Source organism: Carassius carassius, chromosome 4 (assembly GCF_963082965.1).
Source record: "Carassius carassius chromosome 4, fCarCar2.1, whole genome shotgun sequence".
Classification (NCBI taxonomy): Eukaryota; Metazoa; Chordata; class Actinopteri; order Cypriniformes; family Cyprinidae; genus Carassius; species Carassius carassius.
The window spans coordinates 36,299,052-36,538,110 of NC_081758.1; the positions used below are offsets into that span (position 1 = coordinate 36,299,052).

The following is a 239,059-nucleotide window of genomic DNA, read 5'->3' on the forward strand; positions in this document are numbered from 1 at the left end:
GACCTGAACCCAATCGAGATGATTTAGGGGTGAGCTGGACCGCAGACAGAAGGCAAAAGGACCAACAAGTGCTAAGCATCTCTCGGGGAACTCCTTCAAGACTGTTGGAAGACCATTTCAGGTGACTACCTCTTGAAGCTCATCAAGAGAATGCCAAGAGTGTGCAAAGCAGTAATCAAAGCAAAAGGTGGCTACTTTGAAGAACATAGAATATGACATATTTTCAGTTGTTTCACACTTTTTTGTTATGTATATAATTCCATATATAATTCCACATGTGTTAATTCATAGTTTTGATGCCTTCAGTGTGAATCTACAATTTTCATAGAAAAATAAAGAAAACTATTTGAATGAGAAGGTGTGTCCAAACTTTTGGTCTTTACTATATATATATATATATATATATATATATATATATATATATAGTAAAGACCAAAAGTTATATGTATATATACATATACATATAACTTAATCAGATATTTTCTCACAGGAAAAGCTTTTAAATTTCAGAATAAATTTGCTGCAGTTGCTCTGTTTTGCTGGGTATTATATCAAGGATGAAGGATCATGTTAAATGATTGACTTCTAAATACATAAAAAACTAAAGAAATAGTGTCAGTTAATTCATTGAATTTCTATGATGTTACAGTTGATTCTCAGGAGTCCACTATAACTGACCTCTCTTATTGCAGCTCTTGATTTCGACATGTGCAGAATACTCATTAGCACAACCACTTGTGTGTCCATATCAGTAAGTCCTTACATCTGATTGGCTGATGCTGCCTCGTGCCTGATGGTCACAGCAGGCCACTGGTCTCACATCTGTTTTTTTTTTTTTTTATATCAGAGACTGGCTGAGACATCAAGGTCATTGACTGAGAGATTCTGGCTGAATCGCAGCATGGCTGTGTCATCTCTAAATGGCGTGGGGTGTATTTAAGAGCCCTCGCATATGATGTTGAGTCTCTGCACTCCTCATTTTTCTAATAATTCTGTATCACTCCTCTTCTAAAGTTATCTTTGCAAGGTCTTGTATTTTTATTTCAGGCTTTCATATAGTTGTTGTTGATTTTCTATTGATCCACACAGCACTGCCTTAAGTGTATGTCATTGGAACAATTTTAAATTCATATGAAATTGGTCTTGGTTTTACTGTAATTCAGAAGCTTGTAGGCCTATATTGCCATAAACCGTTACTGCTGGTCTTATCTGGTTTCCCAGTCCAAATTAGGGAAGGATTTTTTAGCAGGTTTTAAAGAGTTTTGTGTACTTATGTACTTCACAAATGTAATCCTTCTTTTATTCAAAGGAATTAAAGAAATAATTTAAAAGGAATAAAGAAATAAAAATAGTAGCAAAAGAACTAGAAGCTGTAGTGAAGTAGTGCATTTGAACTAACAATTACTAAAAAATTGTAAAATATTAAATGCTTACATTTTACCTCAAACTCTTTCACCATTAAAACTTTGTATTGTTCTGTGAAAGCTAAATCATGGCATTGTTTGATCTGAATGGCTATCTCAAACCTTTTTTTTTCTTTTAGCAGGGATTTGTATGCATTTGTATGATGGTATACAATTCTTCTAGGTAGGATCTGATTTTCTTTATTCAAACCAAATGTAAATGATAAGCTTTCATAAAATGCAGATTTAGATGTGACAATGGAGGCCAATTTATAACAATGGATTTAATGACAAATAAAATGCTAGTTAAATCTTTCTTGAATCTCCTAAACCCTTGCTGGCAACATATCCGATGCATTGAATTCAGCTTCTTTTGTGCTAAAGCACCTCTGCCAGCTTCTCATGATAAAATGTCCATTTAAATGTAAATCTATATTGTAGAAAGGGAAGGATGTAATTGGGCCAAGATTGAAAACGTAATTAAAAGCCAATGTAATTAATCTAAAGAATCACACTTATAGTCACAAAAATGTAAAAATAAATGTAGCGATTATCTTTAATTGTGAGATTTATGTGAAAGTTGAGAATGCAACCGATATGAAATATCAGTTTTTATCAGCTGATGCTTGAAATATAATAATCTATCAGAACATATAAGATTTGATATATCTTCCATATAAAAAGATCTCATAATATCTGAAGCTCTCCAGCAAATAAAAAGGTTTTATGTTATTTATTTATTTTTAAAATGAAAGCTGTATTTTCATGCCTTAACTGAGAATGGGACACTGCAGGGGTGGTGGGGTGCTGAGGGTTATGCAAATTAGTTCTGCCAAGGTCATCCAATCGGCTCAGAGTCTTTTATGCATCATGAGAAGTGACAGTTATAATGGTTGCCTCTTAGAAGGTTGAAAAAAAAAAAAACAGTAGAGCTCTCTGATGTAAGCCTGGAGATTGTGATTCCCATATTTTATTTGAAAGTGCATTTGAGGTCCCTATCTAAAAGATATACCTTTTTTGGAACATGTTTGATATGTGTACTAGCAGAAAGTCTGGTCTAAAAGTCTGAAATAAACTCTGCCCTGTCTCGGACATCTAAAACCTGTTACTGCTCCTTCTCGTGTGGTTGAATGGTACTTGTCCCTCTAAAATCTCTTAAAATATAAGATGTTAACTTATCTACTGTTATATGAAATTAAAACATTACTAAATATACACTGTAAAATATTTCCAGGATTTCACAATATATAACTGTAATATTTCACAGGTAATTACATTATTACCACTTCACAGGCTTTAACTGTGATATTTCACAATATAATACCGTATTTAGACTTTTACTGTGAAAATAATGCAGGCGCGGGGCTTTTACAAGAAACTACTGTGAATTCCGTCATTTTCGCGCTGCAACTGCGTCATCTGAGCTCCCCCGGAGCTCCCTGGCCTGATCTCCTTCATGGTCTCACTCGACGGATTCAGTGCGGTAAGTGTTTAATTTCAAACTTTGTCAATTTGATGACTGTTTTTAATATGAAATTTCATGTTATTTAAAAGTATGAACCAAATTAGCGTTAGTTAAGTTCTGTTTCATGTTTTTGTAACTTAGTTGGAGCAGACTCGCGTATGGTTTGAGCGCGCAAATTTGAATGATCAGACGTTGGTTGTGTTAATAAGTGTATAGCTAGTAGTACCATATTAAGTTATTAACTGTGAGGCTTCACGTTAACTACACCGTCAAAATTGAACTTTAGCTTTGCTTAATGCTTTTCTTAGTTAACGTTCGTTACTCTAACAGCGCTCTCTTTTCCCACAGCATTTTTCTACCACCGGGAAATAAAGTTATAAGGTAAGCTGTGGCCTTAATGTGTGTATTATGACAGTTATGATCAACTAGATACATTATAGTGTTGTGGATTTGTGCAAAGGTGGAATAAATTAATCTCAAATTAGTAATGTTAGCTAGCTGGGCGTCGTCCATATTTTTCTGCCATGTGTGTGAAACGGAGCAGCCGTTGTCTGTCTCGTCAACAGAAAAAATAAAGTGCATTTTATTATAAAAAAGATATAGGAAAATAAACGTGTAAATGATGTAAATTGTTGTGTGCAAATGCATTGCCTGGGTAAATCACACACATCTAACTTACTTTGTTGCAGGACTATTCTTGACTGTGTTTGTGATGTAAATGTTTTTCAGTTGCTGTTAAGTTTTTTAAATGGTTGCTGTTTAATTGAATCCAAGTAATGTCACCTTGTTAAAACTGAGCTAACTTTAGTTTTGCTCAGTACTGCAACAGCAGTGACCCACTGAAGGTGATGACTGGGAACTGAAACCTTTTTAATCCCACTTGAATTAAACTAATATCTTTCTTCTCTGTCTTTTTGTTTATATGTGCTTCTTGGGCATCAACCCAGAGACAGGTACAAAATCAAAGAGGCAGAGAGGACACATAAACCAGCAAGTCTGGACACTGATCAGGAAGCTCATTGACTTTGAATGGATGTCAGTCTAATGTAAGTTGTGTTCCAACTTCAGAACAGACTAACGAAACTAACGACTAACGAGTCTTTGTTTTAAGCTAGAATTAGTTATGCAGTAAGATGTTTACTTAAGCTATTAAAGGGTTAGTTCACTCAAAAATGTAAAGTCTCATTAATTACACTCCCTCATGATGTTCCAAACAATTTTGTTCAACACAAATTAAGATAATTTTAAGAAGTCCGAGAGCTTTTTGATCCCGCTTATAGACTGCAATGTTATAACCGCTTTCAAGCCCCAGAAAGGTGGCTTGGGAAAAGCACAAAAAAGTCCTGGCACAAAAAAGTCCTGGCAGAAAGCGCTGTCATAAGGATGTAGTGTAACAATGCCCAGTTCCAGGAATGCACTCATATTTTGTTGGTAGTACCAGTTTGCAACAATTATTAGTTAACAGTAAGTTGTTAACAGTTCGGAAAAAAAGAAATTATTTGTCGTTACACTACATCTTTATGCAGCGCTTTCTGCCAGGACTTTTACGTGCTTTTCCCAAGCCACTGAAGTGACGTCGACGTCTGGGTTAGCGGTAGCATGAGCCGTCAGGCAAGTGTTATTTAAATAAACTAATGATGTACTTTCAAACTTTCCAAAGTCTTGTTTTATGAGTACAGAACCTATTTGTACTACTGTAGAAGTTTGGCACCATTCTGGGCATTATTAGTGGGGTAATTTACCAGATACAGCCTAGGATCCATTAGGGCCTGCACTAAGCCATCCGGCTGATATCTCTAAATAAGCTCTAACTTTAATAATGTTCAACCAAGGGTAAAAAGGCTTCTGGGGGGTGTTTGGCTCGAGGTCATGGTGCAAAGGAGCCTAGGTTGATTTTACTCCGAACCATCCCTTTAAGACCTTTATCGGCCGATACCGAGTACCAATCTGATACCAGTGTTAAATTGTTAATATATTGTATTTTCACTGTGATGAAGAGACAGACTTGACTTGAACATTGCATCCCTAGGCAAAACACGGCGAACAGATTCCTATCACCATTCCATGTCTGAAAAAATCTCACTCCATTATTAAAATTAATAGCAAAATATGTTTAGAAATGTAAACGCCATAAAGTAAACTCAAAATTCATCAACAGCATATTATAAATGTAAACAGTACTTATTAAAGGAACAGTTCACCCAAAAAAATTTTATTTGCTGATAATTTATAGTTTATTTCTTCATCAGAACAGAATTTAAGATTTTTAGGGTTTCATTTCAGGCTAAAGTGAATGGAGCATCCAATGATGGAATGACAATCCAAAATACAAATATAAATTATCAGCAAATTTTAATCTTTAAGTTAACCATTTCTTTGAGTACTGCACATTATTACGAACTGCTCTGAAACCACGAGTCATGAATGAACTCAAACCTGGTGGATGTGCAACAGTTTTCACTTTCAAACGTGCAATTGCATGTCTTAAAACTGTCACTTTTTGAAGTTTAATAATCCTATTTCACTGTATATCGTGACTCCTGCCTTTCCGTCCATAAATTTAAGACTGTTTTTAAAACACCTTGGGTAAGAGGTGCTCATTCCTGTTTTTGGATATCTACCTTCCTGCAGAGTTCAGTCTGATCCAACAAAAGGTAGATATCCAGCTACAGGAATGAGCACTTCTTACCCTAAGGTGTTTTGCATGTGCTGTTGTGGTCAGCAAATAGCAAATTAGAAAAACTAAATGGATTATTGAAAAATAATGAGTGTAAAATATATTCTAATGTTAGACTGTATTTTCAAATATATAACAAAAATAGGGAATCTCTCAGACTTTGAAATGTTTTTTTTTTTTTTTTTTTTTTTTGGTCTTAGGTGCTTCCTGGTCATCAACCCTGATACAGGATCTAAATCCAAGAAGAAGCAGGGAGGCATCAATCAGCAAGTGTGTTCTCTGCTGCGCAAACTTGTGGATTTTGAATGGATGGCAACATAATCAGATTTTGTGTTATAGGAGTACTCCGGTCAATTTTAACATTGAGCTAATTTTTTTGTATATTTGGAGTGCTGTCAATACAGAGAACAACAACAAAAATCGGTGTTGCCTACACTTTTTATCCTCTTTTTAAAATTTGCACCCTGTTCACTTCAATGGGGCAATGTTTAAACCTGCTTTTACCCTCTTAACATCCTTGATGTGTCATTACAAATGCACAGCCAATGTGAGGGATTCCTTCAGAGTGAACACGAGTGAATCTGACTGCAGTAGATGTGAAAAATATGAATAAAAATGAAGTTTTTGTTTAGTATATGTTTAGTTACCTATGATCACGCGCGTGAACTCGACAATCGACTACTTTGGACTTCAACCGAAAACTGGATGTAAATACAGGTATGAGCGCTGGCCGAATTAACTTCATTTTTATTCATATTTTTCACATCTACTGCAGTCAGATTCACTCGTGTTCACTCTGAAGGAATCACTCACATTGGCTGTGCACTTGTAATGACACATCAAGGATGTTAAGAGGGTAAAAGCAGGTTTAAACATTGCCCGTTGCCGACTCCTGCCCGCTGTTATGCAATGACTCTTGCAACGTTTGTTATGATATTGTTGTATCAATTTTATTGAAAATAAAATAAATTGTGGAAACTATTGTTTAATCTTTTTTTTACTACTTTTATGTCATCATATTGCATTACTGTATTAAATTTTAAGTTTACAGTTAATTACTGGCTACTAATTGCATTACTTTTACAGCTGAAACACAATAAATTACTGTTCAAGTTACAGCTGATAACTATATTTATACAGTTATGCACTGTGAAATTACAGTAATGATGTGATATCAATAACTGTGAAATGACTGTACACAACTGTAATTTTACTGTAATTTACATTAAATTTCTTAGTGTAAATTACTGTGAAAGTAATGCAATTAGTAGCCAGTAATTTACTGTAAAATCACAGCAGAATTTTTAACAGTGTAACACACTCATTAAAAATGGGGAAATGGTACGGTTCAATATGAAACAGAAAAAATAAAAGTCCCACCTTTTTAATTTTAAAATATCTAATTGACAATAGCTTTCACGTTAAGTCAACATAACTTCCAGTGCAATGAAATGTATGAAAATTTGTTAGAAAATTCCCCATAACAAAATGAAATCTTGAGGAGCTATTACACAGGACAAAGCAATATTAATACGATCACCCTTCACACTACAGGTATTTAAAACTTCTGGAATGTGTTACTACATTAGGGTTTAATATAGTAAAATTTATGCTTTAGCAGTATTATTATTAGTATTATTTTGAATATGACAGTAGGAGTTTGCCATCAAGACAGAATAAATCATTTGAATGATTCAGCGACTCTCCACCACTAATGCACAAACTGTCTGGAAAATTTGTGTGAATAACTTTTGTTTTGCATTATTTAATAATAATGATAATAATCACACTTAGGTGAAAAGCTCATGTACCAAACACACATAAAATAGCAATCTTATACTTGGTCTGAAATTTGTTTGTTCTGCGAAACAAATGTTGGAAGTAAAACAAATGATGTTTACAATGGTGAGAAGTGCATCTGGGCACAGTTGCAGACCAAAAAATCACAGAGGCATCGTAATTCTGCCTCCAGCATCAGTAGAACAATTTGCTAATGAAGTCAGAAATACACCAGTAATTTAGCACTTGAGGCAGTCCCTCTCTGCCTAGGACAATTAGCAGAAAAGTACCTCATTTCACAATTAAGCTGTACTGCACACGCTCCAGTGGCACACAAAAAAAGCGCTTCCAAAAAGAACAGTCCATTCTTTCTAGTAAAATTAAATGAGTACATCTCACAATGCATCTTATTTCATTTTACATATGGATTTCTTCTCAGCTCACTGCCTTCTATTAGTACTATTCTAGTTAGTCTGATGAATAAATGCTCAAGCTGCCTAAATGGATTTTAACTCTCTAACACTCAGGCAAATGACACCATCATTTTGTTGCAGCCTCAGTGAGGACAAGCGGGTCATCTGGGCACGGTATGGCCACTAGATGATTTAATTGAATTGTCAGTGTTGGCGTCCTCTCATTTTGGCATCGTCCAAGCCCTGCAATGATACACTGCACAGTGCTCCATCTTCCCTGACATCAGTGGTGGAATGAAATGTGTTTTGTGACAAACTCTGAAATTTATCCAGCATTCGCTCAATGGTAGACTCGTAAACAAAAGTATGAAATTGGAGAGGACAGTTTAGCTTTAATAAAGACTGGATAAATGTAATGGATTATTGACAGAGAGGAAGTCAAACAATATAAATGACTGTAAAGTAGCCTACAGGTAGAGGTACATCAAGAGGGGAATGAACCGGTTTCAAGCGTTGTCTTTGTGAATGTCCTGTGACCCCACTAAAATACAATAAGAGTAGCTCAGCGGTTTTCAGAACTGCAGCTAGAAAAAAAAAAACACCCCAGTGACGGGTAGGTTTAGGGGCAGGGTTAGGGGTTGGTCATTCTTACAAATTCATACGAATTTTGCAACTCGTAAAATACTTCAATTTAGCACAAATCATATGAATATGTATGAATGAGGTCGTACAAAATTCACTTGCATTAGCCACCTCGTAAAATATGTAAAAATTGCCGTGAGATCAGGCTGGAACCGCGAAATTAGTAGTCACATTTAACACCCAGTGTTTTCATTTTTTAATGAAATGTATACAAATATGTTTTATAAGAGAGTAAAGGCTTCAACACATCACGCGCAATGCTTCATAATAAAATAATCACAAAATCTGATAAAAGAGGACATTTTTTCAACATTATTGTTGCATTCAAGTTCACTTGAAAGTTGTGTTAATAAGCTGAGTGTTCTTGTTCAAGTTTATCCTGGTAAGTTCTTCTTTATGAGTTAGGAAGTGGTCATTACTATGTCAGGTGTGTTTAGATTGCTTTGTTTGGAGCAAGATATGGCAATGTACCATTTTTTCCAAACATTCAGCAGGATTTTTAATTCTGTACTTCTACAAAATTATTAATAAAGATGTAAAAGTGCTGTAAATGTAATAATTACATGTTATATTGTAATTGTACAATACTATCTTATTTTGAAGTGAAGTGAAGTGACATTCGGCCAAGTATGGTGACCCATACTCAGAATTTGTGCTCTGCATTTAACCCATCCGAAGTGCACACACACAGAGCAGTGAACACACACACACACACTGTGAACACACACCCGGAGCAGTGGGCAGCCATTTATGCTGCGGCGCCCGGGGAGCAGTTGGGGGTTCGGTGCCTTGCTCAAGTATTGAGGGCAGTGAGAGAACTGTACATGCACTCCCCCCACCCACAATTCCTGCCGGCCCGGGACTCGAACCCACAACCCTTCGATTGGGAGTCCGATTCTCTAACCACCAGGCCACGACTTCCCCATTCCCCATTTTATACAGGCAAATAGTATTATTGTACACAGAACTTTTTTTTATTTATTCGAGTAAAGTTTTGGCAGCATTTTCTTTTCATATTACCTCCTATAATGCTTGTAATACTGTAGTGCTTACTTTATGTAAAGGCTATAATTCTGCTGCTTCACAAGCGCCACCGGCTAGCAAAGAGTGAATATGCAAATTCACTCTTTGCCAGAAGGTGTTAAATTACTATTGTAAGCAGAATAGTGTTGTAAATGTTAACTGGCATGTGAACAAAAAATCAACATAAATAACTGTCAGAAAGATAAAAATTTACACATTTAAATTAAATTTTAAAAAATATCAAGGAGAGGGGCACCATAATGCCCTTGAAAGGCACAAAGGAGTACCAGGAACTCTCCACCAGGAACTGAAGAACTGCACTACCCATAAACCTAAAGAGATAGTAGAGCGCTTCATTACAAAGATATGGCTTGAAGCAAAATTGCATATTTCTCTTTTGTCATCTAGTTAAAAAGCAATAAGATCATTTATTACATAGAATGCAGACCCTATCACCCGAAATATAGAGGATATTGCTTTCAGATGGCTCGTTTTATCTGTTCTCGGCTGATTTCAGGGATGCAGGGATGTAAAATCTCATCTGCCAATCCAATGGTGGGAAATCAACATTTAATCACCATTTCCAGGCTTCTTGGAAAAGATTATGATCAATATAAAATATGGTTCAACAAAAGAAGGGCTTCAGGCTAATGTGTGCAAATTCATTTTTTGCTAAAATGGTAAAAAATAGTCAAGCACTCACAGAGAATACGCAATAAAATCAGTCATGGTCTACTGGATTACCAAAAATAGCTTTAGTCAAATATGAGCAAATGAGTTAGCCCAATGTCATTGGGTTACATTCCCAGAAAGAACTGAAGTACTGAAAAAGGGGAAGTGCAATGCTGATGTTCACAAGAAAGAAAGAAAGAAAGAAAGAAAGAAAGAAAGAAAGAAAGAAAGAAAGAAAGAAGAACTATTCACTGTCTGGGGGCAACAAACTAAAATTATCCATATTCTCTAACAAGGCCAACAGTGTAGAGAATGCCCTCTGTCTTCAATAGAGATGGTTTTCCTTCATAAGAAAACCTTTGATGGTAAGGCTTTATTGCCAAGGAAAGCACCGCACAATTCATTATTTTCGTTTCATTCCATAAAGCCCTCTTGTTTCTAAAGATCAAGGCACATTTGTCCTCAGAATACATCAATAGGGAAGGTCAATTACACAGAAATTACTTTTAAACAAAAACCTGAAATATCTTCTGAAAACCATTTGTCAAACAAGTTAGTTTCCTGCACTCATTTGTAACTGAAAATTGAAATGTCATGTTGAATCTCATAAGAAAACGTATTGTAAACCAACTGTTTCAGGACTTGGAGACTTAAGAATGATTAAAAGCAATGCATTTTCATGTTTTCAATGCTGTTCTATATGGCATGCCAGTTTATTTTGAATCGGGTTATCATGTTACTGAATATGACTCCAAAAGGAAAAACATCTCTATTTTGCACTGTAAATATGTTTTTTTGTTTTGACACTAAATCACTGTACAATTTGTATACAGTATGTAAATAATTGTGTTATTTTCACAGTATGTTACTGTAGATTTTCAATGCATTCTGGGAAAATATTAGCATACTAAATCTAAATACAGTAGTAGGCCTAACGTTACCAAATTACCATGAAAAACATCCACACACCTTCTAGAGCAACAGCTCTGTGACAGACTTGTCGTGAATATGAAAGCCCACAAGAAAGTAGACTATGGAAGGTAAACTTTAATGTTCCACTTTTAAATCACGTTATATACATTTTATTCTGGTGCTATTTGCAAGAGTAGCTAAATAAAAAAAACACTCAGTTTCCGAACTGCATTAACTGACCTTTTATTCCTGCAGCGTCGCTGGCAGACCGGAGGGGAGACTTCTACTGAAGATGAAAATCTGTTAATTTGGTAGTTATATATTAAAACATATGTTTATACTATTCTTCATTGTCTTGATCATAGTATTTCACGCTTTTACTCCCAGTAAATCCTTGCTAAGTAGCATTTCCCTCCCACAGCGGTGCTATCAGAGCAGTTGGACATACGGGAAGAGTCGTGGCAATAAAGATGACTTTTTTAAATGTTCAGAGAGGACGTGTATTCTCTGATTATTGTTATATACTGTCACTAATTAAGTACTTTAACACTTCAAACATAAATTTTTATATTTTCATTTATTTTTCACTTGCACAATGTGTTACTGTGATTTTACTAAGATATAATTGTATTTTGTTCATTGATGAAATATGGTTAATACGCTGGTAATTATGTGTATTTTATTGAAGTTCAGCTATGAAATGTGAAAGATGAAGCCTGAATAAAGCTGTTGGTGAGCAATGACTTGTGTTATTGAATATATAACACAATAAAAATAACAGTATAATGCTATACTTTGTTTTTACAGTATGCTTAAAACTACTATATTTAGTTTTACAGCAATTTTTCTGTGGTAGGAAATACAGCAACTGGATAATGGTAACCAAAAGTTACTGTTAATTTTACATTTTACAGTGTGGACAAGTCAAATTTATGGAAAGTGCATGTCTATTTTGTGATGCAACAGAGAGGTCAAATCTGAACTTCCGGAGTTTGAGTAGAAGAAGCAGCATTTTAAAAGAATTTGACGGGAAGATAATTGGTTAATTTAATTTAAAATATTCATTTTAAATGAATGTGTTATTGGAATCTGGGACTCAATCTCAACAGAACATTACATGTATTTGGATAACAAGGGAAAAAAATCTCAGTTTTGAGTTTTGTTCCTCTGTCTTGTAAAGGTTATTTGGAGAAAGCGTCAGTCGTCTGCTTGACTAGTCATGTCTTCTGGAGGCATCTGTGCTGAACGCCATACAACATTTTCTATTGACAGGCATTAAATTGTTTTCTGAGTTTGATTGATGGCATAGATAAAGTGTCCCTCCCTCCAGCTTTATAAGGTCATATTTCCTCTGTTAGAATAACAGCTTTGAGTGAACATCAGAATCTCTGAACTGTCTTCAGGGTTTGCTTCACAGTTATTGTTTTTCCTCTGAAGTTAAAAGTGAGGCTCTAAACTTCAATCTATTCTTTCAGTTAAAAAAAAAAAAATTATCCTCATATTTGTTGTCTCTTTGTTCTATACAAAGGTTCTGGTGATCTGCTGCCCTAGCATGGGTAATATAAAGGGAAACTGGTTTGTTTAGAAATGATAGTCCTTCTCAACTTAATTCTAATCTCATGAAATATCCTTTCATTATGACTTTTCTCCATATTGAAAATGGATTTCATTTATTAATTCAGCTTTTAAACCTTTCCGGTCATGCTGATGGCATTTCATTAAATCGGCCTTTGTTGTAACCTGCTGTTGGAAAGCAGAATTTAATGCCGCTGCAGTGACAGCCTCACCGATGTCTGAATGACACAAGGGCAACTTTTTGTTTTCCTGCCGCTCTTTTTCCAAATGCAGAATGAACTTCATGCTTTTCCCCAGATGCAGAATAAGCAAAAGTTAAAACTCCTGAGAAAAGGGCCCATTAACCATGATCACATAGTTTGCATTCAGAGATAAAAGTAACATTATGTACCTGATGCCACACTCTTGTAATCAATTATCGCATGTCAAATGATTTTGTACTACAACAACTTTTAAAGTGATATGACGATGTAGACTCATTAATCTCTCCTGCAACATTTTGCAGTTCTTCAACTCATTAACTGCATTTTACTGTACTACAACACTGAATTTTAGGTCCCACTTTATATTAAGTGGCCTTAACTACTATGTACTTACATCAGAAAAAAAATACAATTTACTTTACTGTATTGCAAAACACTTTTGCTGCTATTGAGGTGGGAAACAGGTAAGGTTAGGGACAGAATTGGTGGTATGGGTAAGTTTGGTGTGTTAAGGTGTAAGGAATGGGTCAACTGTGTAATTATAAATGTAATTACAGAAATTAATTACAGATGTAATTACATGCAGATATTATTCAAATATAAGTACAATGTAAAGACATATATGTGCACAGTAAATGTATTGTACCAAATCATTAATTTAAATGTAAGGTAAAAGTAGTTAAGGCCATTTAATATAAAGTGGGATCTAATTTTTGTAATCCAGCATGACTTGGCATTTTAAGGCACTAGATTGCTTAACTGATCACCCCAGACATGAGGAATCATATTTATATTTTTTGTTTGTTTCTTTCTTTCTTATTGGTGAGAACTGAGGTTAAAAACGCCAGCCTCCATTTGAGGAACAAACTAAAAGAGGCCTCCCATTGTTTAAGAACAATTTTCCATATTAAATCCTCACAGGAAGTGAACCGAACCTCTAGTTATTTTCAAAAAAACAAAACCTTGACTTCCCATATGGGATGCCTTCATCCAGTTTCTGTGCAAAGTGACCTTGATATTCTAGAGAGAGACTAAACTGTTTCTTTATTTATTCACCACGTTACATATAATATACTATAATATATCTTTATTCAATTTGTTGGAACTAATTATTAGTATTGTGTCTCTGTAATCCTTCCATTTTGAAGTCTCGTCGGTGTAAAATCCTGTTCCAAATATGAAATATTGAACATCTTCTGACTGTATTCAGTGTACTCCTGGTTGTATGTAGATAATTGTCCTTTTCATTTTAACATTGCAATTTAAATATACAACCCGAATTCCGGAAAAGTTGGGACGTTTTTTAAATTTTAATAAAATGAAAACTAAAGGAATTTCAAATCACATGAGCCAATATTTTATTCACAATAGAACATAGATAACGTAGCAAATGTTTAAACTGAGAAATTTTACACTTTTATCCACTTAATTAGCTCATTTAAAATTTAATGCCTGCTACAGGTCTCAAAAAAGTTGGCACAGGGGCAACAAATGGCTAAAAAAGCAAGCAGTTTTGAAAAGATTCAGCTGGGAGAACATCTAGTGATTAATTAAGTTAATTGATATCAGGTCTGTAACATGATTAGCTATAAAAGCTTTGTCTTAGAGAAGCAGAGTCTCTCAGAAGTAAAGATGGGCAGAGGCTCTCCAATCTGTGAAAACTTTAAAAACAATGTTCCTCAACATCAAATTGCAAAGGCTTTGCAAATCTCATCATCTACAGTGCATAACATCATCAAAAGATTCAGAGAAACTGGAGAAATCTCTGTGCGTAAGGGACAAGGCCGGAGACCTTTATTGGATGCCCGTGGTCTTCGGGCTCTCAGACGACACTGCATCACTCATCGGCATGATTGTGTCAATGACATTACTAAATGGGCCCAGGAACACTTTCAGAAACCACTGTCGGTAAACACAATCCGCCGTGCCATCAGCAGATGCCAACTAAAGCTCTATCATGCAAAAAGGAAGCCATATGTGAACATGGTCCAGAAGCGCCGTCATGTCCTGTGGGCCAAGGCTCATTTAAAATGGACTATTTCAAAGTGGAATAGTGTTTTATGGTCAGACGAGTCCAAATTTGACATTCTTGTTGGAAATCACGGACGCCGTGTCCTCCGGGCTAAAGAGGAGGGAGACCTTCCAGCATGTTATCAGCGTTCAGTTCAAAAGCCAGCATCTCTGATGGTATGGAGGTGCATAAGTGCATACGGTATGGGCAGCTTGCATGTTTTGGAAGGCTCTGTGAATGCTGAAAGGTATATAAAGGTTTTAGAGCAACATATGCTTCCCTCCAAACAACGTCTATTTCAGGGAAGGCCTTGTTTATTTCAGCAGGACAATGCAAAACCACATACTGCAGCTATAACAACAGCATGGCTTCGTCGTAGAAGAGTCCGGGTGCTAACCTGGCCTGCCTGCAGTCCAGATCTTTCACCTATAGAGAACATTTGGCGCATCATTAAACGAAAAATACGTCAAAGACGACCACGAACTCTTCAGCAGCTGGAAATCTATATAAGGCAAGAATGGGACCAAATTCCAACAGCAAAACTCCAGCAACTCATAGCCTCAATGCCCAGACGTCTTCAAACTGTTTTAAAAAGAAAAGGAGATGCTACACCATGGTAAACATGCCCCGTCCCAACTATTTTGAGACCTGTAGCAGAAATCAAAATTGAAATGAGCTCATTTTGTGCATAAAATTGTAAACTTTCTCAGTTTAAACATTTGCTATGTTATCTATGTTCTATTGTGAATAAAATATTGGCTCATGTGATTTGAAAGTCTTTTAGTTTTTATTAAAATTTAATTCGGGTTGTATTACATTATATTAAATGATTAGTCGGTTTGGTTGTACTTTTTTGTACCATAAAATCAGACCTTGCTAACATGTTTTAGACATTCTCACGAAACGATGTACTCAATCATAATGGCTTCTATAGAATCATAGTCCGTGATAGCCAAGGTACCAGGACAATTTATGTTTATTGCGGTGAGCAACTTGCTTACACTCACCATGAACCCTGTGTTTGTAGTGCATCGTAGCCCATAAATGTGACAGCTATCAGGATATATTATTCATCAGTCTGATACTGATATCCTCCCACTGAGCGTTGAGTGAGGAGGTTATGTGGTTGCATAACCTGGTGTGAAAGAACATCATAAGGGTAACTAAACCTCATTCTTTCCTGACAAAACAAAGGATATCAGAGCTGAGAAAAAAAGAAACCGCGAGTAGAGGAAATGATGTAAATGGGGAATGCAGTTTTGTTATAGTCACATAATCAATAGTAAATCACAGTTCTTTTTTTTTTTTTTTGCGTGCAGTGAGCCAGTTTGTCTGACATAAATTAAAATACGATAACAGATTTGTGTGAAATTAATTGTATAGTCTATAATTAAGCAATACCACAAGCAAGAGTTTTGTTCCTAATGTCAGTGCAGGTAATTACAGCAGTGCAAATTAAACAATCTAGTATGAATGCCATTGATTTTATACAGCAGTTCAAAAAGAAGTTAAAATTAAGTTACTATTTTAGACACAAATTTACCAGAACATTTTTTTTCTGCCAGCAAAAACAGCTTTTACAAAGCCACAGAAGAATTAACTGTTACAAATGTAAGCAACACACTTACTTTCATCAGTTTTAATTTAATAAGGCATCTAAACTGACTAAGGTAAATGTTTAGCTCCTAAATGAATCCTAAATGAATGAGCCGTGGGAACAGGAGTGAGGCCGGTGGAGTGATTGGAGATGAACGACACCTGTTCGACTCACCGGTCTCGAGTCCCACGGAGGAGATGGAAGGATATAAAACAGGAGCGATGACAGTGAAGGACGAGAGAGGACCAGGCCTGGGTTTTAGTTTGTGTATTGATTTTTATTTGTATGCGACAGTCGTCCGCGAGGGGCTATTGCGCTGTTTTGTGTTTATTTTGTTATTAAAGTCTTTATTTGATTGTCCGCCGGTTCCCGCCTCCTTCTACCCGTGATCATGGAGCTTTATTATTACAATTATTAATTCAGCCAAACGCTATTTCGTGGGCCATCTGTTTCTGAAGGCACTAGGAAGAACAAGGGCAGGTGGGATTGAAATGTATTCAGGAACAGGAGAAGAATGAGGCTGAGAAAGAGGAAGAGGGGTCAGAGCTTGGAGGATGAGGCTTTTGATGAGAGAGAGTAGTGGGAAAATAGTGCAGTGTGAAAGTCCTAGAGATTAAAAAGTATAGAAAAGACCTGCTGCTGCAAGATGTGCATGCAGTCTCTCATTCATATCAGCAAGCGTTTTCACAATATCTCTCTGAGCTACAATGCAGAAATCATTTCTGTTGTATGCGCAAGTCTTGCATCAGAGCAGAAAGTTGCTATGGGCCTAAAGGTCTTTTAGCACATTCATTGTGAGACAGAGATGGTGCCAGGCACTGATTCAAAGACCGGGGCTAGTTGTCACAAAGACAAGTGCTGTATCTCAGTAACTACAAGGTTCAAAATTCCAAATGCACAAATGCATACTTTTATATATATTATATTGGTTAAATTTTACATTCTATGAATCAGTTCATTTTGCAGTATAGGCTGTATATTGGCTGCCATTAACCTAAAACAAGCACAACACACTATTGCCACATCTATGTTTAGTATTCTTGCCTTAATGTTTTGAATCAGCATTTAAAACATTTTATTGTCATTTTATGCAGAATAACTAGTGTGTACTCATCAAACAGGAGCTGTCTAAAGAAAATGAGTGGCAGTTCAAACTTGTTAGTGGGTAATGATTATAATAAGCCAGGGTGTCATAGTATTTAGTATGTAATTCATTTTGTTCTTGTGAGGTCAGTAATAAATTTGTGTAATGAATTCAGACACTATATCTGTCATACTGTGGCAGAATTGTGTCACTAAATTCCATTGCATGATTTAGAGCAGTTATGCTGTCCAACATAACTCACAGCCACAACGCTGGCTCTTACTGTATGTCTCACAGCAATGTAAAAAGTCACACTTCATAAAGTGAATTGTTTTTACTTTTCATTGTGCTCCATGTAATGTGGATCTGGTTTGTGGTTTTTACATCTGTGGCACTAAGACATCTGTATTGGTTTATCAAAAAAAGCCATCTTTTGCAAAGCTTTGCTAAAATTGGTCACTTCAAGCCACCTTTCAGTGAAAAGACTGGCTGTTTATCCAAAAATCCATTACATGCTGTAAAGCTGTTCAACAGAACGGGTCTGATGAGAGAATCATTCCTTGACAGCTCCGTTTGACTCAAGCTGACAAGCACAGTGTTTCATAATGGATAGACAATTTATATTTTTTTGTACATACTGCAAAAAAAAAAGAAAAAAAAACTTTCTGACATGTTTTTTAGAGCAAAAAAGAGAGACCATGGAACTTTGTTTGTTGAGTGGGCCTTAACATATTGTCATTTGCTTTTTTTTTTTTTTTTTTGCTTTCTTGACAGCTAGCAAAAAACAAACACAATATGTTATTAACAGCATGACACCAGAAAACTGATCATTACGCATTTAACATATCTGTATGTCTAATGCATGTGGATCCATTCAATGCTAATAACATGCCAAGAATGAGAAATTACATTTTCACGTTGAATATCACCTATACCGATTCATGTGAAATAAATCTTTGTGATTTACATCTTCTGAGTGACTTTTTAATGGCTTGAATTAGCCTAGATTATAAAACTGTGAAAATTCAATTAAAATGGTTAGTATAGAGTTCAAAGTCAAGGAGCCATCTGAATAAGATAATCTAGAGGTGAGCTGTACAGACAGTTCTCATCATTGCATTCAGCAAATGGTTCAGTGCACACTCCAAAGAGCTGGACTGCAAATCTGAATCAGCCTCGCTGGGAAATGAACAATGCATTTGGGTGTAATACAGAGGACCTGCAGCAATGGTCTGGTGTCAATAGAAAGTCAATATTAATTTTCTCTGGGCCAAAAACCCATTTAAGAGCTTTGGAGAGGTACCAGCCATTGGAGATAAGAAAAGTAATAGAAACTCAACCCTGTTTCACAGTTCAGAGCCAATATGGGGACTCTAACAAGCACCAGTACCAAGTTACCCAGATATAAAGATCATTACTAGAGTAAAGCTATCTAAAACACTTTTTTTCAGTAATTAGTAGTGACTGGGCTAAATATGTTTCTTAAATTTCCAGTTTTTTTTTTAAGAGGTCATATGACGTTGCTAAAAAGAACATTATTTGATGTATTTGGTGTGATGCAATGTGTTTTTGCGGTTTCAGGTTCAAAAACCACAGTATTTTCCACATATTGTACATTATTGTTGCTCCTCTATGCCCCCGCCTTTCTAAAATGCATTGATTCTTACAAAGCTCATCGTTCTAAAAAGCGATGTGTGCTCTGATTGGCCAGCTGTCCATTGCGTTGTGATTGGCCGAATACCTTATGCGTGTGACGTAAATGTTATGCCTCTTACCATACTGTGATGCGGTGTCCCGGCATGATGAGGGAAAAACAATAAAAGCAAGGCATTTTTTGCATCCAGTAGTGACATAATTATGGATTATAATGGATTACACTGTCTTTTTACGCTTTGCGTATCACGCTGTGTAAACATAAAACCATTTGTCTGTATTTGTTATCGGAAAAGCAACAAGCTTTACTCTACACTACTCAAAACTCGCGTTTGAATCATCAGTGGCAAATTATTTAAGTTTGAAAACATACTTATAGATTGTAAGTCAGAACAGCCAGCGCTAAAGGTTCAGGAAACAGTTACATGTGTTGTAAACCTGAATATTTGGTTTGAACTGTTCTGGAACAGTGTTGTAAATACAACCACTGATTTGTAGTTGTGCCCTCTTTTGGAAGGCCGAACAAAGTTGTTTTGCTTTCACAACGAAACACACAGCATCTCCACGACATGGCTGCAGTGGCAGCAACAATACTACAGCGAGAATCAAAGTTGCATGAACATTTGGGCGGTGTTATGCAAATCTTCCTACACAGTGATGTAGACATGTGGGAGCATGTTTAAGCGAGGTGTTTTAGGAGGGCGTGGAAAAGTCTTAACTTTTATAAAGAATATCTCTTTGGGATTGAGACTTTAGTCTTTGCAAATTTAGGGATCTTATCTATTCACAAGCATCTTGTAACACTCCAAAGAGAAAGGAAAACTTGACATTGATCATATGTCCCCTTTAAGTTTAACCAAATTATTGTCATGAAATTCGGTTCTGTTAACAGTACTTAGTTGTGCACACTACTGAATCTACATGCATACAACGCCACTACCAGTCTAGTATGATTTCCCTACAAACTGTTTATTTTAGTGAATCCAACACAGCAGGATCTGTGTAGTTCAGTGACTCTTATGAGGCAATGAATCAAAAACATAACTTGAGATCATCAGGTATCTTATTCCCAAATTATTCAGTTGGAGCTTTTTAATGAATCAAAACATATAGCAAGATAAGAAGTTTGATTACTGAATGAATGCATCTAATGAGTGTGTTCTTTTTAATGAATCCAAACATTTTCAGTACAACCAGTGTAATTCCATACCCGATTGTGAGCTAGTTCTTTTTAGTGAAACAAAAACATATAGTGCGACTAGTTAGAATGAATGTTCACTGGAGGCAAGTTAAATGAGAACCCATGTCCAGTTTTAATAAAATACACAAGTTAGCAGAAACTCATTGAACAAGACTTGGCTTGGCAAAACAATGAACAAACTCACCAAACAGTGGATTACAAAAACAAAGCTATGGACAATGAAACACGAAGGCTATATATATCAAACAAATGGGGTCACATGACACAGTCCAACCAATGACAGAGATGAGCTGAGGAACATGAACCATGACATGACAAATGAACATGACAAAACAATAAACCTTATTCGACTTCATGCTTCACACAGAGCCTTTAAAAAAACAATATTTCAATGGCTTTGCTCCATCATTAGTTCTAACTGGTGACGTGGTGGTCAATGAGAGTTGGGGGATTTTCCATCACCACTTCCTGTGAAGTAATGTATCGATGTTCCCTTATTCCTTATGCTGTTTAAAGTGCCCTTTGAACTGAACATGTTTCCTCCTTTCGGATTGAAATCTCAATTAAGATGACGGAATATCCTGTGAATTCCACATTACATTCACTTGAAACATTTAAAGGTACAATTTGTAAGATATTTGCAGTAAAATATCTAAAAACCACTAGGCTAGTGTTATATATTTTGTCCAGCTGATTACTAACAATATCTCTAATGTTTTCAAGTACTTGTAAATAATGAGAAAATTCCCATTCTAAACAGTGACACGGGGCAGTGCAGTCGCCTGTCAATGACGTTAGTTACCCTTTGTTACCGCCTTTACTGACGTAGAAACCACGTGATAATAGTGTCGTGGACAAATGCGGAAGTAGTGTCTAGCGTCCAGCAAACCACTAGCTTGCTTCAAGCAGTTCTTGCACGTTTTATGGTGGATTGTGTTACTTATTTATGGAGCATATTTACTGTTTACCATCTGCCGCTGGTTCTGTCGACAAGGACAGCTCCCGTAAACGTAAGCGTATGGGCCATTCAAACGACCCAAGAAGAGTTTGGGACAAGAGGAGAGAAAGAACGAGGATTAATATCGGTGTTGCATTTTCTAGATGGAGAGAGCTTCGCAAAAAACTTCAACTAGAAAGAGATGTCGATCTCGCTGGTGTTTTAATCGACAGGTGAGTTGTTTTGATTCATATCTTTACAGAAAACATATGCTAATATAATGACTACTAATGAAGATTAGTATTATGGGGAATACACGCCAAACGCGGGGCATCGCGTCTCTAGACCTGCGCGAGGATGCGTCTGATCCATAGTCTGATCGCGTCTTTGCATCCGTTAAATCATGATTTATCTTTCCGTCTGATTGATGGGCGTCAGCGGTTGGGTAGAAGACAACAAATCCCATCATTCCACGCTCCTTCTTAGCATCATCAAACCACGTGATTGTTATTGTCTTGGTAGTGCGCCCTCTCGTGGCAGGTCCTACAACCTGTACCTTTAAGAAACATTTAAAATGTGTCATATTAGCAAAATATCATGGGCCAAAAATTTATATTTTCAATTGTCAGTAATGTAAAGATGTATGAAGCACTGATCATACAGAAGTTAGTTTCAAACCATGCAGCTTGCTATTGGATAGAACGATGAATTTGATCTTTCTCGCCCTCACGTGAAACTCTCATAGCACAGATTCCTATTGTAGTTTCTGGATTTAACCATGAAATTTATACTATCATCTGTTGACAAGTGGAAAGATTTGTACATTTTCTTCAGTAAGTCTAGCTGCCTCGTAAAATTGACACCTAAATGCACATATAGGTTACCACTAATAGAAAATAGGCTATTGAGAGTTTCTACAAGTAGAAGTTTTCTAAGGAATGAAATAGTGACCGTTGCCGAAGGCATCTGAGTTATTTTGACATCTTTTAAATCCATTACAGATATTGTTGTCTTTCCGGACCTGAGAGACCTGGAGGTATGACAGTGATGTGTTGGGTTGCATTAGCAGTGGTGCCTTGAGGGGGAACTAGGGACCTTTACTTTGATGGAATCTCCTTGTTTGAGACCCTTCCCCTTTCTCAAAGCCTCAGAAACATCAGTCTCCTGTTGAAGAGATATTTGATGTGGAAAATGGCCATTGGGTGATGGAGATTGATTGAGAAGAAACATAAGCAGAGATCAATATGGCAGCTTGTTCGCGGGAGAGATACACTTATTGCTGTTAGTTCAGGCACCTGGTGGATTCTGGGTGGAAAGTGGTCAACAGGGAATGCCAGGCATGTAATTTATGATGGAAGTGTCAGTCCAAGATTGATGCAATTCAGATAAAGGATCCAGTGAGATAATAAAAATAACTTTTTATTGGACCAAAAAGAGGACAGTCAGAAATGAAATAAATGTAGCATGACATGAAAATTAATTCTGTTGAGGAATTTTGAGGAATCGATTTACAGATATATTTCACCTAGAAAACCTGTTCTCATCTGTTCGTCAAGCACATTTAATACTTTCAATCTTATACAACAGAATGTTAAATTTCAGAAGTCACAGACTTGCCCTCGGTAGTCTCACTAAATCAGACCATGGGCTAGTATGGACCAATATTTAGCAGATTCATTTTTCATCAGTATGTACAATGTCGAAGTTGACCAATCCCCTATTTGCCATAAATAAGTCATTTCTATGGGTTGCTATGGTAACAGAATTCTGGGTGGCACAGGGGGGTGTAATAGTCAATAAAATGATGGATGGAGGTCAGAGCTCAAGAGGCAAGCCAGCACAGTGTGAAAAGGTATTTTTGAAATGGCAGGAACTCAAAAGAATAATTCTTACAGTTTCAACTTATTTTTAAGTGATGTGCTTAGAAAATAGTTTTCAGTGTTTATGTCACACCCAGGGGCTGGCTATGCTTTAACTAAGCCACACCCCTTCTCAACTTCCACCTCGAGGAGGTCCCCAAACCCGACCCAATGGCCAAACAACACGAGAACAAGTAAGTGATAAAACAATCTTTATTTAAATATTTAAAAATAGCTTGGGGAATAGGGAAAGGGCAATTAAAACTAAACTCTGACTCGGCCCTCCAGATGGGCTATGGCCGGGAAGAGGTCAGGGAGCAAGGGGGCCACGGGGATCCGGGGCGTAGGACTCGGGCCCCGGCCTGAGTCTTAGGTATCCGTAGCGCCCTCCTTCTTCCTCCTCTTCGCTGAATACAGCTCACGGTAAGTACTGGTTCACACAGTTCGTTCTCGAGGTGCTCACTCTCTTTCTCTTCCTCCACAGGCAACGGGCTCTTTCTCTTTCTCCACAGGCAACGGCTGGGACACACAGGCACAGTTAATTCAGCTTGGTTTTGCTCTCACCTCTTCGCTGATTACAGCTCACAGTAAGTACTGGTTCACACAGTTCGTTCCTTGGGTGCTCACTCGCTTTCTCTTTCTCCACGGGCAACGGCTGGGACACACAGGCACAGTTAGTTCAGCTTGGTTCTGCTCTCACCTCTTCGCTGATTACAGCTCACAGTAAGTACTGGTTCACACAGTTCGTTCCTTGGGTGCTCACTCGCTTTCTCTTTCTCCACAGGCAGCGGCGTAAGTACAGGTTTCCTCAGTCTCTCCTCGTGTTACCCACTCTCTCTCCTTTTCTCTCCACAGGTATCAACTTGGGCACAATAGCACAGTTAGTTTGCTTTGAATGGCTCTCACCTCTGGGCTGGACACAGCGTACTGTAAGTACAGGGTTCGCTCTATTCCTCCTCGTGTTATTCACTCTCTCTCTCCTTTTCTCTCCACAGGTATCAACTTGGGCACAATAGCACAGTTAGTTTGCTTTGAATGGCTCTCACCTCTGGGCTGGACACAGCGTACTGTAAGTACAGGGTTCGCTCTATTCCTCCTCGTGTTATTCACTCTCTCTCTCCTTTTCTCTCCACAGGTATCAACTTGGGCACAATAGCACAGTTAGTTTGCTTTAAATGGCTCTCACCTCTGGGCTGGACACAGCGTACTGTAAGTACAGGGTTCGCTCTATTCCTCCTCGTGTTATTCACCTCTCTCTTCTTTTCTCTCCACAGGTATCAACTTGGGCACAATAGCACAGTTAGTTTGCTTTAAATGGCTCTCACCTCTGGGCTGGACACAGCGTACTGTAAGTACAGGGTTCGCTCTATTCCTCCTCGTGTTATTCACCTCTCTCTTCTTTTCTCTCCACAGGTATCAACTTGGGCACAATAGCACAGTTAGTTTGCTTTAAATGGCTCTCACCTCTGGGCTGGACACAGCGTACTGTAAGTACAGGGTTCGCTCTATTCCTCCTCGTGTTATTCCCTCTCTCTCCTTTTCTCTCCACAGATATCAACTTGGGCACAATAGCACCGTTAGTTTGCTTTGAATGGCTCTCACCTCTGGGCTGAACACAGCGCACTGTAAGTACAGGTTTCCTCTGTTTCTCCTTGTGTTACTCACTCTCTTTCCTTTCCTCTCCACAGGTATCAACTTGGACACAAAACACAGTTACTCTGCTTTGGATGGCTTTCACCTCTGGGCTGGACACAGCGTACCGTGCTATCTCCGGAGATCTGAAGCACGCTCACAACATATACTGTACTGAACTAGGCTAGGACCAGCAATCTCCTTGTCCTCCCACGCCGAAGTGCGTGAAGGCGGGGGTTTATCTGACAGGACACACGGCAATACACAGCAGCCCACAGCAATATACAGCACCACGTCAAAATTATAGGTTTTCACAGCACGAAGACTCACCCACCACACTCAGTGTACGGAAAGGACACCCGTCTTCCTTCACTTCGCTTGGTTCGGATCTGGCGATGGAATATGCGGCCTAGCTAGTGATGTCGTCGTTGTGACTACTTCAATAAGTATTCCTTCGGCTCTCCCACCACACTATATTAGGGGTAGGGCCGCCCTCCTCCTCCTGGAGAGATCTACACAACGCCAGGTCAATATACAGGGCACTTTCGACTGGCTCTTAGTACTCACATCAATGCCACTTCCAATCCCCTTTTTCACGTCGTCTCAGTTCGCCGTATAATCTGTTCACTTCTCAACCTTTAAGGTTCGCGATGTCTTCACAATCATACAATTCCAGCCTGAGGGAGAGAGAGAGTTAGACAGCTACCAGCAGCGTACCAAGACGGGCACAACCCAGTGCTTCACACACACCAAAAAGAGCTTCCCAGACTGGGAAATAACTTGGCCTTAAGTACTGCCTTGTCCAGCGTATCCTCCAATCACCAACCGCTGTCCCTAACTAGGCACAGGTGCATCGAATTCCCTGATTTTCCTTCTTACGGCGCTACCGGAAGTTCCGGTGTTCTGTTTTTCCGGTCCGGGCGGAAACGCTTCCGGGCGGAACCAAACTTCCCGAATTTTGGTTCCGCCCCTAAAGATCGTCACCTTGTGACATCCTCCCCCGCCAATCCGTTCTAGTCCCTAGAACGTCCTCGGGCTGTCCACTCCCCATAGCGGGCAGGGGGTCGGCCTCGGTTCTCTCGCTGGGATCGTCTCACTGGTGAATCGGGCTCAGCTTGTTCAGGGGCTGCTTCTGGTTCTCTCGGGGCGATCGGGGGTGGTGCCACCACGGGTCTCCCTGGTACCACAGCCCAACCTTCAATCCAGGGGGCCGCTGGTACAGGTTCCGTGGGGACTTCTTCCACGGCTTCAGGGTAGTTAGGGCATGGGCGAATCATGTTCCGGTGCACCACACGGTCGGGGCCTGACTTCCCTTCTGGCCGGATGGTATAGACCGGCTGCCCCGGCCTCTGCTGCCGGCAGACTACATAAGGGGTGGCCTCCCAACGGTCACTCAGTTTCCCCTTCCCCTGCCGCCGATTATCTCTCACCAACACCCTCTCTCCTGGCAGTAGAGGGGCTTCTCTAGCAGTCCGATCATACAACCGCTTACTTTTCTCTCCTGCCGTCTGTATCCTTTTCGACACCTGCTCGTAGGCGAAATGCAAGCGCTGGTGATGGCGCCCCACCCACTCCGTTACACTTGCTTCCTCTTGGTCGGCTATCACTCCTAGGACCAGGTCAGTAGGCATTCGTATGTGTCTGCCAAACATCAGGTAAGTGGGAGCGTAACCCGTAGTACTATGTATACTGTTGTTATAGGCCTGTAGGAGGTTTGGCAAGGCACTCACCCAATCGTCCTGCCGTTGTTGGTCCAAGGTCCCCAGCAGCCCCAATAGGGTCTGATTGAATCTCTCACAGCCGCCGTTCCCCTGAGGATGATACGAAGTGGTGTGAGTTTTCGTGCAACCGTACAACTGGCATAGTTCTCTAATTACCCTGGACTCAAAGTTGGCTCCTTGATCGGAGTGCAGAAACTCCGGGCATCCGAACGTCTGGAAGACGGCCCGCCATAAAACTGTAGCGGTGGTGGTTGCAGTCTGGTCGAGGGTGGGGATAGCCCAAGCGTACTTTGTGAACAAATCCGTTATTACCAAGATGTTCTGGTAGCGATCTCGTGGTCGGCCCAGTGTCAAGAAGTCCATAGCCATGATATGAAGGGGGGCCTTCGCATGGATGGGTACCATTGGCGCTCGGACCTCCCGTCTGGACTTAAACAATATGCATCTCGGGCAAGCTTGAATTAGGGCGTGCACCGATGCCTCTAGCCCGGGCCAAAAGAAGAATCTCCTAAGCAGGGACACGGTCCTCTCCTGTCCCTGATGCCCCAACTGGTTGTGGTACGCCGAAACTAAAGCCGTTACCTCATCTGCGGGTACCACGATCTGGCGTACTTCTTCGCCCAACTTCGGGTCACTGACCCTTCTGCACAAAACGCCATCTCTCAGCTCCAGCCTGTCCCATTGCCCCAGCAGCCTCCTCCCAGTATCCGTCTGGGCTAACCTCTCCGCTGGCGTCAGCCGTCGGCCCTGTTCCAGCCATTCTCTTACCAGCCGCACATCTTGATCCCTGGCCTGTCTCTCCCTCCACCGACGGGGATCCCATCCCCAGTTCTCAGGCACGGCCTCTTGTCTGCTGCCTGGTGCCTCTACTGCTCCTACCATATAGCCCTCCTCCGGGCTGGCCCCTCCGGGGCTTTCCGCTTCGGGCAGCCTTGAGAGGACGTCCGCGTTCGTGTGTTCACGCCCTGGTCGGTACTGTAGTTGATAGTCAAAGTTGGCCAGTTGGGCCACCCACCGCTGCTCCACGGCTCCCAGCTTCGCCGTCTGTAAGTGTACTAATGGGTTATTGTCTGTAATGATCGTCACCTTGGCACCCCAGAGGTAGTCTTTAAATTTCTCACTTAGGGCCCACTTCAACGCCAGCAGCTCCAATTTGAAAGAACTATAGTTCGCATCGTTCCTCTCGGCTGGGTGGAGGCTCCGGCTGGCGTACGCGATGACCCTCTCAACTCCGTCCTGCCGTTGAGCCAACACCGCTCCCAGCCCGAGATTGCTGGCATCTGTATACAAAAGGAATGGTTTTGTGAAATCTGCGTATGCCAAGATAGGGGCCTGTAGCAGCTCCTGCTTCAATGTCTGGAACGCCGACTCACAATTTGCATCCCAGTCTACGTTGGGCGACCCCCGGCCCCGGTTACGACCTGTGCCAACCAGCAACTGATTAAGGGGTTTAGCAATTTTTGAAAAGTCCTTTATGAAACGCCTATAGTATCCCACAAATCCTAAAAAGGATCGCACTTGCCTCACTGTCCTCGGGGCCTTCCAGTCCTTCACGGCCGATACCTTTCCAGGATCTACGGACACTCCAGCCGCACTGACCACGTGGCCCAGAAAGTTGACTTCTCTCCGTAGTAAGTGACACTTATTGGGCTGTAGTTTCAATCCGTACTTCTCCATGGCCCGAAAGACTTCCTCGAGGTGCCTCAGGTGTGAATCAAAATCTGGGGAGTAGACAATCACATCATCCAGGTAAACTAATACTGACTCCATTAACTGACCTCCCAAGCACCGCTGCATCAGCCGCTGGAAGGTGGCCGGAGCGTTACAGAGCCCGAAAGGCATCCGGTCCCATTCAAATAGTCCAACGGGGTTGTAAAGGCAGTCTTCTCCCGGTCTGCTTCGGCCACCTGCACCTGCCAGTAGCCACTGGCCAAATCTAGGGTAGAGTACCATGCCGACTGCGTGAGGCTGGCAAGCGAATCTTCGACCCGTGGCAAAGGGAAAGCGTCTTTCTTAGTCACGAGGTTCAGCTTACGGTAGTCCACGCAGAATCTCCAAGCCCCCGTCTTCTTTTGCACCAGCACTATGGGGGCCGCCCACGGGCTGCTGCTTTCCCTAACAACTCCTTGCTTCAGCATGCCTTGCAGGAGTGTACGTACCTCGGTATACAAAGTGGGCGGAATTGGGCGATACCTCTCCCGGCTGGGCCCTGCATCCCCGGTAGGTATATGATGTTGTACCACCTGGGTGCATCCGTAGTCTTCGTCGTGGGTGGCGAACACATGCTGCCATCTCCGAAGGAGGGCCTGTAACTTCTGTGTCTGTGCTTGCTCTAAATCCTCCCCTTGTAACGACTCACCCGCCAGGTGGCTCGGCACACTCCTCTCCATACCACCCCATGGGGTGTCTACTTGTGTCAGGGCCACCTCGATGACAGTGGGGCACACCTGACGAAAACTAATATCCCTCTCTTCCCTTACTTGGTGGGATGTAACCGTTGTCAGACGGGCTAATCGTTGGTGCCGATGTAGTTGCACCGCGTATGGATGTACATTCCGTATCCTCACGGGGACTCTCCCCCGCCGGACCGTCGATAATCCTCGTGCCACTTCCACTTGTGGACAATCCACATGGGGCTCCACCAGCACCCACTCTTCTGGGCCCGCTCTTCGGGGCGGTACTCGCGCCCACACAACAGCCTCACTTTTTGCGGGGACAGACAAAGCAAAACGACACATCACTCTTCCTACCTCTTCCTGTTCCCTGCGGACTTGGCTCATTTGCACCCTTCGACAGTCAGCTACCACACACTCCCACTTGGGCCTCTCTGCAGGTGGTATCTTCGATACGGGCCTAGCCCGAAATAGCTCTTCCCAGCAATCAGCGAGGACATTCATGCCCAACAGGGCTCGATGTGCACCCAGACAATGGTCTTGCACGATAATCACACCTTTCTGGGGGACCATCACTCCGTGAACCTCTAGGTCCGTCAATCGGTAGCCAATATATGGGATGTCGAGGCCGTTTGCGCCCTTCAGAGTAAGCCAGGGGGCCTCCGCCCCTGGTGCCCCTTGTTTCCCAAACACTTCTTCGGATAAACTCTCAGCAAACAACGTCACTTGGGAGCCTGTGTCTACCAGGCATTGAATCTCCTTGCCGCACACTCTCACCTTCGCCACGGGGCTACGCCCAATCATCTGGCTCCTAGAGCCATATCCTCTTCCAGGGTCTTCTCGAGGGGTCCCGGCCACACGACCCACAGTGGCCGGCCGACCTAAAAACCCCCTTCTGACGCCCTGCGGGGCCCACACTGACGGCTATAGTGACCTGGTTTGCCACAGCGGTTACAGATGGGTCGCCCTTGCTCGTCCCATTCGAAACGGGGCCGGTTAAAGTGGTTCGGGCGCCTGAACGGCTCTCGGCCTCCCTCTGAGTACACTCGGTCTCGGGGCGCCGGCCGTGGTTCCTCCCGCGCCCGTCCTTGGCGCAATTCTCCTACGAGGGCTTTAGACAGTTCAGACATCTGATCGCGGACATCTTTCAAAAGTTCAGCCTTCAGTGCTTGCTTCCAGTCAGGGCCTCCGGGTTGTGCTGGTGCTACTTCACTGACAACCGCACACACTGGGGAACCACTCACCTCAGTCTCATCACCTTCCAGGGCCAGTGCCTCTTTCTTCAGATCTTCGAACGTAAGACCCGGGTCCCTTCGAAACTGGATACGTAGGCTCTGTCTCACCGGACCCTCCTTCAACCCCAGAAGAAACTGGTCCCGCAATAGAGTCTCTCCATCTCCCAACCCGTGGTCCCGACGGGTCTGTAGTCGGGCGAATTGCTCTCGCAACCTCAGGGCGAAAGCTCTAATCGGTTGGCGGGGGCCCTGCTTACAATTGAAGAACTGGGAGCGAAGGACAGCTACGGGGGTGTGGTCACCATACTGTTCAGTGAGGAACTGGAACACGGTTTGGGCGTTGGCTCTAACGGCTTCGGGGGCGGCATGCACCTCTCGCCGCGCTTCTCCATCCAGGGAGTTTAACACAAATTGAAGCCGCTGGGCTGCACTAAGGCCCTGTAGGTCGGCCAAGTACTCTAGTTGAGCCTTCCATTCAGACAATCGTACCTCGGATTCTGTCCCCCCATATTTTTGAATCCAGGGGCTCCCCATAAAAACGGGCATGGCACGGGGTTGGGCTGAAAGCCCCGCGTTGTCGGTCATTGGACGACCTTGGTTACTCAACTCGAGGTGGAAATCCTGCCGACTACGCCAAATCTGTCACACCCAGGGGCTGGCTATGCTTTAACTAAGCCACACCCCTTCTCAACTTCCACCTCGAGGAGGTCCCCAAACCCGACCCAATGGCCAAACAACACGAGAACAAGTAAGTGATAAAACAATCTTTATTTAAATATTTAAAAATAGCTTGGGGAATAGGGAAAGGGCAATTAAAACTAAACTCTGACTCGGCCCTCCAGATGGGCTATGGCCGGGAAGAGGTCAGGGAGCAAGGGGGCCACGGGGATCCGGGGCGTAGGACTCGGGCCCCGGCCTGAGTCTTAGGTATCCGTAGCGCCCTCCTTCTTCCTCCTCTTCGCTGAATACAGCTCACGGTAAGTACTGGTTCACACAGTTCGTTCTCGAGGTGCTCACTCTCTTTCTCTTCCTCCACAGGCAACGGGCTCTTTCTCTTTCTCCACAGGCAACGGCTGGGACACACAGGCACAGTTAATTCAGCTTGGTTTTGCTCTCACCTCTTCGCTGATTACAGCTCACAGTAAGTACTGGTTCACACAGTTCGTTCCTTGGGTGCTCACTCGCTTTCTCTTTCTCCACGGGCAACGGCTGGGACACACAGGCACAGTTAGTTCAGCTTGGTTCTGCTCTCACCTCTTCGCTGATTACAGCTCACAGTAAGTACTGGTTCACACAGTTCGTTCCTTGGGTGCTCACTCGCTTTCTCTTTCTCCACAGGCAGCGGCGTAAGTACAGGTTTCCTCAGTCTCTCCTCGTGTTACCCACTCTCTCTCCTTTTCTCTCCACAGGTATCAACTTGGGCACAATAGCACAGTTAGTTTGCTTTGAATGGCTCTCACCTCTGGGCTGGACACAGCGTACTGTAAGTACAGGGTTCGCTCTATTCCTCCTCGTGTTATTCACTCTCTCTCTCCTTTTCTCTCCACAGGTATCAACTTGGGCACAATAGCACAGTTAGTTTGCTTTGAATGGCTCTCACCTCTGGGCTGGACACAGCGTACTGTAAGTACAGGGTTCGCTCTATTCCTCCTCGTGTTATTCACTCTCTCTCTCCTTTTCTCTCCACAGGTATCAACTTGGGCACAATAGCACAGTTAGTTTGCTTTGAATGGCTCTCACCTCTGGGCTGGACACAGCGTACTGTAAGTACAGGGTTCGCTCTATTCCTCCTCGTGTTATTCACCTCTCTCTTCTTTTCTCTCCACAGGTATCAACTTGGGCACAATAGCACAGTTAGTTTGCTTTAAATGGCTCTCACCTCTGGGCTGGACACAGCGTACTGTAAGTACAGGGTTCGCTCTATTCCTCCTCGTGTTATTCCCTCTCTCTCCTTTTCTCTCCACAGATATCAACTTGGGCACAATAGCACCGTTAGTTTGCTTTGAATGGCTCTCACCTCTGGGCTGAACACAGCGCACTGTAAGTACAGGTTTCCTCTGTTTCTCCTTGTGTTACTCACTCTCTTTCCTTTCCTCTCCACAGGTATCAACTTGGACACAAAACACAGTTACTCTGCTTTGGATGGCTTTCACCTCTGGGCTGGACACAGCGTACCGTGCTATCTCCGGAGATCTGAAGCACGCTCACAACATATACTGTACTGAACTAGGCTAGGACCAGCAATCTCCTTGTCCTCCCACGCCGAAGTGCGTGAAGGCGGGGGTTTATCTGACAGGACACACGGCAATACACAGCAGCCCACAGCAATATACAGCACCACGTCAAAATTATAGGTTTTCACAGCACGAAGACTCACCCACCACACTCAGTGTACGGAAAGGACACCCGTCTTCCTTCACTTCGCTTGGTTCGGATCTGGCGATGGAATATGCGGCCTAGCTAGTGATGTCGTCGTTGTGACTACTTCAATAAGTATTCCTTCGGCTCTCCCACCACACTATATTAGGGGTAGGGCCGCCCTCCTCCTCCTGGAGAGATCTACACAACGCCAGGTCAATATACAGGGCACTTTCGACTGGCTCTTAGTACTCACATCAATGCCACTTCCAATCCCCTTTTTCACGTCGTCTCAGTTCGCCGTATAATCTGTTCACTTCTCAACCTTTAAGGTTCGCGATGTCTTCACAATCATACAATTCCAGCCTGAGGGAGAGAGAGAGTTAGACAGCTACCAGCAGCGTACCAAGACGGGCACAACCCAGTGCTTCACACACACCAAAAAGAGCTTCCCAGACTGGGAAATAACTTGGCCTTAAGTACTGCCTTGTCCAGCGTATCCTCCAATCACCAACCGCTGTCCCTAACTAGGCACAGGTGCATCGAATTCCCTGATTTTCCTTCTTACGGCGCTACCGGAAGTTCCGGTGTTCTGTTTTTCCGGTCCGGGCGGAAACGCTTCCGGGCGGAACCAAACTTCCCGAATTTTGGTTCCGCCCCTAAAGATCGTCACCTTGTGACATTTACAGTGTCAAAAATAATCACTGACTGTTTTGAGAACAAATTTTGAGTGAATGTATTCATTTAAAATGTATTTTAATAGTAAGACATAAAAGAAAATCAGACTTTTATTTGTAGTGTTCATACAGTTTATTCAAAAATAGTTTAGCATTTTTATCTGTTAATCTGCATTGGAAACTTTTATGTGAAAATTGCTCAACAAATCAATCTAAATTTCCTTAATATTGGATTTATATATATATATATATATATATATATATATATATATATATATATATATATATATATATATATATATATATATATTGGCTTAAAAAAATACAATTAAAATAAATAAAAGACAATTATTTAAGTTTTTAAAAATCATGTTGTCTTTATGATATAATGTATTCTATGTATTTATATTACAAGCTTGGGTTTTTTAATGATGGAAAAATGGAAGCTTTATATTTTTGGAAGGGTGCAATACAAGGTTGTCATCACTTGTACGAGTCCTTAGTTTGAAAACCTTTTTTTAATAGCCACTGTTTTCAAGTTGATGTATTGCTAAAGACAGTCCGCCAAACATGTTCTGTCAACTTGGCGTCAGAGTTGTCTCTATGCGCCAGGAATAATCTGCAACCTAAATGTGTTCTCTCTATTAGTCCATTCATTTCCACCAGACAAGCACTGTCACACTGACGAATGGGAGCTGGAAAGAGCCAATTGTGTTTGTTCAGTAAAGGGCCTTCATTCCCTTGAAATCCAAATGTCCCTCACAAAGAAAGCGATAACTCTCTCCCAACATTACCATAAGTCTCTATAAAACTCATCTGGGAAATCAAATGTTTATTACTGGATTCCTGCATGAGGAGTCAAATCAGCTACAGCATTATGCTCTTGATTGTGCTGTTCGCTTACCAGTTTGCTTTGTGCACATCTGTCTGGCAAGAACATTGTTCTGCAAATTTGTTTCCAGTTGCACTAAGACAATTCTATATCTTCATCTTACAGAAATTAGTTTTCATAAAATATTTGTATTTAAAAAAAAAAAGTTGAGGCTGGTGGCATGCTTATGAATATCAAGAAATGTCTGCTTAATGCAGGTGACTGGAGTCATCACACTGGAGAGACTCCAGCAGAAAAACTGGAGTTTATGGCTTAGCGTATAAGTGACCATTAAAAATCAAGAATGAAAGCATGATTTGGTGCTTTTTTACACAGTTTTGCACTTACCCACAGTAAACAGCATGTAAAGTAACCAGGCCATCCAAGATGTAGATGAGTTTGTTTCTTCATTGGAACAGATTTGGGGAAAAATTAGCATTACAACACTTACTCATGCACATCCTCTGCAGTGAATGGGTGGTATCAAAATGAAAGTCCAAACAGCTGTTAGAAATATCACAATAATCCACATGACACCAGTCAATCAATTAATGTATTGTGAGGTGAAAAGCTGCATAATTAAATAATTATAAAAGTTCTCTATACATAATATTGCTTTCTCCAGTGAAAAAAAAACAATACACCTGTAAAGCAATCAAATGTCATACAAGCATATTCATGTTTCTAAAACAACAAGGTACACCCTCAGAAAACAAGAGCTACACAGGTGTACCTTCGTATGTTTTTCTGAGAGTGTACTTCAATGTTCAATGTTGTTACTGATACTTCTTTTTTTACAGGTCCTTTCTGTCACACTGCTGGGCCTCTGACCTCATTGTGACAGATATATTTTCTTTGTTCAGCTTTACTGAAAATGTAATTAGATCACGGTGTGTTTATCAGTGACTACGTTTACAAGCTGTTAAAATTCAGGTTATGGTCGGGTTAAGGTCACTATTCGGGTTTCTGAAACATTCGGGATAACCCGTTTACATGCGTGAGCAGAGAGAGTTACTCCTGTATACATGGAATGTGTAATCAGTCGCCAATATCCCGATGTAAATGGCGACGCACGGTTAGCGTCTGGACGTACGGACAACAAGACGCAATATGCGTCATTTCCGATTCTTCTTCGGTCACCTTCTTGTAAATCTCACTATCTCGGTAATGTCTGCCGTCAATAACAGACATTATATTCATGGTTTTCACCACACTAATAAAGAAATTGGTCTCCTCCTTGCTCCAAAAGTGTGGTGCTGTGCTGCGTCTCGCCATGTTAACCTCGACTTTTTTACTTCCGCTATACTGCACGCGGGTTTTTTTTAATGCGCCGTCTCTACTCAAAAGACCAAGATTCCTTGCGAATAGAACATGCACAGAACACACATTTTGATGGGGATATGCCGAAACACGTTTACAAGACCAAATATTCGGGTTAGAAAAGGGGTACCCCAGGTATAATATCCCGGTTTTTAAAAACCGGGATATGAGCATATCTGGGTTTTTGCCGGTGTTTACATGGCCGTGCGCGACCGGGTTATTGCTAATATTCCGGTTTTGAACGGGTTATTGGCTGCATGTAAATGTAGTCACCTATAGCAAAGTATAAAAAGGTTTTCCTCCTTCTATATGAGCAAAGACAGAACTAGCCAAATGCAACCGATGCATATTGCAAGCCTTGAGACCTGCACACATATAAATTCTGAGAAAGAGATCTGCCAGCGTTGCATCATGTGAAGTGTTTTGTGGACAGGGTTGTCACTGACAACCAGGAACTTAATTTATACTAACAATAGAGATACAGCAGCCAGAAAGAACAAGTGGATATTGAATCTGCACATCATTTTTAATGTATTAATTAATTAATTTATTCTGATTCTGGAGCCTTTTCCCAGCCTTATTTATTTTATTGTACTGTTGTCTTTTTTTCACCCAAATGTTGATGCTTTATTGTCTATTGCATGGTTTAAACAAAATAGCTTAGAAATATATGTATTTACTTTAGTTGAATATGTAAAACTGATTCAGATGGATTTATAATAAAAATAGCATGATTCTGTGACAGACCGTGCTTTTAATATGCTTGATTTGGATGAAGATTGAAACATCTTCATCTCTGCACCACTTTTCTCAACATGCAGTTTGACTGGCTTTCTAATTACAGCGAAAAAAAGATGGCCTCAATCCTCAGTATAATAAAAGATTAGATTCGGGGTGCTCTGGGAATCCAGTTCCCTCTAAAGTGTACACTGCTGTCATACTTTGTGTTGCTATCAACAGAGGAGAGAAACGTGACAGGAACAATCACCATAAAAATTTCCCACAGGAACTACTTGATCCTTTTAAATCATGTACAATGCAATGGTGACCTGAAGTCAGGGAAAGAGAGAGACTTTAGTCTCGGAGGACTGGGGGGTGTCGAGCTAAGATGACGGAGGTTGCTGAGCAGGTCTCTTGTTGCACTTTTATTGGTACTGCACTTCCCTGCCAGACACGTCATTATGGAATGTTGTTGTCGTTGTGTTTCTGAATCAGCTGTAAATATAAAAAGAATATCCTGTTTCATTACAAAATAAAACATTTTATGAATTTAATGGGTTACAAACACTGTTCTATGATATATTAAAAATAAATTTCAAATGGTATTAAAGGAAAATTAAAATTTTCTGAAAATGAATTAACCCTCAGGCCATTCCAAGATGTAGAGTGACCTAACGGGGAAGTCGTGGCCTAATGGTTAGAAAATTTGACTCCTAACCCTAAGGTTGTGGGTTTGAGTCTTGAGCCAGCAATACCACTGAGGTACTTTGAATAAAGCACTGAACCCTGCTCCCTGGGTGCTGCAGCATAAATGGCTGCCCACTGCTCCGGGTGTGTGTGTGCTCACTGCTGTGTGTGTGCACTTTGGATGGGTTTAATGCAGAGCATGAATTCTGAGTAGCTATAGATCACAATACTTGGCTGTATTTCATTTCACTTAGAGTTTGTTTTTTCATCCACACAGATTTGGAGAAATAGTACTAGGCTACATCACTTACTCACCTATGGATCCTCTGCAGTGAATGGGTGCAGTCAGAATGAGTCCAAACATCCGATAAAAAACACCATAATGAACCACAAGTAGCCTAATGTAATTCACCATACTCCAATCCGTCAGTTAACGTCTAAAGAAGTGAAAAGTTACATGTGTTTGTAATAAATCCATCATTAAGACGTCTATATTTGTTGCAGGTGAATAATTTTCTGTAATTTTTTAGTGAACTTTTCCTTTAATAATGAATACTATCCCTTTAGCCCATCACTGGACTAAAAAGAGAATAATTGCAAACATATTATTTCTGAATAGCAGCCAACAGGAATGTCTAAAAATATAGACGCAAAGATTAATAACAGAATTCACTTTTGCCGCATTATGTAGTCTAAGTGAACACAGATTTCTCCGCTAATTGAAAGATTGAAGAAATTAACATGAGTGCATCTCCCAGTTTGCATCCATCACGGGAAGATGCGAGTACCACGGTTACGGCAACTAATCAAACACAACGATTCTTATTTACTGGCTTGAAGCCAAGACCAGTCACTGTTCTTGAAAATAATGACTTCTTGATGCTAGCAAGTATCCATTCTCCAGTTTAATTAACATGCATCCATGTTTCCGGCTTATTATGGAGTTTTTTTTATTACAGTCTCAAGTGTTCGGACTTTCTTTCAGACACGAGTTTATTTGAATATGCCAAGTTTGCCCTCATGTGGTCTGTAAAGGAACTGAGGGCTGGATTGGCAAACTGATAAGATTATGTCAATTAGCTAGCTGCCCGTCAGAACCAAGAGGAGGTTAAAAACATCAGTAAAACAAACATAATATATTGTATTTGTGATGATGATGATGAAATACTGAGGAAACGTGTGTGCAGATCAACCAGCTACGCTAGACTTTAGGTAGGCTAAGTAGTAATATATGCAGTGTATTTTAAATAGGTGTTAAACTAAGCTAAATTTTGAACAAGGAAGCGCCAAGTTTATTTATTTATTTATTTATTGATTGATTGATTGATTGATTGATTGCCATTTTGTTTTAATTTTTTTTTTTTAAAAACGGACGTAGGAACCTGTGTTTATAGATATTTTTCCCAGAGGTTCGTGTAGTGCGTTACACAAGTCGATGTGTGGATTACAGTGATGCTGTGAAATGTGAGCGAATTTTATATAAATGTTCTGTGTTTTGATGTCATGTCTTGTTTATGTGACTGTGCATGGCAATCGTGACGTTCCGTGATGTGATTAACGTCTCATCATAAATTCATTTTTATCCCTTAAGAAGATGTCTCTCTCTTAGTATGAATTGCGTTTCAAATATATTTTTTTATATACGGTGATATTATTTGCTGGCGTCGTTATTATTTGTTTAATCGAATATATCAGTATTAATATATCAGTCAATTCACTTAAATTTGGATTTTTAAGTGTATGACAAGAAATCAAGATAAAGTGTCATATACTAGATGTAGCCTACTGTCCCTGTGAATATTTCTACCTTCTTGGTTCTAGATTGACACACCCAGTTTGTTTTTCATGTCCAATGGGCTGACAGTGGGGGTGGACCAAAATGTTGAGTGACATTCCTCGGGACGCCCTCCTCCGCCCTCTCACCCGGAATGAGGTGGTGGGGATGTTGGTGAGACTGACCATCTTTGGAGCTGCAACATATTACAGCATCAAATGGGTGGTGGAGGCTTTTGACCCGACACAAAAACAAAAAAACCAGGCCAAGAAAAGGGTAAAGATATCTCTGCTACTGAATGTGTGTGGAAAACAAACGTTCAATTGTTTATTTAAAATCAGTGTCTTAAATGATTGACTCATTTATTTATTGTTTGTTTTTCTATTCATCTAATATGTTTACATTTATTAAGCTCTCTTACTTTCCCCAGGCAGAGCAGTTGATGAAGCAAATAGGTGTAGAGGGCGTCAGTCTGACGGAGTATGAAATGAACATTGCAACTCATCTTGTCGATCCACGCAGCATCAAAGTAACCGCCAATACTGTTATAATCAGTGCAAACCTTTCATCAAATCACACTGTGCCTTTCATTACATCAGTGTTTTGAAGAAAGTACATGCTGTTAGTAGTAGTAAAGACAAGATTTATGTCGTTGGTTGGTTTTTTACATTGTCTGAATTGTGTTGACAGATTGGAAGACGTTTCTCTGTTTGCACTCATGAAGGTGTGACCTGTAATCATTATAAGCACTGACCTCCCACCAGCCTTCTGAGTCATTAGTAGCTTGTATGATAAAATATTTTCTTCTTTTCCTTGTAAGGTGACCTGGAGAGATGTTGCTGGACTAGATGAAATCATCACTGAGCTCCAAGACACTGTCATCTTGCCTTTCCAGAAACGTCACCTCTTTTGTGGTTCCAAACTCTTGCAACCTCCCAAAGGTGAGACGTGGAGAAAGCATATGAAATCACAGTACCATTGCAGTGTGTGTTTTCCGTCCTATTTTTTTGTATATTAGGGTTGCACAATAATTCACATTTTTATCATGTTCGTGTTTGTTGCTTCTCTCAGTTAATTAGGCATCATTATCTGCAATATTTACCTAGTGGTTTATTTATTTATTAGATTTTTTTTCTTCTTTATTTAGCGTTATTTTATATCAGTCATAAGCATTATGATTAAGGTTGCCATATATTAAGAGCTTAAATACCCTAATCAAAGCTTTTTTTAATTTTTTTTAATAAATGCAATTTTTGTTCAGTGTTTACTTAATCAGTTTACTTAATCTGGCAACCATTCGCACACTCTCTCCACACTAAGAAAAAAGCACTAATAATAATCTGAAAATGCCAGAAAACATGTATGTTGGAGTTTTGCAATGTCTGTTGAGAAAATCTGCTCAAAATAAATTATAATAAAGCAAATCTGTGCAGCTCTATTGTACATGCAGTAGCAATATATGAGTAATATAAAAAGTAAAGATTGTTATTCATAATTATTTTCTGACTCCCAGGTGTACTATTGTATGGGCCACCAGGATGTGGAAAGACTTTAATTGCAAAAGCAACAGCCAAAGCATCTGGATGCCGCTTTATTAATCTCCAGGCCTCCACTTTAACTGACAAGTGGTATGGTGAATCGCAGAAGCTGACTGCTGGTGTATTCTCACTGGCTGTCAAAATTCAGCCCTGTATCATTTTCATTGATGAAATAGGTAACTACTGAATATAGTCAAAATATGTGGCAGATATTTAGGGATTCCAGACAGATAGGAAAAATGTTACAATGCCAGCTTGTTGAATGTGCTGAATAAATTCACTCAGCACTACTAAGGTGATAAACTTGGCTGTATTCCCTATGTATATGAAGGTGTTTTATATTCATGGGTTTTATGGAAAACATGGTACATGTATATTTGCATAATGACTGCAATGTTTTCAATGCTCAATCTAAGCACTTTTTCTTCAGTGCTGATGACATTTGAATAATACTGTATGTGTCCCATCATCTGTGACACTGAAGAATGTGGATGCTGTGCACAGAGTCTCTCAGGAATTTTATCATAGTGTACTAGCTGAAATAGCAGTAAAAGTTCATTATTTTAAATTAGTTTAAGCCTGTACCACATATTAAATGGCAGATCCTGAAAATGTGAAATTGCTGAAAAAACAAAAACTGCAAAAAAGTATTTGTTTTAATTTCTTACAAATGACTAAATAGTCACATATTATATAATCTTATATAACTGTAAAGGTTTTATTTGTATTTTTTTATAATAATAATATGTTATACATTTCAAAAGTTTGGGGTTTAAAGAAATTACTGGGGTTTTATTTTAGCCAGGATGCATTAAATTAATTCTAATGTCACAAAAATTTTAAGATTTTTTGTATTTTTTATTCACCAAAAATCCTGAAAAAATATTGCAGTTTCCACATGTATGTTAAGCAGTGCTGTTTTCAACATTGATAATAATAAGAAAAGTTTCTTATTCACATAAAATCTGTCTCTTGCTTCAGATTCATTCTTGAGGAATCGTTCCAGTATGGACCATGAGGCCACCGCTATGATGAAAGCCCAGTTCATGAGTCTCTGGGATGGACTAGACACAAACCCAAGCAGCCAGGTAAGACAGACACATGTAGGTTTCAGAGGTCATTGCTTTTCCTCAAAAGTGATTCATAGAAAGCAAATGTGTAATAAGATGTTAATGTCCAGGTAATGGTGATGGGGGCCACAAACAGACCACAGGATGTGGATGCAGCAATACTACGCAGAATGCCCACAACCTTTCATGTAGGCCTGCCTGTGAGTCTGCTGAACACAGACACACACACACCTTTGTGCTCTGTTTTTTTAATTGCTTGTCTTAATCAGGATAAAACATAATTATTTTTGGTCCAATTTCAGAATGCAGCTCAAAGAGAGGAAATCCTTAGACTCATTCTGTCTGGAGAAAATGTAAGACATTAAGCTCTTCTTCATCTGCACCACAATTCCTTCACAAAATTTTTTGTCTTTAAATATAATGCTTATATTAATGGGGAAGGTGCAGAAATCCATATATTTACATAACAATTTAAAAGTTTGGGGGTCAGTAAGATTTTGAAGTGGCTATAAATACGGAATCAAAAATACAGTAAACTGTGATATTGTGAAATAATATTACAGGTTAAATTAAGTATTTTCTGTTTGAATATATTTAAAAATTGTATTGATTCCTGTGATAGCAAAGCTGAATTTTAAGCATCCATTACTACAACATATGATTCTAATATGCTGTCAATTTGTTGATATCTGGTGTGAATTTGTTAATCATTGTTGAAAACAGTTGTGTTGCTTAATATTTTTGTGGAAAACCAGATTCTTTGATGGATATACATTTCACAATTTATTTTAAATGGATGCAATTTAATGCATTTTCGCTGTATAAAAGCATTAATTTAAAAAATCTTACTGACCCCAAACTTTTGAACGGTAGTGTATATGTAAATTATTTCATTTGCTTCTTTTTTCATCAGTTAAGTAATGCAATTAACCTGAAGGAAATAGCAGATCAAACCCAGGGCTACTCCGGCAGTGATCTGAAAGAGCTTTGCAGGGACGCTGCCATGTACCGCGTTAGAGACTATGTCCGCAAGCAGCAGATGAAACAGATCGCACAACAGCTCCAGCTGGATGAAGAAGAGTATGTCTAAGATGTTTTGTATAATTGCGCACACACACAATGGTAACATTTTATTTTTAGGCACACAACATGCAGCTTGTGCACCATGAGGTTTATAATATCTGGAGAAATCTGTCCCATTAATCTCAAGTAGTTCAGCTGGTTCATTCTTCTGTTTTGTTAGAAGAGAAGCAGTTCGACATATTCTTAAGTGTTCTTAGGAGTTTTGAAATGCTGTATAAATATGCAGTAATGAATGTAAAAGTACATTACTCATCACTGATTTTGTCCTGGTGTCCTCTGGTGTGTCCTCAGGCATGTGGACAGCATGCAGCTGAGGCCCGTGACCCAACTGGACCTGCTGTTTGGCCTAGATAAGATGAGAGAGTCCAAACAGGCCACAGCTACAGCTGACCCAGCAAATCTAAGAGAGGTGCCTCTGGACTGAAAACCTCATACACTCATTTCATCCCTCTCACTTCTTTCTTTCTGCCTCATTTTTTGCCTTTTTAAATTATTTTTCTTAGTCTTTCACATTTGTTACATCTTAAACATATATGTTTGCACTGTAAACAATAACCTGGTGCATATTTATAATAACAGTTGCCATTAATAATATACACACTAAATGGAGTTTCATTATTCTTGCGCATTTTAAATGATTTCTGTTATTATTAACTGTTGTTTGCATATTGTGTGGAAGCAGATGTCCACTTTTTTGGATATGATGGAGAGTAATATGAACTTCGTTATATCTATAAATGTTTTAGTAATCAGGACCAGGTTTCCTGAAACACTGAGCGTTGTCTAACTGTCTTATTAGGGTGCATGAGTATTACTCTAAAGTTAAACTGAATGGTGCATGTGTGACTTTCGTCAACACCAATTTGGTCATGATAATAATCATTTGTGTCAGGAACATGTCTGGGTCATATTCAACCCAAAATCAAAAGAAAAAAGAGTTATGCATAAAGAGAATTTATTGGATAGTAAAATAAGTTAAGCATCTTTCATATATTGATGTTCAGATTTAGTTCAGAACATAAATAATATATCACTCAAAGTGTCAAAGTTTTTCCTGTTTGATGATTACTGTACGTGTTATAAGCCAGCTGATGGGAGTAGGCAAAACATTTCTGGGAGCTTAATTAACAATCCATCAAACATTGAGAAGAAATATCTTCGTTTATTCAGATTCATGTTGTTTTTAATGTCATCATGGGTATTTTCAATGACATATTTGACAAATGACAATTTGATATATTTAACATGTAAATATGCTGGTTTGGCAAACTGTGCCTGCACTATCTGCATTATTCTGAAGAGACTTTAAGGCTGCTCCGTTCTGCCTTGAATGTTTTGTTCCACTTTGGTAATCAGGTACTTGGTTGTTTAATAATGATCAATCTGAGGAGAGGAGGGGAAATGAGCTCAAATCTACTGCTTGCAGTTTGTTGTTAAAATCACCTTGTGTTATTGCATAAAATCTTGGTCATAAAGGAATAGTTAACCCAAAAATGAAAATTTGATGAAAATATATACACCCTCAGGCCTTCAAGAAATAGATGAGTTTTTTTTCTTCCCTGTAACAAATTTGGAGAAATTTAGCATCACATCATTTGCTCACTAATGGATCGTCTACAGTGAATGGGTGCCGTCAAAATGAGAGTCCAAACAGCTGATAATAACATCACGATAATAAGAACAGCAGTAAGAGTTATTATTAGTTTTACATTTTATCCAAAGTGACTTACAATTGCTACATATGTCAGAGGTCACACGCCTCTGGAGCAACTAGGGGTTAAGTGTCTTGCTCAGGGACACATTGGTGTCTCACAGTGGATTCAAACCCGGGTCTCTCACACCAAAGGCATGTGTCTTATCCACTGCGCCAACACCACCCAATAGTTCCAACACCAATAGTTATGTTATTATGGATTATGGACTGGTATTACAACGGTTTAAATGCTTTTCACTTCACAAGAAATTCATTTGTGTGCTGCAATTATATGATAACTTGTGAAATATTGTAATGTTTTTATTGGCTGTTTGGACTCTCATTCTGACGGCACCCATTCACTTCAGAGAATCCACTGGTCAGCAAGTGATATAAAACTCATCTAGATCTTGGATGGCCTGAATAAATAAAGCAAATTTATTTTGGGGTGAACTGTTTCTTCAATGTAGGTATAGTTTTACTGAAAATACTGTTTCCCTGTTAAATTCCATAATCTTTCCCTGATTAAATATCTTTGGGCAAGAAAGGAATCATTCACTTAGTAACTCACCCCAATCACCAGTAACTCACCCCAGCGTGACAGTGTTACATGAAATGGTTTCCCAAATCATAATAAATTTATCTGAAATGTATTAAATCAGTGTCTTTATCCATCAGAATCATGTGCATCAGTCAGTAAAAATGCAAACCCTCACAGTTCCTAATGTTAACACCAATCCTTGGCCTTTTCACCATCTCCACACTTATACAGAGCATTCTGTTCTTAAAATATGATTACAAGAGGCAACATAAGAGATGTTGACATTCAGCTCTTTGCTGTACTTTGTGCCTCGTTTGCATAAAAACTGCATAACCTTGCTGTTATGGCCGTGAGTCATAATTTTCTTTGCATCAAAAAGGTCTTTCATCACTTCTCTTTATTCTTCAGTGAACAGTCCAAAATAGAAACTCAGAGAAAATAGACAAAGAACTTGTGTCAATGAGTTCATTGCTTTGTTTAGGTCAGGTCTGTTATTGTAATTTTTTCCCCCTCTAAAAATGTAATAACTGATAGCTATATATTAGCTTCTGATGCTTGAATAATGTAAAAATATTATTTTTAACCTGGATTCGCATGTGGAAAAAAAAGTTTTTTTTAAATAGGATAATCTTAAATAGGAGTCCACAAGAGGGCAGTAGTTGTATTGTAAAAGTGGTTTTAAATGTGTTTAAAGAAACAGTTCACCTAAAGCCCAAAAGTATACTAGTGTTTTATTTTCCATGCAATTGTCATGAATGGGAACTGACTCTTTCAAGATTCTAAAAGTAGCCAATGTGACCTGTGTGCTATATTCGAAGACTTTTGAAGGCATAGCATAGTTTTACGTCAAGGATGGACCAGAATTTAGAAATCTAGAATCTACCCTAACTCTTGTTGGCACATTTGTGGGACAAGAAACAAAATAGCCTGGTGAATGAAACCTTTTGAGTGTTTTTTTTCTTTTTCTTTTTTCTTTTTTTATTAATCAAATAATCCAGTTCAGAAACATTCTGACAAATCAGATGAATTTGCTACATTACTTTTACTTCCTCTTTCAAACTTGAAAGTACACATCCATTGCATTGGCATATAAAAGAGCAACCAGTACAATTCAAAATGTCTGCTTTTGTGTTCCACAAAACAAAGAAACTCTTGCGGGTTTGGAATGACGTGAGAGTGAGTAAATAATCAGATTTTCGTTTTTAGATGAACTAATCCTTTAAATCCTGTCCTAAGGCAGTAAACCAGATCCACTGCTGAAAAACACTTTCTATAAAATCTAGATCACTTGACTTTGTGTAATTCCACCATTATAGAAAAATATATTTTACTTAGATGTCTTTTATGTAAAATATTATTACAAAAAAATATTTTCTTATATTATTATAGATGATAAATACAGTCGTGATGATAAATTTTCTTGTGGAAACTGGAAACTGTGGTACTTTTTCCAGGGCTCTTTGATGAATAGAAAGTTCAAAAGAACTGTATTTATATGAAATTATGATGTACTTCCTTACTATATATATATATATATATATATATATAATTTTTTTTTTTTTTTTTTTTTTTTTTTTTTTTTTTTAACCACAAATATACACTCATTCTCATCTTTCTAAACTAAATGTGAAAAATAGGAAACATTTTAATCACATTTATTAACATTATGAAGTCTTGCTTGGGAGTTGTGTGTTCTGTTTGTAAGGCTGTATAGTAGTTATTTGATCTGGAACTTTAATACTAATTTATTTGGGATCATTTTTCACAGGTAGATACTACGGGTATGGTATGCACATATTTAACAGTAATAAATAAACCAGATGTAGTCAGTGTGTATTGTTTCATGTCAAAGATGGATCATCATCTCTTGTTTGCATATTCTGTAAGATTCCACAATTTATCAAATTAATTGTTGGACTTTTTTTTTTTTTTTTTCAAATGTAGAAAATACATTTAAGTCCTTCAACCGAGAAAAATTAGCAGGAGGCCTTGAGGATTTCCAATTCGTCTTCTGGCCATCAAAGAGGCAAACGCAATAATATCAGCATGATGTTTATTATATAAACCATCAAAAGGGGATACTCCAAAAATTGCAGTTATTGGACAGGGTTTCACAGAAACCACAGTGTCAAAGAAAGAAACCAGAAAGAATTCAATTTAGGACTTTTTTTTTTTTTTTTTAGCAAGATGAGAAAAGAAGGGAATTGATAGTGTTTAGGGTTTTATGTTGATTTATAACAATTTCAGTTAAACTGAGTTACCACTGGTGAAGAGTGGGGATTTTGCTTAGGCTGAGGACAGGTAAATGTCTTTACTGCTTTATCATCTTCTTTTTCAGTGATATATGTACCCCAAATGAATTCCACTCCACAGAGGTTTAAGCCTTTTCTGCCACTGAATAAAAATGTATCTTAAAAATTGTATTTAAAAAATTATTATTATTATTTTTTGTCTCAGAACTGTGTGTTTATATCCTGCAATTAACATGGTGGAAATAGGGTACTGTATCAAATCACATCAAATCAATTTGAGACTTTTAATTGGATCAAAGTGTGTGTGTGTGTGTGTGTGTGTGTGTGTGTGTATATATATATATATATATATATATATATATATATATATAATGTTTGTATTATCATCATTAAATTGTCATAGCTTTATACTGCTGATTTTAATAGCTGATGTTCATTGTTCATTTCAGGTTGTGACTGTTTTGTAGTTTTGTTGTATTATTTGTGTAAATTTATTATTGAAATTTCTCTTATTCAGATCACAAGTTTCTAGATAAAATTAATTTAATAATTTTTTTTCTTTGCCCTCCAAATATCTGTGATTTTGTGATCTATATTACTTCAGTGTTTTTACCTACTAGCTAACTAATTATTCAAAAGTAACTTGACCCTAAGTTAAGTTAAGCTTTTTTTGATTCATGGTATGGGGATTGTTTTGAAACTATTGTAGCTTTTGATTCAAGTCTGTGTGTTTTTTTTTTTTTTTTTTTGCCATTTTACCATGTTTGTGCACAGAGAAACACTGGTGTGCATCTTTAACTAACTCTGTTTCTTTTTTGTGGACTCTGATCTCCATTAATAGAAGGAAAATCAGAGCTGATGGGAAAACTGCATTGCACTTAAGGCTATTTTGCAAATATTATTCAGTGCCCCACTGTGATTTAATCGATGCGTTCATGAGTTATTTTATTCATTTTAAGCACCCAAGTGAATGCATTGTCATCTCACTGAGCCTAAAGTGCTAATGATACATATGGAGATGTCTGCTAGAGTGTTGGCATCTGCTGTCTACTACAGGGAGCAAGGAACAGAATAATGAAGCGGAGGGCAGAGAAGCACAGTCCTCAGGGAGTAAGCACAGCACCAGGAGCGGAGTCCTGGAGAGGAACCTATTCTAGTTGTCTTCAGGAAGTGCAAAAGTAATTAGAGGAATGTCCTGCGCAGGTGCATAAATAGTGATGGAAGGGGAATGTTACCACTTAAAGAAAGTTTAGGATTTTATGAGTTTGTTTCTTCGACAGAACAGATTTGGAGAAATTTTGTTTACTTCACTTGCTCACCAGGGGATCATCTGCAGTGAATGGGTGCCGTCAGAGTGAGAGTTCAAACATTCAGAAAACATCACAATAGTCCACACGTCTCCAGTCCATAGTGAAAAGCAGTGTGTTTGTAAAGTTATCATTAAAATGTTTTTAACTTAGCTGTTGTTACTGGTTAAAATAAAAGTCCACTCAAGACAATAGGGTATGGACCTTTTCATTATAGGAAGCATTATTATAAATTATGGACTGGTATTTTGGTCACAAGCAACATCAAGTTAAAACAACTTAATGATGGATTTGTTTCTTATTTAAACAACTTTTCATGTCACAACATGTTAACATTTCACTGTTGGTTATGTATGCTCTATATAATCGTGTATGTGATGTATAAAAATCTTGAATCTTGATGGATTGACTGGAGTCCTATGGATTATGATGTTTTTATCAGCTGTTTGAACTCTCATATTTACAGCAGCCATTCACTCCAGAGGATCCTTTGGTGAGCAAGTGATGTGATGCCAAATTTTCTCCAAATCTGTTCTTATGAAGAAACAAAATCCTCTATGTTCCGAAGGTGAGTACATTTTCAGTAAATTATCGTTTTTTGTTTTACCATGTCTATAAGTGGCAGAAATTATTACTCCTTCGGCACTTTAATGGAGGATTAAAAGTTTTGAATGTCAATGCAGCATTTATTTCCCTAGTGCATTGCTGTTTTTCATGTGTTGGCACCATAAATAGTTGCGTTTTCTTTCTCTCATTTTCTCTTATAGAAAAAGACATGCCCAAGACATTGCTGTGGGTTTCTTTTAATGGAGGGTCATGTTTCACCTTCCTGCAGTTCTGAAGGGCATGTTTGAAGTTTCTGTTTGTATAATGAAGTTTAGTCCATTAATATTCCTTTGATATTTAGAAAAGAGAAGTCTTCTGCAGTGTGGAAGATCTTAGGAAAAAGCTCAGTGGGATCAGTGCTTAAAGCATTTGTTTAGTAGCATGCAGTTCAAATCCCTCATCGGCGTTAATATTCCAAGGAGAAATCACTTCCTGAGTCTTCAGCTTTCTTTCATCTCAGATGGAGATGAACTGAAATGTGTGTGATGTGTTCAGCTGAGATTAAGCCCTTGCTTACAGTACCGCTTCTGCCATGTTCCCAATTGCACAAAATAATCATGTGGTACAAGTACTGTAACACCCCAAACATGTTATTAATGACGTGAGCCGTTTCCTTAACATTCACCAGACCGAGAAAAAAAAATGAAATTTCAGCAGCCAAATTAATCCAGTCTTCAGTGTTACGTGATCCTTCAGATATAATTCTAATATGCTGATTTAGTGTTCAAGAAACATTATTATTATCAGTGTTGAAAACATCTTTACATTCTGTGGAAACTTTGATAGTCTTCATTTGATAGTCTTTTTAACCAGGAATTTATAGAAACTAAAAAAAAAAAAGAAAAATGGTAATTAATATTTGTTGTTAAAATGTAAAGTCTTTACTGTCACTTTGATAAATGAATAATTGAAGAATAAAATAATTCAGGTATATAAATGATGTTAATCAAAATATAAAAGTAGTGCAGAGAACATGCTTTAAGCAAAAGCAAACACATTTTTTGTGGTTCTGTAGAGCCTTGATATGATTAATAAATCATGTGATTAATGGATGCCTTAAGAACATAAAGGGCTTCCCACGAAACCATTTTTGCCATGAAAGGAGAATTCTCTGGAAGTTATGACCTTTCTCACTGACTGGATGTAGCTCTATATTTGTGTCTTGGTTATCACGGCTCTAGATCTTTATATGAAAATGATTAGGATATTCACCTATCTCTCTCTGGCTGGAGTCAGGATATAAAGGCCGCCATTCCATTACCACCGCTGATTGAGTCTAGGGGCGTTTTGAGAGGTTTTCAGATGAAAGTAGTTTAAAGGTTGTGTGTGAGAGAGAGAGGGATTTGAGACACCCTTTCAGACATCAGATAAAAAGGTGGTTGTTGGAGTCTTTATAAAATTGTGTGTCTGAGTCTTTGGGTGTGTGTTTTTGTATGTTTGTGTGTGTGAGGGCTCTCCTTGATTTTAATCCACCAAATCAAAGTAAAAGAGTCATGGATCATTACTCTGAACCCAGCTTCCTGTGTGTATCCATGTGTGTGTTTGAAAGTGAAAGCAAAGAGTCAGATACTGATCCAACAAATCACACTTTTTCTTATGTTAACATCTACTTCTAATTATAGGTGTTTTTCCAGTGTTAAAATAATTGATCATATTCCAGATTAATATACAGAGACAACTATACACTGATGTGGTGGCACTTTCAAAGCATTTCTGTTAGTGTTACATTAGTCCGATAAGTAAGGAATTATTAATATTATACCGTGGTAAACAGGCCTACATTTGTTATATAATGTGGGATTGTAATCAGTCTGGCTTAGAAAGTTTCAATTTATATAAATATAAGAATATATAGGCTATGCAAATAATATAATAGTGTTCTTTTGATTGCCAGTAATCTATCACCTAGCAACCACCCTGATCCCCTTAGCCACCACATGTAACACCCTAACCTTACATTCGTGGCCAAAAGTTTTGAGAATTACATAAACATTAGTTTTCAAAAAGTTTGCTGCTAAACTGCTTTTAGATCTTTGTTTCAGTTGTTTCTGTGATGTACTGAAATAAAATTACAAGCACTTCATACGTTTCAAAGGCTTTTATCGACAATTACATGACATTTATGCAAAGAGTCAGTATTTGCAGTGTTGGCCCTTCTTTTTCAGGACCTCTGCAATTCGACTGGGCATGCTCTCAATCAACTTCTGGGCCAAATCCTGACTGATAGCAACCCATTCTTTCATAATCACTTCTTGGAGTTTGTCAGAATTAGTGGGTTCTCTTACAAGAGCTCTCTCGTACTGCGTCTTAGCTAAGACGCTACGGGAAAAGTCTCTTTTCACGAAATACTGAAGCAAAAAATTACCCTTAATTTTGTATTTTTGTAAAGCGCATTTGCAGCAGTACACAGCCATAGGCGAGACAGCTCGTTCGCTCATTGGCTTGTTCTGCGGCAATTGCAGAGCCTATCGAGCGCGGGCTGATGCAACATCAGACCAATAAGGGTGCTTCACGCCCTTCTTGCCACTTCCCGCCGAAACGGGTGTGGCCCAACCTATAAAAGGAGCTCGAAAAGGCTGACTCACCTGATTTTTCATCTCTTCAGCGAAGCTCACGCATCGCTGGATCACGGAGGAAGCAAGCGCCGTCTGAGAAAGCACATCAGCAGGACGAGCCATTCTGAAGCTGCTGGCATCGCCGCCTTCCACTGCCGTTCCTGCTGCGCTATCCGGCGCCTATATCCTTTCAATTCTGTTATATCCAAGCTGTTCTTTATGTGTGTGTGTGTGTTCGCCCTGCGACACACACACTCGTAAAAGAGCTCGCGACTTTTTTAAGATGCCTTCCTGCGGCTCGTCAGAGCCCCACTCAGCGAGGGAGACCGGTACATCATCTGTGTCTCCTGCCTGGGTGAAGATCATGCAGCGCTCGCGCTCGCTGACGGCGGATGCCCCCACTGCGAGCTGTTGCCATGGTGACTCTGAGGACTCGCCTGGCCTTTTTCTCTGAGCCTGCATTCTCCGCTGTGCTGAGGCGCCGTAAAAGTATCGCTTCCAGCGGATTCCGGAACCGTCTTCAGCTCAACCGAGCTCGCCGGTTCGCCCTGCTTCACCGGCCCCCCCTGCATCGCTTCCCGGTGGGCAGCGCCCGCTGTTTGCCGGCGCGTCGTCCGAGGAAGTCGATCTCAGGGCCGCTTCGGAGGAAGAGGCCACGCGCTCTCTGCTAGCTTCGGGCAGTGAGGGCTGGGCGAGCTCCGAGGATCTCCCGCCTTCTGCTCAGAAGCCCAGCAGACGAGCTGACATCGAGAAGGAGCCGGGGCGAATGCTCGTGTTGGCCGCGATGAGTCTCGGCCGTGAGTGGTTTGCACCAGCGCCCCCCCTCTCGTTCCCGGCTGGATGGTATTTCCCTTTCGGATGAGCGTACTTCTCAAAGCCCGCCTCATTTCTTCCTGAGCTTCACGAAGGCTTGGAACGCTCCATATTCAGCGCGAACTCGTTCGTCTGTCTCACTAGCATTCTCCACACTGATGATGCTAAAAACAGGAACTACCACTCACTTCCGCCGGTGGAACAGGCGATAGCAACGCACCTTTGTCCGCCCTCTGCTGGACGGCGGCAAAAGCGGTGTTGCCATCTAAAGCCTGCTGTGTGACGCTGCGTCGACACTACTAACGATGGCTGCTTCATCGAAGCGCAGGTGTACGAGTTCCGCTGTTTCAGTTCCAGGAATTGTGACTGTCTCAGCGTTTTCTGCAATGCGCAAGCCTGCACAGTTGCCCGCTTGCCTGCACACAAAAGCCGTTATCACAACAGCTTCAGCAACGCAGCTCGAGACCCCCGTTCTCACTCTACTGGCCGTCGCCCCACGCCGCGGGGACCGCGGCAGAGGATTACGGTGAGGCCGGGAGCCCCGAAGCCATTCTAGGAAAGCCATCTACGCATGCTGCATGATGCTGCGTCGGCACTACACACAATGGCTGCTTCATCGAAGCGCCGGTGTACGAGTTCCGCTGTGGCTGGGCTCTCACCTAAGCGCGCCGCTGTTTCAGTTCCAGAGATTGTGACTGTTTCAGCGTTTTTTGCAATGCGCAAGCCTGTACGGTTGCCCGCTTGCCTGCACACGAAAACCGTTATCACGGCTACCCAGATATTTCCCGAAAAAGGTGTAATTTCTGGTGTCCCGGCCACGGCCGATGGTGCTATAAATGTAGTGACGATGCCCACTGCTCAGTGCCCATCTCCTCATATAAGCACAGCCCTTCACACAGGGCTCGCGCCCATAAAAGCGACTCAATTCGATCACGCGCACTACATAGTAGACGTGCCCACTCCTCAGTGCCCACAATCACTATGTCAGACGCGTCATGTGGTTTCTGTAAAAACGAAACCCGTGCACGTTCGTCCGGCCACGGCCGATGGTGCTATAAATGTAGTGACGATGCCCACTCCTCAGTGCCCATCTCCACATGTAAGCACAGCCCTGCACACAGGGCCTGCGCCCATAAAAGCGATTCAAGTCGATCGCGCACACTGCATAGTAAGCGTGCCCACCCCTCAGTGCCCACAATTACTATGTCACACGCGTCATGTGGTTTCTGTAAAAACAAAACCCGTACACACTTGTCCGGCCACGGCCGATGGTGCTATAAATGCAGTGACGATGCCCACTCCTCAGTTCCCATCTCCACATGAAAGCACAGCCCTGCACACAGGGCTCGCGCACATAAGATCGACACAGATCGGTCGAGCGCGCCGCATAGTAAACGTGCCCACTCCCCAGTGCCCACATACACTATGTCACATACGGCGCTTGGCTTCTGTAAAAACGAGGCCTGTGCACGTACGCTCTGCACAGGCAGACAGCGAGTTGAAAGTGGCATATGCAGCCCACAGTCACTCGCAGACATATCGAGTCCCACGGGACCTGCTCAGCCTTCCCCCAGTCGGTTAAGCGCCGGGACGGGGTCGAGGAGGAGCGATCTGCCCGCTGTGATCAGCGCGCTCCCCGCCTCAAATGCGCAGCACACCCGAGCGCCGCCGTTGCCCGGTCAACAGAGCGCGCTTCGCATCCAGCCCTTAGCCATTCATGCAGATGCATGGTCAGCGCTTCCAGGGGTATCGGATTGGGTGCTAGGCATTATAAAGAGCGGCTACTCGCTACAGTTTTTTTCGACGCCCTCCGCGCTTTTCAGCTACGGTCAAAACAGAAGTAGCACACATACTTCGGGCCGAAATATCAAAACTGTTGAGCAAAGGGGCTGTAGAGCCTGTGTCTCAAGCTCAAAGCGAGGGGGGGCTGTACAGCAGATACTCTCTGGTGCCCAAGAGAGACGGGGGTCTCAGGCCCATACTGGATCTAAGACAGCTGAACAAGGCATTGATGAAACGCAGTTTCAAAATGCTTACGACCAGGAAACTCCTCGCGCAGATTCGCAGAGGGGACTGGTTCATGTCAATAGATCTGAGGGACGCGTATTTTCAAATACAGATAGCGTCAAACCACAGGCGATATTTGAGATTCGCCTTCGAGGGCCAGGCATACCAGTTTACAGTCCTCCGTGGCTCCTCGTACGTTTACGAGGTGCATGGATGCAGCGTGCGCTCCTCTCAGACTCAGAGGCATACGAGTGCTGAATTATTTGGACGACTGGCTGGTTCTGGCCCGATCACGAGCGGAGCTCGTGGACCACAGGGCCGTTTTACTCGATCACCTCGAGAAGCTCGGCCTCAGTGTCAATTGGGCGAAGAGTTTGCTGAACCCCAGTCAGACGATCCTGTTTCTGGGTATAGTTCTGAACTCGTGTTCCATGACGGCGCGGCTGTCACCACAGCGCGCGATGGGCATTCAGCGCGCAGCGAGTTCTTTCTGCTGCGGCGCGACAGTGTCGCTCAAACACTGTCAAAAGATGCTGGTTCTCATGGCCTCAGCATCTCCGGTTCTGCGGCTGGGCCTGCTCCGCATGCGCCCCCTGCAGTTCTGGCTGAAGGCTCGGGTGCCGCGCAGAGCGTGGGTGTCTGGCCGGCTGCATTTCAAGGTTGATCAGAGCTGTGTTGCGGCTCTAGCACCTTGGACAGCGAACGGCTGGTACCGATCAGGTGTAAGCCTGGGGACTTCCCCGAGTGTGAAAATGGTGTCGACGGACGCCTCCACTTCGGGATGGGGAGCGCTGCTCGAAGGCAGACCGTCCTTTGGCCTATGGTCAGAACGGGAAAAGCTCCATCATATCAACTGCCTGGAAATGCTGGCAGTGGAGAACGCGCTGACGCGCTTTTGTCCCCATATCAAGGATCACCACGTCATAGTCCGTGCGGACAACATGTCCGTGGTGTCCTACATAAATCGCCAGGGCGGTCTCGGGTCCCGAAACCTGTGCAGGCTGACGGAACGCCTCCTGGTTTGGGCTCAGCGCAACGTGCGCTCACTGAGAGCAGTGCATGCAGAATCTGGGTCCAGACAGGCTGTCCAGAGGCAATGTTCCTACGGGCGAATGGTCTCTACACCCGCAAACAGTCCGGCTGTTGTGGGAGAGATTTGGCATGGCGGAGGTGGACCTCTTTGCGTCCCACGAAAACGCTCACTGCCCCGCGTTCTTTTCCAAGAACGAAAGCGCGCTGTCACGGTGATGGCCGTGCTGCCCGCTTTATGCGTTCCCTCCCGTCTCCCTCCGTCCGCAGGTAATAGAACGGGTGAGAGAAACGAGATGTTCAATACTGCTTGTAGCACCTCTTTGGAAGAACCAACCATGGTTCCCAGATTTGATGCAGTTAGCAGATGTCGCCCCGTGGCCGGTACCGTTGAGGAGGGACCTCCTCTCGCAGGCCAGGGGCTCGATTTGGCACCCTCAACCGGAGTTGTGGTCCCTCCATGTGTGGGCGCTCAACGGTTACCCGCTGATCTCGCAGTGGGAGTGCTAAATACCATCACTCAGGCTAGAGCTCCGTCGACACGATGTCTGTATGCCTCGAAGTGGTCGGTGTTCTCCAGCTGGTGCACAGCTCGAGGTTATTCACCCCTTAGTTGTGAGGTGACGGAGGTCCTCTCCTTCCTACAGGAGCTGTTGGATAAGGGCAGAGCCCCATCCACGCTCAAAGTTTATGTGGCGGCCATCAAGGCGTTTTCTGAAACGGCGTCCGGTCAGTCAATAGGAAGGAACGATTTAGTCATCCGGTTCCTCAGAGGAGCTAGGAGGCTGAATCCTCCCAGACCTCCGTCAGTCCCTATGTGGGACCTCGCGGCGGTTTTGGAGGCCTTGAAGGGTCCCCCTTTTGAGCCTATCCAATCGGTTAGCCTTCAGCATCTGTCGTTCAAGACAGTATTCTTGTTGGCTCTCGCTTCTGTGAAGCGTGTGGGTGATTTGCACGCGCTCGCGGTGAGCCAGTCGTGCTTGGAGTTTGGGCCCAATGACTCAAGGGTCATACTCAAACCTAGGCACGGTTATGTGCCGAAATCCCTCAACACACCGTTTCGGGCTCAGGTTATTGCCCTGTCTGCCCTGCCGGTGTCAGGGGAGGATGGAGACTCGAGTCTTCTTTGCCCTGTCAGGGTTTTAAGAGCTTATGTGTCTCGCTCTGCTGCCTTTCGGCAGACGGAGCAGCTGTTTGTCTCGTTCGATGGACGTTCCAAGGGAATGGCTGTTTCGAGACAGACTCTATCCAGATGGATAGTTGACGCCATAGCATTAGCTTACGCTTCCAGGGGCCTTCAGTGCCCGTTGGGCGTCAGAGCACACTCCACAAGAGGCGTCGCCTCGTCGTGGGTGTGGTCTACTGGGATCTCCTTGCAGGATATATGTATGGCGGCAGGTTGGGCCTCGCCGTCTACATTTATCAGGTTCTATAACCTGGAGGTCCCCGCCTTGCAAGCAAGGCTGTTGTCGGTATAATCGAATCAGGGCCCTGAGGGGAATTCTGAGTTCACGGGCGCTATGCGCTGCCGACTGTTATATGGGCAGTATTGCGTAAGACCCGCATTGCCACATTGGTCAGGCCTTGCCTCGGCTGTGTGATGTCATATTGCCGCATCTACGGATGCTGCTAGATATAGGACGGAGGGCTTTTTCCCTTTTCTGTCCTGGACTCTCTGTGAGTCCCTCAGGTGACTGTGCACTGTAAATCCTGGGCGTTGCTTCAGGTTTATTGGTGTGTGATCCCTGCACGCACGGCGTTTTACATTGGGTTCCCGTAGCGTCTTAGCTAAGACGCAGTACGAGAGAGCTCTCGTAAGAGAACGTACTCGGTTACTAAACGTAACCTCGGTTCTCTCTAGAAGAGCGAACGAGTACTGCGTTCTCTGCCGTGTGCACGATTCACTCTGGTTTGCTTCGGCGATGAAATAAATCAGGTGAGTCAGCCTTTTCGAGCTCCTTTTATAGGTTGGGCCACACCCGTTTCGGCGGGAAGTGGCAAGAAGGGCGCGAAGCGAAGCTGTTGCATCAGCCTGCGCTCGATAGGCTGTGCAATTGCCGCAGAACAAGCCAATGAGCGAACGAGCCGTCTCGCCTATGGCTGTGTACTGCTGCAAATGCGCTTTACAAAAATACAAAATTAAGGATAATTTTTTGCTTCAGTGTTTCGTAAAAGAGACTTTTCCCGTAGCGTCTTAGCTAAGACGCAGTACTCGTTCGCTCTTCTAGAGAGAACCGAGGTTACGTTTAGTAACCGAGTACGTTTTTGTTTGTCCACCCACCTCTTGAGGATTGACCACAAGTTCACAATGGGATTAAGATCTGGGGAGTTTCCAGGCCATGGAACCAAAATTTCAACATTCTGGTCCCCGAGCCACTTAGTTATCACTTTTGCCTTATGGCACGGTGCTCCATTGTGCTGGAAAATGCATTGTTCTTCACCAAACTGTTGTTGGATTGTTGGAAGAAGTTGCTGTTGGAGGGTGTTTTGGTACCATTCTTTATTCATGGCTGTGTTTTTGGGCAGAATTGTGAGTGAGCCCACTCCCTTGGATGTGAAGCAACCCCACACATGAATGGTGTCAGGATGCTTTACTGTTGGCATGACACAGGACTGATGGTAGCGCTCACCTTTTCTTCTCCGGACAAGCCTTTTTCCAGATGCCCCAAACAATCGGAAAGGGGCTTCATCGGAGAATATGTTTTTGCCCCAGTCCTCAGCACTATACTTTCTGCAGAAGATCAATCTGTCCCTGATGTTTTTTTTGGAGAGAAGTGGCTTCTTTGCTGCCCTTCTTGACACCAGGCCATCTTCCAAAAGTCTTCACCTCACTGTGCGTGCAGATGCGCTCACACCTGCCTGCTGCCATTCCTGAGCAAGCTCTGCACTGGTGGCACTCCGATTCCGCAGCTGAATCCTCTTTAGGAGACGATCCTGGCGCTTGCTGGACTTTCTTGGACGCCCTGAAGCCTTCTTTACAAGAATTGAACCTCTTTCCTTGAAGTTCTTGATGATCCTATAAATTGTTGATTTAGGTGCAATCTTAGTAGCCACAATATCCTTGCATGTGAAGCCATTTTTATGCAACGCAATGATGGCTGCACGCGTTTCTTTGCAGGTCACCAAGGTTAACAATGGAAGAACAATGATTTCAAGCATCACCCTCCTTTTAACATGTCAAGTCTGCCATTCTAACCCAATCAGCCTGACATAATGATCTCCAGCCTTGTGCTCGTCAACATTCTCCCCTGAGTTAACAAGACGATTACTGAAATGATCTCAGCAGGTCCTTTAATGACAGCAATGAAATGCAGTGGAAAGGTTTTTTTGGGATTAAGTTAATTTTCATGGCAAAGAAGGACTATGCAATTCATCTGATCACTCTTCATAACATTCTGGAGTATATGCAAATTGCTATTATAAAAACTTTTCCAATTTCCAATATTTATGTAATTCTCAAAACTTTTGGCCATGACTGTACAGAGTTTTACACTTCAATAGATAAAAAAGAAAAGTAGATAAAGAAGTTAGTTTTGCAGTCCAGATTAATGCATCTACTAGCACCTCCAAAATACCTAATTATACTGAGTTTTTAATGTGATTAGCTTGTGATATCCTGTTTCAGATCTGTGTACGGATGACACGCCAACGCCATTCATTCACATAACGAGGGGCGGTGTGGACCGGGCTATGTGTCGGTTTGATGGGCATGAGTCATGGTGACAGCTCTATTAGAGATGTTAATAGAAAAGGACAAAGGCACAGCACCCACTCGGGAAGAAGAGACGGGGTAATGATGGCTAATTAACTCACGGGTCCCTCTCCCCTTTCCCCTTTAGAGGAAAGAAGATATGACTCGCAACACAGTTGACCACCTGCTCACACAGTGATCCCAAAAAAAGCTAAACAATTCCTCCTTGCAAATGTAAAACTCTGCTTAATCTGAGTTCTAAGTGAATGACTCACCGACTGTATAAATTTGCACGAAGCTAGTGTTTACTTTAAAAATGAAGGCTACCTGAATTTTTATTGGTGGGTGTATTTGAAATCTAATTCTTGAATTTGAAGTGTTAAGGTTATTCTTTCCTGGTGTTTGACGTTTCCCAAATGCATGGCTGGACTGGCCATTGGGCATACCGGGCATTTGCCCGGTGGGCCGACGTGCTTTTTGGGCTGATATCTCATACTCATAATTTATTTATTTATTTATTTTTTTTAAACGGCCCATAAAATTTGTACATCGGTGGCCCATTCGTTTTGTTTTGTTTTGCTTAATTGGCGGCGCTGGGTTTGTGCCGGTGTAATGCATTGGTCAAAGTCAGTGTTGGTTTTTTTTTCTGACAGACCAGCCCATGAAACACGTAGATCAGCGGCCCATTGGCTCTTTTCTTGATTGACACTGGGCTGGCCCAATCACAACTTTAAACGAGTGAGCGAGCGGCAGCAGTGTCAGTGTGTATCTGTAAAAAAAGATGGAGAAGAAACGCAAGGAATGTGCAGATAAATAGCGTGGAAAAATAGAACCAGGCCCTTAAAGCAGACACTGTAAACTGTGTCAAAATATATGTTTTCTGACCTTCATCAGCTCCTGTGGCAGATGATGATAGAGAGGACGGAGGATCAGGAGAGAGATGAGAAAGTGTAGAGCCTGTGGTAAGCATAACTACTTTCAAAACACTTAGGCCATGTCATGAGTGTAGATTATTTCCACATCTGCATAGTTGACGATTACTGCAATTCGCTAGAAATTTAATAAGAGGCGTTTGTAAACCATGTTTTCCGCCAAAATAAAAGCTTGATGCAGTTTGCGTCAAAATAAAAGATCATGTGCTTATCTCTTTCAAGTATAGAATATGGTACAACTAATTAAGAAAGTTTCCTTTATTTTTTTGTGCATTTGTTTTACAAAATATGGCTATTACTGTCATTGGATTAATATTATAACTATTATTATGTATAGGTGTAATGTAAATAGACACTGTAACTAAAAGAGGTTTGAATTTTTCTTTGTTTAATTTGCACACTGAATATGGGTTGGAGCTTTTAATTTTGAACTCTCAAAGTGCACCAGATTAATGAATTTAACATTAAAATGCACAAAATTTTCTCACGAGGGGGCATGCCCCCGAACCCCCCTAGAAGGACCGAGGACGCACCACCATAGTTTTAACAAAAATCCTGTAAGAAACACTGGTATTGCTATGCCAGAGCTTATAGCTTATATAGCTTATGCTTATAGCTTGTTTTAGGATTCACCGCTGTGGAGTATAGTTCAACTGTATTAATAAATATAAAATTTTGACTTATTTCATCTGTTAACTCTCACTTGTTCCTATACTCACTCATTACATGGCATTAGTGGTTTTAATGAATAGGAGTTGGTATGCATATAATTAAGGGCGTGCAAAGATGGGTGGTGTTTATGATCATATAGTGGGCCAGTCTGGGCAAAAATGCCTGGGCCGATTTTTTGTCCCAGTCCAGCACTGCCCAAATGCTAACATAAATAACCTAGAGAATTGTTCTTAATGAGGCTGCTAAATGAGCACCTATTGGAATATAAAGGGGTCATATGATGCGATTTAAATTTTTCCTTTCTCTTTGGAATATTATAAGCTCTTGGTGCATAAAGACGATCTGTAAAGTTGCAAAGACTAAAGTCTCAAATCCAAAGAGATATTCTTTATTAAAGTTAAGACTCTGCCACGCACTCCTAAAATGGCTCATTCAAACATGTCTACATCACAGTGTGGAAATATTTGTGTAATGCTGCCCAAATGTTCATGCAAAGAAAGAAGGTGAGGTTTCAGTAACCATAGTTAGTGTTGAAGCAGCCGTGTGAGGGAGATGCTGTGTGTATCTAGACCAGTGGTTTTCAGCCCGTGGCCCGTTTTACAATTAATTTTATTTTTTACATTAATTAAAAAATTTAGGCTACTAATGAAATATAAGCTATATCCTAATGTTTTTATGTGAATTTTTTTTTTCATATATTATTTTCAGACATGGGCAGTCCTTCTCATAACATTACGCATTTAACGAACACATACAAGCGCGCACTTTGGCAGAATTCAATTCAAACAGTCATCAACAGCCATTAGTTAAGGTAAAATTGAGCATCTGAATGGACAAATTTGTTTTTAAGGGAGGAAAAAAGAAATTTGAAAAAATGCCAGCGAATGAACACGTACAAACAAGAATAGTCGCAGTATAAGTAGTGAAGGAGATGTGCTGGATTTTCGGTTTGCCCCGCAACTCACTTGAAGAAGTTCAGGCAAATAACACCATATACTACGTAGCAATCCTTAATTGAAGAAATGTGGCAAAACATCTCTGGAGAGAACCTCATATTATTAAATTCGAAAGTGCTTTCCATATTTGGATCAACATAGGCTACATTTGTGAACGCACATTTTCTGCAATGTTGCGCGTCAGTTCATGCTTCCGTACGCGTCTTAAAGACTGCATCTTAAAGCCTCCTTATACTTTCCGTGTCCGCGAGTCCGCTATGGCCCGCTAGGTAAGCATGACGTAAAAATCGCCATCGGAGAGTGTGTGCCGAGGCTCTGAGCAGACGACAGGTGCGTGTGGTCAGTAAAAGCACAATTGCACATGTTCAGGCAGTGTGAAGAAGCTCATTGCTACTCGAACCTGTGCAATCCGTCAATAAAAGAATATAAAGACAGCGATGTGCAATAATTCTGGGCAATTGTTTGTTACATTTACATTTACATTTATTCATTTAGCAGACGCTTTTATCCAAAGCGACTTACAGATGAGGACAGTGGAAGCAATCAAAAACAACAAAAAGAGCAATGATATATAAGTGCTATAACAAGTCTCAGTTAGGTTAACACAGTACACCTAGCATGGGATTTTAAATAATATAATATAAAGAAAACAGATAGAATAAAAAAAGAATAGAGCAAGCTAGTGTTAGAGGTCTTTACACATACACACTGTGATGGGAGGAGCACAAGACAGACACAGTGGGCATGGCGTCAGGCCTCGGAGAGGCTTTTATTAACAGAAAATCAAATAAAACAGGGGATAAAAGTGGCCAAAGGGGAAGAGTGTCCAAAATAAACAGGGAATCTGGTGTCCTCGTTGTGCTGCAGGGTTCGTGTGGGTCGGGCAGTGTTCATGGAGGAAGGGTCCAGGTAAGGGGCGGAGTCCGGTGGCTGCACATGCTCCCCTCTTTGGTCCGGGGCGCGAGGGGCGGCGGCTTCCTCTAGCGGCCGCATCACTCTCGTTGGCCGCGGCGCTGGCAGGGGATGGACGGCCCGGCATTCCCATCCGGATCGCGGGTCCGGCTGCTCACGTCTCTAGTGGCACGGGAGTCCCTCAACGCACCCTTCCTGGACCCACGAGGACACCAGTGTGCATGCATGGGGAAGAGACCGGTCTCCCGAGGAGAGGCGCGTTAGGCTTTTAAACAGCGGCGGTGATGAGGCTACATTTCCTTCAGGTGTGCCCCATCACACGCCACCAGCCCTGACTCATCCAGCACCCCTCCTCTCACACACCCACTCCAGTCGGGAGCCTGGTGAAGGGCGGCGATTTAGGAGGGGATGCCAGTGACAATCAGGGAGGAGGCAGCCGACTCGTCACATTCCCCCTCCCAAGCGACATCCCCGTCATCAGGGCGCCGCCCACACGGGAGTGCTTCCATCCTCAACCAGGCTCCAAACATTTGGAGTGGGCGGGGATTCCTCTCCGGGCGGTCCTCCCTCTCGCAGCGCGCCGGAACAGGGACAGAGAAACCGGGTTTTAGTGACAGCCTCAACCAACCACAGGGTAAAATGACAATAACAGAGAAGTCACTTTCCTCTTTTGTGGCTGGGAGGCTGTCCCTTGTTTTCCTCCGTCCCAGTCCGGGTTCTCACGAACGTTTGCAAGCGAGAGGGAGTGACGTCACCAGATGTTTCCCAACTGCGCTGTCTAGGCTCCGCTTTGCCCGCATTTTCCACCCCTGTGACGGGAGGAGCACAAGACAGACACAGTGGGCGTGGCGTCAGGCCTCGGAGAGGCTTTTATTAACAGAAAATCAAATAAAACAGGGGATAAAGGTGGCCAAAGGGGAAGAGTGTCCAAAATAAACAGGGAATCTGGTGTCCTCGTCGTGCTGCGGGGTTTGTGTGGGTCGGGCAGTGTTCATGGAGGAAGGGTCCAATTGCATAATTAATGAATAGAAAATAGAATATAAAAAGATTAGAAAGGTAGTTAGATTTTTTTAAAGAATAGAATTAGAATAGTGAGTGTTAAAGTTAGAGGGTCAAATAAAGATAGAAGAGATGTGTTTTAAGCCGATTCTTAAAGATGGCTAAGAACTCAGCTGTCCGGATTGAGTTGGGGAGGTCATTCAACCAGGAGGGAACATTTAATTTAAAAGTCTGTAAAAGTGACTTTGTGCTTCTTTGGGATAGCACAATCAAGCAACGCTCACTTGCAGAACGCAAGCTTCTAGAGGGCACATAAGTCTGAAGAAACAAATTTAGGTAAATGGGTGCAGAGCCAGTGGTAGTTTTGTAGGCAAACATCAATGCCTTGAATTTTATACGAGCAGCTATTGGAAGCCAGTGCAAATTGATAAACAGAGGTGTGAAATGTATTCTTTTTGGCTCATTAAAAATTAATCTTGCTGCCGCGTTCTGAATTAATTGTAAAGGTTTAATAGAATTGGCTGGAAGACCTGCCAAGAGGGCATTGCAATAGTCCAGCCTGGACAGAACAAGAGCTTGAACAAGGAGTTGTGCAGCATGTTCCGAAAGAAAGGGCTTGATCTTCTTAATGTTGAATAAAGCAAATCTGCAGGATCGGACAGTTTTAGCAATGTGGTCTAAGAAAGTCAGCTGATCATCAATCATAAGTCCAAGGCTTCTAGCTGTTTTTGAAGGAGTTATGGTTGATGTGTGAAAATTGTGATAAAACGATGGGTTTGCTGGAATCACAAGCAGTTCTGTCTTGGCAAGGTTGAGTTGAAGGTGATGGTCCATCATCCAGGAAGAAATGTCTGTTAGACAAGCGGAGATGCGAATAGCTACCGTCGGATCATCAGGATGGAATGAGAGGTAGAGTTGAGTGTCATCAGCATAGCAGTGGTATGAAAAGCCATGTTTCTGAATGACAGAACGTAATGATGCCATGTAGACAGAAAAGAGAAGTGGTCCAAGAACTGAGCCCTGAGGCACCCCAGTAGTTAGATGTTGTGACTTGGACACCTCACCTCTCCAAGATACTTTGAAGGACCTATCTGATAGGTAAGACTCAAACCATTGAAGTGTGGTTCCTGAGATGCCTTTTGCCAGTAGGGTTGATAGGAGGATCTGGTGGTTAACCATGTCAAAAGCAGCGGACAGATCAAGCAGGATAAGTACTGAAGATTTGGATTCCGCTCTTGCCAGTCTTAGAGCTTCTGAAGCCAGATTGGTTGCTGTCAAGGAGGTTGTTGTGTGTGAGAAATGTAGAGACTTGGTGGAACACAGCTCGTTTAAGTGATTTTGCAATGAAAGGAAGAAGGGAAACTGGTCTGTAGTTCTCTAAAAGAGATGGATTGAGGTTGGGTTTTTTAAGTAGTGGAGTTATACGTGCTTGTCTAAATGATGAGGGAAAAACATGATGAGGGGTAAGTGAAGTGTCAGGGACCATGTTGAGGTTAAGAGTGAGGAGAAAGTGATCCGACGTGTGCAGTGGAGTAACCAGAACATGATCAGTAGAGCAGTGTTGTGTATAAATAAGGTCCAATTGGTTGCCTGATTTGTGAGTAGCAGTAGTCGACACTCGGTTGAGATCAAAAGAGGCAAGCAGAGTGTGGAAATCAGCATACAGAGGTTTATCTAGATGGATGTTGAAATCTCCAAGCATAACTAGGGGAGTACCATCCTCCGAAAAGGTTGAGAGCAACACATCTAATTCATCCAAAAAGTTACCCAGTGGTCCTGGGGGTCAATAGACAACTACAAAATGTATTTTAAAAGGGTAGGTAACAGTAACTGAATGAGATTCAAAGGAGTTGTTGATACCCAAAGATGGTAAAGGATTACATTTCCAATCATTAGAAATGAGCAGACCAGTACCTCAACCTCTTCCAGTCAAACGGGGGGAGTGGGAAAATGAGAAATTATTGGAGAGTGCTGCAGGTGTAGCAGTGTCCTCTGGTTTGATCCAGGTATCTGTTAGGGCCATGAGATTAAGCGTTGAATGACTAATAATAGAAGTAATGAAATCGGCTTTGTTTACAGCAGACTGGCAATTCCAGAGACCAATAGAAAAAGAAAGTAGTGTATTAGCAGATATAGGCAAAGTGTGTAAGTTGTTAAGATTGCGCTGTCTACATTGTGTGATGTGTGGTTTGCGAGTGGTAGAGATAGTAGCAATCTGGAAACACATAGTAAGATTTGGTTATAAACAAAAAAACTACTGAAACAGAAATGAAACAAGAAGGAAAAAGATTAATCCGATGTCCCTGCCAGGTGGAGTCGCATGGTAGAGTCGATGGTCTTTACACTCTTCGGTCTTCACACGAGGAGGGCTTAACTGGAGGGCTGCCGCGACCGCTGCCACGGTATACTAATGATCTGCTTTTAACTCCCGCTAATTTAACTGCTTCTCACAAAGGGTTTTTCTTTACACACTCTTGGCTGGCGCTTGAACACACTTTACTGTTTATCACAACAAAGGTCTAAGCAAGCGCACAACAATGACAACATATGTTTGTTAACATGTTTGTTGCAGAGCAAACCATCAGCCTGCACATTCAGAAGTATAAACGGAAGTCTGCGTCTGCGCTGGCCGTGTCTGCGTCCGGATTGCTCATGCGGAAAGTATAACACAGGCTTTACAATCGCAACTTCTTTGTGCTGTTACTCCTTTCGAGCTGAATCTCACATTATTGGTTAGCTCCCGACAGCATCAGGTGCTTTATTTATGGGCAGTATAATTATTTATTTATTTCAATGAATGTAATAGATTAGATATCATAATAATTAGGCTATAATATTATAAATCAGGTTGGTTTGTATTGGTGACAAAATATGTAAATTATATGCGTGGAATATAATTCCCACTGGAAAAAAAGGTTGAGAACCACTGATCTAGGCGAAAGCAAATGCACTTTATTTGGCCTTCCGAAAGCAGATGCATTTAGGAATCTTTAAGGTTACTTAGAACAGCAACGCATTTTATGGACATCCGTTTCATAAACCTAGGAGAGGAGGTCATTCTGACTATGCTAAGACAATCAGGCGCTTCTGAATCAGCTACTGTAAGTATGTTTTGTTATTAATTTAAGTATTTGCTATTGAATGTTCAAATGCTGAATTTTGGCTTTGCATGTGTGTGCGCACGCGTATATGTTAGTGTGAGAGAGAGAGACTGCAAACACATACGAGCTTCATCACTGTGTCTGTCACGCGACTCTGTTCCTCTTTCTGGCTTGAACTGATGGTAAAACAAAGGACATTATTAACTCTCTTTACATTTATTTTGAAAGATGAAACTCGCAATTATGGAAAGGGGCATTACATTACCGACTAGTGCTTGTGGTGATCGGACAATGCACTGGGTCAGTTGACCAATCAGAGCAGACTGTGCTTGTCGGAAGGCAGGACTTTGTAGAGATGGGGAATAGAGGACCTACAATATAGCCTGGTAATACCAAACTCTGCTACTTCACTTTGCTTCGTAGACAGAGTCTGGAAGGGCATAACTGACAAGCGTTTCCACTGTAAACACAGGAATACTGTGAAAACAAAACCATCGAGCGAAATACCGGAGTGAAAATGGAGGTTCACAATCACAATTATCGCCTTGCCAGACTTTGGCCTCCCTAGTTCCTCGCTAACGATCAGTAACAGTTGATAAATGTAACTTTTCCCAAAACTTGTCAGGACTCGGGAGTAGGGCCACAACTTCACCTCCATTCAAAATGTGAAACAAATACTCTTCTTGTTCAGGCTTCAGTTGGCAAATGCAGGGAATATTCTCCACAACAGAGCGAATAGCATCCCGTGTCTCTATGTCCGTTTTCGATTTCCCTAACCTACTACGATCTTAAATTCGGCGCTTAGCGTCTACGTCACGGCTCTCAGCCTGCCCTCTTTTCGTTGATTGGCCGACTGTTTTGGAGCCGGAGGAAAACTAGATGATAGTTCGCTATCTCAGACTGAGTACAGAAGCAAACTGAAATTGAACGGAATACGAAGTCTGACGTAGTCATGCTACCTACAATAATGTACAGTATTTGAAAAATAATGTGTTTTTTGAACAATAAAGCATGTCAACATATTCTGTTACACCAAATACACAAAATAATGATCTTTAAAAAAACATCATATGACCCCTTTAAGACATTATTACTGCGATTTTCAAACTTGCTTTGAAACAATGTCCCGTGTAAAAAGCACTGTTTAATAAACTTGAGCCACAATAACTTTGCTGGCAAATCCTTGTCCTTGTTTTCTCTCCTCATGTCGTGTGTCTCCTGTAGGTTTACATGTCTTTTGTTTAGAATCAGATGCATTGCCAATTCCAGAAGTATTATTTTTTTAATCTGAATTAATACGCTAGTAATTTGGATGGCATCATGGCACTTAAACACCGAATTGTTGGAAATGGTTACTCACTATGTAAATCAACGTGATGTTTTGAAACCCATAGGTCTACAATATAAAGAGCTAGGATACTTTCTACAGTCAACTGAAATGACCTGACAGCGAGGAAGTCCTTCAACACTTGCCGCGACTTCATACTACAGATAAAGAAAGGCGTTTTATATGTTACATGAATATGGTAACGTCATTTTACCACCATCGTAGTTCTACAGTCCATTGCTATTTCCCTATCCACCTGGAGTGCAAACCTGTAATGTTTTTATATGGATAATCAATCAGGAATTATACTGGCACAAAACTTGTTTTATTTACACAACTTACATTACCAAAAATGGCATGGTCAGATGATACAGCAACCGCTCTGATGGATTAAATTCTGTAAAAAAAAAAAAAAAAAACTGATTCGAACCATTGACCATTTTTTAAAAGAATCTACTTCATAGGAGTCATTAACACGGTAATCAAACTACATTGGTCGCGCTGTATGTTTTTAATTCACTAAAAAGAGCATACTCCCCTGCTTTCCCTCCCTACTGCTCTGTTTGTGGTGTGATTTATAGGGCTTGAATTGGATTAGGCACTGTTTTTGTAACAGGGTCACCCTGTAGACACAAAATTGTTCTACCCTCCTACCAGTTTGTTTAGCCTACCTTTGGTCATTTTTGTTTTCTGGGGTTGGAGTGAGGAACTAATCTTGTCAGTGTCCTGCAGATAGTACATGAATACGTCCCCCACTTGTATTTTTGAGTCAGGCTAATTCTAAAATTGCTTTGGCCTACACAAATACACCTATCTTTATATTGTCATTTTACTGTACTACTAAACACATGGTGCAGATTAGTATAAATAAGCCCTGAACTGCTATTGAGAAATGGAAATGTGCTGATAGTCAGAATGTAATTTCAGTATTTTCTGGCCCAAGGGCACAAATGGTATGCAAATCCTCACCCTTCCTTAAATATATTCCAGAGCCAAGAAAACTAACTCCCTGCTCTCCGAAAACTTCATCCAGTATTCCTATTCTCTCTCTCTCTCTCTCTCTCTCTCTCTCTCTCTCTCTCTCTCTCTCTATCTATCTCTCTCTCTCTCTCTCTCTCTCTCTCTCTCTCTCTCTCTCTCTCTCTTCTCTCTGACTGCAGAGACTTGTCTGTTGACTGTTTGAATGGTCTGATAGACTGATGAATTCTGGGACCTTCTGATCTCTCCCTCTTATTATGGAAAACATCCAATTTAGTGCTAACATCAACTTATGATTGCAAGATTTTATGCTTCAAAGATTCTCTCAGTAGACATTTTCTCTTCAAACCTTCAGATATTAACTGAAAATTATTAATTCAGTGCCATATGTTTATGTGACTATTTTGGCTACTTAGATCATTCATTCTAAATTGTCTTAAGGCCAGTTTAATTTGAATAAGTATGCACACTTATCAGTTTTTTTTTTTTTTTTTTTTTTTACAAAAGGCAAAATATGAAAAATCATAATTTATCGATAAAGTATTTATTTATTACATTTCGAACCAACTAAGAGGAACATTTATGCATTGTAACTTTTTTTTACAGTACTGGTGTAAAAATGAAGGTAATTTAAGGCAGAGAAAGGTACAGTGGCAGAGAATTGTTCTTGAACTTGTTATGACTCACACACACTTACCTTCTCTTATACTTACAGTCTTTCATCCCAGGAGTCTTGAGAACCGAGCAGGTTAACCTTCTGTGGGACTATTAAACATGATCTCATTTTCATCTTTTTGGCAGTTTGTAAGAACAATGCACTTATAAAGGAGCACAGAACAATACAGAGAAAAGTGTCAAATTTCCTATAAAGCAAGATAAAAAAAAAAATTATTGTCTTGTCAATTCTTAAAGCAACTTGTAAATGCTTCAGAAATGACGCTTAGAGAATGTATGCATTTAAAATTATTAATCACTTTATTATTATTTAACTAGCTTTAATTAAATGGTTTTAAATATGTTGATTTATTTGTCGATTTAAAATATGATCTATTGTATTTACATTTTTATTTTTAAACTTATGGTGCTTATATGATGTTTGTTGTCCTTTTTGGGGCACATGTGGTCACTATGAATTGGCTTTGCATAGTATGAGTGTACTTCGGTATTCCATGGGGGCAAAAGGGGTTTATTCAAGGAAACAACATAAAGGAGGTTTTTTTTTTGGTAAAACTGTTCCTTTGCATATAAAAACCAATCCTTTCCTTTTCAACAACAACAAAAAAAATCTATTGTGGTTTATTGGACAGGATGGCAGGTCATCGATCATATGACAGATTATAGCAGTGCTGGTCTGACTGAAGATGTTGACAAAGATAAACTATTATCATCTTGGCAAAAAAAAAAAAAAAAATGTTCAAAAGAGATGTGACATTCTAGGGAGCTAGTAAACAAAGAAGCCATCATAAGTTATATGTGACTGCACACTCCTGCCATGTTCCTTGTCTTAAATCTGTGATAAACTGCATGCAGTCACCTCGTGCTGCGACATTACTCTCGCCCTGCATGACTCAGATTCTGCCCCATCGGCTCAGAAGCTTGACATTCTGTGGAGGAGCCCATTGAGCACCGGCGGAAAACATTGCTACGTTACCTCGTCAGACAGACGTTTTAGCTCACTTCTGCCATTATTGGGCTTTACTGTGTGGTCGGCTCCAGGCTCTCTGGGGGTCGGTGCAGGAAATGGGAGAAGATTTGTGGCAAATTACAAATCTTGCTGTGGACCAGCAGGACTGAAGGAGGAATCCAAGGCTGCGAGCGCCAATATAGGCTATGAGCTCCTAGTTTTAAGTGGTAGGGGTTAGGACTATGCAAAGGTTGGGATTGTTGGAATTAGAGAAAATCCTAGATTGTTATCCAGTGATTTATGAATTTTAATGGTCTTCAGATGCATTTTCCGGCTGTGCTTTAGAAAAATTCTTTAAAAAGCATGCCATAAGTGAAAATATAAGCTATTTATTCATCTAAATTGTAACATGGTATAGGCTACAGTGGGTCCCCCAAAAAGTATTTGGACACCTAAAGCAAACCTTACAACTTTAGAAAACAACATTTGCAATAAACTATATTAGACATTTTCGGAAGACTAACCTTTTTGAAACTTTTTTTTCTCAGTTTCATTTATTGCGTAAAGTATATTTACATTGTAGCGATAATTTGTGATATTTTGCTATCTAATGCAATGACATTGATTCATTTAAAGTGATATTCGATCCATAAATGGAAATATTGTTATCTTTTACTATAGATTTCTAAATATTTTAAAGAATGTTGGTAGCTAAATATTTATACAATATGGTTTGGTTACCATCATTCTTAAAAAAATCTTCTTTTGTGTTCAGCAAAAGCAAGTATACATACAAGGACTAACCCTTTAAATGTCTAAATAGTTTTTAGGGGCTGTAAAGTTATTTTTTGATGGAAGGCACCATTCTGAACTGGTTTTATAATCCCAATTATGACACATTTAAAACATTAAAACTAGTGTTCATAATATTGTCATTTTATAAACGCTAATGAAAAAAGTCTCCAGTACTTGTACCATCACATGCTCCCTGACAAACTCGCTCTGTCTACATCCACCTCACTTTTTCTTTTCCTGAAGGGCAGGATATTTAAATCTTAGTGGGATGGTGGGAGGTATTGTCTGGCCCATTTTGAGGTGCGTGTCCGCTTATAAACAACATGCAAAGCAATCAGATTCACTGTGGTCTCTCAAGTGATCTCTATCTCCAAAGCCTTTGAAATGCCTTGTGCTGCTTTTGCTCTCACTTCCTTTTTTTTTTCATTTGACATGATTTTGTTTGTTTTGCTCCTTGCATGATTTGACTCTTCAGTATTCCTGAAGAGTTATTGGGCTTGAATAGGCATTATTTACAGTGGTGATGTTGGAGATATGTTTGGCAAGGCTGATGTAGCTTTTCATTTCAAAGGAAGGTTTTTTTTTTTTTTCTTATAAGTGGCAATGCAACATTTTATACTACTGTTCAAATGTATATGGCCGGTAAGATTTATTATTAAAAGAAAATGTACACTTTCATTCAGCAAGGGTGAATAGTAACAGTGAAAGTAATTTTATAATGTAACAAACAAAACTATTTCTTTCTGTTCTTGCTGTTTCTTGCAAGCACATGTTTGTTCGGGTTGGTGTTAAGAAAGCCAGGTGTCAGCAGGAATCTAGTCGATTCGGTGCAGCTTTGTCTCTGCACCAGATGTAATTACAGCTGTACCTCAGTGTGCACAATAAGCAGAGAGCTCAAAACAGGAATGAGCAGCAGTTTGAGGTCAATCTTTCACACAAAAGCCAGAATATGACCAAAGGAAGCTGCATTATATTATGAGGTTGACGTGCTGATGTGACCCATGCAAGTAATATTATGGCTGATTTTGTGAACCAACCAGTGCAGGTTTAAAAGGATGTCATTGTCTGTAATGATTCTCTCCTGCTGAGTCATAGTGCAGGTGTATGTTGGGGAAAAACAAGCTAAAAGCCTTCGCAGTAACAGTGACGTTTTTGTACCTTATGCAATGCGTTATATTCTTTGTATGTTTTTTGTGCAGCTGTCAGCTTCACAATAGGATAATTTTTGAAAATGCACTTCGAATCTATTACGACTTTGTCATTTCATACTTTTTAATCATATCCACCTTGAACAAAGATATATGCAAGAGAGGAAAATTCAGCATGACCTCATTGTCATTTTAATAATCATTTCCAGTTGTATTGGAGAGAATTCAAAGCATCATCACCCATATTCCACCTGATGTTTAGTTTAGTATTTTTTTTTGTCTTCTTGCCTTGCTAGTCTCTCTTTCAAATGATTGTTCTTCAATTCTACTAAGTGTATTACCTTTATTCTGACTCTTCACATTTATTCTTTTCATCTGAATCTAATTTATTTTCTATAACATGCAAGAAAAATATTTTCCCACACAAATGAATAATGCCACCTCCCTCAACATCCCATTATTTCCAGTTGCCTCATTATTCAAATGTGAAAAATCAAAATGCAGATCAATATTAGCATAAACTGGTTGTCGTATTTGAATTCCTCATAATGTACCTCTTGTTATTTCTCAAATGGCTGATGCAGCGCAGTGGGGTGCCTGTCAGAGATCTGCTCTCTGGATTTATGTCAAAGCCCCAGGAGCGGGGTGAACACTGAGAGCTGTGACCGGAATGAAAAATGAGGATACGTGGTGGGTGAATGTTCTTGGATGAAAGAGAGGCTTTCTTAGGATCATGATATTAGCATGTTCTTCTTCCCACAGAAACTGAAAGTGTCAGCAGTGGTTTGTGGGATGGACTTACGGTTGGAATAAAATTCTGTATTATATAACCAGTTGTTCGGGCACTAAAATCTAATTGGTCTAGGGATGTGCAATATATATATTGTCTATGATACTATCGTAGTTGTTGTTTAAATGATGCGACATTATTGAGTAAATTACAAAAAGCAAACAAAAACACACCCAGCAGAGTACATACATACACCATGTGATGTATATAGATATAGATATAGATGCTATTGTTAAACATCATATGAAGAGTGCTGTTGTTCTGGATAAGCTGGGGATTGTGTTAACTGGGGATGTGTGTGTGTTCATGTGCGATTTCACTTTCCAGAAGATTCGTCAGATGCGAACAGTGAAGCTGCAAAAAAAACACGTTTGGTACATTCTTAATGTTCTTAATAAATGTTGATAGAACTATTACACTGTACAGCTTTCAGAAAGGCTGGGCATAGTGGAGAAACAATTATGTTGTAAAAGTGTTTTTTGAAACAAACTGCATTGGTATAAAAAGTGAGGTGTGCTCTGATTGGCCAGCTATCCAGTGTGTTGTGATTGGCCGAATGCCTCAAGCATGTAATGGAAATTACACCCCTCAACATACTGTTATGACATGTCCCGGTCAGAAAACAGGCACAACCGGACAAAAACAATAAAACCCATTACAAACGAGGCATTTGTTGCATCCAGTGGGAACATAATTACTGATTATAATGACTTATACTGTCTTTTTACGCGGTGCGTTGCATATCGCGCCTCATATCGCGCAGCGTAAACATAAAACTATGTCTGCATTTGTGATCGGCTCCAGTGAGAAACGGCCAGCAGCTAGAGTGAGGAACGGCCAGCGGATTTGACGAAGGAGCTTGCGGCAACCACATGTGACGACCCCGGGCTGGACTTCGCTTCGTCCACAGTGAAAGCCAGCGATCCACAGTGCAAAGTTGATCTATTTCCTCAGAGACCAGCACGGTCCATTCTAGGCATGACGAAGTGGATATCATCCTCTTTTGGAAGGCCAAAACGGAGACGCCGGCATTGTGAGAGGGGGCAGAAGCATGGCAAGCATGGAGGCACACAAGCTAGGCTAAGGGCTAGCCCCATTAAACCAGCGATTCCATCACTCATGCTCTCAAACGTTCTCTCTCTGGAAAATAAACTGGACTTAATTCAACTCAGTCTACACAGCATGAGACAAGGGATTGTTGTGTGTTTGCTTTCACTGAAACACGGCTAAACAACAACATCTCAGACTCCGCTATTCATCTGCACGGACTTGCCTGCTGCCGATTGGACAGAGACACAGTACTGTCTGGTAAGGCTTGCGGGGGTGGCTTGTGTTAGTACGTCAACAAAGAGTGGTGTAACAATGCTGTGGTAGTGACAAAACACTGTTCATCGCTGGTGGAGTTTATGTTTTTGAAGTGTTGATCGTTCTATCTGCCGCAGGAGTTCACAGCCATTGTTATTGTCGCAGTCTACATCCCCCTATGTCTAAACGCAAAGGACGCCCTTCGTGAGCTGTACAGCGCCATCAGCGAATAACAAACAAATAACCCCAATGGCTTTTTCATAATAGCTGGTGACTTCAACCACACAAACCTAAAGACAGTTTTGCCAAAGTTCTACCAAGATGTGAACTTCGCAACAAAGGGAAAAACCATACTGGACTTTGTCTACACAACAGAAAAGATTGCATGCTACAGGACTGCTTTCAGTGCACAGACTGGAACATGTTTATAGAGGCAGCCACCTACGTACAACAACCACACAGACCTGCAGGAGTACACTGAAACAGTGACTGCTTAAATAAAAAAATGCATTGATGATATGACAGTCACCAAGACCATTGCAACACTTGCAAACAAGAAGCCGTGGATGACAGCAGAGGTTCGTAGGCTGCTAAAGACCAGAGATGAAGCATTCAGATCAGGAGATATAGCAGCCCTCAAAACAGCAGGAGCCAATCTGTCCTGTGGCATCAAAAATGCTAAACAGTCATATGCTCAATAAATCAACAACCACTTCACAGACAGCAGAGACACACAGAGCCTGTGGCAAGCCATTCAGACCATCACTGTTTACAAGCCCCCGCCACAGGCCTGTGATGATGACACATTCCTCCCGGATGCACTCAACCACTTTTATTAATGGTTTGACATGCAGAATGACACACCTGCACAAAAACTGCCCATACCTCCCAACGACCAGGTGCTCTGTCTGTCTCCAGCCGATGAAGGAAGACCCTATCTAGGATTAACCCACGCAAGGCTGAAGGTCCTGACAGAATACCTGGCTGTGTACTGAAAGACTGTGCTGCACAGCTGACAGATGTCCTTACAGATTTCTTCAACACCTCGCTGAGCCAGGCAGTCATCCCTAGAAGTCTCAAATCCACAGCAATCATACCTGTATCAAAGAAATCACATGTGTCCTGTCTAAATGACTACCGTCTCATAGCACTGACTCCAATCATGATGAAGTGCTTTGAGAGGTTAGTCATGTACAACATCAAAACCAGCCTTCCTAACACACTCAATCCACTCCAGTTTGCATACAGTCCAAACCACTCCATAAAGGATGCAATTTCCTCCACCCTCCACCTGGCTCTTACCCACCTAGAAAATAAAGACACCTATTCTAGAATGCTGTTCATTGACTTAAGCTCAGCATTCAACACAATAATCCCACAACAGCTCATTGATAAACTAAACCTGCTGGGCCTAAATACCTCCCTCTGTAATTGTATCCTGGACTTTCTAACTGGAAGACCTCAGTCAGTCCGTGTCGGCCACGACACCTCAAGCACTACCACACTGAGCACAGTCCACTGCTGACCCACGACTGCACTGCCAAGTTCAGCTCCAACCACATCATCAAGTTGGCGGATGACACAACTGTGGTAGGTCTCCTCAGCAACAGTGATGAAACGCACTACAGAGAGGAAGTGGCACAGCTGGCTGAATAGTGTGGCACTAACAAACTTATGAAGGTAAATCAGTAGCAAAACTCGAGAGGTTGAAGATCTGATTGTGAGAACTTGTCATATTAATATTTGTATTTGTATGTTAAAATTTACACTCACAGCTCTGATGTGAAAAGCTGAATCTTTCAATTTGCACACACAGACAATGATCAAAACACCCGTGTTTTGAATTGGAAGTTGTAGATTAATAGATACAAATGTGTAGAATGAAATTCACACAAAGAAAATGACATACACACATGTTTACGACATTTTTACTTTTGCACTTTACTTCAGTTTCGCTGCACAACGTCAAGTCGGCACTTACAACCTCTCAGATCTGGAAGTACAAGTTCAAATCCTAGCGCTCTGACTTTTGCTACTCTTTTTGCGGTATTCTGTTGCAAAACTCACTTGTGCACTTATATATGCAGATGTGAGAGAGCAGAGCTGGGGGCGGGGCTTTGGTGCGAATGAAGACATTTTATTGGTCGATGCCCGACCAATGAACAACGCCAATTGTTTTCACTGAATATCCTTAGCTTTGACAGGATTTTAAGACACTGCATTCATTTTGCCATTCAGGTATTATCTAGTAGACAAATAATGCAACATATTTTATATGTATATCCCACTGCATATTGCAGAGTAAACTCGCTGTACCAGAACATGCTTTGATCTCACCGCCACGCGGTCACGTGGTTCATGGAGCTATCAATAGTACTAAACTAAACGTTTTGTCAATATGCTTGAAATGTATTAATTGGGACAGACAGCAGTTTCATTATATTTGCAGCGATTTCTAGTAATTTGTAACACTTAAAGTGCATTGATTATGCATGGATAACTACTTGACTAATGACTATGCGTTACAATAGCATTTTATACTGGAAAATGGAACAGCATTATGTTCTCATACTCCTCCTTGGCAGTTAAAATGTGACTAAACAAGTAAGTGTAACTTTTAACCAATAAAATAACTGTACTACATGTTAACTCAGTCCTGTTTAGTTAATTTGAAGAGATCATGGTACTAAATAATATGCGCAAGAATTATGGTCCATGAATGACGATTTGAAATATAACATTTTTTAATATGGTTATTAGTTATACTACAATAACTGTAGTATTTAGGTTTAAATTCCAGTGCAAAGAGGCACGCTTCAAATTAGAGGCATTTGGTGGCCAGAAAGATAATATTCATATGCAATTCCATTGCTTAAACACTAGATGGCCTTGTTGATGTTTAATAAATACATGTATTTAGCTCTACTAGTTGTTTAAAACAGTATTTCTGGTCATAAGTGCTTATTTTTAGGTTTTGCTGTTTAATGTACATTTAGACATGATTAAACACTCGATTTTTATTTAAAAAAAAATAATAATAATGTTGCATTTAAAAAGATTCATTACTGACAAGCAAATTAGGAATTTATCCCAATGAAGAAGTTAAAATTATTTTTACAAAACATAAAAATAATAAAAACAGCATTATATTGCAACTCTGGTAGAGTGATATGCAGTGGGATATACATATAAAATATGTTGCATTATTTGTCAACTAGATAATACCTGAATGGCAAAATGAATGCAGTGTCTTAAAATCCTGTCAAAGCGAAGGATATTCAGTGAAAACAGTTGGCGTTGTTCATTGGTCGGCCATCGACCAATAAAATGTCTTCATTCGCACCAAAGCCCCGCCCCCAGCTCTGCTCTCTCACATCTGCATATACAAGTGCACAAGTGAGTTTTGCAACAGAATGAACTTGTACTTCCAGATCTGAGAGGTTGTAAGTGCCGACTTGACGTTGTGCAGCGAAACTGAAGTAAAGTGCAAAAGTAAATATGTCGTAAACATGTGTGTATGTCATTTTCTTTGTGTGAATGTCATTCTACACATTTGTATCTATTAATCTACAACTTCCAATTCAAAACACGGGTGTTTTGATCATTGTCTGTGTGTGCAAATTGAAAGATTCAGCTTTTCACATCAGAGCTGTGAGTGTAAATTTTAACTTACAAATACAAATATTAATATGACAAGTTCTCACAATCAGATCTTCAACCTCTCGAGTTTTGCTACTGATTTACCTTCATACAAACTGCTCTCAATGTAAGACAAAGGAGGTTGTGATGGACTTCAGGAGAAAGTCCATTGACCACCCCACTGGCCATCGACAGCTTGACTGTGGAGAGAGTCAGCAGTACTAAATTCCTGGGGGTGCACATCTCAGCACAGAGGATCTCACCAGGACCACCAACACCATGTCACTCTCCAAGAAGGCCCAACAGCACCTACACTTTCTCCACCAGCTGAAAAGAGCAAGTCTCTCTCCACACATCCTCCCCACATTCTACAGAGGCACCATAGAGAGTGTGCTTACCAGCTGCATCACTGTCTGGTATGGGAGCTGTAGTGCAGCAGACCGCAAGTCCCTCCAGAAGACAGTGAGCACACCTGCAAAGATCACCGGTGCCCCTCTCTCCTCCATCCTGGACATTTTCCTTACTCAATGCTCCAGCAAAGCCAGCATTATAGTAAAGGACCCCACCCATCCCTCCCACAGTCTCTTCAATCTCCTACCATCAGGAAGACAGTACCGGAACATCAGGGCCCACTCCACCGCACTGCTGAACAGTTTTTTCCCCCAGGCTGTGAGAGCCCTGAAATCAAAATACCCCACCCTCCTCTGAAACCCCACACACACCCCCTACCTTTAGGAAGTCGTGGCCTAATGGTTAGAGAGTCGGACTCCCAATCGAAAGGTTGTGAGTTCGAGTCCCGGGCTGGCAGGAATTGTGGGTGGGGGGAGTGCATGTACAGTTCTCTCTCCACCTTCAATACCACGACTTAGGTGCCCTTGAGCAAGGCATCGAACCCCCAACTGCTCCCCGGGCGCCGCAGCATAAATGGCTGCCCACTGCTCCGGGTGTGTGCTTACAGTGTGTGTGTGTGTGTGTTTCCACTGCTCTGTGTGTGTGCATTTCGGATGGGTTAAATGCAGAGCACAAATTCTGAGTATGGGTCACTATACTTGGCTGAATGTCACTTCACTTCACTTTCATTTACCTCCTGAAACATGGACCATCTCACCTCCTCCACCCCAAACACTCCCTAACCTTACCACATCATAGAAACCCTCTCTTTTTTTGTGCAATTCGAAGTGTGCTACACAAAGGTTAGTGGTCCTGTACAAACCACCTGTAGTAACACACTCTCCTCTATGTGCACTAGACACTTTTTACACAAACTGCTGTGTGTACATAATCCCACAAAAGGCTCAGTAATATGTGTATGTTTACATGCTAATGCACTACAAATCATCTTGCATTGTTCCCCAGCCAGCTGCTTGACTTGACTTATGATGTTTCTCTTTGCGCATGTACAGTATTATGTGAAACATTCGCGTCGTCTGTATTTTTTTAGTTTATGTAGAGGCAAATATTTATATATAGTATATTTATAGTAAAAATCTGTCAGTAGATTAGTTGTGTATAGGTACAGTATTTATGTGAAGCATTTGTATAGTTTGTATGTTTTAGTTTATGTATAGGTAAACATTTATAGATAGTATATTTATAGTCAAAATCTGTCAGTAGGTTAGTTGTGCATAGGTTTATACTGTTTTACTGCATTGTTGTATGTCTGTATTTATGTAGCACCGTGGTCCTGTGGGGCACAACACTTTGTTCCACTGTATGTCCACACATGTAGCAGAATGACAATAAAGCTCGACTTGACTTCACTTGAATTCCTTCTATTCAGTGCCTGACTGTAAAATGTTGAAGTATTAAAATAAGTTATCACCATTAATGTATTTATATAGTATATGTATTTTACAGTATATGGAATTTTACATAAAATTCAATATTTTTCATTCATATAGATTATTTTCAAAAGTTATAAGGGGTGTCTTAGTGAGTCTCTTATGTTCATTAAAAATTGGGTAAAAACAGTAATATTGTAATATATTTTATTACAATTCAAAATAACATTTTGACAATATTTTAAACCTTCAGAAATCATTATAATCTGCTGATTTGCTGCTCAAGTAACATTTCTTATCAATTTTCATTTCTTTCTTGCAATGCAAAAAAGCAATTAGCCACATGACTTCTCATATCTTATTATGGGTTTATTTTTTCTCTCATTATCCTCTTAACACAATATTGCTTCAGATAGTAAGCTTTTGTCAATCATACGATACAATAAATAATTAATTTGTTTGTGTTTCATTGTTTATCCATCAGTTTTAATCTTCCAATTAGCTTTACTGTGTGTGCTTCTCCCCCGTGCTTGTGTACAGTAGACTGACAGCTGGATTGACAGCTGTGTTAAATATCCATTAGGTAGGCAGCAGCTGGCGTAGAACCTCCTCTTTAACCATTAACATTGCTTTGACTCATCCACAGCGCCTCATTTCCATATAATATAATTAGCATTAATCAAAACAGGGTAGGAGGAGAGAACCCAAAGCCAGGTCTGAAAAATGAAACACCTCTGAGGATACTGTGAAATATGAATGATCCACTGTGAGCTATGTATTTTTGGACCAAACTCAGTTGCAAAGGTGTGAAAAAAGTAGGCGGATTCACGTCATGTTGCTCACACTAACTAACAGTTGCTTGCAGAGGCGTAGCAGCCATTTTAAAGGTGGGGGGGACAGCTGTATGGTGATTTGACCCAAAGCTGATGTTCATAATAATAAATTCTAAATAGAATACCAATTGTTTTTTTAATTTTGGGAACATGCCATGAGAGCCTACAGGAACCTATTTTTGTTAAATCATACTCAAAATGTAAAAATACTGCAGGACTTTGAGACCAATGTGAGACCATCTATACCTTATTTTTATGAAATAAAGATATTTTATGATATTTACAATATTTCAGTTGCGCTACATTTGAAAAATAACTTTTCTTCTTAACAGTTGGACAAAAACATGTCAAAACGTATTAAATGAGTATACAGATTACATCTTACATCTACATCTACAGTAATTTTATACAACATACATTTTATGAAAATATATCAATCAAACCTAAATCAATGTATTTACAAGTTTTTTTTATATTTTCAAGATTGTAGTGAGATTTTTAATCAAAACTTCCAAACTGAATTTTTCGGCTTTCCTTGGAGGCAACAAGATGTTGAGCAATTTTTTTTCTCTCTAATCAAGTTTTTCCTTGTGTAAATGGCACACAGCAACACTATTCAGCCTGTTTGGGTCATGGTACTACGAAGCCATGTTTTTAGCCTTCTGAGACCACTAAAACTTCTCTCAGCTTCTGCTGAGGACACGGGAGTGACAAGAAGCAGCCGGACAAGTGTTTCCACCTGATCAAAAAGACTACGGACTTCTGGACACATCCGCTGAAGGATGCTAGCTGCTTCACTGCTGGACTGCATATTATGCTTTGATCTGAACATTGCCAATTGTGTGTTAAGGGATATTTTGTCCAGTTCTGGGTACATTAGTACCACATTATCGACCACCCCTGTTAAGAGGATGTTTTCCAGATTCCTTAGCATCAGCAACCCTTCCTGCTCAAAACGTTCTTTGAACTGCATATCCACAAAATCAAGCACTTTGTAAAACTCCATTTTGTAATATTCAGATGGAGATGAATGTACATGTGCACAGACCTGACCAATTAGACGTTTAGGAGGATTACGAGTACGGGGCAGTGCAATCGGAGAGAGATCAAGGATTTGGCACATTTCTGATGGTTTGGTGTAGAAAATTTGAAACCTCTCTGAATTTCTTTTATTTGCAACAGCATCCTTCACATAGGCAACAGCAGAAAGCATACCATTGATGGTCTGTGTTCGACTTTGGAGAGATGTGTTGAGATTCTCCAATTCTTCTATAGCCTCTAAGGCAAGCAGAAGACCAAGAACTACATTACCCTGCTGGAATCTGTCATGTAGTCCATTTGCCCTGTTAGCCGTGTCTGTGTTGCCACCTGCCATTTCACTGAGAGCAAGCATTACAGACTCATACTGATTCAGCACAGCATGGATAGCACTGGAGCGAACTGTCCATCTTGTGGGACAAAGGGGCGTTATAGTTTGAAAGGACCCTTGAACAGATTATGCAACTTCCTTGAACAAAGATTTAAATTTACCTGACTGCCCAAACAAAATACCTAACTCATGAACTAACTAACTCTTTGCCTGAAACATCTTGTTTTCCGTCCATCATTACAGAAAACTGCAACTGAGGGAGTGATCTTATATTGTCTGCGTTATCTCTGATGATAGAACTGCTCCACAAACTAAGGAGCTCATTCTGAATTTGAGCAAAAGTGTAGTCGTTTCTACCTGATAACCACTTACTCAGACATAGATCTTCTTCTGCCTTTTATTTTAGCACCTGATGATGATTTCCCTCACTATCGTCATGCCCTCTTAGGGCCAAGCCCTGCCTTGCCAACAGCTGCACAGCACCAATGATTTTTAACAGATTTGCTCTTGCTTCCTCTTGTTGTGATGCCTGAACACTACACAGCTGTGCCTTAACTGATCTGTCTTCATATACATATGTTGTTACTGTTGTCTTGTGACAATCTGATTTTTCATGTGAACCGAATCTTTCAAGAGCTTTCTTCCAATTCTTGAAACCAGATGAAACAAATGCTGGTTCTGTATTTTTCGCAAGGGAAGATGCTTGTGTTTTAAAAGCTTTACTACAGTAAAAACACAAAACACCTTCAACATTTGGATCGAAATGGAGCCATTTAAATTTGCTGTACCACTGTGTCTGAAATGAAAGGGTATGGTCTGATAGTGTCTGCTTTATGATAAATTTGGGATCGGGGTGGTTTGGTTTTGTTGCCGAGAAATGTTGATCAGATTCTGCAGATTCTTCCCTGTTCATCAAATCAGTTCTCTCTTCTCTTCGGTTCTCACATGCTTCCTCACTTTTTCCCTCATCTCCCTCTCTCTCTTCCTCTTTTTCCCTCCCTTCATCACACATGACTGACACTTCCTCACAAACAACCTAAAAACAACAGACATAAATAGCATATAGGGGGAAGGGATCACTCATTTATTGACTCATTTACCATTTACATAAACAACTTCACAAGTTTTTAATTAGATGTATATTTAGAAACCCATAAATAGCCTACAGTACAGTGATTGATACTATTGGAACACAGCCTTTATACATAAAACTAATTTTATTTAACAGTCTGAACATAAAATAGAAAATGTTATCTTTTTTTCTAGCGATTATCGTTGATTTGATTACACAGATCCTATTTAAACTGTGCTGACCTAGACAATGACGTCTCTCCATTCAATAATAAAATGCATTTAACTGGAAATTGAGTGTTTAAGCTTGTCATTATAAATTACTCTATTCTCCTATTTGATACTATTCAGTGCTATGATACAATCCGTATTATTAAAAGCACTATATAAATAAAGGTGAATGATAGTTGATCTTTTGTTTAATGGAATTAAATTAATGTGTAATTCCTTAAAACATTGGCAACAGTTCCAATTAAGAAAACACTGCCTTAAGATAGTCAATCTGCTTTTTATATATACAAATCTCACCTGTTCACATTCTGGAGAGGTTGAGCAACTGTCCCCTCTCTGTCAGTGACGTCACAGCCTGCCTTTCCTAGAGACCATTTAGGACATAAAGTAGCAGTAATGAATTAAAATAATAACATTTGGTAAAGTATTTTAAGATATTCGTCGCAAAACAAATATGATTTATTGTGAAATTATAATTCTACTCCGCGAGCAGCACGTAGACAACAAAAGACAGCAGAACCCAACAATTTGTTACGTCTTATTTAGCAGACGCTTTTATCCAAAGCGACAATTAGGAGAGCATTTAACACTGAATCCGGCGCGACGTGACGAGGTCCACACGGGTTATGTTGTCTTTTGACGTTACAGTAGGTTAAATCATAACATGAAAACTTTATCACGCGATTCATGTCATCACGACATACTGCAACATACTTACAGTTTGAGTTTGAAAAAAGTATGAAATCGTCCTTTGTTTTTTTTTCTGGGATGCATTTTATCCCAGACGGCCTAATAGCAAAGTGATTGTGAACGAACGAACGAAAATTCAGAACAGCAACAAGAGATTTGAAGCTCATAGCAGACGCGCACAAGAGATGATTCGCTCTGTGATTGGCTGAATGTTACTTCAGTCAAATAACAAATCAGAGAACACTGCCGGAAATATTCACGCTGGATCCCAAAAAAAAAAAAAAAAAAAAAAAAAAATTGCAGGGGTCAGAATCAACTGTTTCTAAAAGTGCGGGGGACGTGTGTCCCCCTACCCCCGGTTGCTATGCCCCTGGTTGCTTGGATCTCGCGCCAGCCTTAAAATGGTCACATAATTAAGATATTCCTTGGCCAGTTCTCCGTTCTCTTTAAGGTGATGACTAATGTTTGACTTAGTTTGATATTTATACTGTATGTTGTATAAATACGCGATAAGCAAAGGGTCTGAGCTGACATTTTTTTAACATTTAGAAGTAGCACTTGTTTGAGGTATTATTTGTGTATTAGCAGTTGGTCTGTGCGTCAGCAGCAACTGAGTAATCTCAGCATTCAGACCTGGCAAGTGCGGTAATATTTTGCTTTCTCATTTTTTTTAATTATTAATTAATTTATTTATTTATTTTTGCGATTCATAAGTCAGCTGAAGTATTCAGTGTTTTTTTCAAATCATAACCAAATGCTACAAATACAGTGCCATAAAGAACATTTGATCTGGAAATGTTTCATTTTAAGTAGATATCAAAAGACCTTGGTTTCTTGGTCAAATTCAGCACACTTCTCACACTTTCTCTTTAAACTCTGTAGAAGACAAAAGTCAGATATTTTTATTAGGAGAAAAATTTTTGTAAGATACATAAGAAATTAATACATTTATGCAGAAAGGATTAAATTAATAAAAAAAATAATAGTGAAGACATTTAAAATGTTACTGAAGATTTCCACAAAAATATTAGGTTGAACAAGACACTGAAGACTGAATTAGTGGCTGCTGAAAATGTTTTAGTTTTGCGAGAGAGGTGTTATATATTTATTTATTTATGCATGCATGCATTAATGTATTGTACATTTGATAATCTCCTAGGTCAAAATCATTGTTATATCTGTAGCTAATAGAAACCAAATATTTTTTCCAGAAAGTATTTTGCTTTTCACAGTATAAGTGTTTTTTAGACATGTAAATAAACTATATTTTAGAAAGATGGTCTCTCACATGGAAATCATGATTGAAAGTCTGTGGCAAGTTTGAAAACCCTTGGTTTAGAAAAGTAGTAGCAAACCTCCCTCAGTAAGCCACGCGATTTGAGGTTTCATTCATTTCTATAGGGACGAGTTAAATGGAAAAATATTTCAACTTAAAAGGTAAGTGGTTTGTTTTGCGAAAAATGTAAGAAGTATTAACGTTGATGCTTGCATTAGGAAATATTGTGGCTGTGTTGGAGAACCAGTTAAAATATAGAAAATGTAAATTTAACTGTAATGAGTAGTGGCTGTAAATGGATACTAAAAACTCCATCTGCCTTTGTGCATTTTAGCACAGTCCTTTCACAATCATCAATGAATGAAATCCCCTCTCATGCTCCGTTCTGATTGGTTGAGATCTCGATTATGCAGCACCCATTGTGCTGAAATCTTTCCTCTCAATGATGTGTTTTTTTTTGATGCGTCAGCTGCAGAGGATGTGGGAATAAGTGAGCCTGAAATGCACTGTATTTGCGGGCGTGGGTATAAATGTGTAATTTTTGTGAGGTTCTCTGCAAAGTCACTGCACATTATGATATTGAATATTGGAGCATTGCCCTTGGAAAGCAAATAAAGAAGCATCCACTTTTACACCATCCATATAACTTCTGTTTTCCTTGAGATTAGAGTTGTATTTATTTAAGACCAGGTCAGATTTTCCATCTAGCTCATTACGTAAGGTGTATAAATCTTCAGCCTGGTAATATCGTTAAAGTCAGATAAGTGCAAAATGCAAGAGTGAAATAAAATATTTATCTCTTTTATACTACAACTTAATATTAGATAAGGCCACCATCTCATTTTGAGAAAAAAGGAATATGCTCCAGATTTATATATGCATCATGTTGAAAGCTGCTTGACTTTACTAAATAGAGGTCTGAGTTTCATCTTCACCAGTCTAGGGATTACACTATCAGCCAAACAGATCAAGCCTCCCTAAATCTATCCCATGTTTCCCTGCGCTGCATACAGACAAGGCCACAAATGGAAACGACTCCTTCCGGAATATATTCAGCCAGTCTCTAAGACGTTAAGACTCCTAATAGCCTTGGCGGAAATAGCGGCAACTGTCGCAGGTCGAGAAAAGCCTTATTTCTGCCAATTTTTGGATTCCCAGATGTGTCATCATGTCCCACTCTGGAAAATGAAACTGAATGAATGAATAAATAAATAAATGTACGGTGCAAGAGTAACAGGCTGGAATAAAAAGACGCAATTCATTACCCAAAAGAATGCACTTCATATTCAGCAAGTGACGCCTGCCGTATTTTTGAACTCTGTTTCCCAGTGCTGAGGCGTGAAAATTCACACAGTTGCCTGCAAATGAAAATGACACATGGGATTAGCTGCAGAGATGCCTTTAATGCCCTTCGCAGATGGTTGGTATAATGATAGTGATTTTTATTGTACAAAGTTTGTGCCCTTTTACAGTGAATCCATCTGTCTCGATTGGGACAAGATGAATCCCTCACCATTTCATTTCTTCCCACCTCCTTTGTTTTACCAATAAGGACCTTTTTTAATCCATTGACCTGGTACAGTAAACTGACACATGCTGTAAAGAGTTGTATGTCAGTAGCCTTTATCACGCAGTCTTTACTAGTAAATTAAGAGATCATGTGTGAACCTGACCTTTTCAAAAATACAGGTAAATTCGTTCTGGCAAGTTACAGGTATGAGATGTTGTAACATTAACAGTAAATTACTGGTAATGAGCTCTGTGTGTACACAGCAAAAGAATACTGGTATGAGTATGTCTACTCTGAGCCAATCATAACATTCTGGTGCAGATTGGTGCTTTACCAGAAAAAAAAAAACGCAAAATGTCATTGCCAGTGTGAACAGCAAAAAAAAGTAATTCTGATAATTTTACACTAATTTACTTGTATTACTGTGTGAAAGGGACTAAAGACTCCATAAAGAGTGTTAAGTTCACTATTTAGCTATACATGCAGACGTTGATGAGTGTGAGGGTTTGGAAGGAGTTGGCAGTGTCCTTTGCAGAGGAGGAACTTTATAATTGTTTGTCTGTCTCAAGAGAGAAACTTGCCTCATATAAGTCACCTTGATAGAAAGCCTGCTTGTTCATTTTAAATCAATTTATTAAAACAATTCGCATAAGCCCCTCACAGCATACTTATATAGATCACCCTGGGGGTTGGATGTCCTCCATCCTCTGTTCAGGTCTGGTGAGACTGCATGTACATGTTGATTGTTGAAAACTGAAGGTTGGATATTTGCATGCACATTGAAGCAATGGAATAGCCGGAATTACCTTTTTATTTTGATTTCAGATTTTGCTTTCAGTAAGAGGTTGATGCTCAATGTGAAATGAAGATTGAAATTAATAATTGTGATCTTAAATGCTGATTGACGGGTATGCACAATATATTGGTACTCTCAAAACTACTAATCTATACCTTTAAGGCACTAATATGCACCCTTTAGGGGTAAATAAGGTACAAAGGTGTACCTTTCGAAAATGCACCACCCACTGACAGCTTTTGTACCTTTCTTATCCTTGGAGTGTCCAACTTTAGTTAATTTGCCTTTATAACAGGATTTTCATTTTTATATTATTTTATTTGTAAATATTCAATGTTTAATTATTTATGCTCATTTCCAATATTTTTTGTAAGCTTACATTACAATTGATGTTATTACAACTCATAAGTATTCGTCAAGGAAAATTATGACTAAATATCGTCGTCAACAAACCTTTATCACGTGATGAAAACGAGACGATACGCAACGTAAATGCATGCTGGTCATGCGACGATGACTATAATTAAATGTATAATCAGAGAATGTCTAATAGGAAGAGAATTGGCACTCTCTGCTTACTTCCGGGTTCTGGATTGGTTGCAGTAACACGTCTCTATCCATGCGGGGGCGCTCGCGAGCGAGTGCAGAATGAATGGAGGTCTATGGCGAAATACCCCTCAAAACCCACTTTTCTCAGGATATAATTTTTTGTCTAGTAATTTAAATGTTGTATTCGCTAAGATAATACACTCAGCTGAAAATTGCATTTTTAAGTTCACTTATCTGCTCTAAAAAAGCGTTCAAAAATGTGATGACGTCACATATTTTCACACTGCCAGAGGGTCTGCTCAGAGCCCGTCATTCTCTGGCTTTACGGCAATTTCTGACTTCCGCTTCATGGCTTCCTTACTCGTGGCATCGACGATAACACCAGCTGCTACAGACGGGCTCTGGTCGTAATCAGTCGCAAGTCCGTCACTGACCAATCAGCATTCATTAGCAGAATGCTAGCTTGTTCCGGCCAACAACGGCCCCACCTGTAAGAAATCGAAAGGACATAAGTACTGGTTCATTCAACTTTCGACCTATAACCTATGTTGAACTTGCAAAGCCTACAATAAAATCTGAGATTTCTCAACGGCAATCGGGTGAAAGAGACACATTTAGCCGTATATTCCCATTGACTCCCATTCAGTCTGCACTCGCTCGCGATCACCCCCAGTGGAATTCTAATGGAACTGCAACCCAAATCAATACAATGGGGCTGAATAGGGAGTGCCAAGGCTCTCCGTAGACGGGCTCTGGTATAATGCAATATTGTTGACGAATAAAAACGAGATTAAATGTGGTTTACAAAATAAATACTATGCTAAAATGTCTCTTCCCTTTCATTGACCAAAACAAGACGAAACTAAATGTTATAACATTAATTATTGCGTCTCGTTTTGTCATGTTATAGTTATTATTTTGCAGTATTTCTGTTTCCTGTGTCTCACTTCAGGGGCTGCATCAGGTCGCTCTGCGCAGACGCAGGTGACGTCACTTCCTCAAGCCCCACTCGCGGCATTATTTAGAAGACGACAACAAACAAAGTTAAGTCTGACACAGTGAAAGGGACTAATGTGTGTATTTCTAACTTGTTTGGTTGGTAAAATAAATGTTGTAAACTCAAATCAGAGCATCTTCCGTGTCTGGAATGGATGTATTCTTGAGTCTATAAGGTAACAATAGTATAATAAGGTAACCTTGTTTGAAATGGATTTGGCTAAAAGAAAATTTTGGTTTCATCTATACTAACTTACTACTATAGGTACTTATACTATATTGACTGGGTTGAATGGCATTACTGAAAAGAGACTAAAATACAATTTTCATTGACTAAATCTAGACTAAAGGTCATCAGTTTTCATCGACTAAAAATAGATGAAAATAGTCATGGATGATTCTGACTAAAATAAAACCAAAATGCTCAGACTTTTAGTTGACTGAAACATGACTAGACTAAAAAAAGTATGAACTTGACTAAAACTAAAAAAAACTAAAATGACAACTTCACACAAAGACTAGACTAAAACTAAAATTAAAACAGGCTGCCAAAAACAACACTACTCATAAGTTAATCTTACATTTAGCAAATTTCAAAATGAATAATCCATTTTTCATTCTGTACGTTATACTCATGTGTTGGCTGTTTATTTGTAGCATTTTAAATGATATGTTTGTTTATTTAGTGTTTTAATTTTGTTTAAAAATGAATGGTTGTTTTACAAAGTAGTTTATAGTTTATATCAGCCATTTAACTATTTAATTACTGTGTTATTATAATTGGCTAGAATTTGTATATTATTAGTCAATACGGCTTTTAAAGCTCTAGTGGTGGCAATATAGAACAGAATTGCCTAAATTAATTGCTTAAAATCACTTTTTTTTTGCAACTGATGGTAAATTTTCCAATTATTTTCAAGGAAATGGCAAATAAAGAATTAAAATAATGCCTTTAAAAAATAAAAATAAAAACTGAAAAGTGAGATGAGTTGTTTGGAATATTTTGTTGAACTCTGCATTCTTCAAAATATCTGTTGGGTTCCACAGAAGAAAGTACATCATATATGATGTATACAGGTTTGCTATGACATTGGAGTGAGAAAATAATGACAGGAATTTCATTGTTTTTTCAAACTTTGTTGACCAAACAGCATCCAGGACTGAAATAGTAAATGTACTGACAAATAGATGCTAATCGGTAGAATATGTTTTTCATAGTGCCTGAACATACTCCACTTCCTTATTAAAGCAGAATGAGTGCTGCTAATGACATCTATGATGGCCTCACTAGACTCATCCTCACTTTGCATTATGCACAGTTCATTTTTGAAGTGTGCCTTATGACAGCAGGGGGCAGTTGAAATGTTTTAGCGTTCTTTTAAACTTCAGCAGTCGTCACTTCCTCTGAGGTGTACATTTCTTGAAGGTCGGCTTGTAATGTTGAGAATGACCTCACCACAGTGTCTGACAATTAGCTTTCAAAACCACAAGGATGTTAAAGCCAGCCACTCAGAAATGCCATACCTTTTAAATTTTTTAAAAGATGAAATAGTGGTGCCCTGCCACTTCTTTTTAAGCTCACTCTTTTCTCACCAGCATCAATCACATGGCAAAAAATATATATATATATTTGCACTGATGTGAACATGTGGTGTGAACATTTGCTTCAATTGCAGATCTTGACAGCTTTAGTCACTGCTTCAGTGAATTGTATTGATTTGACAAGTATAGCACATCATTTCAAGTGTAATAATGATTAGCTCAGATTGAAAAGCAATTAGATGATCCACATGTGATGTAGTAGTAGCAGCTTAAAAGCTTTTACAGCCTGACAAGTTTTTCACATGTAGATATTACAGCGACTTCTTAATTATTTTCAATGAGGATCAATGAGAATGAAACCCTACTTAAAAACCTCTGAAGGTAAATTATTTTATGACAAATCATTGAAGTGGCATTTCTAAAATATTACATTACATTATATTATAATACATTATAAGATATCACAAGCACACTTCTCAAGTAAAACATTTTTACAAAATAATAAAATAAATGAATTTATAACCATTTTTAAATAATAAAAAGAAATAATAATATTGAGACACAATATTATTTATAAATCTCTGAATGTCATTGCATTTAATAAAATATTAATAATATACCAAGTGACATTTGTTTTAATATAAAATTATAAAAAAAATCATATTATATTATATTATATTATATTATATTATATTATATTATATTATATTATATTGTATTATATTATATTATATTATATTATATTATATTATATTATATTATATTATATATTGTGTGTGTTTGAGCGATGAGAACTGTTCGCGAGCTGTATGTGAGAACCGAGGAAGTGGAGCGAGAGAGAGAGAGAGAGAGAGAGAGAGAGCACTTCTATCAGCGTGATTTCGCCTATCCCGCCTTCACTAACTTTAAGTTAATCGACAACAAATTTTGACTCCCAGGAAAAACGGGACGTCTGGTCACCTCATCCCTACCCCTTCGGGTGCTGAGGCCATTGTTTCAGATCGCTAGTCGCGTTTTATTAGTCTATCCATCCACTGCGGCTGTTATACTGAATAGATATGTAAACGGCCCTTATCCGATCGCAATCCAATGACAGGGACGCACATTTTAAAAGACAATAGCCTATAGGATGCATTTTAAATGTCCAGTAGTCTTCAAATAACATTATAGTCCAGTCTCGTCTAGTTAACGAAAATGCTGCATAAATCTCGTCATAATTTCGTCATCAGATATTATTTTTAGCTCGTCAACGTCTAGTCTTAGTCACATAAAAAAATGTTCGTTAACAAATATTTTTCGTCGTTGTCTTCATTAACGAAATTAACACTGCTGATTGACTGTTTGCAACTAACTAAACACCGTCACTGATGAGTGCGCTAACAAGCCCAAACCATTTCATGCAGATACAGGGGGGTGGTCGGTCAATTTGGATGTTTTATTTTTTGGTCAATGGTGATATTTAACTTTTATTGCCAAAATAAGTAAAATCAAACACATCATTTATTTTATTATTATTTGAAGTATACTCAATGATGATGGTTTATATAGTGTATAATATAATTTTAAAAAATTATTAGTTTTTACCTGTTTGTTGGGGGAATTGTCCTAACTTTTCCCCCCCTATACGCGCCCATATATTATATTATATTATATTATATTACATTATATTATATTATATTATATTATATTATATTATATTATATTATATTATATTATATTATATTATATTTTTTTTCAAGCAAAACATTAAAAAAAAAGATTTAATGAGAAATAATTTTTTTAATAATTTTTAAGTGATGAAATGTTTATCAAACACACACTCATAACATTTACATGTGCATAATTTTCCAATGAATCCATGTTCTGGTTCTTAGTGTTTGCAGATGCCACTTGCTGTTGTGTTAATGCATTTCAGGCTCAAGTGTCCACATACTTTTTGGGCCTGCTGTATATACAAAATAAGTAGTGCATGAGATGTTTACACATTCATTTACCCAGTGTGTGACCTCTCATCCAATCCACGGCTTCAGTTCTGATTACACAAAGATGAGGAGGCTGGCCCAGTGTCAGGGTAGTCAGACCTATGTCCGGTTTTCTTTAGAGATGTGAACCAATGCACCCTGACATCAGCGCAGCTCGGAGTGACTGCGTCCCTGAAGGGTTCTGACACTGAACATTCTACTCCCAGAAACTGTGCCAGCATACTTTATCAATGACAGGAAATCACATTTACTGTCACATTCCTACTTCAGCGCTACCTACTGTGTAAAGTGCATGGGATCCTGTACATTATCTTCTTTTGAAAGACCTTTATCTCAGTCCTTGGGAGTGGATTGGGTTTTTTCTCCAGACAAATGGAATAGAAATGTCTTGATCTATGTGTCTGAAGTAGCAGCCAGTGTCGCTTTTGTCACAGCTATTTTTGTCATTTATAAAATCTGAAAAAGTGAGGGTCTCTCATAATTAATATTATATTCTCATTTTGGTAACACTTTATAAGAACTACAGACTATGGGTCATTAGTTAAACATTAGTAAATAATTCATCATTTATAAAGCATTGTCACTATATTAATAGACATTAGTAAACTGTTTAAGTATAGTTATAAATGCTTTATTCTTGATTTATAACATAGATTTTTTACATTGTAGATTTTTTACAAACCAGTTATTTAGGAGTTGTCAGTGGTTCATAAGATCATTTAGAATGTATAGGTAAATGATTAATAAACTATTTAAATGCATATTTATTCATCTTATTATTTAAACATATAGTAACAGTGTTAATAAATGCTTTATTAACATGTATTCCTACTATAATTCATGATTAGTTTATAGTTATAAAACATTTAGTAGTTGTCAGTTAACTTTTTTGTGAGCTAATCTACTTTGTATGCCTCGTTAAGGTTTTACAAAGGAAATTTAAAGGCTCAGTTATATTATTATTATTATTATAAAAAGGAAACAAACACAACACAGAGTAATACAGAACATAGAAAATTTTGTTTTTAGATAAATCTGTTACTATACAATGTGTTGTTGTTGTTTATCTGTTTAGAAGAAAACTGAGCCTTAAAATCGATCATTGATACATTGATCATTAATAAAGTATGAAAATACAATAATTAAGCACATTATAGATATGATTATAAATCAAGAACAAACCTTTTATACCTGTATTTAAACTGCATACTAATGTCTGTTAATGTAGGGTCAATGCTTTATAAACTATGAATTGACTATTTATTAATGCTTAACTAATGATTCATAGCGTGCAGTTATTATAAAGTGTTGCCTTTATTTCTATTATTTGTATTTTGTGTATTATTTTATTCTTATTTTATATATTTAAAATATGTATATATTTTAAAATAATCATAAATGTATATTATATGTACTGTAGATGGATAGATAGATTTTAATAATAATATAAATAAAACTAAAATAAAAAAACAGTAGTAATGCGAGATCCTCACTTTTTATATAAGCATTATATACAGCATAAATATATATTTAACATTTCATTAAATATATAACAAATTATTTATATAATGATTGTTTTTATTTGTAATAATTATGTTTAATAATTTATTAAATTCATTTACAGGCTTTATATAAATTCATATATTTATATCATGTAGTTCATTATATTAGAATTCTTAATTTTTTTATGTTTTTATTTTATTTGTGTGTGTGTGTGTGTGTGTGTGTGTGTGTGTGTGTGTGTGTGTGTGTGTGTGTGTGTGTGTGTGTGTGTGTGTGTGTGTGTTAATTTGAAATTAATTTGATTAGAAGAAAGCAAAAGCATTATCACCATTGATATGACTTTTTGGACCACATTGTGTTTGTTATGTACAGTACTACCGTATTTTTCGGACTATAAGTCGCACCTGAGTATAAGTCGCATCAGTCCAAAAATACGTTATGACGAGGAAAAAAAACATATATATATATATATATATATATATATATATATATATATATATATATGTATATATGTCGCACCGGACTATAAGTCGCATTTATTTAGAACCAAGAACCAAGAGAAAACATTACAGTCTACAGCCGCGAGAGGGCGCTCTATGCATTCAGTGTAGACTGCAGGAGCACTGAGCAGCATAGAGCGCCCTCTCGCGGCTGTAGACGGTAATGTTCTCTCTTGGTTCATGTCTCTTAGTTCATTTCCCTTGGTTCATGTCAAATTAATTTTGATAAGTCGCACCTGACTATAAGTCACAGGACCAGCCAAACTATGAAAAAAAGTGCGACTTATAGTCCGGAAAATACGGTATATATTTAATTTGTCTAAGGCGATGTAGCTGAACAGTGTTGTGCTTTATGCCCTTGATTATACAGAGATATGAGGTGTATGTGCGAGTAGTGCCAATGATTTATGTAGGCCATCTATGGCACCTTAGTCACACCAGAGAGAACATCATTCATTTTTTAAAGTTGTGATGGAGAGCTGTGGCTTCATGCATTGCATTCTGGGAATGCATGGGAAGTGAGAGTGAAGCATGGGTAGTGTTCAGCAACACTCTACGAAAATCACAACGGAGATTAGCATATATATTTTTCATTTCACCCACAGGATTGTGGTGGTTGATGCAGAAATTGTCTTTGGGTTCACTTTAAAATTTGAAACCTGTTTTAACATGGTGTTCTTATGTGGTATACTTATAAGAACTAAAATGACACCATTACGGGGAATGCTGATATTTGGTCTTTTTTACCCAGGTCATTTTTGGTTTGTGTCATTACCATTGTCTGACGAGCAGCAAACACAAGCGATGACGTATAACACTAACAGATATGTCTGAATGCAATGGCCTTTAAAAACACATGTACAGTTAAACGATGTGTTCTGCTGTGAACAATGAACAATGAGAGGAGCTGGATCCATCCTGCTCATAAAACCGAGGCGAGAATGAAAAGCGAGCACAGATAAAGCAAAGCATACTTCTTTTTTTTTTTTTTTTTTTTTTTTTTTACAATTAAGACTTTCAATAAGCGATATAGTCTCTACACAGGGTGTAAATAATCCAAAGGAAGCATCTGATTCTTGAGTTTTCATTTAGTGTGTGTAATGAGAGGCTGCTACTGAAATGTGTAATTTGTGTTGTTTTGAGTAGTCATCGCGGTTGTCATCAAAGACGGAGGACGACGGCGGCAGTGTTCTCTCATATTCTCTCTCTGTCAGACGCGCTCCATTTCTCTATTGCTTTTCTGCGAACTCGCGTTCTGTTTCAGCGGAAAACCAGATACAAATGTGTTCCTGGTGCTGATATACATCTGCTAACCTACAGATGCAATTTTTGATTCATTGAAACAAAGTTGCATTTCAGGGGGATTTAAATTGAAACCACTCAAGTGAAAATGGTTCATGCCAATGAGTGCTCCATCAAATCACTGAGTAATGAGACCTTTTATGTCGAAAAATAGCCACTCAACGTGCTATTGAAAGGTTTTAGATGATTTTATGCAGTTAATTTGTATGATTTAGCCTACATGAATATTGCAGTAGAAATGATTTGTATTATAATTTTGACATGGAAATGAACTGGGAATGGAACATAACAAGACTTTATCGAACAAAACATAAAATATTAATATTTGAGAATATCTTAATTAATATACTGTACATAAGGTAATCCATGTTATAACATCACAACCAACACTGAACACCCTTTCTTTTGTTCTTGTCAGCACCTTAAAAAATACAGTAAAAACAGTAATATTATTAAATGTTATTAGAAATGACAAATTATATATATATATTAAAAAAGTATGACCCTTCAGAAATCATTCTAATATGCTCATTTGCTGCTCAAGAATTGTTTTGTATTATTTGCGTTGCCTGGTGTTTTTTGTGGAAACCATCATACAATATTACTATTCATCTGAAATATAAATATTTTGTAACGTTACTGCACTCTCAGAAAAAAAAGGTACTAAAAGTTGTCACTGTGGTGGTACCTTTTCAAAAGTCACACCTTTGGTGACCTAAAGAGTCCATATTGGTACCTTAAGTCACATAAATACATATTAGTAACTAAAAGCTGCAAACATGTGCCTTTTAAAAAGGTACTGCCCTAGTGACAGCTTTTTTACCTTTTTTTCTGAGAGTGTGTGATCAATGTAATGGACCCTTGCTAAATTGAAGTATTAATGTCTTTAAAAAAAATTAAAATAAATATCATTTATTTTACTGACACAAAACTTAGAAGACTGTATAAATATATGAATATATTAATTACTGAGCACCATGATATGTCAGAGTATTACCTTTATACCACAGTACTATTTTAGGGTTTGTCATACATTTGATATACATACCACTTTGTACAAGCAAATATATGCAAAAATACAGCTCTTATAAATATCATCCAGTGAATGTGAATTTATTTCACACAAACGTGACCTGAATCATGTCAGTTGCCATGATCGACTACAAATTGCAGGAAATTTAGTAGCACTTAGCTTGTGACTCACCAGGAGCGTCAATATCAGTCTCGCCAAAACAAGTACTGGTGGGAGGACCTTGACATTTTAGGTCTCATTGAAAAAATGGGATTATTCCATACAAATCAGAGGTTATATTTATAGAAATGATCCTGCATATGACTGAGTAGGATGCTTGCAATTAGAAAATGTCTGGTAAAACATTATGTGGGGAGATTTATTTATGTTTATCGACTGCACTCATTTTAAATATGTCATATGTTTAAATATGTCTATACAAACAGGATGATCATAAATCTTTTGGGCATGAATATTTATATGGACATTTACATTATAATTTTATATATATAGATCAGTTTCCTGACACTGTGTCATCAGTTTGTACAAGAGATATTAGAATAGCTGTAATGTACAATCATTGGCCAAACATATCGGCACCCTCTGTAAATATGATCAAAGAAGGCTGTGAAAATTAATCTGTATTGTTAATCTTTTTGATCTTTTATTTTAAAAAAAAATGACAAAAACCTAACCTTTCATTGGATAATAAGAATTTAAAATGGGGGGAAATATAGTTATGAAATAAATGTATTTTTATCAAATACACGTTGGACAAAATTTTTGGCACCCCTAGAAATTCTTATGAGTAAAATATCTTTACAGTATATTCCCATTCATATTCACAATTTTGAGCATTTCAGGGTAATTATGAACATGAAATTATCCAACCATGGCTCCTTGTTTTACAGGAATATAAATAGGGGGAAAAACAAAGCCTGAATTCCCTTAATCAGCCATCACAATGAGAAAAACCAAAGAATATATTTCTGATGTGCAGCAAAAGATGATTGAGCTTCACAAATTAGTGATGAGACATTAAGAAAAGCGCCAGAGCAGTGAAAATGTCCATTTCCACCATCAGGGCAATAACTAAGGGGTTCCAATCAACATAAAATGTTATGAATCTGCCTGGAAGAGGACGTGTGTCTATATCATCCCAATGAAATATACTGCTGTATTTTTTATGTTGTGAGCCTAGATTTCTGCTGGAGGTCCTGGACATCTTGTATAGACACATGGCATATTTGATTCTATCAAATACCAGCAGATAAAGAAAGTGACTGACTCTCTTAGAAATCTTATAATGGGTCATGTTTGGATCTTCCAACCGTACAATAATCCAAACACAAACCTAAAAACAACAAAAATGGGTCACTGGGCACAAAAACAAGCTTCTGCTATAGCCATTCCAGTCCTCTGACCTGAACCCTATGGAAAGTGAGTGTGGTAAACTGAAGAGGAGAAGCTTGGAATCTGAAGGATCTGGAGAGATTCTGGATGAAGGAATGGTCTCTGATCCCTTGTCAGGTGTTCTCAGCTTATAGGAGAAAACTCAGAGCTGTTAAACTGGCAAATGGAGGTTTCAAAAAGCATTGAATAAAATGGTGCCGTTAAATATGGCCAATGTGTATTAGAGAAAATCATTTATTTCATAATGATATTTACCCCCATTTTAAATTCTTATTATCCAATGAAAGGTTAGATTTTTGTGATTTTTTTCAATAAAAGATCAGAAGGATTAACAATGCAGATACATTTTCACAGCCTTCTTTGATCATATTTACCAAGGGTGCCAATATTTTTGGCCATAACTGTAGCTCATACATTTGTATCAGTTTTCTGTTCACTTGATGAGATTCGGCAGGAAGCCTGATGCCTCAGTTTATGATACAGCGGTGTAATGAAAATCACTCTGTAGTTAGTTGAGAGAAATATTCCAGGGTAAATACAAGTTAAGCACTATTGCAGTCTATGGCATGCTGTTGATTATACCTGTGACCTGTTCTTTAATTTGTAAAGACAAAAAAGTTATGCACTTAAAATGTCTATGGGGCCAGAGTACTAGAAAGTTTAATCACAGATGTACAGGCAAGTTTGTGTTTTTATTAAAGCACTTACATTAATTATTTAGTAAATAATAATAATAATTTATAATAATAATATTATTATTATTATTATTATAAATAAAATTATTATTTACGTAGTGTAAATCACACTTTTGAGGTGGCATTACTTTTTTGGGTGGAGTTTGCTTATTTTAAAAATGAATGAATAGTTATTTCACAATGGGTGAATCTGACAAAGTGGCAGATTTTTTAAATTATTTATTTATTAATTTATTTATTTTTTCAGGACATTTAAGCTCTTTTAAACTCATCCCATATTTATTTTACTCTAATGCTTGATATTGCGATACAAAATACAGTGTTACATTCTCATTACTGTAGCAAGACATCTTATTTTTGGAGTTCTTACTGTAATATAGTAAAAAGTGATTTACAGTGAATAGAATTCAAAATGAAAAATGCAGTACCACTCGGTACCAGTAGTGAGAATTGTTAGTGAAATTATCATAAAGTTAAAAAAAAACAAGTAGGTTACATTTTCTGTCAGCAAAATATTATTTATTTTGTGTTGAAATGTTTATTGGATATTTCTTGACAAAGATTCACCCAAATTGGTTCCAAAAGGTTTTTTCACAGCAATGTCATAAAAGAACAATTTTTTGGTTCCCCAAAAAAACCTTTTAATGAAATATTCTAAAAGAACCTTTTTCCACCTTAAAGAAACTTTCCCATAAAAAGGTCCATGTTAAGGGTTCTTCATGGAACCAAAAATTGACTATATAGACATAGATTAATGAGTTGTAACTTTGGGTAAACTAGGTGGGTAAAACTTTCTGAATCTAATAATTTCAGTGACTAAGTTTTAAGCCTATACCTTTGAAACGCTGTGATAATTTTATATTTTTAACATTCATTCCAGAGCTCTACAATCAGCCCAAAGACTTCTGTTGTATGTCGATTACAGATCTTTTGTACAAACTAAGCGTTTAGTCAAAATTAGATTCTGTGACAACTGACAGATCACTAAATTCAATGATGAACAGTCTTTTTGCATTACTGACACACTATTTTCCTATTAAACGCTGTTCAGTTGCTTTGACACAATCTATATTGTTAAAAGCGCTATATAAATAAAGGTGACTTGACTTTGTCAGTTGAATCTCAGTTGTACTGAACCCAGAATGTTAAAACTGATTGCCTCCCACAAGAAAATGTACTAGATGTTCCTTAATTAAACTATGGTTTTGTGCAAACTCTTTCATAACTGCACTATAAATGACCCTGGCCTCAAATGACAGCAACATCGACCCAGATATGAAAGTGTGATGTGTCGTGTTCCTTTTCAGTATAAACAAACACATGGCCGCAAGAGATCTCTTACAGTGAGTAGTCAGTGCTGTGTGCATCCTCTTTTTTAACAGTAGTTACTTAATTCATTAGGTTTCATTAAATAGAATCAGTTTAGATTCTAAAATAACATTTCTTCCAAGTCTACACTGAAAAAATGGTATAGAAACAATTTTTACTCAGAAATATGTTTTGAAATCAATTACAAAGAAATAGCAAGTAACAGTGAATTAAATGTAAACTTCTGAAGTAGAAAAACTAAAAATTGTCATAAACAATACTGTAATATTTGGAAAAAATATTTTTACAGACAGTTTACTACAGGATTTAAATGCATAACTTCAGTTTTGACATTTAATAACTGACAGAATAAATGTTCACTCCCCAGCCTCCTGTATTTAATCATGTTTCATATTTAATCAACACTGCTTATATCCACTTGTGAAATTCATTTCATCACCAGTGGATTCATATTTTTTTAATGTAATTACATATGTCAATTAATTAATCAAATGAATTGTATATTAATCTCAACAAATATATTTATTCCGCGATTTAAAGTCATGTTTACTTTAAAACAATGAGTCCTTATTATGGAATGTATATAACAGATCAAAGAGCATGTCCTTTTTTTTCATAATTATAATTCTTAATAAATCATTTACTTTTATTATTGTTTCAGGAATATCAGTATAGCCTATACACTAGATAATTACAACACTCCTTGTTTATATAATTATTATTTTATGTTGGTTATTTCAACATTGCGAATGAGAACTAATTTCTATAATGTGATTTTAATGTTTAGAAAATACATATTATCTGTGTGAGACTGCATGCTGACTCTGAGACAAACTGGGAGTCCCGGTTTAGATATGATAAAAATAGAATTCAACCTCTTATGCACTTTTCCACTTTCATCTTTAAACACCAGTATATACACTGAATTCTTGTTCTGCTGTGACCCTCTTCAACTCTCCTCCAGGCAGTGTGTGTGTGTGTTTGTGTCCTCTGCTTCTCTCCATTTCTCATTATAAGCACTCATCACACACTCAAGACTGCTCTGTCATTTAAAGGTGACACTACTTAAGTGGGTCACAGAAAACTTGCGCTTTTACACATTTTATATTTTGCCCATTGCTCTATATATTTGAGTGCATGCATTAAAGGCTGGAGTCCTTAAACCTAAAGCTCTGCATCATGCAAAAGTGTGCTTTAAGAGTTTAATGGTTGCACCTGCAACAGCTTTTTAAGCTCTTTTTACAGCTAAGCAACGTCATGCAGCACTCCTTATTTCAATAAATTCATATTTTTTTTATTTTTGTACACTAGTTTTTCTTAAGTAAAATCAATATATTTCCAAGTATACTTTGGAACCTGCTGTTTGGGAATCAATAAGTATGTTTGCATGCACTACAGTATTAATCTGTTTGACCAAGTATATAATGAATAATCAAATACTTGAATATGTCAAGTATTAAATGAATGTTGTGATTCACTTCTGGCTTTTGGAGCAAACAGGCAACACTAAGGCCAACTGTAGCCCAATAAGTGTGTAAACTGCTTTAGTCAGACTAAAATCAGACTTTTAAAGTGCATGTAAACATTGAATCAAAAAAAAAAGAAAAAAAAAAGCTTTTTTTTTTTTTTTACATTTTGTACACTGTAAGCAGTGTTTGTCTGTGTAAAAGTCATTCACTAATTAACCAATAAGACTCTCAAACTGAACGGACTGTACAATGAAAACAATATAAGAATAAAATGAATAATACACACACACACATTTACAAAACAATATCAAATAATCACCAAATTTTCCAAATCAAAATGTATATATAAAAAATATATAAAAATATGTTAAAAGTCGTTTTGGTGTTCTTACCCTTTTTTCTCTGTATCAATCACAAAGAGGACCAATTGTGTTTCACAAGATTCAACATTTTTATGTTTTTTATGTTTAATTTAGTATTGTATTTTATTATATTTATATTTATTATATATTAGTTTTGTATAATGTGTGGTGTCCCTTTTATTTTATTTTTTATTTTAATTTATTTTAATTATTTTTTAGTACTATGCATCTTTATTGGTTGATTGCTCCCTTGTTTGTCATCCAGACGTACTCTGATGTTTGTATTTAAAGTCTTTCAGGTTGCACCTGACCTGACGAAGAACGAAAGGGTTAAAACTAGGGGTGTAACGGTATGCAAAAATCACGGTTCGGTATGTACCTCGGTTTTAAAGTCACGGTTCGGTTCATTTTCGGTACAGTAAGGGAAAGAAATGGAAACATTAAACTGCAGGTTGTTCATTACTATAAACTTTTTTTAACAATTTGTTTACACTTTTTTAAAATACTTTTTAATAAAATATATATAGAATTAAAAAAGAATAAGAAATAAAATACTGCTGCAAAGTTCTCCACTAAATAAAATACTCTCAGTCTCAAACCAATATCATATAAAAAAATATAATGAAAAATATAAATAAATAACTATGATTACAGTGCAGCATTACCAATCCCAGCTTGTAGGCCTGCTCATATTTAAAAAATATATATAACTTTTCCAAAGTGTAAAGTTGCAGCATCAACAGTTTCAGTTTTTAGACCTGCTCAGATTTATTTATTGCGTTGGACCGATCGTAATTAAGAGCAAAGGTCTGTTTAAATGCCGATGGGAGCTGCGTTTGAATTACAATCGTTTTTTCCTAGTTGTAGTGATGTTCACACTCGCGTGATGCCTTTTGAAAACCTTAGGCCGGTGACACACTGGCAAATTGCACCTGTCAAACATAGTCTATTTTGCTGTCAATACTGTTTACGGTGTCCTTCGTCAGTAGGCTCTATATTTATGCTCAACATGAAGTATAGATATTGTTGTTGTGAAGAAAAGATCCTGGTCTGTCGGCAGTCTCCCGCTATGTCACCTACAGTAGCAGCAGCGTCAGGCACGATTCTGGTGTGTAAAGACACAGAAAACGCGAAGCAGCCGTCACGCAACTGACACGCAGCAGAAACGCCACGCTCACGCCACGCAGTCAGTGTGTCACCGGCCTTAGAATCAGCTGCAGGGCGGAATTTGCGCTGAACGCGGAGACTTCCAGCACTTAATATGTTCATTTGGAAACACTCAAATGTACCTGTTCCGCGCACAAAATATTGCATTCAGTACACATGTGCATACCATTACACCCCTAGTTGAAACGGTTTGACTATTATTAAAATAGAGTTTTCAGAGGACTGTGGCAGTGAACTGTCCATTTGTTCTTTTTGAAAGCCTTTTTGGATGTTTTTTTTTCATACCCATTATTCTCATACCCTTTTTATTTTGTTACCTTTACCACTTTCCATTATGATATGGTTTTCTGAGCGGTTCCTAATCTTATGCTTTGTGGTTGCTAATGTCAAAAGAGCTCACAAAAGTAAAAGTAGACCTCCTCACAAACCACAAGATTTGAGCTATCATTCATCTCTGTACCGCAATCCAAAAGTTAAATACTTAGGGTTAGGAGTTTGCTCAAATCCATCAGCAAAAGTATGAGGTAAAACAGTAGTGATGCTTGCCTTGGCAAGCCCCTGTAATAACATCTGATCTCTAATAACAGAGCAGCTGAAGTGTGCCGAGGTTTGCTCTCTCCAGATCCAGTTATAGACTCAACACAAACATGAATCGTCTTTCTGATTGCTTTTCTCCCTGTGTACATCAGCCACACCTCCTTTTCTAAGTGCCCATCAGAACTGCTGTATCGGGAGCACATCTGCCACACAACCTCTGAATAAAATATTTCCCTGCAAGCTGGGAGAAGAACAAAAAGTCCTTTTTGGGTCACAGTCCTCATTCTGCATTTCTAAGAGCCTGAGAATTTTTCCAGGCTCCCAAAAGCTCTCTATTTCTCCCAGCTTTGTTATAAGACTTAAAACCTCTCAACTCATGAATCGTTAACCGAATGTGATGTTTATTTTGGAATCTCTTCCAGGAGGTCATTCAGATGTTTGTTTCTCGACAGTTTTATGATGGCGATCTAGTTCATAGCTCGGACTCAAGGGTGTGTGTGAATGAGTGTGTACACAGTATGTGTTACGACTGTTCACCCTGAATGCAATAATAAAAAATAAAAAAACATGCCATCATGTCTACCCAGCTGGTGATATGCAGACATTACTGAAAAAAATATTTACGGCCTCGTAAACTTGTTCACAATTTTATGATTCCACATATAAATATATAATTGAGGTAGACAAAGCACATTTCAGGTGATCAAATGTGACAGATTATATAACATGACTGTACAAAGACAAAAAAAAAAATCCTTCTCAACTTTGCCCACATCCTGTTAACATGTTAACAGGAAGTACTTCATGCAGCAAGTGTGTTTCCCCAGGTTAGTTAATAGGGTTATGAGTTGGTTTGTTTGGCGAAACACTTATTACATTACAAGCGGTAATTTAGATACAACAGATGTTAAAACTGCATTGCAGTTATGAGTAACATTATGCTGGGGAAAAACCAAAGCTCTTAACAAACAACATTTATGATGTTTCTTTCTGAAAATGTGGCATAGTTCACAGGATGCTTAAAAAAAGCAGTGATTATGCCAAACCTGCATTCAAAAGCTGACACCTTTTTTCACAGGCGTTGCCTCATCCTGTCACATCAGTTTGAGAAACTTTTATCATGACATTTATTGATTCCCTAAACACTTTCTGCTTTCAGATCTCAGGTTTGGCAACATCTGGCTGGCTTTCCATATTGTGTTTGAGCACTAAGATGTGCATGACAAATGCAGATCTTCCTTCCAGACATACAAGATCACAATTACAAGACAGCCGTGATTATATGCCATTTCAAACAAAGGCAAGAGATTAAGAGAACATATTCTTTTATATTCACTTGAGACAGCAAGTACATATTTCATGTGGAGAAAATTTGCAAATGACCAAACTAATTCATATTCCTGAATAACCCAAATGCGTATAGGGTTCAACAAAGATAAAGACATATATATTAAGGTACTTTTCAAAACAATTGTTTGTCGCTAATGTGCTGCAAAAATTTTATACACTGCAAAAACCTCTATGGAAAATTGGCTTCTATTGAAGAATAGACATTACTTCATGCTAAACAAGAATTAGATCTTTAGCTCAAATGGACCAAGAAATCAGATCTCGGAGGCTGAAATGGATCCAGCAAAGTATTCCCATCTAGATCCAATCATTAAAAACAATAAACATGAGGCTTTTGAGACAGTTTTGAATATCTAAACACTCTTAAAAATGGTAAAAGGTTCTTTGTTGGCATTGATGGTTCCATGAAAAACCTTCAACATCCGTGGAACAATTGCATTGCACAAAAGCTTCTTTATAATGACAAAAGGTTCTTTAGGTTATAAAAAAAAACTATTCTCTGGAAGGTTTAGAGAACCACAAATAGTTATTTTATGACATCACTGCAAAAAAAAAAAAAAACACTTTGAAACATGATTATTTCTGATGGTAATACTTTGCCACTTTTAGTGGGGTCCATGCATCTGAACAATTTCAAGTAAATTACTGTTCATGCATAAAATATCATTTCTAATGAAGAAAATGTACCTATATTTTATATCACATATTATACCTTTTTTTATTTGGGGTCTTATGCTCACCAAAGCTGTATTTATTTGATCAAAAGTACAGTAAAGATATTGTAAAATATTTTATTTTATTTTCCTTTTTTAACAGAATTTTAAAATGGAATTAATTCCTCCAATGGCAAAGCTACATTTTTGAGCAGACATTACTCCAGTCTTCAGTGTCACTTGATCCATCATAAATCATTCTAAAATGATTTGAAAACATTGATAGTTTAGTATTTAATGAATCTTTGCTAAAGTTAATAAATAAGAACACCATTTACGTAAATTCCAGTAAATTCACTTTTCACTAGTGGTCCCTAGAGTTTAGGGCCCCACATATAATTTATTGTATTACCTTGATAGTTTTTTTTTCTAAATCACAAACTGGTTGATATCAATGAGGCACCAGCACAAACTAATACATTTCACAGATTTTGTGATATAAATGGGAGCTACAACTTTTGGCAGGCACAAATACTATCCATTCATTCGCCATCCAAGTTATGGCACATCAATGAGCAGCTTCTGTCACAACACAGATGATAGTGTTGTTGCAGTTTGAAAAAATGATTTTATCCACTATCCCTTGTTCCTCCCCACAAACTATTCTCTTGATCCACTGTGGCTCTACCGCAGCATCAAAACACTGGTCATCAGGTTCAAAACCATTTATTTTCAGGCGACTGCACATGGCTTATATAACCCTAAGTACTGGCACTTTACCTGATAATGACATGTCTTAGCCTGCTATACATCAATCATGTTTCGTCCTCCTCCATCTTCTGCTCTATGTTGTTCTATTCAGAGCTATTGAATTGTACACCCTTTAATTCCTCGGCACTGATTATAATACAGTATAACAAATTCACTGGATGCTGTATTTTGTGACCTGTTGCATGAACATAATCATCCTTTGTCTATCATTACATTTTTTTTTCACACTTGGTTCTTTTATGTTTGCCCTGAATGCAAGCCAACACATCTCTTTTTCCATTTATAGATTTTTGTAGTAATTACAGTGTGTTTACACCATTAATGTGAGTATAAATAACAGGGAGTAACTAGTAGCTAATCACTCAGGAAGTTGATGCTAGTTTCACTGTAAGTAATTGTCTCTTTAGTTTTAACTCCAAAATTGTATATGTACAGAATAAGGCTTATGGCACTTGAATCTGCCACAAATGTTCAGTCAGAGATACTGCAAAGGTGTGAGCTGCTTTCCAACTGTAATTTATTCAGAAACATGCGGCAATTAGCTTTGCATTATTCTGTAGTATGTGTGACTCAATATGGAAGAGCAATTCATTTCTTGGAATGCATTAGGTTAAATTTCAATTCAGTAAATTTCTCTTCCCACATTCAACATCCTCTGTGTTGTGGCCAATACACTTCTGAATGAACTGAAAGGAAGCCAATTCTTAGTTTCTGAAAATTGCAGTCAAACTAAGCAAACCACACTCTGAAGTCAAAATGAATTTGGGTCTGAATCAAAAGCTCTACTGTAGTGTGAAAGCCCCCTTAAAGGGTTAGTTAACCGGAGAATTAAAAATTGTCCATCTTCTACTCTCTCTAGAAGCATCCTAGGTGTATGTGACTTTCCTCTTTCAGAACAATCCAATCAAAATTCTATAAAAAATTGTCCTTGCTCTTCCAAGCCTTTCAATGGGGTAAAGCAGGTGTTTGTTGTCAACTGTTCAGAAGACGTGAAATAAAATGTGCGTATCTGTAATAAAACATCCCTCACACGGCTCTGGGAGGTGAATAAAGGCCCCATGTATCGAATCCATGTGTTTTTGTCACATCTTCTGAACAGTTGACAACAAACACCCACTTGACGTGATGTGACATTCAGCCAAGTATGGTGACCCATACTCAGAATTCATGCTCTGCATTTAACCCATCCAAAGTGCACACACACAGAGCAGTGAACACACACACACTGTGAACACACACCCGGAGCAGTGGGCAGCCATTTTTATGCTGCGGCGCCCGGGGAGCAGTTGGGGGTTCAATGCCTTGCTCAAGGGCACCTAAGTCGTGGTATTGCTGGCCCAAGATTCGAACCCACAACCCTAGGGTTAGGAGTCAAACTCTCTAACCACTAGGCCACGACTCCCCATTACCCCATTGAAAGGCTTCGAAGAGCAAGGACTATTTTTAATATAACTTTGATTGGATTATTCTGAAAGAGGAAAGTCACATACAGTACAGACCAAAAGTTTGGACACACCTTCTCATTCAAAGAGTTTTCTTTATTTTCATGACTATGAAAATTGTAGAGTCACACTGAAGGCATCAAGGGCTATTTGACCAAGAAGGAGAGTGATGGGGTGCTGCGCCAGATGACCTGGCCTCCACAGTCACCGGACCTGAACCCAATCGAGATGATTTAGGGGTGAGCTGGACCGCAGACAGAAGGCAAAAGGGCCAACAAGTGCTAAGCATCTCTCGGGGAACTCCTTCAAGACTGTTGGAAGACCATTTCAGGTGACTACCTCTTGAAGCTCATCAAGAGAATGCCAAGAGTGTGCAAAGCAGTAATCAAAGCAAAAGGTGGCTACTTTGAAGAACCTAGAATATGACATATTTTCAGTTTTTTCACACTTTTTTGTAATGTATATAATTCCATATATAATTCCACATGTGTTAATTCATAGTTTTGATGCCTTCAGTGTGAATCTACAATTTTCATAGTCATGAAAATAAAGAAAACTCTTTGAATGAGAAGGTGTGTCCAAACTTTTGGTCTGTACTGTACACTTAGGATGCTTCGGGGGTGAGTAGAAGATGGACGAATTTTCATTCTCAGGTGAACTAACCCTTTAAAGGAATAATTCACCCAAAATTGAACAATTTGCTGAGAACTGACTCACCCTCAGGCCATCCAAGATGAGTTTGTTTCCAGTGGTGAGCAAGTGATGTAATGTAAAATTTCTCCAAATCTGTTCTGATGGAGAAAAAAAACATCTCATCTACAACACGGTTGGCCTGAGGGTAAATACATTTTCAGCAAATTTTCATATTTGGCTGAATTTTCCCTTTGAAGTGTTTCCAATATATAATCAATTTATATTGTATTTTACAACTGCATCAGTAACTGACAGCCTTTGGTTTCTGGCAACAATGCACAAAATACATCTTAAAATTAAGATATACAGTGGTTGTTAAATCCAGCCATTGTTGTCATGTACAACAAATCAGTGCAAGAGATAGATCATGTACAACCCTCAGGTATTTTGATTCTGGAGACACTTTGATAGGCATCTGTCTGAATGAGAAGTCAAAATTGTCAAATAAGTACTTAATTTTCTTTTTTTCCAATTTATTTCATTTTTTAGCTCTCTTTGTTTTCCTTTTTGCTTTGTTTTACATCAACAATCTTGGCAAAACACTTTAACTTGGGAAAAGTTAATACACAAAAATGCACAGGCAATTTCAACATTTCTGGTGCAGGGTTAAAATCTGTGACTAGAAACGCTTTGTAAGCTTCTCACGAAGATTTGGAAACATACATATAGAACTGTACACCAGGAACACTTCTCCTGTGTGTAAACAACCACGTCAAGTTGTTCAGTCAATAATTTATCTTTTAAGAGTCATTAACACAAGATTTCACAAGACTTCAGTTAATGTTACTTACCATGAGTTTTGTCATTCATGGTTGAAGAGACACTTAAAGGCATTGAAAGTATTTTTCAATTGCCACATCAGGTCAAAAAAGGGTACAAAATTGACAATGCCAGAGCATATGCACAATGTCTGGCAGAGTCAGATGTTCCATCAAAGACAGCCGGATATTCCATGTTCTTAAAGTTCTTAAAATAGATGTACTGAGTCATCGGAAAAGCAAGGTGAGTGTCCTGTCTCTTGTTGTCTCAAGGCAGGGATTCACACTTACACACACACATGTTCTGATGGATTTCCAATATCAGTCAAGCCTCATAGTGACAACTGCCCAGAAGCCCTTATTTTTCCTCCTCTGGAGACTCGGTTGCCAGATATGTACAGAAAATCTGCTTTACTGTATACTTTCTCAGAACACTCACAGATGGAGGGAAATGAACATGATCTTTGCCTAATGCAGATAAATGAACCAATGACTGGCTAAACACGAAGGAGGCAGGTGTGAAGATTTACATTTTGTTCCACATTGTGGAATCTATTGTTATGATGAGAAAATTAACAGCTTTAAGAAGGTAACAGCCAAGAGCATCCCTATAATCACACCCCATAATTTTATGACAGCAAAAATGAGCTGCTTACTGTGAATTTATAGATGGAAATGGCAAAAATGTAATGTTAATGTATAGAAGGATGTTATAGGATATTATTTTAGTGCAAGCTGCACAAACATTGATTACATATAGGGTTGATTAAGGTAATATTGGCCACATTTGTCCATTTAAAGTGTCCCTATTCACCAGAATTTACTCTATATTTCAAAATGAAAAATATATAATTGATTCAGACTGATTCTTGAGAGATGAGGCCAAAACATGAACCATAGTTTCATTAGTTTTGAAAATTTTCACAATTCATTTGAAATAATAAAGATTTGTACTTATCTTTGTCACTTTTTAGCAAATCATACATGTCCTTGCTGAATAAAAATATTAATATCTTTACAACCTCCCATTTTTTAATAGTAATGTGTATACATAAAAACATAATTATTAGTATATTAAGAAAATAAAAACAAATATAATTTTATTTTATATTTATATAGGTTTTAATGATTTCTTTGCATTATTTGCATTATATTTTTTAATGAATTCAACAAAGTCAATGTCTTTACTCATGTCTCAAGAATCAGTGCTGAACTTTCAGTTAATTATTTTAGTAGAGCTAACTCTTACTGAAACCAGGCTTAATACAGTATACCTATACTAATAATGAAACAATTACTGACCAGATGCTTTAATGGAACTGAAATATGAGTATTCTGAATGACTATGAGGCTGTGAATTCTGTCTTTTGTTCCCATTGTTTCTACAAAAATCCAATAAGTGGATGTTGCGATGCTCACTGTTTGGCTTCAAAGTCATACTTGAATGAAAATGATTCAGTCCTGTCTGAATTGCATGTAAATCAAATTTAGGCCAAACCACTCTACTTTTAAAACTTCAGTGCTTCATGCACACCTACAGCCGACAGCCTGCGGTTTATGTTCCGATACCTGCAACGGAGTAAGTCTCTGTATGTGGAGCGTAGGTCACGGTTGAAGAAAGCATAAATGAATGGGTTCATTAGTGAGTTGGCATATCCAAACCACAGCAGCGTCCTCTCCAGCCATATTGGTATGCAACTACACTTGACCCCACATATAAATGGTCTCGCTGTAGATAGAATGAAAAACGGCAGCCAACAAATGGCAAACACTCCAACTATGACGCCCAGTGTTGTAGCTGCCTTCTGCTCTCGCTTAAAGATGGAGATGTTCTGTCGTTCACGGCTGAGAAAGCGAGAAAGAGCAGCGCACTCCTCGGCTACACCCGGCGTGAGTTGGGGTTTCAGACCTTGCATCCTCAGCGCTTCACTGGCAACGGTTTCCAGGCGACCCCGGCGGGAGAAATCATTAAAACGATGTTTGGCACCACTTTTTCTTGCAGCCTTGAAGATCTTGTAGTACATGAAGAGCATGACGATCATGGGGATGTAGAAGGCCACGGCGGTGGAGTAGATGGTGTAGCTGAAGTCCTGGCTGATTAGACAAACGCCAGCCGTGTTAATGTTCTTCGCCCAGCCACAGAATGGTGGCAGTGTGATCGAGGCAGACACAAGCCATACACCAAAGATCATCTTTGCCATCAGTTGGCCATTTTGTCGAGCAGGGTAGGTCAAAGGGCGGGTGATGCCAAGATACCTGAAATCAAACAAATAGTTTTAAGACATTTTGATGAGATTGTTAACAACATTAAAGCTGAAGTTTTTGATTTCTCAATACTAGCATTGACAAATGAAATTGCAAAATCACTGTCATCATTTGCTCCCCCTCATGTCATTCTTTAACTAAAACTAAAATGATTAAAAACATTTATGTTAATTGAAATAAAGCTCAAATATAATGTTAAAAAATGAAACAAAAATGTTGCCTTGAAATATTAAAGTTACTAGCTGAAATAAAACTTAAACCAAAATAAAACAAAAACTGATATAAAACAAATTAACTATTAGAACGAAACTATATATAAAAAACTAATACAAATGACAAAAGCACATAACCAAATTACTAGTGCTGTCAATTCATTAAAAAATTTAATTAATCGCAATTAATTTTTATATTTTACTTTTATGTATACTTTTATATTAGAATAATATCACATTTAATCTTCAAATTAATGTGGAAATAACCTAAAGACATTACAACATAAAATTGTACATTGACATTTTTTTTCATAATTTTATAATATTTAACCATTGACTATAGCCATTAAACAATACAGTATAATTGAGAGCTATCAATTCTACATTTATAGACTTAAAAATAACAACTGTTTATTTTAGTGAACTTAAAACAATTTTCACATAAATCCATTATAATAAATCATATTAGCTACCTATACCCTTCAGCAAGTAGGAAATGTACAGAACTTGCATGTAGTTATCTAACACTTAATTCTAAATTAAAAATAGATTAATCCTTAAAGCTACAAAAGTTATTGATTTCCTCTTTTTTCTTTTGTTCTTTGATGAACAGACATCGCAGCAGCTGGGTTATTAGGTTACTTTGGCTGCTTTAAGAGATGCTGCTGAACATGATACGGATCTGACATCAGTTTTTCTTACAACCCTTTACCTTTTCTGGCATGCTTCAGGTCTTAAAGTCTCTACTAATGAACTGACAAGTTGATTCGGGTGTTAGATGAGAGAGACAGTGCTGGACTACTCCAGGACAGTTTAGAAAACCACTGCATTTCAGAGACATGTTCTTAAATGTGACTCATATATAACAAATACTTACATGCATGCACAGTTTTAAGGCAGATTTATTCACCTTTTTGGTAACTTCATGACTTAACTGACAACATAATGTCTACATTGCATGCTCGTAGTTTCTTTGCACTTTACTATAAAATGATACACAGCATGCACCATCGCATTTGTGTGTGCAATTGAAGAGCATGTGCTACAAGCACAGTATAACGGCTGACAGGACAGGAAAATTCGATTTTACTGACATATGGCCTGACAACATCTCATCTGACCGTAGTTCACTGTTCTACTGAAGCTCTCTTTGACTAGTGCATGGCGCTGAGGAGAAATAAATACATTTAATAAATAAATAAAATTCTTGTCATTTTCAGTGAGTAACAATTTAAATTTCATGACATTCATTTTCAACATTTCTTTCTGTGTTTCACAAAAGAAAGCAGGTCTAATAAGTTTGGAACAACAAGATGATTGAGGGGCAAATGTGAATGAAGGGAGACATTCAGAATTTTAAAGAAATTAAGTTCACATCAGGGGCATACTGCAGTGTGATGAGAGGGTGCCTCAAATTGCATTTGTCTGAGCACTTCTTGTCTGAACCAATCAGCACCCACTTGAGTTGAGTTGATGAGCAGGAATGGTGAATTTGAGAAAAACATGTGAACAAAAGAAGATCAGTTATATTATTGCCACTTCTGATGCTGAGGAAATTGACCTTGATGCCACCATTGCATCTGTTGTGGTTAAAGAACGACATTTAAAGAGAAGAAGATTACAGCTCTTGAAGGCCCTTGATAAAGGATTCTCATTGCCATGACCCCTGCCCCCAGGAGACACTTATGCAAGAACGTGTTTTCCATAAAGATCTAAATCGCTGATGTCTTACTGATCCCACAAAGCACAACAAAGCCAGTGAGTTTAGAATAGCTGCACAAAGTTAGTTTAAGACCATATATGACATTGGATATATCAAGAGATGAACATGTACATTTATTCATTTAGCAGACACTCTTATCCAAAGTGACTTACAAATGGTAAACAGATGTGATTTATTAACATTAATCAGGCAAACAAAATAAAGTACCATAATGCCAAATGTAGGTCATACTGAACTCAGAGCATAATCTCATGTAATATAATTTTTGCTATTATCTCCCTGAAATGTCTGTACTGATTCTTAAAATCCTAAGACCATTTGGTCCCAAGATAGTGTTTCTTGCACCGCTTATTTGAATCTACACAATTAATCGTAATATTAATTTTTCCTGTGGAGTACAGATTATGAACAAATAACTCTTATGAACCAGTTATTTTTAGTGAATCAAGTGAAAGTAAATAAAGGCTTTTCATTATAGTTAATGTAGTCTGATTCAGTAATAAAGGATTCTGAGTCAGTAATTTTAATGATTCATTAAAAAAAATTAAATGAAAAAAAAGGTGACAAGCTGACTTTCCTCTTGAATTGGTCTGATGATTCCTTCACTAAATCACTCTCTAAATGAATCAGGGAGTTTTCTGAATCTGCATTTTCACTTCTGGGAACGAAAATTTTCATTTATTACACATCTCTCTGAAATATTTGATTCTTGTTGATCAATTTCAGTATTAAGTAGTCAGATGTTTCCTATTGTTTGCTATCATCCATGACAATGCTGTTTAGTAATTGACTTTTTTACAGAAAACGTTAAGATAAAATACAGATACATTTGTTTGATGTTTTTTCTTTTACTTAAATCATTATTTTCACATTTATTGGATTCAAACAGCAAAAAAATATATATTTCAATTTTATATTTCACTAAAGAAAACTAACCTCTTCACCTCCTACATGGTCCTTTTTTACCATTTTGTGTGTATTATATATTTAACAAATACTTATACACTTTCCAGGCCTAAACAAAGATTTAATTGACACTGTATTAGTTTTGTCTTAGCACTAAAGTCCAGTAACTATCTTTGACATTTTGCCCTATCACGTTGAATATAGGATGTGTTTGACATTACTTTCTGTTACACAAGTACTATAAATGAAACCAGTGGTTTGACAGAGTAGAGACGATGTACAAATGCAATTGATGAAGCACTATATTCTCGATATGCAGTGACAACTCAACCATATAGATCTGATTCTACATGTAACCAGCTCTGGCTCAGACAGCATCAGCTGCATAAAGTAAATGATGAACTTCCCTTTAAGCGGCTTTGCAGTCAAACACCTATTGGTTTATGACTCCCAGGGCACTGTAGAGGTCCTCAGGTCATGTAAATAACAAAGACGTTATTTATATAACACTGAGGGCACAGGAGGTTCCAAGGCTAGAATAATTTTAATCATAATTCTAGGTCATATGGAAAATGCAGTCTGACCTTTTAATGTAATCATTTGAATAACAAGTACAATTTTCCACTTCAAAATAAAAAAAAAGAAAATGTCTTGAGACCTCATGAGGTCCAATGAAGGTGCAAATGAGGATCTGGCTATATAAATCTGATGTGAATATACATTAAAAACTTGTTTGTCAATTGTACCATTGATTTCCTTAGGGGCAAAATTTTCTTAAAGGAGTAGTACACCCCAAAATGAAAATGTTCCCAAAAATAACTCCCCTTCATGCCATCCAACATATTGATGAGTTTGTTTCTTCATCCGAACAGATTTGGAGTAATTTAGCATTACATCATTTGCTCATCAATGGATACTCTATAGCAAATGGGTGCTGTCAGAATGAGACCAAACAGCTGATAAAAACATCACAATAATCCACACAACCCCAGTCTATCAATTAACGTCAGATTGTTTATAAGAAACAAATCCTTCAAGGTCATCATCACTTCTGGTCAAAGTACCAAACCAGTCCATAATCCATAATAATACTTCCTCCGGTGAAAATGTGTATCCTCTGTTGTCCTCTCATGTCAAAATCCACCAACATATTGTCCACCAACATAAATGTTTTAGACGGTTTTCCCCTGTTATTAGTGTTTGATTTGTGCATATTTCCCTCCTGATTCAGACGAGATGACATTTACACTGGAGAAAGCAATAACACAGCGGGACTCATATTTTAGCTGGATGCAAAGGTTTGAATTAAAAAATACCTTAACGATACAAACAGAGCTTTTTCCTTCAGAAGACTTCAATTTATGGACTTGTGTGGATTACTTGTTTACTTGGATTATTTATGAGGATTACTTGTGTGGGTTACTTGGATTACTTGGATTATTAGTTATATGTTACTTGTTATGAGCTGTTTGGACTCATTCTGACGGCACCCATTCACTGCAGAGGATCAGGTTAGAGGTTTACACTCTAACCCCGAGACCAGAGGACCCAGGTCCGGGTTGGGTCCCAATCTTTTACTTTGGGTTCTGGGACTGTTTAACATTGTTTGTAATACCCAAGTCGATCGGAATTGTAGAACACCTGGCTGTTATCGGAGACAGTCAGCGCTGTGCATGTGTTGTTTTGTAACTTTCAACTTGTAAAATTAGGATGAGAAAAGTGTTAATTGGTAATTTGAAATTTGAAAAAAAAAACTATGCAATGACTTTAGCTTTTACAATTGGCTTTTTTTATTTAGAAGGCAGGATTTATTTTTTACTTTGCATTTTCTCCAAATTGTATAATAGCCTAACATTATGAATTAACTATATTGATGTTATCTAAAATCTTTAAGCAGAGATCACATTGATGATAGCAAATAAGATAATAAGCTACCAATCATTTAGAATCCATGGGCAAAGTCTAAATTATTATGCAAGTTGACTCAAGATACAAAAAATGCAAAACTGCAAAGTCGCATTTATCATCCATTACCATGATAGCAAGTGGACTTTTGAAGCTGGAATAATGAGTGGATTAAGAATTTCAATTGGCAAGAGAGGAATAACATGGATGGAACTTTCTATCACATTTACAAGGGTCTATTTGGGTTCGGGTACACATTTTTGAACCCATGTAGACCTCTGCCATCAGCGAGCAAGTGATGTAATGCAGAATATCACTGAATCTGAAGAAACAAACTCCTTTACATCTCGGCCTGTGGATGATAAAATTTTCATTTTTGGCTGAACTATTCCCTTAAAGTGGTATAAAGCTTAGTGCACTTTGGCAGTTTTGAGCAATGGTGTCATTTCCTATAACTTGACATTCTCCTGAAATGACTGATTTTTTCATGCAATCTGAACTCTTCCACTTAGCTTCAAAATTTGTTTTAAATTGCATCCATGACTTTTCAAAAGCATCTTCTGTAAATGATCCTCATTTGTAAGTCTCTTTGGATAAAAGCGTTTGCTAAATTACTAAATGTAAATGAAAATGTCAGTTTGATATAGTAACCATGAGAGCAACTAGTGAAAGAACACTTAAAAATAGCTATGATAGATGTGTTTTTTCATGTTATGTCATCTCTGTTTATTTTAGATGTTGATGAATGTCTAGTGAAGAGTGTGAGAGTTTCTAGAAAATTCCTGGCACTATTCTTTCACTCTTTAACTCTATTACTCTGAAGATTTTGTTTGTCTTGGGGGTCCACAGTGTGGATGTTCAGTAAGGCAGGGTTAATGGAGAGGACGTTTCACTTTAATCATACTGCAGAAGTGCAGTGAAGTGATCTCTATTTGAATGTTACCCAGATCTTTTTAGGGATCTTTAGACCATTCATCATTTTGTGTCTGGGACAAGAGAATTATTTAAAATATGAAAGTCAAGTACTGCTTTTAGATGACCCAAACTCAATGTCCAAAAAAAGAAAAAAATATTTGAGGTTTTGTTTATTCTTATATATATATATATATATATATAAAGAGAGAGAGAGAGAGAGAGAGAGAGCATGAATATCTTAAATAAAATAAAGCCTACAGTATTTATCATTTGAATTCTGACATTATAAAACATTTAGCATATTATCGTAATGCAACTAGACATTGTACTTTTCAGTTTTAAATATATAATTCCAATTATTCTCAGCACTGTAAAATGATACAAGATTAGTGTAAAAAACATTATTGTAAAAGATTATTTATAGGTAGTGTTACGAATTAACAAAAGTCTCTACTCAAAGAGAACAGAAGAAACATTCATAACAAATAACAGGGATCCAAATAAGATCCCTGGAGTCCCCGCTCTCACTCCCAAGGCTTCAAAACACCAAAGATACTTTAAAGTATAAAGAGTAAGTTTATTAAACATAAGGTAGAAAAGAGCATATACATTTCAGGAGGGGGAAAAGCCAAAATAAATAACAAAACAAAGCTAACTATATTAAGGATTCTAACCTAGAATTCAGATAATAAACAAAATATACAAAAGCTTACCTCCCTACTTATCACAAACAAGAGAAAACGAGTAATAAATAAAAGAGGCACCCACCTCCCTACTATGCTCCAAATGATTAGGGTTTAAGATAAATATTAAAGTTCCACATAACAGATCAACTTAGAAAAGTAAAGTAATGATTTACAACAGTTGTCTCATTCCACAGTCAGCATGTACACTGTATGTTACAGCATAGACACAAGTTTCTCAATCAAGGAAGCCATGAGAGCGGGGAGCTCCAGATCCATGCTTCAGGTGGCTTTAAGTAGCAGCAATCACTCCCGTCCCCAATCAGGTCACTCATTATCAGCTCCACCTGCGAGTCATGATAGTAAGAGGGTAACAAGAAAGAGAGACGCACCAAAAGGAACACTAGACCAACACAACACATTCCCACGTAACACCTCCCCACCAAAAGAAATGCTAACAAAAAGTTTGCATTACCTACACTGCACCGCCGCATTTAGATCCTACACTTCAGCACCATAAACGCGGGACAGCGCATCCGCAACAGTATTCTGCGAGCCTTTTTTATGTCGAATATCCAAGTCAAACTCTTGAACTATCAACGCCCAGCGCATTAAGCGTTGATTTGAATTCGACATCCGGGCCAAGAACACAAGTGGGTTGTGGTCCGTATAGACAATAATTGGAAATGAACTTCCACCTAAATACACCTCGAAATGTTGCAATGCTAATAACAATGCAAGAGCCTCTTTTTCGATGGTACTATACCTGCGTTGACATAACGTGAACTTTTTCGAGAAGTAACAAACTGGGTGATCAACATCAAACTCACCCTCTTGAAGTAAAACCGCACCAGCGCCAGTAGCAGAGGCATCCACTTCCAGCTTGAAAGAGCGTGTAAACTCTGGCGCTGCCAAAACAGGAGCGTTACACAGCAAATCCTTAGCTGTACGAAAAGCTTCCTCACAAGCCGGAGACCAAACAAATACTCGAGCTGTGCTGAGGAGATCGGTTAAGGGTGATACAACACTGGCAAAGTTACGACAGAACCCTCTGTAATAACCTGCCATCCCCAAAAATCGACGCAGTTCTCTTTTATTCACTGGTACTGGAAACTTCATAACCGATGCAATCTTCACATCAATCGGGCATACCTGACCCTGACCCACCCTTTTCCCCAAGTAAACCACTGTTGCCTTAGCGAACTCACATTTTGCTAGGTTCAGAGTCAGAGACGCATCACAAAAACGTGAAAGCACTTCACGCAGGGAACTCAAATGTTCTTCCCAGCTAGAAGAATATATTACAATATCGTCTAGATAAGCCTCACATTTCTGCACTCCACTTAGTACAATACGCATCAAACGTTGGAAAGTTGATGGTGCATTTCGCATCCCGAACGCCATAACGGAGTACTGCATAAAATCATCAGGGGTCACAAACGCTGAAATCTCTGAGGCCCGAGAAGTAAGAGGTACTTGCCAGTACCCCTTAAGAAGATCTAATTTTGTCACAAACTTTGCGGGACCCACCCGATCTATACAGTCTTCCATCCGTGGAAGTGGGAACGAGTCAGGTTTAGTTACTGCGTTGACTTTGCGATAGTCAGTGCAGAACCGAACCGATGAATCAGCCTTGGGAACCAACAAGCAAGGCGAACTCCACTCACTCAAACTGGGTCTCGCAAAGTTATTCTCACGTAAATACTCGACCTCCGCTTTCATTAACTCACGCTTTCTCGGATTAAGCCGAAAAGGGTGCTGTCTTATTGACTGCGCGTTTCCGACGTCGATATCATGCTGAAGTACTGTAGTCTGTGATGGAATGTCACCAAATAGTGAACGATGACTTTCAATTAACTCAACGATATCTTTCTTTTGATTCGGAGCTAAATAACTTAAGTGAGATTCCAATTTATTCAAGATTACGGAGTTCGACAGATGACCACAAGGTACAGAAAAATCCTGTTCCATCTCCTCTATTACAGTCGACCCAACGACGACACTCGGCTTAACAAGGGCAGACTCGTCTTGCACATAAGACTTTAACATGTTAACATGAACCATCCGCGACTTCCTCCGACGATCAGGCGTGCAAATCAGATAATTCGTGTCACTCAACTTTTTCGTCACCCTATAAGGACCTGAAAATCTTGGTTGCAGAGCAGACCCTGGCACTGCCATCAATAGCAAAACAGATTCACCAGGATGAAAAGAACGAGCGACAGTTTTACGGTCATAATGCTCCTTCATCTCAGTCTGCGACTCAGACAAATTTTTCTTCGCAATGTCACAAGTCCTACGAAGACGTTCACGAATAGAATGAACATACTCGGATACGAGAACAAACGGGGTGTCATTACTAACAAGTTGTTCGCGTAATAACCTTAAAGGACCCCGAACCGTATGTCCAAAAATGAGCTCTGCAGGACTAAACCCCAACGATTCTTGAACGGTTTCCCTTATCGCAAATAAAAGCAAAGGGAGATCATCAGCCCAGTCATTACCGGCTTCCACACAGTGCGCCCGCATCATTGATTTGAGCGTCTGGTGAAATCTCTCTAGCGCTCCCTGCGACTGCGGATGATATGCACTCGACACTACGTGATTAACGGAAATTCCTTTCAACACTTGCTCAAACACTTTAGATTTAAAATTTGTTCCCTGATCGGTCTGGATCACACGAGGTAACCCAAACGTTGAACAAAATTTAATCAACTCTTTCACAATGGTTTTCGCTTTGATGTTACGCAATGGTATTGCCTCTGGAAAACGAGTCGTGGCACACATTAGCGTTAAAATATACTGGTAACCTGATTTCGATTTCGGTAGGGGACCAACACAGTCAAGAATGAGTCGCTCGAATGGTTCTCCCATCACTGGAATAGGCTGCAAAGGAGCTGGACGAATTGTTTGGTTTGGTTTACCAGAAATTTGGCATACGTGACATGAACGACAATGTCTTGACACAGCAGATCTTAAACCAGGCCAATAAAAATACTTAGCTACTCGCATAAAGGTTTTAGTACTACCTAAATGACCAGACAGTGGGTGGTCATGAGCAAGTTTAAGCGCAGCCTTTCGGTAACCAGAAGGTAATACAATCTGACAATCTGGACTTACTCCAGCCTCCTTCGCATTACGAGATAACCACTCACGCATTAAGACGCCTCGGTCCCAGAAATACCGTACCCCATCAGCATTACCTCCTTTCACTTTACCCTCCACGGCCTCAACACAGCGTGTTAGAGAAGGGTCAGACTTTTGAGTTTTTCCAAGTTGTTCTCTCCCCATCGCCAGAGAAGGTTCTTGATCAGAAATATCATTATCACTGTTGCCCACACTAGGATATACAGATAACCTTAACTCAGAGGGAGAATCTGGAGAAACAAGAAAAGTGTCAGACAGATCAATCACATCCTCATTTTTGCGTGCCTGTGCACGAGTGACAGCACATGCTGAAAATGTTGAAGGAAATCTACTGGCAAGCTCCGCATCACAAACCGGAGTCTTCGCTACAATTGGGTGAGGGAAAACTTTAGCACCCGCCAGGTCATTTCCCAAGATTAGACTTACACCCTCTACAGGCAGTCTTGAGCGTAACCCCACTTTAACAGGACCTGTAACTAAATCAGAAGTCAAAAACACAGAGTGAAGAGGAATTTTAACACAGTTCATTTCGATTCCCCGAACCAACACATCAGTTCCAGTGTACGTCACATCTGAGAAGGGTAATGCACTCTCCAATATAAACGATTGAGCTGACCCCGTATCCCTCAAAATCGAGATTGACTTCATAGCACCACCAGGAGAAACTGACACACTACCCTTAAATACAAAGGGAGTAAATGCAGAGCTGTCTGAAAAATTCTCAACACCGGACATTTGCTCAAGAACAATATTAGCTACCCCTTTAGGTTTGAAGGCAGCATTCTTTTTCTTCCAAGCATTACAATCAACAATAAGATGATTTGGATCTAAGCAATAGAAGCAAACCCTTTTATTCTCACCACTCTTGCTCTGTTCCTTACCCTGCACTGCAGAGCGCATCATAGGTTTCGTTGAGCGAGTGTACATCAAAGGTTTCTCCACACTTGAAAGCATCGGAGTACTATGATTCGGGCTCGAAGCAGAAGAAAATACAGTCTTACGTGTCAGAATATATTCATCCGCCAACACTGCAGCGGCTGAAAGGGAATTAACCTTTTGCTCATTTAGGTAAATCACTAAATTGTCTGAAAAACAGTTTTTAAAATCCTCCAACAGAATCAGTTCTTGAAGTTGCTCAAACGTAGTCATTTTAGAAGCAGCGCACCATTTTTCTAACAGAGCCCTCTTATCACGTGCAAACTGCACAAAAGTTTGTTTAGCAGATTTAGTATAGTTACGAAACTTTTGTCTGTACGCTTCAGGCACAAGTTCGTAAACTCGCAAAACAGCAGCTTTCACCAAATCATAATTTAGAGACTCCTCAATGGGCAAAGCAGAACATACTTCTTGAGCTTTCCCTACTAAACTGCATTGTAGCATTAACCCCCACATATCTTTCGGCCAGTTAAGCTTAGCAGCAATGCGCTCAAATGCAATAAAATAAGCATCGGCTTCTGACTCTCGAAAAGGAGGCACAAGTTTAATGTATTTACTTGGATCGAACAAATTAACAGCAGCAGGCTGCGTAGATAAAGGCATGCTTACATGCCCAGTAGTCACCACAGGTGAAACAGCAGCAAACGCACGCTCTCTCTCTTTTTCCATGTGCACCAGCTCTAATTCACGTAGATGTAATGTACTATTCTCATGTTCTTGACGTTTTATTTGTAACTCCACTTCTTTTAATCTTAACAAGAGCAAAGGGTCTGGTTGAGAGGTCAAATCAGTTTTAGCAGCCTCTAAAACATCACTCTTTTCAATTTCGCTATCCATATCAGCAGAAAAAAAACCTTGCTCAACCAGTTTAGCATAAACTTCAGCTTTCACTACCTGTTTAGATGCAGAGCTTACTACAGAAACCTCCAAAACTTCAGCAATCTTTATTAGATCTTTCTTTCGAAATGCCTCAAACTGCTGTATAGTAGGTTTTTCTATAAATGATCTGACTTCCAACTCCATTATTAACATTCATTACTGCTTTACACTTAAATCAGCAAGACAAAATTGGAGTACATTTTACTCACCAAGACGACAGTACATGGATTGTTAACACTTGTTCGTTCCTCATACAATTAGACAAGCGGTCACTTCCACTTGTTAAATCAAAAACAAAAGAAAAACAAGCGGACGAGCCCCCAATTGTTACGAATTAACAAAAGTCTCTACTCAAAGAGAACAGAAGAAACATTCATAACAAATAACAGGGATCCAAATAAGATCCCTGGAGTCCCCGCTCTCACTCCCAAGGCTTCAAAACACCAAAGATACTTTAAAGTATAAAGAGTAAGTTTATTAAACATAAGGTAGAAAAGAGCATATACATTTCAGGAGGGGGAAAAGCCAAAATAAATAACAAAACAAAGCTAACTATATTAAGGATTCTAACCTAGAATTCAGATAATAAACAAAATATACAAAAGCTTACCTCCCTACTTATCACAAACAAGAGAAAACGAGTAATAAATAAAAGAGGCACCCACCTCCCTACTATGCTCCAAATGATTAGGGTTTAAGATAAATATTAAAGTTCCACATAACAGATCAACTTAGAAAAGTAAAGTAATGATTTACAACAGTTGTCTCATTCCACAGTCAGCATGTACACTGTATGTTACAGCATAGACACAAGTTTCTCAATCAAGGAAGCCATGAGAGCGGGGAGCTCCAGATCCATGCTTCAGGTGGCTTTAAGTAGCAGCAATCACTCCCGTCCCCAATCAGGTCACTCATTATCAGCTCCACCTGCGAGTCATGATAGTAAGAGGGTAACAAGAAAGAGAGACGCACCAAAAGGAACACTAGACCAACACAACACATTCCCACGTAACAGTAGAAAGAGTAAAGTCCAGGCTGAAGTGATTCAGAGACTGGGTTAATGGAGGATGAGACATGGAAGAGAAATGCACACAGGTCTGTCTCTGAATGAACTGATGTAGAGTGACATACAGATGACATGAAACAATCAAGCAAAGGCATTTAGAGTGACCACAGCTCCTTCAGCATCCTCCTCCTCCTCCTCTCTTCTTTACACAAACTCACCATCACTCAAAACACCAGTATCTTCACCATCTCTCTCCTTTTTCTCTCCAACTCCTACCTACAACTTTAATGATGTTGATCATTTCAGACATTCTTTCTCTAGACATATAGGCCACTTTTATAGCATGACTGTTTTGTTTTGCTGTAACTTATGTATAATGCACTGGAATGATGCATTTTGTCCATAAATTCACAGCAATCATGCTTCTGCAATTCACTCAGACTTATGTAATTCATGCAGTATATTGTAACTAAAAATATCTTCACTGCACAACAGAGAAATGCATTGGCTTCATCAGCAAAAAAATAACAATGAAAAATTAAGGGTCTCTGCTTTTGCTAATGTATATGAATATGAATATATATATTCCACTATGTGAAGTGAGAATCGTTTGACTTGATAGCTTCTTTTTGACATCTGTACAAATGTAGCCTGTATTCCCGTCTACATTCAAGACTAGTCAATTGGCATGGCACTAGTCAAATGAGCCTAAAAGCCAAGGATTGCAGAGGCTTGATGGAAGATGGCACCACAGCAGAGTTTTGGTTTTTCAAGGATAAAAAATGCTACAGCGATGTGTTCCTGAAGATACTCTCTCACACACACTCCCTCTCTATGAATTCGTCATTTTTCTGTACAACACTGCTAAAGTATTTCATGATTTTTGTATTCTTTCTGTTTATATCTGTCTCTCTTCCTCATTCTCTTTCGGTGTATTTTTCAATAATTGATATCCAAATCCAAGAAGCTTTAGTGCTATGTTTAGTTTGGGCTACAGCCAGTATTTTTTTAGGTCAGGGACAAAACCTGTGGCTATTTTCAGATTATAACTCAGATGGACAATATTGATCTGAATACAACTAGATTATTTCCATGTGAGCCCAACGTCTCCTCTTAGTTTATTATTGTTGTATTACCAGCAGATTGCTTTCTCATAGAAAAACTACATAGATAGATAGATAGATAGATAGATAGATAGATAGATAGATAGATAGATAGATAGATAGATAGATAGATAGATAGATAGATAGATAGATAGATAGATAGATAGATAGATAGATAGTACTTTTATTTAGCAAGGGTAAAAAAGGGTAAAAGTCAATAGTGACAGTCTTTTATAATGACTTATAATGAATACTTAAAGGATGTTGTTGCTGTTTTTTTTTAAGGACACTGTTGGCAAACACTGCCAGATTCAGTTACTGCTTGTGCACAATTTTACACCGTTAACTGACTTCATATTTGTATCTCACTGCACATTAAATTTCCTCAGGCTGCAATTTTGGAGGGGATCTGAGCTCTTGTGATGGATCTGCTATTGTTTCTTACAGAACATTCATCAACTGAATAAAAGACATGCCGTCATATGTGACTTTTAAACCTTTTATTGGCAAAGACCTGAGTTTGAACTCATCAGCAGACTGACCCTTTCACAAAGCCTGACATTTTAAAGAGACTAACTGAGTGGAGTGAAGCTGCATTTAAGCGATAGGATATATCAGAAACTGCGTGTTAAGTGAACTCAGGCATGGCATTATTTGGAGAAGAGCTCAGTTTCAAACTCAGCGTCTCTATAAAACGGCTCTTAGCAGAGTTGGCTAAAACGACAAGACTGTTTTTAAAAGAATAATCCAGGTTCAATACAAGCTCAGCAGTATCGACAGAAACAGCTGCCTGCTGTTGATTAAAGAGAAAATAGATTCAATCTATCTCTCAGTCTATGCTGTCTGTGAGCTTGATTTTGTTGCTGTTGTGAAGGGAATATAGTTCTTTAATACAGAATTGGTTGAACTTTAAAAATCTTCCTTATAGGGGTTACACTGTAATTCAAGGCAGATGAACTTATAGTTTTTTTTTTCATTATCAATTACTTGTCTTATTGTATCCAAATCCATACATTTTATAAATTATATTAGTTATGCATTATGATGGAATTCATGTGGGTGTTTTTTTTTCTCTTTGTCACATTATTGGCAAGAGAAAGTCAAGAAAACAAACACTGAATATCTAAAATGTGCTGTTCAGTTTGCTTTATTATTGATCTTGTTGTTATTTTTATTTTAATAATTTATTGAAATAATTTATTAATTTATACAATTAATAACAATTCAAATGCACTTTTTAATTGGGTAGTTGCGTATTTTTAATATTTATGTTTTCATTTTACACTGTGTTTGTGTGTGGACTGACAGCTACAGATGCTGCAAACACAGCTTAAGTTGTACTGAACCCTGACAATTCCATTAAAATAAATGTCTTGGAATGAGGAATATGTAATTTTAACCCTTAAACAGGCAAGAGTGGAAAATGATAAGCAAAAAATATTTTCATGTAATTTTTATATCATCTGAGCTTAAGTAAAACATATCCAAAATAATTTTTGAAATATTTAGTATATTTTGGATTTTATGAGTTGTGACTCCCAATTCATGTTGCCTGATTAGGGTATAAAAGAGGATCAAGTCATTAATTTATTTTACCAAGCTCCTCGCCTAGTGGGTGGTGTCAGGTTTTGTATTACACAATTTATTTGAACTACTTTATAAAAAAAACTTTTCTAATCTTGACAAAACACATATCATCGGAAAGTTCTGAGTCTCACGGTCCCATCTGCCAACTGTTTTTTGATATTGAGACTGTAATGTATAAATTTGATACAGGAGAATGCATAAAAAAACACCCAGTGGCTATTTTTGGTACAACGCCTAAAAATCTCATGGGAAGTTACATTTTGTGATATCAAATTAAAATTTAGAACACAAATTGGCTAGACATATGACTTTGATTTGATAGTAATTTTAGAGTAAAAATTATTTTGTAAAATATATATTTTATGTAAAATATTTAGAGTACATTTGATTTACAGTAAATGTAATCATTTTTTGAAGTTACTTTTTCTTTTTTTTTTTAAAAACAAGACCAAACTTATGTCTATATTCCAAAACATTCTTAAATTACAACCATTTAAATTTAGTGCAATGTTACGTATATTCTCAATATACTCAGTATTCTCTTTTTTAAACCCTAAACAGGCAACGTGACTCAGGAGTCACATACATTTCAAAATGTGCTAAATAACAACATATGACATTTTTTTTTTCTTCAGCACCCTAAGACAATGTTCAGAATTTATGTTAGCAGTAATATATATTTTTTTTTCCTAAAGAAAAGTAAGTTTAATATATAATTACCTACCTCAAAATCTGAATGTTCTCTACCACTGGCAGCCATGTTGGATTTAGATCAGGCTGACTAATAGATCACTGAAAACTTAAAGCAAATCATGTGACCAGCATACTTGAGACAGACCAGGCATTGATAAATGATAAAAGGATTTAATAAAAAAATTGTTCTTATGCCCCAAAAAAGACAATAAAAACTATGTGACTCGTGGGTCACGTTGCCTGATTCAGCAACACTTTCATATAAAATCAGATAGTTAATTGCCAAATTTGTTCTTTTGTGACAGTATCTAAAAAACATTCACATCTTTGCAGTCCTTGGGGGAAGTCATGAAAACAAACATCGCATGAAATAAATCAGCACTCCATTCCTGTTTGCAGCTATATTTAAACAGCTCTATTCTGATTTGTTGTTCATTGGATTGGATTCATAACCCCCCCCCCCCACACACACACACACACCTTAATTCTGCAGTGCAGATTCAGGGGTAATTGCACTTTAAATATGTCACATGACACATGCCCTACTGAGTTTATTAGAGACAAACACCAATAGCTCCTCATAGCTTCCCAACTTAATTCATTCATCTACTAATATTCTATTCACACAGTGTAATTACATGATCAGAGCTTTACCTACAATTAACATTGTTGGTAAATTAAGCATAATCTTTAACAGTGTTGATATTTAATAATTCCCTCTAATAACCCTATCAAGATACTCTTCTGGCATTTCAATGATAAGTGTATGATAGTTGTCACACAAGACCAGGGCTATTTAAATATACTGAATTATCATAATTTGGAAAAGAAATTGGCAATTAGATGTCCTTAAAATATGCAGAGTAAGACTGAACAAACAGTTAAACTGATAGTGAACGATTGTAAAAACTAAACTTGAAGATTTGTAGCTGCAGAACATGCTTTCCTGAGCGACTAAACTAAACAGTATTTCAAAGAGTTCCCATTTGTCTGCAGTATTGGGAGAATAAATCAGTTCAACGACCTTGAAGTGTTTGTTAAGGCAGCAGTGAAATTGAATTGTATGTCAATAAAAAGATGCACACACATATACACATGAGAAAAAAATGCATCAGGGGGACATAATGCTTCATAGATATCTCACTCTCTGAAATAAATAAAAAATGAATGTGAATTTTATCGGATAGAGAAACATTGTTGCTGGTTGTAGTGAGCTGTTGCTCCAGCTCTTGACAGACAAGATTGCTGTGCAGCTTTGGCCATGTTTAGGGCCCTCAGAGCTAGTACTTCAGTGAGAGCTTGATTTCTGACACTAAACTGTGAAAAAAAAAGAGAGAGAGGGAGAAAGAAATGTTAAACACAAGTTAAACTAAAAAGAGATGTTTGCACATAACACTGATGGATAAAAGAGGATCCAGCTTTTTTTATTATTATTATTATTGTACTGTTGTACTGTGTGTATAATAATAGTTCAAAAAGACCATTTATCAATGTAAAAAATACTTTGGGGTCAGTTTTTTTTTTTTTTTAGAAGATTCTTATGCTCACCGTTCAACATTGTGAAATATTATTGAAAATTAAAATAACTATTTTCTATTTTAAAATATTTTAAAATATAATTTATTCATGTGTTGGTAAAGATGAATTTACAGCATTATTATTTTAGTCTTCAGTGTCACATGATCCTTCAGAAATCATTTTCATATGCTGATTAGGTGCTCAAGATTAATTCCTTATTATCAATGTTGAAAACAGTTTTTTTTTTTTTGCTTGAAATCGAAATCGTTTGTAATATTATATGTCTTTACTGTCACTTAATACAAATATTTAATACACTAATGCATAAAGTATTTACTTCTTTACTGACCCCAAACTTTTGAACTGTAGTAGTAACATCAACAACACATATTTAGCATTCAAGACTGTCCAGTCACAGTGACTTTATGAGGAAGAAGATTTAAATAGAGTTAGACAGTGCAAACTACTTTAGACCCGACAGGAAACATACTGCCTCTTTGTGAGCAAATGTGAAGGGTGTTTGCATAGATATTGTAAAGTCAAAGCATTAAAAACAGCCCATTTAATTCTAAAGGTCAAGTAGAGGGTGGGAAAAAAAGCCTTGACTAACATTGTAAGTGGACCGCAGGGAAAATGACGAAGAGTGTCTGATGAATCTGTCATTTTAAAATCTTAAAACGAAATACATTGTTATTAGAACGGCTTAGTTTAAAGCACTTGATGGTGGCCTGTCATCTAAATATCACATATGAGACTTACATGGTCATGCAAAGCTGAGAATTGCTCTGGGAGCCAGTTCTGAAAGACGTGCTTCCCATCAGGAAGTCTGTCTCTGTTTATTTTCACTTTGTAGATGGCACGTGTCACTAGATCCTAAAATATATTTAAATAACCATAGTGCAAGTATCTAATACTGTTTTTATAGCTGCATTTTCCAGTGACTTCCCACGGCAGCACTAGGAAAATCTATACACTACATAAACTTAAATTAGTGACTTCTAATGACATCCATTATCATTAAATAAATGATTAAATGTGGTTTACATGACGGATTAATGCAATTGATCATTCATTCAGTATTACTAATATCTGTGTGCACGTCTGCTGGCTGGATTATGATAAATTGATTTATTCTGTTATTTTGCTGTTTAGCATTCATAGACTGTATAGGCACAACATCGCAAGACTTAGCAGTCAAATAAATGTAAGGGATTTTAAAGCTTTTTTAAAAATTCCCCTTTTCAACTCAGTATTTACAGAATATCTGGTTTTATCCATTAACTTCTCCATTTCATTTCCTGAGTGAAGCCACATTTACTTTTAGCCTTGGGTGCATTAGCAGCATGTTTTATTCACTTTGGAAAGCCAAGTCAATATCTAGTTGTTTTCTATGTCCTACTTCACACAAAAACATATCAATTTTGTTTATTTGTTTTGTCCCTCTTCTTTTTTTGCTTGCATTTCAATATTTTAGAAAAATATATTGCTTTCCCACAGCATAATTCATTGGTATATGACTTCTGTGACTTTTCATATGATGTCATATGGATATTTAAAATAGAGGTAAGAATAGTTCACTTATTTTAAATGTTCTCATCCTCATGCTAGGCAATATGTAGAAGAATCGGTTTCTTATTCATCAAAACAGATTTGGAGTAATAGAATTACATCACTTGCTCACCAATGGATCCACTGCAGTGAATGGGTGCTGTCAGAATGAGACCAAACAGCTGATAAAAACATCACAATAATCCATAAGTAATCAACATGACTCCAGTCCATCAATTAACATCTTATGAAGTGAAAAGAATCAAATCCATCATTAAGATGTTTTAACTTTAAACCAACACTTCTGGCCAAAATACTACAAAAAAGTCTTTATTCCATAATAGCACTTCATTGAAAATGTTCATCTTCTGTTGTCCTCTCACATTAGAATCCACCAACATATTTGTTTAGAAAACTATGGACCGTTTTCACTTGTAAATGTTGCTTGATCTGTGCATATTTCTCTCCTGATTCAGATAAGAAAACTTTTTCACTGGAGAAAGCATTATTGTGGATAGAGGGTTCATATTTTAGCTGGAAGCAAATGTCAAAGTTTAAAATGTCTGAATGATGGACATGTTTCTTACAAACACACAGCTTTTCACTTTAATTGATGGACTGGAGTTGTGTGGATTATTGTGGTTTTAATCTGCTGTTTGGACTCTCATTCTGACGGCACCCATTCACTGCAGAGGATGTACTGGTGAGCAAGTGATGCAATTTTAGTAAATTTCTCCAAATCTTTTCTGATGAAGAAACAAATGTATCTACATCTTTGATGGCCTTAGGGTATGGGTGAAAATATTCTTTTTTGGATGAACTGTTCCTTTAATGGTTATTGCATGCAGCTAAAATTACTATGCATATCAGATATGCAGCATTTGCAATAATATGTTTCTTTATAAAGCCAATCATGGCAGTTCCACATGTTCCTCCTATTTCTTGTTCCCTTTGATTTATTTAACTATTACTTCACAACATCATCTAATGTTGACCTGTAAGAAGATGAACTATCCAATTTCCTTGTTAATAGCATAAAGGCATAAAGCAATCTTCTACTAAGTCTTGGCCAGACATGCTAGTGTCAAAGACAACCTCCATGGTTTGTTTTTAAATGATGCATGAACATCTGTTGCTAATGCATGTAAGCAAACATGACCTTTGTGCTTTTCAAGTGGTAATCATGTGTTCATGGTGTCATTGCGACCGGAAAGGAACTTTTTTTTTTTTTTTTTAAATTATCTGTGGAATGTTTTTGGTTTCCACAAAAATTCTGACATGCCCCGCAGTATGTGAAAAATGAACTTATATCATGAAATTAGTCATAGATAAATCACAATATAGTTATCTTGCTGGAAACTGAATGAAAAAAATGGTTATTTATAAATAATTTTTTATCTACTACTACTACTACTACTACAAATCACTTTAGCATGCAAAAGATAATTGTAAAATCTTTATTATATTTGTGATATCTGTGGCAGCCTATATGCTACATGAAGCCACTTATAACTAGTTTTGTTTATTTCTGTCATTAACTAAACAGAATCACACAGATATATAGCTTCGAATAGTTCAAAAAGAATGTCTTTGACATTCATTAAAATGACACTTCCTGTATATGTCAAATTAACCAATATCTGTGGCATTAGCTTGAAAATTTAATATGATATAGGTTTAATATTTGATATATTTAATGTCATATTTTATTTAATTTTCAGCCTAGGAGGACCATTAGCAAATGTATACTTAAAATTTCAGGATTTCAGTAAAGAAATCAAATGCAATGAAATTAACTTTTAGATTTCATATACTGTAAGCTTTTTGCACATTGTAGAATATGTAGCTCTAAACTAATTAAGTACAATTACAAAGAAAACCAATTAATTGTCATTGTATTTAGGAGATTCTGTGTGTGGGGGGGGGGGTAGTTCTGTGTCAACATTATGCAACATTATGCAACACGCTATGTTTATGCATTCCTGTATTTGCGCCCCTGATGTCTAGCCTAACCACTTGACTTGCATCATTAGCAACCCGCCACTGCAATTGCTATTTAAACATTATGTGGTCCTTATGAGTCATTTGGCATGAAAGTTTCAAGAATGTAAATAAAATGATAAACACAACATTTGCAAGTTTATATAATCAAAGATTATATTAGTTGACTACAGCATCCAATACATATACACAAACATGCATTTTTACCCTCTATGCTAACACATCTGATCATGCCATTGCCCTTCTGAACAAATACATGTTTTACACATACATGGACATCTATGCATCCCATAATGTGTCACTATAGCATTGCCCAAATATAAATGCAGCATCTATTCTGGTGTCATATTTTTTTCTTCAACTGATGAATCTTCTTTCATTATATATGTGTATATTATATATGTGTTACTGTAGCTCAATTGGTAGAGCATTGCGCTGTCAAGTGCAAGGTTGGGGGTTCGATTCCCTGGGAACACATGATAGGTAAAAATGTATAGCCTGAATGCACTGTAAGTTGCTTTGGATAAAAGCGTCTGCTAAATGCATAAATATACAATATATACACTACCATTCAAAAGTTTGGAGTTAGTATTATTTATTTGAATTAAATTATTTTGGCAGGGATGCATTAAATTGATAAAAAAAAATGACAGTAATGACTGTTACATTGGGGGGGAGGGGTCTGAAAAAAAGGTTTGCACAAAAATATTAAGCAGCTCAACATTTTCAACGTTGCCAATAATAACAAATATTCCTTGAGCACCAAATCAGCACATTAAAATTATTTCAAAAGGGTAAAGACACATTGGAGTAATGGCTGCTGGAAATTCATCTTTGCCATCACAGATTTAAATGGCACTTAGAAATATAATAATATAAATGAATATAAATTTTCAATGATAATTAACTGCTGTGATGATATTCTGATATATGCATGGTACTACAGCAAAGATCACGGATGACCACAGAACTTACACTGCTCTCCAATAAGCCTTAAAGTTTACCATGGTATTTTCAAGGTACAAATCCAAAAATCACAGTATTGTGGCTATGGTACCATACCATGTCCAAAACACCATGACTTGCTATTGATTTGCTGTTGATTTGCAGTCATGTCACTGTTGATAAGCAACACAATAGCCCACTTAGGGAAAAAAATACACATACAAATCTTCTATTCTATTCTATTCTCTTCAACTCTAGCTTTACCCATAATTCAACCTGAAACATTTGCAGACATCTGATACATCTGACAGACTTGCTTTAGAAATTTTAAGCTCAAAGATTCTCATTTAGCGAAATCTTTTTTGACTGAGTGAACGCTCACAGACGTGTGTCAGGATGCCACACAGTAAGACTGCTCCATTTCAATCACAGTCACACATGATGCTAAATAACACAGATGCTACTAAACATCTCCCCTTAACCAGATCAGCAGACATAGCATTTATTCTAACTAGGAAAATGGCAGAGCATTCAGTTGTGGAACACATTTTCTATTAATCTTCAGAATTATGCCAATTTTATTTTTGCCACTTCCTAATGATGATCTGCGATATTCAGTGTATATCAATTCCAAGGGTTTTTATGTTTAATTCATGATTATTTGTGCTCATTTCCTCATATTTTAGTCATTTATTCTGAGTTTTTGCACATCAAATTGAAGACATTAATATCAAGAAGCAGTCCACTTACATTTTCATGACCTTCCCAGCTGAACAAAAAACAGCACAGATGGAAAATATGAAATCTGTTATGAGAAGGCTAAACCTATTGTTGTGGAGATTCATGAAGCACAAGTGGCATAAATAAAAACAACTTTACCTCCCTATCAATTATTCTGGTTAAAATGTAAGTTTTATTATTATTGTTATTAACAGTTACACATCACTGTATGAAATATATAACAGAACAAAAGCTTGTTCATCCTGTTAGATCAGTAACATTTTCTTCCATGTTTAATGGTATTTTATTTCACTTGACATTTAAAACCTTCAACAAGATGTACAAAAATATAACATATTTACAAAGGATTTTCAATGTTAATTTAAAAAATAATTCTATAAATCGATATAGAAATTTGTTGAATTATATACAGTAATTACATTTTCAGCACAATAATCTTTAAACACTTTTGCCAAATTTGTTAATATTAATGTCAAAACGTATGAATTTAATGACCATTATTGCCTTTATTTTGTTCATGGGGTTGTAAGGAAAATATTTTCTGTATTTAATCTCATTAAAATATATATTGCAGCTGCCTTTTTATTTTAGGCAGGTGCTCTAATGGACCAATGGACAGCCAATTATCCTCACAGCCTAATTTAATCGATAATGTAATAATAAAAAAAAAATTTGATATGAAGGCAAATTATATCTTTCTCTAAAGAAGTACATTTGTTCTTAATCTTAGTAACTATGTCATTTCAGGTATGTGTCATAGGGGAAAGTGAAAATGATTAATTGGACAGATTAAATAAAAAATAGAGCAAAATGACTCTAGAGTAAAGCATGAGTTCTTAAGTGGAAAAGCAATGGACTTTTTCAAGTAAAAATTGATTAGATAAAATCTATATGTCTCTCTTTCTCTCACCTAATTAAAGCCCCGTTGAGTGAAAAGAGAGACAGGCCTCTTATAAATAAGAACTGTTTTAATAAATGAAGTTTATGGCTGAATGATGTTTCTGTAGGCGACAAAAACAAAACTTTAAAAGAAGGAACTGTTCCTATTTGGCAGTTCTAACAATTAATGAGACTAAACATTCATCGCAGACAGCCACTGTGATGTGCAATAATATTACACAATTAATTCAAATGAAATTCAGGACATCTGCAATAGACAGGATGTTTTTTGTTGTGACTGGAAGTCTCAGACAAGCACAAATAATGGCCTTTGTGATGGTTTATGCCTCGTATACGTGAGAGATCACAGTTTATTGATCCATGTCAAATCATTTAAATCGAGATAAGATGGTGAGCCAATGTGTGAAAACTGTAAGCCTTTGGAACGATTTTTAAGTTGCACAAAATGAATGTAATCGAAATACAGTTACTAAACTTTTAATGGAGTTTAGACGAATTATAGGTGAAGCATGAAATGATGATGATCTCCTGTCAGGTTGTTTTTGAAAAATAAATTTTTAATGCTGAACATCATGATTTGAGCTATCACCTTTACTGTATTTTGCACAATGCATGAACATATGCAGCTGACCTTATATTTTAGGAAGGAGTTCCAGTGGACAACAAATTATGTTATCCTCTCGCTACATAGTCGTGTTTAACATGATGTGTTTCACAGTAGCCTATAAAACTAGCAGTCATAAAAACCCATGAGCCAGTAAAAATCATGTGAGCAGCAGAAGGTTCAACATCATCAGAAAATAGAGAGTTATTGAAAGCAACTCTTTTTGTGTTTGTGAATTTGGAGTGTAAAGGCAACTGATGCCACCTACAACTGACAATGTGTTGATCTGTGAGCAGAAACACTAACACAGTTAAAAATGTATGTCGTTTTATATCAAGCTATGTGTTGTAAGAGCCCTGGATGGGTCACTCAGGATGAATAAATCATGTAACAGGAGATAAAAAATAAATAAATAAACCATCTGTACAGGAGGCAGAATTATAACTCATAGGACATTTTCATCACACCATTGCATTTGGTTCTTTAATACTGGTTGTGCAGTTTTTGCAGGTGACACCTTTTGCAGTGAAACTTAAAAGCAATGTCAACAAAGCTTGGTGTACGAACACTGTTATTGTTGGGAGACACTGCTCAGCTAACCTAGAGTTTCTCATGGTTAAATGTGGACCTTTTTATCTCCCACGGAAGTTCACTTCCACCATAATAACCGCAGTCTATATTACACCGGATGCTAATGCCAAGCTTGCTTTGAACGAACTTCATGCAGCCATTAGTAAACAACAGACTGCTCACCCGGAGGCTGCTTTTATTTTCGCGGGTGATTTTAATCACTGCAAATTAAAAACAGTGCTCCCCAAATTTCACCAGCATGTTTCCTGCCACACCAGAGGAGACAAAACTTTGGATCATGTATACACAAACATTAATGGAGCTTACATCGCCTTTCTTTGTTTTTCACCCCTAAGTATTCACCCCTCATCAACCGTGTGAAGCCATCAGTGAGGACCATCAAAGTGTGGCCAACTGGAGCAGACTCTTTACTTCAAGACAGGTTTCAACACACTGACTGGAATATGTTTGCTTCTCAGGCTGCCTTTGGCTCTCACACGGACATTGATATCTACACCTCCTCTGTACTGGATCACATCAACTCCACCATTGACAGTGTTACAACAGAAAAACAGATAACAACATACCCTAATCAGAAGCCATGGATGAACAAGGAGGTGTGACTTCTGCTGAAAGCCCGCAACACTGCCTTCAGGTCAGATGACGCTCAGGCCTACAGTAAATCCAGGGCTAACCTGAAAAGGGGCATCAAAAAGGCCAAGTACTGCTACAAGCTGAAGGTAGAGGAACACTTTTCCAACTCTGACCCCCGAAGCATGTGGCAGGGCATCCAGATCATCAGTGACTACAAGTCAAGCAACTCCACTCCAACGGTCATGGACGTCACATCTCCTTCCTTAACGAGCTAAATGACTTTTATGCTCGCTTCAACAGCGACAGCAAAGAGACGGCCACCAAAATTACACACTCAGCAGACCACCAACCTCTCAAACTCACCTCCACAGATGTCCACACTGCACTGAGCCGGATCAATGCACGCAAGGCTGCTGGCCCGATTGGCATTCCTGGACATGTGCTTAGGGCATGTGCAGAGCAGCTTGCAGGGGTCTTCACAGACATTTTCAACCTGTCCCTCACCCAAGCAACTGTGCCAACATGTTTTAAGTCCACATCCATTGTGCCAGTACCGAAACACTCCTCCCCAACGTGCCTAAATGACTATCGCCCCGTAGCACTCACACCCATCATTATGAAGTGCTTCGAGCGACTGGTCCTAGCACACCTCAAAGACGGCCTCCCACCCACACTGGACCCACACCAATTTGCCTACCACAGAAATAGGAGCACAGATGATGCAGTATGCACAGTGCTGCACTCTGCACTCACACACCTGGACCATAACAACACGTATGTTAGGATGTTGTTTGTTGACTTCAGTTCAGCATTTAACACCGTCATTCCCTCCAAGCTGACCACAAAACTTGGAGGCATGGACATTAACACCTCCCTCTGCAACTGGATTATGGACTTTCTGACCAACAGGCCTCAGCATGTTCGGTCAGGCCACACCCACTCCACCACCATCACACTTAACACTGGCGTACCACAGGGCTGTGTGCTGAGCCCATTCCTCTACTCCCTTTACACCCACGACTGCAAGCCTGTGCATGGATCCAACTCCATCATTAAGTTTGCAGACGACACCATGGTGATTGGCCTCATCACAGACTACGATGAGACTGCCTACAGGGAAGAGGTACAGCACCTGTCCACATGGTGCGCTGACAATAACCTGCTCCTTAACACCAATAAGACTAAGGAGCTCATTGTGGACTTCAGGAAGAAGAAAGGAAGCACGCATGACCCCATCTACATTAACGGGATGGTTGTTGAACGTGTCTCCAGCTTCAAGTTCCTGGGAACCACCATCTCGGAGGAACTGTCCTGGGCCACAAACACCTCCAGCCTGGTCAAGAAGGCTCACCAGCGCCTTTTCTTCCTCAGGACACTGAAGAAGAACCAGCTGTCTTCATCCATCCTCGTGAACTTTTACCGGTGTGCTGTCTCCTTGCTGAACTCAGCCCTCTGACACCCCTCAACACCCCCCAAACCACACACACAGACTCCTTCCCCTCTTCAACACTCCGACTGATTTATTTATTTATTCACAACAAGCAAAACTCAGTAACTTGTTATTACTTACACTACTGTCTGTTCATCCAGGAACACTGAATAATCCATTTACACACTGTAATATTTTCTATGCACTTTACTGTCCATTGCAATAGTGTAATTATGTTCATATGTTTGTTCATAGTTCTCCCTATAGTGTACATACACTTTTACATAATCCATCTGTATAGCATGTTCATAGTACACCTATCTGTATATCAGGCTAATAGTATTTCAAATCTGTAAATTATGTCCATAATACTTATCTGTATAGTTATTGTACATATTATAGACCTTGTATATTCTGTACTTACTGTTTATTGCACTTCTGGTTAGATGCTAACTGCATTCCATTGCCTTGTACCTACATGTGCAGTGACAATAAAGTTGAATATAATCTAATCTAAAAAGAAGGTGATTATCTTTACCCAGATGCTGTTATCATGATTCCCAAGGAAGTAAATGTGTGGAAAATATATAAAAGTCATTACCACCAAGTGGCCCATCAATATAAGCCCACTATATATACTATGTAACACCTGGATAATTCAGACACACAATTATTTTTTATATTTAACAAATAATCCAACAAAGCCCCTCACCCAACAACCAGACTGACTGCCAGGATCTCTATGAATGGCCCGCCAGACCACTGGTTACCATGGCAATCAGGTCACCTCAGCCAGACCAGATAAACTTTACGACCTAATGGCATGTTGAGAGATTCTCTCAAATAGTGAAAAATATTTCACTGTATTACTGTTTTTAATGTATTTTGGATCAAATAAAACAGGCTTGGTGAGTAGAAGATAATTCTTAAAAAAAAACATAAAAAATCTTACAGTTCAAAAACGTATATTAGGTATATAAACGTATATAAACTGTGACCAGGGGTAGTAAATCTCCCTAAAAATAAATAACACGTACAATTCTGGGTTGTTATTTATCATTTTTGCACCTTGACAGTCCCTATGTAACTGTTCACTTTCATTGTATGGAATTTCATTGTATTTTCATTGTACATGACAGCTTTCTCATTTTCAGGTGAACTATCACTTTCAATTGTATTTAACCAGAACTACTTCTCTTTAAGCAGCTCCCCACGTATTCTATAAGACAACTTTCCATTTTTTTCTCTATTGTGTGCCTTAACCCTTAACATCTACTGCTGAATCCCCCTGTAGAGGTAACTCAATAAATTTTCAGCCTCCCTCCCATGTGACAACCGTGTCAGCCTCCATCGAGTTGTTCTAACACGCTGATCTAGCCCTAGCGGTTCCACCCTGTAAAGCTTTTTTCTGGTTACTTTTCCTCCCTGAGGAATAAAGCATATTATCACTTGTCATCATTTCTGGTAAGGGCATCTCATGTAAGTTGATGTCCAAATCATTTTGGGGATTCAAGCATGTTTGCTTGAGCGATTGTATAGCATGACCCCTGGCAGCATGTTAGAAACGTGCAATACTCTTATATAAAAATATAAGTGTAAAATTCACAATAACAGTTTCTCCTGTCCTTTCCGCTCTTGTGGTCACAAGGAGAAATCAGTGACTGTCGAAGACACAACGGACAACACTGACAGGTGTGACTCCATGTGTCAAGCGGCTCTCAGGTTAGTTTTACCTCAGAGCAGCCTCTCTCTGGGCCTCCATATTGCAGGCAGAGATGGTCAGGAGAGCAGAAACAGCGTCATATGCCACTAAGACTCAAGGAGAGTAGTCACAAGAACACTAGAGACCTGAGGCTAGTTCCTGGGCCACTGGGAAAACCTGCTTTTTGAACCTGAACTGCATTTGTGTCCATTCTCATTTCTAAATTCGAGAAGACATCCAGACCGTTTGTGTCTCATTTGCAATTTTAATGCGAATCTGTCCCTTCCTATCTTCACGCACATAGATCCCCTGTCCAACATATGAGGCAATTTTTTTTACAAAGGACAGAGGCATCTGAAACAACAGACCTTAAGTGACCAAGTAAACTAGAGATAATGTGGGCATGAATGTAGCTTTGATTATTTCACAGGTAAAACAGTCATAATTGAGGCTACAGTAGACACTCTTGTGATTTACAGTACAAGGAGACTAAAGTCCTAAATTTACCACATTTACAGAAGGACTGAATTCAGTTTAGAGTAAGACTGTTTCTAGTGCTTTTCATAAAGCAATTAATGTGCACACTAGCGAAGGTACCTCATAATAAGAATAAACAGTGCAGTGGAAAAAATTACTGTACATGACGGAAATTGTAGTTTGTAAAGTAATCTATTGGATTACACATATTAGGTAATGTATTTAGACTACTTTTGACCTAACTCCTAAGAAAATCTAAAAATCATGGCGTATAAAACATTACGGTACACCATGTTTGTGAATAAATGATGATTAATTAAATCACCGAAAAATGTTACTATGTCACTAATTAACTAGTTTTAAAATCAAAACAATAAATTATTTAAATGTTTTACCTTCAAGTCATGTGACATTAACAAGCATCAAAGTACTGTGAACATTTGAATGTGTGGTTCAATTATTGACTTGTTACAAGTATTTGTATTACAACTATATAATCTGATTATGTAATCCAGAGTACATGTAATTTGTTACTACCCAGCAATGTATGTATGTGTATATATATGTTGCATATATGCTCAAAAAAATAAAATAAAACCAGCAATATTGTGAAATGTCATTTCAAATTCCATAGAATAGAAAGTTAAAAAGAAAATAAATGATTTCAAAAAAATCTTACTGATCCCAAATTTTTAAATAATAAGGTATATAATTATGATTTTAATGCACTAAATATGTTCATTTAAGACACCTCTAAAAGATGAACCAGCAGGTAGTATTGTGAACATGTTCAGTGTATTGAAACTAAGGCATGCTACTTGTATTTTTGATGTGTCCTCTTTAATAATGCAACAAATCCGACACTTGATTTTTGAAGTGCTTTGAATTCACATTAGCACATTACACGAGAAATACCCAGTCGCATTAGCATGAATATCATGAGTAAAGCTGTGCTGACTCCTGTTGTTTTTGTGCCTCCTTACTCAAAACCCAGAGCTGTGTGTGTTCTTACTATTTTATACTGGCAGTAAACATTCAATTCACTAACACTTAATCCTAAAACTTTTAAAATCAGATATAAACACTTGTCATCTTATCAGCCTGAATTTTCTCAATGTGTCAATCATTTGCCATTTTTTCCTCAAATCCTGCTAATTTCTCTTTCTGTTAAAGGTCTTTCCTTGCTGCTGAATGGCTTTATTCTCTAGACTAGAGCTTTGGACTGTGATTGTCCAGTAGATAAACTTGTATTCTTCTGTGGAGAGCCTTCTTGTTGGAAACACCTCCAGATTTTGACAACATTAGTTAATGGTCATTTAAGAAGACCTCACTTTCAAGACGAATGAGGAAAAGTTTCTCTTCCATTATTGAAATGATCTATGTGCTCTGAATAAAAGGTCAAAGCATTTGTCAAGAGTAGTTAAACACTGAGTTATAATGGCGAGTTTACAGGCACTTCAGTTCCTGTTTAGGAGCTGTCCTTTACTGCTGGCTTCTGTAAAATTCATTTAAGAGCATTAATAAAAGGGCCTTAAAAAAGGGTCTTAAAAGGGCCATGGTGGCATATTTATTACATTACGCAACATAAATTATATACTCTTAAAGTCAGCATAAAATCAATATTGAGTTGCTTAGAACTGAAATTTATGTGCTACTAACACAACTACAAGAATGTGTCAGAATGTGTCAGTCTTCCATTGTTTGGACAAATAGATATCCTATATCCCTAGTTCACACTGTTACATTACCTTTACCTTTATTCCATAGTCATATGCAACTGTTACATTACCTTTACCTTTATTCCATAGTCATATGCAATCTCATTTAGAGGGCACGTGTATCCAGGTACATTTCCTAATTAAATACTGGATCCATTTTAAATTAATAGCCAGTTAGACTGTGAAGACTGGGTAATGTCATCACGAATAGAAGCTACACAATCTTCATTTAATAAAATCTGAGCAGAGCAACCTGACAGATCACACTGCTTTATTCTCAATAACAAGAAAAGCACTAAGCACCTCGAGGTCTATGACCAAACAGAAAAATCTGTTCCAGCAATCTTCGAATGTGTAATCACTTCTCATCAGCTTTTTTTCAAACAGAAACAAGCGTCATAAGAGACTAGGTTTGTTTGAAAAACGTAAAAACCCTCAAGTGCTTGCTGAAAGAACATGAGCCTCTGGTATGTTCATGTGTATAGATTAAAGTGTCTACTAAGCATTAGCAGACATAATATGCTGGGAAAAAAAAGATTAAAAAAATGCATTTGTGTGACATTTTGCTTGAGTATCAAAAGCATGCTTCTAAAAAAAGTGTGCATCACAACAATAAAGAGACAGAATAGTGCTGTAACACATTCTGTTTGTCTTGAGTTTGGTGCTATGTCAAACTTTATAATGTATCTTAAAAGTAATGGTTCAAAACCATTCAATTCTTAAAATAACCATTTTGTTTCTTATTGTGAGGATTATTTTAATAATCTAACCTTTTCCCACTTTAAAGAACCTTTCGTGCAATGGATAGGTTCCATGGATGATAAAGGTTCTTCATGGAACCGTCAATGCCAATAAATAATCTTTATTTTTAAGAGTGTTGTGAAACCTTTATGTAACATGAAAATCATTTTTATACAATTTAAATTAATATAATTAAACAAGAATTTATCGTCTAAACAAGTTCACTAAAGAATGATATCACAACTAGCTAATATCTAATTGGGCAATTGTGACCTAATGGTTAGAGAGTCGGACTTGTAACTCAAATGTTGCAGGTTAGCTGCTCACTGCTCTGTGTGTGTGTGTGTGTGTGTGTGTGTGTGTGTGTGTGTGTGTGTGTGTGTGTGTGTGTGTGTGTGTGTGTGTGTGTGTGTGTGTGTGTGTGTGTGTGTGTGTTCATGAACGTGTGTGTGCATTTGTAAGGGTTCAATGCAGAGCACAAATTCTTTAAATAAGACAGTTTTAAAATGATCTTTATATATATATATATACTGAACTTTAAAGCAAACAGAGCATCCATCCCAAGACATAAAGCTTGAAGTTCAAAACCTCAAGGCACCACCTCCAAAAGGTATTTACAATCAGACATGATGTAAACCATATTCCCCATTTACTTTACTTTCACATAGAAAAACAGCTCTTGTGTTCAGTTAGAGAGCAACACCTTTTAAATCTGAACTAAAAATTAATGGTCACTCTGACATATAGATCAATGGCTGACTGAATTAACTATTTAATCACATATCAGTTTACTACAGCCTTATGTGAAAGTGAAAACTGGCAAATCAATACAGCACATTTTTTTCTCAACATGATCCAGTAGCTCAGTGGGCTTCACTATAGCAGCAGATACTCGGACTTCAGATGCCAAAGGATACTTGCTCCTGAGATGTGTCAAACCAAATCATGGTCTGTCAGTGACCCCCTTGTGATGTCACGGGAGACTGGCTGCAGGTGTTATTGACCCTATTCTCGGTCTGGAGGAATGATGTCCAACATGGACACAGAGTTGTCAGTCTTAATTTCTGCTGTACAGTGGACAGGTCCGGAGAGTTGCTTTGACATTTGAGTGAAGGAATTTGCCAGTGCAGTTTACTGACTGATGCTTATTTGACTGAGGAGTGGTATTAAATGAGCAACAACATGGAACATTTATGATTAGATGGGTAGCTGGCATGACATGTCATGCAGTGACAGCAGTGCCCTGCAGTTTTTGAAATAGCATTTTCTAATATTTGTAAAATCATAAATGCCCTTTTACGTGAATAGAAGACTATTTTAGAGACTATTTGGAATATTTTTTTTTATGATTAGTAAAGTGCAAAAGCTAAAAGGTGTTTAAAATGGTGAAATATATTCAAAACAACAAGATCAAAAAAGTGATATCATAAATTATCAGCCTACACTTTCCTGTATAAATAAACTCTGTGACTTGTGGTGTTCATGCAGTTTGCTTAATATATATTTAATAAAATAAATAAATACATAAATGACAAATTCACTCAGACCTTTGGATACATTTTAGCTTAAATTGGTGTATATTGGTAAATAAATAAATAATATATACATATATATACTGTACATACATATAACATTTTATTTTATGTACTATATTTTATTACACTTAAGGATGAAATATTTTGGAAAAACTCCTAGTGGTTCAAACACTGATATTTATTAACTAAACGGGTTGTAGATTCAAACCCCAATATGAGTTGCTTCATAAACCATCACCACTGTGTTCAAAACACTTTAGTTGCTCAGGAGGATTGTCCCTCTAACAAAGTCACTTTGTATTAAAGCATCACCAAAATGACTTGGTAAGAAGCAGCCAACCTACTCACCTGTCCACACTGATCACGCACAGCGTCATGATGGATGCAGTGCAGCACATCACATCCATGGCGATGAAGATGTTACAGAAGACCTCTCCAAAAAGCCACTTTCCTCCCGTGAGGTCCGTCACGATAACGAATGGCATCACCACAATAGCCACGGAGAGATCCGCCACGGCCAAAGACACCAGCAGATAGTTGGACGGCTGTCTGAGTTTTTTAACGACGCACACCGCGATCACCACCAGCATATTTCCAATAACCGTCACGGTTGTGATGATGGCCAGCATCGTTCCGATGACAATCTTCTCCGCTGTGGTGAAATCGAGCAATTGTTCCCCGCAGGATTTGTTCCACATGGCCATTGAGATGTTGTAAAATAAGTGTGAGGAACCATTGAGAACTTCCGACGCAACCTCGGGGTGAGTGAACGAGAAGAAATCTAGCGAGCCCGATGAGTTGAACATCATCCCTGCGCCTGATGATGAAGCGCTCGCCAAGAGTGCGCTCCGTGCGCCAAGCGCATGCTGAAGCGAGCGCAGGTCTGGTGTGTCTTCCAGGCTCCCAAAAGAAAAAAAAGGCAAGTTGCACGGATACAGCAAAAGAAAACTTAAATAAACGGGAGGAAGGAGGACAATAACTATGGTTTGGCTGTATAATGCGCGCGCTTGGAGAGGCTGTACAGTCCTTGACTTGATGGAAGTGACAGTTCGGTTCTTCATGCGAGAAAGTGTGTGAGAATTGCGCACTCTAGTAGGTTAAACGCGTAACTTTCTCATCAAAGGGACGTGGTCTCAGCTCCACCTAGCCAACATCAAGATCTATTTTTCTGTCTTTGTCTATTTTGCAGGAAGCACAAGAGTACCGCACTTGACTGCTTTGAAACATTCGCTCACTTCAGTTCTCAGGCATTTCACTGTCAGTTACTGTTTTCTTTATTATTGTTGTAGTTTTGTGCCTTATTTCATAACTACAAGGTAAAAATTGTATATAGCATTTTACTATTTTATTTTTTGGACATCTTATATTTGGACAGTGGAAAGAGGAGAATACATAATAAAGTCGCCCTACAATCTTACAGATATCACTAAAAGGTGTTTTGAATGAGCACATCTGGCTCAGTGAAGGGCCAAAAGCCGTTTATAACAACGACAATCATTTTCAATAAAGCTGCGATTTCCGATGAGCTACAAAACCTTTTTATCTATGTTGGTGTGTCCAATAAATATTTTTCATTTATGCAAATACGAATTGACTTCCATTACATTTTGCAGACGCTTTTATACAAAGCGACTTACAGTACATTCCGGCTAGCTATATATATATAGATAGATAGATAGATAGATAGATAGATAGATAGATAGATAGATAGATAGATAGATAGATAGATAGATAGATAGATAGATAGATAGATAGATAGATAGATAGATATGTGTGTGTGTGTGTGTGTGTGTGTGTGTGTGTGTGTGTGTGTGTGTGTGTGTGTGTGTGTGTGTGTGTGTATTTATTTAACAAGTATATGTGTGTTCCCTGTGAATCGACAGCCTGGAATCGAGCCCCCGACCTTTATCGCTGTTAACGCAATGCTCTACCACTGATCCACAGGAACAAATGCAGCAATATCAAATGGGAGTGCAGACAGTGGAGGTCGCATGATTAGGCTTGTAAAACAATAATAATAGTCCTAATAATTAGCATCATCATGATAATAATAATAATAATAAGGAAAAGGCAATTTTGCTTTGGTTTACCACGTGTTTACATGTTTGCTCACCACGTCTCTTGGGGCGGGGTTTTACAGATTGAGGGGGTGTTCTTATTCAGTATAAGAAATAGCTTACAACACTCTTTTATTGTAGCCTTGAGGTGAAAGATCTAGGTTGGTGAACAAAAAGGGTGTTGGTTCAAACCCTGCAAGGGGTGATTCATGACCACTTACAGAAAGGCTCTTAAACCCAGGTTGCTTCAGGGGAAATTGTCAAGATATAAGTTTAAGTCACTTTGGATAAACCGCCATCTGAAAATGCTTATAATTTTAGACTTGCCAGAACACCATGCAGAGCTCTAAGAGAACAAAAGCCCTGAAAATTTGAACAATCAAAATCTCTTGAATGTTGACAGCTAGTGAGACAAAAAATAAAAGACATCCTGTCTGTGAATGGTGAGCACTCAACCTCATGGAATTAAGTGGCATGAAAAATGAATCTGTAATGAAGCAGATAATTGCACAGAACAGCATGTTCCCAGGCTGATGTGGCTAAAGTCACTATCATCATCTTCTTCGTCACTGTCCAGCAGCTGGGGCATGCTTGAAAAGCTGCTTGATTATAAGAAACAAATCCATCATTCAGGAATTTGAACATCAAAGCAGGGTTACCCAACCTCGTTCCTGGTGCCCCCCAACATTGCACATTTTGCATCTCTCCTTTGTCTGACACACCCATTTCAGAGTCTACTAATGAGCTGATGATCTGAATCAGGTGTGCTTGATTAAGGAGACAGGGAAAACATGCAGTGTTGGTGGGGCTACAGGAATGTGACTGGGAACCCATGCTTTAAATAACTATGGCCAAAATACCAGCCTGCAACCATAATAAAGCTTTCTCCTGGTTGTCCTCTTACATCAAATTTCAATGGACATGTTTGTTTTTAACTGTTTACACTTGTAAAGGGATTGGTCTGTGCATATTTCTCACTTGATTCAGCAATAGTATGGATAGAGGATTTGTAATTTAACTGGAAGCTATGGTTTAAAGTTAAAAATGACTTGATGAATTTGTTTCTTATAAACATCTTTTCTCTTCACAGGACATTCATTTGTGGACTGGAGTTGTGTGGATTACTTGTGGGTTATTGTAGTTGTTGCTGTTGTGGCTGCTTAGACTCCCATTTTAATGGCACCCATTCACTTCACTGGATCCATAGATATACTGAGTCTATAAGTTTAACAATAACATATATGGAAAACAGCACCAGATAAATCAGAGTTGTAGTTTATCTGTTAGTTATCTCTCTCCTGCATGGTGAAACAAACAGAATACAGTATCTCTAAAGAATGCCACATATAAAACTGCAGCATCATCTGTTTTCTAAAAATATTTCTTGCCTTGACATGGTGAACTTTGTTCGGTTGTGGCTAGAAAAGAATTCTCATGCAGCAAAGGTTTGAGGGAAAAGGGGTGAATACTTACTTCACTATTCAAAATAGACAATTACTTATGCTATTTTTCTTTTCAACTGAAGTTTTCTGTTGACTTTTGAAACATTTCATGCAAATCCAGGTTTGTTCTTATTAATTAAAATCTTGTCGAAGCTTGCATTCAAAACCAAATCAATTTTTACTTATTTTCTGAATTTAGCTTCACAATGTTATGGAACTGTCCTCATTAGAGGACACCAAGCATGAGGGGGTTAATGCTTTGCCTTTTCATTTTTATTAAACCTCCTGGGCACAGCAGTTGAATTTTGTACTCTGTAGAGGACTTTTGTATGTTATACATTTCAGACCACACATGTCTCTGCTTTAGTATGTCACAAAGAGGACATCCTGGGCTTTCAGAGATGCTAAATTGGGCAGTTTGTCCATGACATCGCCCTTTGGTTTTAAAAATATCTGACAATATCAGACATATCCAACAATCTTTAGCGGGATAGAGAGAGGGAGAAAAGGTATTGAGTGTTTTTCTCATATAATTTGTACATGGTTGATTTTCAAATAAAAATCTCTTTTTTTGTCAACTTTTTATCAGATATAGAAGAGAAAATAAAGATGTATTGTTTAATATACATAATTTTGCTTTATTTTAATGACACAATACTGTATACAGATAAAAATAAAATCTTAATAAGGATTATTTTTCTTCATTTTTCTAATGTTTGGGGGGGGGGGGAGTAAATGCCAAAACATGTATATATATATATTTTTAAACATGTTTTATTTGAGTTATAACCATAGACTGTATAAGAACTCGTGTTTCCAGTCGATTGATTCATGAATTGGTTTGACTGAGTCACAAATCGCGAATCAACACTACTGAATCAGTATTTGTTCAATTCAGTCTAAAATATCTGGCTCTTGGAGCGAACGGTTCATCGTCTCACAGAAGAATTTACTACAGTTGCAGGTACATTTACATCCATTTTTACGACTTTACGCACACGTCAAACTGATTTGTTTCTGGAATAATCGAAAAGAATTGTTTTGTTACTGCGTTCGTCATTCTGTGAATAATCTGATCAATTTGAATGCGCGCGCTGTTTTTGCGGATTAAACTTGACAGCCAAAAAAGTACTAAATACACTAAATCTTCCCATAGCCATCTTAAAGTGTCATTTAATTTTAAAAATGAAAATTAATCGAGCTATTGTTTTATAGACGCTTGTCATGCATGCACGTGCTCATGTCGATTGAGATGACGAACTTGAATATCTGACTAAATGTTTGCAAAAATATCATTAGCCTTGATTACATAATATTAAAATGATATTTTGGGTGTACTAATGTAAAGCCTATCTATGACAAGCAATAGATTTCTCCACTCAAATCATCCATGTAACCGCGTTTTTTTTTAACAACTGGACAAAAAATGTTCTAAAACATAAATTAGCTGGTAGCAAGTTGATACCGGAAAGGGGTAAACACCCCCATCATATCATGTATAAATGTGCAATACTTTACATCAGACATAAACAGTCATTCAAAACACTAAAGCATGTTTTTTTTTCTTGTGTTTACATGCGCATTATTTGGCAGAAATCTTGTACAGTGACCCGTTAATTGATTGATTTTGTTGCGTAGTTTAGATTAACTCATGCATGTGCTAGGAAAGATTGCAGTGAGATTTACTTTAATGATTTAATGCTTTAAGGCTCTGCAGTGCTTTGACAATGTTATAGATAGACTTGTCAAGAAAACCTTCATTGATCTCTTTGCTTTGGTTTTTGTCTGTTGCATTGCAGTGCAACAAAGGAGGAAATGGATCCAAAACGACCACCCCATCCTGGTCCCCCAGGGGTCACCCGCTTACCATGGATGGTGTCAGCAGAAGATCAGGGTCAGCCACCAGACCAGCCCCCATTGGGACGGGCCAGAGGTCTCGTTCTGCCTAAGGATGAACCTCTTCTTGGACGAGGTAGAGCCTTAGGCGTACCTGGAGAAATTCCTGTGCGGTTTGGGAGAGGAATAACTCAGTCTGTAAGTGAGCTTCCGGTAGGCATTCCTAGAGGAGTGCGATTACCGATAGAAGAGGGAGGTTTTGGAAGAGCCCGAGGTTTTTTGCTGCCATCTCTGGATCCCACTGTCGGGATAGGGAGAGGGGCTGCTGTGGGACCAGTACCTATCCCAGACATCGGAAAATTAGAGGCAAGGGAAAAGATACCCGAACTGCAAGCACAGGTGACACCAACGGTTGCCAAGGTAAGTAGAAGACAAGGTTAGGGCTGTGCCATTTTAGAAAAATAAATCAAATTGTATTTTTTTTTTTTTTTTTTTTTATTATAAAAATTAGGATTGCAATTTAAAATGTGATTTAGGGTTTCTGTGATTGTTTGTAGGGCTGCACAGTTTGGCCAGAATGTTGTCACTATATATCAATATGGCTGTGAAATAATGTTATTCTTAATACAAAATAAAAATATAAAAGATCCTAAACAAAAACTAAATAATAAGTATTACTGTTATAATATTTCACTGTAAAGTATAAACACAGCATGTAAAAGAAAAATAATAATTGATATTATATCACAACTTGTATGGCTGTATTATTATTATTTTAATATTAACTAGCCAGCTAACTTTTAAAGCAAACAAACTGCAGATTTTTTTTTTCAGTATCATTAAGGACACACACACTCAGTCACACAGTTGGGAAATATATTCTTAAAGCTGTAAAACAATAAATTGCAATCTATGTGGTTTCTGTTATTATTATTTAAGACAGTTAATGGCTATTATTACTCTATTCACAATATCTGTGAACCAAGCTACTCTGAGATGCCAGCGGATTATTACCGGCTCACATAGAAGAACACAGTGCCATGCTTCAGTCTGAAACACGCAGTGCATATATTTATTTAATTAAATTGCTGCGTTTATGATTTGACAATCACACTCAGCCATATCACGATTTAGATTTTATTTCAATGAATGGTTATTTCATAAAATGGTTCCAAATGAATATTTAAGTCACCAAATTTCAGGAAGTAAGTGTTTATTGTTGTACTAGTTCCAGATTAACACATTTGAATTCGCAATAGATTTATGCATTGTTTGAGGCATGGCTTTCTTTTAGGTTGATGCTCCTGGGCCGGGGTCATCGCTGGTATCCATGTTCAGGGGCCTGGGCATTGAGCCAGGAAAGACATGGGACAGAGGAGCTACACCTCTTGGTATGAGCAAGAAAAAAAGTGAAAAGCTTTATTTTTGTTACATTGTGTATGTATGTCTTTAAATTAATAATTCACAAAAATATGAAGTCCAGTCATCATTTACTCACTCTCTTTTTGACATGACCAGTCACTCCAAATTCCAAAAAGGAGAGCTTGGCATCACGTTTTTATCCTTTTTATATTTGTTTATTTCCCATTATTGTTTTTTATATATATATTATTATTTCTATTCTGCAAGGGTGCATTAAATTAATCAAAAGTGACTGTAATTACTTTTTTCCCCATATAAATGCTGTTCTTTTGAACTTTCTATTTAAACTCAAACTTTAATCAAACTCATACCTGTTTTATTATTCATGTCAGCACTAGGTTGATTGGAGTGGGCATTAAATTGTGCGCCATCATTCTTGTTTCCTTGGAAATGCCGACAAAGTTGAATAGTCAAAACTTAGATGTGCAATTTACTGCTGAAGGTCAAGTAATAATGAAAACAAACTTAATCTGCAATGTAAATACAAATGATAAAAGTAAGCCCAGTAATCTTGTATTTAAGAGCTTTTTATGTGTAAGGACTTAAATAGCACTTGAAATGGTCCTTGTCATCTGAATCAGTGACCTTTCTTTGTCTTACGCACAACTCTTGAGGAACCTCTGTTTTTTTCTGGATGCACTTGACAGCAAACTGACTGGCTTAAAAATATATATATATTTTTTCTCAACACAAACATGACATTTTAAGATAAGACTTTCAACGTTTTCCAGCACTATAACACCCTATGGCTCATTGTCACAGTGTTTCTGATGAAATGTACTGTTCTAGAATTGATCAACTGTCTTAACCAACATTTACCAATCAACAACTGTCCCCACTTGATATATTTGACACGTTGTCAGATAACAATATTAATGTCAGTACCAAAAAAAGTACTAAAAAAAGTTCTGAACCTAATTACACTACAGATAAGTCACTTGACATTTATGACATAAGTGGAGAGGATGCTGTTGTAATCTTTTAGAGAATGTAGTGTATGTTGACATTTCATTATAGTTACCTCTAGGGATGGGAACCGAAAAGAACCGGAACCGTGAGCAATTTCTAAGTCTCGGTTCCGAAAACGGTTCTGGAGCAACACGTGACCAAGCGCTGTGAGCAGCCTTGCGCCGGTGTTCTGAATATTCGGCGTTTCCCGTAAAGCAGTGGTTCTCAATTGCAGTCCCCGCTCCCCACTGCTCTGCACATTTTGAACGGTTCTCTTAGCGCTTCAGACATTTGTTCTATTCGAACATAAGTGCCCTGCGAAGTGGACATCACAGGATATTCTATGGAAGTAAAATAATGACTTATGTCTTTGAAACAAAAAAGCATGCTGAATAGCACTAACTAAAAAAATAATGCATTGCATTAACAGTACTTGCATTTTAATGCCTTGAATTTCCAGGGCTTGCATTGTTAGGTCCTGAAATTTTATATAGTTGTTCATTTAAGCTGTGAATATTTCCATTCAAAATATTTCACACACCTTTTCATAATTAAAAAATCAATAATTCATATTCACGTTACAGAATTCACTTCCAAAATATTAAATCGGTTAAAAAATACGATGTATAATATTCGACAGGCAAATTTCGGTCCATTTTATTTCACTTTCCAAATTCGCTTCCACAAATTCAGTGGTTAAAATTCGGCAGATAATTCGCCCTTTCACATCCGGGAGCTGCAGGAATAGCAGTAGAGCACAGAGGCATGATCTCCACCTGCTGTCAGTCGCTCACCAACAGGTGGTGCAAGCGGCTGTTAAATAAGGCCAAAGCAACAGGTGGATTAAGTAATACAGTTACAAAAACTGATCTGCAGAAATTAAGCAAGCGCTAAGCAGAAGTTTTGATTATCGGGGCATGTGGAAAAGCTGATTGTGCGTATGTTTATTTCAACATCTTTGCTGTTACCAAGTAAGGGTAAAACAGCATTATAATATTCTTTGAATGCTGCAAATTATCTGCAAATTATCTGCCGAATTTTAACCACTGATTTTGTGGAAGCGAATTTGGAAAGTGAAATAAAATGGATCGAAATTTGCCTGTTGAATATTATACATCGTATTTTTTAACAGATTTAATATTTTGGAAGTGAATTCTGGAACGTGAATATGAATTATTGATTTTTCAATTATGAAAAAGTGTGTGAAATATTTTTAATTTAATTATTCACAGCTTAAACGAACAACTATATTAAATTTCAGGACCTAAAGATGCAAGCCCTGGAAATACAAGGCATTAAAATGCAAGTACTGTTAATTCAATGCATTATTTTTTCAGATAGTGCTATTCAGCATGCTTTTTTGTTTCAAAGACATAAGTCATTATTTTACTTCCATAATATTCAGCCATGATTCCAGTTCGAAGCGAACGTAGCTATATGTTCCAATCAAAGTGCATTGAAGTGTGCAAGACGTGAATTTAAATTGTATTGATTTACAGAGGTATATGATGTCACAGTTGTCCATGTTTAAAGACACTGCACAGCACAAATCAGTGAATGAATGTTTCGAAGTGAGGTAAACTTCAACAGATTTCCCCTGCTCAGGGAGTAGGGAGCAATGAACAATTGGAACACAGTTCATGCACGCATGAAGCATATCAAGCATATTTGTCCCATATTGTCATTAATATACATACTGGCTTCAACTTGGACCACTAAATAAATAGACTGCTATTGTTATGCAAGTATGAGGGTTACATTATTTAGTGTACAGGTCATTTCAAGAGTGATAAACAAAGTGATAGAACATATTTATTTTAATGCATTTTAAATGTTTAATGTGGAAATGTGGAAACCACTCATTGCATCGCACCATCTCCTGACTGCATTATTATTTGTAAAATAGGGACTTTATGGAGAGTGTGTATACATGTTTAAGTTTAACCATTTATATTTCATTAATTAAGGGAAATTAACAAGTGTCTCAGCCCTCAAGGGACTATTTGGCCAACAAGCTTATTCCTGCTTGAAAAGCAAAACGTCATTGATAGTGTAAAAAACATCAACTTTGAAACACATGCTGATTGATGGACTAGCATTACTCAACATTACTTACTACCTTCTAGCAACGCTACATTCAGTGAAGGTAAAATAGTAAAAAACATAGTTCATTTAAATGAAACCAGAAGCCGAACCAGAAAATTTCTAAAAATACCCAACCCTACTTATGAAGATCTGTACACTGTAATATATGTTGCATTTTGACATTGCCAACCTTTAAGTTGACAGTAAGTAATAAACAGTATTGAGCATTGAGTAGTTGAGTATTGTGCATTTTTCCTTACCACTATTTCTTAATAATTGTTTAATGATTTTAATGGAACCGGAATAAGAACCGGAACCATTAGGTGGAACCAGAACTGGAATCGGAACCGGAAAATTTCTAACAATTCCCAACCCTAGTTACCTCTTTGGAATTGTGTCAGTTAGAGAATAATGAAATCTGTTTTATTTCAAATTCCCTTTTATTTTTTATTTCTAGATTCATTTTTATTGGCTAAATTCAGTAAAAATGTGTTAAAATTTTAACAAGATGTCCCTATGAAATGTTTTATTTTTACAGAATTTCTGTGATGTATTTTTTAACTTTGCACTCTATTTTATGATTTAGAATCATAATTGGAAAAAGCTTTATTGTCAAGTGTGTTTATACAGACAATCCGTATGTCTTGGTGTCATTGATTACATTTAATTGATTATGTAATTATTAAATGAATCTCTACACAGTTAATCTTTTAAAATTATTATTATTATTATTATTTTTGCAATCGGTGCTGCTCAACAAAGGTTTAGTGCTTAAAAATGAATGAAAAATTGTGTGATATAGCTTTCAGTAAACTATAACATTATTCTTATTACTTTGAGAAGTACACTCTACTGTGCAATAATATATTTCCATTATGCTTTCAGGTTACATAAAACTTTTATTTTGGCCTGCTTATTTTGATCCTGTAAACAGTTATGCTCCCGGAACTGCATGTGTGTACAACTGTTGGCGCACACTAGATTAAAGTGATTATTACGTTTCGAATATGGATATTTTTCTAACAAAAATGCATCAAGTCGCTACAGGAGGCCTTTGTTCATCCCCTGGAGCCATGTGAGACACTTAAAAAAAAAAAAAAAAAAAAAGGAAGCGCGCTTTTTATTTAACTTCTTTTGGACTGAAGGAATGCAACACTCGCTGACTGCTATGATAGAGTTTGAAAGATCAAAGGCAATTTTTATATAACTCAGACTGGATTCGTCTGATACAAGAAAGTCATGTACACATAGGATGCCTCGGAGTTGAGTAAAACGCAGCTTAATTGTCATTTTTGGGTTAACTAACCCTTTAACAAAACTGTGGCAGAAGATGCAGACTTCATTATTAAACCACAGTCTTTTTGTGGTATGATGTTTACAGTCTCTAGCCCATATAATGATTTGATAAAGTCATAATCATAGAGACCTATCAGTACAGTTGGATGTAGTTTTATTCTTCAGGTCTTCCTCTCCATAATTAGTATTCATATGATCTTCTGCAGTTCAGTTAATGAAGAAGCATGTTGTCTAAGTTTGAACTCTGAAAGCAGCATTTCTCTGAATATGGCTCTTGTTATTTGTCTGTACTGGATGTTGTTTTCCTGTCCTAATTCAGGACGGGGGGCAGCAGGTGATTTGGGGGCAGATTTACGGCCTAAGCCGACCATCATTGGGGCAGCCGCTCTGACTCCAGAAAGAGCAGAATCTCGCTTGGAAGAATCCATCAGGTGATGTTTCTTGGATTTGCTAATTTTCTGCATCTTTTATTTGCACGTGGAAAACATTAAGTAATAGTTCACCACAAAAATAATGAAATAAAAAAAAAAGATTCACCTTATGCCATTCCAAACCTGCATGATTTACTTCATTTTGCAAGACTAAGTGAACAACAATTCAAATCTGTTTTTTTTGCTTCACAAATGAAAAAGTCATACAGGTTTGGAATTTTATGAGTGATACTAAATGCTGTCAGATTTTTGGGTTTTTGGGTGAACTATCCCTTTAAAGGATGATTACTGAAATGCATCAAAATGCTGATTAGACTGAGACCTTGTATAACGGGTACTACTTGTGTTTATTGCCATCTTATGATAAATCGCTTGTTGTATTCCTAAAGTGTAAGTCAGTATGTAATGGTAAATAAATGTAAATGTAATCAAAGTTTTGCTTTTGTGGTTGCAGTTTCCTGGGCAGAGGATTTGTTGGTGTTGGCAGAGCAGCATTGCCTCATATGAGTGTAGGTCGTGGACCGATTGGCCCATCAAGTCCTGTGTCTCCTATTGCTGCCCCACTCTCCCTGTCATCCGCTGCCTCCATCTCTGAAGATGCCCCGGTTCCTCCAGGAACACCCCCTAAAGTTGAAGTGAAAATTGAGACAGTGAAGTATGAATTCTTTCAGTGATTTCTTGTCCTGTATTTGTATAATTTTAAGCAAGTTTTTTTTTAAGAAATATAATTGTGTCCTGTCCTGTATTTGTATAATTTTAAGCAAGTTTCTTTTTAAGAAATGCTGTTCTACTGAAAAAAGAACAAATTGTATCACAGTTTCCTGAAAATATTAAGCAGCACACCTGTTTTAAATAAACTTAATCATAATAAATGTTTCTTGAGCACCAAATTAGCGTATCAAAATGATTTCTGAAGGAACTTGTGACACTGAAGACTGGAGTAATGATGCTGAAAGTTAAGCTTTGCAATCACAGGAATAAATTACATTTTAAAATACATTAAACTACATAGAAGTTATGTAAAATCACGATATTTTACAATATTACTGTTTTTAACTGTATTTTTGATCAAATAAATGTATCCTTGGTTAACGCGCGACTTACTGACCCCCGCACCTTTTAAACTACAGTGTATATTATATACGTTGTAACATTGTTGAGTTATAACCCAATTCTGCCTAAATCGCAAATGATTTATTTCATTGGTGCTGTTCTTATTAACCAATCAATCCAGCAAGTTGTTAGAGACTAATGTTTCTCTTCTACAATGTGTTCCTACAGGGAGCCTCTGCAGAAAATTGGAACAAAAGGCAGTCCAGTATCCATCGGGTCAAACTACATCCCCATCTGTTGCAAAAATGAAGCTGTGTTTCAGTACCATGTTACTTTTACGTGAGTCTTTTTATCTGTACCGTATTGTTTAAAACAAGTTAACATTACAGTTACAAAAACAAACTTTAGGCATTAACTCATGCATTGTTCAGAGCTAATGCTATCTAGTATTGATTGTTCAAGAAGATCAATAATGGCCAGCGAAGTATGAAGATAAATTGATGCACTTCTTCATTTGCATTTTTAAATGGGAATTTGATGTTTGCCGCTGCCTGTCTGAATAAAGTAGATGGTAATTTCATGTCTTATATAGTAAGTAACCAGTATTGATTGAAGAATTATTATTAGCAGCGTCCTTTTTTTTTTTTTTTTTTTGAGAAAACGTGATTAATGGCATTAATCATCAGCTATTGAATTTCAGCCCGAACGTTGAGTCTCTCGGTATGCGTTTTGGTATGATGAAGGAACATCGGCCTACTACAGGAGAGGTGGTAGCTTTTGACGGATCCATCCTGTATCTGCCCAAACGTCTAGAAGAGGTTTGTGTGCATTTTAGATGTTGTTGTGACTTTAACTTTAAACACGCCTAATAACCCCAAATTACCTTGGCATTGCTGCGTAACAGGTTGTTCATCTTAAAGCTGAGAGAAAAACCGACAACCAAGAGATCGACATCAAGACCGAGCTGACAAAGATTTTGCCACCCAGCTCTGATCTATGTATCCCGTTTTACAACGTGGTCCTAAGGAGGTGTGTATTCTCTATGTATAATATAATAAAACACCAGAGGTCAGATGTGTTTGTAATTTGTTCTTCCTGTTTTTCTCTTTCATGGTTTGAAATGTCCTCCTCCTGAGAGAAAACACGTGCTCTTTCATTAATGTATGACCTCATTTATGGTTTGAAATAAGAGTCTGATGTATTACGTAGACATAATGTAATGTTCACAATAACTTTCCTCATTCATCCAGCACATTCATGGAAACTGAACTGCAAAAACAGGTGAGTCAGAAATAGTTTAGACATTAGAACCATGAGAAGAATATTTTGCATTGGATGAGAGTGTGTACTACGTTGTTACATCAAGATGAGTAATTTAAAATGGATTTCATTTACAACACCGGTTGTTGGTACGATTTTGTCCTTTGTTTTTGAAAAGAAGTATTTTATGCTCGCCAAGGCTGCATTTATTTGATCAAAAATAGTCAAAAGTAATTTTGTGAAGTATTGCAATTAAAAATAACTTTGCTATTTTAACATTATTAAAAATACAAATATTTTAAGCTGAATTTGAAGTATCCATTACTTCAGTCTTCAGTGCGATGTGATCCTTCAGAGATCATTCCAATCTGCTGATTTGGTTCTCAATCATTTTTTTATTAACTTATTATTGTCAATGTTAAATACAGGTGTTTTTCAGGATTCTTTTATTAATAGAAAGTCTTTTTTTTTCTTCTGTCACATTTGCTCAATTTAATGCATCCTTGCTGAATAAAAGTATGAATTGATTTAAAGAAAAAAAACCTAAACTTGTGAACTGTAGTGTATATCTGAATTCTGCAACAGCATAATAATAAAGCAGCAAGTAATAATGCAGCTGTCACTGTGAAACATTGTACAAACATTGACAGATCCATATAGATCCAAAAGTACTGCAGTGTCCTGTGTTATTGTGAAAAGTTTTTGATAAAGTGTAGTGTCATACAATGTGTAGTGCTGTTACAAGGGATGAAAACCATGCTGAAATTAACTAAACTTACTACCAAACTAAATAAATAAAAAAAAAAGTAGTAATTTTGAAAAATATCATAGATATGCACCATTAAATCTTAAATGAAATAAAAAACAAACCATAAATAACGTTAAAAAACACAAAACTCTGACTAACCCGGCCTCAGAGAAAATGTAACATCTTCCAGTGTTTTCACTTGGCATAATTCTTCCCCCTCTGTTACAGACAGACACATAATTCTTCCCTCTCTTGAAGACAAAACCCTTAGCAGTCATATCACTCAGTGGATTCCCTCATGTGATATCCTGGAGTCTCAGCTATAGGCCTGTCTGAAGTCAACCATGTTTGAAATCTACAATTAGCTGCAGTCTCGGTGGGGACTGAACACCCTGTTTGCTCTTGATAGCCAGGAGTGAAAACATGATCCTGAGAGGCCGCTCAGCTGTGCCTGCTTCAATCCATTTCCCTCCACAGCATCTGCTTAAGATCGGAGATGGGGTCATCAAGCAATTTTAGAAAATTAAATAAGTGTAATTGGATTATGGGCCATGTGACGTAACAACCCAAAGAGGAATGAAGGCTGTGGGTTCCATTCTGTGTCAAAGCAATATTATGGGTTCAGTACAAGTTAAACTGATTCGACAGCATATGTGGCAGCATGTTGATTACCACAAAAATTAATTTGGACTTCAAAAGGCAAAAAGCGGTTTATTTAGAATAGAAAATTAATGGAACCTCTTCTATGATGAGAACTCTTCTATTATTTGAGCTGTAAAGTTTTAAGTTGTTTAGTTTTTGCATTTCAATATAACTATTTGTGTTTTAGTAATTTTACTACTTGCGCTTAAGCTTAATGGGTTTTAATTTATTGGCAAGTCACATTTCTCAAGTTTTTCATTCAAGATTTATATTTGATTTAAGCTCAGTTTCCATAAACATTTTTAGTTAACAATAACAAAACTGGATTTTATGCATGCTTTTAATTAACTGACACCAAAATATTCCTTTAATAGCCATTTCAGTGTGATCTCCCTCTTCATGTAAATTAGATTTCATCACAATCAATTTGTTATATATCTCAATGGCTGACTACTAATAAGCATTTGATAATTTATGGCTTTATTAAAGCAAAAATTTGGTAAGGTATTGGTAAACGGCGAGTTTAAAAACATTGTGAGCCTGCTCTTGTAGTTAAATTGTTCACTTGTGCACCACATGAGTGTGCGGTGTGAAACAAGCTGTATTGTTGAGCCCTGTGGAGTATTGCTCCACTTTTTCTGTGCATATGAGACTGAGCTATAATGGCTTGTTGACAGTCAGCTCTGACATCTCTGACATTCCTGCTCATTTCCTCTCATTTTTCTCTCTCTGCTCTAGAGTGATGAAATTACTGGGGCTGAAGCTGGTGGGCAGAAACCATTACGACCCCAATGCTGTTGTGATTCTCGGCAAACACAGGTATTTTGCACTGACCTGATTGTCTGTGATTGCAATCCAACCAAAATTGCTGTACTCCACATGGTTTGGTTTCACACTGAATAAATCTACAGTTAAGATTCTGTATTTTCCCACCTGACTTATGATTACCAGACACATTTGAACCGTTTCAGCACCTCTTGTAATAATGGTTTGCATGGTGATTCTCTGTTGAGGATCCTTGTGATTGTTTGTGAATGTGTGTCCATCAGGCTTCAGGTGTGGCCTGGGTACTCCACCAGTATCAAGCACACCGATGGTGGACTCTACCTCATTGTAGATGTCTCGCATAAGGTGCTGCGAAACGACTCTGTGTTGGATGTCATGTGAGTTTTTGATCAGTGCAATCAATCATTGGCAAAAGTCATTGCCATTTTGTCAATTGCATGCTTCGTTCCACTTAAAAGCAGTGTTCCAAAATCTAGTGAGTTGCTGATCTAGAAAAAAAGGAATATATATATTTGTTAATTAAAATATAAGAAAATATATTTTTAATTGATAATTATTTTCTATTATTTAGTACAATAATAACATATAATACTACTACAATAACACCTGTAAAATCATTTTAAGTACCAAATAAAAAATAATTCATAAAAAAGGCAAACATCTTTATAGCGATGTACTTACAATGCAAGTGAAAGGGGCTGAAAGAAAGTGAAACAAGCAATGTTCAATGACCATCGTGTCAATTGATTAATATGCGTGAGAGAGAGAGAGAGAGCGAAGAGAGAGAGAGACAGAGGGAGAGAGAGAGAGAGCGCTTCAAACAACACAAGCGATGTCTTGCTCTCTCTCCCTCACGCATATTAATCAATTGACACGATGGTGTCGATGTTTAAAACATTTAAAATGAGAATGTAAATCTGCTCACCCCATTTTTGTTTGTAAGAAAAAATTTGATTAGATTTCATATCGCAATATATATCGCAGAAAAATAAAATATCGCAGTCATTTTTTCCCAATATCGTGCAGCCCTAATATATGTATATATTAATCAATTGACACCATCGTGTCAATTGATTAATATGCGTGAGGGAGAGAGAGCAAGACATCGCTTGTGTTGTTTGAAGCGCTCTCTCTCTCTCTCCCTCATTGGCCTGCATATGAAGTTCCATTTTAGTTAAAGATGCTGCCGTAACATTTATTTTCATTTTCGGTGAGAGTTGGTCATTTCTGTTGACATAAGTCTCAGAGACCATTGGTGATGTGCCAAAATTTCATTGCAATGAAAATAAACAGCATTATGCAGCGACTAGGAATGGAAATGCAGACAGCATCATCTCATACAGAGAAACACCTACTAAAAACAAGGAGCTCAGAGACTGTCTGATCTCTAGTGATTTAATTGTTGTTAGTGTGTTGACAGCAATGCAGCTCACTAGGTTTTGGATCAGAACTCATCTGTATAAAATATTTTAAATGCATGCCAAAGTTTAGACAAAAATTTACGCTATAATCACAGAGCAGAGATGCCATTTGCTTAACCCTGAATTAACATTTGTCTGCTTTAGGAACCTGATTTACCAAGGAAGTCGTGAGAGTTTTCAGGACGTATGTACAAAAGAGTTTGTCGGTTCAATCGTCATCACACGCTATAATAACCGCACTTACCGTATTGATGACATTGAGTGGTCCAAGTCTCCCAAAAACACTTTCACCTTGGCTGATGGAACCGTGACCACCTTTGTTGATTACTACAGGTTCATCTGATATGTGGAGAACCCACTTCTCTGATTTAAAACCTGAATGCATGTAAAAGGCATAAAAAAGATGGGCCGTAACTTGCATAATTGGATTATGATGCAAATTACAATTTTTGGTAAATTTTCTAATTGGCTTTTCATATGCACAGAAAAAACTATGGCATTACTATAAAGGAACTGGACCAACCACTGCTCATTCATCGTCCAAAAGAGAGGTCCAAACCAGGAGGAAAGGTGAAATAATGCTTATCAGGATTTCTGGAATGGATGGTGTTGCTTTTCTGTTAGCTTATGTTGTGAGTCATTAAAAAGCTTTAGAAATGACAGTGACAGCTGCATGTCAGTCTGTGGTGGTTTGAATAGAATGAGCTTGATTGAATTCACACTCCGTGCTGTCATCTAGTGGTGTCATTGGGAACTGTGCTGTAGCAGTAGTTTATTTGTCCTAAAAATGGTAGTCATTGCATTTAACTATTTATCTGTCAATATATTTACAAGTCATATACACTGCCAAATACAATTAAGGTTTAATTTTTTTTTTAAAGAAAATAATACTTGTTTTTTCATCATTGAATTGCTCAAAAGTCACAGTAAATATATCTATGTTACAAAAGATTTCTGTTCCAAAAGAATGTTGTTCTTTTGTATTTTCGTTTCATCAGAGAATCCTGAAAATATTTCCACAAAAATATTAAGCAGCACAACTGCTTATAATATTGATAAAAATGTGTGTATATGTATATATATGTATATGTATATGTGTGTGTATATATTAGGGGTGTAACGGTACGTGTATTCGTACCGGACCGTTTCGGTACAGGGTTCTCGGTACGGTGCACGTGTGTACCAAATGACCGAATGCAATATTTTGTGTGCGGGAACATAGGTACATTTTTGTGTTTCCAAACGAACATATTAAGTTGCGGAAGTCTCCGCGTTCGGCGCAAATCCCGCCCTGCAGCTGATTCTAAGTAGGGATGGGCGTTTTCCACAAATATCACATTCGAATATTTGAGCTCACAAAAAACGAATATTTGAATATTCGTTTATTTAAATTAAGTTTAATGAGTCAGACGTTATTTTTCAGCAACATTTGTTTTCGTCATTTTGAACAAGCTTACAATAAGCTTGAACATTACACATCGTGTTTTGTAGCTGAAAACCTTTAACAATGCGTGCAAACAAACAAAAGTACAGATTAAAAGCAAAAAAAAAAAAAAAAAAGTGAACAAAGAAAAAACGTAAAGCAGCCTGCAGCAATTAGGCTATTGTACAGAATGTAGCTTACACTTAACTTTTAAACTGTCAGCAAATCTTTTTTTCTTTTTTTCTATTGTTTCAAATGTTCTTGTTAAAAAATACGGGCATGTAAACATGATCGGGGGAAAGTCGGCTCCTTAGTCTGTTAACAATAAGGCCGGCCGTGGAGAAAACGCGCTCTGACGACACAGACGTTGGCGGGACTCACAAATAACGGTGTGCTAAGCGAATACGTTTTGTGAAGCGCTTCGTGTTTTCGTTTCACCACTGAATGGGATCCTCATCTGGTGGAATACATGGCTCCAGCAAGAACTGTTCCCACTCGTCTCGGCTGGACTCTCTGTAATCTTCGCTGGAGAACTGGCTCAGCCTTTTCCGACGAGTGGGCATTGCATCTTCTTCATCGTTGGTGACGGCGGCTGCATCCGCACCACTCGCATCAAGGAAAATGTTCTGATAATGTTCAAAAAAGTTTTTTTCTTACTTCTCTCATGTTTTCATCGAGAAACCTGAGATGTTTGTGCCGAGGGTCTAGGGCAGACGCGAGAAGAGGAGTTTTCACTGCATTCTCCAAGTTAGCGGTGTTTATTCGTTGCTTGAGAGATGCTGCAGCAATGTTCTTGGATCACTTTCTGTGATTCTCCACAGCATATTTGAAGTACTGTAGAAGACCGCAGTTCTTTTAGGGGGCGTTCACATATCGCGTCTTTTGCATGCTCAAGTTCGTTATTTCCAATGTAGGCGCGCGGTATGCGCGCTCATAATGGAAGCGACGCGGTCGCGATGCGCACGCGGTGCGATGCGGTCCCGTTTTTTCCAGGCGCGTCCGCACAACATCTCAACTTTCAGAATGCCACAAGCGCACCGCAGGTCATGTGACAAGAACTAAACATTCAGCTTCATCCTTTCCTGTAACAACGTTGAAAGCTCAGCCAAGATGAAGGAACAGCTGATCATAGCTGTATATGGATTGCCATTTTGAAATAAATTTAGTAGCAGAGCTACTGAAAGCGATTTTTTTTGTGCTGCAAATCCATTTATCCTTTGCTGAAATTTCGGCGTCTTCATGGAGAGAACGCGTCGCCTCAGGAGCGCTTCTGCCCGAGCGCTTTGGAAAGAAGGAGAAAGCGGAGCGCATAGCCTTTTCCAAGCCTTATTAGGCGCGATATGTGAATGGCCCCTTAATCATTCATTAATTATTTTTTGCTTGCATACACCTTCAAATATGCCGTGGAGAATCACAGAAAATGACCAAATTAGGTTTTATTGTGAACTTTTTTTTTTTTTTTTGCGAAATTCGAATATCATTTTTATTTATCGAATAATTAGAGCAGAACGAATGTTCGACTATCCGTGCACATCCCTAATTCTAAGGCCGGTGACACACTGACTGCGTGGCGTGAGCATGGCGTTTCTGCTGCGTGTCAGTTGCGTGAAGGCTGCTTCGCGTTTTCTGTGTCTTTACACACCGGAATCGTGCCTGACGCGGCGCTGGCGCGCTTCTCCTTTTGTAAGTGACATAGAGGGAGACCGCCGACAGGCCAGGATCTTGTCTTCACGACAACAATATCTATACTTCATGTTGAGCATAAATATAAAGCCTACTGATTAAAGACACCGTCAACAGTATTGACGGCAAAATAGACTATGTTTGACAGGTCACCGGCCTAAGGTTTTCAAAAGGCATCACGCGAGTGTGAATCAATACAACTAGGAAAAAACGATTGTAATTCAAACGCAGCTCCCGTCAGCATTTAAACAGACCTTTGCTCTTTATTCCGATCGGTCCAACGCAATAACGAAATCTGAGCAGGTCTAAAAACTGAAACTGTTCATGCTGCACTTTATACTTTGGAGAAGTTAAATATATTTTTTAAATATGAGCAGGCCTACAAGCTGGGATTGGTAATGCTGCACTGTAATCATAGTTATTTATATTTTTCATTCTATTTTATTATATGATATTGGTTTGAGACTGAGAGTGTTTTATTTAGTGGAGAACTTTGCAGCAGTATTTTATTTCATATCATTTTTTTATTTTATATATATTTTATGAAAAAAAAAATTTTTGTAAACAAATTGTTAAAAAAAGTTTATAGTAATAAACAACCTGCAGTTTAATGTTTGCATTTCTTTCCCTTACTGTACCGAAAATGAACCGAACCGTGACTTTAAAACCGAGGTACGTACCGAACCGTGATTTTGCGTACGTAACGGTACGCAAAATCACGGTTCGGTACGTACCTCGGTTTTAAAGTCACAGTAAAGTCACATATATACACACACATATATATATATTATATATATATATATATATAATATATATATGTGTATATATATATGTGTGTGTGTATTTATGTATATATATATATATGTGTGTGTATATGTGTATATATATATGTGTGTGTGTGTATATATGTATATATATATATGTGTGTGTATATATGTATATATATATATGTGTGTGTATATATGTATATATATATATGTATGTGTTTATATGTATATATATATATATGTATGTATGTGTGTGTGTATATGTGTGTGTATGTATGTATAGTATGTATATATATGTAATTCCTCAAATAAAAGCCGGAGCCTTTATTTACCTGAACTGCAGAAGGTAACAGGCTTTTATTAGAAGCAGGCCTTTATTTCTAATTCCATCTGTTTGATAAGTAATTGTTTTAAATAACCCATTTTAAATTAAAACCAATGGCGTTCCAGTGGACAGAGATCATAACATTAGCACAGAATCAGTTCAGAATCAATCACCAAAAGAATCAGTTCCGTTCAGACGCTCTCTGTGTCAGTCTGCTTCACACTGAATCACGCATACGCAGTATCATCAGCTCCTCGCATCCGACAGAAACGATTCTTGGTTCAGTGTACTGGTGATCCAAAAACCGATGCAACCGAGAAACGCTCCGGCATTGGGCGTGTACGTTTGTTATCTGGCTCTGCTGCACAATTTTTTCCCCGGTCTTTATTGAAGACCGCCATTTATTTGTCCATGTTGACCACGCCCCCGGCCACTATAAGAGGCCCGGCGTTTATTTGAATACCAGTTTTTATTTGAGGAATTACGGTATATGTATATGTATATATAAGAGTAGTTCACAATATTGCTGTTTTACTGTATTTGATTAAAGGGGTCATATGCTAAAGAAAACAATTTTTATGTGTATTTGGTTTAATGCAATGTGTTTACATGGTTTAAGGTAAAGAAAAAAAAAACATTATTTTCCACATACTGTACATTACTGTTACTCATCTATGCCCCGCCTTTCTGAAATGCGTCAATTTTTACGAAGCTCATCATTCTGAAAAGTGCGTAGTGCTCTGATTGGCCAGCTATCTAGTACATTGTGATTGGCTGAATTCCTCAAGCATGTGATGGAAATGTTACGCCCCTTACCAGGTTCAGGAAACTTTTCTCTGTAAAATGCATTGCACACACTCTAATATTTGGGTTGTACTGTTTCTGGAACAGTATTGTAAGTAATATGGGGGTAAGATTGTTGCATTATTATTATGATCCACAAAAAACAAACAAATTAACAAAATAAATAGAATGAGATCCGGAAATAAATCTTAGTTTCACAAACATGAATTTAATTCACAAAAAAATTTTTTTACTTGGAAATAAAAATTGCAATTTGTGAATCGCGTATTGTGCATTTGTAGATCGCTTTACACATTCGTGTATAGCTCGCTGTGCATTTGTGGTTTGCTGCGCGTATTTGTGGATTTTGAGACATTTCTAACGTCAAGACGCACACCAATCCACAAATTTATGGACTCCACCAACCGTCTACCCATATAAATTTACCGTTTACCCACTTAACCACTGATTTCTAGTTGTCTTTTGAAAGGCAAAACAAAGTAGTTTAGCTTTAGTTTAGCAATACTACTGCGAGAATAAAATGTCTTTCTTTGCATATACATTTGGGTTATGAAAATCTTCCCACACAGTGATGTAGATATGTAGGGACGTGTTTGAACGAGGCATTTTAGGAAGGCGTGGATGAGTGTTCACTTTTATAAAGAATATCTCTTTGGGTTTGACAATTGCACGAACAGCAAGACAAAGTAAAACATGAAATCTCATCATATGACCCCTTTAAATAAATGCAGCCTTTGAGAGACTTCTTTCAAAAACATTAAAAACTTTGTTGTGACTTTGTTCCTCAAATGCTTATTTTGGTGGCGAATGTGGAGAGCTTTTTTTCTTTATGACAATGGCCATTATTTTTCAATTCAAGTTTATTTGTGTAGTGCTTTTTGCAATACAAATCGTTGCAATGCAACTTTACAGAAAATTATGTTTCTACAATATTTAGTAGTAGCTTATCAGTAGTGACTGTCAGTTTATGTACATATTGCAGAAATGTACAGAAAAATCAATTAAAAGTGTAATCAAACGGATGATGAAAATATTAATAGCCATTATTATATGATGCAATCAAACTTATAGCAAAATTTGGTAGTTCTATGTTGTTTCAGGGTTGTCACTGGGAATGTTGTCCAGTAGCCTGTGATGAAATGAATGCCCTGTGTCAATTTGTAATGTATTTATTTATTTTAGATAAATTTACAATATCCAAAGATGTGAGTTTGATCTGTTTCATGACAGGTTATAACAGGTGAAATCCTGCTGCTGCCTGAACTCTCCTTCATGACCGGCATCCCTGAGAAAATGAGGAAAGACTTCAAAGCCATGAAGGTACGAATAGTTTCCATTCAAACCAGTCTCAAATAGAGCCTGTTGGATAAACTCTTTATTTTTGAAAATGTTCAGTAGGTGTTGACCGATTGATTGGTTTTGCCAATTAATCGGCACCGATAGTCGATGGCCGGAACTATCGGCAATCAGTAAAAATACGTGACATTGTGCGCGGCACAGAGCAGGACACTTCAGATGTGAATGTAAAATAGTAGGGGTTAGAGGACTTCAGATTTTTTTTAAAGTCAACATTTATCTGATTAAAGTCAAGTCGATGTCGACTAGTCGCTGATGACATTATTAATGAACGTATAAGTGCACAGCTATGGTTTATGACACAGCGCTGCCCACATGACTATTGCTCCAATAACAGCTCATTTTTATCCGTTCTTTTGTCTTTGTGTTGTAATATTTCTCACAGATGTCTGCTTGTTCTTAATCAGATAAGTATAGGGCTGGGTTTTGACAATTTCACAATTCGATTCAGTCTTCCTCCACAAGCTTGAGATTCAATTCAATTCCGATTTTGATTTGATTTAATATCAATTATTTTGGATATATATCAGGTACAGGAAATGGCAAATGTTCTCATAGAAAAAAAATCTCTCAACTAATGCTGTAAAATATAGGCCAATAATATGGAAGGTTGAAATTTGCTGATTTGAATACAAACACTTAAAATATGCTCAAAGTTTTTGTAATATTAAAGGGCACATATTATGCAAAATCCACCTTTACATGGTGTTTGTGAACACAGCCACCCTACAATGATAAAAATCCACACACAATGTTTAGGCCCCACCCACTGCTGCTGACTGACAGTCATGCATTATCGTGGTTTCCTCCCTCAGCAAGTTGTTTGGTTGTATGCTGTCCTTAATTTTCTCCATGCTCAAGAAGCTGTAGTGTCAACATTTGCTGTGTCTCATTTCGGAGGCTGCGTCCTCCGGAGGTCGCATTTGAAGGCTGCATACGTCATCAGGGAAGTCTCATTTAAGAATAGTAATCATCCCCGATGACGTATGCAGCCTTCAAATGCGACCTCCGGAGGACGCAGACTCCGAAATGAGACGCAGCTATTGTCTAGTAAGCACTCCCAGTGCTTACTAGACAAGCCGAACGGCAGGACTGCAAACTGGTATGCCTGGCCCTCGAAGGCAAATCTCAAATATCGCCTGTGACTTGACGCCATCTGTATTTGAAAATACGTGTCCTTCAGATCTATTGACATGAACCAGTCTCCTCTGCGAATATGCGCGAGGAGCTTCCTGGTCGTAAGCATTCTGAAACTGAGTTTCACCAATGCCTTGTTCAGCCGTTTTAGATCCAGTATGGGCCTGAGACCCCCGTCTCTCTTGGGCACTAGAAAGTATCTGCTGTACAGCCCCCCCTCGCTTTGAGCTTGAGACAGGCTCTACAGCCCCTCTGCTCAACAGTTTTGATATTTCGGCCCGAAGTATGCATGCTACTTCTGTTTTGACCGTGGTTTCGACGCGTGCTAAAAAGCGCGGAGGGCGTCGAAAAAACTGTAGCGAGTAGCCTCTCCATCTAATGCCTAGCACCCAATCCGAAACCCCTGGAAGTGCTGAACATGCATCTGCATGAATGGCTAAGGGCTGGATGCGAAGCGCGCTCTGTTGACTGAGCAACGGCGGCGCTTCGGTGTGCTGTAACATGGGCGTTACGCCTGTGGCATTTGAGGCGGGGAGCGCGCTGATCACAGCGGGCAGATCGCTCCTCCTCGACCCCGTCCCGGCGCTTAACCGATTGAGGGAGGGCTGAGCGGGTCCCGTGGGACTCGTGATGTCTGCAAGTAACTGTGGGCTGCAAGTGTGCACATTTACTGCTTTCAACTCGCTGTCTGCCTGGGCAGAGCGTACGTGCACGGGTTTTGTTTTTACAGAAACCACGCGCCGCGTGTGACATAGTGCTTGTGGGCACTGAGGAGTGGGCACGTTTACTATGTGGAGCGCGTGACCGATCTGAGTCGATCTTATAGGCGCGAGCCCTGTGTGCAGGGCTGTGCTTACATGTGGAGATGGGCACTGAGGAGTGGGCATCGTCACTACATTTATAGCACCATCGACCGTGGCCGGACGAACGTGCACGGGTTTCGTTTTTACAGAAACCACATGACGCGTGTGACATAGTGATTGTGGGCACTGAGGAGTGGGCACGTTTACTATGCAGTGCGCGCGATCGACCTGAGTCGCTTTTATGGGTGCGAGCCCTGTGTGAAGCGCTGTGTTTATATGTGGAGATGGGCACTAAGCAGTGGGCATCGTCACTACATTTATAGCACCATCGGCCGTGGCCGGGACACCAGAAATTACACCTCTTTCGGGAAATAACTGGGTTGCCGTGATAACGGTTTTTGTGTGCAGGCAAGCGGGCAACCGTACAGGCTTGCGCATTGCAAAAGACGCTGAAACAGTCACAATCCCTGGAACTGAAACAGCGGCGCGCTTAGGTGAGAGTTCAGCCGCGGCGACTCGTACACCGGCGCTTTCCTAGGATGGCTTCGGAGCTCCCGGCCTCACTGTAATCCTCTGCCGCGGTCCCCGCGGCGCGGGGCAACGGCCGGTAGAGCAAGAACGGGGGTCTCGAGCTGCGTTGCTGAAGCTGTTGTGATAACGGCTTTTGTGTGCAGGCAAGCGGGCAACTGTGCAGGCTTGCGCGTTGCAGAAAATGCTGAGACAGTCACAATTCCTGGAACTGAAACAGCGGTGCGCTTAGGTGAGAGCTCGGCCACAGCGGAACTCGTACACCGGCGCTTCGATGAAGCAGCCATCGTGTGCAGTGCAGACGCAGCCTGCTCAGCAGCAGAAGATTCGCGCGAGCAGAGGTGACGTCATGCAGCAGGCTTTAGATGGCAACACTGCTTTCGTCCGCCGTCCAGCAGAGGGCGGACAAAGGTGCGTCGCTATCGCCTGTTCCACCGGCGGAAGTGACTGGTAATTCCTGTTTTTAGCATCATCCAGTGAGGATAGTCAGACATTTTTTTTTTCGAGCTCCTTTTATAGGGTTGGGCCACACCCGTTTCGGCGGGAAGTGACATGAAGGGCGCGAAGCGCCCTTATTGGTCTGATATTGCATCAGCCTGCGCTCGATAGGTTGTGCACTTGCCGCAGAGCAGCCAATGAGTGAGCGAGCCGTCTCGCCTATGGCTGTGTACTGCTGCAAATGCGCTTTACAAAAATTCAAAATTAAGGATAATTTTTTGCTACAGTATTTCGTGAAAAGAGACTTTTCCCATAGCGTCTTAGCTAAGACGCAGTATGAGAGAACTCTCGTAGGAAATCTCCTCTTCTTCCCGTGTCTGCCCTAGACCCTCGGCACAAACATCTCAGGTTTCTCGATGAAAACATGAGAAGTAAGAAAAAACTTTTTTGAACATTATCAGAACATTTTCCTTGATGCGAGTGGTGCGTCACCAGCGATGAAGAGGATGCAATGCCCACTCGTCGGAAAAGGCTGAGCCAGTTCTTTAGCGATGATTACAGAGAGTCCAGCCGAGACGAGTGGGAACAGTTCTTGCTGGAGCCATGTATTCCACCAGATGAGGATCCCATTCAGTGGAGAAACGAAAACACGAAGCGCTTCACAAAACTTATTCACTTAGCACAGCGTTATTTGTGAGTCCCGCCAAACGGCTGTGCCGTCAGACCGCGTTTTCTCCGCGGCCGGCCTTATTGTTAACAGACTAAGGAGCCGACTTTCCCCCGATCATTTTTTCATGGCCGTACTTCTTAACAAGAACATGTAAAACAATAGAAAAAAAGCAAAAAAGTTTTGCTGACAGTTTAAAAGTTTCAAAGTTAAGTGTAGGCTACGTTCTGTACAATAGCCTAATTGCTGCAGGCTGCTTTACGTTTTTTCTTTGTTCACTTTTTTTTTTTTTTGCTGCTTTTAATCTGCACTTTTGTTTGTTTGCACGCATTGTTAAAGGTTTTCAGCTACAAAACACGATGTGTTATGTTCAAGCTTATTGTGTGTAAGCTTGTTCAAAATGACGGAAACAATAAATGTTGCTGAAAAATAACGTCCGTCTCATTAAACTTAATTTAAATAAAAGAATATTCGAATATTCATTTTTTTGTGAGCTCAAATATTCGAATGTGATATTTGCGGAAAATGCCCATCTCTAGTGTAAATATTGGTGCAGTTTCCAGCGGTGGAGAGAACTCAAGGAGCGAAGGGAATCAGATGCAGAGTATGCTTTGTTTCTTCTTGATAGGTGAGTTACATTGATTTAGCTTTTCCACAACTTTTCTGTGTTGGCTTTTGCTTGAATACGCTGCATCCGGCAGGCAAGGCAGATCCACCATTGTTGCTGCCAGGGTTGTGTACATTTGGGGCAGGGTTAACAAAATAAGGGCAAGGTCCTGTTGGGGTTTGGGCGTATTTGTTCTAGTGCTTTCAAATATCAACATTTTTGGCAGAAATCGCTTAGTGCACCTATTAGTAGTTAAAACAATGTGACCAAAGTCTGACGCATATGTTTAATATAACAAATGTTTACATCTATTTTGCATTAATTTATATCCAGATGGTCACATTAATGCATTTGTTAGCCAGCGAAATTGCAGATTTAAAGCTGTGACATGGGAAAGCTATCAATATGTAAATTCGGCCGACAGAAATCCTGCTGCACTGCACAGGGCCATTCACATAGTGAAAATTTGCCGATTTGGTGTTTTAGTGTTTTAGATCACTGCTTGAATTAAACGTTCTGCAGTGTATGACTAATATATTTTGTTATTTTGATTAGATAATCAAGTGTTCTAAAATAGAAGCAAATAAAGTGTGGAAATAAAAATATCCATATATGTGTAATTGCAATGCTGTGGCCTTTGTTTAAATATTTAAAAATAGCCATCTTTAAGCATGACTTTTGAAATAAAATGGTAACCCATTACAATAAGACTCCATTTTTATTTAACTAAGGTTGATAAAATATGAAGAAGTTGTATTGTTCCTTGTTTCCTTTATTTACAAAATTTACTAATACATTTTAAAATGTTAGAGTTGGTTCTGATAACATTAGTTAATGAACTATGACTTTAATGATCAGTATATAACTAATATTGTATTTTAATTCATTTACAAAGTATGGTTCAGGTCCGTGTTTTTTGTTTGTGTGTTTGTTTGTTTTTTTAATAGTGAAGCACTATTTTAGTTTTTGTTCAGTATCCATTTAATAAACTTTCAGTTGATCAAACGTATCGACCAGTGTGGTCCTGCCTAACTATTGGAATCTGTCAAATTTAAAATAAACTTCTACTGTTCAGGGTTATTTCGACCTGTTCGTCTTGTGTTTCAGGATCTGACCATGCACATCAATGTGGGAGCCGAGCAACACACTCAGAGTCTCAAACAACTGCTGCACAACATCAACAGCAATAATGAAGCTGTGTCAGAGCTGGACCGATGGGGCCTCAGCATCAGCCAAGAGATTCTAGTGGTGAGAATGGAAACACACATCTTCATTGAGAGTGTAGGACTTTTTTGTGTCTTAGATGCATCCACTGCTCCATCAGGTCCTCCAACAATACCAAACCAGAAATATGTTCATGTTCAACTCACATTATAACTGAATAGCTCCTATTAAGTTGCATAATTCCATATATGTATCTACATTACTCAAGTTTGGGGTTGGTAATATTTTGTTTGATTTTGAAAGAAGTCAGAAAATAAAGCTCATTCAGGCTGTATTTAATTGACTGTGAAATATTAAAATTTCAAAAAGCTGTTTTCCATTTCATTATATTTGAAAATGTAATATATTCCTGTGATGGCGAATCTGAATTTTAAGAAGCCATTACTCCAGTCTTCAGTGTCACACCATCCTTTATTGTTATGAATGTTGAAAACAGTTGTGCTGCTTAATATTTTTGATAAAGTTTAGAAGAACAGTAATTGTTTGAAATAGTAATCTTTTGTAATTTTATAAATGTATTTACAGTCACTTTTGACAAGTGTTAAATTCTTTGAAAAGAATATAACATCTTACTGACACCAAACTTTTGAATGGTAGTATAGACCAATTTAGGTGCAGACAGTTTGTTTGCAGACAGTGATGATGTTTTTTGTGGGCGGAGCCTATCTGGTGCCAGAAAATTACCATTTTAAAGTAGAGTTCTATGGAATCCATAGAATAAAAGAATTTAAAAAAGGTAATTTTGAGTTTATATTTAAAAATTCTGACTTTTTTTTCTCGCAGTTCAGTGATATCTGATATATAATATATTATATCTTATATATCTCCCACATTTCTGGATTTTTTTTCCCTCAGAATGGACAAACTCACAGTTGTTGAGTTAAATTGAGTTTTAAAGTCCGACCTAGATGTAAACTTGCATTTGTGAGAAAAAGTCAGAATTGTGAGATAAAATAGGTCAATGCTATATAAAATGTTATAGGTTTAAATAGTATTTTATGCTGTAACTGTAGATCTAATACCGGTAATGTCCCTTATGAACTGCATATGTAAATATTATGTATTGTTTAAATTATGCTTTAGAAATAGGGTAATAAAATCAAATTAAAATGATTTAATAAAGAAATATGAGCAGTCTACAAATGCTCTAGTGAGAGTTAGTTGACATGTTGCAAAGTTACTTCGTAGAATGTCTAAATTGGACTATCAAAATAAAGTGTAACCAAATATGCCTTTATGGATCTGTTAATCTAAATAAAAAGCCAAGAGAAAAAAATGAAAACGAGTGAATTCAAGCATTATTGTAGTGTTCAGATATGTTTGTATCTTTAAAACCTGACATTGTAAAATAGAACGTTTGAAAAAAAAATCTACATTTTAGAAAATGCAACTAGTTTTGAAGAATCACTAATGTTGACACCTACTGGTCACTGGATTTGTTGTTCACCCTTTTAAATAATTATAAACTGTATTGGTTTTTTGCCTACAGTCTTTTTTGTTCACCTTGATCCATTGGTACATTTGTAGCTTACTTGGATTACTAAAACATTTTGTTTCTATACAGACTCAAGGAAGAACTCTGCCCAGTGAGACCATCTGCTTGCATTCTGCTTCTTTTGTCACCTCTCCGTCAGTAGACTGGTCCAGAGAGGTGGTTCGAGACCCCTCCATCAGCACTGTGAGTCAGTACAATCAGAGAGCTCCGCAGGGTGTTTGAACAAAATCACTGTGAGTCATTGGTTTGTGGGGGAGTGCGCACGTGCAGTGGGCACATGTCAGAATGATCAGAGGAGGTGGACTGCAGAACCTGCATATTTTCAAAGTCTGGAGGTGTCACACCAAGAGAAAGAGAACAGTCTTGTTTGGCTTGTGTGAAAGAAATGTGTGGGTTGAATTCACACATTTTGTTTGAGGCACATCACACATAGGTATTAAAGAGGTCATGAAATGCATTTTAAAATTATTTTATCATGTTTCCTGAGGTGCACTTATAATCTTAATATGCTTCATCAGAAACAGTAATAATTTAGATACAAATTTCATTTTCTATCCTTAATTTAGCCCTCTGATTTAAATGCTCTGTTGGAAGGTCATGTCTGCTGTGAGACTTCACTGTAAACGCCCTCTGCTATGATTGGCTAACATCTTTGCATATGAAATGAGCATGACATATGGAACCCTCTCAAACTATTAATGTGTTTTAACTATAAAGGCCGTCAAGGTTACCTAATAGTAAATATACTGTTATATTTAAAACTACTCTCTTTGAAGGTTACAACCAGGGATTTTGCTGCTTCATTTTGGAAGATTAACTTTTCCCTTCTTTATTCTTCATAATTTGAGAATGCGGCGACACTTACCTGGGGTTACACCGTCTAAACGGTGCATTGAAGTATAGTTTGAAAGGTTGCCCGTTCGGCTGTAACGCATACGCTGAGCTGCTTCAACACACACACAATTATGTTTAAATATGCCGTTTTGGTGAGTTACCATGTAAATGTGGTCTTAAAAAAGTTATAAAGTCTTAAATGACCGTAAAGAGTTTGGTGAAAATCAGATATGTGTCAGATCTGCGTCACGTGCATCAGGTTTTAAAGAGACAGCACTGATTTTAAAGTAAAACCTGCTGAAGTCTGTCATTTATTGTAAATCAAAGAACAAAATAAAAAGAGAAATCCTTGGACTGTTCTGGTTGCTTTTATACTAACTTTTATAGTTTGAATAAAGAACATTCTATATAGTTTATGCATATATAATGTTGTTTATGTGAGGATTGTTTTAAAATCACTTAAAGTTGTTATATATTTCAGAGCCTATTAAATGTTAAAAATAATGGATTTCAATTATAATTTAATGTTGAATGGCTTTTATTAATAGGGAAAATTTAGTGAAAATTCACCAGCAGGACAAATTATGACATTGTAAATATGTTTAGTCATTGTAGTAGTAATAACTGCCTGTTTTTGAAAAAGAGTTTCATGGCTGCTAAAAAAATTAATTTGGCTGGTTAATTTGATCATGTCACCGGTCATTAGCAGGATTAGCAAAAAGTTAGTTTTAGGCTCTGGTTGTAATGTTGCACTGTAGCAGAATATGGTCATGTCATCTGAGCACCCGATGCAATGATCTTCTTTCCCTAAACACAATTTCTGCAATCTCACAAATATTTTCATCATAATTTACACAGTGAAAACACGATGTAAACATCCTCCTCATTGAGCACAATAAACTGTCATTGATTATAGGCAAGGCAAGTTTATTTATATAGCACATTTCGTACAAAATGGTAATTCAAAGTGCTTTACATAAAAGAAAGTAAAATAATCATGAAGACAAATAATAACAAAAATAAAACAAGCAATTTTAAAAATTTTAAAATGATAAAAAAAATTTAAAAACAGTTAGAAAATGATTTTACATAATAAAGTAAAATAAAAAAACAGTGAAAATATAGTGCAATCAGTTCGGACATTGCACAGTGCTCATTCAATAAATGCACAGCTAAACAGATGGGTTTTGAGTCTAGATTTAAATGTGACTAGTGTTTTAGCACATCTGATCTCTTCTGGAAGCTGATTCCAACTACGGCCAGCATAGTAACTAAAGGTGTACTCCCCTTGTTTTGTGTGAACCCTTGGTATTTCTAACTGACTTGATCCTAGTGATCTGAGTGCTCTGTTAGGTTTATATTATATATATATATATATATATATATATATATACACAAGTAAAAGTACTTTAAAATCAATCCTAAATGTAACTGGAAGCCAGTGTAAGGACCTGAGGACTGGTGTGATATACTCATATTTTCTGGTTCTGGTCAGAATCCTGGCAGCAGCGTTCTGGATGAGCTGCAGCTGTCTAATGGTCTTTTTGGGAAGGCCGGTGAGGAGCCCATTACAATAGTCCACCCTGCTGGTGATAAAGGCATGAACAAGTTTCTCCAAGTCTTGAATGGAAACAAAACATCTAATTCTTGCAATGTTTTTGAGATGATAGTATGCTGATTTAGTTACTGCTTTGACATGACTACTGAAACTAAGGTCTGTCTCCAGAATCACACCAAGATTCCTGACTTGATTTTTAGTTGTTTGACCCCTAGAGTCAAGGTATGCATTCACCTTGAAAAACTTCATCTTTGTTTCCAAATGCACTGACTTCAGTTTTTTCCTTATTTAACTGAAGATAGTTCTGGCACATCCAACTATTAAATTTCATCAATGCATTGGCAGAGGGAGTCAATGGGGCTGTAGTCATTTGTAGATAAGGATAATTATAATCAAATCACTGATAGATTTAAGCTGGTCTTGAATTGACTGCTCCAACAAATAAAAGAGAAAATAAAATAAAAAATAAAATAATCACAATATAGAGAACAGATGGTTTTTGTGCTACTAACAGGAATAAACAGCAGGAATACTACAGCAGCAGCGAGACAACATTTCCTTGGTTTCTATGTCAATACTACTTGATAATGCTTTATACAGAGGCAAGATAAAAATAAATTATCATTTAAACTTTTCTGAAGACAGTCAGTTCCCCTCTGAGATACATTCATGTAAACCCCCAGCCCCAACTGTATCACGAATCAGTTAACAACTCAACCGACTTGAATTGTCACACATTTTTGAATTTACAACCAGCCCTACACTGATCAGAGATCATGATGCTCATTAAATGCAGTTTTAGATTTTCATAACATGTTTCTCAAGGTTAGTTTATAAAGATTTTTTTTTAACCTAACAGCAGTATCACTCTTGTGATTAATTGACAGACATTAATAAATATAAGTGCAAGGGGCATATCGAGGAGAATCGTGACATCACACAATTCCAAATCCAGTGAATCAGAAACGTATAGCTCGACCAATTAAGTCTGGTTTCTGAATAAAATGACTCTTATGAGCTGGATTTTTTTTATTGAATCAGAAATGTACAGCTGGAGCAGTGAATTCTGATTCCTGAGCAAAATTACTTTTAGGAGCAGGTTCATTTTAGTTAATCAAAAAATACAGCTGGACCAGTATATTCTTATTTCTGTGCAAAATGACCCTTATGAACTTGTTCTTTTTCATTAATCAAAATGAATGTCTCTTATGATCTAATTTTAGTGAATCTACAGAATTAGAATCTGACTGAACTGAAAAGATTATCATTATATTGAAAAATATATATATCTTTGGATGTTTTGAATGTGACAAATGTGACTCTTATGTAGTTCTTTCTATCTATCTGTCTCCGGATTCTTCTTTGTCAGGTCCCTCTGAACTGCTGGGCTGTTTTCTATCCCCGACGGGCAACTGATCAGGCTGAGGAGCTGGTGACCACTTTTACAAGAGTAGCCGGACCAATGGGAATCAAAATCGACCGGCCAATTCGTGTAGAGCTACGAGATGATCGAACCGAAACCTTCATCAAGAGCATTCATTCTCAACTCACCAGTGAGGTGGGGAAGTTAACTACACAGAGAGATGTGGAAAAACTGTAACGAAAGAGCTGTGAAGTTTACTTTAAAACATGTTACTCCCTATGAGCCATGAACCTTTTGGCATTTGTAGTACATTGAGTATTATCAAAATACCATAGTATATAGAATGTTCTCTCTCCTGGTTTTCAGCCCCGTGTGCAGCTGGTCGTGTGCATCATGACTGGAAACAGAGACGACCTGTACAGCGCCATCAAAAAGCTCTGCTGCATCCAGAGTCCCGTACCATCACAGGTTTCATTAAACAAAATTTCTTTGCATTTTATAGTTCAGTTGCTGTTTATGTAACATAAACTACCATTCAAAGGTTTGCGGTTGGTAAGATTTTTTAAAACTGTTTTTGGAAGAAGTATCTTTTAGTGTTGCTCGGTGCACCGATACTTCAAAAGTATCGCGATTCTCGGAAATTAAAAACGTCACGATTCCTAAATTTATTAGTTTAGATACTTCAAAAATGACTGCGTTCCAGATTTGTAAGAGACGTATTTCATGTTGGTGTGTGCAACGCACGCTTCTAGTGCCTCCCTATGGACGCCTGTGTTTTTCTCCTCACGAGATGTATCAGTTCATTCAGCTCATTCACAAATGAGAAGATCTTTCGATCTCGTTCAGTGAAGGGCGGATTCGTTCACTACATTCAACAAATCACATGCTCCGTCACATCTTGAGTAACTCTTTGACAGGATGAAACAGTTCACAGAGCTGTTCACGAGCTGCGCATGCGCTGCTATAAGCGCTGTGCTCGCGCGCTGCTGTGGAGAGAGGAACTTCAATGAACGAGAAATATGAGTGGATTACCTGAACGGGAACGATTCATTAACCTAAAAGATTCGTTGATGGACGAACCATCACTAGTGCAATTTCATATAGCCTATATTAAAAATTTGGAATATATATTTTATTAGGTTCTTTGATAAGGTTACAATACGAAGGTCTAAGTAGCAACGTATCTTCCGTGATGTCCCCGATGCGCGGGTCGGGGTGGGTAAAGAAGTTTTACTTTATTTGCGGGCTGGGGCGGGCCAAGTAATTTCATAAAAGCGGGACCCGCGGATAGGAAAAAAACCCGACCCGCGTATTACTAGGCTGAATGTGCAAGCACAAGTGATACTGTGGCCGCGGGTCCACGACTGGAAGAAAAAGATGATGCTCAAAAAAGCTCACTGGTTGCACTGTTGGTTTTTTTTTTTTTTTTACTTGAACGCCATTGCTGAAATTTATTTATCTTTTGACATTTAATCTTCTGAGTTCAGAAACATTGTTTAATATAATCGCTGTTCATATTTGTATTCAAAGTTCAGAATCAAGATAAATTTATTACTCTTATGTTTCTTATGATAACTGAGATAATGCTGCTAAATTTATTCTTTCTTTACCTTGAATGTCATTGCTCTAATTTATTTTTTATATTTTGATATTTCATATTGTGTTCAAATGTTTAACATAAATGCTGTTCATATGTTCATTATGTTATATATGTAACATATGTTCCCTTTCAGGAAAAGTATCAAAAAAGTATCGAAATCGCAATTCTTGACTAGGTATCGGTATTGAAACAATCATTTTGGTATCGTGACAACACTAGCATCTTTTACTTACCAGGGCTACATTTATTTGATTGAAAAGCAGTAATATTGTGTAATACTCTTTTCTATTTTAATATATTTTTAAATACAATTAATTAATTAATTTGATGCAATGCTGATTTTTCACTGTCTTCAGTGTCAGTGTAAAAAGTTAATTTCCACAGCATTTAAAATGGTATTGTTAGTTATTTAAATGGTTTTCCCTGAAAGATAATACCTTTAAATCTGATAATACAATATAATATAATATAATAACAGAATATACAGCAAGAGGTAATGTAGGGCAGAACCACCTTTACCTTCAACAGTCATTTGTACTGAAATTTAGATTTGCATCATTTTAATACATTTTTAATCCCATGTCAGTGGAATTATTTAGCTGTTTTTGACCTTGCCTGTTTGTGGCAAATAGCTTTTATTCGTACAGGACATTTCATGTCATGTCAGATTCTGTGACACTTATTCCCAGGCCATTAATGTGCGGACCATCTCCCAGCCGCAGAAGCTCCGCAGCATCGCTCAAAAGATCCTTCTGCAGATTAACTGCAAACTGGGAGGAGAGCTGTGGACGGTAAATGTTCCTTTGGTGAGTGTGTGCTAATCAGACCTTTTTCCCCACGAATGGCCCTGGAGTTATCATATCGTATGTCACTCTTGATTAAAAAATGCTTAAGTAAATATGCTTAAGTAAATATGGCATATCAGGAATGAACCAAGGTCACTGCGCAATGAGAACTGATATATGATAGCTGTGTGACCCATTTTCTGTTAAATGGTATCTTTTATTTTTTAACACATTGATGGTCAAATTATTCCTAGATTTTCTTCTCGAGTATAAATAAAGCTCTGTTCCCCCACATTTAAAAAGCCTTGACAACAACAGCCACAAACTCGTTAATAATCTTGAGTTGGTGGTAGAACATTTAAATGTAATTAATATTAAAATAATATTTTCTTAACTTGTTTCCAAACTTATATTTGTGCACAGAATAACCTGTAATGGATCAAATATGATGTTATGTGTGATAAAGAAAAAAGGCAAAAGTGAACTGAATGCATTATTCCTTTTGAATGGTATTGATGTTGGATTGTTGCAGCTTATAAATATCAGCAAATTGCATTAACTAAAGTGATACCTTCTAACCAATGTAGTTTTCATTTGAACAGAAATACCTGATGGTGGTTGGGGTGGATGTTCACCATGACGTAAGCAAGAAGAGCAGATCTGTCATGGGCTTTGTGGCAAGTCTCAACAGGTATATTGAAACAGGCCTAAATGAATGTTCAGAAGTCTCTTGTGCTCACCATTTATTTGATCCAAAAATACAGTAAAAACGGTAATTGTGAAAAATTAAAATTTAAAATCCTTCAAAAAAATATTGTACTTTTTTCAGGATTCTTTGATGAATAGAAAGTTCAAAAGAAATACTTTTTTTTTTTTTGTAATATAATTATAAACGTACAAAATCATATTGATCAGTTTATTGTGTCCTTGGTGAATTAAAGTATTGTTCTTATAATTTTTTTTGTTATGTATTATGTAGTAGTTGATGTCTACTATAATTGTTTCTAAAATTGTTGAAAAACTTGTCAAGCTACTGAGAACAGCAAGATGTTAATATGGGAGAAATGAACATGTTCTGCTTAAATGCAGCAGAAATCTGTGATTCAGACCCAACTCTGTTTATTGTCCTGATGTAGCATGCTGACCAAATGGTACTCCAGAGTTACTTTCCAAATGCCTCACGAGGAGATAATCAATGGCTTCAGAGTCTGTCTGCTGGCTGCCCTGCAGAAATACTACGAGGTAATGAGGCATATCTACAAACTTTAAGCTCAATCAGATAAAATAAAGGCTCTACAACAAATGTGAAATGATGGTTGTAGCTTTTTCAAGGTGGCACAGCCACCTCAGTCTCAGGTAACTCAGTCTCCTTAATGTTGTAGATAGATTTTTATAGGTACTTTACCTACTTTTCACAAACAGGTGAACCACACCTTCCCTGAGAAGATTGTCATCTATCGCGATGGCGTGTCAGACGGACAGCTACAGACTGTGGAGCTTTACGAGATCCCTCAGATTCTAAAATGCTTTGAGACCATCCCGAAGTATGAACCTAAACTGGCTTTCATCGTGGTGCAGAAAAGAATCAGCACAACCCTGTACTCCTATGGATCAGGGCACTTTGGCACACCCTCGCCGGGAACCGTACTGGACCACACTGTCACAAACAGAGATTGGTTGGTTTAAAAGAGCTAAGACTTGTGCTTCATGTGCAGCCCAGGATTCTGCAAACGGCTTAAGAAATGAGATCTAGTCAAGGGCATTAGCAGGAGAAAATATAATGTGGTATACTGTATCAATTGACACGTTTCTCTTCTCTTCAGGGTGGACTTCTACCTAATGGCACATTCGATTCGTCAGGGTTGTGGCCTGCCCACTCATTACATAGCAGTGTACAATACAGCAAACCTCACCCCTGACCACTTACAGAGGTAAGAAATTGGTTTGGTTTAACTTGTAACATGCGCACACACACACACACACCAAAGCTTTCATTAAAAAAAAAAATTATAGTTATATATCACAATCAAATATATAAATGTATGTATGTATTTATGAGCTCTAAATGAACTTAGCTCTCATTCAAACTGAGAGAGGTGTATTACTGTTTAAAGTACTGTTTAATGTATTAAAGAAATGGCTAAATTTGATATTTATTGTAATAGGTTTGTACAAATATTGTTTTAGAACCACTTAAATTAAAAGTTATTCTTTTTAAATAATGTTAATGTTTAAAAATGATGACACATTTTTTGTAATGTTAAAAGTCTGAATTTACCTATTTTATCCACAGAAATTGGTAACTGAGTCTTCAGTATTAGAATTGGCAATACTTGCCTTCATTCTTAGTAATTAGAAAAATATGCCAGTAAAACAATTATTAGTATGTATCATTTATTTACTTATTATAAACGTAGGTTGACCTTCAAGATGTGCCACCTGTACTGGAACTGGCCCGGAACGATACGTGTTCCTGCACCGTGCAAGTATGCCCACAAACTGGCCTTCCTGTCTGGCCAGTACCTCCATTCAGAGCCTGCGATCCAGCTTTCAGAGAAACTATTCTTTCTGTAAATGAGACCTGTTCAGCATCTCGACCAGACGGTAGATTTTATACGAGTCTCTGTCTTTCGTTCTTGGTTTTGTTTGTTTTTTGATAGCTGTTCTTAAACAGTACTGTTCAGAATGTTCTTTTTTCCCCTGTAACTCTTAGTTGTTTGTTCTTGTGAAGCATTGCTAAATAAAATGCATGTCACACTTTAATTTTCCCTAGTGTCTGTATCATCAGTGATTGTGTGAAATAATATCTTACCAGAAAATGACTTTGGTAGTAGTATTTAAAGAATATTACATTAGAATAATACTTATTCTACGTAAAAGTATTAAAGTATGTAATATTTATTTTACTTAAGAATATACAGTATTTTTTCATCTTTAATGTACTTAAGTATTGAAAGTAAAAGTACAAGTAAATGCAAAATGGAAAAGCATCAAATAATTATATATATATATATATAAAAAATTCATACACCGTGTTCAGTTTGAACTCTTTCTTGCATTTTGTATTATTGGGTAAGAATAAAAGAAGCACTTCATCCAGTGATTATTCATTCGTTCAAGAAGCTGATTCATTCAATAAGTAAACACAATCCATTGCACAGAGATGCAAAACCATGCTTTGGAACCATGCATGGAACTATTTTTGTTACCAAAGTTGAGCAAAAACAAGCAGTATTATGTGTCTAAAATGTTAGTCACTTATTGCATTACTGAACTTGTATAAACTTATTATTAAATTTGTTCATGCTGATATCTGGAGAAAAACGGTACTCTTTGTGTGATATAGATTAAGTTAACTATATTAAATTATATACATAAAAAAAGGATACAGAGGCATTTTTGCCGTCTACAATTTAGAATGCCTGGAATTTTGAGTTTTAATAGACTAATAAATAAAAGTGCATGCACTCTGTGTGTAATTTGGTGATATAGCCTACTTGGTAATGTCCGCTTGCACATCATTACAACAACAGTTACCATATTCTCGCAGATGATGCTGTATCGCACACCGCACTGACCACAGACTCGACTTCAGTGGAAAATGAATCATCCGCGGTTGTGCGCACACTTGTTTGCACGAACATGAGTCTAACTTGCAAATGTCAGACCACTGATTCGTCAAATCCGCTTTCCCTACTGCAGTCCATTATCTTCTGACTGTTTTGTATTAAGTAACGAATTTGCTTCGGTGTGAAAGTATAAATTTTAATTAGGAAATGTAGTGCCGTAAAAGCTGACTGAAATATAAAAAATCAAGTAAAGTACAGATACTCCCAAAAATACTTAAGGGGATACTCCACCCTAAAATGAAAATTTTGTCTTTAATCACTTTTCCCCCATGTTGTTCCAAACCCATAAAATCTTAGTTTGTCTTCGGAACACAATTTAAGATATTTTGGATGAAAACCGGGAGGCTTGTGACTGTCCCATAGACCGCCAAGTAAAATACACTGTCAAGTTCAAGAAAAGTATAAAAGACATCGCGAGAATAGTCTATCTGCACTCAGTGGTACAACCGTAATGTCATGAAGCGACGAGAACACTTTTTGTACACAAAGAAAACAAAAATAAAGACTTCAACAATTTGTCTCCTCTGTGTCTCTCCACATCACCATAGTGCCATTTTGGAGAAAATTCGCTTAACGCAAGCAGCTTGCCCTCTTCTGTGTCAGCCTCGCTGCCTGTTGACGACCACTGCTCAGCAAAGATTTCACGGTGCTGAAAAGTGTCATAGGTTGTAGAATGATGGCCATCATGTGTTAAAGGTCCCGTTCTTCGTGATCCCATGTTACTTTAGTTAGTGTGTAATGTAGTTGTTAGATTATAAATAAAATCTGTAAAATTCAAAATCTCAAAGTTCAATGCCAAGCGAGATATTTTATTTAACAGAATTCGCCTACAAAAAACGACCCGTTTGGACTACATCCCTCTAGTTCCTGCAGTAATGACGTCACTAAAACAGTTTTTTGACTAACCTCCGCCCACATGAATATACAAAAAAGGGGGCGTGGCCTTGTTGCGCTCCGACGGATAAGAGGAAGAGCTGCGTTTGTCTTCATGTCGTCGAAACGCTGTTATTTTCATCTCTGAGTCCAATCATCTTTGTTTGGCCTTCCCAGGGACGCTGTACTTAGAGATCAGTGGTTACAATTTATGTTTAACTCGGTTCCCGAAAATTATAATCCAAATGTAAAACTATGTGCAGCACATTTTGCTGAGGACAGATTCCTCAATTTCAATCAGTTTAATGTCGGATTCGCACAAAGATTATTCTTGAAAGATGGAGCAGTTCCCGCTTTGTCTGGAGAAGGCGTTGTTTATGGACCACAACCGGTAAGTGTATTTTATTATTTAAGTTGTTGCGTTTAACAGTTTCTGTGACTTATTACACAAAGGGCAACACTGTTTAGCTTTGTTAACTAGATGGTAGGGCTGTGTGGAAAAAATCGAATGCGATTTTCATGCGCATCTCGTCATTAAAAACGCTCCTGTGATTATAAGTACATCTCCATCACATGCGTTCTTTTACTGTCAATGGTTCAGATCAGGATTGCCAGGTTTTAAAAACAAATCCTGCCCACTTGCTTCTCCAAACTAGTCCAAAACTAGCCCAATCACGTTTCCAGGAGGGCAGCGTGAGCTAAGCTGGAGTTGAATCACAACACAGGAACCGCTGGCAAAATCAGAACTCGTAACGTATTTCTGAAGGAGGGACTTTATAGAACAAGGAAGTCATCAGCCCGTTTTTATGACAGTGAAAACAGCAGTATACAGATTGGTGAATTGTGTGAAGAATACTGTTTTTTTTTACACGCGAAATATGAACGCATGTTATATTGCACACTGTAAACACCATCAAAGCTTCAAAAAAGCACGAAAAACGGGACCTTTAAAGCCAGGGGTCATATGACGTTGCTAAAAAGAACATTATTTGTTGTAATGCCAAATCTCATAGCTCTGAAAAGTGAGGTGTATGCTGATTGGCCAGCTATCCAGTGCGTTGTGATTGGCTTAATGCCTCAAGCATGTGACAGAAATGTTACAGTACACCCCTTACCATACTGTGATGCCGTCTCCCAGCACCATGAGACAAAACCAATAAAACCCATTATGAACGAGGCTATAAAGGTTGCAGGCTTGCCTTCTAGTGGATTTGGTTACACCGTGGCAACCGGAAAAGTGAAATTCTTGGTTTCGTTAAAACAACTTGACTTTTTTGTCAGGTAGTAACTGTGATGTCACAGTAAGGTTGTGAGGAAATCAGCTGGTAATTTGTATGTATTTTTTTGTATGGGCGTATGTACCTCACTTGGCCAAACTAATTTAATGGCCATTTCGAAAGAAGAGAATGAGGAACACAGACTTATCTTCATTTGAAGTCATGGGGAAGTCATGGCCTAATGGTTAGAGAGTTGGACTCGCAATCAAAGGGTTGTTAGTTCGAGTCTCGGGCTGGCAGGAATTGTAGGTGGGGGGAGTGCATGTACAGTGCACCCCGGTCGCCGCAGCATAAATGGCTGCCCACTGCTCAGGGTGTGTGTTCACTGCTGTGTGTGTGCACTTTGGATGGGTTAAAAGCAGAGCACGAATTCCGAGTATGGGTCACCATACTTGGCCGTATCTCACTTTCACTTTCATTTGTGTGTGTGTATATATATATATACAACCCATATTAATAAGCAAAAATTTATTTTAAGTAAATATAACATTTGTGTTTCTTTATCTTTTTTTTTTAACTGAAAAACGTTGAACTTCTACACTATTATTCATGCCCAGGGTTGCCAGGTTTTCACAACAAAACCCGTCCAATTGCTACTTAAAAATACCCCAGATTTAAAATTATTTTTCTTATTTTTTATTTAAAGGCTGCACTGTCTTAATGTCATCATGTAATTATTTTTTGTTCTAAATATACGTCATAATATATATATATATATATATATATATATATATATATATATATATATATATATATATATAAATATATAAAACAAAAAATTTGTTAGATCAACTTACACTGAATGACAGACAGGTGTCGTCTTTTTATTTGATTTATTTGATTTTATTTGTATAGCACAGGAAAATACTTTGTCGATAATGAAAAGAGGACAATAGCTAAATCATTTTTCAGCTAGTCTTCTGTAAATCATGGTAAAAAATTATAGTCAATGACGAGTAAATTATTAAAGACGAGAATCATGATGAACTGAAAACGAGAGGTTCGCCACGTGCACCAACTGTTTCCCACTTGTTTTAAATTATCTACCTTCTAACTACATCTAAATACCTTAATGGTAAGAGCGTTGGACTGCTCACGTAGACCTCGATTCAAAATATTAAAATATAATCCAAACTCTCTTGACCTTTGTATGGTGGTACTAGCGCAAGCCAAAAGCCCTTTTTATGAATATTAAATAGGTTGTTCCGAAATTACGCCAATGGGAGATGCTTGCTAATGAATATTTAATAAGCTTACGTTCTCGCCTTCCAATGGCGAAGGTTTTGGCTGCTGAATATTAAGTAGAATTCGTGATTCCGCGGGGCGGCGCTCAATAATGACGCCATCTCCCCCCGCCCTGTGTGTTAGTTCCACGCTGCTATCTTGTGAATGGGTCAAGACTGAAAAAACAGAAAGCTATCCGGTCTTTCGGTTTTAAACGGTTTACCCCTATGTTCCTCCGTTCATTCTGGACCTGTCAGATAACGAACCTGTCACGCGACGATAGATCAAGAGCTCTCAAATTTGGTGAGCGGCATCTATTTCAATTTTCTTGGCTAGTCGGCTAACCATTAACCACGTCAGTGAGGTTTGCTGCTTTTACCGAGACTCCTCAGATCCTTGCCAGGTTAAATCGTGTTACAGGCAACACATCAGTTGCGTGATTGCGGGTAGCAGGGAATGTGAGCGTGTTCGAAGCTGTGACCAGACAGATGATTATAGATGGCCTGTTGTTAGCAGGGATGATTTAATGTTTATTATGACCCGCAGCTGTATGAGTACACAGACATGCATCAGTACCGCTACTCTTAAGATTTCAGGTCCTACGCTGCAGTTTGCTGACCAACCGCGATCTAACAGCCGAAGTCAATCCCACTTGTTTTGTTACTCCTGTTGTAAAACGATCATTATTATATAAGACCAGGCTGTCATACATTGTTGTGAACTTAATTTCTTGTCTTAAATAGGGTATAATAACGACGATGATGATAATAACGATAATGTAATTGTAACTTTCATTCTGTACATTAACTGTTAACATATCAAGCGTTATAAAGTGTAATGGTATCATGTAGTTTTTTTCAGGTGCTGCTGTTAAAACGGATAGATATAGAGATAGAAGAAGGCCATATAAAGTAGAAATAAAGCGGTTTAATTGTGGCAAATAAGAATCTGATGAACATTCATTGTAATACTTAATTTTCACAAAAATATGAAAACTGAAAATTGTATCTTAAATTGATGAAATAAATTGCAACTTTTCACAAATGTGAAATGTAACTTTTGTTGACCAGTAAACTCACCAGACTGATACATCTAGGTCCATAGAAAGTAATCTATCAATATTTATTTATCTCCAAATAATTTTGAAGTAGACTAAAGCTGTGCTATGAAGTATAGCATTAATGATGATGATAACAACAATAAAGATGCATCAAAGGGCACAGAAAATGCAATTGTAAAAATTAATTAGGAAATGTTTGTACAGAATATACTGATTTTTTTTATTTTACAGTGAATATAAATGTTTCTCCTTACATTTTTCGTCATCTAGAAATTGCTTTTTTGAGACTCTTTAAAAGGATATTTGCAAAGTTCAACAGGATGAACAACTGGAATTATGGAAATCTTTTGCTCAAAAATGTACCAGAACCATGATAATAATAATATGATCATATAATAACCTTTTGTGATTAAAAGCTCTTTATTTATATTGACATGTAAGAGGGAATGAGTACTTTTGTCTGTTTTCTGATATAAAAATAAAGATAACCATGATTATAGTAATCACCCTGTTGATTACCCCTCTGATGCATCTTCAGTGACCAAAACATTCTCACAAAATCCCTGAAGGTTTGTCAGGTTTGACGTAGTGTGTGGAAGGCAGCAAAATTACTTATCTATTTTTCCAGCTTAGTGGTTAGGCAAGGGTTTAATTAATGCTGGCTGTTGATGCCTGTTTGTTGGTGGTAATTATTTCAGAGGATGGTCCCTTGAGCTGAAGGGAAGTGATCTCTGGCATTACATCATTTCCTTTTAATGACAGGTCTGATGATTTAATTTGCAGTGCCTCTGTTAACCTCATTGTCTCCTGTATAAAGAGGCTTTGATCACTGAGGACTTGGGCATTTGAAACGTCCTGGGCTCTATGTGTCAATTGCACCAGCTGTTTAATGCTGAAAGAGAACTTCTTTGACGTATGAGCAGCAGGTAAACCTGATTTTTTAACATTGTTTATGCATTCAAAAAATGTGAATATGTGAGTTAGCGCCCATTCCAAAAATGTTCATATTTGCTTTGAATGATGCCAGAGTCTTGTCAGCATGCAAAAGGATTCGAAGTCTTGTCAGCAACATTATTCAAGTTGTCTGCAGTCAGCAAATCTACTTTAACAGACATAGCTCTCAAATTCCTTATGACCTTCAAGAGGGTTTATTCAGTAGTACAAGTAGTAACTTGCTTTTCTGCATCACAACAAATTTTGGTTGCACTGTGTGTCTTAAGCAATTTGACTTTTTACTCAATAAGTCACATGATTTGAGGTATTATTTATGTCCATAGCATGTATGCACTGAAGTGTTGGTTTTCTAACCTTAAAAATGTAGTTCATCCAATTGAATTCTGCTATTTTAATCCAAGCCAGCACACTGTTGCTTAAACTGCTTTTCTCGTATTTGGCTGGATCGGGTTGTTTTGGAGCAAAGAGTATTATTGTACATCTTCCATAAAGGCAAAGTATACACTTCCTCTGCTGAACTTTGAAAGGCTTTCTAGTGCTTTCTTTAGGGATCATAGCCTCTTACCGTCTATTCTTTTCCGTGTAGTTTTGTGTAGTGTCTGCTTTACAACAGGTGTCTAGTTGTCTACCTCTTGTGGTAGTCATGCTATAAAAGCTGCCATGTCAGCAGAGTGCAATGCCTGTCAAGTGGAAAGATTTGCTCTCTTTTCCACTAGTGTGCAGGTTAGCCTGCATTCCTAATCTAGAAACATTCAGATGGAATGTGTGTTTAAAAAGCCTCTGGTAAGGTTGCCCCGATCCAGATTTTTTGAACCGATCACCGATCCCTACCGATACTGATCTTTTTGAAGCCTTCTTTTTTTCATGTAGAAATCTTAATAGTGCTGCTCCAATCAGCATTCGTTGCCTGATTTTCTTATCTGAAAATTAGGGAATTTTCTTACCTCTTTTTTTTAATGCAATTATCCCACCTAAATGTTTGATCATGCAGTGCATTTTTGTTTTTACAATGGGACACTTGCTGCACAATAGTTTACACACAGCACAAGCCTGATTTTGTGATCTGTATGTGAGGTGGCCTTATATGTGTGCTCTTTGAGTGTGAATGGCCCAATCTTTTAACTTGTAGAAACTCACTCTTTGGTCACTAGTTATTGCCTCACCATGACTAGCCTGAGTGTTTTCTAAAAGTCATATCAGTGTTTTTACAGGCTTCCCGTAGGTTCTTTGAAGTATTAAAATGTTTTAAATTAATTTAAGGCAAATTTAAGGTTTTAAAAAGTCTTACATATCTTCAATGGTATAACAAAAGTTCTAATTATCATTTTAGGAGGTCTTAAATATGGGAAAACCAGGAATCACAATATAACCTAATGTGATGATTAAATCATCAACACATTTTATTATTAATCACAACCTTATTATACAAAAGACGGTGATTTAATAAAATAAGCATGGCACCTTAAACTCATTATTATCTTACTGGAAAAATACAACGTTATTCATCTTCTAATTCATATGTATTGATATATTAGTATATAAACCAATTAACAATACATATATTGATTGCAAAATATTCTGAGATGCATGATTTATTTTGATATTGTTTTTTCTGTATGGTAATATTTTATATGTGCATCTCTTAAAAGTGTCTTAAATTTGTTTTTAAAAACTAATACGCTGTTTTATACTAAAATTGTTGAACGTAGTTTCTTATAAATTATCAATATTTAACATTTTTGCATGTACATTTTTTGTTGAACTTTATTTTAGCACAAATCTTTTGAAAGTTATTTGTTAAAGACCTCAGTGCTACTTCTTACTTAATGATCATAAACTTGCATTATATTGATTTTAATGCTTATTATTGCTGGTTTGAGCACAGGGTGGATCTCAAAGCTTGGCTTTGTATGCGACAGGTTTAATAATGTCACTGAGATTTCATTGTAGAACCACTGTTTCTCTCATAGCTTTGAGTGACCTCTGAGCTGTGATCAATCCATAAATTCATCAAGTCTCATTCAGTGATTACTTATCCTTCTTGATGCAAATGCTGTGGCTATAGACTATCTCCCTTTAGACTGAATACTAGACATTCTTCTCTATGACTTATCTCGTCTCCTGAAATAGCAGCAGTCCACAAGTATCTCTTCAGACTGGGTCATTATAACCCTCTTCCATTATTAGATGCAATGCTGCTGATGGAAATCATATCAGTGTACTGTGACAGTGTTGAGATGTGATTGCCTATTCCAGTATAGGCTAAATGCTGGTTTTAGGCAGTGTTGGGGAAAGTTACTTTTAAAAGTAATGCCTTACAATATTGCGTTACTCCCTAAAAAAGTAACTAAATACGTTACTTAGTTACTTTTTATGGAAAGTAATGTGTTACATTACTTTTGCGTTACTTTCATGTTACTTTTTAAATATGAGCAGGGCTTGATTGTTTTTAATATAAGAAGTTCTATTTATAGCAAATGTAAAAGCCCTTTCACACCAAAAAGTGTAATGAATAAACCTCAGGCTGAAGGAAAAGTAAATTCACGTCTGTACAGTAGAACACAGGAGAAGGTTCAACACTCTTCAGCTATTAAAAAAAACAATGAAGCACAATTGTTAGTTTACCTAAAGTCATTTTTTAACTATTAGTATGGTTGAACTGGATCATAGAAGGTCAGCAGCAAAGACACTGTTAATAAAATGGGAATAGATACATTTGTGTTATTTAATATATTTAGTTATTGCAGGTTTGCATCATATTCTGAGTTTGCATTTCACTGTTTTGATTAATTTTGATGAATACTAAATCTGTTTTGTTTTTTTGTGAGTGGGATGAATTAATGCACATTCACATTTAGTCTACAACTACAGTAACATGCAGCGCACACAACGCCTCCATACTTCCGATTTCTCCCAATATGGGAACAGGAGGCTTGTCAGTCAAAAAATGGGAATACAAAGTAACTGGCGTTACTTTTTTGAAAAAGTAACTCAGATATTTTCTTGTAAATTAAAAAGTAATGCGTTACTTTACTAGTTACTTGAAAAAAGTAATCTGATTACGTAACTCGCGTTACTTGTAATGCATTACCCCCAACAATGGTTTTAGGTGGGCTAAGGATTTAGTTTTTTAAAAGCCAAAATAACATGAATGTATGGAAGGCTATTTCCGCCATAGAATTATTACAATAAAAAGCTAATTACGGGATTTTATCTCACAATTTGGACTTATTTGGACTTGTAACTGCATGTTATATAAAAAAAATCATGTTATTTTGGCTTTATACAAAGAATTGTGAGGTATGAACTAGGGCTGGGCGATAAATCGATTTTATCGATTAACTCGAATTTGACGTTAAGGGCGATTTGTTTTTAATGAAAATCGGTTTTCTCTTTAACTTCCACCACCGGCTCTCCCCTTAGGTTTCCGTAGTTCAGAGTGGGCTCGCCCTCCCCCCGCTTTCCTTACAGCCGCACACAGACAACATGACAGTTAACAGCGCAGAGCTCGTTCCAAAGAAAGGCACCGTTTCATCCGTTGTTTGGAATTGGTTTGCTTTTTTAGTGTCAGACACAGAACAAATAACGCCACATTGCAAAGTGTGTTTAAAAGCCGTTGCTATAAAAGGTAGCAGCACAACAAATTTATTCCAGCATCTTAAACAGTAGGGATGGGTACCGAAACCCGGTATTAAACTGGCCCCGGGGCTAAATTATGAAAGACCGTAGTATCAGTAAGATCTGACGCTATCGGTTCTGCTTTCGGTACCGGAGGAAAAAAAATTATGTACTATGTATTTTTCCTTAATAATGTTATCGTGCACATTTTATCTCACCAAACATTTCTAATGTGCGATCATATTAAGTCGTTTGTCTGGGAGATCTGCGAAATCTGTCATGCGCGCTGCGGAGGCTGTTTGTCAGTCACACACACACACACACACAACAAGAACGAGCGCGGCGCACACACAAGAATAACAGAACGAAAACTGACGCTTAATAATAAAGAGTGACGATGGCGGAGAGAGCAAAAAGTTCCAAAATGTGGTTATACTTCACTAGCGTTCGGGTGACCAGATGAGATTATTCAAAGATCAACAGTCTGTCTAGTGTGCCACAAAAAACAACAACATTAAAATCATGAACTCAAATGTAAATGTAAAAAAACAAAAAAGAAAAAAACAATGACTGTTGTAACAGTGCGTAAATCAGACCTTTCTGTAATGCTAACACTAATGAGTTTAAAGTTTTGTTAGCACTTTATGAATACCACTGTGACAAGTATTTTTGTAATAGATGTAATTTTGTAATTTTGGTTAAATTTATTTAACCAAAAGTTTTTTTTATCAAAGAGGGACACAATTTTTTTTTTATATACATTTTAATTTATTTTGAAGGTGCATTGTGTCACTGTAAGTTATTAGAAAACTGATAAGCTACATTTTCACTGTTTACAATGGCAGTGCCTGCCATCTCGTTTACAAGCATGTTTTGAGGCTTGTTTCCTGTTACACTTATGCACAAAGGGGAAATTTAGATTAAACTGCATAAGTGAAAATCAGAACAAAATAAAGAGTACATTTGTTTTGAGCCATTTCTTTGTCGGTTGTAGTTTGTTTTTAAATAGAAAAAAAAATTGATTAAAATCGAAAATCGGGTTTGGTGTGAAAAAATCGGAGATTTTTTTTTTTTAAGCCATATCGCCCAGCCGTAGTAAGAACCCACAAAAAGAAAGTCAGAATTGTATAATTATATAAAATATATATATATATATATATATATATATATATATATATATATATATATATATTGGGGTGTAACGGTTCACAAAATTCACGGTTCGGTTCGATACAATACACTGGTGTCACGGTTCGGTTCGGTAAGGTTCGGTACATTTTAGATACAGCAAAAAGAAAAAATTAGCAGATAAATTTCCTTGATTTTTTATAAAAATGTTTTATTTATTAAAACTAACAAAGTATGTTTTTTTTTTTTACATTGAACAATGATGGAGCTATTCTTTACCCATCTTCTATGGTGTTTTCTTAGCATACTGTATAAAACAAAAACAGCTCCTTATAAAAAAAAAAAATGAAAATGTTATATTAGTTATGAACAAATACAAAGATGTAACTTTTTATATGGAACTCTATAACTCTTTATATTGAGTGTGTTTTTACTCAATTGGTTCTCTATAGGGCTTATGTTTTTTGGAACAAAGCAGGAATTACGGTCTGTCTGAAATGGGCTCATGAAGGAATATTGTAACGGGGCTCAATTACATTAAGCATGTTCTTAAAACCTACGTTTTCCACTACAGCACAGTTACTCATTGCGCGGCTCGTCAAGCTATAACTGGCGGCTCGCATAGTAGCTTACAGTATCACACTGCCACTTGCCTTCAGAGCATGTGAGGCGGGAGCGAGCGGGAAGCGAGCGGGCGGATCTTGGACAGAGCGCAGAGCGGCAATTTTAAAAGGACGGTGGACGGAGCGCCGCATTTCCCGCTCCAATTTCGCTCTGCTCACACCACGAGTCTGAAGCATGCTCATTCAAGCCTGACCCTGAATCCATTAGTCTTGCACAGTCATCAACAGTAGACTATTTTCAAGCAAAACTCGGTTCAAAAATGGAGTTCAAAAAGTAAAATGAGAATTCATACAGGTGTAGCCTATCAATATAAGTCGCACTAAGACTGCTTTAAAACTTTCACTGAGACCTCAAACAGAAAGCACAAAGCCTGTCTTTTAAATTTGATTTCGTTTTGTATTAATTGTATCTTAATTTTAATCAAGGTTTCATCAACCAATTGTCTGGATTTAATAAGAAGTAAATAGAAAATAGATAACCACTATACGAAGGAGCCGGTGTGAACCTGGAGTTTGTCTCATGAATGAACCGAAACTCAGCGTATAGCCTACTTGCCTCACAGACCCGACAAAAAGGCTATATATAAAGATTGAAATGTCTACTTTTAAACAAAACAATTCAAAACGAAAGAAAACAGACTGCTCTCCCTCCCGTATGAAATGTGCATTTCTCTCAGGCGCGTTCACTACTGCGAAGATCACGAGTCAGCATCTTTCTAGACGACAGACATAAAAAAAATTAAATGTCTTCTGCTATATTTTACATATTCATAATCATTAATTTTGCCGGTTCGTTGTGACAGCTTTTAGGTGCCCTTAAATGTAACATGAATGCATCAGCACTGAAAACATAGAGATTTTTTTTCTTTTGGGGGCATTTTGTTTGACATGCATGCCAGCTTTCGCTCATCCCACTATTAAAGTAAATCTGTTCTTAAACGAAAATGTATTGGCCGTGTTATTTCTTTTTTGTGGGATGTCCAATTTATATGTAGAAATGCACATTTGCAAAGGTGACTTAGCATGTTGTCGTAAAAGTGGCTCGCCTTTTGATTTTGCTCTGCCAATGTGGCTCTTGTGAAAAAAATAGTGAGGATCACTGCACTACAGAGTAAGGCGCTCGCTCACTCAGTACGCGCTGAAGGCTCGTAGCAAAATGGCTTATGCGTTTAACAGACCAGAAATAGAAGATCCTCCAATAACCAACAGGTCTGGTGTTTGGGTGCACTTTGGATTCCCTGTTAAACGCATTGGCCATTTTGCAACGAGCCTTCAGCGTGTATTACTGAGTGAGCGAGCGCCTGACTGCCTAACATAAACATATAAGTTGGTGTTTTTTTCTTCTTCGGGGGTGTCAGGGGCGTTGCCTGTTACGTCGTTTGGGTTATTGGGCTACCTTGTTGAACGCATATCATTATATTTCACTTTTTTTTATTTTCCAAATATAATTAATTAGTCCAACGAACCGTTCGGTCCATAATGCGTACCGCGTACCGAACCGAAAGCCTCGTACCGAACGGTTCAATACGAATACGCGTATCGTTACACCCCTAATATATATATATATATATATATATATATATATATATATATATATATATATATATATATATATATATATATAGAAAATAAATTATTATTATTATTATATACATGGCCTATTTGACAGCAGTTGAACTGTCAGCTAATCAGAGGTGTGTGCTGTTCTAAAAGCTCACCTTGCCATTCGGTGGCCCTCATATATTATCAATAAGAGGATCATATTTCCTCTGTCTCTTCAAACCACACACATAAGCGTAGTCCGCACACCACAGCTGACATCAGCATGGTGCGGTTAACCTCTCCTTCACACACCCTGCTGTTTTTGACACTTTTACACGCACACTGTCATTTACACCCTGACCGTGAGTCATAATTATCAGCGTATAATGCTGGAGAGTAAATATTGTACTTCTCCCTGATGTTTAGCATGAAATCAGATTAAAAAGGAATAATTCACTTTCTCGTATCTACGTGATGGCAATCAGTATTGACAAATGAACAGGTTTTACTTCTTTTTCTCAAGCACACTTTTGAGTGATCTTTCGAAGACACACTCTGTTTTTTGGTCTCTCATTCATTCAAAGATCTGGCCAGTTAAGGTTAAGCGAGGTGGCTGATTTTTGAGTTCTAGCTCTTGAAGGTCCTTTGTGAAAGGTTAATGGCACTTCATTAATATATTCAGTCTCTTTAACCTACTGTAAACGAGTCGTGTGTCAGACTAAAAAGTGAATTCAAAGGCATGATTGTGAAATGTTATTTTATTTATGGTTCTTAATCATTTAACACTAATATATAAATTATACAAAGAAATCTGACTTTAAATTACCCATATCGTTGAAACTTTGTTTCTTTTGGCTGTAGTTTACTGGACATCTATTATTAACATCATGAAACATAAAACAATCCATCCAAAAGAATTTCCAAATGAATCCTTTGAAAATAAGAAATGGCATCTGCTGATGTTATTTGTGATTTTCTGTAATTATTCTCACAAAACTTATGATTAATTTATAGCAGGTGAGAATATTTAAATGACATGGACAGAAACATACAAAAATTATTTGATTTGCTTTTTTGGACTTGCATTCTTAAAATGTTTCATGATTCATCACAATGAATATTATGCTGTACACGTCTGCATATTTATTGTTATTGTACTTGCCTTTTTGCATTTCACCAGGAGGGTTAATGTGTTACACTTGATATACGATACATCATCAAAGATTCTGTCGTTGGATTTTAAAAATAACAAAACTGTCTTTAGGTTGAAACATGACTGAAATGTATCCCCATTCTAGATTGCTTTTGTGGTTGTTACTTTGCTTGAAATCTGCTGTTGTGTAAATCTCCAAGATAGTCATTAGTATTAGGCATTCAGCGATGGTAATTTTCCGTATTGTTCCTTGCTGCTTCACGTCATCTTGGTAATGACTAGTTTGGGTTTACTCTGTGGCTCTGTCCCACTGCGTCAGTGGCCTTTGAGACCTGTTCCGAAGGGCCTCCCACTTGGGGCCAATTATCCTGTGTTTGTGACTCAAATGTTAGGAGTTCATTCATTTAAAACGGGACTTTGCTACTCTTGTTTAAAAAATCATCTGGCCTTTCATCCATCAGGACCTTTGCAGACACAGTCTCCATTCTAAGTTAGAATGTTTAATACATTTTATTCACACTCGTGCTCGTAAATACATTTTCCAGTTCGCACACATCTATTTTTAGTCGCAAATGTGAGTAAAATACTCGCACTGTCAAGCCCTGAGTAAAGGAGCTGTTGAGAGGCAAACAGAACAGGTTTTCTTCAACAGACACAAATTATTCAAGCACTTTTGGAAAGACACGGAGACTGTGTCTGCAAAGGTCAAATAGAATTTCTAACTTATACGGTAACTTATAACAAACGTATGAATTTACCTATATATTTACCTATATACCTATTTACCAATATAATACCTATATATCGACTGATTCGTTATTATTGTTCGGTAACACTTGACATTAACTACATTAGTTAACATGAATTAACAATGACTACATTTAATCTTAGTTTGTTAATTTGCAACTTTTAATAATGCGTTATAAAATAAAATCAATTGTGTCTGCTAATTAGATAATATCTTTCTAGTCATGGTGATGGCCATTTACTGTATGGTTATGTGTGTGGTGGGATAAAGATATCAATTTTCATTAATTTACCTTCGTTTTCTTACCTCATGTCTTTCTGAATATAGTGCTCGACGTGTTGCTGGTAGAGTCATGACCCTGAGACAATCCAATGGCTGCAAACAGCTGACCTTGACCATTGGCCTGACCCTGACTCTAGGCCTGCTGCAATGGCCAGTAGCAGATGTTGGTGGTCAGGATGGACCGTCTCCTACGCAAGTCCTTCAGGAGCTACTGACACGCTATGGCGACAACACCAGCATCTCTATCCCACAGCTGCGAGCACTCCTCGTGCGCTTAAATGGAGACCATGTTGCGCAGACACAACCCACCAAACCCAACGCATCTAAGGTGAGTCAAGGAGCTTAGAGGAGAGGAAAGTTCCTCTGTACTTGATCTGAAAGTCCTGTTTTCCTGCTTCGGTTCACATTCTTTGGTTTGTAAGAGATGTTTAAAATATTTTTAAAAGATTGGAGTTGGTAAGATTTAAAAAAATGTTTTTCAGCAAAGTGTCTTGTGCTCTACAAGGATGCGTTTATTTGCTAAAACTACAATAGTGCAATAGTATTGTGATATATTACAAATTAAAATGACTGTTTTCTATTGTAAAATGTATTTCTTTTGCACAGTCTTCAATGTTATGTGGTCCTTCAGATATCATTATAATATGCTGATTTGATGCTCAAGTAAAATTACTTTTTTTTTTTTTTTTTTTTTTTTTTTTTTTTTTAGCAATGTGCATTACTGTCACTTGATTAGTTTAATGCATCTGTGCTGAATAAAAGTTTTTTAATAATAAAACACTTTTTGAAAGGTAGCTTACATGTGTGTGGCCATGTAGTGTTAAAATTCTTGGATTTACAATATTAACTGCCAGAGTGTTGAGGAAGTGCAAAGCCACAAATATTTGTCTTTGGTTTAGCATTTGTGTACTCATGTCATTAAGTATTTTATCAGGCGTTATCGCTTATGCCACCTCTCAATTTGTAAGAAAACATAGAGTAACATGTTGTAATTTATCAGACTAAATGTGTAACATTTACACATTTAGTACCACAAGATTTCTGCATGTCTTTATTCAAAATAAACAAAATATATGTTTATGACATAATAACATGCTTCCTGGGTTTGTTTCTAACTTCTTTTTGGCAGCTGAACAGTTGTGACCTAAATTGACCTAGGATTAAGTTCTAACTTTTACAGTGAATGATACATTTTCTGACTCCTTTTCAAAAAATATTTTACAATTTAATGTTAAGACATTCATTTCTGTTTTTATTTCATGATTCTAATTTAAATTTTTAAAACGCATTCGTTTCTGCTTTAGATGTCACTTTTTGTAAACACCACTGAAGAAGTATATGACCCCTCCCCCCTCCTTCTGCAGAGTTATAATAAGATGTTTTCAGCATTTTGAACCCTAATCCTCAGTACGACCTTGGAATATTGCATTGTTAGGCCTCAAAGTCAAATCTGTGGTTTGGATCCAGCACAAACCCTGCTCTCTCCATGCTGTAATTCAAGCTTCTTCTCTGTGATCAGTAATTGAAACCCCTGTCCTGCCCTCTGTTCTCAGTGCTTGCCTGCAGACACTTTGGCAGTGTATGGGATGAGCGAACAGTCTCGTATAGATGAACGTGGCCTGCATGAAATCTGCCCTTCCATTATACAGCAGCTGGACTCTCAAGCGTGCAAGACCCAACAGGACCAAGAGTCTGAGAGCAGCCCCAGACCCACTTATGCTGAGGGTAAGACTGACTGTCCATTAAAAGACAATGCACAATATTAAGGATGATGCTTAATTTTAATTGTCAGTCACAGTGATATTGTCATTATATACTACATGGCCAAAATTTGATTTACACCCTTATTTGGCTAATTCAGCTATAATTATTATAGTGACAAAAGGGTAAGGTCAGTCATACAGCTGTGCAAATTTCTTAAACAAAACATTTGAAGTAGATGTATGAATGTTTATGCACAATTGCCCCATGCAAAAAGCAATAGGGCCATAAAGGCATGCCTCTTCAAACCCAAACCTCATTGAACAATCAAACCATGGTTTTAAAAATTCATCAGTCAAATATGGGTGTGATGTTCAGGTGGCCACGTATTTTGGCCCTGTGTCAAGGGCAATATTTTGCTTCTATCTGCTTTCTATGAGATTTTGCACACTGTGAATATCGTGACACTTATTAACAGTTCTTGGAATATTCTCTTCAAACTCTCATGCACTGCACGTCCCCAGGTAATGCCATTTGTTCAACTTTATCAGTATAAAGTGTAATGCCTCGGCATGTTTATAGCAGACTGGTTTAGTTCATATCTATTGTACACTGTAGACAATCTTTGACTTTGTCAGCAATTTAGGCTTGTAGGAAAAATACAGTGAATCAGCAGAACTCTAAGAGGTTCAGACGAGTGCAGGTGTTCTCTTGTGTTGAGCCTTGATCTCCAGTTAAAGTGTGATAAGAGTAGTCAACTCTGAACACTGAGAAGTGTAGAAAGGTCACTGAAATAGAAAACAAAACAGTTAAGCAAGTGGCATTTATTTATTTTTAAGAACGATGGCACAAACACATAAAATAATATCTATATACTACCAAAAGTTTGGGGTCGTTAAATTTTTTTAAAAAATGTGAATGCAGTCGTTTACTAAGGCTGCATTTATTTAATCAAAAAAAAAATATATATATAATATATAATACAAATATGTTTTCTGTTTTAATGTTTTCAAATGTAATTTATGCCAAAGCTGAATTTTCAGCAGCCATTACTGTAGTCTTCAGTGACATATGATTCTTCAGAAATCATTCTAATATGCTGATTTGATGCTTAACATTTTCTCTTCTTATCAATGTTGAAAACAGTTATGCTGCTTAATATTTTAGTGGAAACCATTAAACATCTTATTCAGGATTTTTTTGATGAATAGAAAGAACAGCATTTATTTGAAATGGAAATCTTTTTGTAACATCATAAGTGCTTTTGACTTGACAATAAAGATATTAAAAACTGACCCCAAACTTTAGAATGGTTGTGTACTTAAAAAAAGAAAATACATAAAAGAAAATTTTTTGAAATAACCTTTTAAATAGTCAACATTATTGGATCATGCTCACAGTTAATGTTATGAAATATTGCTGTAGTTACTCTTCTAGGACTATAGCTCTAGAATCATGTTTGAAGATATTCCTTGGTATGATCTCTTAATACACAATTAATGCAGTGGAAATTTTGAGAGTGGCTTAAGTCGCTGTCACTGTATAGGCATAGATCGAACACAGGCAAATATGTGCTTAACACTTTAGACAATTTGAAAGAATCTTTCATATCAGAATAAGACATCTTGACTTTTAAAACTGCTAAGCATGTATATTTCAGATCCCAGCATCTGGATTCAATCACAGTACTCCGGTCAGACAGGAGATTTGAAGGGAGGCTGTGTTCTTTCCAAACCGAACTGAAATATCCCTTGTGTAGGCGACGGATATAAAAAGGCGAGACAGGGAGAGTTCAGAGAATTTTATGGGCGTGTGTGAAATCTGCTGGGACATTTCAGGAGAGAAAGTCATGGACTTGGAGAACAGGAAATTACTTCACATGCACTTTATAATTTGTGATTTGTTATTTATACAATCTAGGGATGGGCGATACCACATTTTGTTTTCGATGCAATAACGATACTTTTAAAGGCCAGTATCATTGATATAGATACCGATACGATACTTCTAAACTGAATTTTTAGATTATGAAATTTATTTAATTATTATGAGTAAAATGGGTAATAATACCTACTTGACTTTATATTTGAAATGCATTTTAACATTGAATATGCCTTTATTGCAACTTATTAGGTTATATTTTTGTTTACACATGGTTAAAATTTGTTTACTGTAGTGGTAACCAAGGAAATCTACAAATGCTATAGTTAAACTGTTCACTTGACCATGGTTCATTGTCATAAGGGACTGCCAGTAATAGGCTGTTGCATGCATAAAATGCAACCTTTTTATTCGGAGAGTGTATGATTTATATTAACAATACAGAATAGAACATGAGCAATATTAACTTTTAACATTTAAATAAATGTACTCCACAAACTAGGGTACAATTTCAATAGGTTTATTGTGAAATAACTCAAACATATAGCCTATATTTATTTCTGCATTGTTCTGGGCTGCCTTTTCCAAAAACATAAATGCTTTCTTATTATAGGCTGCTCTTGGGAAACACAGCTCTATTTAAATGCACTTTCAGAAGTAAGTGAATGCTCTCTGTAATTAATTTTTTCTGCCTTGCAACATTTGTGTGTGTTCAGATGAACAGGAAAATCCCTTCCACACAATTATTTGCTAACATAGGTTATTTGTCCAATTTAAGGCATATTGTAGGCATTGTTTTTTTTTTTGTTTAATAAAAAAAAAAAAAATTCTGGTAAATAAAAACACCTCAGTATATATTTTTTTTTTTTATTTGAGTATCGCTACTTTCGATACTTGCATCAGTATCGATATATCAATACTTTAGGATTGATTCGCCCATCCCTAATACAAACATTGCAGTACAGTATACCGTTTTTTCATATTCGCCATAACTTAAAACAAACCCTGTCTATAATAGATTAATAATTTTTTTGAATCAGCCTCTTTGTGACTCGACAAGTTTAACATCTGTGTACCATGTTTTCTGGCTCCGTGATGTTTCCTGTCGCTTTGCATCATGCTGTTCTTTATCTGCTAAACAAGGCACTTCGGGGTTCTGGCATTTCTTGCACATCCTGGCCACGGGAGAAGAAATGAAAGGAGAAGTGCCACCGGAATCCAAGAGATAAGGAGAGAAAAGGGGAACGTTGGCTTTTAGAGAAGGAGTCTTAGAGCATCCTGTTCTCAGTGCAGTCTTTCCCATTCAGCTCTTAACAAAAAGCACTGTACTGACACCATGGTACAGTAATGGTTATATGAGTGTGCAATGATCACCAAAAAAGACAAGGGAATAGGATTTAGGACAGGTTGCTGGCCAGATGCAAACCAGCATTATTTGCATGAGCACCATAACTCAGTTTGTCTGTAATATTGCTCCACAAATGTTCTGTCTCATCAACGGTGGGATCCTTCCAGGTGTTAAAGTATTTGTTGTACTATACTTTCTACTACAACACTTTAAATTACTTATAAATTAAAAGGTAGAATAGTTTGAAATTGATTTTGCACAATCATAGAATGTTTTTACAATCAATAACTTAACGGGCCAGTTCACTCCAAAAATAAAGTCTGTTGTTTACTCACACTCATGTAGGTCCAAATCTGTATGACTTACTTTCTTCAGTTGAACAAACATAACACATTTTGAATATTATATTAATTTATATTATGTTGCTGTAATACACCTGCGCTGTGAAATAAATGTCAATATTTCAATGTAAATATATTAGTTATTTTTCTTTACAGAAGTAAATTTACTATGCTTTTATTTTTTGATAAGCTTTTATTATTTTTATTATTTGTTTAATTTTTCTGGAAAACTGCAGGGAGACAGGTGATGACAGGTTTACACAATCATTACAAATCATCTGTCCAGTAAAAAACTTAAATTCTGTGAATGTGAAAATAAAGGATAACGGCCACTCGCCGCAGCCCTTTGCGGTTTAATAAGCGCACTAAGCCATAGTTTGATTTTAGTCCGATTGAAAAATGCTTTGCCAAAGCAATGCCGCAAAAAAAAACCCAAAAAACCTCATCAGTTTATAATGAAACTGTGGAGGTACAGATTAGATGGGCCACCCCAGTCTAGGTAATTAATAGTCTTCAGACGACATGAGGGTGAGTAAATAATGACAGAATTTATATTTTTGAGTGAACTATTCCTTTAAATTACTTTGAAAGCCACTTCACTGAGTGGATTATCATTAATAAGCTGACAATATATAAGGTCATTTAAATGCTTAAATGGTGTATTTTATCGGGTCACAGTATAGGGAAAAAGCCCAGTTCTCTAATCTATTCAGTCCATTTCAAAATCTCATGGTTTTCTTGAGATTTGGGTTTTTCTAATGAGCTTTTTTATGATTTATCAAGGTGTATTTGTATGTTGCTTACAGTACACCCTGTCCCAAAGGAGCTTTAGAGCAATGAAAAAAGATAAATACATAAAAAGTAGTGTGCTGTAACCATCTCGGTGAGAAAAAGTCCCTAACACGTTGGAGTAAATGAGGAAGTGTGTTATCATTGTGTTGTTGTACATGTACAAGCACACTCATGTCAAATATTTGTATTACTGTTGGTTATGAGTCCTATGAGGTTATGAGAAAAGAAATATATTTCCTAAATTCATCTGTGTTTTGACGAATGATTCTCTTTCTCTGTAGGTAAAGTGCTGACGGCTGTTCTCAGCTGTAAACAAATGCAACTCTGTGGTTTTGGAGAAAGCCAGTTTATATATGATCTGTACACACACACACACCTGCCACGGTTCACTCCCAAATAATGACATTCTCTTTCAAACTGCATGCGTGTCCATTCAGCAGTGTGTTTATGACATATCTTGTGTTTCCAGGGATTCCAGTCCGACTAGGATAAATGGTAACAAAGCAGTTCTGCCAGCCTGAAGTCTACATTATAATCCATGCACGCAAATGTTGTGGGATGTGTCTGCTGGGGTGTAATGTTATGTAATTAAAGGTTGTGTGTGTGTGTCCTGCAGTGTGGGGTTACTCATTTTTGAGTGTGACTCTGATTAGTGTGTTCGCTTTGACTGGTGTGTTTGTGGCGCCCCTGATGAGGACGCGGTTCATGCGCCGAGTACTCATCTATTTCATCGCTCTGTCCATCGGAACCTTGTTGTCCACCGCCATCCTGCAGCTCCTGCCTGAGGTTCAGTATCCATCCACCCATTTCCACCCAAACACACTGAATCAACCGCGGATCAAGATTAATCTCAAAGGGGTGTCTGGAATTATCCTTCTTTCCTCCTTTTCTCCTTTTACACACAGTTTTCTCCCTTTTAACACAACAAAACACCCCTAACCACAGAAATGATCTCCTCTTCCTGAAGCTCCTTAGCTTTAATTCCTTTCATGATCTTACTGTTGGTACACATAAAAGCCATTAAAAACTTTTGTTTATGATCAATGTCCCACTAGCCCCCCCATCTAAAAAAAAACAAAACAATTGCAACATACATTGCGTAAAAAAAAGAATAATTAATACAGCCATTCTTTTCATTTATGTTAGTTATTTATATTTTTTATTTTATATAAATATTTTATTTATATTTATTTAATATGAATTCATTTTATACACCTGACAATTTTGTAAATTATGATAAGATAAATATTTAGCCTTTTGCCGGATATCTATCTATCTATCTATCTATCTATCTATCTATCTATCTATCTATCTATCTATCTATCTATCTATCTATCTATCTATCTATCTATCTATCAGGTATAGAAAAGAACCACCTCCCTTTAAAATAATAAAAAGAATTTGCTTTGCAGCCTGAAATGAAAATGGACACCGTTTTTATTTTATCCAGCTGTATTTACTCAGTGCAACTTATAACATCCAACATTCACTTCATATCAGGCTGCAAAGCAACAAAATGTGATTATTTTAAAGGGGGGTGATTCTTTCTATACCCACTTTACCTTGAAAGCTGTAGGAGAAGTTGGGAATTTTGGTTTTTGATTGTTTAGCCAACATAATGTTTGATATTTGATCCCATTCTTTTCTCTTTTTTTTGGAGATGATCAATACCTGCTGCCTCAGCTTGCCTCCGCTACTTTTCAAATTGTTCCTCTATCCCTGAATACTGCTTTTACAGTAGACTACTAACACTACAGTTATTCACTGGCTCTTTTGGTATGGAAATCCCGTCCTCATTAGAAGAGCCAATCGTGTGTTGGATGTTCTTTGTTGGGTTGTTGGTGCTGTCATAGCTCAAGCAGAGTACACCTTTTGTTTGCTGGGTGTTGATGGTTCATTGGCTGGTCAACATGAATACGGGTGTTTTCAGTTCCTCTGTTGCCTCGGGTGTTTAAGGAGGTATAAAAGGAGCATGTTCAGCTATCCTGTCAGGTTTGAATGATTATCAGTGACCTCGTGTCTCAAGGCATCATTTGGTCAACAGGAAGCCTCCTCCCCCTACTTCCTCTGTGAATGAAACAATGGATTTTAAAATGTGCACAGTTACATTTACACATGTATACCTTACACTACCATTCAAAAGTTTGAAATCAGTCATTTGTTGTTGAACGAAATTAAGTTTTATTCAGCAAGGATGCATTAAATGGTGACATTTAATACATTTATAATGTTACAAAATATTTGTTTAAATAGTTCTTTTGAACTTTCTTTTCATCAAAGAATCCTGAAAATAGAAATAGCTGAAAATTCAGCTTTGGCATCACAGAAATTGATTACATTTTAAAATCTATTAAACTAGAAAAGTTATTATAAATTTATAATAACATTTTACAATATTACTATTTTTACTGTATTTTTTTGATCAAATAAATGATTCTTTGTTGAGCATAACTCAAAATGTATAGACCCTAACATTTTGAACGGTAGTGTAATAGCATGACTGAAATTTTTTTATTTATTGCCATTAATTTTAAAAATTGACATCAAATCTGTGCAATTTATGAATGAGATTTAATACTGTATATTTTCCTCGTGTAAAAAATTCTTATCGTGGTTGCATGAATTGATTTGGTCATTCAGTGGCCCACAGAACTTAATTTTTCACCTCAGCGAGTAAATCTCACATTTGAGATTATGAATATCAATCTTTCACCAAGTATTAATTATTTAGCTGATTGATTAATATATTCTTTCTTCTTTTTTCCCCTTTCTTTTTCCACTTCTCTTGTTCTCTCTCTCTGTCTGTCTTGGGGTTTTTTTGGCCAGTGTGGGGGTATGGTTTCCTGTGTGTGACACTGATATCTCTGTGTTCACTGTTCGGGGCGAGTGTGGTTCCCTTCATGAGGAAAACCTTTTACAAGCGGTTGCTGCTGTACTTCATAGCCCTGGCCATTGGTACTCTGTACTCCAACGCCCTCTTTCAACTAATCCCAGAGGTAGAGTGGACATGTGGGGGAAACGGGTTTATAGACGTGTGCCACACAGCCAGACTGAAGAACGTTCTAAATCCACTCTCTCTAGAGTTCTAGATTTTAGAGTTTATTTGTTGAGTCTGGCATTTAAAGGAGTTGTTCACTCAAAAGGAAACATTTTTAAATTACTTGCCCACATGTCGTCCCAGACTTTATGTACAGAAAAAATATAAATATTTTATGCAAAAATTGTCAAGCTCAAAAAAGTATTAAAATAGACTAGTTTAGACTCCCAAAAGCAGATTAAAATTAGTAAAATAGTGCATAAAATTTAGTGTTTCCTGAAGATGATCAATAGAATTTGGTCGGTGTGACTTTGAATAATTTTTATTGCATGCAAAACAGTGGATTGGACATTCTGCAAAAAAAAAATATATATATAGTATGTTTTGGAACAACGCGAGGGCCAGTAACTGATGGCACAATTTTCATTTTTAGGTGAACATTTCCTTTAAGCACACATTTAAGTCTTTCTGGCCTCAGTGGTTCTCCCCAACTGGAAGGCTAGAAAATAGAGTAAAAACAAAAAAAAGATCAATAAACTTGTACTGATCCATGGAACCTTTGTTGTTGTTGTTGGAGTTCTCATCTGACTTATTATAATCATAGTAATGACCATTTAATGTATTTTTTTTTGAGGCATGGAACTGGAGCGCAACATTTAAGTTTTAAGTTTATCTGACTGTGAAATATTCAAATTAATACCTGTAAATGAACGGCCCAATTTGTGAAAAAAAATGGATGTGAAAAGCCTAGCGAAATATAGGTGGGGGGAAGCCCTGAGGCATTAGTGAACTTCACGAAGACCTCATCTAAAATAAATCCCATACTCACTCTTCTTGACCGTTTGTAACTAAGTGTGAAATAAAAGTGAAGAATACTGTTTAAAGAAAAGCCCTCTGATTGTTTCTGGTGTCTAGGAGAGTGATTAGGGGTTTTTATTTAGATCGTATCTATACCAAATCTATTATGTGCTCGTTTATTCTTTCTTTTTTTTTTTTTTACTGACCCCAAACTTTTAAATTGTAATGTTTTTCAGCATTCTGTGCATAGTTTTATGTTAATAAAAACATAATAGTTTTCATGATTTAGGGTTAATAACAAATTCTATATTATTTTACATTAGTTTGAATAAAAATTGTATTTGGCATCTTAAAACATGCTTTTTTCTGTATATAGGCCTTTGGATTTGACCCCATGGAAGATTATTATGTGTCCAAGTCTGCTGTCGTGTTTGGAGGATTCTACCTGTTCTTCTTTACAGAGAAAGTCCTCAAGATGATCTTGAAGCCAAAGGACAAGGTGAGCTTGGGCTAATGATCCGTTCGAGTAAACCATGAAACGGTTGTTTTATCAAACAGCTTTATCTGACATTGTCATTGTGACATGGGTTCCCAGTGACATCAAAAAAAAAAAAAAAGGTGCAACAAGGATTTTATTTTTAGAACTTTTTAAAGTCCAAACTCGTGAAGTTTGGCTTTGGAATGTGTGAACAGTATGCACAATATGTGTATGTCTGGTTGTCTCTTCTCAGGGGATGCACTATTCCTTTATAGCATTCTTTGAAAGACAGTTTGAAAAAGATGTAAAAAAAAAAAGTTAAATGTCATAAAATCATAAAAATACATTCACTGTTTTGTTGTAGTCTGTAATGGTTTGGCCAGTGCCAGCAAATCATTTTACATGATTCTGAAGATTTATGCTTGAACTTTTTTTGCTTTTGAGATAGTAATGTGTTCTAATGCAGCACCCTCTAGTGGAGAAATGTCTTTGCAAGATTATTTACTCGCTCTAATTTGTTCTGCTTCCATTTCTTATTATCTAATTGTCTCTTGTGTAAGGGGGGGCATGGCCACGGCCACAGTCACTTTCCTGCAGAGCACTATGCCAACTCTAATGGAGACTTGGAGGATGGCGTGATGGAGAAACTGCAGAATGGAGAGGCTGGAGAAGCATCTTTACCCAGAGTGGAAGGTGATGTCAGAAGGCTTGGAGAAGATGACAAAATGATCAGCACTGGGCAGACAGTACAGGTGAGGAATAAAAGAAACTACTCATTTCTATTAGCTTAAAAATATTTTCCAGTTCACAAAATTATTTAATATTTGAGAAGAAATGTGGTAATCTGCCGTTTCACTTAATTGGGCTTTAGTGACTATATGCCTCACCCACAATTATATCCCTTAAAAACCCTATTCAGTTCTGGCATGTTAATGTCATGCCAGTATTACTGTAATTGAGTTTCCAGCTTCTAAAAGCTTTCCAGATCTTTGTCGAATTTATAATTATAATTTGGAAACTCTCAATTTATGAATGCTGAGGGTTTTTTTTCATTCATCTGTGAATAATGACTGATGACGTTATGTAAACGAAACCAAAATATAATGAATGTGCTTCAAGAGCATATAGATGTGAACAACAATATAGTAATTTTGCTGTCATCAAAGCCAGTCATGTTGTGAGAGTTGCCATAGAAACACATTTTTCTGAGTCGGAGGACGGGAATAGCCTCTCAGAGTTGTCTTCTTGTAATTGCCATAATTTCAGCACAATGTAAATGGGACATGATTCATCAGTGCGTAAGGTGTTTTAAGGTAAAAGATAATTGTTTTTATAACTTTAATTATTACAATGCAGCAACATGTATATCGCAAACATCTTTTTCTTATCCGAGCTACAAGAACCCTGAAGAAGCTAAAAGAATATGTTATAAATAAATTTTAAATGTATAAATAAATAGATGTATGTATACAACCTTTTGCGCTGCTAACTCAATGCTCTACCACTGAGCCACAGGAACACGTGTTTCATGATTCAGTCAAATTCTAATGGATAAAATAAAGTACCAGACTAATTTATATCATTCTCTCTATATTAAGCCACTAAAAAAATCTGATTTAATGTTGCAGACATCAAATGCATTGACAGTGTTTTTCCATCTTATTTTGGGTGCTGTTCATCTAAGGTTCCAAATAGACAAAAAAAAATAGAAATAGAAATCTTTTGTAACAATGCAGGTCTTTTATTATAATTTTTTAAAAATAAATTTAACATGTACTTGCTGAATAAAAGTATTGATATTTAAAAATAAAAGAAAAAAAAAGGTAGTTTATATTGTTACAAAAGATTTTATTCATCAAAGACTGCTGAAAGTACCACAAATTTGAAGTAGCACAATTGTTTCCAACATTGATAATAAATGGGCATATTAGAATCATTTCCGTGTGGCGCTATAGACTGAAGTAATGCATTTTACAGCGTATTCACATAGAAAACTGCTATTTTTGGTCAAATAAATGAGCATTGGTGAGCATAAGAGAAGAATCTTACTCGGATTATCTAAATGGATATTTACTGTGAACTACTTAATTTTTCCTGTGTTTGTGTCCCTGGCGCAGGACTCTCAGAGTTCAGGTGGTGCTGGAACGGGTGGATGTTATTGGCTTAAGGGCAGGGCATACTCTGACATCGGTACTCTGGCATGGATGATCACTTTGAGTGACGGTCTGCACAATTTCATTGATGGTTTGGCTATCGGAGCCTCCTTCACTGCTTCTGTGTTTCAGGGCATCAGTACATCAGTGGCAATTCTTTGTGAAGAGTTTCCACATGAGTTGGGTGGGTATTACCGACTCTATGACCAATCAAAAATGGCCATAAACATACTGAGTCTGTAATGAGCATTAATGTAAATGCTCTGCTGCATCTGTGTGTCCAGGTGATTTTGTAATCCTGCTAAACGCTGGAATGAGCATCCAGCAGGCACTCTTCTTTAACTTCCTGTCAGCGTGCTGCTGTTATCTGGGCATGGGCTTCGGAATCCTGGCTGGGAACAATTTCTCTCCTAACTGGATCTTTGCTCTAGCCGGAGGCATGTTCCTCTACATTGCACTGGCTGATATGGTAAGAATGTGACCTCATTTTTGGAAGGCTTTGGGATTGGGGTGGATTGCGTTCATTTTTGTTGATTCCTGAGGGTGAGTTTCTATGATCAGTGAAGTGGAAAAGAAGTTATTAGCAGTGCAATTGCAGGGTTTCTGCAAGCTTTAAATAAAGGTCTTGAAAAGTCTTAATTTACACTTCAGAAATTTAAGGCAGGGGTGTCCAAACTCGGTGTCCTGCAGAGTTTAGCTTCAACCCTAATTAAACACACATGAACCAGCTAATTAAGGTCTTACTAGGCATACTAGAAACTTCCAGGCAGGTGTGTTGAGGCAAGTTGGAGCTAAACTCTGCAGGATAACGGCCCTCCAAGACCAAGTTTGAAGCAAAAATGTCTTAAATTTAAAGTCATGGCATTATGTGGTGCTTGCACTGCATATCCTGAGTTTTTTTTTTTTTTTTTCAAGTCTTGTTTTTTGAGAAATTAAACAAATTAAATGTTTATTCTTAAAACACACACAAAAAAAAAAACTATCAATGTAGTGTGAAAATTAGTTTTCTTTTGGAATTAATTAGACTTATCTAAGCCGATTGCCAGATATTTGTGACCCTGGACCACAAAACCAGTCTTAAGTCGCTGGGGTATATTTTTAGGGGTTTATATTATAATTTTTTTCTTTTATGCCAAAAATCATCAGGATATTAAGTAAATATCATGTTCCATGAAGATTTTTGTAAATTTCCTAGCCTAAATCTATAAAAACTTAATTTTGGATTAGTAATATGCATTGCTAAGAATTCATTTGGACAACTTCAAAGGAGATTTTCTCAGTATTTAGATTTTTTTGCACCCTCAGATTCCAGAGTTTCATATTTAATATCTCAGCCAAATATTGTCTGATCTTAATAAACCATACATCAATAGAAAGCTTACAGCATTTATCCAGCATTCAGATGATGAATGAATCTTAAGTTAAAAAAATTGACATTCGAGACTGGTTTGTGGTCCAGGGTCCCATTTGTTCTTTACATTTTTACAGACGACTTATCTTGTGTAATTTTGCTTCTCAAGTAAATGCATCTTGCTTTAAGAGTCTTAAGATATTTGCACTGGAGAACAATAAAAAAATTCATAATTCAAATTCTAATGTTTGGGAGCAAATGTGTTATGCTAGTCTTATGCAATTGCTTTGTAAAATTATTTGAACAGTAGAATTAAAAATAAATTGTATCTTTAAACTTGGAAGTTGTGATAATATAACTGATTGTGTGACATTTACATTCAGAGAACATATTGACATGTTCCCATAAACTTATTCTATACATTTTCTTTACTTGGTCTCAAGGTCTTTAAAAGGTCTTAAAATGTACCTTCATAAAACCTGAGGAAGTCCTGTATAATATGCTAAAATTAAGAAAATTCCTTCCTTTTTTTTTTTTTTTTTGGTGTGAGCTAAAATAATTTAATGTGAAACTAAACTTAAAAACTGGAATTATAATAATAATAATAATAATAATAATAATAATATGTACTGTATGTGAAAATCATAGACTGTATAAAAACAGAAAATACATTCTACCTGCAGATGGCGATGTAGCAACTATGACTTTTAACTGACTTTTCTTAATAAATAAAATCATAAGTTACTAAAACTATTAAACCTGAAGCTAATATATAACTATTAAATGGAATTGTTAAATAAAACATACATGTATAAACAAATGTGGATTTGTTTTAAAACAAATTATCAATTTTATTTAGCAGGGAAGCATAAAATTGATCAAAACTGACAAGACCTTTGTAAATGTTACAGATGATTTATATTTCAAACAAATTATTCTTCAAAACTGTCTATTAATCAATCCTGAAAAAGTGTATCATGGTTTTTTCAAAAATATTAAGTAGCATTAATATGAGCAGCAAATCATCATATCAGAATGATTTCTGAAAGATCATGTGACAGAAAAAATTAATGACTGCTGAAAATTCACATTAAAATAGAAAAAAAGAATTAACGAATAAGTTTTCGATTAAATAAATGCCGAATTGGTGAGAACAAGAAACTTGATAGCAGTCTAACTTGATAACTATGAAAACATAGAATGTAGTTATCCCCAAAATTGACGCTTTTGATTTGATCATTTTTCTGGTAATATATGTGTCTTCATATTGGTTTGTTCCTGCAGTTTCCGGAGATGAATGAGGTGAGTCGTGAAGAAGAGGAGGCCGGAGGAAGTGGATCTCTGCTAACTTTCGCCATCCAGAACGCAGGGCTTCTCACAGGGTTTGGCATCATGCTTGTACTCACCATCTACTCTGGACAGATACAGCTTGGATAACAGAGGACCTAAATACAAACTCAGACACTGAAGGACTTTCTCAGCACCTGGACTAAAACCTGAGACCTACTGGGACCTCCAGACTTTAATATGAGCTAGCAGTGCTGGCTTGTTTTAAAACGTTTGCCCAGCTGGACTAGGTAATGACATAAATTGAAGTATTTTGGGCATAGTTTTGGCTCAGAGTAAACCCTGGACTGTTTAAATGAGGCTAGAAATGACTGACCCGCGAACTTTGCTTTAGATTCATCCAAAACCTGGGACCTGTTGATGCATGTGGTACCATTCATCTAGTTTAGGACTTCTCTTGGTCCTTAGCCTTAAAGTTTTAGGACAGTGATGTCCCTGTATCATGTGGATTCTCATTCCCCAACATCTGGGCATTTTTGTATTGATTTCTAAGGTTCTCACTGTTTAATTGTTATTGTGTTTTTTAACCAAATGTCTCTTTCCCTCAGAGAAAGGCCTTTCTCCTAATCCTGACCACGAGATTTAGAGTATTGTCCTGTAACTGATGTGTAATGGGAGAAAACTTTCGTTATTTAATTTTTCCCCTTAATGTCATTCCGTTATGCCAAGCCAAAACTGTAGATGCTTGAAACACAAAGGCACTAACTCTTGTTTTGGAAGGTTTTTATTTGACCTCTTTAACAAAAAAGCAGAGACCAAGGTTCTTCTAGAAAAATTTCCTCTAACTTTTATCTTTTCATTTACATGACCAGAATAAGTGATGCATAGTCTCACAAACACCCTCCTATTATTTGTACTATCTATAACTTTGCGTATTAATTGACAGAGAAAAATGAACACATCAACCTCAATTAATTTAACTATTATGATAATTACTCTTACAAAACTCTATAAAACACCTATTTTCTACATGCTTTTGTTTGATCTGAATGCAGTACTCTTCATAATTTAAGAAATAATTAGGAAATGCAGGCAAAATGTGTGCATAAAGGTGGTGTTGTAGTGTTTCTATAATAATGATCATTCCTCTACATTCAGCACTGCAGGGCAATACTTCGAGCTCTTTGCTAATTTAGCATCTACTGACAGAAATCATTTTGATTATCGCTGGATTTAAAGCTGATGTGTGTGTTATTACAAAATTCAGTTTTGAAAAGTTTTTTTCAAATTCAGTGTTTAAACGTTTAGGGAAAAATTGTAAAATTGATGTCTGCATATTAAGATGGGATAGGAGATTTTTTTCCAACATTGAAAAAATGACACTTCAGCATTAAAGATGGCTTGAGTTTTAGAAGTGAAATTTAGAAGTCAATTCCTAATTCTAAAATCTGCTAGTAGTAATATTCTTATACATATATGATCTGTGATACAGATGTTGAATTTCTATGCAGCACAATATAATTTCAGTGGTTAGAACAAGCTATGAGATTCAGAAACTGATCTTATTTTTTTGATGAAACAGTGTATCCCTTGGTTTCACTTTTGTCTTCCACATAAAATGTATTTTCCATTATGCTTCCATTGCTTAATATTCATGCTATATTCGTATCTGCTGTTGCAGTGCTAGTTTAAAGGTGTAATACACAATACATCAGTTGAACCTGATGCCCTAGTATGCTGTTGAGCAAATAGTTAATAGATCATTCTGTTCATCATATGATAGGTCATTTTAGCTCTCTGTGAAGTGAACATGATAAGTTATTGTGCGTATGGTCAACAACAGATCTGAGTAACTTACTATCGGCGTTATTTTTTATTTTTTGCAATTTTTTTTAAATGCTCCTTTGTTAAGTGTATTCAGCTTTGTGTGGAGCCATTGTTTCAGCTGGCGTCTTATTGCTATGCATCAACATGTTCTCTGAAGTGAGTTTATGCCTTAAAGAGAGGAGGTAGTCTCAACGCCATGCATCATTCAGTGGTAAAAATGTTCAAATGTTTGTACCTCATTTGAAATTCAGTTTTATATATATATATATATATATATATATATATATATATAGTAGTGTAGAATGTGGGTGAATGTCCATTTGTGATTTTTCTTTTTTTTTTAAGTCATTGATTTATGTATTTTGTCATTAGTAATTGTATTTAAATGATAAGGTGTTTTATTTTGTTGTGTGAGTTTGTGAGCACTCTTTTTGTTTTGTTGTTGTTTGTTTGTTTTGTGGCATTTGAGAGCAAGTGTACTTGTTATAATGAAGGCATTTTTTAATTACTGTAAACATCTCAAGTGTTGTGAGTCATGATACCTGTGCAACATGTGAAATCTGATTGCTGTTTTTTTTTTTTTTTTTATATTAAGCCATGAGCTTTTAGTTCATCTTTTGTGCAATGGAAAAAAGAAAAGAAAAACATAATACAATCTGATCCAAATTTGAAACTTCTCATTCATTTAATGTGGTCTTGGTTTCTCGGTTTTTAAATGATAACGGTGACACTAATTATTTAAGATCATTATTTTACTTTATGGCTATGCAAATCATTTATAGTTATATTGATAAAATATTATTTTTTTTAATAATTAACTTGTATTGACGATCGAAACGTTGGCAGTAGTTTGCAGCTATGTGTGAATATTCATGATATTCAGATTCTTTTTAATATATGCTTTTAATTTAAGTCAGTAATTAACTCTTCATTAGTTTCGCGTTTTAATGTGCTTTAAAACATCCTTAAATTCTTAATGCCTCTATGAATATTGATGAGTAAACAATCGTGCATTTTCACATGTGAAGAATCGAAACTTTTCGTTTGGCTAAAGCAGGTACATTCATAAAATAGTCTCTTGTTCTTAACGGCTGACTTTAAAAGCAACTTTTTGTCCTTAGGTTACAGTTAAACATTTCAGCAACTAAACTAAAGGATGATAGCGATATCACCTGGCCTCTACTTATGACTTGAATCAATGAATCAGAAGGAGTCAATTCACTGGAGCTGTGAATCATCTCAAGAGTCGGTTATGCGAATCACTAAGCTCTTTACACCATCACGGTACAACAACATTAGTTTACATTCATATTTTATGTCTAATTGTAAATAAATATAGATGTGTTATATACCGATATTTAATTCATTGTGTACAAAAGTGCACTGCAAATGTGGTAACAATTTCTTCATTTTATTACAATTTCTTCATTATTTAACAAGGTAGGCTATAAAATTAATCTTCGAAAGTTTAATCTTCAGAAGCTTGAAGGCACCTATTTATTTATTTGGTATATTTAATATTGAATAAATTGCAACTTCATTACAGTAGGCTATATACACTAATCCAAAGTTTGAACGCATCTATTTATGAACTTAATATAACGTTACATATATGCATACTATTTATCATATTTAAATAAAATGCATGTATTCAGTAAATTATTTACAGATGCTTCCATTTTAAAGAAATATATATATATATATATACACCCAACTCCTTAAACGTTTATTTATTTGTTGTTTTATAGTTTATTTATTTATTTATTTCAAAGGACTTTAATTCTGAAGCTTTATTTTTGGGCATTCCCGTTATGGTCACATTGATTGCACACACGAGGTCGAGTTAAAACGTTGCAATCCTAATAAATGTACACGTGCAATGATAATGCTTTGAGCTGATTGCATCATCACAAGAAATACATGATATGCGCGGCACATTTCTTGTGCCTGGAGTTTCATTTATTGCCTCTTGTATGTGTCTGCAAGCTGCAGCGAGTCCTTGACTGTTAAACAGTTACAAGGTGCGTCGAGAGAGAGAGAGAGAGAGGGAGAGAGAGACCTTTGTCACAATGTCATGACTGGGAAGCACATAGTTTAGAGTTTGCATACGACGCCTAAGTTGATATTAAAACATTTCGGGTTATTCTAGCCAGAAACAATGTTGTGCAAATACAAGAAAATCCATCTCTGTATGTTCATAGTGCTGCTCTTTCAGCTGTTTTCCAGGACTGCAGGTAAGCTCTTCTTACATGTACTGCAGAAATAATCAAATGTTGTTTCTGTTGTTAGCCTGTTATTCTGTCTTCTAGAGAATGCAGTTGAAGCAATGTTTAACTTCCTTTCTCAGCGCAGTCATGTACCAGGAGCTGTGGGGAGAAGTTTAACACATGCTCCTGTCATGCAACATGTGAATCTCTGAAGGACTGCTGTGCAGATTATAAACTGTTTTGCCTTGACATTGAACCACACTCTGGATCTTTGCTGGGTGGCACTGACTTTAAAATCCTCAATGCTACATTTGAGCAGAGCATTAACCTCACTTGCAGGTAAGAGTGCAAGAAAACTATTAAAGTTCACTGAAGCGCACAAATCAACTGTTCATAAACATTGAGGACATTTCAAGTTCCTTGCAAGTTTACTGTAATGTCACAACAACAGCGTGTTTTAAGTATTTGTTCACCGAAAAAGTTTCCATGTCCCATATATATATATATATATATATATATATATATATATATATATATACACACACACACACACAAGATCATTTTGTCCAGGTTGTCTTTGCATTTTGTGTTCCTAATAATAATGTGATGTAATGTAGTAACACAATTATTGCATGTAATTTTTTTTAATGATTTATTACTATTTAATGTGTTATATTATATAGCAATATACATACTCAAGAACAGAATACTTGTATACAGTGTTCAGTAATCACATATTATGGCATTAGGGGAGTTTTGGCTCGAGGTTTTTCTCTTGATTTTGCGCCACAATTTTTATAGTACAAAGTTTGAGTTCAAATGTTTGTTTAGAAGTGGCTTTGGTGAAGGCTGAAAAGTAAGATAGAAATGTTCTCCTGTCACTGCCAGCTTAAGGGTGAATAGCTTTTTTGTGTTCCTCAGTTGCTCAGAATAAAGTGTGTCAGATCTGATCAGTGCTATAATAACACTCCAGTGCTGAACAGTGTGTGTTTCACAGGTTTAATTCAGAGATTTTGACAGAGGGCTATGTGGATGAGAGCGGAGTGGGCCACTGTATCACTCCGCTGCTCTATGAGTCGGGCTGGATCCCTTTTGAGGTGTCTACAGATGGAGTTAACTATGACAGATCAGGGAGCTGGCTCTCAGGTGAGCTACAGAAATCATAGTGCGCAGCACGATGAGGTTTTGTGGGAAAGTCAGTCAAAGTGTACCTTATTTGCACATTTCTTATTTATCAGTGAAAGGTATTCCAAATAATTTGAGTACATGCATGCTGTTTCAAAAGTAAAACATTTGACATAATCTGTTAACCTAGGATACATTCCTTTCTAGAACATTCCAGTGTTGTTCTTAGCTAATATCAGTTATGATCGTATGGTTATTGCATTATGGCTCGATTAGATATTGTAGTCAGATCTCCCAAGTATTGACACAAGTTCATTGTAATATGTTTGTCTTAATGTAGAAGTGTTTCTTTTAATCATAAGGTGTTCTGTCTGATTGATTAGTTCACCACAGTAAGCTGAGTCCTTTTTACAAGATCATTTTTGACAATGCCACTCAGTGGCAGTACTATGGCACTCCTAACGTCAGCGGAGATTTAAAGATGATATGGATCCCATCTCTAATAAAAGCAGAGAGAGTCAACATTGAGCTGTGGGGTTACAATGAGACTGGTGAGTAGAGCACAGATCTATCGATATATCTGTCTGTTTTGTTTGTCTATATCTATACAGTATGTCTCTCGTTTCTATCTTTCTATTGATCATTCTAGCTATTATTCTCATTCTGTCTGTTTTTTTCTATCTGGATGTCAGTTGTTCTGTAATTCTGTCCGTCGGTTCTTCTTTCTGTCAGTCTTTAAGTCATTCTGTCTGTTGTTTGTTGTGTCTGTCATTTTGAACTTGAACTTTTTGTCAGTCTTTCTGTCTTTGTGTCTGTCGGTTGTTTTTGTCGTTATGTCTGGCAGTCATTCTTTCTTATCGGTCGTTAGTTGTATTATTCTATCTGTTGTTCTTTCTGTCTGTCATTTATTCTGTAGGTTGCTATTTCTGTCGTTCCTTTGTTCCTTCAGTCATTCGTTCTGTCCTTGCTGTCTGTCTTTCAGGTTGCGCTTCCTGTCAGTCATTCTTTCTGTCTTTCATTCTGGTACCTATTTGTTTTGTCATTCTGTTTGTCGGTTGTTCTTTCAGTCTGTCAGTTGTCCTGCCTTTCTGTCTATCTGGCTGTCTGTTTATAATCGGTACCGTCTATTGAAAATGCATATAAAAGATATACATTATTATTAAACTAACAGGAAAGGCATATTCTGCAAACTGGGAGGCTGAGTGGAAGTATTTGTACACAGTGGGCAGAGATGTACCCAACAATGGAGTTTTCAGTTTCACCCCACAAATCGCAGAACATTCATATTCCCTTTGGGACCTAGGGAGCATGCGGGTCAGTCCCAGCACTAAACCAGACGGAGCCCGGTAAGAACTTTTATTAGTTCATATCAGTATTTCTTTTATAGTTTTTAAAATTAAATTGTGTAAATTGTCATGGTTCCAAATTCCAATACAGACATACTTTTTTGTGCAGAGATGTTAACGCACTGTGGAGTGGAGCGCATGCAATCGCATGGCATCTAGAGGAGGCGTTCAGGAAGGACTCTGCAGGCTGGGCTCTGGAGAAGTGTATCAATTGGGATAAAGAAGAGAAAGCAATGCCCAATTTCCTTACAGAGATCACCGACTGCCCATGCACACTGGCCCAGGCCCGTACAGACACCGGAAGATTTCATGTGGGTGTAGAGTCATAAATAAATCTGATACTGTTTTGGACACCACAGTTTGCAACACTAGCAGCAGCATCATTATTTGAGAATTGTTTTGTACTCTTCCAATTAAAGATTTAGGCAATTGTAAAAACAGTACATAGGGTAAAAACGCTTTAATTGAATGTGATAAAGCTATATTCGTTTAAGTGTCTATATTAGAGCTCATTATGCTGAGTTGTGTGTGTGTGTTTTCAGACTGATTATGGCTGTGATATCGAGGCAGGTAGTTTTTGCATTTACCATCCAGGTGCAGTTCACTGCGTCAGAGCCATACAGGGCAGGTAATATGCCACTTAAGTCAAGTCGCCTTTATTTCTATAGCACTTCATACAATGCTTAGTATGTCAAAGCAGCTTATAAACATGAAAATAGCTGAATTATGGAAACCTAACTCAAATTCTGCTGTAAAGCAGTTCTAAAGAATAAAAGCTTGAGACGGTTCTGTGTTGGTTCAGTTCAGATAGGGCTCACAATAAATTTACTTAATTGTGATCGCAGTTTCTCCTTCTCTCGATATATAAAGCATAATTTAGCTTTTCCCTTATATCTATACTTTTTCTGCCCAGTGGGCTACTTGATCCTCCCAACCTGGCAACCACGTTGCAGAACTAAGTGCTGATGATCAGAAAACTCATATAAGTTGGAGTTTAGTGATCGCAGTTGATATATTCTGCCCAAACATGTCTTCTCAAAAATTACATTCTTCTTTCACACAGTCATTTGTGCTGTTTGCTGCGATTTAATCTGTGAGCAAACCTTACTAGTTAATGTTCTTTAGATTTGTGCTTATTTGTGATTTGATTTATGCCTATTCCAATTACCTATTGACCAATATGAATTTATTTTTTTTTAAATGTGCATATATGCTGGATATGCATGTATAGACACATACACCTCTATTGCCATAGAAAATGTATAGTTAAAGTTTAGGTACATGTTGGATTCAGAGATCTAAAATATGGTCATGCAGAATAAGGCATTAATATGTGCTTTGTAAATACTAATAAATAGCTTTGTGCAGTTTGATTTTTAGTCTGTTGATGTATATTTTCCCCCTTGCAGTCCTGAGTATGGTGCCGGTCAGCAGTGTTGCTATGACAGCACTGGAGCTCAGGTGCTCACAGGAGACTCCATTGGTGGCAGCACCCCAGATCGAGGGCACGACTGGGGCGAGCCGCCATACAAGAAACCACCCAGAGTTCCAGGGTTCTCTCACTGGAAGTATGATGTCATCAGTTTCTACTACTGCTGCCTGTGGTCAGACAACTGCAAATACTACTTCACTCACCGCCCATCCAGTGACTGCAGAACATATCGTCCTCCTAGAGCAGGTACAGAAAATATCTGTAATGTAGATTTTATTGAATCATTTTATTTTTAAATGTTATTAATTATACATTTTTGACACTTACATTGGAAGCCAAAATAGAAAAGGGACATGAACTGATAGAGAGAAGATTGAGAAATGTCTTGAACCATATGCAAACTTGTCAAACCTGTGGACTAACTGATAATCTTTAGATTTTTGTGCAAGTGTTGGTTAATGCATTCCTATCTTTTCTATCTTTTCATTAGCTGCTGTGCTTGGTGACCCTCACTTCATGACCTTCGATGGTGTGACTTTCACCTTCAATGGGAAAGGAGAGTACAGTCTGGTTCACTCTTCAGACTATGAGCTGTCTGTGCAAGGCAGGACTGAACCAATGAAATTTGAGAATGGTGAGTTCTGTAACCTTCCGTATTAAGGATGGATTGGATCAGACCCGGGCTAAGAAAATTGTTCTCACAGGTACTGTTGCTATGGCAACGCGACTCAGTTCGGTGGCCATGAGGGAGAAAGACTCTGATGTCATCGAGGTGCGTCTCAGAGACCAGGTAGATGAGCTCCAAGTCTTAATGAACCAACAGGTGCTTTCCTTCTCTGAGCAAAAATGGATCGACCTTAAGGGTGAGACCAGTTTATTGATTCTCTCAAAGTCAGCTTTAGCTAAGCACAGTTTAGCAAAAGCACAAAATAGAAAAATAGTTTCTCAGCATCAAATCAACATATTTTACATGATTTCTGAAGGATCATAGGACACTGAAGACTGAAGTTATGGCTGCTGTCACAGGAGTAAATTGCACTTAGAATTAAATTATTTATTATAAATTGTAATATTTCACAATATTACAGTTTTTACTGGATTTTTTTTATAAAATTAATGCACCCTTGGTGAGCATATGAGACATCTTTTATAAACATAAAAATGTACCAACCCCAACTTTTGAACAGTAGTGTATTCTTGTAAAATGCATAATTATTGGCAAATAATTGAGCACATAATTGGCCATTATTAATTAGTGAAACTAAAATATTTGTCATTAAATTATTTGTTTTTCTTTTATACGGTTATCGAGTACTTAAGCAGATGTCTGAAAAACAAGTGAATGTGTTAAAATCTTGGCATAATTTCTTAATGCACCCATTGACCTTCACAGTTTCTGTTATACACATTTTAAAATCAAGAACCCGTTATCATTTCAGCAGATGTACATGATGAAAAATCATAGTCTGCTATGCTTGGCTGTTAAATTTTGTTTTACTTGTTTGTATATGTGATCTGTTTTACAATCTCTTGTTTTTGTGTCTCGTTCCAGGTGTTTTTGTTTTTTCCCCTAAACCTACTGATGTGACGGTGATGTTTCCGTCTGGGACAGGGGTAGAGGTCAGGGCAGGTGGAGGGGTCATGACCCTTACCGTCCTACTGCCGCATGACTTACAGAACCACACACAGGGGCTGCTCGGTACAATGAATGACGAACCTGAAGATGATTTCACTTCTAGTAATGGCCTGATCATCCCTCTCAATAGCAGTGCACAGGATATATTCACCTATTGTGCTGGCTGTGAGTAACCATTTCAATTTTACATTACATTACATTACTTAACTTTACTGCCAGCACAGTTAGTTCAGTCAGTGTGTGATGAAATCGATTGAAACCGAAATTACAAATTATACTGCTTGTCAGATATAATTTACTTTATTTACGAATCTAATTTAATTTACTCTGTTTTATGAAAGGCTCCATGTGTTGTAAAGGTACAGTTTGCTAATTTAAAGCCATTTCACATTCATTCTATGACTATTCCATGTGGCTTATGTGGAATCACAGATTTAGTCTGTCACATAAAAACTGTAAATGCATATGTCTAGTTTTTTGTATCATTATCATCATATTATATATATTCATATTATCGTATATTCATATCATATTATTATTTATTTTAGTTGATTGTTATATATGTTTATGTGGTTGCAATGAAAAAAAATCCCAATTGCTGTATGCTTTTTTTGTCTATAAGTAAAATATTAATTGAAAACAAAGTGTTACTGAAGCTGTATAGTGGTTATATAAACTGGGTTAATTAGATTTAATTGCACAAGAACAGCTGCAAATAAGTAAAGTACAAGAGGAAAATATTAAAACCAATCTGGTTATGAGAGCATAATTTAATGCTTTAAAAGACCTTGAAAAGTTACGTGAAACATTTGTAATATTTTATGCTGTAGTTGAAAACCTTTGCCTCTTTTTTCCACCATGTACCATATATTTTTCTTTACTAGGGGCCATTACGAATGAGTCTTCACTGTTTACTTATGACTCAACCCATCTCCTGAATGAATATCACTATGCCCCAAAGCACGATCCATCTTTCATCCCAAACTTTTACGTGACTGAAGACCCAGAGGATCCCCTGCTGGAGCCAACACTGAACCTATGTGCCGGAGAGGGGGCTCCATTCTGTAAATATGACACACTAAGCATGCGCAGTCTGGAACAAGGCAATGCCACACTGCTGGCCTACCGGAGTCATACGTCCACCAAGAAAGCTCTGGAGCCTGGTAAGTGAAACCATTTCACAAGAAACTTGTAGTGAAAAATCTTTTCATATTTTAATTTTTTTTTTTTTTTGCAGAAATATTAATTGCAATATTTCTTTTCCCAAACTTCTGTATGATTTAGGTGCTCTCCTAAAAATACATTTTATAATCCATGTATTTCTGGCTGTAAAATCTAATTGGATGAGCCCTGTTCATAGTTGTTTGTTATTTCATAACCGATATATATGTACTCATCCTGATGAATTATGTATTTATGCATCAAAATACCATATATGGCACTAAACATATACTTTTAATTAAAAATACTTAATATACTTAGAATGCATTTAAAAAATATATTTTATTCATTTAATTTTTGTGGTCACCCAAAGCTTGTATTAGTGCTTTTAAGATTTTTACAATATGCTCATTTAAGTCTTATCAAATGTTATGTATCTATAACTGGTTGTGAGGATAAAGATCAATGCCAGCATTACATAGTGACGTTTTGCATCATAATAACCTTTAGCTGTTTGCTGAATTTTAAACGCCATCGAATGCAGATTAAATAACAGAGGCATAATGTTGAAAATGTGATCTTTGACCATATCTCAGTTATGAAGCATTGGAGACTTGCATATAATCTGATTGTTATCCATGTAATTTATTTTTATGGTTTGGTAATGGCTGTGATTTTTGTGATCTCAGTGCAATCCTGTGGTTGGTTGTCACCACCTAATTACGGTCAGAAGGAAGGAACCTTGTACCTGGAGGGGGCAACAGTCACGTTCTTGTGTAACAGTGGATACCGTCTCTATGGGTCCCAAGAACGCACTTGTCAAGACGACGGCAGATGGTCTGGACGGGATACGCAATGCGTGGCTGGTAGGTAGAAGTGGAGAGTGAAAATTCTGAGATTAATTACTCATGACATATCATTCCAAACCACTAGATGACAGTGTTTCCCTTTTTAAATGGTTCCCTTTTTCCCTCCATATTCCATATTCGATGGCAAAGCTGAATTTTCAGCAGCAGTCTTAAGTGTCACATGATTCTTCAGAAATCATTCTAATATGTCTAAAGAGACTTCTCTTGTCAAACTGACCGTCAGTCATGCATACAGACAGAGAGCGCAGCAGTCATACAGACCGACCTGGATGTACTTGCGCTTGTTAACTCTTGACCCTTTGGTCTCATCAGAGCGGAACAATATACTTCCTCTCGATAGGAATCTTCAGGATGGGTCTGTACAGAATCTGATCTGGACTCTCTTCATCAAACACATGAATCGTTTATCTGCTCCACAGCTGCTGAGAATTCATCCCTGCTGGCTCGCTGGCCTTTCTGGGGGTTCGCTGCACAACACTTTACAAAACACATCAGCCTCTGAGCCAAATGATCTCACGCTGATTTTACTGAATGCACGCTATTGCAAACATGTTGGATCATTCGTATTGGAAGGGAAATAATAAATCAATTTGGTAGTGTTGGTGCTCAGCCAATGCTTTGAAACTTGTAGTTTGTCAAACGTGATATTGATCAGTATTTGCTGTTTATTTGCTGGTAGTAAAAGTACATTGTGTGCAAGTACACTTTCTAAATCAATACAGCCGACGTTACTTGCTTTATTGATCAATGATCGTGGAGTTTATTGTCTAACTTGATAATCATTTTTGTGAACTCTGAAACTTTCAGATAAAGGATTTTCATTAAACTCACACACAGTTAAATACCTGCAGAGTTACTTTGGATTGTGCAGGCACCATCACTGCAGGCCATCGTTCTCCAGCCGCCGTCTCGCACAGCTAAACAGATCATTATTTATCATCAGGAAATTGTAGGAGAGCATTTTTCTTGATATATGGGTGCTTCCAGACCGCTGCGGTCAGACAGGTCAGTAATGTGCCCAGGGTTTTATCAAACTAAATTGGCTTCCCCTCGTGTTTACCTGTCTCACTCTCCTTTACCTTTTTCTCTCTCTCTCCATGTTTCTCTCTACGTTTTCTCTCTCCCCCACCTGCATTTAATAAAAATAAAAATAAAAATTAAAAAAAAATAACATGCAAAATTTGTCCAAAAGTCCAGTGCTGCTTCTCTGTAGCCCAAGCCAGGCGCTTCTGCCGCTGTTTCTGGTTCAAAAGTGGCTTGACCTGGGGAATGCGGCACCTGTAGCCCATTTCCTGGACACGCCTGTGCACGGTGGCTCTGGATGTTTCTACTCCAGACTCAGTCCACTGCTTCCGCAGGTCCCCCAAGGTCTGGAATCGGTCCTTCTCCGCAATCTTCCTCAGGGTCCGGTCACCTCTTCTCGTTGTGCAGCGTTTTTTGCCACACTTTTTCCTTCCCACAGACTTCCCACTGAGGTGCCTTGATACAACACTCTGGGAACAGCCTGTTCGTTCAGAAATTTCTTTCTGTGTCTTACCCTCTCGCTTGAGGGTGTCAATGATGGCCTTCTGGTCAGCAGTCTTACCCATGATTGTGGTTTTGAGTAATGAACCAGGCTGGGAGTTTTTAAAAGCCTCAGGAATCTTTTGCAGGTGTTTAGAGTTAATTAGTTGATTCAGATGATTAGGTTAATAGCTTGTTTAGAGAACCTTTTCATGATATGCTAATTTTTTGAGATAGGAATTTTGGGTTTTCATGAGCTGTATGCCAAAATCATCAGTATTAAAACAATAAAAGACCTGAAATATTTCAGTTGGTGTGCAATGAATCTAAAATATATGAAAGTTTAATTTTTATCATTACATTATGGAAAATAATGAACTTTATCACAATATGCTAATTTTTTGAGAAGGACCTGTGTGTGTGTGTGTGTGTATATATATATATATATATATATATATATATATATATATATATATATATATATATATATATATATAAAATCAAATGAACATGCATTAAATTGTAAATTTAAATCTAATAATTTTCTATCCAACTAGAAGTGTGTTTTTAATGGGAATGCATTGTTCCTGTTGAAGAAATTAATCTGTAATGAAATTTAAGGTTGATTATTGTCAATTTGATTACCAATTTTATTAATTTGATGTTGTAGCCCTTGTTTTGAGAGTTAAATAGCGCTGTTTGTCGAGTCTGACCTCATGAAGCCCATCTGGACTGTGTGTTTGTATAAATGTGAGTCACTGCACTGCAGATGGCCTGAGTCTCAACATATGGCACTGATGCTGTACTGCTTTGTCAACTGGTACTAACTCTCTATCCGTAAAGAGGCACAAGATGGGAAAAACGAGGCTACAGGGAAGGGAAGAAGTCTATTAGGAAGAGCAGTAGATGTGAAAAAGAAATCAGCTCTCCAAGTTCCAAGAACAGAGAGGGATATATTTATTCATAGAGGACACTCGCATATGAATGCACATCCCAATGAGACAGTCACAGGCCTGGGAGGATGCAAAATAGCATGATGGGAGGAGGGCATGGAGAAATGACAGACAAAGCTGCCAGTGAAAATCTGTTGTGACAGATTGAACTCAGCTGCATAGAGAGGAGGAATATGATGCAGAATAAAACTGACAATGCGAGTTTAGTCGTTAACTTGCTTTTTTTCTTGTTCCAAAGGCAACATGTCATCAGCATCATTCCAGGTCACCTGCCGCCCCTTGTGCATTTGAGGGGTTAAAAAACGTGCAAAAACAATGAGCTCTGCATTGTTGATATCAAATATACCTTGTCGACTGATTGCAGTACAGTAAGGACAGAGCTGTATAGATTATAAAGTGAAACGAGCAGGAGCTGTACACTTTAAATGCTGAGCATAATTAGTGGTACTTTGAAAAAAACATCACTATTTTAATGGCTCAATCTACCAATCAAAAGTTTGGGATTGGTAATTATTATTATTTTTATTTATTTTTTGTATGTGAAAGAATTATCTTATACCAATGCTGATAAATGAAAAATACATGGAAAAATAGAGTAAATACTTTATTTTTGTGATATATTATTACACCCCACCCCCTTTTATTAACTTTTATATTATAATTATTCCTGTGATGGCAAAGCTAAATTTCCAACAGCCATTTCTGCAGTCTTCAGTGTCACATGATCCTTCAGAAATTATTCTAATGTGCTAATTCAGTGATCAAGAAACATTTCTTATTATCATCAGGGGGAAGTCGTGGCCTAATGGTTAGAGAGTCGGACTCCCAATCGAAAGGTTGTGAGTTCGAGTCCCGGGCCGGCAGGAATTGTGGGTGGGGGGAGTGCATGTACAGTTCTCTCTCCACCTTCAATACCACGACTTAGGTGCCCTTGAGCAAGGCATCGAACCCCCAACTGCTCCCCGGGCGCCGCAGCATAAATGGCTGCCCACTGCTCCGGGTGTGTGCTCACAGTGTGTGTGTGTTCACTGCTCTGTGTGTGTGCACTTCGGATGGGTTAAATGCAGAGCACAAATTCTGAGTATGGGTCACCATACTTGGCTGAATGTCACTTCACTTTCACTTTCACTTTCACTTTTCAGTATAGAAATCAGTTGTGCTGCTTAATATTTTTTCTGAAAACTGTAACAGGATTATTATAGTTGACTAAAACCATAAAATACGTTTTGTTACTTGAAATAAACTTTAAATTAAATATAAAAACTTAAACATACTTTATTTCAGCTCATTGCAAAGGCAACATTTCATGTAGTTTTTGTTTTTCAAGACTCTTTGATGAAAAGAATGTTCAGCTGGCATTTAATTTAAATATTTTTTTTGTAACAATATAAAAGTATTTATTGTCATGTTTGATCAAATACCTTTTTAGTTAAATAATAGTAGTAATGTTCTTTAAAAAAAAAAAAAAAAAAAAACCTCCTCAGAATGACACCTCAATTTGTATCTTATTGAACTGATGACAAAGCAAGCGAAATACATTTCAAAGACTTGTATTGAAAGAGACTCCCAAAGCACATTTAAGAATCTAAATGCTGTGGAAACCTGGCTCACCCAGATCACATTTACAGTAACTCAAAACACCTTAGCAACACCCAGACAACCACTAACAAACACTCTAACAATGCCATGTTAGCAGCATTCTGGGACCTGAGGGTTCCAGTTCAGTTCAGATGATGTACATGTACACACACCTGGCTTTTGTGGAACTTCTTTTCAGTGATTGGTTTTGATCAACCTGTGTTCAGGCACTCTTAAATACAAATACATTTATCCTGCAGCCATATATCAGAAAGTGGTATAACACACAGGGGTATATTAATCAGAAACTTTAGGAAGGAAGTCTCAGGACATGACAGGCGAGTGTGTGTGTTTGTGTGCCCGTTTCGTTCAATGAGCTTTTGATTTGTCAGTAGCTTTCTCCAGTGTCGGAACAACATGCGAAATGCACCTGGCTAAGACTCTCGGAAATCGTTTAACCAAGCATGTCTTCGGACCTGTTTGACGTGTCAGAAATTTAGCCTGAGGCCAAAGGAGACTTGTGGTTCTAATAAAGAACACAGTTTTATTTGCATTGGAAAGCGCAACTGATTATTTAACCATTTTTCAAGAGCACTCAACTGAATAAAATGCAAAGCAAGATTGGATCCTGCATGTCAGCTGTTGTATTCATCTTAAGTTACTTTGGATAAAGGTGTCTGCTAAATAAAAATGTACAAAATGCAAATACAGCGTGATGTTGCACACTTATATTGCACAGGGGGAGCACAATGATGTATTATTAATTACTAACAAATGTGTATTTACAGATAATACGTTAGCCATTGTCCTGGGGAGTGTTGGTTCAGTGTTGGCGTTGGCTGTCATGGTGATAGCAATCGTTGTGTACACAAAGAAACAGAAGAAGTGAGTACAAATGTGTTTCTTTTTGTTGTCCAAATATGTTGTACATTTGTTTAGTATAAATATGTTGAATATTTGTTGAAATCATGCCATTTAAAGAATACTTTTAGAAAAAAAATCAGTTTTGTTATTTTTTAATTGTTTTCATATCATTTAAACCCTTGCTTGTATTGTGTCTGAATATGCCTTGTTCAGTGCTACATATACTAATAAATAACCATATATACTATATAGCTGTGAATAGCTATATAGTATTAAGCCTCATAAGAGGAGTTGTGAATAGCAGTAGAGAGACACAATGATGCTGGTAGGTCATGTTACCGAATTCATACTATATAGAATGTACTTTTTAACAGTTTGTGAAGCAAGTTTTTAAACCAGATATAGTACCTACTAGAAAGTATGCAGTTTCAGACACAGATTATGACTGTTTCTTCCATAGAAGACACAAAAGATATGCAATGGTCACTGTTTTCTATGCGTTTAGTTTGGATTTGGTAAGATTTCTAAAAATGTTTGTGAAAAGAAGTCTTTTGTGCTCACTGAGGCAGCATTTATTTATTCCTGTAAGGACAAAGCTGCATTTTTACAAGCCATTACTTCTTTCTTCAGTGTCAATTATTCAAATATGAAGATTCAAAGATTTAATTGAAAGATTAAGTCTTCATCCATTGAAATTGCATGGGAAATAATACAGTACAGTTCTCCAAATATGCCTTTTGTGTTGAATGAGTTTTGAACCATGATGGTGCATATATATTGTAAATTACAGAATGTTCTCTTTTTAGGGTGAACTATTCCTTTAAATATGCCAGTCAATATTTTTGTAGATTTGTCTCACAAAAAAAAAAAAACTGGCTTTTTCTGATGAATTTATGTGACCATGTCAAGCAAAAGCATCACGGCATGATTTGTTTGAACTTCCAACTGAAATGTGTGCTCATGTCATGTATAGTCTTGATATGTGATGAAGATAAACTCATAAAGCTCAGCTGGGCCGGATATATCTCGTGTATATATATATTCCTTCAAGGAAGACATCAGAGACATGATAGAATTAAACCATTTTCCAGTGTAAACGCATGATTTATATTACCTATTTATCATTCCTGATCCATTTTCACCCTCATGCTTGTGATCTTATATATATATATATATATATATATATATATACACATACACACACACACACACATATATATATATATATATATATATATATATAAACGTGTGTGTGTGTATATATACCGTATTTTTCGGACTATAAGTCGCACCTGAGTATAAGTCGCATCAGTCCAAAAATATGTCACGATGAGGAAAAAACCATATATATGTCGCACTGGACTATAAGTGGCATTTATTTAGAACCAAGAACCAAGAGAAAACATTACCATCTCCAGCCGCGAGAGGGCGCTCTGTTTTCAGTGGTAGACTACAGGAGCAATGAGCAGCATAGAGCGCCCTCTCGCGGCTGGAGAGGGTAATGTTTTCTCTTGGTTCATTTCTCTCGGTTCATGTCAAATTAATTTTGATAAATAAGTTGCACCTGACTATAAGTCGCAGCACCAGCCAAACTATGAAAAAAAGTGTGACTTATAGTTCCGGAAAATACGATATTTATATATATATATATATAATCATAATCAACAACAAAGATGTCAACTGATGTTAACTCTCCTTTGCTAACCTTTCCTGCCCCCCACACTTTCAGTTAGATCATGTCTAGAGTTTCAGCCAGGGGGGGTAATATGTCTCACCTGCCCCTCATAAAAGCCATCCCTCTTTCATCCTGTGGGGGAAGGTAATCAGAGAGTGCCGGAGACAAAGGTGCACACCTGTATTGAGAGAGATGTACCGTTGCCCTCCTATCTTTAAAAATGTGCTGATAAATCTCAAGGGTGTGACACAGACCCCTTCATTATACCCCTATGCGTTCTGGCAGTAACTTTACATAACACTCACGGCACTTTAATAGCACACTTTTCAACTCACGAGTGATTTCAATAGAGTTTGACTTTACAGTGTTGCTAAAATAACAACATGACACTTTCACGTATAAAAAGTTTATAAATTATTTATAAAAATAATTATAATGTGTTGGAAAGGTTTCTGTGCTGTCTAAGTAGTTAACTTAATATGTTTTGGAACAGATCTACTGTTTGTGTTTTATTTTATTTTATTATCGTATTTGTTTTTATGTATTTAATTATTTTTATAAATAAAATAAAATAGAAGAATAGGTTTTGCAACAGAACATTTAAGTTAATTAATAAAGTTAAATATTTGCTGCATATATTTGCTATAAACATAAATCATTTTAAAGCTGTGATGAATATCATCACTGATTATATACAGTTGGGTAATAAATGCACTAAAATTATATCTTGAAAAATATCCACAAATGACAGAATGTGTCTGTAAGGGGCAGAGTTACAGTTAAGGTTAGTGTATCGCTGCCATTATTAGCTTATTTTAAGAACAGTAGACACATAGTAAAAAACACCTATGATGTGCACCGTTGTGTTCTCTTTTACTATTCTTCTGAGGAAAGCGTTCGTCCCCATTAGGAAAGCAAAACATGTACACTGAATTGCATGAGAAAAATGCTAAATTCTGTATAATGCCATCCAATAGATACACACAGGGTAAAAAAGAAACAAATATCTCTAGAACAAATATTTAAACATTCTTAACACAAGATAGATCTACTCTAGAAGCAGAATGGTATAAGATCAAAGCAATTGTTTTCAGAGACGTTTATTTTTATCCCATTGGAAAAATAAAATTTATTTAAAAAAATTAAGAATAAACTTCATTTAAAAAAATATATATATTTATGCTCACAAAAAATGGCAGTTGTAAAAAATAAAACAACAATAATAATAATAATAAAAATATTGGTAACACTTTACATTAAGGTTCCATTAGTTAATTTTAGTTAATGTATTAAACTAACATGAATGAACAATACATTTCTTACAGTATTTATACATTTTTGTTAATGTTAATGAAAATACAGTTGTTCATTGTTAATTCATGTTGAATCACAGTGCATTAATTTGTTAAAAAGCACAACATTTGATTTAAAAATGCATTAGTAAATGTTGAAATTAATATGAACTAAGATTAATAAATGCTGTAGAAGTATTGTTCATTCTTAGTTCATGTTGACTAAAGTAGTTATCTAATGTTAACTAATAAACCTTATTGTAAAGTGTTAGCAAAATAATTATAATCTACGATTTCCATCCATCCATTCTCTATACCAGTTATCTTCTCTATGTTTGTAGGAATTCAAGACAAATTCTTTGAAAGCAAGTCTGAATATCTAATTTTGTCTCTCAAGTAATTTGTTATTTTTAGGATGGATTAAGGTCCTGCTGTATGTCAGGTGTTTTTAAAGGCATACTCCAACACAAAATGAAAATTTTGTCATTAATCACTTACCCCTATGTCATTCCAAACCCCTATGTCATTCCATCTTCGGAACACAATTTAAGATATTTTGGATGAAAACCGGGAGGCTTGTGACTGTCACATAGACATATCTTTAAATAAGATGAACAAAGCTTTGATGGGTTTGGAATGACATGGGGGGGGGGGAGGGGGGTAAGTGATTAATGACAAAATTTTCATTTTGGTGTGGAGTATCCATTTAATTACAGCTTGTAAAAAAAATAAAGTTAAGTACAATGCACTTATTGAATCCTTGTATTGAGAAATAGTTTTGGTGCTATACTGATAATAGGGGTGGGTCAACAATGTAATAATTATATGGTAGATAATTACATGCAGGTATTTTTAAAGTAAAAATACAATACAATAAATACGTATGTACACAATAAGTGCAATGCATCCAAGATTAAGATTTTATTTTATTTTATTATCAATAAAGAATCAAATATCAATAAATTACATTTTTGCCTTACTAGCATCTACTCTTTTGTCTTTAAACTAAAAGTCTTAGTTTGATCAGATAAAAACAAAATGTCAATTTTTCCATTACTTCCACTTCAGTTCCTTCTTTGTGCACATGTTGTGTATATTGTAATTGTGTGTTTGTGGTGTATAGCCTTTGTGTGTCTTTATGTAGCCACATATGTATTTGAGTCGGCATCGGTGTGTTTCTTTTGTTCCTCCTTTCATCTCTGTGCGTGCGTGCGTGTGTGTGTGTGTGTGTGTTTGTGTGTGTGTGTTAAATGCTTACCTGACCCAGACACCCTGGTACTTTCCAGCGATTGGGTTTCCCAGCAGGCCTCAGCAGGCCTATCTCCCTCCCATTACAAAGTCATTAACACTGACACTCTCTCTCTCTGTCTCTCTCTCTCTCTCTCTCTCTCTCTGATGTGCAATTATGGTTCCTCATTCTGGTCCTATCACACATCAAAGACAGAGCAGGGGCCCGCACAGGAGAGATAGTTATCGGTAAACAAGTATGCCCATTGAACATTTAATGTATCTTGTAATTATAAAGGCTCATGGTGTGTATGAAGCTTCTAAATATTTAAGAAATTCAGTTGGTGAGGAGTTTATGTAGTGCTGCCAAATTCACGCTAAATATTTGGCCTACAAAAAAAAAAACAGCTTGGGTAAGAAAGACAAAACGCTTGTATCTGATAGTCTTTGAAAAGAATTGTTTTTAAATAGGTAAATCAGTTCTTCAGTGGTCCTTGGCAGGACCTTAAGTTTAGTTACTTAGCTCATTACTTTATTTTGGTTAAGTTGTATTTGGTTTGAAGCTATCTATATGCTAGTGTACTTTGAGTGTACATGTACATACATAGACCGACTTTCTTTCAAACTAGTTCTCATACCTTTGTCTGTTATGCTGTGATTTATACATCCAAGAAAAAGATGATAGTCTTAATGTGCTCTTGGAATGCCATATAGAAAAAGCCTTAAGGATGTTTCTGAACATAATGGTGCGGACAGATCCAAAGAGCCAGGACTTTCTGTACACCTGTGGGTAGCCAAAGGGAGGAGACCTGTGTGTGTGCGCAAACAAGCAATTTCAATGCTTGAAAGTTTTCTTACCAGTTTCTGATATATAATATAGCCATTCTTGATGATTATACATTTTAATAACTGTTTAATTTTATTAATTTTTTCTTTTTCTCAGAGAGTCGATGAAATATCAGGACGACAAGGTGACTTATCAGCAGCATGGATCACATCTGTGATATTCATCAGAGGCGTCAAGTGCACATTCTTATACAGATGTAAAAAGATTTTAATGTGTTTTAAAGATACTGAAAAAAACACAAATATCAGGGCATTTTAAAACTTCTCCATGACCCCAAAACACCCTTAGACCCCAGAGCGTTAACAGTATTAGACTATATTTAAATCTGTGTTTCTAATTTAATGTTCTTTGTTTAAAAAGTATTGTCCGTGGACAGAAGTTTAGTGTGTTTCTGTGTGTTTGCTAATATTGTAAAAAAATCTGATTATGCGATTAGATTAATGGCTGCTTCTAGAATTATCCACCGGGGTAGGGCTGCACCAGCCATTCGTAAATTCTTACTTAGATTAGAACGTTAATTTCACACTAGAGGCTTAGTAACCACTAGCTAGTTTGTAACTAAATCTATGCATTATTTGGTTGCACCAGTTGTTCGTAAGGCAGGATGTAGGTAGTAGTTTGTAAGCTCTCCGTAAAGTTATGCGTAGTCGTATAATATGATGTTTAACCTAACTCATCCTATATAAACCTTCAAATACACAAGCAGAACTTGTTTAAATATACATTTTAATTTATCCTTCATTCTAACTTCTTTTGCCTCATGTATACTAACAGTAAAAACAAGTTTCAATTAAAAACGATACATTAATAACATTAGTCTATGCAAGCTATTTTTATGTAAATAACATTCAGAAACTTTAATTGAATTCAATAAAGATCAATAAATACTGAAAGAAAAAAAACATAAGAAATGCCATTTATTTATTATTTCATCTGACATGCAACACGGACCAATGCGCACAGAGTCGTGCTGTAGATGGGTTGTTGAACATTCGCTAAAAAATAAACAAAGTACGTTTTTTCACATAGGCCTAATTGTTGTCTCTCTTAGTACGTGAGTGTAAATGTCAGCAGTGTCATATATGCCTAAAGGATTGCAGGTTGTCGTGTAAAAGAAGAGCATATTGATGCAGTTCACTCAGTCTGTTATTTCATTCTAACCATTACTCCTAACCAGACGCTTCCTTAAATATTTAGTTTATACGTAGAGTTACACTTTAACTAAGTGTAATGGTGCAACAGAAAAATATTAAGCAGTGTGTAAGTTGTAACTTAGTGCCCATTTATGTCAAGACATGGCTAAGTTGTAACTTATGTACAGCTGGTGCAACCGGCCACTGGTATGTAATGGTAACTTACTGTACACTGCTGGTTATGCCTTTAAGTTGATTCTAGATTTGTGTTGTCTAGCTATGTGCAACAAATGTGAGACTCCGCCATGTCCTTAGGACAGTAAACAATAGATCTGTTCCAAAACCTATTTAGGTGCCCATTTTAAGGCATCATAGAGCTTCTAAAAAAAGGTATGAAACACAATGATGCCACCACCTAAAATACTAAAATATCACAGTTAATTCACTGTATTTAGTTAAGATAAAAGAAAATTGTCTAGCCAAAATGTATAGCAAAAATACATTATATGCTTAATATATGTTGTAGCACTGCACTATAAAAAAAAAATAACAACAAAAATTTATATAATCAGTAAATCAAGTCTGCATGTTTTTCCATTACTTTAACTCATCAAATTAATTTAACCAATATCAACTCAATTTTTTTAGAGGCAGTTTAATATAATTTAAGTTGAACTGACTCGCACAGCCAATTTGATTACACTTAAAATGTTATGTTACAGTTACAGTTTAACACAATTTAAAGTCTGCAGATTCCGACGGAGACTTCTGAAATTCTATAATGGTTAGAATGCTGTTTAGAGGGCAGTTGCCTTATAGTAGACCGAAATCAAGGCAGCTCACTACTGGAACAGAGCACATGTGTGAGTTTGCAGTTCTTCATACTCCTGTATTTTTGTCTACTAAGTTTGATTTTGAAATAAAGCCTCAAACGGTGTTCATTTTGTCTCATTTTACACAAACACACACACACACACCGCAAATATCACTGGCATAACAAAAGCTGGATCTGTGTACAAGAGCAAATGTCCACTGAAAGCCTATCCATGTTCTAGCCACAGGTCCCCTAAATAGTGCTTGCACTGGAGTAACATTTCCTTGGGAAAACAAATGCGGGGAAGAGAATGGGAAACAGGAGGTATGTACAGCCCATGCCCTGATGACTCTGAGCGATAGATGGTCAGCATGTGCGGCCGCTGCTTACCCCAATTAAAATGATCTGGACCACTTGAAGAGAAGTGTTTCCACTGTGTATGTGATTTGAACTAGCACTTTTTCCCACTTGCAGATGTTCAGTGTGTCTTTTGCCAAACATTCAGTTTCAGAGGTTGCTTTAAAACGGTAAAACGCACAACTGTTGTGGAGCTCTACACTGGTGGTCCTCACAGATAAGACGTTTAATCATACTTCGTTCCAATTTCAAATCTTTCATGTGTTAGTCTGTGTTGGGAAGGAGATGCAATGGAGCAGGACTCATATGAGGTTAGTCAGACTTCAAATGAGATGAATACGTTCTTTGTGAAAGCTTTCAACGTGCTTGTGTTTATTTAGCTTGATTAGTGTAACTGAAGTAAAATGCAGGTACGTTTCTCTTGATTTGTCCTGGCCTGTTTACCTTCAAAGCCCAAATTTCTCATTACATTAGCCTTTTATCCTGTTAAACAGTGGGATTTAGCACATCTTCTGTTTGTCTGACACTTTTGTGCAGGTGTAAATGTTGATAAAACTTATGTCAGCCCGTCTATCTTATAATCCATCAGCTTCAGATATCCAGACACCTCAGCACCAAACCTTGAGGATTCCCAGACTCAACTTGGATGGGAGTTGAGCGATCTGACTGAAGACAAATGGGTCAAAAAT

At 37.6% G+C, this 239,059-nt stretch overlaps 5 protein-coding genes and 1 long non-coding RNA gene across 12 annotated transcripts; 5 read left to right on the plus strand and 1 right to left on the minus strand.

Moving 5' to 3' along the window:
- The first annotated feature begins 38,084 nt into the window (after positions 1-38,084).
- atad1a (ATPase family AAA domain containing 1a) lies at positions 38,085-43,190 on the plus strand. Of its 4 annotated transcripts, none has more exons than XM_059548666.1 (10): positions 38,085-38,184; positions 38,585-38,770; positions 38,925-39,023; positions 39,315-39,435; positions 40,008-40,208; positions 41,014-41,120; positions 41,213-41,302; positions 41,405-41,455; positions 42,016-42,182; positions 42,477-43,190. In XM_059548666.1, the coding sequence occupies exons 2-10, from the start codon at positions 38,600-38,602 to the stop codon at positions 42,607-42,609; spliced, it is 1,140 nt and encodes a 379-aa protein (XP_059404649.1). In that variant the 5' UTR covers positions 38,085-38,184; positions 38,585-38,599; the 3' UTR covers positions 42,610-43,190. The 4 variants fall into 4 exon arrangements, with proteins under 4 accessions (XP_059404649.1, XP_059404648.1, XP_059404650.1 ...); XM_059548665.1 differs by having other exon boundaries at positions 38,142-38,184; positions 38,542-38,770; XM_059548668.1 differs by lacking the exon at positions 38,085-38,184 and adding an exon at positions 39,185-39,218 and having other exon boundaries at positions 38,755-38,770.
- A 67,171-nt stretch (positions 43,191-110,361) lies between these two features.
- htr7c (5-hydroxytryptamine (serotonin) receptor 7c) lies at positions 110,362-145,493 on the minus strand. The gene is made up of 2 exons (XM_059548669.1): positions 144,771-145,493; positions 110,362-111,695 (listed from the first exon to the last, which is right to left on the minus strand). Exons 1-2 carry the CDS (start codon positions 145,481-145,483, stop codon positions 110,948-110,950), a joined length of 1,461 nt encoding a protein of 486 aa, XP_059404652.1. The 5' UTR covers positions 145,484-145,493; the 3' UTR covers positions 110,362-110,947.
- A 4,192-nt stretch (positions 145,494-149,685) lies between these two features.
- piwil2 (piwi-like RNA-mediated gene silencing 2) lies at positions 149,686-184,009 on the plus strand. Its single transcript, XM_059548670.1, has 22 exons — positions 149,686-150,177; positions 151,052-151,148; positions 155,828-155,939; positions 156,394-156,594; positions 157,221-157,331; positions 157,693-157,810; positions 157,897-158,021; positions 160,381-160,461; positions 160,692-160,805; positions 161,994-162,182; positions 162,335-162,419; positions 168,082-168,171; positions 173,495-173,635; positions 175,176-175,289; positions 178,868-179,056; positions 179,228-179,329; positions 181,151-181,267; positions 181,849-181,937; positions 182,383-182,488; positions 182,669-182,922; positions 183,070-183,177; positions 183,664-184,009. The coding sequence occupies exons 1-22, from the start codon at positions 149,737-149,739 to the stop codon at positions 183,818-183,820; spliced, it is 3,141 nt and encodes a 1,046-aa protein (XP_059404653.1). The 5' UTR covers positions 149,686-149,736; the 3' UTR covers positions 183,821-184,009.
- Positions 184,010-187,975: 3,966 nt separating this feature from the next.
- slc39a14 (solute carrier family 39 member 14) lies at positions 187,976-215,773 on the plus strand. Of its 4 annotated transcripts, none has more exons than XM_059548674.1 (9): positions 187,976-188,045; positions 199,403-199,685; positions 200,911-201,082; positions 208,247-208,416; positions 209,632-209,754; positions 210,294-210,485; positions 211,851-212,070; positions 212,171-212,355; positions 214,522-215,773. In XM_059548674.1, the coding sequence occupies exons 2-9, from the start codon at positions 199,428-199,430 to the stop codon at positions 214,672-214,674; spliced, it is 1,473 nt and encodes a 490-aa protein (XP_059404657.1). In that variant the 5' UTR covers positions 187,976-188,045; positions 199,403-199,427; the 3' UTR covers positions 214,675-215,773. The 4 variants fall into 4 exon arrangements, with proteins under 4 accessions (XP_059404657.1, XP_059404656.1, XP_059404655.1 ...); XM_059548673.1 differs by lacking the exon at positions 187,976-188,045 and adding an exon at positions 188,372-188,552; XM_059548672.1 differs by lacking the exons at positions 187,976-188,045; positions 208,247-208,416 and adding exons at positions 190,101-190,235; positions 206,037-206,206.
- Positions 215,774-215,845: 72 nt separating this feature from the next.
- On the plus strand, positions 215,846-217,024 carry LOC132131319 (uncharacterized). The gene is made up of 2 exons (XR_009428868.1): positions 215,846-216,601; positions 216,697-217,024. It is a non-coding gene; the product is annotated as an uncharacterized LOC132131319 (long non-coding RNA).
- A 1,166-nt stretch (positions 217,025-218,190) lies between these two features.
- susd2 (sushi domain containing 2) lies at positions 218,191-236,630 on the plus strand. Its single transcript, XM_059548679.1, has 15 exons — positions 218,191-218,585; positions 218,699-218,897; positions 219,556-219,704; positions 220,067-220,234; positions 220,855-221,029; positions 221,139-221,340; positions 221,572-221,657; positions 222,439-222,707; positions 222,952-223,095; positions 223,166-223,324; positions 224,014-224,262; positions 224,982-225,260; positions 225,948-226,124; positions 230,950-231,046; positions 236,163-236,630. The coding sequence occupies exons 1-15, from the start codon at positions 218,510-218,512 to the stop codon at positions 236,221-236,223; spliced, it is 2,490 nt and encodes an 829-aa protein (XP_059404662.1). The 5' UTR covers positions 218,191-218,509; the 3' UTR covers positions 236,224-236,630.
- The last annotated feature ends 2,429 nt before the right edge of the window (positions 236,631-239,059 follow it).

Coding starts and splice junctions, on each gene's coding strand:
- atad1a (XM_059548666.1), top strand. CDS start 38,600: ATGTTGAGTGACATTCCTCGGGACGCCCTCCTCCGCCCTCTCACCCGG. Junction 40,209..41,013: donor CATTTTCATTGATGAAATAG/GTAACTACTGAA, acceptor CTCTTGCTTCAG/ATTCATTCTTGAGGAATCGT. Junction 41,303..41,404: donor CCTTTCATGTAGGCCTGCCT/GTGAGTCTGCTG, acceptor GTCCAATTTCAG/AATGCAGCTCAAAGAGAGGA.
- htr7c (XM_059548669.1), bottom strand. CDS start 145,483: ATGAAGAACCGAACTGTCACTTCCATCAAGTCAAGGACTGTACAGCCT. Junction 111,696..144,770: donor TGCGTGATCAGTGTGGACAG/GTGAGTAGGTTG, acceptor GTTTGATTTCAG/GTATCTTGGCATCACCCGCC.
- piwil2 (XM_059548670.1), top strand. CDS start 149,737: ATGGATCCAAAACGACCACCCCATCCTGGTCCCCCAGGGGTCACCCGC. Junction 155,940..156,393: donor CGCTTGGAAGAATCCATCAG/GTGATGTTTCTT, acceptor TTGTGGTTGCAG/TTTCCTGGGCAGAGGATTTG. Junction 160,462..160,691: donor GTGATTCTCGGCAAACACAG/GTATTTTGCACT, acceptor TGTGTCCATCAG/GCTTCAGGTGTGGCCTGGGT.
- slc39a14 (XM_059548672.1), top strand. Junction 209,755..210,293: donor TCTTGAAGCCAAAGGACAAG/GTGAGCTTGGGC, acceptor CTCTTGTGTAAG/GGGGGGCATGGCCACGGCCA. Junction 210,486..211,850: donor GCACTGGGCAGACAGTACAG/GTGAGGAATAAA, acceptor TCCCTGGCGCAG/GACTCTCAGAGTTCAGGTGG.
- susd2 (XM_059548679.1), top strand. CDS start 218,510: ATGTTGTGCAAATACAAGAAAATCCATCTCTGTATGTTCATAGTGCTG. Junction 219,705..220,066: donor ATCAGGGAGCTGGCTCTCAG/GTGAGCTACAGA, acceptor CTGATTGATTAG/TTCACCACAGTAAGCTGAGT. Junction 221,341..221,571: donor CAGACACCGGAAGATTTCAT/GTGGGTGTAGAG, acceptor GTGTGTTTTCAG/ACTGATTATGGCTGTGATAT.